The 287,016-nt window shown below is 49.7% G+C and overlaps 5 protein-coding genes across 8 annotated transcripts in view; 2 read left to right on the top strand and 3 right to left on the bottom strand.

The window, feature by feature from the left end:
• Window positions 1-3,476, top strand: part of LRRC74B (leucine rich repeat containing 74B) — a 31,271-nt gene extending 27,795 nt beyond the window's left edge. For all 4 annotated transcript variants that reach the window (XM_084649204.1, XM_084649201.1, XM_084649202.1 and 1 more), the window contains one exon: window positions 2,979-3,476. In XM_084649204.1, the coding sequence (XP_084505330.1) occupies window positions 2,979-2,999 (21 nt within the window). In that variant the 3' untranslated portion in view covers window positions 3,000-3,476. The remainder of the gene's footprint in view (window positions 1-2,978) is intronic.
• A 27,053-nt stretch (window positions 3,477-30,529) lies between these two features.
• SLC7A4 (solute carrier family 7 member 4) lies at window positions 30,530-45,165 on the top strand. Its single transcript, XM_084649198.1, has 5 exons — window positions 30,530-30,670; window positions 37,704-38,776; window positions 39,465-40,141; window positions 41,925-42,033; window positions 42,642-45,165. Exons 2-5 carry the CDS (start codon window positions 37,795-37,797, stop codon window positions 42,833-42,835), a joined length of 1,962 nt encoding a protein of 653 aa, XP_084505324.1. The 5' UTR covers window positions 30,530-30,670; window positions 37,704-37,794; the 3' UTR covers window positions 42,836-45,165.
• Window positions 45,166-47,209: 2,044 nt separating this feature from the next.
• LOC311531360 (protein DGCR6-like) lies at window positions 47,210-55,714 on the bottom strand. The gene is made up of 5 exons (XM_084648658.1): window positions 55,510-55,714; window positions 54,894-55,054; window positions 54,076-54,176; window positions 51,356-51,496; window positions 47,210-48,376 (listed from the first exon to the last, which is right to left on the bottom strand). Exons 1-5 carry the CDS (start codon window positions 55,623-55,625, stop codon window positions 48,293-48,295), a joined length of 603 nt encoding a protein of 200 aa, XP_084504784.1. The 5' UTR covers window positions 55,626-55,714; the 3' UTR covers window positions 47,210-48,292.
• A 24,131-nt stretch (window positions 55,715-79,845) lies between these two features.
• On the bottom strand, window positions 79,846-184,533 carry SCARF2 (scavenger receptor class F member 2). Its single transcript, XM_084648867.1, is given in 14 exon segments — window positions 79,846-82,142; window positions 83,268-83,420; window positions 101,851-101,972; window positions 133,465-133,582; window positions 139,872-139,975; window positions 155,614-155,742; window positions 157,749-157,967; window positions 158,195-158,714; window positions 162,640-162,741; window positions 166,704-166,762; window positions 184,017-184,252; window positions 184,254-184,319; window positions 184,321-184,369; window positions 184,371-184,533. Coding segments are annotated over 14 exon segments (3,132 nt in total). The 5' UTR covers window positions 184,391-184,533; the 3' UTR covers window positions 79,846-80,907.
• Window positions 184,534-205,796: 21,263 nt separating this feature from the next.
• Window positions 205,797-227,757, bottom strand: PRODH (proline dehydrogenase 1). Its single transcript, XM_084649032.1, has 14 exons — window positions 227,416-227,757; window positions 226,303-226,511; window positions 218,493-218,527; window positions 217,782-217,931; window positions 217,364-217,428; window positions 216,527-216,643; window positions 215,293-215,372; window positions 214,622-214,703; window positions 213,097-213,189; window positions 212,562-212,708; window positions 212,098-212,273; window positions 211,915-212,013; window positions 211,024-211,112; window positions 205,797-207,318 (listed from the first exon to the last, which is right to left on the bottom strand). Exons 1-14 carry the CDS (start codon window positions 227,746-227,748, stop codon window positions 207,128-207,130), a joined length of 1,866 nt encoding a protein of 621 aa, XP_084505158.1. The 5' UTR covers window positions 227,749-227,757; the 3' UTR covers window positions 205,797-207,127.
• Window positions 227,758-287,016: the final 59,259 nt, after the last annotated feature.

The following is a 287,016-nucleotide window of genomic DNA, read 5'->3' as shown; positions in this document are numbered from 1 at the left end:
ATTTCGCTCCGTGGTTCTTGCATTGAGCTCTTATCTTCTGCTTGAGCTAGAGCAGGTCTTTTAGAAAGAGCCTCCAATCTTAAGGCATTGAGCATCCACAACACCCTAGGTAAGTTGTTCCAGTAGCTAATAGCCCTCAAACCTTATTTGGAGAAAAAGAATGGTGTAGTGTATGGAATAGGACAGTATCCCTTTAAATAGTTTGTGGGCCCTCTAGTGTACTCACTGTGTTCTGTGTTATTAGAAGCTGCCAGAAACCAATCAGAGAAGCAGTATAGGTAGCTAGACCTGGAACGTTTGTGTACATTCAGTAAACATGGTTATTTGGGACTCAACTGTGTTTGTGAAGATTCTTCATATTTTATTTGTTTTGTAAAGAACAAAAGACTCAACAGATTGGAACTCAGGAGACCTGGCTTCAGTTTCTAGCTGAGGAAGAGATTTCTTGTGTGACCTTGAGGAAATCACTTAGGCCTTGTCTATATGAGAGAGTTCCACCAATTTAACTTAAACTGGTTTTTAAACCAAGTTAACTAAATTGTTGCAAATCCTTGTGTGGACACACTTGTTTTGGTTTAGGTTTTGCTTAGGTTAAACCTGTCCCTAATTGACTTAAGATGAACCAAAATAAATCTGATTTATACCACAATAAGTGTCCACAAAACCTTTTTGCACCAGTTTACCTAACCTGGTTTAAACTCTCACCATAAGCATGTGTAACTTTCCCATGTAAACCAGTCCTTACTCTATGCTGTGCCTCTGTTCCCCATCTGTGAAAAAGGGATAACAGCCTCACAGGAGGGTTGGGACTTCTGAAGATGAACTTCATTAATGAGTGTGAGGTGCTCAGATGCTGTCAGAGGGGGATATATGAATACCTAGGTAAGTAGATTATTTTCAGTCTGTATTTACCCAGCTTCAGATCCCAGGCTTTGGATCTTCGTCTTCCTCTTTCTTGGAGATAAAAGAGCTCTGCTATCAGAAATCTTCTCCCTCTGTAGGTCCTTGTAGGCTGTGATCATCACCTGTTAATCTTTCTTTAAGTAAACTAAATAGAGCTTTAATCCCTCGCTATAAGGTCGGCTTTCCAAATCTCAGATCATTCTTGAAGCTCTTTTCTGAGCTCTCCCAAATTTATCAACATAATTTTTAAAGTGTGGACACCAGAACTGGATCCAGTATCAGTAGTAGTCTCACCAGTGCCATGAACAAGCCACCTCCTTTCTTCTATTCAGTATTCCCTGGCTTATACATCCAAGGAGTGTCTTCACTCTCTTAGCCACCACATCACACTGGGAGCTCTTGTTCAGTTGGTTTCTGCCATGATTCCTTAAGTCATAGAATCATAGAATATCAGGGTTGGAAGGGACCCCAGAAGGTCATCTAGTCCAACCCCCTGCTCAAAGCAGGACCAATTCCCAGTTAAATCATCCCAGCCAGGGATGTCAAGCCTGACCTTAAAAACCTCTAAGGAAGGAGATTCTACCACCTCCCTAGGTAACGCATTCCAGTGTTTCACCACCCTCTTAGTGAAAAAGTTTTTCCTAATATCCAATCTAAACCTCACCCACTGCAACTTGAGACCATTACTCCTCATTCTGTCATCTGCTACCATTGAGAACAGTCTAGAGCCATCCTCTTTGGAACCCCCTTTCAGGTAGTTGAAAGCAGCTATCCAATCCCCCCTCATTCTTCTCTTCTGCAGGCTAAACAATCCCAGCTCCCTCAGCCTCTCCTCATAAGTCATGTGTTCTAGACCCCTAATCATTTTTGTTGCCCTTCGCTGGACTCTCTCCAATTTATCCACATCCTTCTTGTAGTGTGGGGCCCAAAACTGGACACAGTACTCCAGATGAGGCCTCACCAATGTCGAATAGAGGGGAACGATCACGTCCCTCGATCTGCTCGCTATGCCCCTACTTATACATCCCAAAATGCCATTGGCCTTCTTGGCAACAAAGGCACACTGTTGATTCATATCCAGCTTCTCGTCCACTGTCACCCCTAGGTCCTTTTCCGCAGAACTGCTGCCTAGCCATTCGGTCCCTAGTCTGTAGCGGTGCATGGGATTCTTCCGTCCTAAGTGCAGGACTCTGCACTTATCCTTATTGAACCTCATCAGATTTCTTTTGGCCCAATCCTCCAATTTGTCTAGGTCTTTCTGTATCCTATCCCTCCCCTCCAGCGTATCTACCACTCCTCCCAGTTTAGTATCATCCGCAAATTTGCTGAGAGTGCAATCCACACCATCCTCCAGATCATTTATGAAGATATTGAACAAAACTGGCCCCAGGACCGACCCTTGGGGCACTCCACTTGATACCGGCTGCCAACTAGACATGGAGCCATTGATCACTACCAGTTGAGCCCGACAGTCTAGCCAGCTTTCTACCCACCTTATAGTGCATTCATCCAGCCCATACTTCCTTAACTTGCTGACAAGAATACTGTGGGAGACCATGTCAAAAGCTTTGCTAAAGTCAAACAATACATCCACTGCTTTCCCTTCATCCACAGAACCAGTAATCTCATCCTTTTCAGTCCTTTTCTGAGTCCCTGCTTTTCAGGATACAGTCCCCATCCTGTAATTATCAGCTATGTTTTTGGTTCCTAGATCCATTGCACCTTGCTTTTGGCTGTATTAAAATTGTAGCACCGGGAGGTATCAAAATGCCTGGAAATCATAAAAGAGTACAGGCACACAACCTTAGCTCTTCCCTCAGGGAGATAATAGCAACTCCCTGACCATTTCTCTGTGCCCACTACAGCTTCACATCAGCATAAAGTTCTGTGGACCCCTACGGTGCTTTGTGCAGCACCATTGATTCATTGTCCAATTTTTCTAATGTTGGGGTTTGGAACTCCCAGTCCCACAAAAATTGGGGTCATAGCGAGCCCAGCTGTACAATAACAACCTTAACTTCACCTTAACAAAGTTTGGGTTGAGTGTGAATAAATGGTCTCTTTCTATTCTGTAGGTTTCCCAGGAATTTTCGTAACACTACATGTGCTCAGTGGAATCAAAGGTCTTCCTTTTATTTGTGACGGGAACTGGATGAGCCTTGGACACCCCCAAAATATGCAACCCCTTTGATTATTCCTTCTTTTGATCTATCTTACATTGAATGGTGGGAGCAGTTGTCATCTATACATTGCCCCTCCCCAGTCCCCCCAAAATGAAATTTTCTCCAAGAGGCACCTTGTTGAATGTGCCAAAGTATGAGACTGCCCCTACCATTGTCCTGGTAAAATAGGTTCCTGATATTCTGTATTTTGTTGAAGCTTCACTATTGGTACAGAATGAATGTGTTCTGTTCAGTGTTGTGCAGAAATCTGGTTGTGCCTGATGAATGTGCCAAGGAATGAGATTTTTGTTTACTACCGCTTTTCAGCAAATAATGAGATTTTTAAATAAGCTATAGAACCTTTTGAGGAAAATTATGTGTAGCCAAATGAAATTTGTCCTGTAATTGTGAAAATAGTTTGAGTTTTATATCTAATAAATATTTACTGTCATTTAAACTCACTTTTGTCAGTCTGGTCTATTTCTGTTGTATCAAATGAGCATGAATTAGGAATAGGGTTGCTAGGTGTCCGGTTTTCAACCAGAGTGCCCAGTCAAAAAGGGACCCTGGCAGCTTCAGTCATCACCGCTGACTGGGCTGTTAAAAGTCTGGTCAGCAGGGCTAAGCAGGCTCCCTGCCCTGGCTCCTTACAGCTCCCGAAAGCAGCCGGCATGTCCCTGCAGCCCCTATGCGCAGGGGTGATCAAGGAAGCTCCACGTGCTGCCCCCAGTGCCAGCTCCATAGCTCCCATTGGTCGGGAGCAGCACAGAGCCAGGGCAGGCAGGGAGCCTGCCTTAGCCCCGCTATACCACCAACGAGGAGCCGCCTGAGGTAAGTGCTGCCTGGCTGGAGCCCACACCCGAACCCCCTCCTGCACCCTAACCCTGATCCCCCTCCTGGAGCCCATATCTGCCCTGAACCCCAACCCCCTACCCCAGCCCTGAACCCATCATCTCTGGCCCCACTCCGGAGCCCGCACCTACAGCTGGAGCCCTCACCCCCTCCTGCACTCTAACTTCCTGCCTCAGCCCAGTGAGTGAGGGAGGGGGAAAGTGAGCAATCAAGGGAGGGGGCCTGGAGTGAGTGGGAGTGGAGCCTCAGAGAAGGGGTGGGGCAGGGCCTTGGGGAAGTAGTGGGGCAAGGATATTAGGTTTTGTGCAATTAGAAAGTTGGCAACCTAGTTAAGAATGATGTACATACTGGTTAAATTTGATATCTTTGAAGACATCTTGTTTCCTGACCTCTCTAATATATGAAAATTCCATGGGTTGATCTCCAGACTCTGAGGCCATGGGAAATTGATCTAAATCTGTAGTAAAAACTGTATTTTAAATCACCTATTTATTCATTTTGCTGTTTCTGCAGCCCAGCATCTCCCACAATTCTTTATAAACTAGATAGGATTTGAATCAAGTGGTGTCTCACCCTGTTAATAGTACAAACAGCCTGCCTGTGTATGAAAGCTGGGTGGACTTTCTTCTTTCCCACCTGGGACCTCCTTTTTCCCAGTTCAGTCTTTGTTCCTCAGGTGTTGTGTTGTAGGGAGAGTGAGGCCAAGCGTGGCTGTCATTTTCCCTTCCCCACCCCACCCCACCCCTTCACAACATCTTTCAGTAACACACACATACAATGACAGCACATACAATCCAACAGGATATTAATGTTCAACATATCAAGACTTTTGAAATGATACCTCACAAGGCATACTCACCAGCAACTAGACACTACACAACAAAAACACTAACCCAGGAACCAAACCCTGCAACAAACCCTGATGCCAACTCTGTCCTCATATCTATATACAAGGAACACCATCATGGGACCTAACCACATCAGCCACCATCAGGGGCTCGTTCACCTACACATCTACCAATGTGATATGTGCCAGCAATGCCCCTCTGCCATGTACATTGGCCAAACCAGACAGTCTCTATGCAAAAGAATAAATGGACACAAATCTGATATCAGGAATTAGAACGTTCAAAAACCAGTAGGAGAACACTTCAATGTTCCTAGTCACTCAATAACAGACTTAGAAGTGGCAATTCTTCAACAAAAAAACCTTCAAAAACAATTTCCAATGTGAAACTGCAGAACTGGAATTAATTTGCAAAATGGACACCTTCAAATTAGGCCTAAATAAAGACTGGGAGTGGATGCGTCATTACAAACACTCATTTCCCCATACTGTTACTCACACCTTCTTGTCAACTGTTTGAAATGGGCTACCCTCGTTACTGCTACAAAAGTGATTTTTCCTCCCTTGGTATTATACTGTTAATTGAATTATCTCGTTACACTGATCCCCCAACTTGGTAAGGCTACTGCCATCTTTTCATGTACTATGTGTATATATACCTGCTGCTGTATTTTTCCACTCCATGCATCTGATGAAGTGGGTTCTAGCCCAAAAAAGCTTCTGCCCAAATAAATTTATTAGTCTCTAAGGTGCCACAAGGACTCCTCATTGTTTTTGCTAATACAGACTAACACAGCTACCACTCTGAAAGGCATACTTTGTACAAAACATATCATAATTATAATGACAGTAGTGAATACAGGGATGCCAGGGTGCTGCTTTGGGGACACACAGTGTCACAAAGATATTTGCTGTCCTGGCAACAAAACCTTAACTTTGCCCCCTGGAGCTGGCAATAGTACAGTAAGCAGGGTAGCGCAATAAGTGGAGAGGAGGAAGTGCTAAGAGTATGTGCCATTGTTTGTGTTCCAGCATTTAAGTACATGCACTCCAGCTGTGTTGGGTGTCGCTGTATTCAGTGGTGGGGGGATTAGTTGGAGTAGGTTGTTAGAGCTGTTGCTGTGATACAAGGAAAGGTGCTTATGTACCATGAAAGATGAGGTTTCATTTGAGCCCTGAGTTCTGTGGGTCGTGTCAGCAAAGCTCACTTCCTGCTGTGGAGATTGTCTGCCACCTGACTGCTGACATGGGCTTAATGAGGGGAAAGCGAAGGAAATGTCTCAGAGAATCTGCAGGAGAATTTTGTAAGTGTGGGGTGCTTTGTGTGGAGTAGGCTCAGTACTTGGGGGTGGCCAGGTGTAGGTAGCTTCCATTCGCTATGCTTGACCTACACCCAAGAATTGCCATATCAAAGAAAAGGCATTATATTGTGTCCTACAGTGCTCATGTGCATTGTTCCCGCAGTGAGCCACAGCCTCTAATGGCAGAGTGCTAGTAAGTCTGTTGCAGCATTGCTCGAGGAGGACAGGGTTAAGGTTTCATGGGGAGTGTACCTTAACTCTCCACCTGCTGGAAGGGCATACAGCAGCATTGGGCAGCCTTCACTCAGCATTAACAACATGTTTAGGTAGGTAGTAGAAAAAGGGCTGAGGGGAAATAGAAGCCCAGAGAGGGGAAAGGACTCATCCATGTCACTTAGCAAATCAATGGCAGAGCTGGGACCAGCCCCAGATCTCCTGAGTCCCAGGTCAGTGCCCATGCCGTAGTCCGTCCCCAGTGTCCACTCCACTGTAACACACAAAAACGGAATGAATAGTTGCGAGTTGGGCTCCACTTTATCCTACTTTATTTGTGTATTTTAAAATGTTTTTAAATTTGAGGAGTTACTTGGCCCATTTGCTTTGCTGTAACAGAGCCAGAGATCAGCTCCATTTCATGCTGGGCTATTGCAAGTGCAATTACAATGAATTCCTCAACTTCCCCTGGTTCCGTGACATCCACAGGACTCCCTCTGTCTGCACTCCTGTTCAACATATATAATATAAGGCAGCCTGTGGACAGTTTGGGCTGCAGTGCTGCTAGTTCCGTGGAGCCTCTTTGCTTTCCTGAAAGCGCTCCAAAATTGGGGTCGAATGAGAATGAGTTTGTAGATTTACAGATGGTAAGGCCTGAAGGGAACATTTGATTGGTGGTATTCTCATCAATCCATCCAATCAAGGGTAGGCACTTAGGCAGAGACAGACACATAGTGGAGGTGAATGCATGGCTGTGTGGATGGTGTCACCAGGGGGACTTCGGCATCCTTAAACATGGGCTGTTGTTCTGAGGAGGATTGCTGAGCAGAGATGGGGTCCACGTATCAAGGAAGAAGGGTATCTTCAGATACAGACTGGCTAACCTAGTGAGGAGGGTTTTAAACTAGGTTTGACCTGGGCAGGAGACGCAAGCCCACAGGTAGGCCCAGAACATGGAGACCTGGGTGAAGGGTTGGAATCTGGAGGGAATGTGGGCAATCATAGCAGGCACAAAGAGGAGATGAGGGAATATAGGGGGGAAATCTAACTTACATCTTAGATGTCGGTATATTAATGCACGAAATGCATTATGCAGGAACAGAGCCATGCCCAGGGCCTGGGGCTGGGGCCAAAACCGGGGCTGGGTGCAGAGCTGCAGCTGGGCTGTGGTCAGGGGCCGAGGCAGGGTAGTTAATTATCTCTAGGGAGATTGTAGAACCTCCATCCTGTCAGGGATGATCTAGATAATACTTAGTCCTGCTCCATGCAGGGGACTGGACTTGTAGGACTAGAAGGGACATTGATAGGTGATCTATTTCTATGATCCTCTCTAGTCTGACCTGATCATGGTGTCCACTGAAGCCTGATTTCAGTGTTTGTATTGTTACATAACTGGATTATTTGCTATTAGAGTAACTGCTGATTAAATACATGTCTGACGTGTACGGTGACACTGTTTTTTGAAAACTAGCTTTTTAATTAGGAGATTGTGACAGAATAGACTAGGGCTGGAGACTCCCTGCTGGAGGCCTCATGGCCCTGCCTCACCCTGCCCCAGAAAAGAGCAATAGAGAGGGCCTCCAACCTGTGTAGAGCAGCTTGTGGGACAGAATCAATGAGAGGGGCTGCAGGGAGCAGCCAATCAGGGCCCAGCAGGCTCATATAAAAGGAGCTGAAAGGCCTGAACAGATCAGCCTGCTAGCAGTGACTGGGGAAGCAAGAAGTACTTCTGGTGGGCAGCGAGGGCTAAGGCAGGTATTTGCTGGTGATGAAGCGAGGGAATAATTTCTGACTGGCTGCCAGGACTCCGTTAAGATGGGCTACTGGGAAGTGGCCCAGGGAAATGCAATTAGATAAAGGGATGTGGTGCGTGGTTGCTACTTAGAGGTTCCCTGGGTTGGACCCAGAGTAGGGGGTAGGCCCAGGTTCTCCCTATCCTCCAACAGCCATTGGAGAAGTGACTGTGCCCTGAGGAGAAGGGAGTTTAGACAGGCTCAGGGAAGGGACTATACATGGACCTGTTAGGCCCCCAGAAGGGAACTGAACTGAGACTGACCCATCCAGAGAGCAAGGGTCAGAGTACTAAAAGGCAGGTGAAGAGCGTCTAGAGAGGAAGCCCTGGGGTTGCTGCTCCGTCTCCAAGCAGGAACCTTCGCATATAAGCTGGCCAACTAGCGTACTGAGATAGGCCCTGTTGATCAGACTGAGGACGGGAGCCTGGGAAGAACTAAAGAGATGTTGCCAATGGAGGGGTACCATGATGGGCCTGGTTGGATTCTTAAAGGACTGAGCCTGGGGAAGGCTGCAAGACATTTTTGATTTATAACCCAGAAGGGGGTTGTTTCTTTGCATATGGACTGTGTATGACTTGGCCGGAGGGCTGAGTCACTGAAGACCCACCTGACAAGCACAGTGGCCTACAGGGGGCACTGTGAGCTGAGACATTAAGAACAACTGCAGGCACCCACACACTTGACCAAGGGGTACTGTGAGAGGTGAGTACCACCCATTATAGAGATGCTTAGATCTGAAGGGGCTGTTATGGCCATAAATGGACACAAATCAGATGTCAAGAATTATAACATTCATAAACCAGTCGGAGAACACTTCAATCTCTCTGGTCACGCAATTACTGACATGAAAGTTGCGATATTACAACAAAAAAACTTCAAATCCAGACTCCAGCGAGAAACTGTTGAATTGGAATTCATTTGCAGATTGGATACAATTAACTTAGGCTTGAATAGAGACTGGGAGTGGCTAAGTCATTATGCAAGGTAACCTATTTCCCCTTGTTTTTTCCTATCCCCCCCTCCTCCTCAGACGTTCTTGTTAAACCCTGGATTTGTGCTGGAAATGGCCCAGCTTGATTATCATACACATTGTAAGGAGAGTGATCACTTTAGATAAGCTCTTACCAGCAGGAGAGTGGGGGAGGAGGAGGTATTTTTTCATGCTTTGTGTGTATATAAAAAGATCTTCTACACTTTCCACAGTATGCATCCGATGAAGTGAGCTGTAGCTCACGAAAGCTTATGCTCAAATAAATTGGTTAGTCTATAAGGTGCCACAAGTACTCCTTTTCTTTTTAGGAATTTATCCAGTAATTTCTGCATCAAGCCCATAACTTCTGTTTTGGCTACAGCATATTTTAGAGAGTTTTATTAGTCTTGATTTAAAGATGAGATGTGACAGAGAATCTACCACATGGCTAGGTAAATTGTTCCAATGGTTAATTACACTCACTGGTAAAAATCTATACATGATTTCTAGTCTGAATTTGTCTAGTTTCAGCTTCCAACCATTCGCTCTTGTTCTGCTTTTGTCTCCTAGATTAGAACCACCCAATATCGGAAATCTCCCCATGTAGGTGTTTGTAGATATGATCAAGTCAGTTCTTAACCTTCTCTTTGATAAACTAAATGGATTGAGCTTCTTTAGTCTCACTATAAAGCAAGTTTTCCATACTCAATCATTGTAACTCTTTTCTGAGCCCTTTCCAATTTTTCAATTTTCCATTTTAAAGTGTGGACACCAGAACTGGACACCATCTCCAATCCTGGTCTCATTAATGCCATATGCAGAGGTAAGAACACTTCCTATTCCTTCCTGATAATCCCTGCTTATACCTCTAAGGATCACATTAGCCCTTTCAGCTACAGTGTTGCACTGAGAACACATGTTTAGTTGTTTATCCTCTAAGACCTTTGCAGAGTCACTTCTTTCCAGGATACAGTCCCCCATTGTTTAAATATGACCTACATTATTTGTTCCTAGATGCATTTTAGTTAGGTCTGGTTGAAAATTTTCCATTAAAACTTTTTTCTTCAAGTGCTTGCTCATGTCCATTCCATATTAGGTGTGTGTGTGCTCACCACGTGCACCGGTGCTGGAAGTTTTTCCCTCAGCAATATCCATAGGAGACCGGCTCTGGCACCCTCTGGAGTGGAGCCTGCATGGCACGGTATAAGGGGCACTGCCGGCTCCCTCCACCCTTGGTTCCTTCTTGCTGCCAGTCACGGTGCTGGAACGTCTGCTGCTTTGGCTAGCGTTGATTCCTTTTCTGTTTTTGTGAACTTTGAATACCTGTAATATAGTTGTATATAGTTACCCTTGGTAGTAGTTTTCAAACTCTTCATTAGTCCCAAACGGGACTCAGCCAGGGGACGGGACATGCCCCGGTCCCCAGGCCTTAAGCCCTGCGATCGCTGCAAACGACCTATTGTTGTAACAACCAGGCAAGGTACTAACAAACTTCAACAGGCCTTTATTCTTAAAGTGAAAACCTCTTTACCAAGCTGCTGCTGCACCCTCGGTAGTTCTTACCCTGCCTCCTCAACTCCCCCCCCCCCCCCGTTTCCTGTCCTTTCAGACTCCCAACAGCCAGTGCTCCCAGTTCTAATAATTACAAGCAGCATCTAAACACCACATTCCCTCCTCTCTTAAGAAACTCTCCCAATTAAAATAAACGTTCTAACCACAGGAACAAATATGAAACAAGACACTATACTGTTGGCAGAAATATTACACTGAAAACACTGTAGATACTACATAACATAGTCTCTAGCCCAGACAGGTGGTCGTCTGGGTCTGACAGGCTGTCTCGCAAGCCCCGGTTCAAGTGCAATGTCTTGCTGTGTTGATACTACAGTGAAGTCATCCAATGCAGACTGGATGTTGGCATAATCTCCTCTTGGTGCATAGACAGGTGCAAGATCAGCATTCCATACCCGCCCATCAGAAAGTTGAGCAGTGTAAGGTCCCTTCTTCTCTCTAATTTTAAGAGGAGCTGTGAATTTATGGTCCCCTTTTCATAAAACTCCAGGTTTTTGTATTCTAACAAAGGAACCACACTCAAACTTTGGTTGTCTTGTCTGTGAAAGCCTTATACTTTGCTTGGTTCTGTTCAACTGTTTTTCTCACATCGTCCTCGGTTGGTGCATCAGATCGTGCCTGTAACAATCTAGCAACATTCAGTTTAGTATTCATCTGTTTCCCATGCAGTAACTCTGCGGGTGATCTTTGTGTTGTGGCATGTCGTGTAGCCTGGTATGCTTGCAAGAAATCAGTAGTGAAGGGTATCCACAATTGCCCTTCCAGTTTAGCCATTTGCAGACTCTCTTTCAAACTTCTGTTAAACCGTTCAATTTCCCCATTGGCTTGAGGGTAATATAGGGGTGACTTTCTGTGTAAAATGTTCCTCTCTGCTAGAAAAGTTTCAAACTACAGGGAAGTAAATTGACTACCATTATCTGAAACCAGTTCTTTGGGATTACCTTCCCTGCTAAAAACTGAAGAGAGGAACTTAATTACTGTAGCAGAAGAGATGTAAACGCTACCTCAGGCCATTTACTGAAATTGTCTATTAAAGTGATAGCATAATGGCAGTCACTTGGAGCAGTATCAAAGGGTCCTACAATGTCAATCGCCACTCTTTGCCATGCAGATTCAGGAAGAGGAACAGGCTGTAATGGAAGGGTACATGTCACTGCTGTCTTATCATGCATTTGGCAAGTGACACAGGATTTTATGAGTGCTTCAGTTTGAGAGTCCATCCCTGGCCACCAATACAGATCCTGTAGTTGTTGTTTGGTTCTGACAATTCCTTGATGAATATCGTGTGCCAGGTGTATGAGTTTTGACTGTAATTCTTCTGGCACAAGTAGCCGGTATGTACCTCGTAGCACAGCCATCAAGCAAAGAAAGTTAATCCCAAACTCTAAAATAAGGCAGCAAAACTGGGTCAAGGTTTTTATGGTTACTGGGCCATCTTTGTCAGAAATTCCTGTAGTTTTTGTTGAATTGGACACGCTGAACAAGCAGCTTGAAATTGGTTTTTTGTAACTGGAGTAAGAGCGCTTGTAATAAGCGCAACCACTACGTCCTCATCCTCCGGTGGACCATCTGGTGAAAGCAAAGGCAGGTGAGAGAGGCAATCAGCTACCACATTTTGGTTTCCAGGCTTATATTCCCGTTCATAATTGAAAGAGACTAGTGTTGCAGACCATCTAGCAATATGATATCCTGCTCTTCCCAGTCCTTTTGTGGTGAGCAACATCATCAAAGGGCTGTGGTCTGTGTGCAACTTGAACGTACGGCCCCACAGGTAAGTTTTTTCCATTTTTCAGTAGCCCAAAAAGAAGAACATACTTGTGTCTGACTGTAAAATATTTTCTTTCAGCATTAGTTTGTGTCCTTGAAGCAAATTCAACAGTCCTCTCTGTTGTCCTCATGAAGTTGTGTGAGGACAGCCCCAAGTCCATAATCAGAAGCATCAGTAGTTCCAATTGTGGGCAATGCAGGGCTGAATAGTGCAAGTACTGGACTATGTACAATCAAGTCTTTCACCATTTCAAAACTAGCTTGTGCAGCCATTGTCCACACTAAGGTTGGACTTCTCCATAGTAATTCTCGTAATGGTTCAATGACAAAACTATAATTGGGAATGAATTTTGCATACCAGGAGGTGAGATCCAAGAAGGAATGTAAGGTTTGCAAATCTGTTGGAGGAGGAGCATTTGAAATTGCCAGGATATGATCTGGATCAGGTTTTAGTCCAGCCTGTGAAATTGTATACTTCAGAAAGGAGAGTTCAGTTTGTCTAAATTTGCATTTGGACCTATTGAGCTTGAGGCCTGCTTTGCTGATGCAGTTTAGTACAGACTGCAGGTTATTGTCATGCTCTTCAGAAGTATTTACAAACATGGTAATATCATCCAGATAGCACTGAACTCCATGTTGATTCTTCAGAATCAATTACATCATTTTTTGGAAGGCACTTGGGGCAGATGCAAGACCGTATGGAACACGTTTAAAACGAAACAGTCCCTCATGTGTAATAAATGCTGTGAGGTCTCTGCTATCTTCATGCAACATAACCTGGTGGTATGCACTCTGCAAATCAAGAGTAGAAAACATCTTTGCTCTAAGGAGTGTTTGCAGAACTTCTTCTATGTGAGGAAGAGGATGGCTGTCAATCACAATAGCTTTATTTGGCTCCCTTAAGTCCACACAAAGGCGAATGCCTCCATCCTTCTTCTGCGTCACTACTATAGGTGAAACCCATTCTGAGAAGTTTGAAAAAAGAAAAGGAGTACTTGTGGCACCTTAGAGACTAACCAATTTATTTGAGCATGAGCTTTCGTGCCACAAGTACTCCTTTTCTTTTTGCAAATACAGACTAACACGGCTGTTACTCTGAAACCTGAGAAGTTTGAGTAACAGCCGTGTTAGTCTGTATTCGCAAAAAGAAAAGGAGTAATTGTGGCACCTTAGAGACTAACCAATTTATTTGAGCATAAGCTTTCGTGAGCTACAGCTCACTTCATCGGATGCATACTGTGGAAAATACAGAAGATGTTTGTTTTTATACATACAAATCATGAAAAAATGGGTGTTTATCACTACAAAAGGTTTTCTCTCCCCCCATCCCACTCTCCTGCTGGTAATAGCTTATGTAAAGTGATCACTCTTCTTACAATGTGTATGATAATCAAGGTAGGCCATTTCCTCCACAAATCCAGGTTTTCTCTCCCCCCACCCCAAACAAACCCACTCTCCTGATGGTAATAGATTATCTAAAGTGATCACTCTCCTGAGAAGTCAATCTTGTCAATAATGTCCTTTTGAACAAGTTTTCTAAGTTCCTCTGAAACAGCTTCCCTGGCTGAAAGTGGTAAGTGCCATAACTTCTGTCGTACAGGCATCACATTATTCCGCATTTTAACTTTATGGAGAAACCCATAAGCATAGCCGACTTTCTCCTCAACCTGGTGTTGGGTCCCAGCTGAAACTGGTGTGTGTACCACAAGAGTGCTTTGCTGAGGAAGATCAATTCGTCCATTAACTACCCTGAGATTTCAAGTAGCGAATAAATCTCTGCCAAGGATAGCTGTGCCTTTGTGGACAATGTAGAACTCTGCAGTTACACAGCAATCACCAAAAGTAACTATTGCTGGCGAGTAGCCATGTACTGGTATATGGTTTTTCAAATAGCACACCAAGTGAAGTTTGGGTTCAGTAAGAGGCACATCTTTAAAGTAATCCAAATAGATGGAATCAGGTAGTATAGATACTGCTGAGCCAGTGTCCAACATTAGCTGAATAGAGTGTGATTTGCCTGAGGGTATGGTGGAAACATTTACAGTGCACTTTATTTGTTCTGGAATATGTGCAGTAATGACTTTGTCCATGCTCAGCACAGTAACATCTGGTATTGTAACTGCATGCACCTGTTGATCTGGCTGCTGCGACATACTTTAGCAAAATACCCAATCTTTTTGCAATGATTGCACTGAGCTACTTTTGCCGGACATCCTGTGTAGCTTGCAGGGTGTTGTGGGTATCAACAGCGAATGCATGCTTTTACTGTATTTTGAATTTGCTGATTCTGTGGTTTTCCATTAATTTTCCTCTTGTAATAGTTTGTCTGCAGCGATAGTGAACTTTTCTGCAAAGGAGTCACAGCCTGGACTGTGCCTCGTGTATCCATGCTCATTATTTTGGCTTCAGCTGTAGCTGACTCAATCTGAGTAGCAATGGTTATTGCTTTTTCTAGTGTAAGTTGTGGTTCTAGAAGTAAGCATTCTCATACACGAAGCATGGTTGTTTTCTCAATGAGCTGGTCTCTAATCATCTCCTCTGCCATATTCCTAAAGTCACAAGTTATAATCGGACTCCTCATGGAAGCAATATACTGTATTATAGTCTCCCCTGTTTTCTGCTTATACTGGCAAAATCGGTAGCAATTAGCTACTACATTCACTTTGGGCACAAAAGAGTTCTTTAATGCAGTGAGTGCAGTCTCATATTTATCATCTGCAAGGGGAAAAGTGTAAAATATATGCTGCCCTTCTGCTCCAAGGTAGTGGATTAGCAGAGCACACTTTCTTACTTCAGAAATCTCTGTAGCACTGATTGCAAGCAGATAAGTCTCAAACATATGGATTCAGGCAGTAAAAGCAATTGGAGGCTCACCTGGGCTTTACAGAAAGGGTGCAGGTGGGTTCAGAGACAGAAGATCCATCCTCGTCACCAAAATATTGTAACAACCAGGCAAGGTACTAACAAACTTCAACAGGCCTTTATTCTTAAAGTGGAAACCTCTTTACCAAGCTGCTGCTGCACCCTTGGTAGTTCTCACTCCGCCTCCTCAACTTCCCCCCCCTCTTTCCTGTTTCCTGTCCTTTCAGACTCCCAACAGCCAGTGCTCCCAGTTCTAATCATTACAAGCAGCATCTAAACACCACACCTATGCCCATCAGCGATCCACATACCAGCTGCCTAAGGTGCTTAGGTGAAGGACATATAAGCGACGTGTCGTATCCGCAAGTCCTTCAAACCTAGGATGAAGAATAGCGCAATATCCATCGAAGAGCACTCCTAATGGAGTCGGCACTTGCTCCGGCACCGGAGCAGCTGTCCAACCCTGCACCAAGCACCACAGCCTCTGTGCACAGTGCTCCGCTGGCACCATCCATGAGCCGGGAAGTCAGGCCCCAGCTCAAGTCGAGTGGTGCAGCCCATCCCACACTTTGCCTGTGTCTCCAGATAGCGGTGCAGCTCATGTCTGACTGGTGGCTGCGTCCTGAAGCCAACATGTCCGAACGAGACTGGCATCTTGGTTGGGATCTCAGGGACCGACGGTGTTTGGCAGATCTGCATTGGACACCTGGTGATCTATGCCTTACACTACTAGACCGGTACCGGGATGTCAAATGAGACTGGGAGCTAATACGGGCCAGTTGCTAGGAGGATCTTCCTGAGTAGGACGACCTACTGCTTGGAGACGGCCAATGACGGCCTGGCGATCTGCACTCTCTGATCTTCGATCAGTCCCAGGCCTTTGGAGATGGTCCAGGAGTTCTCGTCAGGTGGCTTATGCCTCAGAGGGTCTGCACCAATTTACCGGCGAGTTAAGCCTCAAGTCCCTCGATCGGTGCCCCCTGTGTGGAGACCAAAGAGGGCTCCGCTGAGCCTGCCTCTCTAGTCCTGAGGCATGACTGCTTCGGGTGGGCGAGCTATGGCGGAACGTCCCTCTCGATGGGGAACGGCGCCACTGAGGCGGGGACACATGCATAGGCCCCAGCTCGGGTTTTTGGAAGGAAAGGAGGATGTCAAACAGAGTCCAAGGGCTCTTTCAGTTCCTCTGCCTGAAGCCCCAGGTTGGAAGCAACCCTCTTCAAAAGTTTCTGGTGTGCTTTGACATCATCCTGAGGAACTGGGTGAGGAGGCCCCATGATAGCTTCGACTAGCGATGATGAGGACTATGTCAGTGCCGTGGGAACCTCCACTTCCACTCGTGGTCCAGCAGCTTGCTCTTCTGGGTCCGCCTGGACCTGTGGAGTCTTACACCCTGAAGCCTTGGGCACCGGAGAAGGACGGGATACTGAGGCCACTGGCCTCTCTGAGCTCCCGACACTAACCGGGCAGCCTGGGAAGGTTGGGTGAACCCCCAAGGGTTCCACGGATACCATGGTGCCGGCCACTGCGCTTGGGGCCATAGGACAGGTTTTGGTGCTGATGATGTAGGCAGCACCACAGGTACCAGAGCTTGTCCTGCTTTCAGGGAACCTCGCTCCGAGCCAGATGTATAAATGGAGCGGTCAGTACCGGGTGACCAGGATCAGGCCACCGGCATCAAGAATATGCTGGAAGACCAGCGCAGCAGGGAGTTCTTCTCTCACCACGAGTGGTTGCTCCATCCAGAGGATCTTCCTTGAACTTCCAAAGGTTGGGAACTCCTCAAGTGCCACCGGTTTGCTCTTGGCAAGGTCTGGGCAAGGACTCCCTCTCCGATGTCTCCCTGATCACAACAGGAGGAAGCCTGATGTACGCGTTTCCTCTGATTCCACTCATCAGCAGGGTCCTGGCAAAGGTCAAGAGAGACCAGGTGTAGGTTATCATGATTGCCCCAGCGTGGCCTCACCAGCACTGGTTTGGTACGCTCATGAGCCTGTCAGCAGCCCCTCCCTGGCCCCTGCCCAACTGCCCAGACCTGCTGTCACAGGACCACAGTCAGCTCTTATACCACAGCTTCATGTTCCTCCGTCTCTCAGCGTGGATGAACTCGGAGGAGTGGACCTGTTCAGAAGGAGTCCAATAGGTCCTCCTGGGAAGTAGGAAGCCCTCAACTAGACTGACTTACCTGGCCAAGTGAACAAGGTTTTCCCACTGGGCGTCCGAACGTGGCATCTCTCCCTCAAGGTTCTTCCATACAGGCTGTCCTAGACTACCTGCTCCATTTGAGGAACCAGGCCTGGCACACTCTTCCATTAGAGTGCATCTCACAGCCATCTCCACTTTCCACCTGCTGATCCAAGGACAGACGGTGTTTTCCCATGACATGACAGTCAGCTTTTTGAGAGGGCTCGAGAGACACTTCCCATAGGTACGGACTCCTGTCCCACAGTGGGATCTTAACTTGGTCCTCTCTAGGCTCACCTGTGAACCACTGGGTTCCTGCTCCTTTTCCCACCTGTCATGGAAGGTTGCGTTCCTGGTGGTGGTGGTGAAGTTGGCGAGATGGGTCTCTGAAATTAAAGCCTTGACCTAAGAACCGCCATAGGTAGTCTTCTACAAGGACCAGGTTCAGCTGCGGCCCCACCCAGCCTTCCTGCCAAAGGTGGTCTCCACCTTCCATGTAGACCAGGATATCTTCCTCCTGGTGTTCTGTCCCAAATCACACAAAACCAGTGAAGAGAGGCGTCTTCAGGCCCTGGGTGTCCGAAGGGCCTTGGCTTCCTACTTAGAACATACCAAGCCTTTCTGAAAATCGATTCGACTCTTGTCGCTAGAGTGGATAAGATGAAGGCCCTTCTGGTGTCCTTGCGGAGGATTTCCAATTGGATCACCTCATGCATAGGGACCTGTTATGACCTGGCGGGCGTTCTGCCTCCACAAATTGTCAGAGCCCACTCGACAAGAGCACAGGCATCTTCCGCATCCTTCCTGGCGCACATCCCTTTCCAGGACATCTGTAGAGCCGCAACATGGTCCTCTGTTCACACATTTACCACTCATTATGCCATCACTCAGCAGGCCAGGGATGTCGCTGGATTCGGCAGAGCGGTGTTGCAATCTACACGTCCGTGAACTCCTACCCTCTTCCAGGGGTACTGATTTGGAGTCTCCTAATATGGAATGGACATGAGCGAGCCCTCGAAGAAAAGACAGTTACCTTTTCTGTAACTGGTGTTCTCCGAGATGTGTTGCTCATGTCCATTCTGCAACCCGCCCTCCTTCCCCATTGTCGGAGTTTCCAAGAAGGAACTGAGGGTGGGGGGAGCTGTCGGTGCCCCTTATACCGTGCCATGCGGGCACCATTCCAGAGGGCACCAGAGCCAGTCCCCTACGGATACTGCTGAGGGAAAAAATCTGTCACCAGTGCATGTGGTGAGCACACACACCTAATGTGGAATGGTCATGAGCAATGCATCTCAAACTCCAGTTAAGGAAAAGGTAACTGCTTTTTTTTTTTTTATTAAAGAAAACAACTGAATTTTTGAGGAAAAAAATCATATCTGTCTTAGAAATTTGTGATTTTTTTTCTTTTTTATTAGAAAATCAAAATCTGCCAAAACCCAGTTTTTCTTCTCTTTTTTTTTTTCCGTTCAACAAAGATTTTTTTTGGGGGTTCAGGCAAGAAGTCCTAAGTATATTATGTCTACAACCTTTATCAATCAAACTTGTAATCTCATCAATAAATGTTTGAAAAGACCTGTTTCCATCCTTTGTTTACCAGGATCAGTATCAGACTAACCAGCCTAAATCTTCCATTTACCCTTTTAAAATATTGGCACATTAGGTTTTTCAGTCTTCTGGAACTTTAAATTTTTAAACAGTTTTCTTTATAAATCTATAATTTGTTAAATATCAACATTGGTGGTTGAGATTCTTTTAAAACTCTTGGGAGTAAACTGTCTTGCTTATTTAAAAATGTTTATAGGAGTTGCTGTTTAACATCTGTTGGAACTGAAACTATTGCATATCACTGTAAACTGAATGTTGTACAGCTTCCTTCCAAATACAGAACAGAAAATTGTAGTGAACTCTTCAGCCTTTTCTGCATCATTCTTGACAACTTTACTATCCCTATATAGAGATGGACCTACACTCCGTTGGTAGGATATCTTTTATTCCTGATATATTATTAAAATTCCTCATTGTCTTTAATCCTGCTGTCCATACTTCTTGTCCGTTTGTTTTTGTTATCATTTGTGTGCATTTCATAACTGCTCATTTATAGCCACTGCTGCTAATCTCTCCTGTTTTCTATTTGCCATTATGCTTTATTTTTTATTACAGCTTTCACTTTCCTTCCTATGCCGGATTTTTTTAACTGAGGAACCTCTTTAATAGTTGAGGAATGGTTTGGGCCATCTAGCAAAGTTTGTCTTGTTTACAATTTCCCGCTGATTAATTTTCCACTATTCCATTCCCTGCCCTGTTTGTCAGGATGGGGCAGGCTCAGTGAATCCAAACCATCACTCCTCACCTTCTGGTTATTCAAATCCCCTCCGCCCCCCGCCTTTTGAAGCTATGCCCTGAGGATGGGACCAGCATCCACTGATTATGAGGTTTGCACCAGTGCAATGTACCATGGCTTGAAACTCTCTTTGGGTCCCAATGGTCCATCAGCGAGTGTACAAACTTCTGCTCTAAACCTTTACTAGCAGAAACTAAAATGCTGATAGGAAGAGTAAAATGCTAACAGCAGGTTCTGAAATGTATTCCTTTCTTAATGAAACTGGAGGCACCTTTTCTCTTGCAAATGTAGAGGATATTTATTGTTGAAATAGGCTTCTGGAGCAAAAATGCCCCCTAAAGCTGAGTCAGGGGGCTTGTGCCACTTTCGTATGTGGCTGGAGCCCTTGAGCTGGGGGGATGGTGCCCCATCATTGTGAGGCTTGAGCCCTCAGTAAGGAAGTCAGTTCCTGGATTACCAAACAGGGGAAGTACGTGGGCAGCCTTTGACCACAGTATAGAGTGTCTCTGGAGTAAAAGGGATTTTGTGTGCCCTGTCTACACTACGAAATTAGGTCAAATTTATAGAAGTCGGTTTTGTAGAAAGCATTTTTATACAGTCGATTGTGTGTGTCCCCACAGAAATGCTCCAAGTGCATGTAGTTGGCGGAGTGCGTTCACAGTACCGAGGCAACCATCGATTTCTGGAGCGTTGCACTGTGGGTAGCTATCCCACAGTTCCTGCCGTCTCTGCTACCCATTTGAATTCTGGGTAGAAATCCCAATGCCTGATGGGGCTAAAACATTGTCCCGGGTGGTTCTGGGTACATGTCGTCAGGCCCCCTTCCCTCCCTCCCTCCCTCCATGAAAACAACAGCAGACAATCGTTTCGCACCTTTTTTCCTGGGTTACCCGTGCAGACGCCATACCACGGCAAGCATGGAGCCTGCTCAGCTAACCGCCCCCGTATATCTCCTGGGTGCTGGCAGACGCGGTACTGCATTGCTACACAGCAGCAGTTTATTGCCTTTTGGCATCAGATAGTGCATTATGACTGGTAGCCGATGTCGACGTAGTCCCAGGGTGCTCTCTTAACCGATCTCAATGAGGTCAGGGGCACCTGGCCAAACATGGGAGTGACTCAGCCAGGTCATTACCCTTTTAAATTTCATCTCATGGCAATTCAGTCCTACTGGCAAACCTACTGCACCATCTTTTAACGTGCACCCAGGAGATGACGATGGCTAGCGGTCGTACTGCACAGTCTGCTGCCAGCAAGATGTATAAAGATAGATGAAGTGGATGAAAACAAGAAAAAGACCAGATTTGTTTTGTATTCATTTTCTCCTCCCTCCCTCCCTCTGTGAAATCAACGGCCTGCTAAACCCAGTTTTGAGTTCTATCCTTGAGGTTTTGAGTTCTATCCTTCAGGGGGCCATTCTGTTTCTCGCAAAGCCACCCCCTTTGTTGATTTTAATTCCCTGTAAGCTAACCCTGTAAGCCATGTTGTCGGTTGCCCCTTCCTCCCTCCACCAGAGCAAACAATTGTTTTGTGCCCTTTTCCCTGGATTGCCCGAGCAGGAGCAGAAGCCATAGCACAGCAAGCATGGAGTCCATTCAGCTCACCGCAGCAGTTATGACCATTGTAAACACCTCACGCATTATCGTGCAATTTATGCAGAACCAGCACCTGAAAAACCGGGCGAGGAGGTGATGGAAGCGCAGTGATGAGGACATGAACACACTTTTCTCTAAAACCGTGTTCCCCTGCAATTTGGAGATCATGGTGTTAGTGGGGCAGGCTCATGCCGTGGAACACCGATTCTGGGCCTAGGAAACAAGCACAGACTGGTGGGACCGCATAGTGTTGCAGGTTTGGGATGATTCCCAGTGTCTCCAAAACTTTCGCATGCGTAAGGGCACTTTCATGGAACTTTGACTTGCTTTCCCCTGCCCTGAAGCACAAGAATACCAAGATGAGAGCAGCCCTCACAGTTCACAAGTGAGTGGCTACGGCCCTGTGGAAGCTTGCAACGCCAGACAGCTACCGGTTAGTCGGGAATCAATTTGGAGTGGGCAAATCTACTGTGGGGGTTGCTGTGATGCAAGTAGCCAATGCAATCACTGAGCTGCTGCTATCAAGGGTAGTGACTCTGGGAAATGTGCAGGTCATAGTGGATGGCTTTGCTGCAATGGGATTCCCTAACTGTGGTGGGGCCATAGATGGAACCCATATCCCTGTCTTGGGACCGGACCACCAGCGCAGCCAGTACATAAACCGCAAGGGGCACTTTTCAATGGTGCTGCAAGCACTGGTGGATCACAAGGGACGTTTCACCGACATCAACATGGGATGGCCAGGAAAGGTTCATGACGCTCGCGTCTTCAGGAACTCTGGTCTGTTTAAATGGCTGCAGGAAGGGATTTACTTCCCAGACCAGAAAATACCTGTTGGGGACATTGAAATGCTTATAGTTATCCTTGGGGACCCAGCCTACCCCTTAATGCCGTGGCTCATGAAGCCGTACACAGGCACCCTGGACAGTAGTAAGGAGCTGTTCATCTACAGGCTGAGCAAGTACAGAAGTGGTGGTAGAGTGTGCATGTCCATTTGATCCCACAGTAACCCCAGAGTTGCCTCCTCTCCTCACGTTCATCGGCCACCGTCCTGTACTCTGCTATTGTGTCCCTCCACACAGCTCTGTCAGTGCCGGACGACTGCATGAGCTTAGAGAACATGTCATCACGTGTGTGGTTTTTTTCGCCACCTTATCTGAGATGGCCTTGGGACGGAGGGGGGGGAGGCTTGAAACATTTGTAGTTGCTGGAGGAAAAAAAAGGAAGTGAAGTATTTATAAAGATACATTTTACAGAACAATGTCTATGCTCTTTCATGGTGAACAACACTATTCACAGTAAATAGCACATGTGATTTTTGGTACCAGGTCTCATTTTGCATCTTATATTGAGTGCCTGCGGCTTTGGTGTTAGAGATCCGGCACTGCGTGTGTGGCAACAGAATTCGGCTTGCAGGCGGCCATGGTAAGCTATAGTCTTTCGGCTTCTGCAACCTTCATAACAGCAGCGCCCTCCTTTCCCATACCAAGCAAAGCCTGTTGAGTTGGCCATTTAGTGCTGCGATTTTTCCTGTTAACGTGCAACAGCAGAAACCAAACTAACTCCCCCGCCATCCAATTCTCTGGGATTACCCCTCCCCCCCCACCTCCTGGCTGGTATCAGGGAAGATCCCTGCTAGCCAAACGTGAACAGCTCAGCGCCAATGCCCCCGCCCCCCGCCACTGCATGGCTAACTGTGGGGAGGATTTCTTTTCAGCCACAGGCAAACAGCCCAGTAGGAACGGGCACCTCTGAATGTCCCCTTAATTAAATTCCCCTATTTCAACCAGGTTACCATGAATGATATCACTCTCCTGAGGATAACACAGAGAGATAAAGAACAGATGTTGCTTGAAAGCCAGCAAACACCGGGACCATACGCTGCCAGGCTTTGTCATGCAATGATACCAGATTACTTGCTACTAGCATGGCGTAGTAAAGTGTCCTACCATGGAGGACGGAATAAGGCTGCTCTCCCCAGAAACCTTCTGCAAAGTCTTTTAGAGCATCTCTAGGAGAGAGCTTCCTGGAGATGTCCCTGGAGAATTTCCGCTCTATCCCCAGACACGTTAACAGACTTTTCCAGTAGCAGTACTGGCCATGAATGCATCCCAAGTCCTCAGGGCTACTTAATTATTAAAAAATGCTTGCTTTTATAACCTGTATTATTTAAAAAGGTACACTCACCAGAGGTCCCTTCTCCAGCTTCATTGGGTTAGGAGGGTATTTCAGTCAGGGTGACAAAAATATCCTGGCTGTCAGGGAGAACGGTGTGCTGTGTGCTCTCCTCTAGCTCATCCTCCTCCTCATCTTCCCTATCTGCAAAATCCTCAGCCATGGTGGAGAGTATCCCATCATCAGAGTCCACAGACAGGGGTAGGGTAGTGGTGGCAGGCCCCCCCTAGAATCGCATGCAGCTCATTGTAGAAGTGGCATGTTTGGGGCTCTGTCCCAGAGCATCCATTTGATTCTTTGGTTTTCTGGTACGCTTGTCTGAGCTCCTTAAGTTTCACGTGGCACTGTGTTGCGTCCCTGATGTAGCTTCTGTCCCTCATGGCCTCTGAGATTTTTTTGAAATGTTTTGGCATTTTGTCTTTTGGAACGTAGTTCTGATAGCATGGATTCCTCTCCCCACACAAAAAGAAAAGGAGGACTTGTGGCACCTTGGAGACTAACAAATTTATTTGAGCACAAGCTTTCGTGAGCTACAGCTCACTTCATCGGATGCATTCAGTGGACTCCCCAGTCAGCAATCAAATCCAGTACCTCCAGTTCGGTCCATGCTGGAGCTCTTTTTCGATTCTGGGTCACCTGTGCTGCTGATCTTGCCTAGCCAAACAGGAAATGAGATTCAAAAGTTCCCGGGGCTTTTTCTGTACACCTGGCCAGTACATCCGAGTTCAGAGTGCTGTCCAGAGCGGTCACAATGGTGCACTGTGGGATAGCTTCCAGAGGCCAATACCTTCGAATTGCATCCACACTAACCCTAATTCGAAACGGCGATGTCGATTTCAGCACTAATCCCCTCGTTGGGGAGGAGTACAAAAATCGGTTTTAGGAGCCCTTTATGTTGAAAAAATGGCTTTGTTTTGTGTGGATGGGTGCAGGGTTAATTTGGATTTAACACTGCTAAATCCGACAAACTTGTAGTGTAGACCAGGCTCTGTGTGTGTCCTGCCTCGAGGAGGGACCACTATGTTTTGCTGTCAGAATGCTAATAGCTCTGTGACTGTTATTTTCCAGGAGCTGGTGCATGCCCCAGACTGGGGGATATCTGCCTCTTTGTGCCTATGTAGTTGTAGGAGTCATTAGTCACTTAGACTCAAGTTAAAAGAAGTCTTAAACTTCTGAAAGGATTTATCAGATGGCTGACTCTTGCTGCAGAAAAAGATCAAGGGTAGAATTTCCTAAATAATTTGTCATTTTGGAAGTCTAGGGTTTTTAGATACAGAAGCCTAAGTTCCATTCCTAAGTCACTTAGGCACAATTCAAAAGGTTGCCTCAAATCAGCATTCAGTACTGGTTAAGCCCTGGTCTACACTAGGAGTTGAGGTCGAATTTAGCAGCGTTAAATCGATTTAACCCTGCACCCGTCCACACAACAAAGCTCTTTTTTTCGACTTAAAGGGCTCTTAAAATCGATTTCCTTACTCCACCCCCGACAAGGGGATTAGTGCTGAAATCGGCCTTGCTGGGTCGAATTTGGGGTACTGTGGACACAATTAGACAGTATTGGCCTCCGGGAGCTATCCCAGAGTGCTCCATTGTGACCGCTGTGGACAGCACTCTCAACTCAGATGCACTGGCCAGGTAGACAGGAAAAAGCCTGTGAACTTTTGAATTTAAATTTCCTGTTTGGCCAGCATGGCAAACTGCAGGTGAGTACAGAGCTCAGCAGCAGAGATGACCATGATGGAGTCCCAGAATCGCAAAAGAGCTCTAGCATGGACCGAACGGGAGGTACAGGATCTGAACGCTGTATGGGGAGAGGAATCCGTGCTATCAGAACTACATTCCAGTTTTCAAAATGCCAGAACATTTGTCAAAATTTTCCAGAGCATGAAGGACAGAAGCCATAACAAGGACCCGAAGCAGTGCTGCATGAAACTTAAGGAGCTGAGGCAAGCCTACCAGAGAGGCAAACAGCTGCTTCGGGTCAGAGCCCAAAACATGCTGCTTCTATGATGAGCTGCATGCCATTTTAGGGGGTTCAGCCACCACTACCCCAGCCGTGTTGTTTGTCTCCTTCAATGGAGATGGAGGCAACACAGAAGCAGGTTTTGGGGACAAGGAAGATGATGATGATTGATAGCTCACAGCAAGCAAGTGGAGAAACCGGTTTTCCTGACAGCCAGGAACTGTTTCTCATCCTGGACCTGGAGCCAGTACCCCCCAAACCCACCCAAGGCTGCTTCCCAGACCCGCCAGGCAGAGAAGGGACCTCTGGTGAGTGTACCTTTTTAAAATAGTATACATGGTTTAAAAGCAAGCATGTTTAATGATTAATTTGCTGTAGCATTCGCGGCTCTCCTGGATGTACTCCCAAAGACTTTGCAAAAGGTTTCTGGGGAGGGCAGCCTTATTCCATCCACCATGATAGGACACTTTACCATGCCAGGCCAGTAGCACGTAGTCGGGAATCATTGTAGAACAAAGCATTGCAGTGTATGGTTGCTGGCATTCAAATAACATCTGTTCTTTATCTCTCTGTGTTATCCTCAGGAAAATGATATCATTCATGGTCACCTGGTTGAAATAGGGTGCTTTTCTTAAGGGGACATTCAGAGATGGCCGTTCCTGCTGGGCTGTTTGCCTGTGGCTGAACAGAAATGTTCCCCACTGTTAGCCACGGGGAGGGGAGTGGGGCTAGCCACGCGTGGGGGGAGGCAAAATGTGACCTTGAAACAAAAGCACTTGTGCTATGTATGTAATGTTAACAGCAAGGTTTACCGTTAAAGAGTGTACCTATTGTTCTATAAAATGTGTCTTTTTAAATACCCCTGTCCCTTTTTTTTTTCTCCACCTGCTGCATGTTTTTCAAAGATCACAGGATCTTCTCCTTCCCCGAGGCTAGTGAAGATTAGAAGGTGAAAAAACACTCGCGATGAAATGTTCTCTGAGCTCATGCTGTCCTCCCACACTGACAGAGCACAGATGAATGGGTGGAGGCAGACAATGTCAGAGTGCAGGAAAGCACAAAATGACTGGGAGGAGAGGTGGCGGGCTCAGGAGTGTAAGTGGAGGGCTGAAGCTGAAAGGTGGCGGCAGCGTGATGAGAGGAGGCAGGATTCAATGCTGAGGCTGCTGGAGGATCAAACTAATATGCTACAGCATATGGTTGAACTGCAGGAAAGGCTGGAGCACAGACTGCCACTACAGCCCCTGTGTAACCAACCACCCTCCTCCCCAAGTTCCATAGCCTCCTCATCCAGACTGCCCAAGAATGCGGTGGGGTCGCCTCTGGCCACCCAGCCACTCCACCCCAGAGGATTGCCCAAGCAACAGAAGGCTGGCATTCAATAAATTTTACAGTGCTGTGTGGCCTTGTCCTTCCCTCCTCCACTACCCCTCCTGGGCTGCCTTGGCAGTTATCCCACTATTTGTGTGATGAATTAATAAAGAAAGCATGAATGGGAAGCAACACTAACTTTATTGCCTCTGCAAGTGCTGATCAAAGGGAGGAGGGGAGGGTGGTTAGCTTACAGGGAAGTATAGTGAATCAAAAACGGGGGGCGCTCATCAAGGAGAAACAAACAGAACTGTCACACTATAGCCTGGCCAGTCATGAAACTGGTTTTCAAAGCTTCTCTGATGTGTACTGTGCCCTCCTGTGCTCTTCTAACTGCCCTGGTATCTGGCTGCACATAACCAGTTGCCAGACGATTTGCCTCAACCTCCCACCCCGCCATAAACATCTCCCCCTTACTCTCAGATATTGTAGAGCACACAGCAAGCGGTAATAACAGTAGGAATATTGGTTTCGCTGAGGTCTAACCGAGTCAGTAAACTGTGCCAGCGTGCTTTTAAACGTCCAAATGCACATTCTACCACCATTCTGCACTTGCTCAGCCTGTAGTTGAGCAGCTCCTGACTACTGTCCAGACTGCCTGTGTATGGCTTCATGAGCCATGGCATTAAGGGGTAGGCTGGGTCCCCAAGGATACATATAGGCATTTCAACATCCCCAATGGTTATTTTCTGGTCTGGGAATAAAGTCCCTTCCTGAAGCTTTTGAAACAGACCAGAGTTCCTGAAGATGCGAGCATCATCTGCCTTTCCCAGCCATCCCACATTGATGTCGGTGAAACGTCCCTTGTGATCCACCAGCACTTGCAGCACTATTGAAAAGTACCCCTTGCGGTTTATGTACTCGCCGGCTTGGTGCTCTGGTCCCAAGATAGGGATATGGGTTCCGTCTATGGCCCCACCATAGTTAGGGAATCCCATTGCAGCAAACCCATCCACTATGACCTGCACATTTCCCAGGGTCACTACCCTTGATATCAGCAGATCTTTGATTGTGTTGGCTACTTGTGTCACAGCAGCCCTTACAGTAGATTTGCCCACTCCAAATTGATTCCCTACTGACCAGTAGCTGTCTGGCATTGCAAGCTTCCGCAGGACTATTGCCACTCGCTTGTGAACTGTGAGGGCTGCTCTCATCTTGGTATTCTTGTGCCTCAGGGCAGGGGAAAGCAAGTCACAAAGTTCTATGAAAGTGCCCTTATGCATGCGAAAGTTTCGGAGCCTCTGGGAATCATCCCAGACCCACAACACTATGCAGTCCCACCAGTCTGTGCTTGTTTCCCGGGCCCAGAATCGGCATTCCACGCCATGAACCTGCCCCATTAGCACCATGATGCCCTCATTGCCAGGGCCCATGCTTTATGAGAAGTCTGTGTCCATGTCCTCATCACTCTTGTCACCGCGCTGATGTCGCCTACTCGCCCGTTTTCGCTTTGCCAGGTTCTGGTGCTGCATATACTGCTGGATAATGCGCGTGGTGTTTAATGTGCTCCTAATTGCCAAAGTGATCTGAGCGGGCTCCGTGCTTGCAGTGATATGGCGTCTGCATGGAAAAAAGGCGCAGAACGATTGTCTGCCATTGCTCTGACGGAGGGAGGGGTGACTGACGACAAAGTTGGCTTACAGGGAATTAAAATCAACAAAGGGGGTGGGTTTACATCAAAGAGAAACAAAAACAACTATTACACAGAATGGCCCCCTCAAGGATTGAACTCAAAACCCTGAGCTTAGCAGGCCAATGCTCAACCAACTAAACCACCCCTTCCTCTTGTATTTCAGGTAGGACTGAATTGCCATTTAAGTTTTCAAGGTGCCCTTGACAGACCTCACCAAAACAATTGTTGGTCATTGATTTTGCGGAGGAGGGAGCAAATGAATACAAAACAAATCTGGTCTATTTCTTGTTTTGATTCACTCCATCTATCTTTTACATCTTTGGCTGGCAGCAGACAGTGCAGTAGGACTGCAAGCCATCCACATCTCCTGGCTGCTCACCATAAGACGGTACAATAGGACTGCCAGCAGGACTAAAGAGAGTGACCTGGTCGAGTCACTCCAAATGTAGTCCCTGCACCCATGTCTGCCCAGGCGCTCCTGCCCGACCTTACCAAGGCAGCCAGGAGCACCTTGAACACGACAACAATGGTTATCAGGCCTATTGCACCATCTGCTACCACAAGGCAATGGGTTGCTGCTGTGTAGCAATGCAGTACCATGTCTGCCAGCAGCCAGGAGACATAGGGTGATGGTTACCTGAGCGGGCTCCATGCTTGTCGTGGTATGGTGTCTGCTCAGGTAACTCAGGAAAAAAGGTGTGAAATGATTGTCTGCCATTGCTTTCACAGAGGGAGGGAGGGCCTGATGACATGTACCCAGAACCACCCGCGACAATGTTTTTTGCCCCATCAGGCATTGGGATCTCAACCCAGAATTCCAATGGGTGGCGGAGACTGCGGGAACTTTGGGATAGCTACCCACAGTGCAACACTCCAGAAGTCGACGCTAGGCTTGGTACTGTGGAACGCACTCCGCCGAGTTAATGCACTTAATGCACTTAGAGCATTTTGTGTGGGCACACACACAATCGACTATATAAAAACGATTTCTAAAAAACTGATTTCTATAAATTCGACCTAATTTCATAGTGCAGAGAGAATTTCTCAGCCAGTGGGTCACAACAAAGGGGATCACAAAAAGCAAGTGGGAGGTGCTGAAAACTTTACTGCTGTCTGAAGCAAATAAAATCTCCCTCCCTCCCCCTTTAAGGTGGAGTACTCTGTTAACCTCTCCAACCCCGCCCCCCAGAATCGGCTCTATAGGCTGATCGCTGTTGGCATTGATCCATTTTTAATCTTACTTTTCTATTAAATGTAAAGGGGAGGGGAGTTGTGACAGCTGGGGTGAGGGGTCATCTGCCTGAAACACTGGCCTAAGCCAGAGGATCGGGGGTAGTGAATGTGCAGCGGTAGGAGCCAGGAGGGTCTCCTGGTTCAGGTAACAGAGCTGTGCCCAGTGGAACCACTTCAAGCCTTGTCTCTGTCCCAGATTTCCTTTAACTAGCCCTAGTCTGTCTGTCCTTCGGCTGTAAGCCGCTTGGTGCAGGGCCAAGGACTGTCCTTCGTGGTTGGAAAGTGCCTCGTTCATCACAAGCATTGCGGCCAATGCCTGATTCCCAGCCAGGGTTGCCCAAAGGGTCAGTAATGGAGCGCAGCTCGAGGTCTGACTGGACACAGATCAGCGGCCGCCTTTGTCTCTGTGTCCCAGCTCCCCATCTGTGACCCGGGGGTACTCGCCCTCCTGGGGAGCTGGAAAAAGGAGCCTGCGTGGGAGGCTCCGATACCACGGTGACGGGCGCGCAGAAAAGGTCGCGAGGGAAGAGACGCCGCCCTGGTCGGTGCGGTCCCCGGGGCCGCCGCAGAAGCAGCCCTGGACTGAGCGCAAGCCGAGCCTGCGGAGCGATGCCCGGGCACAGCCTGATCCGGGCCCGGCGGCGGGGCGGGGCGAGCGCGGCGCGAAGGTAAATAAGGCGGGGACCAGCTGGTTCCTCCGCGGCGAGGCGGCGAGTGACGGCAGCGCCCCCCGCCCAGGGGTGGGCACGGCTGCCCTGGCCACCGCCCGCCCCGGCCACCGCCCGCCCCCCCTACGCCGAGCAGCGGCGCTTTGCTAGCTCCTGCCGCGCCGGGCAGAGGGGAGCGGAGGGCGATCCCCGCGGCCCGCACACCGGGCGCGGCGGCCACGCACGGCCAGAGCCGCACGATCCTCTCTGCGGCCCAGCGCCGGGGCAGGTGAGCGCGGTCCGACCCCCTGGCACCGCGGCACCTGTGCTGCCCAGGGCCGGGCCCATCCCCGTGGGGTCGCGGCGGGCGGGAGGGGGAAGATGCCCCTCGCCAGCCCCACTGCTTGGGGCTGGGCGCACAGGACCGATCCCCGCCCTTGCACCCCATCCCCCTTGGCACCGTGCGCTAGCGCAGACCTGCTGGAGGCGGAGGCTCTGACGTCTGTCCGTTTGCTCCCCCGGCTCAGTCGTGCCAGCCTGGGTCTGGGAGAACTGCTTCCACCCCAGCCGGACAGGTGGCAGCAGGTGCTGATCTCCCAGCTTCCTCCCTGCATCCCCCAGATGGCCAGGCTGGGAGGGGAAGGGGGAGCCAGTCCTCTTGGGGGCAGGGACTGCCTGTGCTCCCACAGTACCTGTATCTGAGCACAAAAATCTCTGCCCAGCTTGCCTGTCTGCCTGGGCCCCAGCTGGGAGCAGGAGGGGCTGGCTTGTTTGCTGTCTGGGCTTTGCCCTGGTGCTGGGAGGAGGATGCATCCTTTCCCCTGAAAATTGGAGTTCCCAGAGGATTTGGAGTTAGTGGTCAAGCTCCATTGGTGGTCCCTTGGGATAGAGGGAGCTGGCCACCCCTGAAAGATGCAGGAAGGGGGAGAAAAAACCCATTCCCCCTCCCCCAGAGGGCACTGCAGCCAGTGAGGGCAGAGTAACTGGGGCCTCAGGCCTGGGGTGGGGGTTGATTGGGGCAGATGAAAGCAAACTGGAGGATGGTGTTACTGGTGGGCTGGAGAAAGCAGGGCAGTGAGTAATGGCGGGTGGGGAGAAGCTGAGGCCAGAGGAACAGGAGGCTGGAATTAAGGGACCAATAGCTGGAGCCAGTGGGTATATGAGGGGTGGGGCCTGGGTGAGCTATCGCCCCAGTTGAACAAGTGGCTTTAGGGTAAAAGCAGTTGGGAAGCTCGGGGCAGCTTGGATCAATGGGTGGAGAGGAGCCAGGGATAGGAAGCTACCAGGTTCAGGGCTTCTGGGAGGAGCTGGGGTAGCTCTGAGAGCAGGGGGAGGGGATAGTTAGGCTGGGGGAGCAGGGAGGGTTGTTGGGAGTAGTGGATGGAGCTTAGGGTTGTGTGGGAACTGAGACCCCTGTGGGGCAGAGAGCTTGGGAGGGGTGGTTTGGTCCTGGGAGGTTAGGGAGGCTTCAGGGAGCTGGGAGCTGGACAGTCAAGTGGGACAGCCTGGCCCCGAATAGAGGGAGAGGCTGGTCTCGGAAGCATGGGAAGAAGGTGTTACACGATTCCCCAAGTGGGTGGTCTGCAGCGCCGTTACTGGGGCTGTCTGGTTCGAAATGCAGGCACCACTTCTGACTGACCTGAAAGAACTGGCTCTGTTAGCCAAAGCTCTAGCAGGCTCATCAACCTCTGGATGTGGGCCAGCCACACTACTAGAGAGGGACAGAGCCACCTGGAGTAGGTGTGGGTTGCACACCAGAGGAGGGAACGCTGCAGGAGCTGGGACAGTGAGGGTCTGTTTATACTGCAATCACAGGGTATGACTGCAGTATAGACATACCTTGAGTCGGGGCCTGCTCTCACCACCTCAGCAGTATGGTGGAGAAAGGGGCAGCCCTGTCCCCAAGGCCCGGCCAGTGATGATCATCTCATAGGGAGCATGGCACAGGGCCCCTCACTGCCTGACTGTACTTGTTTAGGGTTATACAGTTATACAGTGAGTACAAGGAGCCCACGCACTCCTGACACTCTGGAAATGTGTGATAAAAGTGGACTAGTCCAGTAGCCACCATTGACCAGTAATTCACATCAGTAGCCCAGCAGCTGGGAATGACCTGAGATCTTTGTGACCTGCAGTTTCAAGCAGCTCGGGAACAATGGTCTTTGCAGTATGCCCAGAAGGTCGATAGACTAGGGCTCTTTGCTGTGCTAGCCAATGCCCTAATTCTGGGCCATGTGCTAAGCCCTTTACATAGTGTGTTTAGCATAAAAGGGGGTGGAGCCCAAGCACAGGGATTCCCCTAGTGAAGGGGGGAGGACAGCTGATGTTAAAGGGGGGCTGCTCATTGCCCCAAGGTTAGGGGCATGCTGGGAGAGGAGTGTTGGTGGAGGAGGGAAGAGAAGGAGGGAATTGCCAGAACACTGCGCTCTGGCTGTCCTGGTTTGCTGGATGGCTCCATAGGCAGGAACCATAAGTAGGGCAGCCCCTGGAATGCTCTGGTTTACACACGAAGGCACAAAAGCAGCACCTGGTCACCTTTGTTCTCCTCCCCTCCCTGCCAATTCCAAGTCACATCTGAGGCGGCAGCCACACTTTAAGAGCTTACTGTGCTCACGTTGGGGGGGGACCCAGTAATTTCCATCCAAGATTACTGAAAGAGCTGGCACATGAAATTTAAATCCAGTAGCAAGGATGTTAATAAAACTATCAAACTGAGGGTGGTACCATGTGACTGGCAAATCACTAATGTAATACTTAAGAAAGGGGGGCAGGGGAGTGATCTGGGCAATGATAGACCTGTCAGGGTCTGTCTACACAGCAAAGAAAAACCTGCAGCTGGCCCATGCCAGCCGACTCGGGCTTGCGGAGCTTGGGCTGCTTCATTGAACTGTAGACTTCCAGGCTCGGGCTGGAGCCTGAGCTCTGGTCCCACCTTTCAGGGTCCCAGAACTCTGGCTTCAGCTTGAGCCTGGAATGCAATGGAACCACCCCGCAGCCTGAGCCCCATGAGCCTGAGTTGGCAGGCACGGGCCAGCCACAGGTGTCTAGTTGCTGTGGAGAAATACCCTTAGTCTGACCTCAATAGTATATAAGGCTTTAAATATATGGAAGTAAATGGAAAAGGGGACACAATCAAGGGGGATTAGCTCAGTGGTTTGAGCATTGGCCTGCTAAACCCAGGAGTGTGAGTTCAATCCTTGAGGGGGCCATTTAGGGATCTGGGGCAAAAATTGGGGATTGGTCCTGCTTTGAGCAGGGGGTTGGACTAGATGACCTCCTGAGGTCCCTTCCTACCCTGAGATTCTATGAATGCAGCATGGGTTTACCAAAGAAAGACAATGCCAAGCTAACCCAACGTCTTTCTTTGATCATTGATATTTTAGGTGAGGGAAATGCCATAGATCTAATATCAGTAAAGCATTTGATACGTTACTGTGTTATTAGTGAAGCAGGAGAAGATGGGAGTTTATACAAGAATTGTAAGGTGGTAACTAGCTAAAGGAGAAAAGACAACAGGTTGTGCTGAAAAGTGAATGATGGGCTGGCAGAAGGCTACTCAAGGATCAGTCTTGGGGCCAATCTTGAATATTTTTATTAAGGACCTTGGCACAAGAAGTAGGACAAGAGCTAATGAAATTTGCTGATGACACAAAGTTGAGGGGCACCATCAGTACAGAGGGGGGTCAGACTAGTACACAAGAAGAACTGAATGACCTAGAGGACTGGGGTAAGAGAAATGGGATGAAATTTAATAGTACAAAGTTCCAGCTCATGCAGCTAGGGACTAATAACAAGAATTTCTGCTACAAGCTGGAGGCTCATCAGTTGGACGTGACCAAGAAGGAAAGAGACCTGTGTATGTGGGTTAATTGTAGGATGACTGTGAGCCACCAATGTGACGTGGCTGTGAAAAAGCAAATGTGATCCTCGGGTGGATCAGGCAAGGCATTTCCTGTAAAGATATTGAAGTATTAATGCCATTGTACAAGACACTGGTAAGACCTCCTCTGGAATACTGTGTACGCTTCTGGTTACCCATGTTAAAACCAAAAACCCCCACACCAGCTGGAACAGATGCAGAGAAGGGATACTAGGTTAATCAGGGGAATGGAGAGCCTGTCTTAGTAGAGGAAATTAAGAGCTTGGCTTTTTTAGCCTTGCAAAAAGAAGGCTGAGAGGGATCTGTGCACTTTATAATTACATCGGGGAGGAAGGGGAGTGGAAGTGGGTAAATTTTATGGCGGGTGAAGAGCTATTTAAACTAAAGCACAATGTTGGCAGAAGAACAAATGGGGATAAACTGTCTATGAACAAATTTAGGCCTGAGATTAGAAGAAGCTTTCCAGCCATCAGAAGATTGAGGAAAAACAGCTTCCCAATAGGAGCTATGTGGGCAAAAAACATAACTAGTTTTAAGATAGAGCTTGACAAATTTATGAGTGAGATTGTATGATGGGGTTACTTGTGGTATTGGGGGCAGGACTCAGCAGCCATGGTAGTCTCTTCCAGTTCATGTCTTATGTTCCTAAAATCCTGTGCTTCAGGACTTCAGCTGGTCACTTGTAGAGGCCAGAAAGGAATGGCCCCCAATGTATTCTGGTGTTTGGGGTGAGACGGATCCTTCCTCTGAAGCATCAGAGATGGCCACGGCTGGAGTTGGGACCTAGATGGGATGGGTCAGTGCTCTCAGGTGGTTCTGCAAATTCTCTCTCAGGACTTGGCTATTGAGTCTTGCTCACATGCTCAGGGTCTAATTGATCACCATATTTGGGATTGGGGAGGAATTTCCCCCAGGTCAGACTAGCTCTCTCTCTCTAAGTGGTCTTGGTGCCACTTGATGGGACAGAAACCACACCCAGGAGGTGTGTGGGTTACACACGTAAGAGTGCTCCTCCCCTAGTACCATACTAGCCAGAAAACACCTTGGGGGATTTTCATCTTTCTCAGCAGCATCGGGTGTGGGTCAGTTGCTAGAGTGATCTCAGCATGTCTCACTAAATTGATTCCCTGCCATTGCCTCGGGCACTGGTTCACCCTGGGTCCCTCCTCTTCTCTGCCTGTGGCACAGAATAGTCTAGTCTTCTGGGGTCTGAAATATGTTGGTCTAATTCTGGTTGTTGGGTTTGTTGTGGGGGTGGCTGGAGGGGTTGGTGGCCTGTGCTATACAGAAGGTCAGACATGATGATCTGGAGGTCCTTTCTAACCTTAAACCTGTGACTCTGTCTACCTGGAATGTTGATACATTTTCTGCTTAAACACAGGGGGGCCTAATTCATCTCTTATCTGTTCTCCCTGCACCCAGCCACCATCTGTAGATTGTCTTCTCCTTTCCTGAATTGTGCTTTGCCCAGGAAGATCTCTGAGATATCCTTGTGTAATGCCAACAGACCCCTGTCATAGGCGGGTGGGATCGAACTGGGGTCTCTGGAGCTTAGTGCACAAGCCTCTACTGCGTGAGCTAAAAGCCATGTGGCTGTTAGTTAAGGCTGTAGAGCAGACTCATTAATCTCTCTCTCTAAGTGGTCTTGGTGCCACTTGATGGGACAGAAATCACACCCAGGAGGTGTGTGGGTTACACACGTAAGAGTGCTCCTCCCCTAGTACCATGCTAGCCAGAGGCCCTCAGCATCTGTTCGGGAGCCGATCCTGCTCGTTGCTGTAAACCACCAATTCCAAGGCAGGTTGTTTTACTCAGCTGCAGTTTAAAAAATGGAGGAACAAACATACACTAAACATTCAGCACGAGAGAAACAGATTTTTTTACAACGTAGTTTTATACATTTTTTTTTAAAAAAGCCACAATAACATTTCTGTTTGTTCATTTTGGACCATACTTGGATCACCAGCAGAGTTGGAACCTTTAGATGCACAGCACAGACCTCTGAGCATTAGCAGACTGTTCGCTTGTGGGGGACCATCCACTAAAGGGGGATGAGGCAGCCACTTTGCCAGTGGGTTTCATAGCTGTTGGCTAACAGCAGAGGAATGTGGAGATGCAGGAATACTGGGTTCAGTTACAGGTTCTGGAGGGGAGTGTCCTCTTATGATTGAGGACCCTTCTGCCCCATCCCTCTCTGCTCCTACTCCAGCCTCTGCCCCTCTTTTCCCCCCTCTGCTCCTCCACCCTTTTTATTTGAGCCAGACTGCTGCCTTGTCCTGAGCCTGTCCCCACAGCAGCCCCCAGCAGCTGGGAGGAGGAATTAGAGGGAAAGTCCTGCGGAGCCCCCACTGTCCTGGGGTGGAGCGTGCTCTGTGGGGACAGAATACCATCAGTCTGGTCAGCATGTACATGCACCGGGATGGAATGGTGCATGCACTGTGCAGTTGGATTCAGATAATAATGCTGCCAGTCTCTACTGAGTGTTGATGTGTGAACCAAAATCTTAAAGGCTTAAAATGTGACCAAACTTGGGCAGGTTTTCAATGAGACAGCAAAAGGCACATCCTGGACTATAGGGTAACCTCCCTGCCAAATGTCAGGCCCTGCTTCAGAGCCTGGAGGGGCTAGAGTTTCGCAGTGAAATGGTTGTAGGGGGTTTTGTGCACATAGGCAAAACAATGTATTTTTTCCTCTTAACCTTGTTCTCAGAAACAGCTGAACAGGTTCTAATAACATCTAAAAAGAGTCAGGCTGAGGTAGACACCCAGCATTGGGAATTTCAGCCCAAACCCTTAATGTTTGGCAAAGTTATATGCAACTGAAAACACGTCTTATCACTGAAAGTGTCCGTCAGCCTTCCCTAGAGGTGACGCTACCAGCTCTGCCTAAAATACCCATTTCAAAGAAGTCATTGGCTCCCATGTAAATGGTTTGTGGATGCACATATGGAATCAATTCTGTGGTCTGTTAACAAAGGACAGGTGCACTCCTGGGTGAGCAGGAATCCTCCTGGAAAGGGACTTTTTGATGGAACACCAATACATACTTAATAAAAAATTGCTTCTTCCCTACTTCTCTTGGATTCCCTGGCTGCACTGTACAGCCATAACACACAGCTCCCCATAACCAGTGTGGTTCCTGGAGGAACAGCCAAGGCAGGCCTGACGCTGGGATTGTAAGGGCTCGGCTGGAAACCGTAACCTTTCTGAGCCCTTGCCACTTGCCTGCCCCCTGCTGGTAATCGTTGGGAGTTTGGAGAGAAGTATCCTTGGTCATGTGATGCTGGGTGTTACACAATTGAGAGCCTGGCTAGTGCTTGCTGGACCTGAGTTAGTTAAAGTGTGGCCGTGGGGAGCGGGGAGGGAGAGGGGTTGGCTCGTGTTTGGGTCACGTGTGTGCAGGGGGAAAGAGGCTGGTTCATGCTTTCTTTAATTCTCGCTAGGTCTTTGACGTGGAGACTTCTGTGCAACACGCTGCTCTGACCCTCCCCATCCTTCCGCTGTCCCTGCTGCGGGCAGGGCTGTCTGTCTGAGATGGCGGGCCGGCTGCCTCGCTCTGCGGACCTAACCCGCTTCTGCCAGAAACTCAACCGGGTGAAAACTCTGGAGGATGACATGATGGAGACAACCTTCAACAGATGCCTCTCCACCATTGACCTGATACTGCTGGGCATAGGGGGCATGGTTGGCTCTGGCCTGTATGTCCTTACAGGCACAGTAGCCAAGGAGATCTCTGGCCCTGCTGTCATTGTCTCTTTCATCATTGCTGGCTTTGCCTCTCTGCTGGCTGCTCTCTGTTATGCCGAGTTTGGTGCCCGGGTGCCTAAGACAGGCTCCGCATACATGTTCACCTACGTCTCCATGGGTGAGATCTGGGCCTTCCTGATTGGCTGGAATTTGCTCCTGGAGTACATGATCGGGGGCGCTGCAGTGGCAAGGGCATGGAGTGGCTACCTGGATTCCATATTTAGTCATAAAATAAAAAATTTCACCGAGACCCACATTGGCACATGGCAGGTGCCGTTCCTGGCACATTACCCAGATTTCCTGGCAGCAGGCATCCTGCTGATAGCCACAGTATTCATCTCCTTTGGGGCCAAAGTGTCCTCCTGGCTTAACCATGTGTTCTCTGCCATCAGCTTGGGTGTGATCCTCTTCATCCTCATTATGGGATTCATTCTTGCAGAGCCCAAGAACTGGAGTGCCCAGGAAGGCGGCTTTGCTCCGTATGGACTGTCGGGCATCATGGCAGGCACGGCCACCTGCTTCTATGCCTTTGTAGGCTTTGATGTCATAGCAGCCTCCAGTGAAGAAGCCAGAAATCCTCAGAAGGCTGTTCCCAGAGCAATAGCCATCTCCCTGGGCCTGGCCACAGGGGCCTATATACTGGTGTCTGTGGTGCTAACACTAATAGTGCCCTGGCACACTCTGGATCCTGACGCTTCCCTGGCAGATGCGTTTTACAGACGGGGTTACTCGTGGGCAGGGTTTATAGTCGCTGTTGGTTCCATTTGTGGTAAGTATGGACAGGCTGAAACCTCATGTCCAGACTCCCAGTGCCCCAGTCCCTGGGCTAGTAGCTAGGCCTGTGTCCTCTGGCAGGGTACGTGAAAGAAATAACATCTCCAGTTATGCACTGCATGTTTCCAGGGCCTGAATCATAGCCTCAAGGCTACTGGTTTGTGCTCAGAGCCCTGTATTCCATTTCCAGGTTTGCCACTGACTCTGTGTGACCTCGGACAAGTCACTTAACTGCACTGTGCAATGTTGTGTAATAGTAAATGCTGTGTGCTAACTCCACCTCCTTGGAGGTTGCCTCCCCTGGGAGTTGCTCCCATTGTCTGGGGTTGCCTGTTGATCTGTCCTGGGACTGAGGGAATGAAGCAGCGTCCTGGATAGAGTTCCTACTCCCGGGCAATCTTTCCTGATGGCAAAGTATTCTCTGGGGCTCCAGGGTCCTGGATCTAAAACCGCTGAGGAGCAATAGCCTCCACTGGAGTGAGCAGATGAGCCTGATCATGACCTCCTCATGGGAGAGATCCCTGCACTCCTTGGCAGGTGCACATGAGCTCAGGAACTGCACTGCTGCCGTGTCCCTGAGCCAACTCTGGTCCCCAGGGTGGCGTGGGCAGGTTTGGGTGTGTGGCTCTGACTCTGACCCCGTGGCCTCTCTCTTTCTTTATCCTCCCCCCCCCCCCCCCCAGCGATGAACACGGTTCTGCTGAGCAACCTCTTCTCCCTCCCCAGAATTGTTTACGCCATGGCGGAGGACGGGCTCTTTTTCCAGGTGTTCTCCAGAGTGCACCCCCGCACGCAGGTGCCCGTGATCGGGATTGTGGTGTTTGGGGTGCTCATGGCTCTGATGGCCCTCATCTTCGACCTGGAGGCCCTGGTGCAGTTCCTGTCCATTGGCACTCTGCTGGCTTACACCTTCGTGGCAGCCAGCATTGTTGTGCTGCGCTTTCAGCAGGAGAAATCGGCAGCTCCCCCTCAGCCTGCCAGGAGCCAGCCCAGTCCTGGGCCCAACGAAGGGGCTGGCCCCAGCGAGCTAAAGGAATATGAATCCTTTTCAGACAAGCTGCAGCTGGTGGGCACGTACAAAGCCAAAGTGCACCGGCAGCCAGGGAAGCTGAAGGCAGCTTTCGAGCCCTACCTGGAGTTCCTCACTGACTTCCATCCTGGGGAGGTGGTCACCATTGCCGTGGTTACCTTGATGGTGTCTGCCGTATGCCTGTGCTCCATCTTGGTATTTGGCAACACCCATCTTCATCTACCCACCTGGAGCTACTCCCTGCTGCTGCTGCTCTTCAGCCTGGGATTTCTGCTCAGCGTACTTCTCATTTGGGTCCATGAGCAACAGCAGAGCACCCAGACCTTTCAGGTAGCCATCTGCCCATTTCATTCTCATTGCTTGCTGTGGCCTGGGGGAGGTTGGAGTGGCCCATGCACAATAATGTCTGCAGTAGAGAGGAAGGCTGGGCTTGTGGCTAAAGTGCAGGCTTTTCTTTGGATCAACTTCTGTTGGTGAGAGAGACAAGTTTTTGAGTTACACAGAGCTCTTCTACATCTGACACCTTCATCTTCATCTCTGAATGTCCAAAATTAAGCATAATTAATATTAATTAGTTACAGTTAACTCAAGTGATTAACTCAAAACAAATTAACTCGATTTAAAAAATTAATCACAATTAATCACAGTTTTAATTACTCCGGTAAACAGTAATAGAATGCCAATTTAAATTTTTTGATGCTGATCTACATTTTTCAAATATATGGATTTCAATTATAACACAGCACATGAAGTGTACAGTGCTCAATTTATATTTTTATTAAATACTTGCATTGTAAAAAAAGATAAACAAAAGATAGTACTTTTATGAGGTGAATTGAAAAATACTGTAGTATAATCTCTTTATCTTGAAAGTACAACTTACAAACATAGAATTTTTTAAAATAACTGCACTAAAAAATAAAACAATGTAAAACTTTAGTGTCTACAAGTCTACTCAGTCCTCCTACTTGTTCAGCCAATCGCTCAGAGAAATGAGATACAAGAGATAATGCTGCATGATTCTTATTTACAATGTCACCTGAAAGTAAGAACAGGCATTCATGTGGCACTGTTGTAGCCAGGGTTGGAAGGTATTTATGTGCCAGATTAGCTAAACCTTCATATGCCCCTTAGTGCAATCTACAAGTTGAAGCAAGATCGTTTGTTTATCTCTTTCCAGTGCAAATATTTGTAATAAAAAATAACATAGTGAGCACTGTACACTTTGTATTCTGTGTAATTGAAATCAATATATTTGAAAATGTAGAAAAACGTCCAAAATGTTTATAATAAACTTAAATTGGTATTCTATTAACAGTGCAATTAAACCTGCAATTGCAATTAGTATTTTTAATAGTTTGACAGCCCTAATATTAACTATTTGCATCAATCCTTTCTCAGTTATTTCCTAACAACTCCTATGCAGCAGTGTGGTCTAACTACCTACCTAGTGCCTGGTAACCTAAAGACCAAACACACCCTGAACTCCCTTCTTCAGAAATCTTGCCCTGTCCCTTTCATGGTCTCCTGCTTACCTTCTGTGAATAAGAGTGCAAAACTATGACCTAAAGTTATATTCCTCTAGGCCTATACTATCATAACTAAACCCCAGCCTTTAGTGTAACTACTTCTATTAGGCCTCCTACAACAAATCCTTAATCTAGCAAACCTGGTAACCCAATTACTTATAAAGAACAGGAGGACTAGTGGCACCTTAAAGACGAACCAATTTATTTGCGCATAAGCTTTCGTGAGCTACAGCTGTAGCTTATGCTCAGATAAATTGGTTCGTCGCTAAGGTGCCACAAGTCCTCCTTTTCTTTTTGCAAATACCGACTAACACGGCTGCTCCTCTGAAACCAATTACTTATGTTCACCTGCTTGCCCCCCATGTCTGTTTCAACCTAATAAGCAAAACATCAAGGTCAATCATATACCCCTATATCATTATACTCATTGCAAGCAAGGGAAAGGTCATAGGTCAACAACATTTGAAGAATTTTTCTCAGCAGTTGTCTACACTTCAGTGTCCTTTGAATGTGTGAGCTCAGCCTTAGTTGTGACCGTCGTAGGTGTGGTCTCTCCTGGTCACTGGTTGCTCTTTTCCTTGCAGATACCACTTGTGCCACTCACTCCTGCACTGAGCATTCTCCTGAACATCTATCTCATGCTGAAGCTGAGCTACATGACATGGCTTCGATTCTCCATCTGGTTGATCCTAGGTGAGTTCAGGAGGTGGCTAATCAGTGATGTTAACTCTCCTGAGAAGCAGGCCCATTCTAAGCTGAGGAGCTGGTTGACATCCATGGTGATGCTAGGCTAGGGAGTTGTAGGCCAAGTGTTTGCTAAAATGCATCTTGCTGTCAGTGGGAAAATGAATTAAAATTGTCTTGGGTTAAAAAACTAAAAATCAGTGAAATGGCCCTGGCTGGTCTGGGGAAGTAAGAAGGGAAATCAGGCCAGTGGCCTGTTGGGGCTTTGGTTTTTAACTCACCAGCAGGTTGTGTGGATACTACACTGGTCAGGGCCATTATAAAGAGAAGGGAAGTGATACTGTCACATGGTCTGAAACTGGTGGAAGGACCATAGACAATGGGCCATGGCAAATGCCAGTTGGTTGAGTAGGTGGGCAGGGGCTGGTGGGGCCCTGCAGCATTGGCATTGGGCCTGCTTTCATTCTCCCTTTCTTTCCTAGTCAGTCTCCATCGCACACATCGGGGGTCTCTCCCTCCCGCCTTGGCTGAGCCAGACACTGCTTAGTTATGCTCCTCTCCTCCAAGATCTTTTGCCTTGCTGCTAAAGCAAACTCTCTCTCTCTCTGCTGCAACAGGCCTCCTGGTGTACTTTGGTTACGGCATCTGGCACAGCAAAGAGAACCTGCGTGAGCTCACGTCCTGCAACGTGAGTGCCCGCTATGTGGTGTTCCCTAGCAGCAGCCTGGAGGAGACGGTGCAGGCGGTTCAGCCCAACCCCCAGCCCTCGACGGGGCTGTCGGACATGGTGACTGAGGAAGCCAAGCGATGATGCGTCTACGGCATAGCAGCCTCCCTGAGTGAAAAAGGACACCCTCCCACCCCCACTTTCCTCTGCAGAAAGAGCTGCCAGGGCTGGGTCTTCCCTGAGCAAACTCTGGTGTTTGGAGACAGGATGGTGATATGCACACTTCCCCATCGGCACTCACAGCAAAATCACCAGGGAGGTGATGGCTGCCTCCTCTCCCATACCCTGGCACATGGGGATCTGGCTTTTCTCTACCTACTTCTAGCTCTTAGTAATGTGTAAGCCGCGTCTTCCCCAACGGCTCTCCCCAAATCCCCTCCCAAACCCAGCACAATCCTCATAGCAACAGAGGGGTCACATTTCTTTTCTACAGTTCCACCATTCTGTGCCCTGCCTGTCCTGAAATGTTGCGGGGCAGCAGTGCCAATGTGGCCATTCCCACCAGAGCCCACCGTGGTCCATGGTGTATGATGAAGGGTCTCTGGTAAACAGGCAAGAGTTGACACACAGGTGCGTGTAGGCCTGGGAGTCAAGACTTTATCCTGGCTCTCACGGGGACTCCGGGCCTCGGCTGAGTCCCTTCTCCCTGCACCTCATCAGTAAAATGTGAGTGATGCTTATACTGAGCAGCTGGTGGGCTTAATTAGATGATGTGTGTAAAGCACTTGGAATGTGCAAAGCTCTAGAAGTGCAAAGTATTAGGGCATTTCTGCACTAGCTTTCCTGGGCTTCTTGGCACCTGCTGGCATTCCCTGCCCTGGTCCAGGTCCAGTGCAAGTACCTAGTTTGGTGCGGTCACACCCAGGGCACATTCATGTGGTTCCATTATTCTAAAAGGCACAGAAATGAGCATGGGGCAGCCCAGGCTTTCGTACTGAGTGGGGATGGCAAAGGTGAGGCCAGGGCAAGGCGCTCTGGTTGTAAATCCATGGCCTCACAGGGGCAAGTGCAGAGGGAGCAGAGATTCCCCATACCCTTTGTTAGCTGTTCCCAGGCGAATGGTTTCTAGACAATCAATCACTTTACTAGTGCAGTGGAATAGTGCATTACCCTCGCTGTGCCCTTGCTCACTCATCCCAAGCAGCTGGGCTGCCTGACTCCTGCTGTCCCCCCAGCCGCCCACACACGGGTTAGTTTGCAGCGCTCAGCCCTGTACGACACACAGGCCAGCTAGTCCCTGCCCGGCAGCTACCGCACTCTGAAAGTGAGAGGCAGGACCTAGGCATGCTCTGTGTTTCTGAGAACGGCCTGGGACTTGTGTCCTGACTCAGTGCTGAAGTAGCTTGCAGTGGCCTAGGGCCCCATCTGTGAGACAGCTGCTTCTCAACCCCATCCCACCGCTAACACCAGGCCCTGTAAGGGGCTGCTTTGGGCTCCAGCTCCTGTGCCCCTAGCCCCTTGCAGTTTCCTTGGGGCCCTACAGGCTGCTCTCATGGCATACAGGGATGGGCAGGCCCTCACTTCCCCAGTGCCCTGGCAGGCTCCAGCCCTTAGGCTGTCCCTGCTCTATTGCCAGCTTTCATGTAAATTGGGCTGCGGCATCCCCTGCAAAGCCAGCTTTGGGCTCCCCTCTGCAGGGTGTCAGGGTGAGGCCTTGCCCTGCGCATCAGGTCATTGCTGAGGCTCCTTTTCCCACAGTTCTCCTTTGCCCATTGTCTCCTCTTGGCTGCTGTGCTGTGAGCTGCTGAGCCCAGCTCTGACATTAGGCCAGTGCCCAGGGCGAGCGTGAAGGTGGCTGTTGTTTACTGTACATATCCCTCACCCTCCGCAGCTGCATACATGAGTGGTCATGGCAGCTGTCCCCTGCCCCCACAGTGTGAGGTGCAGGTAGGGCTTGGGCCAGGTGTAAGCCTCACACTCACCTGCGAGTACGGCATTGTTACTTGGTGAGCTTCCGGCTGAGGCCTAGCTACTCGTATTTATTAGGAGGAAATGTGCAGAGCCAATGCAAGCACCACAGAAAGCACAACAGCCAGGCCCTGCAGCAGAGCATTGGGAGGGGCTTGCACAAGGCAGGAGATGGGGAGCAGGGAAGGGACACTGGGCTTCCGTTCTGACAGGCTGGCTGTTTGTCGGCTGGGGCTGCTCATGGAGCCCACAGGAGGCAGCTGTGCCGCATGGGCATTGTGAATTTGCTGTGACTGCCAGAGCGGGTGTACTTAGCACACGCTGTTCTGGGTCCTGCCTGCTCCATGCTCTGTTGGTGCCACCTTGCCCTGCACTGGCACTTGTGTTGTGTGAAATGTGCCACACCGGGGGCTGCTGTTGCCAATGGCGTGGTATGTCCCTGCTGTGCTCTGCTTGGTGCCTGTGTAACGGTGTGTAATAAAGGTACTGACACTCACCCTACATATAAATAATGGTCCTGCAATAGTTCTTTCTGGGCGGGAGTCTGTCCACACTGCTCTGTAGTCACTCTAAATGAAAGTGGAGTCAGCCTGGTGCAAGTCTCAGGCCATCCCTTCTGTGGTCCTGGGGGGCCAGCAAAACCCCTTCTGAGGCACCCCACTGCACCAGCAGGGATTAGGGCATGGCTCTTCTTGTGCATTGCTCTTCCAAAGCTCCAACAGCTTTGCTGCATCATGCCCAAGTCCTGCAAAGACTGAACCAAGGCAGAAGCTCCAGGACTGGGAGGCTGGCTGCTGTGTGTTGGCCAACTCCATATGGAGATGAGTTTGAGGCTCCCCTTTGAGGAGCAAGTCTACACAGCAGCAGGGGTATAGTATCTTCGCTCCTGTGTCACTAGCCCCAGCCTTTAATAGGCCACAGGGCTGGATTAACACAGACACTACAGATCCATGCCTAGGGCCCCAGCTGCTGGAGTCATGTCGGCACCCTTAAAATTTGTCAGTCCCCTGGCTGTAGTTGTTGCATAGAAAAGGTGGAAGACACAAACCCAGTGTAATCAGTGCACTGACACCTCCTGAGGAGTTAACACCCTGATGCAATGCCCCATCAGCCCCAGGCCACCAAGGGACTGTGTGAGTAGCTAGAGGAAAAGAGGGCTGGCCCACCCACACAAGCTGATACTCCCCAGCTGCCGGGACATGCACTGGAGGGGTCCCTGCTGCCACACCTGTCTGTCTGAAAAGACATGGTGGGGACCATGCCACTGCCATTTCAGCAGGGGGTGAATTCATGATGGGGAGCAGGGCTGCAAGTGGCCCTGCATTAGGCATAGCAGAGCCTTAGGCTTGGCCCCAACCCATACCTCCAGCTTTCTTTGCCATAGCTCCCCCCCAAACTTGTTCTTGGAGCCCCCTTTCCTCCTGCCTGTCCCACCTGCCATATTGTCAGGGTATCGCCCTGCTCATGGTCCACTCCAGGAGTGTCCAGGCAGGTCTCAGAGTTCCAACTGTCACCTGCCTCTGGGCAGTGACCCTTGGTCACACTCCCTCCTGCCTTACAATGTGATGTCCCCAGCAAGCCAGTCTGCACCCATGCATTGCCCTGGATCCAGGGGCTCCGCACAGTGTATTGCCAGCAGTTACAAGTAACAGCATCGCTCTTTTTAAGTAGGCACTTTTATTTTTAAAGTAAGAATAATAAAAGTTCCTATGCAGATGCTTAAAGGTTACAAGAGGACCCCCATTTGGAGGGTTGCATTCTGTCAGAGGGCAGCCTTACCTGGGGTGTCCTCCAGCACCAGGCTGTGGCACAATTAGTGTACCTGCCTCAGTTTCCCTCCTTCAGAGTCCCCAGTAACTACACCAGAGCTCTCTTGCCTCAGTTAATATCCCTCTTTGGGACTGGTTTATTAGTCAGTTCAAATAATCCACAACAAAAGTCCCCAAATATAGTCAAGTACTATGTGCACAGAAAATACCACATCTGGTCCCCTCATTCCAGTGTCTCATATGTAGGACACTGGCATCTTCTGCCACACCCAGGGTCTTCAATTCTTTCCTGTCCTTTTGCCAGGACAGCTACCACAGCCCTTCCAACTGGAATGCAACTCTGCTCTTCTCCACAACCTCTCTGCTGGCAGATTATCCTCACAGGGGAAGCATCCCTCTGGCTCCAGCTCTCCAGTGTGATGTCAGCTGGCAAACCCTACCACTGCTCCCCTGCCTTCAGCCCTCTCTGGCCCTTGGCTTTTCCTCCCAGGCTTACAAGTCAGCAGCCTCTGCTGCTCTCTCTCTTAAGAAGGTCAACGAGCATTCCTCCCTGCTGCTTTCCTGCCTTTCTCCAGAATCACCTACAGCTTCTTTCAGGTCTTTGCAGCTCTCACCTGCCCCTTTTCTTCTCTTAAAATCCAAGTTGGAGGCAGTCGATCAGTCACAGGAGCACTGGCTCCTTTTCTCTTAAATGGCCAGTGCCATCTTTTTACAATACCAAAAGATTGGAACATCTGTTAGAGTAATCAGATAGCAGTAAATGAAAGCCAAGAGCCAGACATGAATTGCAGATGAATTATTTATTTCTAAACATTATGAGGCTGGCATTTTAAAGTAGCATGCAGTAACATAACCCTTAGCATCCCCCTGACAGGCTCCTCTCAGACAAAGTGCACATCTGCCTTCACAGCCCCAGAGTAGGCAGGCACAGGCTTGGCTTTCTCCTTCAGGTGGGAGAAGAGAAGTGGCAACTCACAACGAAGGGAAACCTGTGTCGTTATCTGCCAAGAGGCTGCTTTGGGAAGGAGAGCTTACTCCAGCCAGATGTCTGCTTTTAAAAAGACCAGTTCCTGCCTTTGATACCAGAAGCTGTTAAATGCCATCCCATCATTTGCAGTTCTTTACCTGCAACACAAGCACCCCCTCACAGTAGCAAGGCAAGGCTGCATTTGAGATGGAGCAGCAAATACTGCTCACTACTCCAGATTGATCCACTCACACATACACACATCACGAAGATGTTGCAGCTCTTTGCCTGCTTTCCAGAAGGACCCACTCAGTTGGGCACTCTGAAAACACCTCCAAGGCACTAACTGGCTGCCAAGATCATATCGAGCATGGTCTGGTCTCTGGTGTGTTAGTAAAGCCATGCCAACACTGCACATGGAAGAGGATTACTGGTCTCCTTGAGAAATCTTGTGCCTTATACATACCTTCCAAGTGCCCAGAAACTCTGTGTCTGGTCTTGTGGGCACATTTTCCACAGATCACATCACCCAAGAGCGTGGACTCTGGGCTGGATGGACACTGCATTGGCCACTAAAGAACTTAATTTTCTTATTCAGAGACCACAAGTTATTCCTCAACAGCTGTACTTGAGGAGCTGGGTAGCGAACAAATGGGGAATCAGAGTGGACGCCATGCGCTGAGGGGTGCAGGGTATAAAAGAAGCACAATGCTCTCCACTTGTCCCCTCTGCTCTTCATGGCCCCCAAAGAAAAGGACTCTAACAATTTTAGTTGTTTCTTCTATACTTGGTGACCAGTGGCTTCTCTCCAATGTTACAGAGCAAATGATGTAAGTAGCCTGTTCTTTAGTGTGACGTTCAGAGGGAGATTCTGGACAAAGAGGAGCTGTGCCCTACTCAGGGGAAAGCCTTCTCTGGTTGCAATTCCTTCTGCTGCAACTTCCGTATCAGCTCTAACAAGTTAATCTGTAAAGTCAGCTCCTGTGAAGGGAAAGACTTTAATGAAGAAATCAGACAGTCCCATTTCTCTGACACTGGCTGCTAGAAAGAGCTGCAGAGGGAGAACCTGGTCTGCAGCACACAGACTGTCAGTCACACTAGGGGAGTGAAAGGGAAAAACTGCCCATGCAGAACTAAGGCTTATTTTGGTTTAAACACATCCACAAAATATGAAGTACATCACCACATGAGATCTGATGCAAGTCATCCCATTACAGCAGGGGTGCGCAAACTTTTTGGCCTGAGGGCCACATCTCAGTATGGAAATTGTATGGAGGGCCAGCTGGGGCAGGGGATTGGTGCGCATGGGGGCGATAAGGGCTCCAGCTGGGGTGCAGACTCTGGGGTGGGGCTAGGGATAATGGTTGGGGGTGCAGGAGGGTGCTCTGGGCTGGGATCAAAGGGTTTGGAGGGCGATCAGGGCTGGGGGCAGGTGGTTGGGACGTGGGGTGGCGCGGCTCAGTGGTGCAGGTGTGGCTCCTGGAAACAATGGCCCGTCTTCCTCCGGCTCCCGTACAGAGGCGGGGCCATGCCATTCTGCACGCTGCCCCGTCCGCAGGCACTGCCCCACTGGCTGTGGTTCCCGGCCAATGGGAGCTGTGGAGCTGGCGCTTGGGGCGGGGTTACTTCTGGGAGCCATGCGGAGCTGCTGCACGCGGAGAGCGGAGCAAGGCAAGAGTCGGGAAAGCTCCCAACCCTGCTCCCCGGCGGAAGCTCGAGGGCCGGATTAAAAGGCCTGAAGGGACGTAGTTTGCCCACCCCTGCATTACGAGGTACTGATGCTTTAAGACTCAACGCTTTATGAAGGTTCTTTCCTTTTCCACTGCTTGTTCGTCAATACACCAGGTGAGGGGGCACAGTGGCCTGTTGCCTTTGCAGCATGTATGGTACTAGGTGACACTTTCCATTAAAAACTTACAAGTTAAAATGCTCACAAAAGGAAAAGGTGATCACTGAGATTTAGGTCTGGTTGGGTTATTACTTGTACTCCCTTGACAAACAACATTACTCAACTGTGAGGAGCTCCCCTGTAAAAACCACTATTATCCTTCAAACCCCTTCTTATAAACGTCCTTTTCTGTGATACCTACAAAAAATTTGACAATGGTTAGGCCCCGGTATACTCAGACCGCTGCCGATAATGCTGTGTCAGTTTTCTCATACTCCCCTATCTGTCTGTCTCCATCTGTTGTTTCTTGTCTTACATAGATTGTAAGGTCTTTTGAGCAGGGGGCCATCTTTTTGTTCAGTTTTTGTAGCGCATGAACACAGTGGGGTCCTGGTCCATGATGAGGCCTCTTAGACACTATGGTAATGCAGATCAATAATATTTCTGTATTTTTGAAAAATAACTGTATGGAGGCGTTTAGTAGAGCAAACTGGAACAGGAACGTGAGCTGATGGGTGCAGGAGGAGATTTATGGAAAACAATCGGTTATTTCTATTATGGCAGAGGCTGGAGATTCCAACCAAGAACTGTATCCTTTACCAAGTCCCTTTACAGTAGGCAGCTACACAGAGGTGATGGCAGTGATTTATAGATGAGGAAAGCAATCAGCTCACTATATGTTAGGTTTATTTTCTAGCTAAAGCAGACTAAAGTTTCAGGGTTGAGAGGCTCCTGGCATACACTTCTCATCTCAATGTAACCCACAGTAGAAGACTGTGGCTCTTTGTCCCCGTCATAAATATAAAGGGAAGGGTAAACCCCTTTAAAATCCCTCCTGGCCAGAGAAAAAAAATCCTCTCACCTGTAAAGGGTTAAGAAGCTAAAGGTAACCTCACTGGCACCTGACCAAAATGACCAATGAGGAGACAAGATACTTTCAAAAGCTGGGAGGAGGGAGAGAAACAAAGGGTCTGTGTGTCTGTCTATAGTCTGTCTTTGCCGCGAATAGACCAGGAATGGAGTCTTAGAACTTTTAGTAAGTAATCTAGCTAGGTACGTGTTAGATTATGATTTCTTTAAATGGCTGAGAAAAGAACTGTGCTGAATACAATAACTATTTCTGTCTGTGTATCTTTTTTGTAACTTAAGGTTTTGCCTAGAGGGGTTCTCTATGTTTTGAATCTAATTACCCTGTAAGGTATCTACCATCCTGATTTTACAGGGGGGATTTCTTTATTTCTATTTACTTCTATTTTTATTAAAAGTCTTCTTGTAAGAAAACTGAATGCTTTTTCATTGTTCTCTGATCCAAGGGTTTGGGTCTGTGGTCACCTATGTAAATTGGTGAGGCTTTTTATCCAACATTTCCCAGGAAAGGGGGGGTGCAAGTGTTGGGAGGATTGTTCATTGTTCTTAAGATCCAAGGTCTGTAGTCACCTAGGCAAACTGGTGAGGCTTTTTACCAAACCTTGTCCAGGAAGTGGGGTGCAAGGTTTTGGGAAGTATTTTGGGGGGGAAGACGTATCCAAACAGCTCTTCCCCAGTAACCAGTATTAGTTTGGTGGTGGTAGCAGCCAATCCAAGGACAAAGGGTGGAATATTTTGTACCTTGGGGAAGTTTTGACCTAAGCTGGTAAAGATAAGCTTAGGAGGTTTTTCATGCAGGTCCCCACATTTGTACCCTAAAGTTCAGAGTCGGGGAGGAACCTTGACAGTCCCTCTCTACTGGTTGGTTTACATAAGAAGTTTGAGCCTGCTGCTGTTTCCAGCCAGAGGACTTAGGCCATGTCTAGGCAGTGAGTTAGTGCGTGCAGCAAGCCAGGTTGTAGATCTACAGTTCACCAGGTTGCCAAGCATTAATATGCCATGTAGACAAGCCTTTTGCCCTTTGATTCATGCAGCTGAGCAAGGATCACACTTCTAACACTGGAGACAGAGTTCAAACCCTCTGTCATGTGGCTGGATGAAACAATAAGGATGGCTTCTGGTATTTTACCCTTCATTTCTAGGGGTTTTTTTTAGCCATTTACTTGTAAGAGTACTGACAAATCTTGCACTCTCTGCTCACAGACCTGTGGGTTTGTGGTGATGTAAAATCCAGACACTCCAGCTTTCTCCAGCGTGCTCTGCTGGTCAACTACTTTTTGGTCCAGTTCCAAGACTATTTTCTCATCCATCAGTCGCTGTTCCTCTCGAATGCGCTGCTCCACAGCCTGAGAAATGAGAAAAAGACACTGGGATTCTAAAGCTAAAGAAGTTTAATGTTCTTCCTCTAGTTACTTTCCTATTAGCTTTTCTCCAGCCCCTGTCTAATGAAACCCAGAAGCTACTTTGATCCTTTGGAAGCTTTTAAAGGGGCCCAGGACCTGTTTGTACTCCCCAAGAATAGCTTATTCTCTGCATTTTTGAAGGACAAGAAGATAGGCTAGGCAGCACCATCATGGTGCCCACCACAATGCATGGGACAACTGCTCTCCTCATGAGGCTGTGAGTTAGAACACCAAGACCAGGTGCATATGTCTCTGCAGAGCAGGCCCTGGAGCCAATTTGTTCACAGACCTAATTCCCCAAATCCTGACTTTCTAACAGGAAGGCCAGTTCAGTCATGGCAACCTCTGCAACTACAAACTGATTCTTTGTGGGAACTGCATCTGCCTGGGGAGAGATCAGCCCTCAGTCAGGGTCCAGGGCCTCCTGAAGGGCCATGAGCAGGTTTCAGGGTGTCTGCCACAAATAACCAGAGAGCAGGGCTCGCGTTAGGTCGCTGGGGCCCAGGGCAGAAAGCGGAAGTCCCAGCCCCATTACCCAAAGCTGAAGCCCAAGCAACTTAGCTTTGCGGGCCCCCTCTGTGGTGTGGGCCCCAGGCAATTGAACCACAGAATCTCAGGGCTGGAAGGGACCTCAGGAGGTCACCTAGTCCCACCCCCTGCTCAGAGCAGGACCAATCCCCAACTAAATCATCCCAGCCAGGGCTTTGTCAAGCCTGACCTTAAAAACCTCTAAGGAAGGAGATTCCACCACCTCCCTAGGTAACGCATTCCAGTGCTTCACCACCCTCGAAGTGAAAAAGTTTTTCCTAATATCCAGCCTAAACCTCCCCCACTGCAACTTGAGACCTTTAGTCCTCGTTCTGTCATCTGCCACCACTGAGAACAGCCAAGCTCCATCCTCTTTGGAACCCCCTTTCAGGTAGTTGAAAGCAGCTATCAAATCCCCCCTCATTCTTCTCTTCCACAGACTAAACAATCCCAGTTCCCTCAGCCTCTCCTCATAAGCCATGTGTTCCAGTCCCCTAATCATTTCTGTTGCCCTCTGCTGGACTCTTTCCAATTTTTCCACATCCTTCTTGTAGTGTGGGACCCAAAACTGGACACAGTACTCCAGATGAGGCCTCACCAATGTCGAATAGAGGGGAACGATCACATCCCTCAATCTGCTGACAATGCCCCTACTTATACAGCCCAAAATGCCATTGGCCTTCTTGGCAACAACGGCACACTGTTGACTCATATCCAGCTTCTCGTCCACTGTAACCCCTAGGTCCTTTTCTGCAGAACTGCTGCCTAGCCACTCAGTCCCTAGTCTGTAGCGGTGCATGGGATTCTTCCGTCCTAAGTGCAGGACTCTGCACTTGTCCTTGTTGAACTTCATCAGATTTCTTTTGGCCCAATCCTCTAATTTGTCTAGGTCCCTCTGTATCCTATCCCTACCCTCCAGCGTATCTACCTCTCCTCCCAGTTTAGTGTCATCTGCAAACTTGCTGAGGGTGCAATCCACCCCATCCTCCCGATCATTAATGAAGATATTGAACAAAACCAGCCCCAGGACCGACCCTGCTTGCTACTCCCTAATGCCACCCCTGGTTTTCAATCTACTCAATATGCAGGAAACCATTGTTGTGGCACAGGCGGGAGGTGGAATTTTTATAGCATGTTGATGTGGCCTGAAATAAAAAGGTTGAGAACCCCTGTCCTATGTCACAAGAAAAGGTTTCTGAGATAAATAAGGGCATAAGCTGAGCAAGGGAACAACCCCATGGGAGGCATTCTGGGAATTGGGCATGGTCAGTAAGCACACCAAGATTCCTAACCTAACTCTCTGCCTCTGCTTGGTCCTTGCCAGCTCTAATTTCTTAGGAGCGTAGCAGCAGAAGCACACAGCATTGTATTTCTTGTACTTCACTGATTTGTATGGAGGCCTTAACAGCAGTCAGAGCCATCCCTTGGGTAGGGCGAATTGGGGCGACTACTCTGGGCCCCATGGGCCAGTGTGATTGGCTGGCATAGTCGGTCCCAGAGGAGACGAATCCGCCACTTCCATCCTGGGCCCCACAGGCTGGTGCGATTGGCCGGCGCAGTCGGTCAGTCCCTGAAGAGATGAATCCACCTTGTGCCCCACACTCCCCTAGGGACAGCCCTGACAGCAGATCCACCATATTTACATCTGCAGTCTGCTACCAGAAGTGCACAGTACACAAATAATCAATTCCTTTCACCTCCTCTAGTGATTTCTCAGGATAGGCCCGTGGGAGTGGTAGTCTAGAGCACACAACAGGGTTTGATCATCATTACTTACTGACTGAAGATGGGGAGGAAAGAACTTTGTTAGGGCCTTTCCGATCATCAGATCAGGTCTCCAGACTGATTTCAGAACCAGCTTCAATGTTTGTGCCCTAAATTTAAATGTGGCTTCATTGTTTTTTACAAATGACAGACAGTACTGCAACGAGGTTGCTAGAGCTGTTCCTACCAGCTACAAATTGCAAGCTACAAAGTGCTAATGAAAGCCTCACCTCCAGCTCCCTCTGCTGAGCTGCTTTGAGAACTGGCAGGTTGTGAGGTTTGCAGGATTGCTGGGCCTCTTTGTGTCTGTGGAACATTTCTTGCTTGAGCACTGATTAATAAATACAAAGTTAGACTCTCCATCCAGAATGACAGTAGGCAAGGCAGTAACACCCAGCATTTCCCCTATTCACAGCAGAAGGCTAGGCTTTGGAAGTTAAATATCTTATTCCAGAGAACTCTGCTTTCAATAATTCCATTGCAAGCAGCAGCAGAGCACCTCCAGGGCCAAGGAGTGGATACCCAAAGGCAAAAGTACAGAAGATCAAGCACCACACAAATGTATTTATCAATGTGTTTGAATAGCAGAACTCTGCCCATAAGTTCTCAAGTCTCTTTGCTACCCACAGTAAGACTAAGTGCTTTAAAATGTAGCCACTAACGTAGCTCACGTGCCATTGAGGAATTATATTAATTCTTCAGTCTGCACAAGAACACTGGTTCTGCAGCATGGCCATATACATATACACTGACAAGGACTGGAGCATTGCTCCCAACATCCCTGCCACAAGCACACACTCAGTGAGGTTATATCTCCTAAATGGCCACTCATGCTTGTACTGGGGCTGCCAGCCCATGAGATCAGGCTGCAAGACCCTGGGTTTTCCCAGCTATTAATCTTGTACAATCTGACTTCCCCCTGCTCTCAGTGTCCAGAGCTGAGCAGCTAGACTGCAAAGCAAAGGAACTACAAGTACCAGCTTCCTAGAAAGGAGGCGGGAGAGGGATCGGGGCTGGGCAGTGGCTCGGCTCTACCGGGGGCTCTCACCGCGGTGCTCACTGTGCAGCTTCAGCCGTTGGTTGTAAAGGTTTTTTTCCGTCAGGTGCTGGATCTCAAGCAGACCCTGGACGATCTCGAAGACGGTGCCATCGATAAGTGCCAGCGCCAGGTCACTGAGGATGGTGTACGATAAACGCTGCTGGCAGGAGCTGCGGAGAAAGGGCAAGGAAAGGGGTGCGGGGTCGGGGGTGGAGCGGACAGCGCCCAGGGCGAGTCCGGAAAGCCGGGGTGTGGGGCAGCCCCCTGGAGAGTCCCCTGTGCTGGAAACCAGGGCGAGCTCCCTGCAGGGAGCGGCCCGGCCGGAGGGCAGAGCAGAGCAGAGCAGAGGGCGCCTGAGGCTGCATTCCCGCACAGGGGGCCGGTCCTCCCCCCCGGGGGCCGGTGGTCCCCTACCGGGCCCCTGCCCCCCCCGGGGGCCGGTGGTCCCCTACCGGGCCCCTGCCCCCCCCGGGGGCCGGTGGTCCCCTACCGGGCCGCTGCCAGAGGAGAGCTCAGCCGCGGGCCTGGCCGGACTGGGCTCGACACGCGCGGCGGGGCGAGGGGTTTCCGATCGCGACAGCGGGTGTCCATGAGGCGGGGGGCTCAGGCCCGGCGCCCCCCTCACCTGGGCAGCCCCTTCACCAGCGCCTGCAGCTCGGACAGCAGCTGGTAGTGCCGCTCCTGCTGCCGGGCCCGCTCCGCCGGCTCCTCGTAGCCGAGCCCGGGCCCGCAGCGCTCCATGCAGGGCGGACGGACTGACGCCGCGGGAACGCTCCGGGGCCAACACTGGGCTGCTTGTGGGCGGCCGTGCGCGCTCTGGGCACGGGGGGAGGCTGTGCGTGGGGAACGTGCGCGCTCTGGGCATGGGGGGAGGCTGTGCGTGGGGAACGTGCGCGCTCTGGGCACGGGGGGAGGCTGTGCGTGGGGAACGTGCGCGCTCTGGGCAGGCGGGTGGGGGGGCTGTGCGTGGGGAACGTGCGCGCTCTGGGCATGGGGGGAGGCTGTGCGTGGGGAACGTGCGCGCTCTGGGCAGGCGGGTGGGGGGCTGTGCGTGGGGAACGTGCGCGCTCTGGGCACGGGGGGGGGAGGCTGTGCGTGGGGAACGTGCGCGCTCTGGGCAGGCGGGTGGGGGCTGTAGGGGCAGGTTCGCAGGGTGCGGGGTACCGAGCTGCCCGGAAGGCTCCTGGGTGGCCTGGACCCTGCGTGCTGTGGCGCTGCGGTCATGGGCGCTCTCGGGAGGTGGGGGGCAGGATCTCTGTGGCTGTCAGGGTTGGTAAATGCATTAGGGGGGTGCTGGGAGCCATTGACCCAAACTGCAAACCCTGTAGATGATGGAAGCCACTTCAAGCCAGGGGGTGCAGCGGCAGCATCCCCAGCCCCCCTAGTTCCAGCCCCTGTGTGCGTTAATAGCCCAAAGTCACTTTAAAAGGAGCCTCAAACTAGACCAATCTATGTATTCAGGGTCTGGGAACGTGCCGGGGGAGGGCGAGAGGCCCACAGGGAGGTGCTGACTGACAGGCAGGTGCTGCATTCTGGCCCTGCACCAACCACTCTGCCACCGTGACGTGGTGTGACACTGCCCCCCCCACCTCGAGTACAAGGCCACAGGTACCCTCTCCAGCACCCTGCAAATACCCCCCATCCCAGTACACACACACATCCCTCCAGCACCCCCAAATACTCCTTCCAGCACCTGCCAATTGTACCCCCCCAACTGTCCCCTAGGATTGCCAATACTCTAGGATTCCCCTGGAGTTTCCAGGAATTAAAGATTAATATTCAATTAAATATTATGTCATGTGATGAAACCTCCAGGAATATGTCTAACTAGAACTGGCAACACTATCTCTTTGCTCCCCTCCTTCCCCTCCCCTATGCACTGTCATCTATTTGGGAACATGAAATATGCTAATATTTCTGGGCCTAGAAAAAAAATGCTGTGTAGTCTTTAGAGCCATCTACTGGTAGGTTCTCTGTTAGCTAGCTTGGTACATACTGACCTCTCTTGTGAACCAGTCTCACGACATGTGGTGACTGGGGACAACAGTGGGAAAACTACTTGGGTTAATTTAGTTAAACTGCAAGTGGGATGTGTCTACACTGCCACAAAACCCATTCGCCTCCCAGCAACAGGGTTGTTCTGGTTGAGAAGCAAAGTAACTTCTATCAATGGATGTCTAGAGAGCCATCAATGGGAGAAAATTTGTGCATGGGTGATATTAAAAAAAGTTAGCTACACCAGAGCAACTGTTGTGTATACACCAGGCTTCTGCCTATCTGCACAGTGACCTTGTTTACCTTTTCTTTTGTATTCTGGGCTCTTAAAGTGCCAGAAATTATATTTCTTGTAATAATTCTTAAGTAATTATATTTCTTTTAAAAATTCCTCTGATCAATGTCCCTTCTCTGTGTGAAATGAAATGTCAATTGACAGATACCAAATAATCTGTCACACTATGACATCCAACAAACAAAAACAATCAGAGAGCACAGAAGCAATCCTTTGAGGCTGTTTCTTGAACATTTGCTTTTCCTGCCTAATGAAATTGACATAACCTGAATCCAGAGAAAACTAAAATAAAATTATTTTTTGTTTAATGTTTCAGATTTGTGTTCTCAGTTACCATCCGTAGAGCTGATGATTTTAATATGTCAGATCTGATTTCAGTACGAATATCGACAAGGATTGCTGATGTTGAGGAATTTGCTGAGAAATGTAAACTGAATGCACCTCAGCACTAGGTATCTAATGTTCAGGTCTCTGACCCAGGGTTTAGCTTTCTGTGATTGTGCCATTTCAGCACAGGGAAGGAGTGTGGCTTTGGCCCCCTTATCCAGGTCAGTAATTGTATGGACGAAGTTTGGACCTAGCTCAGGCTAGGGTAGCCCTCAGGTTTGCACCAACTCGTACCCTGATATGTCACTGCTGCAGTGTCACAGATTCCCCGAGATACATATTAGCCCTGGCCTCACCTTCTCCTGCCTGCAATCCAGCCCCTTCTTTTTCAAGCCTGTCCCCAACATGCTTCCTGCCTGCTGCATAGGCACAGTTAGCCCGGGTGATTGGCACTCAGAGCTGAGTATTGGTTTAGCCTAGCCTGGGATGTAAGGGTCCCCCACTGCAAGGCACTCCCGCATTACAGCATCCTCACTATTTCCGCACTAGCCCATGTGTGTCCATCTGGGTAGGGTTACTGTACATCTGGGTTTTCCCGGACATAGCTTCTTTTTTAAGCCTTCTTTGTCTGTCTGGGAGATTTTAAAAATAACAGGAAACGTCTGGGGGTTTTGCAGAGCAGACAAGCTGCCCCTCAGAAAGAGCCCTGATTGGTCCACTTCCCGATTGGTCCCTCCTCTGCATCTGCAGCTGATTGGTTCATACCCCAGCAAGCCACAGCTGCCCGATCCTGCCCACCCAGGCCCGAGCTCCTAGCCCTGTGGAGGGGGTCCTGCAGGGACACACTGACTGAGGGCTGTTGCTGCGTCCTGGGCAGGTGCCCTGCCACCATCACCATCAAAGAAATACCACCTCCCTAGGTGCGTTACCTAGGGAGGTGGTAGAATCTCCTTCCTTAGAGGTTTTTAAGGTCAGGCTTGACAAAGCCCTGGCTGGGATGATTTAACTGGGAATTGGTCCTGCTTCGAGCAGGGGGTTGGACTAGATGACCTTCTGGGGTCCCTTCCAACCCTGATATTCTATGATTCTATGATTACAGGGAGTGACACTGCCCCCCACCTCCAGTGAGTACCCCCACTGCAGGTACCTCCCCTCTGGCAGTATCTTCTTTTTGGGAAGCTGAAATGTGCTAACCCCGCATCTGGGGATTTATCCCATGGCTGTTTGTGCTGAGACTAGGGTTACTATCTAGCTGGTATTCAACTGGCCTGGCTGGTTTTTTTATGGGTTTGCCAGTTGCCACAATACATTGGGAAATCTAATGTTAAAAGTTCCAGTGTCCCGCTAAAGAGGCTGCAATGTTCCCATTTCTACAGTTTCAGCAATAACAGATCAAAACTGTTGAAAATACAGCAGCTTATGGTTTCAGAGTAGCAGCCGTGTTAGTCTGTATCTGCAAAAAGAAAAGGAGGACTTGTGGCACCTTAGAGACTAATCTCATGCTCAAATAAATTGGTTAGTCTCTAAGGTGCCACAAGTACTCCTTTTCTTTACTGTAACAAGAGTGATCAGGTAAGGTGAGCTATTACCAGCGGGGGGGGGGGGGCGGATCTTTTATAGTGATAATCAAGGTGTGCCATTTCCAGCAGTTGACAAGAATGTCTGAGGAACAGTGGGGGGGGAGGGGGAGGAAATAAACGTGGGGAAATAGTTTTACTTTGTGTAATGACACATCCACTCCCAGTCTTTATTCAAGTCTAAGCTAATTGTATCCAGTTTGCAAATTAATTCCAATTCAGCAGTCTCTCGTTGGAGTCTGTTTCTGAAGTTTTTTTGTTGAAGAATTGCCACTTTTAGGTCTGTAATCAAGTGACCAAAGAGATTGAAGTGTTCTCCGACTGGTTTTTGAATGTTATAATTCTTGACGTCTGATTTGTGTCCATTTATTCTTTTATGTAGAGACTGTCCAGTTTGACCAATGTACGTGGCAGAGGGGCACTGCTGGCACATGATGGCATATATCACATTAGTATATGTGCAGGTGAACGAGCCTCTGATAGTGTGGCTGATGTGATTAGGCCCTATGATGGTGTCCCCTGAATGGATACGTGGACACAGTTGGCAAGGGGCTTTGTTGCAAGGATAGGTTCCTGGGTTAATGTTTTTGTTGTGTGGTGTGTGGCTGCTGGTGAGTATTATGGGTGGCAGGTGAACCGCAGACTTGGGGAGGCTAGCCCCTAGCTGGCTGGCCGGCCCCTTCTGCCTAGGGTCCCACCGCTCCCACTCTCCTTCCCCCACAGGAGCCCAGTGGCCCCACCCTGCCAGCCCCCAACCCCACCTCCCCCGAGCCCTGAAGCACCCGGTGGGTGGATGGGCAGGCAGCACGGCCCCCAGCTCCATAGCGCTGGCTGCAGGCCAGCCCCCAGTAGCTCCAGCCCAGGGCAAGGGCACCAGAGCCTTCCCAAAAGTGTGTGCGGGGGGCCCCCTGCCCAGGGCAGTTGGAGGCACCCACGCTCCTCACAGCTGCCCGTGCAGCTCTCCCCAACCCGGCTCCGGCTGGCCCCCGCCCGGCTCTGGCCCCCGCGGTTCTGACACCACTGGCCGGGGCCCCGGATACCTGGGAAGGAAGAGCCGCAGCAGACCGTGGCGGGAAGAGGAGGAGGCCTGGGGTGAAGTTTGGGTGGGGCCACGCAGGCAGTGTGAGTAGGCTTAGCCTTCCCCTGCCTTTGATACCTGCCACCCATGCAGCAGCTGTCTGCCCACCAACACGCAAGCGCACTGTGTGTGTGAAAGAGAATTTGAGTCATGCAATAGTGAGGGGACGTGCAATGTTATCATTCTTATCTGTGTGTGTCATTTCTCTAGATACTGTAAGTGGCTGTTGAAGGGGGGGTTGTGGAGTTGCCTTCTGGTTGTAGGTTGGGGTTGCGGCAGGCTTGCCTTGTGTGTGTGGTGCGGGTGCCGGGGTTTTTGCATTTCAAAGGTGCCAAGCCTAGGTGATACTGTGTAGGATTCTTTCCCAATCAGTTATAGCAATTCCAGAGAACTTGTGTGTCCTTCGGAGGGAATGTCGGGAAGGCTTCTGGTGCAACCATCAGCGCTCGAACTTCAGCAAAGTGAACCTGCCTCTCCTTGCTCTTGAGAGCTGGCACCCTAGCGAGGAGCAGAGGGATCTCTGTCTGGCAAAGGGGCCCTGGAGTGCAAGTGGAAGCATGGAGAAGCGTCGGAGGGAATGCAAGTTCACAAGGCAAAAGGACAAGACGGGTGTGTGTTTGTACATGACTTTCACCCAAACAATCCTGGGTCTCGCATCTTGGGTGGTTGTTTACAAAGGAGTGCAAAGAGGCCTAACAAATGTTCCCCTTCTGATTAGTAGCATTTACCCCACTGTGTCCAGGTGTAAGTGATCTCACAAAAGGCAGGGCAGAATTGGGCTCATTGATCATGCAGTCTAAAAAGAGGTATGTTTTGGGGGAGCCACAGTGATTGGCATTGGTGATGTTTCTGCAGTATGGAGATTCAAGTGCCTGAGCTCGCAGTGGGGTGGGGATGGGGCTTGAGGGCCTCTGGGTGCATACGAGGGGGAGTCGTCAGAGTCCGAATGTGGGAGGGGGACACCTGCATGCTGGGGCCTGCATCTTAGGGAGGAGAAGCTGGTTCCTGAGGGCCCATATGGTACAAGGAAAGAGGCAGGAGAGGCTGCTACTCCTGCGGGGTCCGGGGGGGAGAGACTGCTGCTGCTTGTGCCTGGTTGCCAGGTTAGTGCCCCAGGGGCCAGTGGAGGGAAAGGTCAGCATGGTGGGGCCTCTGTGTATGGGACAGGCCATTGCCTTAGGGCCTCTTTCTGAAGTGGGACATTCACCTCCTTTGAGCTGCAGGAAATATTTGCTTCCTCTGTTCCCAATTGCTTTTCTCGCTCAATAGCTACCAGATGTGTGTCCCATGCTCTTCTAATTAGCCTGGCAGGCTCAGGACTCTGGATTCTCCTGGGCTCAGTGGCTGGATCTTGGAAAGGCTGGTCTTACTGTGGGAACTGGCGGTGCCCACAGATATTTAGCTTGGCAAGGAGCAGGATACGTTAGGGTAATTAAATGAAGCAAACTCTGCTTTGCTTTGCTTTTTTTACTTTTGCTTTGCCTCCCATTGGGGCCTGACTGTGTGGCATGGGCCCTCGGTGCAGGAAGGAATTGACGCAGTGCAGAGATTCTGTACTGATGAAACCCTGATTGTGGTGTGTTACTAGTGTCAGCCTCACACTGGGTCTGTGCAGCCAGCCTCCACGATGGGGTTTCACCAGTGTGACTGTATGTATGACGTTACCCCAGTGTAAATTTCCTGCATGTGGAGAGGGCCCATGAAAAGCAGCCCACCCTGGGGTACAGTGTGTACTTACAGGGATTGTTCCTGTGTGACCCTACTTCAGGGTGGTGGGGTGGGAAGAGGGAAGTGTTACACATGGGGTACATACAGGTCAGTTGCCACAAGGGCTAGGAGACAAGCCCAGAGAACTAAAAGTCAGTTGAGCCTTTTAATACAGTAATTTTCAACCTGTGGTCCATGGACCCCTGGGGGTCTGCAGACTACGTCTAAGATTTCCAAAGGGATCTACACCCTCCATTTGAAATTTTTTAGGGGTCTGCAAATGAAAAAAAGGTTGAAAACCACTGTTTTAATACTAGCTCTGCAAAGGGGTTGCCCAGGCCCTGTTCGTGAGTTTACCCAGAATGCAAAGTGAGTGGACGCACTGAGAAAGCTGGCAGGCAACATGCCTGGGTACCATGATCATGGGTATGGTCCCAAATGTGGGGTCTGAGGGGTATGGTCCCAAATGTGGGGTCTGAGGGGTATGGTCCCAAATGTGGAGTCTGAGGGGCTCTCAGACAGAGGGGACTGGGTGCCACAAGCAGCCGTGGTTCAATACATGGTCCAAGGTAAACTGTCTGGGCTGGACCAAGCAGCACACTAGACAGCCCTGGTGGAGAAGTGTTGGTGGCTCAAACGATGTGACATGGTCCAAGGAAGAGGTGCTAGCTAATGCTAACTCACAAACCCATTTTACAGGATATTTTCTGATTGGATTAAATAAATTAATTTTTAAAAAGAACATTGGAAAAACAAATTCTCCCACATGCAGCCACCCACACTGGCCATCATCAGAACTTTCAGAGCTCTAGCATCAACATCTATCCCTTGAACTGTGAGTAACTTCTATCCTTGTAAAAAGAAAAGGAGGACTTGTGGCACCTTAGAGACTAACAAATTTATTTGAGCATGAGCTTTTGTGATCTACAGCTCACTTCATCGGATGCATTCACGAAAGCTTATGCTCAAATAAATTTGTTAGTCTCTAAGGTGCCACAAGTCCTCCTTTTCTTTTTGCGAATACAGACTAACATGGCTGCTACTCTGAATTCTATCCTTGTGTCAATCAACCACTAGAGGGGGACTTGACACACTTTTTGCCAGTGCATTCCAAAATGTTTTCTAGACAGCAGTAAAATATTGGAGATCAGGAGTCCTGGCCTCTATCCCTGGCTGTAGGAGGGGATTGGTTGGCAGTAGTGAGAGACAGGATAATGCATTTAGTTGGAAAGGCAATGTGGCTGAATAGGTAAGAATTAGAGAGACAAGATATGGGAGGTGATATCTTTTATTGGACCAACTTCTGCTGGTGAGAGAGACTTCGAGCTTACACAGAGGTCTTCGCCTAGACCTGAAGAAGAGCTCTGTGTGGCTCAAACGCTTGTCTCTCTCATCAACACAAGTTGGTCCAATAACAGATAATACCTCCCCCACCTTGTCTCTCTAAGCTCCTGGGACTGACACAGCTACAGCAAAACTGCAAATAACTAAGAATTAGGCATGTTAGAGACGTGGGGCTGGATTCACAAATGGACTTAGGTGACTAACTGCCCCTTTAGGTGCTTAAGTCCAGCATCTAGGCACCCCTGGCATTCACAAAACCACCGCTCAGCTGCTGCCTAACCCTGTAGGCCCCTAAAGTCTCTAGACACCTCAGTTTCCACTGGTAAAGTCCCCAAGGAACATCAATGTCTTCTTCTGGGCAGGCACACAACCACTTTCGCCCTGACGCTGCCGAGCTGTTGAACGTCTAACCTGCGGGATGATTCACGAGCTGGGTGTTCCCCCATCCATGGGCCCCAGGCCTGTAGGTGTGCTCAGAGGCAGCCGAACAGAACACCTCCTGCACTGGGCCCTCTGCAGCATGAAGCCAGAGGTGGCGGCGGTAGTGGTACTCCCCTTATTCTCAATAGTAAGAGCACTAATGCTAGATATGGGAGACCCACGTTCAAATCCCCACTCTGCCCAAATCAGGCCAGGGGGTTAGATCATATCTGACGTGTGTGTCTGGATGGAAGCCTGAGGCTGGGCACTTTAAGGGAATTGTGTTGTTTGGACTTCAGAGTAACCCGTGAAGTAATACAGAAGTTGTTTTGTGCTGGCTTGGTAAATCTAAGTACTGGGCTATCTACCAGCTTTGGGGGTTTGTCTGCCCTGTTTTGTTTGCAGTTCACCCTAATTGAATGACCTCAGCTGGCTCCCATGGGCAGCATCGTTACACCTTGATAAATTGTTCCAGTGGTTAATTACTCTCACTGTTAAAATTGTATGCCTTATTTCCAGTTTGAATTTGTCTAGCTTCAACTTCCAGCCATTAGATCATGTTATACCTTTCAGTGCTAGATTGAAGGGCCCATTATTAAATATTTGTTCCCCACGTATGTACTGATAGGCTATAATCCAGTCACCCCTTTACCTTTTCTTTGTTAAAATGAATAGATTGAGCCCCTTGAGTCTGTCAATAAACAGCAGGTTTTCTAATCCTTTCATCATTCTCATGGCTCTTCTCTGAATCCTCTCCAATGTATCAACATCCTTGTTGAACTGTGGACACCAGAACTGGACAGAGTATTCCACCAATGGCTGTACCAGTGCCAAATACAGAGGTAAAATATTCCCTGGGGTATGAGGAAGTGACAGCTCCTACTCAGTTTTTTCCCCTTGAGGAAAGGCTGGCCTGGCTTAGGCACCTGACTCCAGGAGAGGGTCCTGACTGAGAATCCTGAGCAGAGATAGGCTTTGTCACAGATCTTCAGTAGCTGGATGCCCCCTCTTGGTCACGCATCAGACTGCTGTGAGGGAACCATGTGCCGGATTCCTGAGTCTGCTGGCTTCAACCACTCTCCTTAGCTTTCCCATTGTACAGTCAGAGTACAGTCATTAAGGTTGACTACTCTCCATTGTCCCTAGTACGGTGGTTATGTGCTACGGGCCCTGCCAGCCCATGGTGGAGTCCACATTTACATAGAGGTATTCACTGATAACAACTTCACAGTCTCAGTTAGGATTCATAGCTATACAGACAGATTCCCCAATTCTTTTAGCCACTTCACCATCCTGGGGCTACAAGGCATCTGGGTTGGGAAGCTACTGTCTCCCCTGTTTTCAACATTGTCTGACTTAGTGGAGCAGCAGCACAGGGAGCCTTATTCAGCTCAAATAGGGAACATTCCATAAAACCTGGTATGCTTGAACGTGCTGCTTTCTTTGCAGAAAGAAAGGAAATAATCAAAATGATTGGACACAGAAATTCTGCCCTAAAGCAGCTCTGAAAGGGAGGTAGGAAGGTGCAAGCTGTCTTAGAAGACAATGACTTAGAGAGACAAAGTAGGTGAGGTAACATCTTGAATTGAACCAACTTCTCTTGGTGAGAGAGAGAAGCTTTCAAGCTACACAGAGCTCTTCTTCAGGTGAGGGAACAAAGAAAGAAGAAGAAGAGGAGGAGGAGGAAGAGCAGCTCTGTGTAAGCTCGGAAGCATGTCTCTCTCACCAACAGAAGTTAGTTTAATAAAAGATATTACCTCACCTACCTTGTCTCTCTAATGCCTGGGACCAACATGGCTACAACAGTGCATAAAACAATGAATTGTCTGTTAAGAAAAGTTTGTAATTGATCCCAATAAAGGGGACTGAAACGTTATAGAAATAACTGTTTGGAGTTAATGAAATACACATATTAAGACATTTAGTAACAGCAAATGATACTGAGTTTGGCCCAAAGAAAAGGGAAGTTATTCCTAGAGCCCTGAGACTAGAAAAAGTGAGACAATTGTATTCCTTCACGAGAAATTGTGATTTTTTTAAAATGAAGTTTATGTCAAACTACGTGACCATTTCAGAACTGATGACAGATCAGAAAAGGTGTTGTATAGGTTCCTAAATTACAAGGCTAGAAGGGACCATTGTGATCCGCTAGTCTGACCTCCTGTACAATACAGGCTAGAGAAGTGCCACAAAATATGAGAGTTGGGGTGAAACAGACAGAGCTCTTTAAAACATGTTTTAATGAAAGATCCATGTCTTGCACCAGTGTTGATCATTAAGTGGTTTACGTGCAGTGTTGCTCCCAATGCAAAATAATGGGTCCAAGAAATCTGTGGCATAATTCATTTTTTTGCTAACTACTATGAAACAACGTTATTCCCAAACCAAAGAGGAAGTTCTTGACTGTGTGTGAGCCATATAACATTTTAATATGTATGTTTGGGGATGTAAATTTGTTTTAGTGGCTGATTATAAACCCCTAATTCACATCTTGAATCCTAGCAAATCTACCAGGTTAGCTTGTGGAATCTAGCATCTGGGGTGTCTATTTCATACATGTGGTTATACAATTGAACATATCCCAGGAAAAAGCAACATTGTCAGTGCTTTGTCATGCCTTCTGCTTCTGTCTGGCCCAATAACAGAAGACTATGTGTGAAAGACAGTGTCAGTATGTATAGCAGTTTTGGAAACATTATGGAGTAACCAAAGACTGAGTCTTAGCAAGACGGTCTCTTCAATGAACTTTATCACACTGCGAAATCTAATACAAGATAATCTTATTCCATTTCATAGAGCTGCAATGAACTATCTACCCTGGATATTATTATGGGTTGAGTTAAACTTTGCTGTAATGGGTTGGATTAAAACTTCATTGAAACTGCTGAGTATAAAGTGCCCTTCATTTAAAATAGCTATAGAGACAGTTAATGAGCCCACCTAAAACAAGGCATAATGGAGTCTGCCTAGAAACTAACCCCATAAGGATGGAGGGTCCCAGTGGATATTGTTTGACCCGGGGTGTGTGTGTGTGTGTATGTAGACAACCTGAAGTGCAACCAGAAACTGAGAGCACACACGGAGAGACACACAGGGACAGCCAGGCGCAGAAGCTGAGAAAGAAAGCCAAATAGCAGCCTGGAAGCCTGGGAAAAGACTCCAGACTAGTTCTGGGATGGGGGTACCGGCTGAAAGAAGCTTATACCTGGGAGCAAGAATAGCCACTCAGGTCAAAAGTGGTAGCAATACTATATTAAGAGACTGCATCATTGTCCCAAACTCCAAGATTAAGAGAGTACTGCTCATGAGACTCACCCAGGTATAGTTCAAATTTAACACATTTTGTGCAGTGAGTTATTTGCCCAAACATTGTCTCGGCTGTTGAACAACTGAGCAGAAATGTTACCACCGCCCACCTTTGGAAGGACACATGAGGCAGTCTGCATGTTATGGATACCCCGTTGAAGTGGTTTGAGCAATTTCATTGAAAAATTCTTTACAAACTGTGGATTCAAACACATAAGAGCTTCCCCAAAATATCCCAGAATAATTAAAAGATAGAGTCTTTTCATCATTCTTGAAAAAAGCCTCCAAAGAACTGGAAAAGTTGCCAAAAATCCTAATGGCCCTGATCAACTGTGTCTTGAGCTCCAGGTGAAACTCTTGCAACTCTACTTCTGTCTTGTGAAGTCTCTCTGCTTCCCCGCCAAACTGCAGAGAATTTATCTGTGGGCAGTTGTCTATCCATGGACAATGTGCTTTAACAGCATAAAATGCATATAGAAAAGATTAAACAAGATGCTGATCGTGGACCTAGATGATTAACGAATTGAATATCATGTCCCATATTGCCAGTACTACACACCTGGGAAGGCTGAACTCGACCTACAAAAATGAGCAATGAGTCATCAGAAATTTGTCAGACAATGAGTTCATGCTTTGATTCACAAAGCTGAGCCTCTGAGCTGAACACCATCTGAACCTGCATCTGAGTCCTCCCTCACAAGAACATAAGAACAGCCATACTGGGTCAGACCAAAGGTCCACCTAGCCCAGTATCCTGTCTTCCGACAGTGGCCAATGCCAGGTGCCCCAGAGGGAATGAACAGAACAGGTAATCATCAAGTGATCCGTCCCCTATCACCCATTCCCAGCTTCTGGCAACAGAGGCTAGGGACAGCATCCCTGCCCTTCCTGGCTAATAGCCATTGATGGACCTATCCTCCATGAACTTATCTAGTTCTTTTTTGAACCCTGTTATAGTCTTGGCCTTCACAACATCCTCGGGCAAAGAGTTCAACAATGATTTCTGACTTTAATCCAGACAATGACTCCATGGGAGGGTACAAGAACGCATGGCCAGGATAAAATTCATTTTAGTTCTGATTCAGGAGCTGGGTTTTGAGGTCTGGACATGGGAGATCCTTGTGTTTGGGCCACTGCTACGAGTGGAAGAGTTATGAAAAGGCCTATTTGATTTAATGATGGGTAAGTCAGCTCCCCACCCACCTCAAAATAAGGAATGTGGCATACTGCCATCTTGAGGATGCTGCATGTCTCTAACAGAGAGTGCAGAGGTGGGAGGAAATACGCTAGAGCAACACGATGTTACACAAGGCCTTATTCTCAGTTGTCCCAGCCCTGTGCATGAGGAGGGACAAAGGAGGTGGGGGTGGTGTTAGAGTGAGTTCAAGCCACCTTTATGTTCCCTGTTTTCGTGGGCTGTGTGGGTGTCTGCCCAGCCCCCAGTGTAAGTTAGAGCAACCTCAGGGGTTTCTCCAACTTACATTCTTCTTTCCATAGTCCTGTGGTCCATGAGAAGTAGAGAATAGCCACTGGCCATACCCCGTACATCCCCAGCTCACCCCCGCTATGCCAGAGGCTGGGACCGGGACGACTGTTGAGCTCTATCCCGGCTCAGCACTACTGGAGGAATTCTCAGGGGGTTGTTTACACCCATTTTAAGGCCTCTTTACAGTTCCAGAGTGGCAGAAAAGGGACGCAGTGTAACTGGGAATCAGGCTCAGAGGGTGTAGGGATTCTCTATGTCTTGTTTCATTCGTTATGCTGTGGATGTAACAGTTAAATGCAAACATTTCCCTGAAACCTGAGACTCCCTGTTTCTTTAAGAATACAACAGTAAGCACAGTGGGCCCAACTCTCTATTGGTGTAAATTGGCAGAGCTCCATTGGCTTACCAATCTTGCCCACCCCCAGAAGAGCAGAGCCTCCAGTGCCTCGGTCCCTTTGCACTTCTGCTCCTTTGCCAGGTACAAAACTCGCTCCTGCAGGTCTCGGAGCTAAATCCAACCAGCAGTGAGGCTGGAGTCAGGGAACCACTGCTGATTTTCACTCAAGGACAAGGAGTCCATTCACCGCTGCCTCACAGGCAGGGTTGTGTGTGAGGCTCTGTTGCCTCTGTGTCCTGTGCAGAATATTTGCACTCTGGAGAGCGAGAGGTTCAGGCGTGAGCAGCAGCTCAAGCCGATCATGTGGCTCCTAATGAAATCCAGACGCTAGGGAAGTGATGACATAGTGCTGTGATTTGCACTTCCATGCAGACTAAACAAGCAAAGGAGCTTTATATGTTGTGCTGTAGCCAGGAGAGCACAGACTCGAATATAAATCAGGAGTGGGGACACAGACAGTCATTCTCTGCCTCCGTGTGTGTCTTTTGCGGCAGCCCAGGTTGGAGTATGAGAGGCAAATGCAGATCAGTGCAAATATTAGGCAAAATATCTTTTCTACACTATATTTTACAGGACTGCAAAGAATCCTGCCTCTGGTATCTGTTTACATATCCTGATTTGTATTAATCTATTCACTATAAATGTTGGCAGAACAGTGCATGCAAGCAACTTTCAGTCCACGAGATGTTTTACTTTGAATGGTCCTTTACAGGTGAGGTGTGAATTGTCATCTAAGTCACATGATATTGTTTCCTTCTCCTTACTGGATGATTAGAACTTTTAAAACAGAAGAAAAACAAATAGTGACTTCTGCATTGTCTGTATGGAATGTGCCAACGCCCAAAGCCTTTGTGATTTCTGACCATTTTCGTGAATTAAATGGTGGTGTCCGAATACTTGTGAACAATAGAAAAGGTGACTTCATGAACATCAGCCCCTAGCTCCGGCATCTTCATGTGAAGACGGCTGCTCAAAGCATTGCATTGTCATGTGATTACTGAGAACCACCTGCGTGCCGTGTCTCTGTTCCACAAATGCTTCATCAGTTCATCAAACAAAAGACTCTTACTTCATTTCCTGAGAAACAACTCGTGTTTTTTTATGTATTAATTGATTTATTATTTTGAACACCAATCCCAGATTCTAAATACTTTACAAAGCTTAACCCCTACACCATTAATAGTCATAAAATACAGCAATTAACAAATAAATGAAACAAAAAAGGCAAATGAGCTGCCCATATATAAACGCTAGAAACCGCAGTCCTGGTCACCCATAATTACTTAGCAACATATTATCCTCTAAGTCTCAAACCTCCCCCTCTCCAAAGCCTCAGAACAAAGGTGGGCTTTGCAATGTACCTGGAAGGTTAAAAAGTCCGGGCTCTGTCAGACTGAGGAAGGAGCATGTTCCAGATCAAGGGCGCTTTTCAGAGAATGCCCTGCCAGCAGCCTCCATCCATGCCAGCTGAGGGGGTTCCAGCTCAAGTATCTGTGCTGATTGCATCTGGGGTTGAACAGCTCCAGAGAGAGCCAGGTCTCTCAGGTAATCAGCAGGGACCCTAAAAATGCAGAAAAGTACGGAATTTGCATTTTTACAGAGAATCTTCAGTGTTTGCGCCAGCTCTGAGGGCAGAGCAGAGAGCGGTGGCTGCTGGCTGGGTGCCCAGCTCTGAAAGCAGCTCCGCCTCCAGCAGCGGTATGGTACGGCCACCCTTGCTTCTCCACTGCTGTTAGTGGCGATGCTGCCTTCAGAGCTGGGCTGGTGCTCTCCAGCCGAGCAGCTCTGGAAGGCTAGGCAAACTAAAGTTCAGCATTTCATTTTAATTGCGGGAAAATGTGGATTTTTATGTTTTTTACTTAGAGAATTTGGGGCTTTTTTATCACAGAAAACTAGGATTCCTGGTAATCAGGGCCAAACCACTTAGGACTTTGTAGCTTAAAACCAACTCTGTAAATCCCACGCAGAAGGCACTAGGCAGCCAGTCCAGATTCTGGAGCACAGGGTAATGTGCTCTCTGCATGGATCACAGCTGCGTAATGGGGTAGCCACCTTCTGCACTTAACTTTGGCTTCTGGATGGTTTCATGCTGTTTGCGTTGAAGGAGTCTGATCATAAGATGACAAAGGCCTGGGTAATTGTAATTGTAGAGATGCCTGTACATTTGAAAGAAGATGAGCTACCCTTCTCACCAGGCAGAAAGGAGACAAGGCATTCCAGGCATTGCAGTTGTCTGTGCTCAGCTATAAGCAGCCCTTGGGTCTAACATGAGCCACAGGATGTGAGCCAATGGAGCAAAAGGTGGATGCACTTCATCAGTGGGTGGCTGTTATAACCCTTACCAAATCTCCAGGTAGTGCCTCATCCTACTAACATCTTGTCTCAACTGGACTAAGCCTCAGCCAGCAAGTTTGCACCCCTACCCCCGCCTTCCAATCTCACACAGACAGGGGCTCAGTGATACTCAAGGCCCTTGCACTCCACAGCAAGGTGGCAGGTTCTCCTGGTATTTGCAGCTCCTTTGTGCAGCAGACTGGAAATCCTGTGGCAGCTTCAAGTGAACTAAACAACAGAGTTTTTGTTGAATTAACTATGAAAAGGAATCAAACAATCAGCACAGTGTAGGAGGCAGTTTGTAATTGGAGGGAAAACACATTATCTGGATGTTTCTGCTAAGAAACTCAGAAGTGAAATAGTTAATGTTGACGCATAGAACCAGATCTTCTGCTGTGCCCAGCTTCCATTGTGTGCAGCCAAGTGTGTGTGTGTGTGTGTGTGTGTGTTGGGGGAGACACTGTCAGGGAGCCAATTACATCTCCCTGATTCCATGTTCCAAGCATGAATTAGAACAGCCTTAGAATAGCGTTGGGGTTGCTCTAACTTGTTCCCTCTGCCTATGGAGAATGAGGGAGATCTCTGCGTTATTGTTATGAATATCATAGGCACCTCAGTTTACCTATTTGATATTATCTCTTCCCCGCCCCCACTCCTGATGAGACATAAAGTACCGTAAGGGAACAATGGGGAATCTTTTAACTGGGAAATGCCCGGCTGGCTGGCTGGAGCCAGGCTACCAAGGTGTATTCTTCTCAGACCCAAGTATAGGATTAGAGGGAATACTAAACCATTAAAGGATCCCAGGCCTTGAGAAGATGCGCGCATGTGTGTGTGAGTGGGCAGGGTGTGAATGGGCAGCAGCTGCAGGTGAGTTTCTAACAGAGCGACACTGGCAGGACGTGGCAGGGGCTGTATCTCTTGTTCAGGCCAGGAAAAGGGGCTGTCTGGGCTGAGTGGAACTTAGCTAAAACTTGCAAGGAAAGAATATGCGGGTGCTGCTTTTGTGTCACTTTTGAGGATGCTGGTCACAGGCATAGGTGCTGTAACTAGGGGTGCTGGGGGTGTGGAAGCACCCCCGGCTTGAAGTGGTTTCCATTATATACAGAGTTTACAGTTTGATTAAAGAATGCAGAACCAGACATATAGTAAGACAGGTGCCTTCCAGAGATTCCTTAAGCAAGCGTACTTTCTTCACCTATTTCCTTACCTGTAAAACAGGGCTAGTAATATTGACATGCATGAGGCTAAACAAATTAGTGCTTGTAAAAATGCATCACACTCTTGTGTGATATATGGCTCAGTATGTCAATGACTACATGAAAATTCACCAGTAGCTCTTGTATTGAAACTATTTATAGAAAGTGAAGTGGGTAATCAGTGTTAGTTTGACTCATAACATTTTTGTGTGGAGATATTTAAAAACACAAACACCAATGGCAAAGCCTGTTGAAAAAATTATTTATTATTGGTTTTTATCATTCGTTTAGGCTAAAATATGACAGGAGGATGAACTCTGGAGACTCTGATGAGGTCACAAGTTGCTATGGTGATGAACTTAGGAAGGAATAACTGTAAACCATCTTAGACCGGGCGCTTTGGGTGACTGGCTGATGGAGCCCACACCACTTTTGAACACAGCAATGGAGGAAACACTTTATTTGAAGGCCCAACATCAAATCAATGGCTTGATGGAAGCCAAGAGCCCCCTTTAGGATTTCAGGAGATTGCTTGTGGACTTTGGGGGCCACTGGCGTGCCCCAAGGCAGCAGCCAGAGCCTCCATACCTCTCAGAGAAAAGCGGCAGGGGCAGGGAGCGGGGGGCATTCACTATTTGCTGTCCTCAGGCTGCCAGTGACTCTTCTTTAGGTGGCCTTCTACCACCATGGCCAAGGGTCTCTCTGATATTGCGGCCTGTTGAATTGCTCCTAGCATCATGCTCCTGTCTTAGTGCTGCCCTGCCCTGCCTGAGCTGCACAAAAGGGCAGGGCATGGCCACTAACAACCCCAAATGAGTCTTCAAAAATCAAACGTGAATCCTCTCATCATTACAGAACAGCTGTCTGACATGTGCGTGCACTGTCTCCTCCCCTGCATCATATCATGGACGAGGCAATCCAGGTTGCAATTCATTGAGTTTGATAGTTGCAAGTGGAGAGGGGAGGGAGCTACTTTTCAGCTGGGTCAGATTCCATATCCAAAGTATTTTTCTGACACCTTTTGTGTTGGTCTAAATCTTGTAGGTAAAAAGTCTGTATGTTTTAAATCCTGTTGTTTGATTTTTACCTAGTGTTTATGGGGTCACCAGGCTGTTGGCAATCTGCCCTGAGGTGCTCAATAATATGCTAGTAACTTTGATACTGCCATTTCCCCTTCCTGAATGGGTCACATGAGAGTTTTCTTATTTACTTATGGGGAGGTATTGTCTCAAACAAATGTAATAATTCTTGTTTGAATTTCCTCTAGAGTTCTTTTTGGTAGGACCTGAAAAATAAAATGACTTTTTGGCAACCCATTCATTTTTACCACTGCTACACAGCCAAGCCAAGCCAAACGTCTTTTTTCGCAGTCTGATAACTCCTTTTTCACTTTTAAATAACAGGATGAACATTAATTTCATAGCGCCAACTGAGGTTAGGAGAAATATTGACCTCTAAGGATACACAGATTCAAATGTGTTTTGAAGCTTTTTGATCATAGATTCCTCCTGCCCTATATTTAATGTTATATTTAGTGTAATTCATTTCATAGCCTGGCATATCATTGAATTTATTAACTTCTTTCCGAATGTAAATCATTGTACTGGATTGGTAGCTGCCAGCATCATATCTGCATACAGCACAATGTTGTGTTCTGTTTTATTAACTGTAACTTCTGCTGTGCTGTTACACTAATATATATTTTTTGTGCCAGCTGCCCTTGTCTGGTTCCTCCTTGTAACTGAAATTCTTTGGAGTGTGCCCCTTTAAATTTGTATTCCAGCAGTGGAAGAGTCATATAGCCATTGTCATATTCCTCTCAAAACCCATCTCTGACAGCGGTGTTTTTAGGAAAGGCCACTCTGCTTTAGGAAAGGCTTTCTCGTTGTCCAAGGACAGCAGTAGACCTCTTTTATTCTGCATATTATGACTTATTCCTATGATTTGTCTAATGTTATTAGTCTGTTGTCTATTACATATGTGCTGCTTCTTATGTATATAATCAATTTGCATTAGCTGAGGAAGGACAGCTTCTAGTCTTCTGTCAGCAGTCTTTGAAAATAATTTCATGTCTACATTAAGACATTAGATTGGACTGTACAAGTCACATAGTAGCTTGCCCTTTTGTGGCTTTGGTATTGCTACTCACTCCATCTCTTTAATTGATTGGAAATTGCCTCACTCTCTAACAAAATCATTAAATAAAGTGGCTAGTTTGTTTGCAGAAATATCCAATGTCGTCTTATAAAACTCTCTTGGGATCCCATCTGATCCTGAGGATTTTCCTGTTGGCATTGATTCAATCACTTCCAGAACCTTCTCTTCTTCTACTGGTCTATCAGCTGGTCCTGAGTTAACTTTGGTATGTTGGCCTGATTAATGTATTCCATACTCTTCTCCATAGGCTCTTTATAGATGGAGGCGTAAAGATTTGTGTAAAACCTGCTGCTTTCTTCAATCTCCTTGGTTTTACATTTTACTTTTTGTGTGTGTATTTTTAAAGCCCATATTTGACTCTTTTCCTTCTCTTTTCTTTATCTATTAGCCTTATTTCCCTTTCATAATCCTTCTATTTCACCTAAAGACCTTTTCAGATTTCTCTATAAGTATGGCATGTACCGGTCCTCGGTGGAAGAAGAGGGGTTTAAATGCACTTCCTATTCTTTTATGCAAAGTTTTCAGTATTTTTCAGTCTCCTTAAAATGTTAATTTTGATTTTTCTGCTCCCCTTCCGTGCCCCGCCCCCCGGATGCTAGACTAATCAATTACTTACAAATGACTGCTTATATGCATCCCAGTCAATGTTTTTTAAATGTTTGACCTTTATTATTAGTAGCTAATGATCAAGGCATGGTCTATATACTTAAGAAAAACCCAAACTTGACAGAACTTCTTATAACATATGTCATTACAAGACTGTTCTAAAATCTTGAGCTCACTTATTCTTAAATTTCCTACCATAAGTGACCCTTCTGCAAAGACGGTTACAAATATTCTGTTATTAATAGATCTAAAATCAAGCTGCCTGCACTGGAAGAGAGCTGGGTCCCCTGCTAAATTATTATTCACTTTGTTTATTAAAGCCTAGGAGCCACAACATTAAAATAATGATAACTTTATACCCATCAAGTATGCTGTAACTATATGAAGTGTCTGGGTGTGATACAGACTAACTTCCATTTAATTATATTCCTTTGTTGTTATAACCCTACCACAATAGGGGATCTGCCAGCATCATTCACCACCTTTCTCCTTTTCATGCTTTTCGACGCTGTCTCTACTGGGGGCTACTCATAGCTACAGTATTGCCAATCTCAAATGGTCAAAAATCGTGAGTCAGGCTCACCAAAAATCATGAGATTGGCTTAAAAATCACAAGATTTAAAACAATTACATTGTGGGGAAAGAACATTTTCTGGCTGGTCTTTGAACCTTTAGGGCAGTGTATCTCAAACTGTGGGTCCCACCCAAAAGGGGTCACAAGCCTATTGTAGGGGAGTTGTAGTATTGCCAGCCTTACGTCTGTGCTGCCTTCAGAGCTGGGGGGCTGGAGAGCGGTAGCTGCTGGCCAGTCGCCCAGTTCTGAAGGCAGCGCTGCCGTCAGCAGCAGCGTAAAACTAAGGGTGGCATGGTATGGGGGGGTCATTACACCCTGAAATATTTTCAAAGGGGGTCCCAGCAAAAAAAAGTTTTAGAACCTCTGCTTTAGGGGTTGTGTTTTCCAACTTGTCTCTGCAACCACGAGTGCTGGCTGGTCAGTTTTGTTTGTAGTGGAAGCTGGGGTTTTACAAGCAGAGGACTCCACTCCAAGAGCAGGGCTTTAAGAGAAACACCAAGTATCCCGATCAAATTCATGAGTGGCAATACTGTAATGTGGCAGGGAGAAGGTGGCGGTGGGGAAACGGAAAACCCAAGAGGAGGCAATGGAGCCTGATGGGAAGGAAAACCCCAAACCAGAGGGGGCAGATGTAGAGACCCCTACATAATAGAGCCTAATTCAGGTGAAAGGGGAGGAAAAGAGAGTCAGCAAGTATTGAGGGGGAGCAGATAATCATTAAGGAAGCAGGGACAGTGGAGAAAGCCACCCCAGGCTCCTTCGGAGCAGTCGAGGGACCCATGGAGGTGCCTCACCCCACTGCAGTCCCAAGGAGAAGCAGCGCAGGCTCTCTTTGGAGAGTCACAAGAATCCCAGGTCTGGAGCAATCAGGGAGGTGAGTGGAGGGTCCTCGATCCACTGCCTGATACAAAGGGAGAGGATAGGGAGAGCGACCCCCCCCCCCCATGGTGTGATGATTTATGGGCCAAACCAGAGCTGTGGTGGCAGCCTATCGTATCCCGTGAGAGTTCTGTGGGTGGGAAATGAGTGGCCAACTTAGCTGATCACCCTAGGGCTGGAGCGAGACCCCCCCACAGGGTGGCACATCTGGTAAGCGAGGGAGAGTATCAGGTGAGGGGGGAGGTGTGTGACAGAGAGTTGGGCAGCAGTTGCTGAGCCAGCACACAGATCGGACCCCAGAGCACACCCCACAATGGGAACTGCGCCCCATTGATGGCTTGGCATTGGCTGGAGAGAGGTAAAGGGGTAATTAACTCATTAGCCCAGAGGGTACCAAAAGCGCAAGAAGGACGCGAAAGAGGGGAACAGCCACAGCCAGACGCTCTCTCCCCCACCTTGTCTCTGGCACTCCGTGGCACTGGGGCTATAATGCTGCATAGGTTGTACGGTGGCAGGAAAGAACGCTGTAAATAAACTGCACAGGGTGTCTCCGAGCCGCTTGTGGGTGAGAACGTAGGCAGGAGCAAGCCCGCCGTGCCCCAGTGTCCTAACAACCACTGTGCTATTTTGGTGACGCTCTCGCGCTTTCTGGGTCTGGGTTTTGTCTGCTACGGGACAGGCTGACCTGGCTTTGGCACAGAGAAGGATTGAAGCTGAGCATCCTCAGCAGAGATCGTTGCTTCCCTCCAGCCTACCAGGTGCCTAAGGGTATGTCTACACTGCAGTTAGACACCCGCAGCTGATCTGTGCCAGCTGACTCAGTCTCAGTGGGCTTGGGCTACTGGGTCATTTAACTGCGGTGTAGCCCCCTGGGACCTCCCAGGATCCTGGGCTCCAGCCCAAGCCCAGACATCTACGCTGCAATTCAACAGCCCTGCGACCCCGAGTCAGCTGGCATGGCCCAGCCTCGGGGTTTCTAACTGCAGTGTAGACACACCCTAAATATCTCTGTGGATCTGGACCCAAGGCTCTGCCCCTCTCCTTTCCATTTCCTACAGGCTAGTTCAAGTGGCTCCCTGCTCAGCTTGCCTGCTTCTGTGAATCCCTCTCTTGGGCACCTCACTCGCCCCCTACAATGCCTAGGTGCCTTAACTTGGTGTTGTGCAGGGTGCCTAGGAACTGGGCCTTGCAATGTCGCTGTCCTCTTTGTGGAGCAAGCTGTAAGGGCGGGATGTTTCAAGGTATTTAGGCTCCTAAAGGTGTTGCTAGACAGTGAGACGGCCAGCAGTGCCTAGCATAATGCCTGTTGAAATCAATGTGAATTAGGCACTTAGGCACTTCTGCAAATCCCATTATGTGTTCAAAAGCATCTTCAGGCACTTTATACCTTTACCAATCTGGTCCTTAGGTCCTGTGGGCCTTCTGGCTAGCCTCACTGTCCTCCGGTGCAAGGGGTGAATTAAACCAATTTGAAAGGGGCCTGCCGAGGGAGCCAGCCTAGGAGTCTCTTGAAGATGGAAAGCACAGTTTGTGTCCACTGCCTCCCCAGTTATCCGAGGGTCGTGGGGGCTAGTGCAGGCTCTGCTGGCTTGGTGAGATTCTGAAAGGCCCACAGAAGCTAATGCAAGCCCACCAACCTAGCCCAGCTCACACCTTTGTGGCTCATCTGCTTCCCTTCACTGCTGCTCTTACACAAGGGCTACAGCCTTCCCACCGCATCTCAGGAGGGCTTCACAGAGTTGCTAACTCTTGCAATGTTGTGATTCTGGCTCCTGCTGCAGGAGCTCTCATGAAAAGCTCCTACCATCAATAATATGGGGGAAACACAGCATGAGTGAATGCCTGGTTGCCTAGGGGCAGATGTGGTGAGATACAAGTCAGGAGAACATGAGAGCTAGGCCTAGTTCTTCCATGGCCAGCTGATAATATATCTGCTCTGCTTCTTCTTAACCAAGGCCTCATACTGCTGTCTGAGGGGAGATAATGATAGCTCATCTATTTTCCAGCTAAGAAAACAAGCACTTGCCCAGTGTCACTAATGGCAGCGATGAAAATGGAACACAAGCCTCTAATATAACAGTCCCACATCTCATCTACTTTGCCACACTGCCTTTCAGAAGGAATGTAGCCAAATTATGTGCTTGTGCAATGCTTGCTCACAGTGTGGCTGTGTCGCCCTCTAGTGGCTATACTTCATATAGAGGTTTCTGACTTTGCAATTCTGTCCACGCTAACAGCTGGTTCTTCTTCAAGTAGTGTCACTATGGGTGCTCCACGTCAGGTGCGCCTGTGCCTCTTGAGCCCTGGATTGGTGCTAGCTAGCAGCGCCTGTCTGGCTCACGCAGGTGCCCTACGGTTCCTCACGGCAGATACGGAAGCTGTTATGGGGGTGCGCAGGCAAAGTGCCCTCCGTTCCTTCACTCCCACCTCACCTAGACAACCCTAGCATGTCCACCTAGACTGCTCAGCCATCTGGTTTTTCTTGCAGTTAGACAGTTTATAGTTGTAAGCTAGTGTTCAGTACAGCTGGTTTTCAGGTGAGAGGGTAGTTTTATGATTTTACATCCAGAGGTCCAGGATTCCATCCCCGCTGGGGCCCCACAGAGGGGCTTTGTCAGACATGGCTATACTGCCTGTAACCACCAGAGAGATTCGGGCACCTACCTGCTTAGCTCATTTGAAAATTCTGGCTTGCATGAATTTTTCGGGTCCCGCTCATAACTTTGGAAGCTTTAGGCTGGCAATACAGGGCCAGCTCCATTTCCCTTTTATTTGCTTCCTCTTTTCAATATGGTGCTTGTTTTGTATATAAAGGACTTATCAGTGGCTAGGCCATGGGCTGAGTGGGCAGAGAAGTAGCTTCGGTTCAATCCAACCAGCTCAGAGGCCCTGAGGCTGAGGTGACCGAGGAAATGAATGATAATGCTAATAGCTTATGATACCATTCCCAAAGCTGTGCCTCGCTGAAAAGGAGCCACCTCAGGGGTGGGAGAGGGCAGCCATTTAATACAGAGTGTCCTGCACAGGGGTGCCAGGCGGGGACTTGGTTTGTGTCATTGAGATGTTTGGATTTTAAGGTCTCTTCTGAAGGTGTGTGCCTCCTCCCTGTAATCTGCAAGGAACTCCATGTCCCCTCCAGAGGGAGGAGGGCTGGGTCCCAGGATAGGGTGCTCACACCCTAAACATTAAAATAAAACAAAAGGAGCCCGGTGGGAGCCTTAATGCAGCCAGGCAGCAGGCAGTGATCGGCAGAGGGCATGGGAGGAGAGAGCACCAAGGGTAGAGAAGAAATACACTTTTATTAGGAAAGCTTTCTGCAGATGTGCCAAATTCTGTAGTACCAATCACGCCACACAACTCCAGTGGATTGGACCCCCTTAACCAGGACAGCCTTTCTGAATGGCGTCCAGGTGTCAGGCCATAAATAGTACTTTCTTCACAGCCACCACCAGCAGCAACATCCTCAGACACCGGAGGGGGCATCAGTCGAAACCAGCTCGACCCCACACTGACCAAAGCAGCGTGCCTGCAGAGGAAGGTGACGCCCGGGGGAGTTTACATCTTCAGAAGATAAAAAGCTAAATGGCAAGGAAGAAACACAAACTAAACCCAAGACAGTGAGCACCGCTGGTCCCAGTGCTCCACTGCTCTGGATCACGCAGGCTCCACAGCCGACTCCTCTCTGCCACAGCCACCTTGAGGATGGACAACACAGGGGCCCTTGGCCTTAGGCACATGGCTAGCAACAAGGGAAGACTGGCACAGGCCTTGTCTACCCTTCTAATACACGGAGCAAGAGCCTTGGCCTCTGACTGCTATTCGCCAATGTGAATGTGACAGACCGGACTAGGATACAGGAAGCAAGCTAATCCGTTACGGCAGAATACAACACGGGGATTTCTAGTAAACAAGCACTGCTTATGCAACCAATAATACTGATACAAAAGGACAAGGGCCCTTCTCAGAGTCTCATGCAGCCCCCCCGAACTCAGGGCAGGCCAGTGCAACCCTGCCAACCCTTCCACATCAGAGGAGCTCCATGCGGTCCTTCTCCCTGCAAAAGAAACATGGGATGCCAGCTGCTCCAGCCCCCATGAGGATAAGATACACGGCAAAGGGCACAGCGCAGCTTGGAGGAGGGCGTCTGTGATGGGCAAAGAGTCCGAGGCCCCAGTGCAGGACAGAGATGGCTCGGAGGCTTCTCCAGAGCTCACTTCCCAGTTCAGACCTCCATTTCCACTGACCCTTCCTGCAGACTTGCTGAGAGCAGAGAAGCTTCCTCTGCCCGCCAACACTTGTCTGGTGCAGTACCAGGCCAGCACCTGGGGCCCACGGGTCTCCTCTACTGCACTGTCTGAGGGGGCATTATGGCTGCTTTGGGCTGCTCCAAGGTGGCTTCTCTGCTCTTCTTCCTAGGGGGCTTTTTAATGGGTGTTTTTTTGCTGGTCTGGTCACCCAGGGATGCGTGGTCCTGGCTGCTGCTGCTGGAATTTTGCTTCTCTGCCCTTTTGGCCTCATTGACCGTGGTCTCCGACACGGGGCTGATCAGTTTCTGCAGGTTGGGGGAGGTTGGCAGCACAGGCTTGCTGGATTTCTGGCTGCTGCTGGTGGCCACAGAGCGCTTGGCTTTTTGCGGAGGGGTGGGCTTCTCCCTCTGGGGCTGCAAAGGGCTCACCCCATTTTGCCGGGTGCTGCCATCGCCTTTGTTGAGGCTTTGAGTCTTTTCCTTCAGTTGAGCAGCCAGTAAAGTGGCTGCCTCTGAAGACAAATGGGGGTGGACGGCCTCAGAGCGTGGCTTGCTGTGACTGGGGCTCCGGGGGACTTCCTTGCCTTCTCCTCCTTTCCTGTCTGGGTGGTAGTTTCCCATTTTTTTCAGAGCATTTTGGACGGCCCCATTGATGTTCTCCATCTGCTCCGAACTGGCCTTGGTCTTCTGCTTGGGCTTGGATGGTGACTGGGGCTCCCCAGAGAAGGAGGCTTTGCCCTCTGGGAAGCTGAGCTCTTTCAGATGTTTCTGCGCCTTCTCTTTGCTCCTCGCGCTGCCCTTATCGTCAGCTTTCCCATGGAGGCCAGCCGAGGTCTCACTCGGGCTTCTCTTTCTCTTGGCCTGAGTGTGCTCGGCGCAATCAGGCTGCATAGCCGCTCTCTCGGGGGACCTGCTAGGAGCGGGTAGTGAGTTGGACTGGTTGGAGTTGTACTTCCCATGAATCCAGGACACTTTAGGCTTTGTGGAGGGATCAGGGGGAGGGGGCTTGGTTCTCTCTGGGGAGGGGGATTTACCATTCACTCCAGGGCTTTTGGTGTCCATTGTATTTTCATCTTCGTCCTTGGACTGCTTGGAGAGGCGGGCGATTTTGGCATAGAGGGCTCCGCTTGTGGAGCCAGAGCCACAGGATGACCTTTCGCTGTCAGAGGATTTGAGCAGGGGAGTTTCGCTGCTGTCTGTTTGGAAGGCCTTGACGGAGCCCGTCTCTTTCAAGAAGGTGTACTCTCCAGCCTCCTCTGCGCTGATTGGGGGTGCCAGCTTCTCCACCAGACTGCAGGCAGGGCCTCTCTCTTTGCTTTCACCCACACCCTCTGCAAAAGAGAAAGCACAGATACATTACACTGTGCCATGGTGCACAGGAGACAGGATGGGGCATGAGGGCCCCACAGCAAAGGGACGGGAGAAAAGGATTGGGACACAAGCTATTATCAGGCAATGCTTTATACTACCCCCATGGGCCTTCTGTCCCTGCTATTCACTGCCCTGTGGATCTTTACCCCTTCCCATAGTCCTGTTATATACCCACACACATCCATTGTCCCATAGGCCTTAAACCCACCCCCTCACATGGGCCTGCAATACCATCCCCACCAGACACCCCCTCAGAGCAGAGCAGCCTCGTTTGTATGTTGGGGTTGGCTCTCTTGAAGGGGTTGGTCAGACAGCCTAGGGAAATGGAGCAGCCAGAACACAGCTCAAAACCCCTCAGTACAATAACAAGGCCACATGCTGGAGGCTGACAACCTACAACTAGGGTCCAAGAAAATCATGTTTCTGGGACAAGAGCCTGCTGAGAAATGGATTGCCACGAGGTGAAGTGCTTGGCCCTCCTAAAGGTTGGTGCGGCATCCAGAGTCCTGGGCCCAGTGTCCCAGAATGAGGATCTGCAGGTACAGTGTCCATTCTGAGCAGAGACATTTGTTCTCTTGGTTGCTAAAATAACCATGGCTTTTATTTTAGAGCTGCTTTGGCGTTGTCAGGGTGTTGGTTTGGTTGCTTTATTTCTGAAGGAAAAAGAATCATCCCATTGGCTTGGGAGAACCACACAAAGCATTGCACGCACTTTGGACAGCTTCACGAGCAGAGGAACCTGCAGGATGAGCCTTGGCAGCATGCCTCTGAGACGTCAACGAGACGGAGGAGGAAAGAGTGCAACTGGGGGCAGGCGGGGCAGCATCTCTGCTGAGCTCCCATCTGTTGGGCAGGGCTGTCTTTCGACGGATGGGTGGGCTGGTGCCAATCCCAGTGTGCACTGACAGACATTCTGTATCACTCCCCCCTTGTGAAGGCATGTAACCCCCATGCATCACAGGGGCTGTCGTGGCAGGGGAACAACCCAGAGCTGGAGAGCCCAGACTGATTAGCAGTGGGGATCATCCTATCCAGCAGCACCATCAGGCTCCTGGCTCTGCCCACCCTGCCCAATGTCCACTCACCCTCATGGGGTACACAGTACACTGGTCCCTCATCGGTGGTGTCAAAGGAGGAGAAGGAGCCCCGGGAGGACCAGGAGGGAGATGGTTGCTCCACTACAGACGGTGGCTCAATGAAACTGCAGTTCATGGTGTTCTCCAGGTCATGGTGAGCCACTGCAACGGGAGAGAGCGGAGAGTTTAGAGCAGCACTCTCACATCACCTCCCATGTGTACTCCAATCTTCCTTGTACAACCTTGGCAGGGAAAGAGACTCCCACTTCCGGACAGCCAGTTCAATTTCCAGAGAGTGCCCATCCAGAGCCATCCTAGCACTTCCAATAGGGGCTACATACCAGGAAATTGGTTGAAATAATAATTAATAATAAAATAGTAAAACATCTTGATGATCTGAACTAACCAGGATGGTTTCTAAAATAGAAACTCATACCTCCCCAATCTATTACAATGTTTTGAATGTGTCACTAAAATAGCTGGTAAAGGGAGAACCTGCTGACATAATTATCGGGGCTTTCAAAAAGCCTTTGACAAAGTCTCTCATGTGAAAGTTTTAAAGCAACTAAGTTGTCATGAGTTGCAAGGTGAAATATCGTCATGGATCAGAAACTAGTCTAAAGACAGAGAGCAAAGAGTAGGAATAAACCATCAGTTTTCAACCTAAGTGGTTTAGCGCAGGTGTGGCAAGGCTCCATACTAGGCCCTGTGTTATTTAATAGTTTTATTAATGGTCTGGGAATTGGGAGGGGAAGAAGGGTGATGGCAAAATTTGCGGATTAAACACTATTTATGTTAGTCATGAGAGAACAATTGTGGATATTAATGATGTTAATAAATTCATATATTGAATGCTCGCTGCATTATATATAGTGAAGCCCTGTATATTATGCTATTAAAATGCATACCGTTTCCCCCCACTTGGAATAGTGAGGGAAGAACAAGCTGCCGTTTGACACAGGGAAATGAAACTGCTGTAACTATCTGCAGAATGTACTTTTGGTACTGAGCTACACTGGACACCACTGGGTTGGAGCCAGACACAAGCCTGGTGTTAATGATTTTCTGGAGTATGGACAATGGCTAGAGCTGATCAAAAAGAAGAGAAACAATTATGTGAAAATTTTCAAAATATTGAAGTTGTTTCCTTTTTACATAATTCAAACCAGAACAATATTTTATTCATTTGAATATTTTTACCAAATATGTATTGAAATGCAAGGTAATATACATCCAGAGAAATAATTCAGACCACTCATACACCTCACTGGGTCCTTGATTCACAGATTCCAAGGCCAGAAGGGACTATTGTGGTCATCTAGTCTGACCTACTGTATGACCCAGGCCAGAGAACTTCCCCGAAGTAATTCCTAGAGCAAATCATTTAGAAAAGCATCCAATCTTGATTTAAAAATTGACCCTGATGGAGAATCCACCACAGCCTTGGTAAATTGTTCCAGTGGTTAACTGCTCTCATAGTTAAAAATTTACACCTTATTTTCAGTCTGAATTTGTTTAGTTTCACCTTCCAGTAACTGGCTAACGTTAGACCTTTCTCAGCTAGACTGAAGAGCCCATTATTAAATATTTGTTCCCCATGGAGGTACTTATAGACTATGATCAAGTCGGCCCTTAACCTTCTCTTCATTAAGCAAAACAGATTGAGCTCTTTGAGGCTATTGTTATACGACGTGGTTTCTAATCCTGTAATCATTCTCATGGCTCTTCTCTGAACCCTCTCCAATTTATCAACCTCCTTCTTTAATTGTGGGCACCAAAACTGGACACACCATCACCAAATAAAGAAGACCTGGGCATTGTTGTGGAGATCTCTGCTCCACTTGCAAGAGCAACCAAGAAAACAAACCAAATGCGTAAGGACTGGCACAGAGGATAAAACTGAAGATCTCGGCATGCCAGTATAGATATTCAATGGTACGCTCTCCTGTGGAATGCTGTGCTCCACTCCAGACAACGCAGCTCTAAAAGGCTATTGCAGCAATAGAGGAGGTTCAGAGACAAGAATGATTAGAGGCCTGGAAAAAAATCCGGATAAGGAAAGATTAAAATGATGGGGATTGTTTGAAGAAGACAAATAAGATGAGATATGATAAAAGTAACCTAGCCCTAATTGATGGGGTCAGGAGGAACTCTCCCTGGGGACAGTGTACCCATAATTGCCAACTGCAGGGGTTCTTGCCTCTTCCTCTGAAGCAGCTGAACAGTGCGTGAGAGCAAGGCTCACACCTCCTCTCTGAAGAGAGAATGGCTGTAGAAAGCAGCTCACCAGGGTGCAACCTGCGAGCAGCTGGCTCATTGATTGAAAGTGCACGGCAGAGAGACACTGGGCCCTGCCTTGGGAGTGAGCCGGCAGGCTATGCAGTGCCAGCTTCAGAACAGGACCCCCAGGGAACAGCATTTTCTGTAGTTGTTTGGCTCACACATCTGGCTCTGGGTGACTTTCAGATAAATCATAGGCTGACAGTGGCTGGGAGAAAGCTGGCCACTTCCTATGGGCTCCTTCCACGCTGCTGGAGGTTCACTCACTAAACACAGACTGAATTCCTGCTTAGAGTACAGCAGCACTGCGGCTTCCCCACTCGCCTGAGGCAAGGGGCCAGCTGTGATATATGGTTTTTCCTGCCATAGTTCCCAGGAGGTGCTAGAGGTTTCACCTGAATATCATCCATGTGGCAAACACAGGGGGACAATACCGCCCGGCAAAGCTTCCAGATTCAGCCTGAAATGGTATTCCCTGCCACATACTCAGCCAGAGCGCTTTGCACCATCAGCTCTCAAATGCTAAAGGATCAGCCTGGGTAAGTACATGAATGGGAACAGCTAGGTCTTGGGAATAGGTAGGGGGTGCCCTTGCCTAAATATGGGACCAGTGCAAGGCTAAGGAGTGCTAAGGTGCTCTCTTTAAAGATCCCATGGCACTTTGGGCAGATTTCAGAACTCCTGGTCCCATTAAAGCATTGGCAAAACTCCCACTGACTTTGATGGGGCTAAGCTTTCACCCTGGCCTCCCTTTTTGTACTCTCAGTATTTGGGCATAAAAATTGCAGGCATAAGTTTGCAAAATATAGAGAATGAATGACCCCATTCAGACTCCAGTAAGAGCCAGGGTGCTATGCCCAGGGTCCTGGCCAAGTTCCTACTCAGGCATTCCACCCGGCCTCTGTAAATTTCCCCTGTAGTAGCAATTGGGCTGTGGTATTCACCTTCATTTCCTCTCCCAGATGGCTGTGTAGTGTAACATAGCTGCCGAGTCCTGCTCCTGAGGTGGCTGCATTTTAGTGGCAAGTGACGTGATCGCTATATATTTCTTACTTTACAGTCCTCACGTGGACGTGGGAGGGGGTGTTGTGAGACTGAATGAATGTTTACAGAGCACTTTAAGATCTTCAGGTGGGACGTGCCAGAGGAGTAAGGACACAAAGCGGAGTTTGGCACATTTCCGCATGACGAGGAAGGCACCAGGGTTGAGTCTGGAGGTGGGAGGGCAGTACAGGCCCAGGGAGAGGATATCAGTGTATACAGAGAGGTGTGTTCAGGGGGAGGAAAGTGCATTGGATGTTGAATACTTCCTGTATTTTAATGCCAAGTATTGCTGCTAATTTCCTAGGCAGGGTAGGTTTTCTGGGGCACAGGCAGGGCAGTGAGAGGAAAGGTGTGCTGGGATTTCCCTTGCTGCTCATGGAGTCATAGGTGTTCGGGCCAGGAGGGGCCATCCCAACTGAACTCTGACATTGCCTGTGAGGAGGCTGCACAGAGGCCAGGCCAGCCCAGCATTGGGACTGGAAGCGAAGGCAAAGGCAGATCCTTGCCCCAGCTGCTCTTTTGATGCGTGGTCCAACGTGGCACTGACTTGAGCTTCCTGCTCTTGCACGCAGGAGGCTCCCTTTGAGCAGAGGGCAGCCCAGCGTCTGCCCACTCTTCACATTCCTCGCTGCACACGGAAAAGCCAGCAGTAGTGTGGCCCTACCCCGCAGGGAATGAAGATGTATCTGTGGCAAAGTCCCAGAGAGCCCCATTGGATCGGCCTAGCAGGCTGCATGGCTGCGGGATGACTCCGGGATGCGAAACAACTTTCCCAGTGGCTGGGTGAGCAGAGACTTGCTCACAACTGAAACAGCCTCAAAGCTGAAGGATGCTGCCCATGCAGAAGCCAGTCTCCTCCAAGCAGGGCCAGCTCCAGCTTTTTTGCCGCCCCAAGCAGTGAAGGAAAAAAAAACCAAAACCAAGCCTGGTTGAGCTGCCGCCAAAGTGCCGCCGAAGAGGAAGAGACTGCAGGGCCCGCCACCAAAGACCCAGACATGCCGCCCCGATGACGCATGGAGTGCCGCCCCTTTCTGTTGCCCGCCCCAGGCACCTGCTTCCTTCGCTGGTGCCTGGAGCTGGCCCTGCCTCCAAGCAGAGCCAGGCCCACGGAGGGGAAGGCTGGGATGGACTCCAGAGGGCTAGTGTTGAGCAACAGCTGGCCCGCAGAGCTGAGTATTCTTAGCTCCCAGCTGTTTTCAGATCATTCCTTTCCCCCTGCTCAGTCCCAGGAAGTGACAGAATGAAATTCTCCCTTCATCGTTGTTTAAATGTCCAGAGATTTCAACAGGGAAATGAAGCCCAGCCGGTGAGAGGGAGCGTTTGTGAGCAGCTGCCGGGAACAGAGGAGCACCAAACCAAGCCAGGCCCCAACTAGCCCAAGGCGTGATGCCTATTTTTGAAATAAACATGTGCTGAGTAGTGTGTCTTGGGGCTGGTGCTATTTGGTTATGTAACAAAGACCCCACCACAGAGCAGATACACACGGAGGCCCCAGAAACCTTTCTTCTGGCAGCAGCTGCTGGCAGCATGGTCTAGACTGAACTAGGTGAGTTTTCTCAAATCAGCAGTTCCGAGGTTTCTGAGACAGTCCCTGGTGGTACTTATCTTGAAAGGGCAGCACAGGGGGGAAAGGCCGCTGTGGTTCCCAAGGGTCAGGATCTTACGCAGCTGGGCTCACGGCCTGAAAATTTTGCATGCTCCTCCAGAGATTCCAACAGTGAAGAGGTGGGATTTGAACTTACACTCTCCAGCTCAGGCCATCTTTCGCTAAGCCAAAGGTGTTCAGATGGGGCGCACTCACTGCTTGGTTCAGCTACACTGTGGTACCCTGTCAAGCTGTGAGAAGACATTTTATGCCACAAACCGTGGTTGAGATGAGGAGTTGCAACTGGGGTTCCCTCGACATTGGAGCTACAGGCCCCTGTGCAGGGGCTGTGAAGCTTTAGGTGAGGCTCCTGTGCTCTGAGGACCTCTGGCTACTTTTGTGGAGCAGCTGTGGCACTTGGCATTCTCCGGGAGTTAAAGAGGGTAGAGACTAACCTGCCAGACTCCCCACCACACTGTCTCACCTTCCCCTGCACCTCAGACATTCCTCCTATTGCCATATCTCTTCATCACAGGGGATGAAACGGGCATCCTTGTCCCTCTTCCATGCCTCCCCCCCAAACCCTCCTACATTCACCATATCAGAACCCTAGGAAGTCACATAAACAAACACTTTGTACAGCCAGGATGAAGGTTCAGTAAGTGCAACATACAAGTGAAACCTGTAGAAGCAAGGTAACAGTGAGCTGTGGGACAGACCCTAATGGCCTCATGGTACATTTCCACCAGCAGCGACACACCACCTCTTCCCACAGAACTTCACCAGCTAAGGAAACCCGCTACACACCACACATTAGTCCCCTCCACAGCATGGCATGATTCTTAGTGATGACATCACGCTCCCCCCACAAACATGGAGCCCAGTGGAACCTGGACTCTGCACATCTCGCAGCACTGAGTATTTGCTGAGGTTGTAGTTAGGGTTGTGTATTATTGAGGAGACCCCAGGATTGAACACAACCACGTAACACATTTTTATACATCACTCTCTCTTTGTCTACACTAAGTGCTGAGCAGTGTTTAAAAGCACATTGGCACATGTCTTGCTAGACAAACCCAGGCTAGAGAAACCCAAAGTGCATTTCACTTTGTAAACGGTTCTGCTCCGTCTCTCACTTTCTAGTTTCTGTTCACGTTTTCTGGAGCAAATACTTACCCTTTCTGACCAGCAACTGGCCATCACTGTGCCTTGCTTATCTTAAAATATTTGGAGTTTTTATTTTCCTGGGTTTATAAGGCTTGTTTTGAGGATTATCGCAATATCCCTGCAATGTATATTACCCTGTCTTACTGACATGGGCTCTCAGCCTTAACTCCTCTTAATGGATTTTTTTTTCCTGGGAAGTTCCTTGGTTATTTTATTGTAAAATTTCATCCATGAAACAAGAAACTCCCAGAGACTGTCGCTAGGGTTTATTTTTAATGATGTGATTATCTGAAATGTCAACCTCAGGTCGTATTTATTGTAACTTCCAAGGCCAGACTCACTAGTACGCTCTGGCTGCTCACCCCACTCTGGAGCAGCATGATGCAGCCATAGCATAAGACCATGTCAGTGGGTGCACACAGTGATGAGCTGCCAAAAATCTTAACAACCGGTTCCCTCCTCACCCCACGAGGGGGTTGTTGCCCATCCCCGCCCCCCGGGACTCCTGCCCCATCCAACCCCCTGCGTTCCTTCATGCCCCCCCCGGACCCCTGCCCCATCCACCCCTCTCCCGTGACTGCCCCCAGAACCAGGCAGGAGGGTCTCGTGAGCCACCGTAGTGGGTGCCCACCCCACCCCTAAGAGCCAGAGGGACCTGCTGTGGGGAGAGGTGGGGAGTCCTGGCAGTGCTTACCTGGGGCAGCTCCCAGGAAGAATCCGGCAGGTCCCTGTGGCTCCTAGGGGCGGGGGAGCATAGCTACGGGGGAAGCAGGGGGAGCGGCCGCTCCCCCCACTGATCACATCAAAAGTGGCACCTTAGGCACCGACTTCCTGGGTGCTCCGGGGCTGGAGCACCCAGGGGGAAAATCTGGTGGGTGCAGAGCACTCACCGGCAGCTCCCCGCCCCGCGCCTGGCCCCAGCTCACCTCCACTCCGTCTCCGCCTTGCCCCTGAACGCGCCGCCCCGCTCTACTTCTCCACCCCCCCCGGCTTCCCGCGAATCAGCTGTTCGCATGGGAAGCCGGGGAGGGCTGAGAAGCAGGCGGCGGCTTCGCGCTCAGGTCCAGGGAGGTGGAGGTGAGCTGGGGCGGGGAGCGGTTCCCCTGTGCGCCCCCGCCTGTCCCCCCGGGTTACCTGCTGCGGCGTGGGGAATACCTTCCTCGCGCCCCCCCGCCTCAGCTCATCTCTGCCTCCCTGGGCCTGAGTGCGAAGCTGCCGCCTGCTTCTCAGCCCGCCCCAGCTTCCCGCATGAACAGCTGATTCGCGGGAAGCTGGGGTGGGGGCAGAGAAGCAGAGCAGAGCGGCGAGTTCAGGGGAGGAGGCGGAGCGGAGGTGGGCTGGGGGCGGGGAGCTGCCGCTGCACCCACCAAATTTTCCCTGTGGGTGCTCCAGCCCCAGAACACCCATGGAGTCAGCGCCTAAGGCGCCACTTTTGGCTGGTTGTTAAATTTAGAAACCCTTTTAGAACCGGTTGTCCCTCGCGGAACAACCAGTTCTAAAAGGGCTTCTAAATTTAACAACCGGCTCCAGCTCACCACTGGGTGCACACTGCTTTGTATCACCTAAAGCAATAAAGAGCAACTGCAGTGTATGCCCCAGTTCCCTCTCCCTCCTGTACATTCCCCTGCACACACCCTAAACTCCTCCTCCTTCCTGTACCCCTGCACGTATCTCAGACCCTCCTCCCTTCTGTAACCCGTGCATTCCCCTAGACACACACACAGACCCTGTAGAGAGCAGGGGACTTGCATGGAACATTTAAAGATCAATGGGAAGGAAATTGCTTCTTACACGTCCTCAGCTCTGTAAGACAGGAGCCCTGATCCTCAGGACCTACAGAGATTTGCAGGACTGAGACTCCCTTTTTGCAGACAGGAGATCTGCAGCACAAGGACTGCATGCCACAAGGGACTGTGCCAGGCCAGCAGACCCACAGGCATTGCCTACCTTTGGACCTCCATGGGCCGCTGAGTTCCTAGGGCTGCAGGAGAAGGGCTTCTTTTCAGCAGGACTGACGACCATTTAAAAAAAAACAAAACCCTGAGGAAATTCTCACACAACAACTTGGCTGTGGTTGCTGGCACAGAGCCGTAGGGTGAGCACGTTACCTTCCAAGAACAGGAAAAGCACACAAATACTAGAAACCCAAGCAAGGCGGGGTTATGACTGCACTTGTGGCACAAGTCACCAGACAATCCCCCTGGGGCCGAGGGCAGAGTTAGGCTGGGTGCCTCACATTCAGATGTGCACCTGTCACTGCATTTCTTGGGGTTTGAATGGTATTTGTAAAAAGAAAAGGAGGACTTGTGGCACCTTAGAGACGAAGCCATTTATTTAAGCATGAGCTTTCGTGAGCTACAGCTCACTTCATCGGATGCACGAAAGCTCATGCTCAAATAAATTGGTTCGTCTCTAAGGTGCCACAAGTCCTCCTTTTCTTTTTGCGAATACAGACTAACACGGCTGCTACTCTGAATAGTGTTTGTTTTAATTCTAAGGCCCCTGCAAAGTCCTGTGCGCTCCCAGCACTGACCTGCACCTGAAATGGGAACTCCATGTAAACTGATGCATTCACATAGGACCTTCAAATTACCCTGGACAAGACTCTAGAGAAGGCCAGTAGGGACTCTTCTGGCCTGGGTTTAGGAATTCTTTTCCATCTCTAATTTCTATACAGAACACAAAGAGGTCTTTGCTAAATAACACCTATTCAGACCACCAGCAGGCAGACTGGATGGTCTTGCATAGCTTTTTCATCTGTGATCCTGCACTGAAGTGGTAATGTCTGTCATGGACTGTCATAGGAACACAGGCCCTGCCAGCTCAGGTCACAGCAAGGTTCCACCTCGTCCAGTGTCCTATCTTCTAACGTGGCCACACCCAGCCGTCCAGAGGAAGGGGTAAGAACCCTCTACCAACAATTCTGGAATAGCATGTGCAGAGGGGAAATGCCCTATCAGTGGTTGGCAGCTCATGGCCTGAAGCATGTTTTAGGTTTAGGTTTTAGCCTATCCTCTGGAAACACCCAAAAGGGAGGGCAGATACAATGTTGGGGAGAGCAGATGAGGGGCTTATTCTAGCATACAAAGATAAGCCTGGCCCTACTGGGTCAGACCAATGGTCCACAGAACCCAGTATCCCATCTTCTAACAGTAGCCAGTGCCAGACACTTTGGAGGAATGACCAGAACAGGGCATTTATCGAGTGAGGACCCAGCTTCTGGCAATCAGAGGTTTAGGGACACCCAGAGCATGGGGTTGCCTCCCTGACCATCTTGGTTAATGGACCTATTCTCCATGAACCTATCTAATTTTTTTTAACCCTAGTTATACTTTTGGCTTTCACAACATCCCTTAACAAGAAGTTCCACAGGTTGACTGTGTGTTCTGTGAAGAAGTACTTCCTCATGTTTGTTTTAAACCTGCTGCCTATTAATGTCATTGGGTGACCCCTGGTTCTTGTGTTATGTGAAGGGTAACTAACACTTGCTTATTTCCTTTCTCCACACCAGTCATGGTTTTAAGGCCTCTACCATATCGCCCCCAGTCGTCTCTTTTCTAAGCTGACCAGTCCCAGTCTTTTTAATCTCTCCTCAGATGGAAGCTGTTCCAGCTCCCTCATCATTTGTGTTTACTTTCTCTGTACTTTTCCGATTCTAATATGTCTTTTTTGAGATGGGGTGACCAGAACTGCATGCAGTATTCAAGATGTGGGCGTATCGTGGATTTATATAGTGGCATTATGATATCTTCTGTCTTATTATCACTCCCTTTCCTAATGGCTCCTAACATTCTGTTAGCTTTTTTCATTATTGCTGCACATTGAGTGGATGTTTTCAGAGAACTACCCACAGTGACTCCAAAATCTCTTTCTTGAGTGGTAATAGCTAATTTAGACCCCATCACTTTGTATGTATAGTTGTGTATAAGTTCCTGCGTGTATTTGCTTTTATCAACACTGAATTTCATCTGTCATTTTTTGCCCAGTCACCCAATTTTGTGAGATCCCTTTGTAACTCTTTATAATCTGCTTTGCACTTAATTATCTTGAGTAATTTTGCATCATCTGCAAACTTTGTCCCTTTTCCAGATCATTTACAAATATGTTGAACAGCATTGGTCCCAGTATAGCTCCTTGAGGGATCCCTCTATTTTCCTCTCTCCTGGTGAAAACTGACTGTTTATTCCTATCCTTTTTCCCCTATTGCTTATACACTGATCTATGAGAGAACCTTACCTCTTATCCCATGACAGCTAACTTTGCTTAAGAGCCTTTGGTGAAGGACCTTGTCAAAGGCTTTCAGAAAGTCTAAGTACACTACATCCACTGGATTGCTGTTGTCTACATGTTTGTTGACATCCTCAAAGAATTCTAATAGATTGGTGAGGCATGATTTCCTGTACAAAAGCTGTGCTGACTCTTCCCCAACATATTGTGTTCATCTATGTGTCTGATAATTCTGTTCTTTACTATAGTTTCAAGCAATTTGTCTGGTACTTTAGTTAGTACTCATTGGCTTGTGTCATAAATATAAAGGGAAGGGTAACCACCTTTCTGTATATAGTGTTATAAAATCCCTCCTGGCCAGAGGCAACATCCTGTTACCTGTAAAGGGTTAAGAAGCTCAGCTAACCTGGCTGGCACCTGACCTAAAGGACCAATAAGGGGACAAGATACTTTCAAAACCGGGGGGGGGGGGGGAGGGCTTTCGTTTGTGCTCTTTGTTTACGTGGTTGTTCTCTCTTGGGACTGAGAGAGGCCAGAGAGAAATCCATCTTCTCCAACGCATCCTAATCCAAGTCTCCAATATTGCAACCAAATCATAGAATCATAGAATATCAGGGTTGGAAGGGACCTCAGGAGGTCATCTAGTCCAACCCCCTGCTCAAAGCAGGACCAATCACCAATTAAATCATCCCAGCCAGAGCTTTGTCAAGCCTGACCTTAACCAGTATAGGTAAGCCAGGCAAGGCAGATTAGTTTATCTTTTGTTTTATGTGAATTTTCCCTGTGTTAAGAGGGAGGTTTATTCCTGTTTTCTGTAACTTTAAGGTTTTGCCCAGAGGGGGATCCTCTGTGTTTTGAATCTGAATATCCTGTATTTTCCATCCTGATTTTACAGAGGTGATTTTTACCTTTTTTTTTTTTTTTAATAAAATCCTTCTTTTAAGAACCGGACTGATTTTTCCATTGTTCCAAGATTCAGGGGTTTGGGTCTTCGCTGATTTTGTAACCAGTTGATTAGGATACTATTCTCAAGCCTCCCCAGGAAAGGGGGTGTGTGGGGCTTGGGAGAATATTTTGGGGGGAAGACTTCTCCAAGTGGTCTCTTTCCCTGTTCTTTGTTTAAAACGCTTGGTGATGGCAGCATACTGTTCAAGGTCAAAGCAAAGTTTGTACCTTGGGGCAGTTTTTAACCTAAGCTGGTAAGAATAAGCTTAGGGGGTCTTGCGGGTCCCCGTATCTGTACCCTAGAGTTCAGAGTGGAGAAGGAACCCTGACAGCTTGTAATTGCTAGGATCACTTCTGAAGCCTGTACCGGGGTACCATGACCCCGGTACTGTATCTGTACCGGGGTCATGCGGGTCCCCGTATCTGTACCCTAGAGTTCAGAGTGGAGAAGGAACCCTGACAGCTTGTAATTGCTAGGTAAGAGATTCACTTCTGAAGCCTATTTTAAAAATTGGTATTACATTAACTATGCTCCGGTACACAGGCTGATTTAAGTGATAGGTTACATGCCACAGTTAGTGGTTCTGCAATTTCATATTTGAGTTTCTTTAGAATTCTTGAGTGAATACCACCTGGTCCTGGTGACTTATTACTGTTGAATTTATCAATTTGTTCCAAAACCTCCTCTAATGACACCTCAATCTAGGACAGTTCCTCAGACTGGTCATCTAAAGGAGTGGCTCAGGTGTTGGAATCTCCCTCACCTCTTCTGCAGTGAGGGTGGATGAAAAGAATTCATTTAGCTTCTCCACAATGGCCTTGTCTTCAGTGCCCCATTAGCACCTCAATCATCTGGTGGCCCCACTGGTTGCTTGGCAAACCTCCTGCTTCTGATGCTGTTAGTTTTTGTGTCTTTTGCTAGTTGCTCTTCACATTCTTTTTTGGCCTGTCTAATTATACATTTACACTTTACTTGCCAGAGTTTATGCTCCTTTCTATTTTCCTCAGTGGGATTTGACTTCCAATTTTTAAGATGTCTTTTTGTCTCTAACTGCCTATTTTACTCTGTTTAGCCATGGTGGCATTTTTTTGGTCCTCTTACTGTTTTTTTTATTTGGGGTATATATTTAGTTTGAGCCTCTACTGTGGTATTTTTAAAAAGTTTCCGTGCAACTTGCAGGCATTTCACTCGCGTGACTGTTCCTTTTAATTTCTGTTTAACTAGCCTCCTCATTTTGGTGTAGTTCCCCTTTTTGAAGTTCAGTCCTACTCTCATGGGTTTATTTGGTATTTCTCCCCTGCAGAAGGATGTTAAATGTAATTACATTATGGTTGCTATTACTGAGTGGTTCAGATATATTCACCTCTTGGACAAGATCCTGTGTTTCATTTAGGACTAAATCAAGAATTGCCTCTCGCCTTGTGGGTTCCAGGACTAGCTGCTTCAATAAACAGTCATGAATGGTGTCTAGAAATTTTATCTGTGCATCTTGTCCTGAGGTGACATGTACCCAGTCAATAAGGGGATAGTTGAAATCCCCCATTATTATTGGGTTTTCTGGATAGTTTCAAAGGGGCCCATCCTCCTTTCCCCAAAGGTCCCCAGTTCCTAACGCCCTCCTCCCTACACCATCATCTCATCCACGCATTGAGACCCTGCAGTTCTGCCAGACTAACTTGCCCTGCACATGGAACCAGAAGAATTTCAGAGAATGCTACCATGGGGGTCCTGGACTTTAATCTCTTACCTAGCAATCTACATTTGTCCTCCAGGACCTCTCTCCTACCTTTCCTTATGTCATTGGTACCTATATGTAATACGACCATCGGCTTCTCCCCAGTACCTCACATATGTCTGTCTAGATATCTTGAGAGATCTGCAACCTTCGCACCCGGTAGGCAATTCAGCAGGCGGTTCTCCTGGTCATCACAATCATAGAATCATAGAATATCAGGGTTGGAAGGGACCTCAGGAGGTCATCTAGTCCAACCCCCTGCTCAAAAGCAGGACCCATACCCAATTAAATCATCCCAGCCAGGGCTTTGTCAAGCCTGACCTTAAAAACTTCTAAGGAAGGAGATTCCACCACCTCCCTAGGCAACGCATTCCAGTGTTTCACCACCCTCCTAGTGAAAAAGTTTTTCCTAATATTCAACCTAAACCTCCCCCACTGCAACTTGAGACCATTACTCCTTGTCCTGTCCTCTTCCACCACTGAGAATAGTCTAGAACCATCCTCTCTGGAACCACCTCTCAGGTAGTTGAAAGCAGCTATCAAATCCCCCCTCATTCTTCTCTTCTGCAGACTAAACAATCCCAGTTCCCTCAGCCTCTCCTCATAAGTCATGTGTTCCAGACCCCTAATCATTTTTGTTGCCCTTTGCTGGACTCTCTCCAATTTCTCCACATCCTTCTTGTAGTGTGGGGCCCAAAACTGGACACAGTACTCCAGATGAGGCCTCACCAATGTCGAATAGAGGGGGACGATCACGTCCCTCGATCTGCTCGCTATGCCCCTACTTATACATCCCAAAATGCCATTGGCCTTCTTGGCTACAAGGGCACACTGCTGGCTCATATCCAGCTTCTCGTCCACTGTCACCCCTAGGTCCTTTTCCGCAGAACTGCTGCCTAGCCATTCGGTCCCTAGTCTGTAGCTGTGCAATGCCATCTATCTATATTTCTAATGATCAAATCCCCCATTACTATTACCTGTCTCTTCCTAATAATTGGGGTCTCCCCCCAGAGAGGTAGTCTCAGTGCAAGAGGATACCATGACATCATCTGGAAGGAGGATCCCAACTATTCTCTTTCCCTGAGACTTTCATCCTGCTCTGCAGCACAGAGGCTGTCAGACTGGGGGTGCTGTGTCCTGGAAAGTCTCCTCTATGTACCTCTCTGCCTCCCTTAGCATCTCCAGTTTAGTCACTCTGGTCTCCAGAGCCCATACTGTGTCTCTGAGGGCCAGTTGCTGCTTACACTGAACACACACCTATGCCACCGGCCCACAAGGCAGGCAATCCTACATACTGCATTCAGTGCAATAACCTGCATGGCCCCCACTCTGCTGCTGGACTTCTGTCTGCATTCTCTTTACTCCTGCAGGGTTTTTGGTTGTTTGTTTGTTAGATCTCTGTGTGTGTTTCTTTGGAGGGCCGGGGCTATTGGCCCAAGTTTAGAGAATGTTAGGCAAATCTGGCTCCTATGTTCCATCTCTAAACACCCCTGCAAAACTCCACTGTTTGCTGCTCCTATTTGCTAGCTCCTCTGCTCGCTTAGGAGCTGGCTTTTTAAATCCTTGTTCTCCCTCAATGAGCCCCACCCCTTTGTCGGGATCTTAAAGGGGATCAAAGGAAGCAGGCTAGAGCCTGGTCAGGAAGCTCTCAGCCGAGCCTAGCAGAGCACTAGGCTCAGCACACAGCCCCCCAGACAGATCACACTATAAACCTCAATCAAGCAGGCCCGTGGCAAGCAAACTCGCAGACAACAAACTCACTCCAAGGGTCCCGTCGTCTTGCCTCCTTCACCTGGAGAACTAACTCAGAAACCTCCTGTTCGCTGCTCCTGTTCACTAGCTCCTGCCCTACTAGAATCACTATATTTTCTCTGGCTGGGCCCTGTGGACTCATTCACTCCCATGCAGAGTAGAAGTAAAATGTTACTGCACCACAATAGGAGTGCTTTGCACTCCTGTGCATAGGTGAAAATGGCTACAGACAGCTCGGATCGGACCCTCGGCCTTTCCCTGACTGACACAGGCTCTGCCCTTCTCCGCTCATGTGGATGAAGAACAGCACGAAGCTGGATCTGGCAAGAGGCACAACTGGATCCTGGAGGCCCACGAACTGGCATTGCTTGGGCTGTGTTCAAAATCCCAGTGGGGTTCGGGAGCCAGGGCTGGTTTAGTGCCCAGCCTCTCCCGGAGCTCCCAAGCCTCAGACTAAATTTGTGCTTCTGCCCAGTTCCTCGAGGGGCTGAAGCCAGATTCCCAAATGGGAGGGCGGGTTTGCCTGTCCTCCCGACAGGCTGCACTTCTACTCCTGGCGCTTCCCCTTCATCCTGCTGAGGAGCTGTGGGGGGGATCGGCCTCCAGCCCACTCCAAAGCCAGGATAAGAAGAAGACCACATGGCAAGGTCTGCGAGCCAAGGCAAACAGAGCAGCCTGTGACCAAAGCATTTCATTCCAATGAACTAACAGCCCCCTGGCAACACAAACAGTCTCTGCGGCTGCCTGCCTTCCCCTCGCCTTAGCGGGAGGGCGTGTGAGAGAGCCGATCATGGCTCCTTGGCCTTTTGCTCTGCAGGCCCTGAGGAGCCAGCCATGCTGTAGTGCACAGGAAGCTTCCTGTAACAGTGCATTGCAGCTCAGATAATTAAAGACTACTAGCCTCTGAGCTCCATCCAAAGAGATAGTGGGGACTCTGCCCTTGACAGGTCGGGAGGAGCCGTTCTAGTCAGCCTGGGGCAATACCTGCAGAATAGGCGAGTGACGCTCAGCCATAAGAAGTAGCCTTTCATACAGCCAGGGCCCAAGGGGAATTCTCCCTCTGTCTCCCTGTTTACACAAACATCTGATTTGCAGCCTGCTCCAGGAAGCGCACACAGCTCCATTCATCCTTCCCCAGCAGAGCCGCCTCTCTTCCAGAAAGGCCTGCTCCACTCGCTCCCATAAACACAGCATTTGTTATCGTTTCAGGAGTAACGGTCCTGCTCTGGTTCCCTTGGCTCCCAGCCACAGCCCCAGAGCTTGAGCTACACCGCGAGAACACAGCATCTCAGGGGAACAGCAATCGGCACAGTCGCCTGCATTGGAGGGGAGCAGCGAGGTTCACATGCCGCCGGCTCTTATTAAGAGCTGGCACCTGAGTGCCCTGGGCTTTGGGGGAACTGAGGATGGGATGGGAATGGGACGGCTCAGTTCTTTTGCAGTGCGGGGCCAGGGGAGGAAGTTATACCCCAACTACAGCACAGGGGCAATCACTCAGTTATTACAAACCAACCCAAATGCATTGCAGGTAAGACTGCCATGGCATCACCTCTCAGCCAGCCTATCCCCGCTGCACTCTAGCTCCTTTGTACAGCAGGGGGATGATAAGAAATATGCCCCTTTAAAGGAGGTTCCAGGGTGGAACAGGGATACAAGAAACAGTGCAAAGGTCCAGAACGGCGTTCCCACCACAGGGATGTGTGCGAACAGCCGGTTGTTGCGCCCAGATGCTACCCTAGCTGCGGGCAGCTCCATGGGACACTTAGTGCAAATTATTCAGTGAGCTCTTTGGCAGACTTCCAAATAATTTGCATGTGACCATACACTTCCAGACAGTGACAGGGACATGGCCTTGAGTTGCACAGACTGTGGCAGCTGTGGTTGGAGCAGGTGAGTGGGTTCTGGAGAGGATCGCAGGGGGATAGATGGGTTGGTGCTGGGACCTCTGGGAGAGGCTGGGGTAGGTGAGTGCATGGGTTTGCAGGTGGGGGAATCTGGGGGGTATCTGGTGGGCAGTTGGGTGGGTGCTGGGGTTCCTGCAATGTGTGATGGCAGTTCCTGGGGGCACTGGAGTAACTGGAGGTTCTAGGTGCCTTTAGCAATGCTACCTGCTATCACAATTTTATTGCAAATCTCATAATAGTCGGTGTTTTCCTAAAAGCCCTAGCTCCTGGAGTCAGGTGATTACAGGGGAATCTCACCTTGCATTAACAAAGATTAATGCCACATGTTCTCCTCAGCCGTGGCAGCTTTCATATTACACCTTGCTACTGGAACATGGGTACAAGGAGCAGTGCAAAGCTCACTGAATAATTTGCACTAAGTGTCACATGAAGCTGCCCAAAACTTGGCAGCTAGGATAGTGTCTGGGCACATACACTTTGCATCGCTCATTATACACATGTTCCATCAGCAAGGTGTAATGTGAAAGCTGTCAGGGTTGTGGAGAAAAACGTGACCCTTCAAGGCTCAAACACCAGAAGGCAAATAAACATTTATTTTAAAAAATCCTGTGGTTTTTAAGTCCATCTCATGATTCTTGCACACTGGATGATGGGTGTGCAGATACTGCCATCTCTCCTGCTCCAGATTTTGGTTGGGTAAGCCCTGCATGGACATCCAGAGCAGAGCTTCTTCCACCTCCACCCTCTGTGTGGCTGAGCAGGATCTTCATCTTTAACATGAACAAGGTGTTTCTCTAACAGCCCAGTCTGTATTTGGAGAATTTGAATTCTAAACAAGACCTCACTATTGTCAAAGAACAGCACATTCCAATGTACAATTTGCACTTCTTTGCGTCTCCCACCACATCACACATGACACACAATGGAAACAGCAGGAGATTCATAAATGAACCACCACACTGTGGCAGCGGGAAGGTTTTAACCCACCAGCAACAACATGAGCCAGGACAGAGAACAGCTAAGGCATCAGCAAGCAACCTCCAAGAAGAAACTAAAGACTTGTTGAAAACTCCCCACATTGCTATACACAGCCCTACAACCAAATGCAAAGCTCACTGTGCCACATGGTCCTGCAATCCCACTGCTCACTGCTACACTCGACCCTGCAACCCCTTCTGCAATATTCACTGCTCCACACAGCCCTGCAACCCCATTGCAAAACTCACTGCTCTCATGGCTACACACAGCCCTGCAATCCCACTCCTCACAGCCCTGTACAAACAGCTCTCCAGCCCCACCGCAAAACTCACTGCTCTCATGGCTACACACAGCCCTGCAACCCCACTGCAAAACTCGCTGCTCTCATTGCCCTCATTGCATACACATAGCCCTGCACTCTTTTCTACAGACTGAAACAGAGGTGCAGGGACTTTGCACAGAGTACAGAAGGGGAATACTCTGAAACACACACAACCATACACAGCACAACACAACCGTACAACATCGCACATGCATACCTTACATCCAACACCACATACAACCCAATCAGTTTATCCATTGCAACACAACAAACACACATTACACCTCCTTCAACATATACATACCATGCATTCAGACATCACAACAGCAACTACAGCATAATCTAGGTTTAGAAGGGCACACATTCCACATTTGGGCCCCATGGCAGCTGGCGTCAGGGGGTCAATAGGTCCTTGCAGCAGGACAGTGAAGTTTCCTGTGCAGCACAGGGTGGGTGTACGATGAGCAGCAGGCAATAGAGTTGAGATGGATACTTGGTTGTTGATTGCCGAGGGCCCCTTGGCTGTTGATTTTCTTGTTGCTAGCCTTGTGGGATAGTGTGTTGTCTAGGTTAGAGCCTTCTGCTCCTTCCACAGCTGGGTTAGGGGCTGGAAAATACACACCAGAGCAGTTAATGAGCCCTACCACCTTACCGACAACTTTAGGCAGTTTCTGGCGATGCAGAGGAATTCGGGGGAGTTTCATGCTAATTCGACTGAACCGGCCACACAAGCGCCCTGGCGATTTCTTGCTTGCTGCTGGGTCCTGGTTCGCACTGTAAGAAAATACCGTGCATCAGTCAGAGAGCTGGCAGAGCATAAGTGGGTGCCGCTGCGCCAGGCCTGCAGGGCTACGTACAGTGAGCACAACAGATACATGCCGGGGCCTCATTACAAGCGCGTCGCTGGAGACGTTTTAGACGGGCCACGCCTGGGCATAGAGCGAATGCTGGGAGCCCCAAAGCTAACTGCATGGTGAAGGTGGGTTAATTTGTCCAGAGAAGACCCTAGGTCTCCAGAGAGCTGAGCAGAATGGGAACATGGGCACAGCACCACCTCAGCCTGGTGCAGGGTCCCCAGGGGGAGCAGTCTGCCAGCAAGGTGCCAGACTAGGCATGGGCTTACGATCTTGGCCATGAGCAGCCTGGGGCTGGACAGTGAGTCACATGTGTTGGCATCTGCGCTTGCCGCAGCTCAGCCCTGCCCTTGGGGCAGTAAATCTATTCCTGAGTGCGATTCTGACCTGCCGGGTACCTGAGGCTCAGTAATTTACTGGCCTCTACAAAGCTTGTTAATGGTGCTGGTACCTGTATCCTCAGAGACCAGCCTGCTGGGGGTTATAGGAAATCTCTTCCCACTTGTTTCTCTCTGCCACCATGTCCCCTCTCATTATCCACCATTCCTGACCTCACAGTAGGCCTCCAGCCTCTATGCTACAATCCAGGCTGGGCTCACCAATCCCATTCAAAGCGACAATGGCAGGTAATCGAATTTCTTATTACTGCACTGACTCTGCCTCAGCTGCATCATCCGGAGAGCTGCTTCTCGAAAGCACCCCTGTATTCACACCCTACACACTATTGTAATAATCTTTGTACAAAATATGTCTTGTGAAGTATCATTTAAAAACCAATGACCCACTGATCATCAATATTGTTGTGTAATGTGTGTATAAAATACATATTAAGCACTATAAACATAAACTGAAATTATAACTATAATGCCTTTATCAGACAAGTCTGGGGTGGGGGTAAGCCAGTTTCTCAAAGATGAAGGACAAGTTGACATCTCTAGCCAGGTGTCATCAAAGTTGACTGGCAATCACCTGTTAAGTGGCCATTCTTTGGCAACGAATCAGGGCAAGAACAGATCCATCAGCATTTTAACAAACAACAGACAACATGGAACCTCTTTCACCACTAGACTCCATGTCTCTGTCCTCACAACTGGAATGAACATTATCTAGGAGTAACCCTCAGGAAAATCCATTTCAAGGGGTGACTGGACTATAAAAGTGAGGAGCAAAACACCACATGTTCTCTCTCTCTTTCACCTAAGAAGACAAAGGAAACAGCCTTTTGACTTTGGGAAGAGATCCTGGCCGGAGAACACAGCTGGTGCAAGGCATAAGCAAATGAAGCAATCGCTAGGGCCCCAAGCAGCTCAAGGGCCCCCCCACCCTATTTGCTTTTTATTTATTAATTATTATTAGGGGGAATATTCCTGCTTAGGGGCCCCAATGGGCTAGCACCACCTATGCCTGAGAATTTGGCTAGCCATATTGCTAGGACCCTGGGTAAGGATTTTATCTTGAACCAAATCTAGCTTGTTAAGTTTTAGCTACTAGGCAGCATTTTATCTTTATTTCTCTTGTAACCATTTCTGACTTTTAATACCTTATACCTGTACCCACTTAAAACCAACTTGTTTTATTTTTAATGGAAATAATCCAGTGTTGTGTTTAAACTGAACTGTTTTGTCACTCCTGTTAGAGTAGCAAGCCATTGAATCTTGACCCCTTACAAGGGCAACAGACCTTTAATATCTGAACTGTCCAGGAAAGGGTTGGACAGTGCAGAGCACATGTTTTGGAGAAAATTCAGGATTTAGAGTGTGTTGGGGTCACCCTGCTAGTAGTAACTGAGGCTGGTGGAAGTCACTGTGACTGGAGTGAGGCTGACAGGCTGCTGGGGCCAGATTTGTTGGCCCAGGGCTCCAGCTATGCTCAGACATTCAGGGTGTGACCTGCATGTTGTTAGGCTGTTTGTGAGCTGCAAAGCATTATGAGGCACCCAAAGTTGCAGGGCAGGTGGTGACACAGCCCCTTACTGGTCTGGATTGCACCCCATAATGAGACACTTGGCCAGGCCATGGCTCATGCTATGAGCTCCCAGGGGGAAAAGACTGTATTTGTTTTAGTTGTGTGTACAGAGTCCAACCCCAAGGGGCCCCAGTCCCTTCTAGGCACTATAGCAGTAATAAATCACCATCATCCTACAGTCTGATTTTGTGTAGAAAACCCTTTTATCCTCTATGTCACAGTTCTGGGGTTAGCTGCACTCTGCCCCCGTCTATGGTCTACTCATGGGCCCCACTTTACATCTCAGGCCTCCACCTGTCATCTCTCTATGGGTAAGGACCTTCACATTGGGGTTTTAAGCTGCAGTCCCCATGCAATTCACAGTGACTATCCAAGCAGGTGTCCTCTCCCTGGGACTAAAACAGGGCTACCAATGAGCAACCAGCTTTCACAGAGCACAGCACTTTTATTTAGGACAAAACCATTGCAGAGGATCCCCATCATAGCACAATACACAGTCTACATGAATGCCAGCTTCCCAGGTGTCACCAGTCTTCCACATGGAGACCCTGGCAGGTTCCAGGCCTTTCAACCCTTCCACCAGGGTTGCAATCTCCTGTTAATTTGAGGAACCAAATGAGGGCCTGTTCTTTGTCTGCTGGATCTGATCCAGTCTACACAATTCCCCCAGGGGCTGGGGTGGGACTTCTCTGGAGTTGTTCACCTGTCCGGGCATTTGCACAATAACCCCTCCCCACACTGATTTTAGTTCCTCCATGAAGCTCTGTAACCTGTCCCCATGGAGGTAGAATACAATTCCTAGTTCCCAAAGACACAAAGAACTCTTAGAGATATACATGTTTATGAATAAGCCTGGTGCACATCTCAATATACCGGTCCATGCTTCCAAGATCTCAGATCTGTCACACTAATAAAAATGTTATAAAATATAGATTTTAGGGGGGAAGGGTATTCTGGGCAGGTGGGTGGGCAGGCAAGGGTTTCCCTAAAGCAGGGGTTGGCAACCTATGGCACGCGTGCCAAAGACGGCACGTGAGCCGATTTTTAATGGCATGCTGCTGCCTGCCAGGTCCCAGCCGCTGGCCCCGCTCAGCCCACTGGTGAACCCAGGCCAGGACCCCGGCAGGCAGCAGCGTGCCATGAAAAATCCTGCCCGCCCCGGCCCGCTCTTCTCCTCGTCCCCAAGGCAGGGTGAAAAAGCTTGGTCCTGCCGGCTGCTGCTGCAGGGCAGGCAAGCTCCCCCTGCCTCATCGTGTGCTGGGTTCCTGCCCCTCCTCCTCTCCCTCCCTGCTGCTGCTATCAGCTGTTGGCCCTTGCGGGGAGAAGCGGAGCCACAGCATGCTTGCTGCTCAGGGAGGAGGCGGAGAAGAGGTGGGGATAGGGCCTTGGGGAAGGAGGGTGGAATCAGGGCATATCCCCCCCAGGCCCCTGCCGTGAGCCGCTCGGGGCAGGGGGCTGGGAGCACCCCCATGACCCCAGCCCACACCCCCAGCCCTCTGCCCTGACCCCTGCACCCCCCACATCCACCCAGCCCTGACTCCAGCACCCCCACACATACCCAGCCTCCCCACACCCCATGCCCTGACTTCTGCACCCTCCTCATGTGCCCCCAGCCGTCTGTCCTGACCCCTGCATCCCCCACATACCCTCCCAGCCCTCTGCCCTGACCCCTGCACCCCCCACACCCACCCAGCCCTGACTCCAGCACCCCCACACATACCCAGCCCCCCCAGACCCCGTGGCCTGACTCCTGCACCCTCCTCACGTGCCCCCAGCCCTGTCCTGACCCCTGCACCCCCCCACACACTCCCAGGCCTCTGCCCTGACCCCTGCACCCCCCACACCCACCCAGCCCTGACTCCAGCACCCCCACACATACCCAGCCCCCCCACACCCCATGCCCTGACTCCTGCACCCTCCTCATGTGCCCCCAGCTGTCTGTCCTGACCCCTGCATCCCCCACATACCCTCCCAGCCCTCTGCCCTGACCCCTGCACTCCCCTCACACCCTCCCAGCCCTCTGCCCTGACCCCTGCACCCCCCACACCCACCCAGCCCTGACTCCAGCACCCCCACACATACCCAGCCCCCCCACACCCCATGCCCTGACTCCTGGATCCTCCTCATGTGCCCCCAGCCATCTGTCCTGACCCCTGCATCCCCCACATACCCTCCCAGCCCTCTGCCCTGACCCCTGCACCCGCCACACCCACCCAGCCCTGACTCCAGCCCCCCCACACCCCATGCCCTGACTCCTGCACCCTCCTCATGTGCCCCCAGCTGTCTGTCCTGACCCCTGCATCCCCCACATACCCTCCCAGCCCTCTGCCCTGACCCCTGCAACCCCCACACCCACCCAGCCCTGACTCCAGCACCCCCCACACATACCCAGCCCCCCCACCCCAACTCCTGCACCCTCCTCTCATGCCCTCAGCCCTCTGCCCTGACTCCTACACCCCCCACACATACCCAGCCCCCCCATACCCCATACCCTGACTCTTGCACCCCCCACATTCCCACCCCCACCCTGAGCACCAAACGGGAGCTCCTGCACCCCCCACACATTCCCACCTGCACCCCTTGCACCAAAGGTGAGCTGCCCAGGTAAGCACTCCACACCCAAACCTCCTGCCCCAACCCTGAGCCCCCTCCCTCATTCTAACTCCTGGCCAGACCCTGCACCCCAAGCCCCAGCCTGCTCCTTCACCCCCAGCCCTGTGCTCAGTGCACTCCCACCCTCAGCTCAATGCAAAGAGAAAGGAAGAGAATGGGCTAGAACCAGGGAGAAGGTAGGTGCCCACTCTACGTGGGCAGGGCCGGGATCCCAGACCGGCAGCAGGTTGAGCGGGGCTGGCAGCCGGGACTCTGGCTGGCAGGAGCCGGCGGATGGAACCCCAGCCCGGCAGCAGGCTAAGCCGCTCAGCCCACTGCCGGCCTGGGGTCCCGGCCGCTAGCCCCGCTCAGCCTGCTGCCGGCCTAGGTGAACGGAACCCCAGGCCGGCAGCGGGCTGAGCGGGCCGGCGGCGTAAGATCAGCATTTTAATTTAATTTTAAATGAAGCTTCTTAAACATTTTGAAAACCTTGTTTACTTTACAAACGACAATAGTTTAGTTATATAATATATAGACTTATAGCGAGAGACCTTCTAAGAAACGTTAAACTGTATTACTGGTACGTGAAACCTTAAATTAAAGTGAATAAATGAAGACTCGGCACACCGCTTCTGAAAGGCTGCTGACCCCTGCCCTAAAGTGTTTGCAATCCAAACCCAACAATATGGGACTCCCGCAGGAGACCCACAAAGTGAAGCCCACCAGTCTAGTTTTGGTGTCCAAGCTGAGTGAACAGCAAATCTAACAAATACAACAGTAAAAACACTGCAGATAATGAACTTGCTTCCAAACTGAGGGAAGAGGCAGTGTTGCAAACTCACAGTTTTACCATGAATCTTGTGTCTGATGCTGTATGATTGAAGATGACCATGTAAATCATTGTTGCTATCCCTGTTGTACAATTGCACTAAATTATGATACAAGTATATCATGTAAGGTGTCAATGGAAAAGTTACACTCTGTCAAGTATGATTATCCTGGTTAAATCCATGTATCATAACTATATCTGAAGTTATGAGTATTGGCTATGTATTTGTATCTCAAATGTGTTTACTCTTGGGGTGACACCCACAAGGTAATTTACATCCAGTCTCGCCAGCCTTTTGTGACTGGACTATTTAAGCTTGATGGGCCATTAAGAAGAATCAACTCTCTGATGAACTAGGTTTTAGCCCACAAAAGCTTATGCCCAAATAAATTTGTTAGTCTCTAAGGTTCCACAAGGACTCCTCGTTGTTTTTGCTGATACAGACTACCACGGCTACCAGTCTGAAACCTGTCAACTCTCTAGATAGCTCTTCCTGAGGATGCTTCCGACAGACAAGAGCCAATGGTCACTCCTGTGATTCAGCAAAACATGTAAGGGCGTGGGATGTGGACATGTCACCTCGGACTCCATCTTTGTCAGTAACTTTCCATATGCAGGGGCTGTGGGCTTTGTTTGGGACAGTAAATTTTCATGAACATAGTAGAGGATATAAAAGACACCCGAGACATCTCCATTTTGCCTCATTCCTGCTCCAGTTCTCTGGATTGTGGATTTATAACTAAATAGAGTATTTTGACTATGGACTGAGGCCCTTCCAATCTTTCTGAAGTCACCAGAGAGACTTTTGCAATAGCTTTCATGTTTATCTTCAATTTCTTTTGTAACCAATTCTGACGTTTATGGTTTTATTATTTATAATCCATCTTTCTCCAGTTAATAAACTTGTTTCAGTGCTTTATCTAAACCAGTAAAGTTTAGATAAAGCACTGGCTGAAGTGTCTGTGGAATCTCTACTCAGGTTAACAAAGGCTGGGGCATAATAAAAGCCATGCTGACTCTTCCTCTACATAGCATAATTCTGTTCTTTACTATAGTTTCAATCAATTTGCCTGGTACTGAAGTTAGGTTTACTGGTCTGTAACTGCCAGGATTGTCTCTGGAGCCTTTTTTAAAAACTGGTGTTACATTAGCTATCGTCCAGTCATCTGGTACAGAAGCTGATTTAAGCAATAGTGTACATACCACAGTTGTTAGTTCTGCAATTTCATATCTGAGTTCCTTCAGAATTCCTGGGTGAATACTATCTGGTCCTGGTGACTTATTCATTTATTGATTTGTTCCAAAACCTCCTCCATTGACCCCTCAATCTGGGACAGTTCCTCAGATTTGCCACCTAAAAAGAATGGCTCAGGTGTGAAAAATTTCCCACACCATGTGTTATGGGGAGGTCAGACTAGGTGATCACAACGGTCCCTCTGACTCTGTAATTTATGAATCAGTGCCGGGCAGGGCCGGCATGATGTTCAAAGCACGTTAGGAACCATAAGGTACCTGGCAATTCCAGGAGAACAGCTTGCTGCAGCCATCAGCATCACTGACCACAAGTGTTCAAAAATCATGAGTCAGGCCCCCCAAATAATGAGATTTTTAAAAATAATAAACGGTGGCTCTGTTTCTTTGCTTCTGGTTTCTGAGTCTTTAGGAATCATGCTTTCAAGCTTATTGTGATGCTGGCGGAGCAGGTGCTAGCTCACACCAAGGCCCCTAGGCCTCAATTGAACAATGACAAATACACACCTGGAACCACTCAGGCTCACCTGTGTATTAGAGTTATACACATGTGCTTGGTGTTTAGGCTTTATGTGTATTAATCTCACAACATCTATAGCCTTTGTTATAACATGACATTACATGTTCGCATTGTCATCCTCTGTAATTGTGTAAGTCATCAAACAGGAAAGAAGCATTAATCAATGTACAATGCTGGTTTCCTACACAAGGTGTTAGGTCCTGCCCACCAAGAAGGCCCAGAAACCAAATGAACCATTGTGAAACATCAAAGAACAAAGACTTTGTTAACTGCATTCCTCCTCTCCATTACCCATGAAGAGGAAACGAGAGCATGAACTCGTCCCATCAGCTTCAGCTTTGGGAGGGTTGGGAGGGGCGGGGGGAAATCCCTGACAAGAAGAAACTGTCTCTATGACTTTGGGAGGACAAGATTTCTAAGCATAAGCAAGGGATTCCCAGCTGCTTAGTCTGGGTTAGCCCTAAAAGACATATAAAGCTTGCATATTACAGCAGCTCCTATCAACTTTTGGAAGCTAAGACTGTAACTCACCTGTGGGTGTATGTTTATCTGCTTTAACGTTGCAAATGACTCATTTCTTTTTCTCAGCTGATAAATCTTTAGATAATTTATTATAGGATTGGCTACAATCATTGTCTTTTGGTGTGAGATCTAAAGTGCAATTGACCTGGGGTAATCGACCAGTCCTTTGGGACTGGGAGTAACCATCAACCTCAGCCTGGACCAGTCCACACAAGAGATCCACTTCCTGGACACTACGGTGCTAATAAGTGATGGTCACATAAACACCACCCTATACCAGAAACCTACTGACCGCTATACTTACCTACTTGCCTCCAGCTTTCATCCAGACCACACCACACGATCCATTGTCTACAGCCAAGCTCTATGATACAACCGCATTTGCTCCAACCCCCAGAGACAAACACCTACAAGATCTTTATCAAGCATTCTTACAACTACAATACCCACCTGCTGAAGTGAAGAAACAGATTGACACAGCCAGAAGAGTATCCAGAAGTTAGGCCCAACAGGACAGGCCCAACGAAGAAAATAACAGAACACCACTAGCCGTCACCTTCAGCCCCCAACTAAAACCTTTCCATCGCATCATCAAGGTTCTACAACCTATCCTGAAGGATGACCCATCACTCTCACAGATCTTGGGAGACAGGCCAGTCCTTGCTTACAGACAGCCCCCCAGCCTGAAGCAAATACTCACCAGCAGCCATACACCACACAACAAAAACACTAACCCAGAAACCTATCCTTGCAACAAAGCCCCTTGCCAACTGTGTCCACATATCTATTCAGGGGACAACATCATAGGGCCTAATCACATCAGCCACACTATCAGAGGCTCGTTCATCTGCGCATCTACCAATGTGATATATGCCATCATGTGCCAGCAATGCCCCTCTGCCATGTACATTGGCCAAACTGGACAGTCTCTACATAAAAGAATAAATGGACACAAATCAGACGTCAAGAATTATAACATTCAAAAACCAGTCGGAGAACACTTCAATCTCTTTGGTCACTCGATTACAGTCCTAAAAGTGGCAATTCTTCAACAAATAAACTAAAAACAGACTCCAGCGAGAGACTGCTGAATTGGAATTAATTTGCAAACTGGATACAATTAACTTAGGCTTGAATAAAGACTGGGAGTGGATGTGTCATTACACAAAGTAAAACTATTTCCCCTTGTTTATTTCCCCTCCTACTGTTCTTGTAAAGTGCTGGAAATGGCCCACCTTGATTATCACTACAAAAGGCCCCCCCCCTCGCTCTCCTGCTGGTAATAGCTCACCTTTCCTGATCACTGTTGTTACAGTCTGTATGGTAACACCCATTGTTTCATGTTCTCTGTGTATATAAAACCTCCCCACTGTATTTTCCACTGTATGCATCTGTTGAAGTCAGCTGTAGCTCACGAAAGCTTATGCTCTAATAAATTCGTTAGTCTCTAAGGTGCCACAAGTACTCCTTTTCTTTTTACGGATACAGACTAACACGGCTGCTACTGTGAAACCTGAATATTGTTGTGATTTTTGGTATAAGGGACCAGCTATCACAAAGGCAAGCTTACCTGGGTAGCCAGATCAGAGTACCCAATGGGACTGTCTGTGACTCCATGTTAAGGCTGTTATAATGCTCGAGTTCACAGTTCATATTAGGTTGGTGAAATCTAAGTACAGAACTCACAGCCAATTTGGGGTCTGTGCCCTGCTTCTTAACAGGTTGGTACTCACTCTCCAGCCACTCCAGAAAGCTTGACACTTACCTCTGCAGCCATGAGGGCTGTTATGTTCTATATAGGTTTTGTACCATGTCCATCACCATAGCATCTGAGCATCTTCCAGTAATACATTAAGCAACGTAACTAATAGATCTGTTCCATGTTGTTTGTTTTCTCATCCTCTCCACAGAGGGAGAAGCAGTTCCAGTGGAGTGTCTTGCTTTGGTAGGTTGTCTCCTTTTATTAATTGTTATTATTATAAGTATACTGTTGCTCTGTGTAGATGCTAAAGAAGGCAAAGCCAAAGAAATGCACTTTGCACATGGAGCAGAAAGTGGTGATGTTTGTGATGCTCCTGAGTGTAATGGGTGAATTCCCCCTGGCTGTGTGCATGTGCTCTCTCTCTGTTTGTGGTGGGTCTTCCGTGACTCAGCCGGAGGTAAAAGCAAACTAACAAGTCCAACAGGGGCCGCTCTCAGTGCCCTCTGTAACATCTCTCTCAAGCTGTCCCTCTGGAGACAATGTCTTCGCCCTCTCAGGCCTTTCTGGCTGCAGCTCTCCAACTGGGCCACTACAGTTCAGTTCCCCTTCTGGGGTATCTCAACGACCAGACCACTTTCCCAGTGGCTGGGAGATGGGGGGAAAGGACCTGAGCCCACACTCTGCTCTGGGACCCAGACCAGGGACCCTATAGATAGCAGCCATTCGCCATGTCCCTTTAAATAAACTACATTGCTGCTACAATTCCTTGGGCCACTTTCCCATTGCCCTAGCACATTTCTTCACCCTTACCTGAGGGCCTCCGTGAAGGCCGTGCATAGGAGCTCGTGGCTACAGTCCTCCGGTCTCTCACTTGAGGTCCAGCAAACCCTTCATGGCCTTATCTGAGGGCCTTGTCCTGGTGGAGTCTCAGCAGCCAGCCCGGAGCTCTTTCACATTCCCCTCAGCCTCTGCCAGCACTGCTATGTCCAAGGTCCTGTAGCTCTCTCAGCCAGCTGGGCACACCCTCCACTCTCCTCCAGGTCTAGAAAGGTACTGAACTCACTCTTGCCTTGCAGCTCTTCTTAGCCCTGGTCTACACTAAGACTTTAGGTCGAATTTAGCAGCGTTAAATCGATGTAAACCTGCACCCGTCCACACGACGAAGCCCTTTATTTCGACTTAAAGGGCTCTTAAAATCGATTTCCGTACTCCACCCCTGACAAGTGGATTAGCGCTTAAATCGGCCTTGCTGGGTCGAATTTGGGGTACTGTGGACACAATTCAACGGTATTGGCCTCCGGGAGCTATCCCAGAGTGGTCCATTGTGACCGCTCTGGACAGCACTCTCAACTCAGATGCACTGGCCAGGTAGACAGGAAAAGGCCTGCAACTTTTGAATCTCATTTCGTGTTTGGCCAGCGTGGCAAGCTGCAGGTGACCATGATGGAGTCCCAGAATCGCAAAAGAGCTCCAGCATGGACTGAACGGGAGGTACGGGATCTGATCGCTGTATTGGGAGAGGAATCCGTGCTATCAGAACTCCGTTCCAGTTTTTGAAATGCCAAAACCTTTGTCAAAATCTCCCAGGGCATGAAGGACAGAGGCCATAACAGGGATTCGAAGCAGAGCCGCGTGAAACTTAAGGAGCTGAGGCAAGCCTACCAGAAAACCAGAGGGGCGAACGGCCGCTCCGGGTCAGAGCCCCAAGCATGCCACTTCTATGATAAGCTGCATGCCATTTTGGGGGGTTCAGCCACCACTACCCCAGCCGTGTTGTTTGACTCCTTCAATGGAGATGGAGGCAACACGGAAGCAGGTTTTGGGGATGAAGAAGATGATGATGATGAGGTTGTAAATAGCTCACAGCAAGCAAGCAGAGAAACCAGTTTGCCCGACAGCCAGGAACTGTTTCTCACCCTGGACCTGGAGCCAGTACCCCCCGAACCCACCCAAGGCTGCCTCCTGGACCCAGCAAGTGGAGAAGGGACCTCCGGTGAGTGTACCTTTTAAAATACTATACATGGTTTAAAAGCAAGCATGTGAAAGGATTAATTTGCCCTGGCATTCACGGCTCTCCTGGATGTACTCCCAAAGCCTTTGCAAAAGGTTTCTGGGGAGGGCAGCCTTATTGCATCCTTCATGGTAGGACACTTTACCGCTCCAGGCCAGTAACACGTACTCGGGAATCATTGTACAACAAAGCATTGCAGTGTATGTTTGCTGGTGTTCAGACAACATCCGTTCTTTATCTCTCTGTGTTATCCTCAGGAGAGTGAGATATCATTCATGGTCACCTGGTTGAAATAGGGTGCTTTTCTTCAGGGGACACTCAGAGGAGCCCGTTCCTGCTGGGCTGTTTGCCTGCGGCTGAACAGAAATGTTCCTCACTGTTAGCCACGGGGAGGGGGGAGGGTTGAGGGGGTAGCCACACGGTGGGGGGAGGCAAAATGCGACCTTGTAACGAAAGCACATCTGCTATGTATGTAATGTTAACAGCAAGGTTTACCCTGAAAGAGTGTAGCCACTGTTTTATAAAATGTGTCTTTTTAAACACTGCTGTCCCCTTTTTTTTTCTCTCCACCAGCTGCATGTGTTTCAATGATCACAGGATCTTCTCCTTCCCAGAGGCTAGTGAAGATTAGAAAGAAAAAAAAACGCACTCGCGATGAAATGTTCTCTGAGCTCATGCTGTCCTCCCACACTGACAGAGCACAGACGAATGCGTGGAGGCAAATAATGTCAGAGTGCAGGAAAGCACAAAATGACCGGGAGGAGAGGTGGCGGGCTGAAGAGAGTAAGTAGCGGGCTGAAGACAGGGCTGAGCTCAAATGTGGTGGCAGCGTGATGAGAGGAGGCAGGATTCAATGCTGAGGCTGCTGGAGGATCAAACCAGTATGCTCCAGTGTATGGTTGAGCTGCAGCAAAGGCAGCTGGAGCACAGACTGCCACTACAGCCCCTGTGTAACCAACTGCCCTCCTCCCCAAGTTCCATAGCCTCCACACCCAGACGCCCAAGAACGCAGTGGGGGGGGGGGCCCACCGGCCAACCAGCCACTCCGCCACAGAGGATTGCCCAAAGAAAAGAAGGCTGGCATTCAATAAATTTTAAAGTTGTAAACTTTTAAAGTGCTGTGCTTACAGTGCTGTGTGGCATTTTCCTTCCCTCCTCCACCACCCCTCCTGGGCTACCTTGGTAGTCATCCCCCTATTTGTGTGATGAATGAATAAAGAATGCATGAATGTGAAGCAACAATGACTTTATTGCCTCTGCAAGCGGTGATTGAAGGGAGGAGGGGAGGGTGGTTAGCTTACAGGGAAGTAGAGTGAACCAAGAGGCGGGGGGTTTCATCAAGGAGAAACAAAGAACTTTCACACCGTAGCCTGGCCAGTCATGAAACTGGTTTTCAAAGCTTCTCTGATGCATACCACGCCCTCCTGTGCTCTTCTAACCGCCCTGGTGTCTGGCTGCGCGTAACCAGCAGCCAGGCGATTTGCCTCAACCTCCCACCCTGCCATAAACGTCTCCCCCTTACTTTCACAGATATTGTGGAGCACACAGCAAGCAGTAATAACAGTGGGAATATTGGTTTCGCTGAGGTCTAAGCGAGTCAGTAAACTGCGCCAGCGCGCCTTTAAACGTCCAAATGCACATTCTACCACCATTCTGCACTTGCTCAGCCTGTAGTTGAACAGCTCCTGACTACTGTCCAGGCTGCCTGTGTACGGCTTCATGAGCCATGGCATTAAGGGGTAGGCTGGGTCCCCAAGGATACATATAGGCATTTCAACATCCCCAACAGTTATTTTCTGGTCTGGGAATAAAGTCCCTTCCTGCAGCTTTTGAAACAGACCAGAGTTCCTGAAGATGCGAGCGTCATGTACCTTTCCCGGCCATCCCACATTGATGTTGGTGAAACGTCCCTTGTGATCCACCAGAGCTTGCAGCACTATTGAAAAGTACCCCTTGCGGTTTATGTACTTGCCGGCTTGGTGCTCCGGTGCCAAGATAGGGATATGGGTTCCGTCTATGGCCCCACCACAGTTAGGAAATCCCATTACAGCAAAGCCATCCACTATGACCTGCACGTTTCCCAGGGTCACTACCCTTGATATCAGCAGATCTTTGATTGCGTGGGCTACTTGCATCACAGCAGCCCCCACAGTAGATTTGCCCACTCCAAATTGATTCCCAACTGACCGGTGTGAGGGCTGCTCTCATCTTGGTATTCATGCGCTTCAGGGCAGGGGAAAGCAAGTCACAAAGTTCCATGAAAGTGCCCTTACGCATGCGAAAGTTTCGCAGCCACTGGGAATTGTCCCAGACCTGCAACACTATGCGGTCCCACCAGTCTGTGCTTGTTTCCCGAGCCCAGAATCGGCGTTCCACAGCATGAACCTGCACCATGATGCATGCATTGGCAGGGCCCATGCTTTCAGAGAAATCTGTGTTCATGTCCTGATCACTCACGCGACCGTGCTGACGTCGCCTACTCGCCCGGTATTGCTCTGCCAGATTCTGGTGCTGCATATACTGCTGGATAATGCGTGTGGTGTTTAATGTGCTCCTAATTGCCAAAGTGAGCTGAGCGGCCTCCATGCTTGCCTTGGTATGGTGTCCGCTCAGAAAAAAGGCGTGGAACGATTATCTGCCGTTGCTCTGATGGAGGGAGGGGCGACTGACGACACGGCTTACAGGGTTGGCTTCAGGGAGCTAAAATCAACAAAGGGGGTGGCTTTACATCAAGGAGTATTTCAGGCAGGACTTCACGGAGGGTTCCAATAAGAAATGGTGCACCTAAGTTATTGTTCTTATTGGAACAAGGAGGTTAGTCTGGCCTCTGATTGATACGTGGCTAGATTTACCTTGCTGCACCTTCCCTGTGAGTGACTGCAGTGTGACCTAGAGGAATGAGTCCCCTAGATGGGGGAGGAGGGGAAGCAAATGAGTACTAAACAAATCTGGTCTATTTCTTGTTTTGATACACTCCATCTACCTTTTACATCTTTGGCTGGCAGCAGACGGTGCAGAAGGACTGCATGCCATCCACATCTCAGGGCTGCTCGGCAGAAGATGGTACAATACGACTGCTAGCCATCCTCATCTCTTGCCTGTCTGGCAGAAGATGGTACAATACAACTGCTAGCAATCCATATCGGCTGCCTGCTCACCATAAGATGGCTCAATAGGACAGACTGCAGGACTAAAGAGAATGACTTGATCAAGTCAGTCCAAATTTAGTCCCTGCGCCCATGTCTGTCCAGGCGCTCCAGGCCGACGCAGCCAGGAGCACCTCGGACATGACGATGATGGCTACGAGTCCTATCGCACCATCTACTGCCACAAGGCAAGGGGTTGCTGCTGCTGTGTAGCAATGCAGTACCGCGTCTGCCAGCACCCAGGAGACATACGGTGACGGTTACCTGAGCGGGCTCCATGCTTGCTGTGGTATGGCGTCTGCACAGGTAACTCAGGAAAAAAGGCGCGAAACGATTGTCTGCCCTTGCTTTCATGGAGGGAGGGAGGGAACGGGGCCTGACGATATGTACCCAGAACCACCCGCAGCAATGTTTTAGCCCCATCAGGCATTGGGATCTCAACCCAGAATTCCAATGGGCAGCGGAGACTGTGGGAACTGTGGGATAGCTACCCACAGTGCAACACTCCAGAAGTCGACTCTAGCCTCGGTACTGTGGAAGCGCTCCGCCGAGTTAATTCACTTAATGCACTTAGAGCATTTTCTGTGGGGACACACACACTTGAATATATAAAACCGATTTCTAAAAAAACAACTTCTATAAATTCGACCTAATTTCGTAGTGTAGACATACCCTTATACTAGCATGCTGGGCCCTGACTGGCTGCTTCCCACACAGCCACTCTAGGAAGCTTGGATGACCTCTCTACTGCTCTTTCCTGGGGCAAGATGTGGCAGGGCCACAAGGCCTCCAGCCAGAGGCCTCAGGGCCTAATCCATCCCATCACACTCAGGGAGTTTATTCCAGAGTCTTGACTTGACCCCAGAGAAGGTCCTGGCCCCCACACAGACAAGCTTTACTCATATTGTTGAGAGTATATCAGTGGAGTAGAGTTGTTGACCATGGTCTTTGTCCCAGAGCTTTACATGATCTTTTAGAAACCCTGGTCCCTTTGAAAATAAGGACTGGGATCCTGAACTGGATCTGAAATTCTCTGGGGAGCCAGTGTAGGAAGGCAATGACAGGTTTGATGTGCTCCCAGAAGCCTGTGTTGCTAAGGAGTGCAGTGTCCTGAACTACCTGGAGTTTCTCAAGTGCTGAAGGCTTCATGCCCTGGTATAGCCCGTTGCTGTAGTCCAGCCGAGAGGCGACGAAGACATGAATAACTGAGGCCAGGTCTTCGTCCGCCAGAATGGGATGGAGTTTCGTAGCCAAGTGGAGATGATAGAAAGCTTTACTTGTGGGTGCAGCTATGTGAGAGCTCAGCATCAGAGAGTATGGACTGAATTGACCAATTGTGGCTGTGTATCTTCAAATAACAGAGACTACACTGTAGCTGCAAGCTCTTCAGAATGCTTCCCTCAGCCCACCAGCATCACCTCTGTCTCATTCAGATTCACCTTCAACCTGCTGTTCTTCTTCCAAAAGGGGATCTCAGCCAAGCATTGGGCCATCTTGGTGATAGTGGTGTAGTTGTGTGTGGCAAAGGAGAGGTAGAGCTGTCTGTCATCTGCATGTTGCTGGCCCTTGAGTCCATGTTGTCTGACCAGTTTCACCTAGCGGTTGCATGCTGATATTGAAAAGGAACAGAATGAGAATTGATCCTTGTGGGACTCCATAAGTGATGGGTCCAGCAGTAGAGGTGCAGTTTCCCATCACTACTCATTGGGTGCATCTCCCCAGGAAGACCTCAAACCAGAGGGCTAGAAACATATATTTTTAAAATGGAAGCTAAGATTCCCACTTATTCACAGCACTCTAAGAGCTGAGGCATTAGCTGTTGTGGACCCTGGCATAGTAGTGCTATTGAGCACTCAGCTGAGTGGTCACTGGCCTATGCCAGTGGCCATTTTGGAACCCATGGGGGTTTCCCCTGATGTCAGGGCCCATTCAAGATGTTCAATGGCCTCCGATAGAAGGGTTCCTTCATCCCATCAGGCAACCCCTGATCCAGACTCTGGTACCGAGGCCAGTGCTGAGCTTCAGGATCCAGATCTGTGGAATCCTGTTGGTGCAGAAGGGGAGGAGGAGCGGAGCCCTCTGCCAGTGCAGGCCTTCTCCTCCTCAGATGACACTGTGTCAGGGGCAGGCATGTCATCTTCTCAAGACGACCACAAGGCCCGCCGGGAGCTGCTGAAGAGAGTGGTCTCCAACTCAGGCTTACAGGCGGAGGTAGTGAAGGACTCCTCCCATAGCCTAGTTGGCATTGTGACTGCAGCGGCCCTATGAAAAGTAGCCCTACCTCTCACTGATGGCATTATGGACCCAGTGAAAGCCCTCTGGCAAACTCCTGACTTCCATACCCCCATCTCAAAAAGGGCCAAGAAGAAGTACTTTGTGCCTGCCCAAGGTTATGAGTTCCTATACATTCTCCCCCCTTGGATGTCTGGTGTTGTCCGTGGCCAATAAAAGGGAGAGGCAGGGCCTGCAAGGGGTGACTTCTAAAGCAAAAGAGTCCAAGAAACTGGACCTTTTCAGTAGAGAAGTTTACTCTACCATGGGACTGCTGCTGGGCAGATACGACTTCAATATGTGGGACTTCAATATGAAGTTCAAAGACTTGCTTTCCCAAGAGACAAGGCAGGACTTCTCCTCACTGGTGGAGGAGGGGAAGTTAATAGCTAGGGCTCCTTGCAAGCTGCCCTGGATGCAGCAGATTCAGCAGCCAGGTTCATGGCCTCTGCGATGGCCGTGCATAGGAGCTCACGGCTACAGTCCTCCGGTCTTCTACTTGAGGTCCAGCAAACCCTTCAGGACCTCCCCTTCAAAGGGGTTTTGCTCTTGGAGCACACGAATGTGAAGCTCCATGGGCTGAAGGACTCCAGAGTGACCCTCAAGTCCCTGGGATTGTATACCCCAATGACTTTGAGGAAGTACTACAGGCCTCAGGAGCCCACCTGTTTCTCCACCGCACTGTCCCGTCACAACCTGCAAAGGAAAGGGAGCAGGGGTTTTAGACACCGACAACCACCCGTCTACCTCAGCGGCAACATCTGTCCCGCCCAGACATCCAGGGGGCTCTGAGCAGACCTTTTGATGGGACGCTCGTGGACATTATACCAGTTCCTGTGTTGCCGGATCCTGTTTCCCCTTTATTTTTGGACCACCTGTCCCACTTCATCATGGTGTGGTCCCATATCACCACTGACCACTAGATGCTGAGCACAGTGGAAGCAGGTTATACACTCCAATTTATTTTTATCCACCCCCACTCTCCCTTCCCATCTCTCACAAGCAACTTCTAGTCCAGGAGGTGCAAGCTCTCCTCTAGGTGGGAAGCCGTGGAAGATGTTCTACAGGATTTAATAGGGGAGGGGTTTTATTCCTGCTATTTCCTAATTCCAAAAGCCAAGAGTAGTCTCAGACCTATTCTAAACTGCGCCTGCTCAACAGCTACCTCAAGAAACTGAATTTCCTTGTGGTCTCCCTGGCTTCCATTATTCCTTCCCTGGATCCTGGGGACTGGTACACCACCCTCAATATAAGAGACACCTACTTTCACATTCGATATTTCTAAGGTTCCTCAGGTTCATTGTGAACCCAGTGCATTACTAATTCACGGTACTCCTGTTCAGCCTGTTGGGGCCCCCTGGGGGTTCACAAACTGCATGGTGTAGTGGTGGCCTTCCTGAGAAGATGGAGGGTGCAAGTCTACCCGTATCTGGATGACTGGCTAGTCAAAGACAGGTTCAGGGCTCAAGTAGAGACCAGCATCCATCTCATTCAGTTGACTTTCCAGGCCCTGGGCCTGTTAATACGTGCACAGAAGTCTATTCTCACTCTAGTGCAGAGGATAGAGATTATCAGTGCAGTGCTTGACTCCACCCAGGCCAGAGCCTTCCTCCCAGGAGGCTGACTTCAGATGATGACGTCGCTGAGAGTACACCTCAAGGACCACCCATTACAACAGTCTGCTTTTGTCTGAGACTTTTGGGTCAGGGAGGGGCTCGCTCTTCCCACTATGTCAGGAAGCAATTATCTTTTGGGAGTTCTGCTTAGCCCACTCAATCCACCTCGAGGCTTCTCATGTTCCAGGAGCACAAAATGAGCTGGCAGATTGCCTCAGCAGGTCTTTCAAATGGTCCCTTCACCCGGAAATCATGAGGGACTTTTTCTAGAAGCAGGGGGCTCCCCGGATAGACCTATTCGCAACCAGACACAACAGAAAGTGTCACCACTGCGTGGCCAGAGCCCAGGTTCGCTCACAGATGCCTTCTTGCTCCTATGGACAGTGCACCTGCTCTACGCTCTCCCCCCATAGAATCATAGAATCACAGAATATCAGGGTTGGAAGGGACCCCAGAAGGTCATCTAGTCCAACCCCCTGCTCGAAGCAGGACCAATTCCCAGTTAAATCATCCCAGCTTTGTCAAGCCTGACCTTAAAAACCTCTAAGGAAGGAGATTCTACCACCTCCCTAGGTAACGCATTCCAGTGTTTCACCACCCTCATAGTGAAAAAGTTTTTCCTAATATCCAATCTAAACCTCCCCCATCCCGCTCATGCACAAGGTTCTACTGAAAATCAAGCAGGATCAGGCGAGGGTCATTCTCATAGCACCAGCTTGGCATTATCAGCTCTGGCTTGCCACACTGCTAGGCCTTTCCATAGTGACTGATTTTACTACCTCTACTTTAAGACCTGATCTTCCAGGACCACAGCTGACTGCTCCATCCAAATCTCGGCACCCTCCACCTGATGGCCTGGGAGTTCCATGGCTAAATAATGCAGAGCTGGCCTGCTTGGAGCAGGTTCGCCAAGTCTTATTAGGTAGCAGGAATCCCTCAACCAGGGCTACATACCTCTCCAAATGAAATGGGCTTCCCAGTGCAGAGTCTCACCCACGCAGTCATCTCTGCAGGGCGTTCTTGAGTATTTGTTATCCCTGAAACAGCAGGGTTTAGTGATTTCATCAATTAAGGTCAACCCTGCAGCGATTTCAGCATTCCATCCCCCGGTGGATAATCGGTCCATTTTTTCACATGAGAAGCCCATCCACTTCCTCAAGGGCCTAGAAAGACTATACCCCCAAATACGAGAACCTGTCCCTCCATGGTCTTATCAAAATGTATGGGTCCCACATTTGAGCTGCTGGCAATGTGCCCATTGTCATACCTTTCATGGAAGGTGGCCTTCTTGGTGGCCATTACTTCGGCCAGAAGGGGTCTCGGAGATCCACACCCTCATGTTGGAACCCCCATGCACGGTCTTCTTTAAGGGTAAGGTGCAGCTGCATCCTCACCCTGCCTTCCTTCCAAAGGTGTTTTCTCCATTCCATAGTAATCAGGCAATCTTCCTGCCAGTTTTCTACCCAAAGCCACACACGAATAGGGAGGAGCAACATCTTCACATTCTGGACATTAGATGTGCCCCAGTGTTCTACATAGAGAGGACCAAGCTGTTCCGTAGATCCACCCAACTCTTTGTAGTGGTAGCTGACAGGATGAAAGGCCTTCCCGTCTCTGCTGAGACAATTTCATCTTGGATCTCATTGTGCATTCACACGTTACGAGCAGGTGGATGGTCTGCCACCAGCTATCCTGACTGCCCACTCCACAAGGGCACAAGCATCAGCAGCAGCATTCCTGACGCAGGCCCCTATCCAGGACATTTGCAGAACCGCAATTTGGTCATTGGTTCATAAGTTTTCTATTCATTACGCCATTACTCAACAAGCTAGGGATGATGCCAGTTTCAGTCAAGCTGTTTTACAGTCAGCATGTCCATGAACTTTGATCCCACCTCCTATGCTACTGCTTGGGAGTCACCTACCGTGGAATGGACATGTACAATCACTCGAAGAAGAAAAAATAGTTACTAACCTTTCCGTGACTGTTGTTCTTCAAGATCTGTTGCACATGTCTGTTCCACGACCCAATCTCCTACCCCTCTTTTGGAGTTGGCCGGAAAGAAGGAACTAAGGGGTGTGCGGTCGGTTGAGCCCGTTATACTGGGGCTATAAGTGCGTGGCCCCAGAAGGCGCCAGAGCTGACCCAATGGGTACCACTGAGGGAAAAATTTCTGATGGCTGTGCTCAAGGCATGCACAGACCTACAGTGGAATGTGCAACACACCTTGAAGAACAACAGTTATGGGAAGGTTAGTTGCTGTTTTTTCTGCCTGATGCAGCCTTGTTGCGTGGCTCCCGCAACTGGGTTTAAGCAAAACAGGCCTTGGCTAGTGTTCTCTAGCATGGCTATAGGTAGTTCAGTTAGTTCTGCGTTTGTACTGCACCTAGCCCTGCTCCATGGCTGGGACTTCCAGGTGCTAAGGGAGTATAAAGAAATAACCATAATAATGCTGTGATGTGAATAGGCTGAAGAGTCAAGGAGACATCTAGAAAGGGAAGCACAGAAGACAGGCTGTGTGCTCACTAGAGTTCCCTCTAGCCCTCCCACAGTTGATTGCCTTGTGATATGTTGTCATGCTACCATGCTGTCACTAGAGGGTGCTAAACAGTGACACTCCATATTCATCTAGGACAGAGGTCCCCAGTCTGTGGAGCGTGCCTCTTGGAGGCAAGGAGGAATGTTTGGGGGGGGGGGTGTGGTTGGGGCCTGGGCCAGCCCCCACAGAGGGCGGGGAGAGAGCGCCACTCAGCTCCGCTCCTGGCCCTGGTCCCGGGGATTGGCTGCTGGCGCTGCACCCCGGCTGCCGACCCCACACTTGAGGATCTGCTCATGGCTGCCAGCCCCACGTTGGGGCTCTGCTCTTGGCCCTGTGCCCAGGGCTCTGCTCTTGGCTGCATCTGCCGGCCCTGTGCCTGGGGCCCTGGCTACCAGCCTCAGCTGCTCCTGCCCCCAGGCTGGGCCCCCTTACTCCTGTCTGAGTCCCCAGCTCCTGGCTGGCAGGGCAGTGGGAGATGGACAGAGGTAAGGAGGGGCACAAGATAAAAAGTTTGGGGACCCCACTGATCTAGGATTTTGCACAGAACATGGGGCAAACCTGCCAAAGTTTAGAATTAGCCACAACCTGAACTGGCCCCACTCACTGTGAAGAGATTCTGCCATTCCACTGCTGCTAGCAGGGGTGCTGCCAGTCCCTCCTCGAGCTCTGCACTGGGGAAGCAGCCGGCAATGCTTTCCAGAGCTAACCCCATCCTGCAATGTGCCAGCACAGCCACAAAGAGCCAGCGAGCCCAACAAACTATGGACGAAGAAAACTATTTTGAGACTTTTCCCAAGAAATACTTCTGACAATGAGTCTGTGTTTGTGAAGTGGCTTCTTTTATCTGCACAATAATTAGATGCAGACCACACGTTCTCCAAACCAGATGTACGGCTTTGGAATTTAATTGGCACTACTGCCAAATGGAAGCTTCCTGTAGCAGTCGACAGTATGAGATGCAGCCACACTGCAGGGAGATTTTTTCCACAGCTATTTCAGTTGGAAAGGAGCTGCTAGTTCCCTCTTTGCTCCCTCACAGCAGCAGGATAAAGCCTATGGCTGGCCTAGTCGCTTTTATTGATCTGTGCATTAAAGTTAAAAACCACCTAACCCAAATGCCACCAAGAAAGGTAGATGATACTCTGAGCCATGCCAATTTTGATGGCCCTGACCAGTCAGTCTCACGTGCCCACACTGCAGTCCAAACCCATGCAGGTTGATATGGCCCAGACCCACCTCTCCAAAGGGGAGTAGGCTCAATGCCGGACAGAAGACCTCTGTCTGTTTGTTGGACAACCTGAGCATTTTGCTTCATCCTGTCCATGTAAGGCCTGACCCACACCTCAATCAGGAAATGCCCCAGCTCTGAAAGAGGGATCTAAGCTGGGCCAGTTTTCCTCCCCTCATTTGGCCTTGCAGAGCCCACACCTGTCCACCAGGGCGTTTGCAGTGTCCAACCAGCAGCCAACACCCTTCCAGCTTCCACTTTGACTATGGCACCCTGCCATGCTGGCCAGTCAAGAAGCACTAGTCAATTCTGGAGCCTCTACTGCGTGGACTATCGAGCCTTGAATAAGGTAACCATCTGGAATCGATACCCTTTTACTGCTCTTGAGACAGTTCACTCTGCTAAGATCTTTACCAATCTGGACCTCTATGGAGCTTATAACCTTGTCCGTATTTGGGAATAGGATGAGTGGAAGACTGCCTTCCATGCCCAGTACGCACACTTTGAGTACTTGGTAATGCCCTTTGGATTGTGCATTGCCCCAATGATGTTCCAACATTTAATCAAAGATATTTTTAGAGACATCTTGGACCAGATCGTTGTGATCTACCTTGATGATATCTTCTCTGAGACTCAAGTCCTTCGTGACCAATATGTGACCTGGGTCTTGGAAGGGCTCCACCAGAACCACCTTTATGCTTAACTAGAGAAGTTTGAATTTGACAAGAGCACAATCAAGTTCTTAGGGTACACCATTTTCCCCAAAGGGCTGACTATGGATGCATGTAAGGTATCTGCCATCTCCAAGTGGGCAGCTCCGAGGGATGTGCAATGGGTATAACGGTTCCTCAGTTTTGCCAGCATTTTTTCAAGGGTTTTTCCCACCTGGTAGCCCCTATGAGGGTGCTCTTCCAGAAGGGAGAATGATTTGTCTGGTCTCCTGAGGCTCAATTCACCTTTGACCAACTAAAGAGAGCTTTTACCATGGCTCCCATCTTTGTCCATACAGATCCCACCCAGCCATTTACTCTGGAGGCCAATATATCAAATTTCACCATTGGAGTAGTACTGTAGCAACAAATGGGTCACACAATCAGCTCCACCCACATGCCTTTTATTCACAAAAGTTAACCCTGGCAGAAAGGAACTACAACATTTGGGATAAGAAGCTACTGGTGATCAAGGCAACCATTGAAGAGTGGCGCCACCTCCTGGAAGGAGCCTGGTTCAGGTCCCTACTGACCACAAGCACTTGGAATATTTCCGTATGGCTCAAAATGTAAATCAGTGTCAGATCTGTTGGTCACTATTTTTTGCCCAATTTGAGTTTGTCATGACTTACTGCCCAGGTGCTAGAAATGGAAAGGTGAATGCCTTGTCCCTCAAAGATGATTACATCAGATCTCACACAGAACCTCTTCTGAGTCCTTAAACCAACACATTTTGTCAATGGAACACTGGAGAGAGCCTAATGTCCATCATTTGGTCCCAGCTGCCTCATGACCCATTTGTTACCCAGATCGACCAGGCTTTGGACAATGCAAATACTCAGCCCGGCTCAGATTTCCTCTACCATGGGGAACACATTTATGTCCCTGATGGTCTACCTTGACGCAAAGTCCAGAAACTCTGCCACAATGCACCTCTCAATGGTCACTTTTGCCAAACTAAAACGTGGAGCTTAGTTTTATGGACCTTCTGGTGGCTGGGTAAGCACTTTGTCAAGAAATACATTAGCTTTTGTGACCTTTGCTCCTGAATCAGAAACACACATGTGAAGCCACTCAGCCTTCTCCAGCCACTGCCCAACCTGTCCTAGCCCTGGTCCACCGTGTCTCTGGACTTCACTATGGATCTGCCTCGTTCTCAGTAGTGCACAGTGGTTGATCAGCACTTTTTGTTCCTTCCTGCACAGTACCAACCACCTCAGAGACAGTCCACCTCTTCTAGAACATGTCTTCTGGCTCCATGGACTTCCAACTGCCATTGTGTCAGATCAAGGCGATTTATTGCGCACTTCTGGCATGAGTTTTTTAAGCTCCTAAGCATAGCACTTCTTATCTCATCAGCATACCATCCACACACTGTGGACAGACAGAATGGGTAAATCAGATCCCAGAGCAGTACCTCCCAGTTTTGGCATTTGTCCCATAGGTGTCCCCTGAAAAGCTCAATTCTGGGGCCCCTACTTGGGAGTGGGAGGAAGATGGGAGTAGTGGCGGAGCTGGGTGAGGTCTGGGGAAGCAGGGAGTGACTCCCCCTAGAGCCCATCCTTTCCCTGTGCCTCCAGCTGGGGTCTCCAATGTCCAGGCAGCTCTGCTACTCAGCTCTGACTCCACCTCTGAGTACACCTCAACCTCCCAGCCCCTCCAGCCCCTGCACTCCCCTGCCCAGTTCTGGACTGCAAGTTTCCTGCACTGACCCACCTCTGAGCATCCCCCACTCCTTCCTGAGTCCAGCACTGGCACCTGCTGGCTCAGAGAATGCCCTGCAGGGGAGGGAAAGGGGCCATCTGGCAGGGGAGCACAGGTACCATAGCCACCGGCAAAGGCCTTTTGTTTGGCCCACCAGGAATCAGCTGTTCCTTCCTGTTCCCATTGGGGGCTCTGCTGTAAAGGTGTCCCTGCTACCTGGCTCCAGCTGGCCCTGGGCTCCTCTTAGCTCTGGCCCTTGTGCTCCCTGGCTGCCAGGCAGTCCCTTTCCCTCACCCAGCGGGGAGATTGGGTGGAGCACGCAGAGGCGGGTCAGCATGGGAACTGCTGTAGCTGGGACTGAGAAGGGGAGTGCAGGTGCTGGAGCCACCAGGAGCGGAGCTAGAGCCAGGTAGCGGGGCTGTCCTTCAATCAGAGCCCCCATTGGGGAGCAGGATGGAGCAGCTGTCAAGCAGGCCAATGGAAGGTCCTCATGGACTGGACCGTGCTTTCAGGGGGCTCTCCAGCTGCTTTGGGACCTTCTGCGATTGCCTGGGTTGCAGGTGCCTAACACTGCTACGAGTACCGCTGTTGCTTCCTAAATTGTCAACAGGATGACTGGGTCTCCCTGCTGCCTTTTGTAGAATTTGCCTATAACAAGTTGGGCCATACCTCTACCCAACACAGACTGTTCTACACCAACTTTGGCTTCCACCCATGTTTCCACCCAGCATTACCCATAGTTTCCTTGGTCCCTGCAGTGGCAGATCTAGTCACTCATCAGCAGGAGCTCAGGGAGCAGCTGGAAGCTGCCAGAGACCTACAAGTGCTATGCCAGTCAGGGCCACCAGGGACAGGGTCTGGCTGTCAACCAGAATCCTCAGGTTAACATGACTGTCAGTCAAGTTAGACTGCCAATACATAGGTCCATTCAAGATCTTGGAGAAAATCAACCCAGTGACATTCAAACTGCAACTACTGGAGTCAATGAAAACCCACCCAGTATTCCACCTCTCCCTCCTAAAACCTTATGTGCAAAACCCATTTCCTGGTTGGTCCACATGCCACTGCCACCCATAACAGTACCAGGACAAAAGGAACACCTAGTCCAACAGATTCTGGACTCCCAGAGAGGGCAGGGTAAGCTTCATTACTTAGTGGATTGGGAATGCAATGGTCCTGACGATGCGAGCTAGTAGAGAATATCCAAAGACCAGATCTACTGTGGGACCTCCGCTGAGTTCATCCAGAGAAGCCTGGGCAGAGGGCCCTTGGAAGGACTCCTTGAGAGGAGGATACCATCAGGAGTGATATTCTTTAGCTGAGCCTGAGGACTAGCCAGCTGGGCTGTGGTAGGACAGTCTGATTGACCAGCCTGCTTGATTGGCAGGAGGGAACCAGTAGACCTGCTTCTGAACTCAGCAGCAGCAGGTTGCTGACTGGTCATCAATTAACTCTGCAGCTGCGATTGCTCCTGTGTCTGCCTTGTTCCTAGCCTTGCTCCAGCCTTATTCTTGTCCTGCTCCACTCTGTTCCAGCCCTGCTTCCTCCTGGCTCCAGCTCTGACCCCAGCTTGACTCTGGTTTCTGACTCCAGCTCTGACCCTTGACTCTGGTTCCTGGCTCTGAACTCCTGCTGCAACCACCAGGCATGATTCCTGCTCTAGCCATTAGGCATGACTGCCCATGCCCTGTCATCACATATAGGCCATTGCAGTCTCTCGCTACAAGTGGGCCAGTCCTCTACTGAGCTACCCAACATGTCCATTTCCCCCAAACAGCCAGACATTTTGACCCTCTTTTAATTTTTCTCTCAGTGAGCTGTTTGGTCCCAGTCCCAGTGGCATCTGTTTCCTTTTCACTTTCACGCAGCCTTGCAGTCACCGTCTGGGCACAGCAGCCAGCAGGTGTGATTCCCGGCTTGGGGAGAAAAGAACAGTTTGGCAGTAGACGCATGAGCAGCGCTGGGGCGAGGTGCCCAAGGCTGAGCCCATCTGCCCACGTGGGTGGTACTGGGGCAGCTATCAAGTCAGGAGGCCAGTACTTAGTCAGGAAGACCTGGGGAAGCTGAGGGCGTAATGGGACCAGTTACTCCACAGGTCGTACACTTTTCTCCACATCAGCGTCACTCTGCTGCTATGCCAGCTGGGGAGGTTCAGACCTGATCCCTTGTGGGCATCAAAGATTTCATGGCCTTTGTAACAGCACAAGTTTGACCCTGGTGTCTTGTCCAATTCTATGGCAGTAACTATGTTCTTCCAATCTACATTTCCCTGAGCTTCCGCTTGACAGTGCTTTCCCTGACTCCAGGGCCTCTTTGCAGTGCATTGTTAGATGGACTTTCTGCCCAGAAGTGGCTGCACCCCCCCGTCACCCTGCACTGGAGGACAGCTGCACTGGCAGATGGCAAAGCCCTGGGGGTTGGGCCCAAGCCAGGGGATTGAAGGCTGCTAATAGTGGCCATTACTAAAAACCTGTTTGCAATTACCCAGAGTTTTCAGAAATCTTCACCTTTTTGGTTGAAATTTCCAGGTCTGTGTCTGAGGTCGAAAATGTTTGGAAAGTGTCTGCAAAAGTAGTTCACTCATTGCAGAGAATGAGGGAAAATGCACTCCCTTGCTGTGAAACTTTTTACATTGATTTTAACCAGCATTACTGTAGAAATGGGTGGGAGTGCAACAAGTGGGGGCCCTGGCTGAGCAGCAGAGGGGAGGAGAGAGGTAGGGGGGCGAGAGACCCATCTGAGCAGAATGGAATGAGGAGGAGGGGTGAGGGGCTAGGGTCCTGGCTGAGCAAAAGTGCTCCCATTCAAGTTGGATTTTTGTTATGGATTCACAGATTCCAAGGCCATAAGTGCCCATCCTGATCTAGTCTGACCTCCTGGGTTTACAGGGCAGAGAACCCACCCAGGGATTCCTGCGTCTAGCCCAATAACTTCTAGTTGAGCCAGAGCAGATCTTTAGAAAGAGACCCCCAGTCCTGACTGAAGGGCTCCCAGTTATAGGCAATCCCCCATGTCCTTGGATAAATTGTTCCAATGGCTACTTCCCCTCACTGTTAAAAATCGATGCCGTGTTTCTATTCTGAATTTGCCTAGCATTAGCTCCCAGCCATCGGAGCCCATTCTTCCTTGTCCGCCAGATTAACGAGCTCCTATGCCAGTTCTCTTCTCCCTGTGTGAATGGGCCTCTTGACTGATCTCCCAGCATTTGGCAATCATGCAGCGCAGTCCCCATCATGTAGATTTCTCATTGATAGGGTTCTGTGCCCTCTACAGGTGGCTGCTTTGTGGGAGATCTAAGGCAAGGGCACACTCACCTCCTTGGTTCCTTGGATGATGGGCAAGGCGCCATTTCCAACATGTCGGGAAACACCTTGGTCTGGTTAATGCTGCATTTTCCTCTTCCTGCCCCCAAATGCCCCCTTGGCCTAGGGGCATGAGCCAGAGGCTGAGAGCACTTGTAGAGGGAGGATCTCAAAGCACTTTACAACCACTATTGCATGGTGCCGTACCATGTCCCTGCAGGGACTTTCCCCCAGTCTGCTGAGACACAGAGCAGCGATGAGACCGGTAGCATAGACGAGGGTAAACAGTTTATCCACTTCTCTTTCTTGGAAAGTGGAGTTTAGTTTAGGTTCATTTACTCACTTTTTTTTTTTTAACCACTACAACACTGGATGAGACCCGTCTAAGGTCACAGAGTAAGTGCTGAGCGCAGGCTTAGCCCCCACAACCCCTGATCCCCAGTGCTGCGCTTTGACCACAAGACCATCCATCTCTGAACATGCTCTTTAACAGTCGGACACATGCTGTTTCTCCCGTGTTTCTGCCTGTCTGGTGTACACTGAGCAGCACACGCCCAGGGTGGGTGCTACATGTGTATCCAGAGTGGCAGTAAGAATTGCTCGATGATCTACTGTGTAAATAAAATGAGAGACTGAGCTAAGAGCTGTGACTAGAGACTGAAGGGTAACACAGGCACACGGGGCTCTGGTTGCAGCCCGACCTCTGGCAGAGCCTGGCCTGAATGCTGAACCCACCAACCTCAGTGGCTGGAATATCCATTGAGCTCCTGCAGGCATAAGGGGGTCAGGCTTCCCCTTGGGGTCAGGGGCAAGAGGCTGATTGGCAGTACACAGTGCATGGCTGGGCCCATGCTGGAAAGGATTATGAGCCATCCAGGGGACGGTGGGAGGAGCAGAGGCTGAGGTCATGTGCACACAGCATTGCTACGGCCATGCTGAGTGCAGCGTTTTCCACTGGAGATCCCAGGGGCCAGGGCAGTAGAGGAGGGGGCTCAGGACCTGCCCCCCACTCAGGGGCACAGATACCTCAGTACAGCAGTGAGGACATGGTGGCTGGGCAGGCTCCCAGACTGCACTCCAGCAGGACTGGCTCTTTGCCACTTTTCCTTTTCAGGCAGCAAGATAAATGGTGACCCTGCAGGGAGGTGATGTTCAGGGTGGGGATTTAAACTTGCCTGTCAGAGTCTGGCACTGTGGGGCACAAGCCTGCTGCACAAGGAGAGGTATCAGGGTGCTTGCTAATGGGGCCATGAGTACAGCTGGCCCAGCAGCTGCTCCCCAAGGACACAGAGGCAACAAGGGCTGAGGCAAGACCAAATAACCCTAGACCATCCCTGACGGGTGTTTGTCCAAGCTGGTCTTAAAATCCTCCAATGACGGGATTCCACACCCTCCCTTGGGAACCTGCTCAAGAGCTGAACTATCCCTTTAGTTAGACAAGATTTCCTAATATTGAACCTAAATCTCCCTCACTGCAGATGAAGCCCATTACTTCTTGTCCTGCCGTCAGGGGACAGACAACAATCAATCATCATCCTCTGTATAGCAGCCCTTAACACGTTTGAAGACTGTTGTCAGCCTCCCAACATCAGTCTTCTTAGATTCATAGATATTAAGGTCAGAAGGGACCATTATGATCATCTAGTCTGACCTCCTGCACAATGCAGGCCACAGATTCTCACCGACCCACTCCTGCGATAAACCTCTCACCTATGTCTTAGCTATTGAAGTCCTCAAATCGTGGTTTAAAGACTTCAGAGAATCCTCCAGCAAGTGACCCGTGCCCCATGCTACAGAGGAAGGTGAAAAACCCCAGGACCTCTTCCAATCTGCCCTGGAGGAAAATTCCTTCCCAACCCCAAATATGGCAATCAGCTGAACCCTGAGCATATGGGCAAGATTCAACAGCCAGATACCCAGGAAAGAATTCTCTGTAGTAACTCAGATCCCACCCCATCTAACATCCCATCACAGGCCATTGGGCCTATTTACCATGAATATTTAAAGATCAATTAATTGCCAAAATCATATTATCCCATCATACCATCTCCTCCATAAACTTATCGAGTTTAACCTTAAAGCCAGATAGATCTTTTGCCCCCACTGCTTCCCTTGGAAGGCTATTCCAAAACTTCACTCCTCTGATGGTTAGAAACCTTCGTCTAATTTCAAGTCTAAACTTCCCGATGGCCAGTTTATATTCATTTGTTCTTGTGTCCACATTGGTACTGAGCTTAAAGAATTCCTCTCCCTCTCCGGTATTTATCCCTCTGATATATTTATAGAGAGCAATCATATCTCCCCTCAACCTTCTTTTGGTTAGGCTAAACAAGCCAAGCTCCTTGAGTCTCCTTTCATAAGGCAGGTTTTCCATTCCTTGGATCATCCTAGTAGCCCTTCTCTGTACCAGTTCCAGTTTGAATTCATCCTTCCTAAACATGGGAGACCAGAACTGCACCCCGTATTCCAGGTGAGGTCTCACCAGTGCCTTGTATAATGGTACTAAAACCTCCTTATCTCTACTGGAAATACCTCGCCTAATGCATCCCGAGACCGCATTAGCTTTTTTCACGGCGATATCACATTGGCGGCTCATAGTCATCCTGTGATCAACCAATACTCCAAGGTCCTTCTCCTCCTTCTTCTTTCACTACTAAACATGCCCCATTTTTTAACCTTTCCACCTGCGTCAGGTTTTGTAAACATTTGAACGTTTTTGTCGCTCTCCTCTGGAATCTCTCCAATTAGGCCACCTCTTTCCTGACCGAGCCAGCCCTAAAAGCAGAGGATAGCCACACCTGGATGAGCGGCGGGCGGGGGGACTAGCTGGCCGGGTGCAATCCTGTCTAAGACCCTTGGTATGTACTCAGGACAGCTTGCCCCTCCCGCTGCTAGCTCTGCCACGGCTAGTCTGCGGGGAATGGCACCTTCAGCTCCAGAGTAGACATACCTTAAGCCATCCCCGAAGCTGGCTGCTGCTCAGTTTGTAAGGAGTGCATGACCTTTGCCAGTCTGAGCTGGAGGGTGCTGGGAGAGGGCAGGGGCTGGGGAGAGGAAATTCTAGGCTCTCTCTCCTGGGGGGAGATTATTCTAGGATAGCCTCCTGAGGGGATATTCTAGGATAGTGTCTCCCAGGGGAGGGGAGTTCTCAGGCTATGGATGGTTTCCAAAACTTGAAGGAAATTTTAAATTTTTCCCCAAAAATTTTTCCATCCAAAACCTGAACATTGCCATGGCAGATTCCATCTGAAAAGAACATGTTGCTCCCTTGGATAGGTTCAGTGGCTGTTTTCCCCCAGCCCCAGTGGCGGGCCCCCGCAGCGTGTCCCATGGAACCACATGGGACCAGACTCTCCCCCAGCAATCAGAGCTGGGGGACCTGGTGGGATGGTCAGTGCCTAAGGCCAGCAGCAAGGAGCCCGGCAGCTCCAGGATGGACGGCAGCGGCTCCAGGAAGGCAGTGCACTGGGCTCTCACTGGTGAGGCAAAGGCACAGACACTTACCCCTGAGCTTCCTCCTTCTTGCGACAGACACAGCAGCAGCAGAGCAGCGAGAGGAGCAGGATGAGCAGCAAAGCCAGCAGGGCCCCTGCTGCAATCACCCCCATCCGTTGATTGGCCTCTGAAAAGACACCCAAGGCACTCCATTAACACACTGCCCTGGGGACGGTTAGAGAGCCAGTCGCTCATCCCAGGCCTGTCCCAGATCCTATGGGCTGGCTAGTTGGAGTGGGGAAAGAGGGAGGGAAGGCACCTCCCGTTTCCTGCCCCTCCCCACCAAACGCCTCAACACAGGCGGCTCAGACGCCCTCACTGAGTCCAATCATCTGTGTCCCCGCCAAGCAGAGTCCTGAGTTCTCTGCCTGGCCATGTCAGGTTACTGTTTAGATCATTAGGGGCAGGGAGTGTGTCAGTCCCATGTGTCTCGATGAGGCTGAACACCTCGGTGCTCACTGAAAAGTCCATGATAAAATCTCTCCCCAAATCTCCCCTTTGGGGGTGACAGTTCCTGAGCTGACCCTCTGCCCCACGGTAGGCCCCAGGGCTGCCCCTCTGCCCCACGGTGAGCCCTGGGGCTGGTGTCACTGGCGGAGCAGAGTCAGCATCAATAGCATCTGAGAGATGATATGTAGGTGGGGACGGCCATGAAGGGCCCTGAAAGTGAAGCCCAGCAGTTGGTGTTTGATACAGTGGAACCAACGGAGGGATGCAAAAAGAGGAGTGACATGGCCAAAGCAATGAGCCAGCATCAGTTTGACTGGATGTGAGTGGGGCAAATTGGCAAAAACGCACAATTAATAAATTTTAAACCCAAGGGCACCATTGTGATCATCTAGTCTGACCTCTGCTATAACACAGGCCAGAGAATTTCTGCACCCAGAGATCTGCCAGAGCAGATCTCTTAGAAAGAGGCACCCAATCTTGTTTTTGACTGGGATTTTCAAAGGATCCTCAGAAAGTTAGATGCCCAATACCCATTGTAATTCAGGCCTTTATGTCCCTTTGAGAATCCCAGTGTTAAAGATTCCAAGTGACAGAGAATCCACCGCACCCCTAGGTGAGTTGTTCAGTGGTTAATTATCCTCACTGTTAAAAATGTGTCCCTTATTTCTAGTCTGAAATTCTCTAGCTGCAGCTCCCACCAATTAGATCTTGTTCTGCCTTTGTCACACAGATTGCTCATAGATTCCAAGGCCAGAAGGATACCTTACAATCATCTCATCTGACCTCCTGTATCACACAGGCCAGAGACCTGCCCCACAATAATTCGTAGAACAGAGCTTTTAGAAGAAACATCCAATCTTGATTGAAAAATGGTCAACAATGGAGAATCCACCACGACCCTTGGTAAATGGTTCCAGTGGCTAATGACTCTCACTGTTAATAATGTTAACTCTCACTGTTAATGAACAACCTATTTCCAGTCTGAATTTGTCTAGCTTCAACTTCCAGCCACTGGATCGTGTTGGGCCTTTCTCTGCTAGACTGAAGAGCCCATTATTAAATATTTGTTCCCCATGTAGATAACTACAGACTGTGATCAAATCACCCCTGAGCCTTCTCTTTGTTAAGCTAAATAGATAAACTCAAGTTGATCAAAAAGTTCAATCACTTTAAGACAGGTTTTCTAATCCTTTAATCATTCTCGGGCCTCTTCTCAAAATCCTCTCCAATTATCAACAGCCTGTTTGGATTGTGGGAACCCAACCTGGCCATGCTATTCCAGCAGGGGTCCCACCAGTACCAAACCAAGAGGTAAAATAACTTCTCTACTCCTAATGGAGACCCCCCTGTTTATACATCCTAGGATCGCGTTAGCTCTTTTGACCACAGCGTCCATTGGGAGCTCATGTTCAGCTGATTAACCACCCAATCCATCCCCCAAATGTTTTTCAGAGTAACTGCTTCCCAGGCTAGAATCCCTCATCCTGTATGTGTGGCCTATGTTCTTTGTTCCTACATGTATACATTTACATTTATCCATATTAAAATGCATATTGTTTGCTTGCACCCAGTTTACCAATTGATCCATAGTGCTCTGAATCAGTGACTTATCCTTTTTGTTATTTACCTCTCCCCCAGTTTGTCTCATCTGCAAACTTTATCCAAGAGGATTTTAAGTTTTCTTCCAGAGCACTGATAAAGATGCTAAATAGCTTAGGGGCAAGAACTGATCCTTGTGGCACTCCACTGGAAACACATCCATTCAATGACAATTCCCCATTTGCAGTAACATTTTGAGACATACCAGGTAGCCAGTTTTTAATCCATTTAATGTGTGCCATATTAATTTTATATCGCTCTAGTTTTTTAATTGAAATGTCATGTAGCACCGAGTCAAACACCTTACAGAAGCCTAAATATATTACGTCAACACTATTTCAACCAAAGCTGTAATCTCATCCAAAGAAAATCTCAAGTTAGCTTGTGGCACGACCAGCTTGTGGGTGGTCTGAGCTAGTGGAAGCCACACGAATCAGGGCCAGGCTAAGTGTACACCAGGAGATCGGAGTCCAAGACAGGCCAGAGGGTAGATAGAGAATCAGGTGTCGTGAGACAGGCAGGGTCATGTTACCAAGAGACCAGAGTCAGGCAGTAGGAGCAGGTAGCTCGGGGTGTGGGGGCATCCTAAATAGGAGAAACCTCATTGTACAGACAACTTCCTGTTCCTCTGCTTGATTTAAATAGAGCAGGGGACTAATTGAGACTGCAGGAGTTCCACCAATCAGATCCCAGAACTGGAGTTCTCCATCAGTGCTGGGCTTGTAGTTCTGGGGATCATTAAGAGGACACAAAGTGACAGATCAGAACTTATTGGCTCTTAAGAGCCCAGTGTACCAGTGTTCAAGACCCATTGTCCCTGACAGCATCTATTTTCCATAAACCCATGCTGATTGGCATTAATTACATTACTCCCCTTTAGTTATTAATCGAGTTCTGTGGCAGCTGCTCCATTATCTTGCCCAGGATTGATGTCAGGCTGACAAGCCTATAATTATATGGGTCATTTATCTTTTTTGAAATTAGCACACCATTCACTTTCTTCCAGTCTTCTGAAACATCTCCACTATTTCAAGACTTTTGAAAATCAACATTAATGGTACAGCACACTCCTCAGCCAGCTCTTATAAAACTCTGGGATGAAAGTTCTCTGGAGCTGCAGATTTAGAGCCATCTACTATCAGAAATCTTTTCCCCCTGTGAGCACTTGTAGACTGTGCTGATAAGTCTACACTTAACCTGCTCTTTATTAATGTATATACAGTGATCTCCTTGCATCTCTCACTATAAGACAGGTTTTCCAGATCTTGAATCATTCTTGTGGCTCATCTCTGAATCCTCTGCATTTTGTCAACATATTTTTGAATTTTGACACCAGAACTGGATGTGGTGTTCAGTCATGGTCTCATCTAAACTATATGTCACCTCCCTGCTCCTACCCAGTCTTCCCTGAGAGTTCATAGGGCTGCCCCTAAGATTTGGGGGTTGTCAGCAGGAAGAAAATAGTCAACGTGTGGTTTTGAATGATATTGTGCAGACAAGGTTAAAGGGAGAAGGGGAGGCAACAACAAAGAGCTCTGGGGGACCCTCTGTAAAAGATGATGATCAGGTAAGAAGAGGATCCTCCATCTGAAACATTGACAGAGTGATGAGAAAGGGAGGAGGGGACCTGGGAGAGGAAAGAGGCTCAGAACCCGAAGTGCGCTCCATTCCAAGAAGAACAGCAGGGTTGAAGGCATGGAAGGTGGCTGGCAGGTTGAGGGGGATGGAGCACTGGCTCTGGGCTTGGCCAGGGAGAGGACATTCTGGTGAGAACTGTTTCAGTGGTGTACAGAGGGAGGATGCTGGATTGGAAAGGGTCTAAGATGGCATTGGAGGAGAAGAACTCCGAACAGCAGTTGCAGACGGCAGGTCCAATGAGCTTTGAGATGAAAGGGAGAAAGGAGACAGGGTGGCATTGGAGAGAAAGCATCTGGCACATTTCATGGGTCCCACAGGAAGATGAATAATTTTAAACCATCTGTGTAACCAGAGATGCAGGAATGAGCAGTGCTCCCAAGGTGCAATGAGGCTGGCGTTGCTGTCTGTACTGTACGGACTGGAATTTCCTGGCCCTGCAGGATTTCAATTGGAGCGTTCCATGCATTTCACTTCCTAACACCACAGAATACTCTCCTATCTAGTGGCTGCTACCAGGCTTGGCTGTGATGTGGTGGGCCTGATTCCTGGGGAAGGCCTCATCTCACTTTGTGTGGACCCTGCTGGGGAGGAAGGAGGATGAAGGTGGAGCCAGCCAGGAGCCAGTTCCACTGCTGGCTCCCACGGGGCCTTTCCAGCTGCAGGGAAGAGTGGGAGAGCAGCAATCCTCCAGTCATGGCCCTTACATTGGGGCTGGGGCTACGCAGAAAGAGAGGAATCTCCCAGCAACTGGTGCAGGGGAGGCAGAATGTATCTCAACCCCTCGAGCTAGCAGATCCCTGACACTCTGTGCGTAATGGTGCACTGCTCCTGCTCTAACACTTCTCTCTGCCGGTGTTCAGAGTGGGTTCTGATCCTGCTCAACCCATGGCCATCTTGATCTCTTGTCTCGGGTTCCCCAGTGTTGCTTGCAAGGCAGCTCAGCCAGTCTTCTTGGTCACTATCCTTTGGAGCATGGCATCTCTCATCATCCTCTGGGGGTCTCTGTGCCTGAGCAAAAGTGAGATCTGGAGCCTTCTGGCCCAGCAGGGCTCAGTCCAACTGTGGCTTCTTTCAGGCTCCAAAGGGACTCCCACATGGGGCTTGAGGGAGACAGAAAAGCAGATCAGAGCAGGGACTAGAGCCAGAGGGCCCAGGTGACCAAAATGAGGATTCTCCAGCTTCCCCTCCCTGTGCAAGGAACTGCTCTGTGCAAATTCCAGATGGGATGGTCTGTGCCAACCACTGGACTGAACAGAGTCCCCGGCAGGAGACAGCAAATAGAGCTGCTATCTCCATGGTGTGGGAGAGGGGTATATGAATTGCCAGGCTGAGCTCATGCACTTGGTTTTCATTTTTGGTCACCCTTTCACTAGACAATTAAATAGGGTTTAAAGCTGATTTGTAACAGGCAGGTCAGGTGACACAATTCTGCCAGCCAGCCAGACACAGACATGGCGCGGTCAGCATCATGCCCACTAGCTGTGGATCAAAGCAGGGCTCACCGCATTGGGTCCACACCTGCACTGACCACTCGGCAGCATGTCCCACAGCTCCGCTGTTAAACACGTGTCAGTAAAACACCACTTCCTTGCCTCACGAGGATGAACCCCCATAGGTCTGAGTTCATGCTACAATACCACCAGAGTCTGGCATGACTGGTCATTTCAATCACAGTAGAGCCAGGGCTCGGACTGAGAGGTATTGAAGAGTTGCGTGTGTGGGAGGGAACAGAACTGGCCTAGCAGGAGGGCTGTAGGTCGGGATTGAGGGACATCAGCAGAGCTCTGTGCATGTCTGATAGTGCGCCCAGGACCAGAACAACAGAGCGCTGTGGCTTGAGATCTCTGGACAATGGTGGAACAATTGGGGAGAAGTTGCTGCAAAGCCAGGCTTAATCCATACTGTTCATACACAATGCAATTAGACTGTTCCGTACATGAAAACATCCTATTGCTATGGTCACTGCACGCACCCCAGCAGCCTGGGCTGATAACAACATCTTCACTGCTGCTGGTCCTAACAGAGTAGGACCATCAGTGGGAAAGCAAGTCTAACACACTAAATGCATTCAAGAATTTACCCTGCTCCCTTGTCCGCCTGATTGCAGATTCTGGATCAGGCTCAACAGGAGCCTCTCTGGCTTGACCAGAGCTGCAGCATCCATGCACCAGCTTGTCCTGGTTTCCTCCCCACACGGTGACGGTGGGGCAGCTTTGCAAACAATAAATCACGTGGTGGAAGGTGCCCAACCTGACATCTGGAGAGCAACCTACAATGTCTAGACTCCCTTGACACAGTGGCCATCCTCTGGTTATGGAACCTGGACGATGAGCCCTGACGTCTGCACAGGAGAGAGACTGAAGGCCCCGTACAGGAAGTGTGCCAGAGGTCAGGCTGTGGCTCTAAGATGCACGTGTAGTGCTCATCTGGTGCTGGGAGAACCTACCTGATCCAAGCCAACCAGTGCAGGGGGAGGGGGCACTCTCCTGGACAGCAGGTGTAGGAAGAGTTGGGGAGCATCTCAATTATGCATGGGGCAAGTGGGCCTGGCTCCTCTTAGCAACAGGATTGGGTGCAGTGGGTAAGGGGGGCTGGAGTGCCTGGGGAGAGAAGCCCAGGACAGCTGAAAGCCCCACCCCCACAGCTCCTATTTTCTAGATAATATAGCAGAAAGGGGCCCTGCCCCCTCCCCATCCGACTCCACACCCAGACACAACTGCTGCACTCACCCATGTGGCAGGCTCCAGTCAGGGGGTCACATGTGTCATCATGGCAGCTGCAGGACTTCGCGCAGTTGACTCCGTACTGACCAGCTGGGCATGTCAGGTTACAGCTGGAGAGGAGAGAGAGAGTCCCACATCAGCGGTTCTGAGCCCCCCACTGGGCTCCCCACAGCCCTCTCTGTGGATTCAGACCCCAGGGCCCCTGGAGCTGCAACACCTGCCCTGGATCTCCGACTGGGGGTGGAGCTGTGCTGGGAGGAAACTGTCACATTCTGGTGGCTCAAGCGACAAGAGACATGTCCCAGGAGCCCCAGCCATTCCCCCACTCCCCATTCCAGGCTTGAGCTGCGGGCTGGAAGGGACAGAGGGAGGAGCTGTATGGTCACCACTGGCCAGACACACAAGCATCTGCCAGCAGCCTGGGGCAGGGGAGCAGAGGGCCACAGCCATGGGGGTTACAGATGGGAAAGCCCTGGTAACTTCTGTGGCACCCACCCTGGGGGCCAGTGAAGGAATGGCCCAGGGTAAATGAGGAATGGGGATACAGGCCTGGACTGAGATCCCAGCTCCTGACACAATCGCCGGCATGGGCCAAGCCCATAGTCCACAACCCAACAGGCCTTAACATCTGGCATTTATCTGCCAGAAGCTGTGCCGTGGCCTCACACTTCCTACAGCAGTCCATGATGACATCAGCACCCAGAGCACCCAAGGCTCCCTGTGCTGTCCCAGGGGCCAGGACACCATCTGCCCTGGGAAGGAGCAGACAGGAGCAGGGGCATTGGCAGGTAGATTCCATTGCCACTCCAGCCTGCAGCAACCATGTGCCTCCCTCTAGCGGGAGATGATGGGGCTCTCCTGGGCTAGGGCTCTCCTAGACCAGTTGCTGGTGCTGGAAGGGCAGAGTGGGCAATGAGCCAGAAATAAGAGAAAAAGCATCACTCTGCAGGGCTTGGGGCTGCATGGTCCCTCAGGGTGTTTCCCAATGCTTGGTCCTGCCTGTTCGCACTGGGATGCCATCACGTCCCGCAGGAGGCCAGGTTATGATGACCGGGGATCCTAGTTTTCCGTGATAAAAAAACCAAAATTCTCAGATAAAAAAATATAAAAATCTGTTTTTCCATGATGAAAATGAAATGCTGAACATTAGTTTTCCTAGCCACAATATATACAGTATCAGCTGAACACAATGTTTTATTGATATAGTTACAATTTTTAAGCAAGTTCGAAGCCTACCAGTGCCACCAATCATTATAATAAAATAAAATTAATAGAATTGCAATTTGTATTTCTTCCGGATTCCAAATACTTCTACGTCTGTATTCTATGTTTTCAGAAATTTGTTTTAAATGCACAAAAAATAAAGTGAAAATTCCTTTTATATTAACATAACTCACTTTCTGAGTTAGTCCTGGAAGATGAAGTGAAATTTGAGATGCATTAAAACACGAACCCCCTATATGCCATTGAGTAACCTCTATACGCCGGAAACAGTTTATTGGAGTCTGTTTAGCGATGTAAATTTAACGGGCATTCAAAAATCAAACACAAGAGGGGGAGGTTGTGCACATTGAATAAGTGACACTGGTACTTTCATTAAAATTTGGTTAATAGTTAATATATGTATTTATTTTTTCACAAAAGGTAGAAACTAAAGGTTCTCTGTAAAAATGCAAATTCTGCAGCAAACAGATTTCTAGGATCCCTGCTGATGACACAAAGTGTGCTCTGGGATTTGGCCTAAACTTTCCCTTTCTCACTCTCCTCTCTTACTATTATCCTCTCAGAGCACCCTGTATGCCCCCACACAGCCAACCCCCACCGCACTGTGCAGCCCCAAATCACACGAGCCCTGTCTGCAACTCCCTGCTTGCTGCTCTCTGTTCCCACCCATGTGTTTCATTGCTCACATTTCTCCAGAACTAATCCCACTTTGTTATTCCTCTCCATTCTCAATGGCCCCACTGGGCTCCTCATCTCTCCTCACTGGGGTCTGAATAGCTCCCAGTTTATTCATCCCCTGCAGATGCATGAATGTGCTGGTTACTGCCACTGCTGATCATGACCGCATGTGCTAAGAGAATGGAGCTCACGCAGATCCCTGCCTCACTCTACGCGTCACCAGCCCCCCAGCAGGGGGTATCACAACGGGGTGGGCTGCACAGCTGAGCGATGTGCAGCTGAGGTAGGAGACCAGTGGGTGTGGAGAAGGGGTACAGGGGACAAGGGCCAAGGGGGGGCACAGGCAGGGGGGCACAGGGGGCTGGGGTGAGGGGGACGCAGGAAGGTATGTGCAGGGGGCTGTGGAGAGGGGTGCTGCTGGTGCATGGGGGACAGACTCTACATGGGGGGCTGGGTGCATGGGGGTAGTCTCTGGGTGGGGGACATTCTGCCCGGGACAAGGCACCCTGTCTCTGCAGGGCAGACATATGAGCCAGTTCAGTGTTGGGTTTCTGGATGCTGGGGGGATAGTCCCTGCGGGGTTGGGTGAAGAGGGGCATTGCCTGACTGGAGGGGCAGTCTGCGGAGGGGCTGGGGGGCAGTCCCTAGCTGGGCTCCCAGGCTCCAAGCTGCGCTTTCCAGACGTTCAGCCCAGCTGCGCCGCAGAAATTTGCCAGTGTTGAAACAAAAGGTACCAGGTCAGTCTGAATCGTAGTGCTGCTGTGGAACACACACGAACCATGATTTTTTGGTAGATATACAGATAGCATATATGTTGTGTGGATGTGGCCCACATAACACACAGAGACCTGCATATGCAGCCCACAATGGTCAATAGGTTGAGAACCACTGTTTCAGAGGAAGGAAATAGAAGACAACAAACCCAGAATACACTGCGGGGGGGGGGGGTGAAGGCAGAATCCCTTCCTGGACCCTGCTGGTTGCTGGCTGAAACCCTGAAGCATGAGCTTTAGGAACATAATAAGGCATGTACTGGAAGCGAGCCCCAGGGCTGATGAGCCGTGCCCCCCACCATCACAAGCAACCCCATGATACAATCCCACTCATAAATTTGTCCAGCTCTCGCTTAAATCAAGTAAGATGTCTGCCCCACAACTTCTATTGGAGGCTGTTCCAGATCCTCACCTCTCTGATGGTGAGAGACCTTCTTCTAATTTCCAGCTTGAATTTGTCCCTGGCTGGTTTATCGCCGTTTGTTCTTGTGCCAACACTGTCCTTAACTTCAATAGCTCTTCTCTCCTCCTGGTGTTTATCCTCCTGACGTATTTACAGGGAGCAGTCAGGTCCCTTCTCAGCCTTCATTTTGCTAGGCTAAATAAAAACAAAGCTCTTCCAGTCTCCTCTCGTAACCCAGGCCCTCCACTCCCTTCATCATCGTAGTAGCTCTTCTCTGCACCTGTTCCAGTTTGGATTCATTGTTCTTGAACACAGGTGACCAGAGATGTAAAGAGTATTTCAGGTGAGGTCTTACCGGTGCTTTGTACAATGGTATTAATACTTCCCTATCTCTGCTGGAAATACCTCGCCTGATCCTTCATTGTGAATGTTCAGTTTCTGTATGTCCAAGTTCCTGGAGTGCTCACTAAAGCTCTGGGGGTATTCAGGGAGCTGGGGCCACAACATGTGAGCTGGACCTAGGGCTCCTTGGCTGATAAAATCTGGTGGGGAGACCCAGTGTTGGCTTTATCATCTGTTGAGATGGCCAATGCCTCCCCTTAGTTATGTCTCCAGCCACACAATTAAACATATAAGGAATCACATTGAAGTCAATGGGACAAGTCAACCCATTCTCAGCATACTTCTGCCTTTGTACTTGGTTTGGTGATTGCTCAATTGGGGCCACAGTGAGGCCAAAGTGCCAGCTCCAATTAGCCATTCTGCTAACGGGATCCCATCCCCAACTACTACACACCCTTGAATTACTTGTGAGGAAGATCATAGATCATAAAATCATAGTGACCACGAGAGGCCATCTCGTCCAGTCCCCTGCACTCATGGCAGGACTAAGCTAAACTAGTCAATGGGCGGGGTGTGTGCTAAGCCCCGCCCCCTCACAGAGACTGGTGCCTAAGTATGGGCTGCCATGAGGTGCCTCCCACTATAGCAATCACAGCCTGGCCCCCTCTCCGGGAGGCAGGCGCCAAAGGCGTTTCTGGGGAGAACGAGTTACTTCACATGGAGGGGCCAGAGGAGGAGTGGTGCCCAGTGGTTACAGGGGTTACCTGGGACTCCCCCCTCTCTCTGAGGGGAAAAAGGTCTCTCAGCTCTAGCCAGTGGGCCATGGGATAGGCTGATGTGGGCCTGCCCCCATCTTGCCTGTTGAAACTGTTTCACTCTATACTTAACCATTCACCGGACCAGAGAGCAAATGACTCTGTAGCCCGTTGGTTATGGCACCGTGTGGGAGTTGGGAGACCTCGGGTCTAGTCCCCCTGCTCCAAGGACTCTTTAATTATTTATACACAGTGGAACTGTTGCAACAGGCGAGGCTGAGGGACCCCTGCAGTAACCTTGGTGTCACCCTTTACCTAAGTTTCTGCTTTTCAGTTCCAGGGGGATCGTGATGGTGGAACAGTCTCCAGCTGTTCTTCGGCTCACTTCCCTTCTTGTAATTACTGGTATTTCTTTAATGTTACTGTCAGAAGTAAATACAGGTTTACTCCTCACTGACATCACCGGGTGCCCTACAGAGAAATTCGCACATGCTGTTTGGGAAAGTTACCACAAAGTTTTCTATCCTGAGCAAAGTGAAGCCAAGTCCCTTTCTGAAGTTAATCTGAAGTTAATCGGGGCAATGAGTAACTTCTGACCAAAGTTATATTTAACCCATCTGCAGGGGTTTAAACTGCTGACAAAGCCTTCTGGATGGGATGGCTCTTATGGAGTCAGGGTGTTCGTTCAGCTACCAGAGTCCTCCATGTGACACAAGCGCACAGAACATCAGCTCGGCATACCTGGAAACACAGGTCTAAGATGCTTTTATAATTAGAAGGGCCTACACTCCGGGGGTAATGTCAAAGAAAACCCAGCCCATGAGGGTCAGATCCCAGGTGAGTCTGCACAGCGGCAAGAAAACTAGCTCTTCACTCATAAACAGAGCATATGTTGGTGTGGAAGGGTCAGCAGCACGGAACTCCACCTGACACATGATACCACCCAGCTTTCCAGCCATCAGCATAGTGAAAGGTGAAAAAGGACCCGGCCATCTCTGTTCACAAGAGGTGAAGGGGAAAATCTGGCTAAGCTGCTTTTACCCCATCACATGAAAGTGAGTGTAGCCTGGACCTGTACAGCTAGGAGAGACTTTTGTTCCTTGTGGCTTTATGACACAGACCAAGTCTCTGCAGCGTGTGTACACAAACCCCCTGGCTTGTGAATGCTGTGTCCCATGCCTCCCTGAGCAGCCTGCACCTGTCTGAGTACACTAGGGAAATGGGGCCCCCACAATGTGACTACACCAGGAGGAGCACGTCTGACTGAGCCCAATGCGCTTCCCTACAAGGCTCTGGCAGTGTCACCAACTCTCATGTTGTTAACAGGATCATCGTCATAGCTGGTGCTTTGCTTAAAGCCCCAGCTTCTGGAGTCAGGTGATTATGGGAGACTCTCAGTTTCCACTTACAGAAAGCACACTTCTAGTATTTGGGGGTCAGGAAGAAAGCTAGGAAATGTGAATCCTCCAGGCTTAAGACCAGAAGACCAGAAGACAATAAACCAAAACCATGTTTTAAAATCATCTGATTTTTAAGCCAATCTCATGATTTTGTGGCCTGAACCCTAGGGATGGGTGACACTGCAGGGGGCATTGGCTACCAGAAAACACCACTGTTTTCCCCTTTCCTTCCACTGAAAAAAGAAGCAGCAGCAAAAGGCCTGACAGCACCGCTGAGTCAACAAACATCTGGCACCCCGCAAAGCCCTCCCTGCCAGGAGCCATGCGTCAGACATGTGACTCTGGCCTTGACCTTCTGCAGCCAGGGTTGGAACCACATGGTGCAATTTGTAAAAGGGATGCTCCAGCACCCCCTGCTGGACTCAGTTGGCCAATCACAGAGCTGCTTTCCAGCTCCCTAAGGAAACCATCAAAGCCCTTCTTGGAAGCGGAAGCACAGCTCTCTCCCACTGCTAGCACAGTTTCCACAGGACACAAGGGAATGCAGGCCCCAGCAGGACATCTGGGAAGCCATGAGCGTCTTAGCCCCAGCCCCAAGATCGGACCACACACCTCAGACGTCAAGAGAATCAGAATTGCGAAGCTGCAGCATAGGTGTGCGTGCATGTGCGCCCACTGATCTGTGCCAGGCCTTCAGCAACTTCCCACCAGCCCCATCCTCTACTTCAGGAGGAGACAATGGCCCACAAACCTCCACTGGGGTTGGAGACAGTTCATCAGCTTTTGCCCCTGATCTCTGGCAGCTGCCGTGATGATAAGGAGAGATTGTTTCTATCCTGGCTGCTATTTCTCAGTTTAGTAGTAAATCTCCCAATCTGACTGATAAGACCCTTGGAGGGAGACACATACACAAACAACTCTGTTTAATAAAGGCCAACAAGAGGCACTTAGCATTGGCGACCTGGCTGTCCAGAGTTAATCACAGCTGTGTGGTTCTGAGGAAGCAAAGCACAGTGGTGAAGCAGGCAGTGACTAGTCAGACAGCAAGTTTCCCTCCAATTACCAGGTCCATCAATCACTGAAGGGGATTCTGGAAAATGAAGAGTTGAAACAAACAAGTGATTTCACTACAGGTGCGGCTGGAGATGCAGTGAGCTCGGTAAGCAAGACAAATGGTCACAACACCCATCTTACACATGAGAATGATCATTTGCTGTGAAAAACAAAATCTCTAGGAAAAGCGTGAAATTCTAACCTTGCCCCAGTTTTTTGCTTACTGGGCAGGCAGTAGCCTGTGCGATAGAGTTGCACTGCACAACAGAACTCAATCGAGGAGGTGAACACAAGACACGCAAGTCATTCATGCAGCTAGATTGAATGGAAAGCACTGCCTGGGCCAGTTTTAGCAGGGAAGGAGAGAACCTTTTCAGGACTCTTTTGGTTTCTCAGTTTGTTGTTTCTCCCTTTTGCCCCCTTTTCCAGTGGGAAAATGGAAAAAAGGAAGGCAAAGAAAAGGAAAAGCAGAGGGGGGAAAAAGGGAGAGACTATGTTCACAATGGTGGCGTGGGGTTGGAGGGTAAACAAAACCCTCAAAATAAATATTTCAAAACTGGAAATTTCAGATTACTTTTTTGAGTATCAAATTTCAAATAAGTAAAAACAAACCCACCCCTTTAAAAAAATTGAAAAAAAAATTACCTCCAAATTTTTGAATTTTAGGTTCCACCTGGGTTGGACTTGCTCCAATCTAAAGCAAAGTCAGCACTGGCTCTCCTGGCATAGATTCCAAGGCACCCATTGTGATCGTCTAGTCTGACCTCCTGTATAATACAGGCCAGAGAATGTCCCCACAATAAGGCCTAGAGCAAGGGTGACCAGATGTCCTGATTTTATAGGGACAGGTCTGATATTTGGGGCTTTTTCCTATTACCCTCCACCCCCATCCCAATTTTTCACACTTGCTATCTGGTCAGCCTACTTAGAGCAGATCTTTTAGAAAAACATCCAGTCTTGATTTAAAAATCGTCAGTAATGGAGACTCTACCACGACCTTAGTAAATTGTTCCAATGGGTTAAAATATATGCTTTATTTCCAGTCTGAATTTGTCTAGCTTCAGTTTCCAGCCATTGGATTGTGTTAGACCTTTAGCTGCTGGATTGAAGAGCCCATTAGTAAATATTTGTTCCCCATGCAGGTAATTATAGACTGTGGTCAAGTCACCCCTTAACCTTCTCTTTGTTAAGCTAAATAGATTGAGCTCCTTGAGTCTATCACTATAAGGCAGGTTTTCTAATTGTTTAATCATTCCCCAGACCAAAAAGGGGAAGAGCATCTTCACACACAGACTTGCCAACCTACTGAGGTGTGTTGTAAATTACTTTCAAAGGGGGCAGGTGACAAAAGAGAGAGCTAAATATTGGGGCAGTGGGGCGGGGACATGGAAAATTACAAGAGGCTCATAGGAACATCAAGAGGAGAATCAGTGGGGGAAACTTCTCAACATCGTATATTTCTGCTATACAAAAATGCAAGTAGTATGGGGGATAACAGAAAGAACTAGACGTATGGGTACATAAGCTAATTATGACATAACTGTGTCACAAAGACGTGGTAGGATAAATCTCATAATTAGGATATTGGTATAGAGGGGTATATCTTCTTCAAGAAGGATAGGCAAGGAAAAAGGGGGGTGGTACTGCATTATATGTCAAGAATATATACATGTGTTCTGAGGTCCAGAAGGAGGTGGGAGGAAGACCAGTTGAAAGTATCTGGGTAAAGATAAAAGTGGGGAAAAACTGGAGTGATGTCATGGGAAGGGTCTACTCTAGACCCCCAAATCTGGAAGAGGAGCTCGATGACGCATTTCTAGAACAAATAATATCCAAAACACAAGAACCTGGTAGTAATGGTGAACTTTAACTACCCAGACATCCACTGGAAAAGTAACATGGCAAAACACAACATTTCCAGTAAGTGCCTGGAATGCATTGGGGACAATTTTTTGTCTCAGAAAGTGGAGGACGTAACGAGGGGGACAGCCATTTTACACTTGATTCTGACCAACAGAGAGGAATTGGTTGCAAACATGAAGGTGACTCTAAGGAAAGGAAGGAGTGAGAGCAGCAGAATAAGAACAACGGACTTCAAAAAAGCCAGTTAACAAACTCAGAGAACTGGCAGGTAAGGTCCAATAGGAAGAGAATCTATGGGATAAAGAAGTTTGGGAGAGCTGGCAGTTTCTCAAGGAGACAATACTAAAGACAGAACTGCAAACTATCCCAATACAAAGGAAGGATAGGAAGAATAGTAAGAGGTCAATATGGCTTCATCAGGAGCTCTTTAATAACCTGACAATCTAAAAGGAATCCTACAAAAACTGGAACCATGGATGAATTGCAAAGGAGGAAAAGAACAGCACAAGTATGCAGGGACAAAATCAGAAAGACAAAGACACAAAATGAGCTACACCTGCAAAGGACATAAAAAGTAAGAAGAAGGGGTTCTTTCACAGAATCATAGAATATCAGGGTTAGACGGGACCTCAGGAGGTCATCTAGTCTAACCCCCTGCTCAAAGCAGGACCAATCCCCAACTAAATCATCCCAGCCAGGGCTTTGTCAAGCCTGACCTTAAAAACCTCTAAGGAAGGAGATTCCACTACCTCCCTAGGTAACGCATTCCAGCGTTTCACCACCCTCATAGTGAAAAAGATTTTCCTAATATCCAACCTAAACCTCCCCCACTGCAACTTGAGACCATTACTCCTTGTTCTGTCATCAGCTACCACTCAGAACAGTCTAGATCCATCCTCTTTGGAACCCCCTTTCAGGTAGTTGAAAGCAGCTATCAAATCTCCCCTCATTCTTCTCTTCCGCAGACTAAACAATCCCAGTTCCCTCAGCCTGTCCTCTTAAGTCATGTGTTCCAGTCCCCTAATCATTTTTGTTGCCCTCCGCTGGACTTTTTCCAATTTTTTCAAATCCTTCTTGTAGTGTGGGGCCCAAAACTGGACACAGTACTCCAGATGAGGCCTCACCAATGTCAAATAGAGGGGAACGATCACGTCCCTCGATCTGCTGGCAATGTCCCTACTTATACATCCCAAAATGCCATTGGCCTTCTTGGCAACAAGGGCACACTGTTGACTCATATCCAGCTTCTTGTCCACTGTAACCCCTAGGTCCTTTTCTGGAGAACTGCTGCTGAGCCATTCGGTCCCTAGTCTGTAGCAGTGCATGGGATTCTCCTGTCCTAAGTGCAGGACTCTGCACTTGTCCTTGTTGAACCTCATCAGATTTCTTTAGGCCCAATCCTCTCATTTGTCTAGGTCCCTCTGTATCCTATCCCTACCCTCCAGCGTATCTACCTCTCCTCCCAGTTTAGTGTCATCTGCAAACTTTCTGAGGGTGCAATCCACACCCTCCTCCAGATCATTAATGAAGATATTGAACAAAACCGGCCTCAGGACCAACCCTTGGGGCACTCCACTTGATACTGGCTGCCAACTAGACATGGAGCCATTGATCACTACCCGTTGAGCCCGACAATCTAGCCAGCTTTCTATCCACCTTATAGTCCATTCATCCAACCCATACTTCTTTAACTTGCTGACAAGAATACTGTGGGAGACCATGTCAAAAGCTTTGCTAAAGTCAAGGAATAACACATCTACTGCTTTCCCCTCATCCACAGAGCCAGTTATCTCGTCATAGAAGGCAATTAGATTAGTCAGGCATGACTTTCCCTTGGTGAATGCATGCTGACTGTTCCTTATCTCTTTCCTCTCCTCTAAGTGCTTCAGAATTGATTCCTTGAGGACCTGCTCCATGATTTTTCCAGGACTGAGGTGAGGCTGACTGGCCTGTAGTTCCCAGGATCCTCCTCCTTCCTTTTTTAAAAGATGGGCACTACATTAGCCTTTTTCCAGTCGTCCGAGACCTCCCCCGATCGCCATGAGTTTTCAAATATAATGGCCAATGGCTCTGCAATCACATCTGCCAACTCTTTTAGCACTCTCGGATGCAGCACATCCGGCCCCATGGACTTGTGCTCGTCCAGCTTTTCTAAATAGTCCCGAACCACTTCTTTCTCCACAAAGGGCTGGTCACCTCCCATTCTGTGCTGCCCAGTGAAGTAGTCTGGGAGCTGACCTTGTTCGTGAAGACAGAAGCAAAAAAAGCATTGAGTACATTAGCTTTTTCCATATCCTCTGTCACTAGGTTACCTCCCTCATTCAGTAAGGGGCCCACACTTTCCTTGACTTTCTTCTTGTTGCTAACATACCTGAAGAAACCCTTCTTGTTACTCTTAACATCTCTTGCTAGCTGCAACTCCAGGTGTGATTTGGCCTTCCTGATTTCACTCCTGCATGCCCGAGCAATATTTTTATACTCTTCCCTGGTCATTTGTCCAATCTCCCACTTCTTGTAAGCTTCTTTTTTGTGTTTAAGATCTGCAAGGATTTCACTGTTAAGCCAAGCTGGTCGCCTACCATATTTACTATTCTTTCTACACATCAGGATGGTTTGTCCCTGTAACCTCAATAAGGATTCTTTAAAATACAGCCAGCTCTCAAGGACTCCTTTCTCCCTTTAAATACATTAGGAGCAGGAGAAAGACAAAAGGAAAGTGTAGGTCCTCTACTTAGCAGGGAAGGCGAGCTAATAACTAATGACATGAAGACAGCTGAGGTGTTTAATGCCTATTTTGCTTCAGTCTTCACTAAAAAGGTTAAAGGTCAACATATACCCCACATAATTAATATTAACAAGGGGGAAGGAACACAAGCTGAAATAGGGAAAGAACAGGTTAGAGAATATTTAGATAAGTTAGATGTATTCAAGTTGGCGGGGCCTGATGAAATTCAGGAACTAGCTGACGCAATGTTGAAACTGTTAGCAACCATCTTCAAGAACTCATGGAGGATGGGTGAGGTCCCAGAGGACTGGAGAAAGGCAAACACAGTCCCTATCTTTAAAAAAGGGAACAAAGAGAACTCAGGGAATTATGGACCAGCCAACTTTACTTTCATACCTGGAAAGATACTGGGAAAATTATAAAACAATCTATTTGTAAAAAAAACTAAAGGATAATAGGCTTATAAGGAATAGCCTGCATGGATTTGTCAAAAAGAAATCACGTCAAACCTCAGGGCCAGCAGCAGCAGTTTGGGTGTGTGGGAGCGGGCTCAGGGCCTGGGCAGGGGGTTGAGGTGTGTGGCACTGCTTACTGCGGCGGCGGGGGGGGCTCCCCGGCTCCCACCGGCATGTTCCTGCAGCTCCTAGGTGGAGCAGCCAGGCGGGCTCCACGCGCTGCCTCTACCCGCAGGCATTGCCCCTGCAGCTCCCATTAGCTGCGGTTCTCATGTGCTGCCTGCCCCTCCCACCCCCAGCACCAGCAGGGACACCGGGCCACAAGCCACTGCCTGACCCCCCTCCCAGCACCAGCAAGGGTCCCGGGCTACTTTCCACAGCACCTGCAGCACCCCCGACCCTCCACCCCAGAGCACCCACAATGCCCCAGCCCAAGTTTTAATTAGGGGTATATAGTAAAAGTCATGAACAAGTCACGGGCCGTGAACTGTTTTTTACTCCCCATGACCTGTCCATGACTTTTACTAAAAATACCTGAGACTAAAATGTAGCCTTAACCATGATCCCCAAATCTTTCAGAGTCACTGTTTCCAGGGATAGAGTCCCCCATCCTGTAAGTAACGGCTCTGAAGACTGTTATCGGGTCTGCCCTCAGTCTTCTTTTCTCCAGACTAAACATGCCCAGTTGTTGTAACCTTTCCTCATAGGTCAGGTTTTCTAAATCTTTTATCCTATATTTTTTGTTCCTAGATATATATATTTATATTTAGTTGTACTAAAACGTGTATTGTTTGCTTGTGCCCACTTTACCAAGTGATCCCAATTATCACTGACCAGTCCTCTTCAATATTTACCACTCACCTAATGTTTGTGTCATTTGCATAACAACTAAATCCTTCTTCCCATCAGAACGAGGAATATGGCGGCTTTTCTCCCTCCCTGTTATGCACAATACATACTCCTCCCTCCAAACACTATTTGCTCTCATACAGGAAGAGGGAACGTTCTTAGGGTTCAAGATAAGCCTCTCCAAGACAGAGATCTTACCAATTAATTGAAAGAGAGACCTGAATTTCCTTCTAATCTTCAGGCTTGGATGAAACCTACCCTAGGATCCTTGGCTAGAGCACTTACTGCCGACAGTTAAAACATGCAGAGAATCACTATTAGCAAAGATTGGTGACCATGAATTGTTCCCAAGGCTGTTATATCCACCATAAGGGCTGATAATGGAAATATAACAAACGGGAGGAGAGAATGATCAGGTTCAATCATCCTGAGCTGGAACCACTCCGTGCACTGAAAAAACAACCAACAGTCTCCTAAAGCAGATTGTGGAAGTTCACACCTGCTTCTACAATCACCGTCAGCCTCCCGGCTGCTTAACTGGACAAGAAAATTTTCCAGTGACTCTTGGTTGAACTCTCAGGAAGAGCATGTCTCTATATTATCAGCCAGTTACCACCAGAAGGACTTTGAGCAAAACCACAGTGGACATTTTCCACAACAAAGGGCTCTACAGAGAGGCTTCCCTAAGCAATTCAAGGTGCTTTGGGTGGGACCTAGCAGATTCATGACACCACTGTCATTGTGTCAGCAGAAATTTGGCTTGATCTAATTACACACGCGGATTCTAGGCTTTTTGTGTTTTCCTCACAGCACAGCAGGTTTTTCGTGTTGAACGAGGTGTGCCTGTTTATGTCTGAGGGATGAACGTGCGTGTGACATGAATAACACAGGATGTGTTTTCTGTTCCATTTCAAATACCTTCTGAGAGTTCTGCTTGTTTATTTAATTTGTCGCTGACTTTCTCAGTGGGTTTGTGTTGTTGGTTTTGTCTTTGGCTGGTTTTTGATTGGTGAAAATCACAAAAAGCCCCACCTTCCCTGGACTGGGTGGAACAAAAGTGGCACTGGTGTACTCCAGGCCTTTTCCGAGTCATCCATTTACAAGCAAATATTCCAAGGTGTACAAAAGGTGATAATGAATGCGCAACAATACTGAGTTGTCTCTGGAATGGTGGCAGGTGATAGGGGTTTGGAAAGTAAGATATTGCTTTACTTGCAATTACTCTCTTGTATTAAGAATTGTATTCAGTTAGTCCCTCTATTTTGGGATCATAGAATATCATGTAGCAGTTGGACAAAGATTCCCCCTTTCAAAATCCTTGTTCCCGCTCCAGCAGGGCCACTTCATAGAATCATAGAATATCAGGGTTGGAAGGGACCTCAGGAGGTCATCTAGTCCAACCCCCTGCTCAAAGCAGGACTAAATCATCCCAGCCAGGGCTTTGTCAAGCCTGACCTTAAAAACTTCTAGGGAAGGAGATTCCACCACCTCCCTCGGTAACGCATTCCAGTGTTTCACCACCCTCATAGTGAAAAAGTTTTTTCTAATATCCAACCTAAATCTCCCACACTGCAATTTGAGACCATTACTCCTTGTTCTGTCATCAGCTACCACTCAGAACAGTCTAGATCCATCCTCTTTGAAACCCCCTTTCAGGTAGTTGAAAGCAGCTATCAAATCCCCCCTCATTCTTCTCTTCCGCAGACTAAACAATCCCAGTTCCCTCAGCCTTTCCTCATAAGTCATATGTTCCAGTCCCCTAATCATCTTTGTTGCCCTCCGCTGGACTCTTTCCAATTTTTCCACATCCTTCTTGTAGTGTGGGGCCCAAAACTGGACACGGTACTGCAGATGAGGCCTCACCAATGTCAAATAGAGGGGATCGATCAAGTCCCTCGATCTGCTGGCAATGCCCCTACGTACACATCCCAAAATGCCAATGGCCTTCTTGGCAACGACGGCACACTGTTGACTCATATCCAGCTTCTCGTCCACTGTAAACCCTACGTCCTTTTCTGCAGAACTGCTGCCGAGCCATTCGGTCCCTAGTCTGTAGCAGTGCATGGGATTCTTCCGTCCTAAGTGCAGGACTCTGCACTTGTCCTTGTTGAACCTCATCAGATTTCTTTTGGCCCAATCCTCTCATTTGTCTAGGTCCCTCTGTATTATCTACCTCTCCTCCCAGTTTAGTGTCATCTGCAAACTTGCTGAGGGTGCAATCCACACCATCCTCCAGATCATTAATGAAGATATTGAACAAAACCGGCCCGAGGACTGACCCTTGGGGCACTCCACTGGATACTGGCTGCCAACTAGACATGCAGCCATTGATCACTACCCGTTGAGCCCGACAATCTAGCCAATTTTCTATCCACCTTATAGTCCATTCATCCAGCCCATATGTCTTTAACTTGCTGCCAAGAATACTGTGGGAGACCGTGTCAAAAGCTTTGCTAAAGTCAAGGATCTCACAGTGAAAACCAGCGTAACAACAAAAAGAAAATATCACATAAAATCCAGGTATATTCTACAGCAAATTCTGCTTGAGTATCTAGATGAACACCGAGCAGCCTGGAAAGGGTGGTTTGTGAAAATGGAAAAGTATAGTGCTCTGTCTGCAACTGAAAATAGGAAACAGGCCCAGATAATTCATTGATGGGGTTCAAGCAGATGGAAGCAAGGAATGAAGAAATAAGAATAACTTTTCACTGATACACTGCGGGTTCATTTGTTCTGACACATGCAAAGCCCCCCTCACCTGCCACCCCAGCTAGTACAAAACGAACAGTAATCAATTAGCTCCCCCTGGAGGGAGTTGTGCTTCCAATCAAAAGGCACGCTCCTCCACACACAGTGTATTCTGCAGGCTTCAAAGGGAGTATTTAGGGGACACCGTCAAGGCTTAATTTGTGCCAGGGCTTGCTAAGGCTGAGCCCCGGCACCACTGGACTTGGCAGTTCATAGACCCGGCACCTCTGGGTTTGCCACGTCAGTTACGAAAGTAAATGGCTTGAGCCCTGGCACCTCTTTCATTACAAATTAAGCACCGGTCACTGTCATACTCCTCTGGGCTCTTCCCCACAGCCTCCTCTCCTGGGGATGTCAGAGACAGCCCCACCCATGTGCCCAAATCCATGTGTGTTTATCCAGACAGGTCTGCAGTGGCCGGAGCAGCCCACACACCCAGCACACCAGCCGCACAGAGTGCAAGACGCAAGAGTCACTTACTAGGTGCCGTGAGAGCCTGCCCGGCAGAGGCATCTGCCCGTCTCAAAGTGGCACTCCCCGTTGAAGCAGTCACTGCACACAAAGGCACAATTCTCGCCATATGTCCCGTTACGACACTTGGTTTCACACCTAGGAAAGGGCCAAAAGGAGCAGGTTACAGGGCGGGCACCAGAGGAGACCATGCCCTGAGAGCTGGCATAGCCACGCTGGCAGGGTCAGGCAGCCTGGTGCAGCTGCTGGACTCTCCAGACAAATGCATTTGAGTGCTGCAAAGCCACTGCCCTTGCATGGTCCCTCCCTGTCCCCAATACAGAAGGACTGGGTTTAGCTGCTGGGAGCTGCCAGGCCATTTTCCACCTCAGCCAATTGACCCTTAGCTCCATGAAGGGAGTGCCGGGCCCAGTCACGTATTGCTCACAATGTTTGTGAGGTATGTAGGAAGCAAAAGGAAAGATTCTGCTGCCTCTCTCAGCACATTGGGCTCTTTCTAGGCCTCCTGGGAAAGCAGCAGCCTACGTCAACCACAGCTCACAGTGCTGCCCGTGTGAGGCCCTAGCTGGGATTCAAACCACAGGGCCACCGCAAACGCTCTGAGAGCTCCAGATCGCGAGTGCAGGTGCCATGATTGCTGGTGGGACCCGTAGCCATTGGGGGAGGCAGCTTTAGTGCTGGCCTGGCACTCTTGCTACTGGATTACGGCCTATCTGGTAGGTGAAGCTGTGATTGCAGCAAAGAGGCACCTCCCGAGACCACACAGCACAGACAGGAGTCGGCAGAGCCTTCGGCACCATCCTGGGACACTCTCCTTCTCTTCACCTCACTAACCATGATCTGCCTGCGATACCTCTCCCCATCATTCCCTGCCCATGCTCTGCTCTGAGACCGGCCCCCAGGGACATCCCCCCAGCCACTGCCCACACTATGCTCTGAGACCAGCACCCCAGGACGTCCCCACCAGCCACTGCCCATGCTCTGCTCTGAGACTGGCTTCTAGCTGGAGCCCAGGCCCAGCCATAAATTCCTCTGGAGAGAACACAGAGCAGGAGCTGCTTGGATGGCACTTTCTGCCTGGATTAGAGGTGGGACAGGATATCCTGCCAACCTGATGAGACAGTGACCCATTCGGTTAGACAACAGCCCAGCGAAACACGGCTTGTCTTCCTGCTAACGCTTCTCCCATTTGCTGGGCTTACAAACCCGCAGTGAATTCCAGAGCTGACAACATGGAGTAGAAAGAAAGGGTCCGTCTGAGCATCCCCAGGGAGCTGGCCGCACGGGCCGCCTGCTCCAGCGGAGCAGCAAGCACTGGGCACATTTCAGTGGGCTGGGGCAGGGAGTGACTTGACAGAGCAGGGGTCCCTGGGGTGAGCAGTGCCCTGGAGTAGCCAGAGCCACCAGGGCTGGGCAGAGCTCAACACAGCCTCTGCAATGCATGGCAAGAGGCCACAGCTCTGTCCTCTGCAGGCAGCTTCTGGGCTGCCATTCTCTCTCTTGGTCCGTCAGAGGTGCTATGGCTCTGTTTCCTGCAGGCTGGATTAGGCCAGGCCCCAGTGAAAGAGGAACACCCGGTGAGCAACAGGTTTGTTTTTTGTGATGTGTTTCCATTGTACTGGGCTCAGATGCTGCATCCTGTACCGTGTGCTCCCATAGCGCGAGATGCTTCTCCCTTGGGTGCTGCATCCCACCAGCTCACACCCGGGAGCAGGGTGCAGGCTGGTGAGGTTGGTGGCTTTCAGGGACTGGGGGAAGCATTTTGCACTTCCTGACCTTAGAGGAAGCAGACTGGGGCCAGAATGCTCTGACTGGCCAGGACAATGTCAGTCTGTGATTGGCCAGAGCTTCCAGCAGGGTGGCTCCGTGGCAAGACTGGGGCATGTTGACCGAGCGCTATGCAAAGCGCCAGCATGTTTGATGCCCCAGAAGGAGGGGAGTGCCAATCCCAGAAGAAGGCTTTAAATGGTATTCAGAGGAAGGCAGCATTGTCTAGTGGGCAAAGGACAGGAGTCAGGGGACCACAGGTCTAATGCAGGTAGTGCCGCAAATGTCCTGCACAGCCTCAGTTGCCTTGGCCAGTGGAAAAGCACAGGAGCTTGCAGCCTGGTTCCTCACAAAGCAGCCTCCCAGCCTCCACTCACCTGTCTCCAATCCAGCCGGGATTGCAGTGCGAGCACTTGCCATTGATGTGGTTGCAGGTGTGGCCATCTTTGCACAGGGGGCAGATTTTCTCGCAGCCGTCTCCGTAGAAACCTGACAAGCAGGCCTGATCACACTTGGTGCCATTCCAGCCAGCTTCACATGCCAGGCAGCGGCCATCCGCGATGGTGCAGGGCTGCAGCCCTTTGCACTGCCCACACCTACAGATGCCAACAGGGAGCACAACCCGAACGTGAGCAATCATTTGAACACCCCCACGCTCACCCCTCCCTCCCGCCCCATCATGGGCAGGACTCAGCTATTGGACCAAGCAGTGACTGCACAAGACAGATGAAACAGGGACTGTCTTTAACTTGCAAGAACACCGGGCGGGCAGGGCCCAGTGCAGCATGGGGTCCTGAACCTGCCCAAGGCCCTGCACACTTACCGCCTCCTGCAGCCTTGTCCGTAGAAGCCCGCTGGGCAGGGCTCCCGGCAGTACTTGCCCCGATATCCCGGCTCACAGGTGCAGGTACCATCCACCTGGTTACATTTCCCCTTGTAGCACTGACAGTAGCGGTCGCAGCGCGGGCCAAACATTCGCTCCCGGCACTGGCAGCGCCCAGTGAACTGCTCGCATGGCGAGTTGTTGCAGACGCACTGGTTGTTGCAGCCCCGGCCCCACCAGCCGGGCTGGCAGATGCACGTCCCCGTCTGCTGGTCACACTGGGAGTTGAGACTGCAGTAACACGAGCTGGAGCACTGGGGACCCCACCAGTTGGGCTCACAGGTGCACTTGCCCGTCTTCTGGTCACATTTGCCATGCTTGCAGAGACAGGCGTTCTCACACTTGGGCCCCCAGCGATTGGGGTTGCATGTGCAGTGGCCCGTGACATCCTCACACTGGCCATTGGGGTGGCAGCTGCACATTTCCTTGCAGTCTGGACCCCAGAACTGGCGGGGACATTCTGCAAAACAAGCAACACACCAGCACTTACTAAGCAGCCACCAAGTCCCTTGGTCGGTCACCAGGCCCCTCCTACCATCATCCTGTCAGCTTACGTACCAGCTGCAGCTCCTTAGAGGACTGCAGCTCCAAACCCAAGTTTAAAGGAGCCCTGCCCAGCACACTCATCTGCTGACTGTGGGTCTGTATAGCCCCGGTTCTGCGCCAAGAGCAGTGCAGGGCACTTGCATGCAGTCAGCAACAGCAGCCAAGCATCATTCACAGGCACATTTCCCCAGCACATCTCACACAGGCTCTCTGTCTGCACATTGATCTGCCCCGGCAGGTGAAGCGACCCAGCAGGTCCCGCAGGAGTCTATAGCGCCCACTGGCAGTGCTGCCGTTCCTGCTGCCACAGAACATGCGATTCCAAGATGAGGGGGCCAGGGAGACAAGAACGCAGTAGCCGTGCCAGCATCTCTAGCTGTCTCCATTTGGAAACAATGTCAGCTTCTAACCAAAGAGAAAGCCAAGCAATTTTCAGCAGAACCCCCTAAAAGCACCCTGTAACACACAGGCCTGGGCAGGTCGCAGGGAAAGGGGCTGGGAGCCAGCCCTGATGCAGCTTCCAGAGGCAACAATTGCAAGAGCCGTCTGGCTGAGCTCAGGACAGGCCTCTCACTCCCCTCTTCTCCTGGCTTTCCCACTGCAAAGTGCCTCTTCTCCTTGGTAGAAGTTTGTTACTATTTAGGTGAACGTGTTTGTTCTGTTGCATGACTTCTGTCCTTATCCTTAGCTGCTTCATCCTGCACATGCAGCTTCATAACAAAAGCAATCTCTGGTCAATCAATCAAACACACCTTTCCCTATGACTGACACAGAGTCTGATCCCCAGCTGCCCAGGGGTGAGGAGGAGGCCTCCTGCCTAGACAAGGAGGCAGCAGAATCTGGATAGGCTCAGGGAGAGAGGTCTGGTGCGTTCACCATTCCTTAGCTAGAGGAGCCGGCCAGTGCTTAATTTGTAATGAAAGAGGTGCCGAGACTCAAGTAATTTTTTTACTTTCATAACTGATGTGGCGAGCCCAGAGGTGCCGAGGCTCTGAACTGCCAAGCCCTGGCACAGATTAAGCACTGGGGCCATCACCAGGAACGAGTCAGCATAGGCTGGTTATGAGACATGTGGACTTTTCCACTGGTTCAGGGTTCTGATTGACACACAACTCCTCCTCTCCCCCAGGAAGCAATAAATGAACCCTGCAGTGACTGGCCCCTCTAGGCTCTTTATAAATGCCGGGCTCTGGGACCCCTCCACCTTGCAACATTCCAGCCCAAGCCTGAATGTCTACACAGCAATATTACAGCCCCACAGCCTGACCCCCGCAAGCCCAAGTCAACTGACCTGGGCCAGCCGCAGATGTTTAATTGCTGTACCCTTAATGGGAGCACACTTTAGCCCATGCAATCCAAACACAGTTAACAATGCTACTGATGATGCATAAGCCAGAACAGACTCCAGCTGCCTCTTCTCTGGCCTGGGCTGGGCTGGGCTGGCTCCACAGGGATAACCGGAGTAAGGAGGAATCAAAGCCTATTTAAGTTAGTGGCATGAACAGACTGACTGCTAATCCAGCAGAAGCTGATCTGTGGAGGAAGACGGGACCATTAGTCAGCGTCACTTTCCTGGCCACACGAAATGAACAAAAAATGTTTCGGCCCCAACCATTTCCCTAGAAGTGCCGGGCATCTCACTGCAGAGCGTGAGGCTTTGCACTTTGCTAAGCCCTGGCAGCAGGTAAATGAAACGAGGACCCCAAGAGGCTGTGGGGGGCCAACAGGGTCAGCTAATGCCTCCCTCTTGTGCTCTATCTGGGGTACGGACAAGGAAAGAGAGAAGCTTGTCGTTATTCAGCAGCCAGCAAAACGTCTAGGTTTGCTTTCCCAGAAATCCCCCTTGTGGCTTGAAACTTTCCATTCCTGGTGCCAGCCTGAAGGAGATGGGGGGCAGGGAATTTGGGGGAAAGCCTGCATCACTTCTGCCTGCGAGGAATACTTTGCTGCTGCTCTGTTGTTCACTTAGAGAGCACTGTCAGTTTCAAAGAGAGTTTGGGTGATTTGCATTCTGTACTCAGTGCTTCGCTGCCAGGAAGCTAGGGCGACTAGAGGAGGTGAGCCTGCTGTGCGAAGTGTCAAACAGATTGGTTTGGGGAAAAATACAGTTCTGAAGATTTGCAAAACACTGTGGTGAGCCTGCACCTTGGGAAGTGCCCCAGGGGTCGGTCCTGAGGCCGGTTTTGTTCAATATCTTCATTAATGATCTGGAGGAGGGTGTGGATTGCACCCTCAGAAAGTTTGCAGATGACACTAAACTGGGAGGAGTGATAGATATGGTGGCAGGTAGGGATAGGATACAGAAGGACCTAGACAAATTGGAGGATTGGGCCAAAGGAAATCTGATGAGGTTCAACAAGGACAAGTGCAGAGTCCTGCACTTAGGACAGAAGAATCCCATGCACCACTACAGACTAAGGACCGAAAGGGTCGGCAGCAATTCTGCAGAAAAGGACGTAGGGGTTACAGTAGATGAGAAGTTGGATATGAGTCAACAGTGTGCCCTTGTTGCCAAGAAGGCCAATGGCATTTTGGGATGTATAAGTAGGGGCATTGCCAGCAGATCGAGGGACGTGATCGTTCCCCTCTATTCGACATTGATGAGGCCTCATCTGGAGTACTGTGTCCAGTTTTGGGCCCCACACTACAAGAAGGATTTGAAAAAATTGGAAAACGTCCAGCGGAGGGCAACAAAAATGATTAGGGGACTGGAACACATGACTTAGGAGGACAGGCTCAGGGAACTGGGGATGTTTAGTCTTCAGAAGAGAAGAATGAGGGGGATTTGATAGCTGCTTTCAACTACCTGAAAGGGGGTTCTAAAGAGGACGGATCTAGACTGTTCTCAGTGGTAGCAGATGACAGAACAAGGAGTAATGGTCTCAAGTTGCAGTGTGGGAGATTTAGGTTGGATATTAGGAAAAACTTTTTCACTATGAGGGTGGTGAAACACTGGAATGCGTTACCGAGGGAGGTGGTGGAATCTCCTTCCCTAGAAGTTTTTAAGGTCAGGCTTGACAAAGCCCTGGCTGGGATGATTTATTTGGGGATTGGTCCTGCTTTGAGCAAGGGGTTGGACTAGATGACCTCCTGAGGTCCCTTCCAACCCTGATATTCTATGATTCTATGAAGTGGCCCTTCTGGAGCGGGAACAAGGATTTTGAAAGGGGGAAGCTTTGTCCAACTGCTACATCTAGCCCTGCCACCCCTTTCGCCCACAACTCCTGGAATGAGTTTGTAGGGGTGATCACTCCTGGGCACTCAGACCTAGAACTTGCCCTGTCTGACTCCCTGGAGGCTCCAGCCTCGTGTTTGTAACTTGGTGAAGCATGTATAAGTAAGCAGTTGGAGCAGCGCGCTGCCACCCATTCACCAGTATGGCCCTTGTAGGACCCAGTGTGGGCTCCCAGAGTGCACAGAGGCTGCCCTGCTCCATGCTTCTCTTTAGAAGATGCAATCCAGCTAGAAAATGTCAGCTTCCAGCCAAGGAGCAAACAGAACAATTTGCAGCCTGTAATGTCCAAGCCTGGGCAAGTCCCAAGCAAAGAGGTCAGCAGGCATCTATCCCAAGTGCAATTTCTAAACGAAAGAGCACAACATGCAAAAGGGCCAATATCACCTCAAACACTCAGAGGGCATGTGCAGGGGGGTGAGTTAACCCTGTACTCCCTGTCTGCTTTTATCACCAATACTGCCGGAGCAGAGCTTTTGCACTCACTGACTTCACTGCTTATGCACTAACCCAAGCTAGGCAGGGCTGTGTCACTCCGCTATGGGATGGTGCCAGGACAGAGGTCAGAGCTGCTGACGCCCAGCTCCAACAGATGCCCGATACTCACTGGTGTCACAGTTGGCCCCGAAGTATCCATGGCGGCAGCGGCACTCACTGGGTCTCACGCACACCTCGTTCTCCTTGCAGGTGAAATTCCCCTCGCACACGGCTGCCAAGAGAAAGGGAGAGACGTACAGTGACAGGGCAGGGAAAGGCAAAGCCAGGGCTGAGCACTCCCTGCTAGAGAAGGGAAGGGAGGAAGTTCTCCAGCAGTCTAGGAGAGTAGGCACGAGGCAGCACCACCACTCTCCTCCCCAGCAACCCTTGGGAAACCAGCGGCACCAGTGCATTTCCCCGGGTGGAGGGGGGATCCTGGATGGAGCCAGGAGGCAGCGGCAGAAGAGCAACTGGTGCCTTGGTGCTCCGCGAACTGCTGCCTTCTGGACACCTGATAAGGTGCTTTGGGTGGAAGATCAAGGTCACCAGGGTGGGAGAAGACAAGAGTCCAGTCTGGTGCGGTCAGGGTGACCAGATGTCCCAATTTTATAGGAACAGTCCCGATATTTGGGGCTTTTTCTTATATAGGCATCTATGACCCGCCCACCTCATCCCGATTGTTCACACTTGCTATCTGGTCACCCTCGGTGCAGTGCTGGTCTAAGAGAAGGAGGCTGCTTCCCCTTAGCCTCTTCTTGCCCTGGAGCTGGGCAACGGCAGTCTCACAGGACTCTGGGTGCCACACTAAACCCCACAGCAAGGGTTTGGCTGGCAAAAGTGGGTGCCATGACACTCTGGGATCTGGCAGGAGGTCTGCCTGGGGAGTGGAGGGGGAGATGCCTCGCTGACAGGGAGGCCCTGCACTGGCTCTGGGCGAACGACAGGCCAAGGGTGCTGCAAGAGGGGAAGGACGGAAGTCTCCTGCAAAACCCTGGATAGAACATGGCAGCTAGGGTCAATCCTGTTACAAACCTAAATGAACACAGTAGTCAAAAGCAGCATCAGCCGGCCATCTTCAGGGGATGAGGGGATGCCAGTCTCCAGGCCTTGGGAGTGCCAGGCAGCCTCTGGCCGACACAGCTAAGGCAGCGCCTGGCAGCATGGAGCCAGATGACTCGGCCAGGCCCCCTGGGAGGATCACAGGGAGAGGAGGAAAAGGGTGCCTGCCTCCTCTGTCGCAGGCGCTGACCTCCAGGAGGCATCACATCTCATGGAGCTTCCATCGCCCCGGGCACAGCACACCACATGGATTAGGCTGGGGCCTGGCACAGGGGGCAGGGCATGGGTCAGACACCTCTCCTCAGCCACTTGGGTCCAGCAAAGCCAGCAAGGTTCACAAAAGGCTCTCCGTATCCTCTGCTGGAGACAGCTCCCTGCCTGAGCTGGCTCTGACCCTTCTGCTCTAGGGGAAGCTCCTCCTCTGTCCTTGCAGCCAGCAGCAGCGTGTTGGCTGCCCCACTACAAGGGGGCAATGGCACTGCCCAGGGCTAGCCCGAGGCTGAGGATTGCTCCAGCTGGGAGCAGCACAGGTATCCTGCCCAGTGCTTGATGCTGTTCCTGGCTCCTGTTCTCCCAAGGTGACATGACTGGAGCCTCGCCTGCCCCCACCAGCATCCCTGCAGTGTTCCACCCATGGGGTGGAACCTCACTGATCTGGGAGCAGCTGACCCGCACTCACAGAAAGGGCCAGCATGACTCCATGGTGCTCTCTAGTCCAGGTGTGCCTTCGCGAGGCACCTCCGTCCTCCCTTCCGCATGGATCCGTGTGGTGGTCACCTCCAGGCTGCATTACTGCTGCAAGCTGTGCACTGAGCTGAGCGTGGATGAAATGCAAGAGCTGCAGCCTGAACACAGGGTAGCAGCCCTTCAATGGGCAAGGCTGCTGGGCCCGTGAGCACATCTCCCTTGTACTCAGTTCCTTCCACTGGTTCCCAGTCCACAGCCTCGGTCCTGATCTGTAAAGCCAGCAAAAGGCCAGGTTCCAGCTACCTCAGCGACCGCATCTGCACCCATGATCAACAGCTGTGCACATCGCAGCTCACAAGCCCCAGCCGAAGCCCATGAGAGCTGTAGGTAAAGTGCTGGCAGTCACCAGAAGAGCCTCCTCACCCAGGGAAGGGAGAAGAGCAGGGGACTCCATACAGTCCATCTTACCTGGGAAGCTCCCAGATGCTATGGTGATGGATTCTGAAAGCCCTCAAAGAGACAGCTAGATTAGACAAACCAGACTGAGGGAGGCTTGGAGTCTAGTGGTGAGAAGAGGCCTGGGGCTGAGGAAACCTGGATTGCCTTCCTGATTGACCCCGACTGCTGTGAGACCTTGAGAGAGGCTTCCAGATGGAGATGCTAAGAGGTTAATTTATCCCCCACCTCATGAAGCATTTTGAGAGTGTCAGATAAAAGGCACTACACCCATGCAAAGTATCATAATTAGTGTTAAATGCAAACCTTGAGGTATTTGTTTGTTATATTGTTACCTTCGTATATGCAGGAGATGCAAAGGAGCTCACTTAATTTTCCTGCGGGAACCGTTATCTCTGAATTCCCTGGACTTATGTGATACACGCTCAGACTGAATGTTGCATTCAAGCGAGGCCGTGCACAGAACACACATAGGCAGGAAGCCTTTCCTCCAGCACGAACACGCAGCCGCTGAGCAGCGCAGAGCAATACCACACAACAGGAAGTCAGGGATACTGGGGCCAGCTGGAACTGCGGGAAGTTTTACAGGAATCCAAAAATAGCCTCCCAAAGTTTCACAGCTGCGCTCTGGGAATCCAAGGTCCAAGAATTCTCAATCCCCACACACTCACTCTTGCAGACCTGAACTCAACAAAGCTCTCTAGAGACAGAGGCACTGAAAGCTGAGCTTCAGCCCCCAGGGGAGCTTTGAACCACTGACAATAACCGATTGATTGTAACAGTACCTTCAGATGACCCTACCCTGGAGCAGCCCCGGCCAGAGCTCTCCTTGCAGAAATGAAGAGCACGCTGTGGAATACGCACTATTATCCTGCCATATCTAGGACGTGCCTTAAGTTACGACCTTCCCTTCCACTGGGAACTTCAGTGAGTGTCCACAACAGAGCCCCAAATCCCCATCACTTGCTTCTTCCACTCACTGCAGACACGTTCAGGCCGAACGTCTGGCACTGGAGCTGTAGCAACGTCCACTGAAGCTCTTCATGTTCCATACATGCGGCCTCCCTTTTCTTTCCAGCCCCCTGTCTCCGTACCCCCTCCTTCACTTCTCTTTCTCTTCCCTCCCTCAGAGATGAGGCCTCTGGTAGTTGCATCATCTCTTCACGGGGGCTGGGCAGTACACTCTGAAACCCATCAATCTACTCCCATGACTATCCAAACACAGGCCAATACAGAGTCGTGGGAGGCGTCTGAGGGGCAGAAACGGCTGCCCTCAAAGTACCCCTCAACCCCAGCATAGAGAGTAAGTGACCAACCCAGAAGCTGAGTTTCATCCTCCAGCCAAGGCCCAAATGAGGAACCTAGTGTGTGACAAGGACCCAAAATGAGGAAGACTGCAAAACGACTCATGCAGGACAAACTGCATGGGCTTCTTCCCCTGAGTGTACATGGCTCTCTTTGCTCAGCTTCACAAGGCTTTATGGTGGATGTAAACGGCTGTCAGCAGTAACAGAGAGGAGACCCGAAATCTGGGTGGAAGGGCAGGGACTAATGCTCGGGACCCCCTCTCGCAGGTGAAGCCAGACACTGCTTGTGGAACTGACGTCTGCACTTTGCTGTCTCCTGGAGGCAGCTGGCACCGTGCTGGGAAGGGACGTGACTAACTTTCTGAGGGAAGCCCAGCTCCAGTCCATCGGTTGCAATGCCACTTTACCAAGTGAACTGAAGTTTGGGGATATGCCCACTGTCCTGCAGACATCCACTGTTTCGCTGCTGGTCCCTGCCTCGCCCCCAGGGCTAGCTTTGACCGAGGAAGGAAAGGCAGGACCCTCCCAAAGGACCCCCCTAGTCACAGAACTCTGAGCAAGGCAGGCTCTGGGGAAGCCGAACTCAGATACAAGGGGGCTGGGAAAGCCCTTCAGGGACGGGAGGAGAGGTGGCTCTGAGGAAGGAGGAAGAAGCAGTGTCTAAAGAAGGGATGCTGGTGCTTACCTATCAAACACTCGTCTCCTTGTTGCCTCCATCCTGGGCAGCACAGAGACCCAGAGAAGCTGCACAAAGGAAAACACAAAGGTCCGGTTACAATTCTCACGTACCTCGGTCCCTCTGCCAAAGGTTTCCCCTTCCTCTGGAGAGAGCTCGCTCTCCTGCGTGTTGGGCCACAGCTCTGAGAGAGCCACCCCACCCCAAGGAATTGAAGTGAGTCAGAAAGACCCAGGGCTCCACTTTAAAACCCAGCGGGCAGGCCTGTTTGAGAGGAAGGCAAATATCTGCAGCCAGTGACTGCAAGTCCTGGCTGACACCGGGGCTGGGGCACTCACTCGTGGGCTGCTCCGCTCCCCCCACCCCTTGGAGAATACTTTGGGGCAATTCTCCTTTTCCTCATGGGCTGTCCAGTGCAGGGTGCTGACAGCTACAATGCAACCCAAACAAAAGAATGCAGCTGCAGGGAGTCTCAGACCCTGAGTCAACTGACGCGGGCTCACCTTATGGGGCTAAAAAGAGCAGTGTGGACACATTCCCGCTTGAGCTGGGGCCCAGGCTCTGAGACCCTGCCCAGATTTCAGACCCCAGGCTCCAGACGCCAGGCTCCAGCCCAAACAGGAATGGCCACACTGCTAATTTTAGCCCCACAGCACAAGCCCCGTGAGCCTGTATCATAGAACCCTAGGATTAGAAGGGACTGCAAGAGTCATCTAGTCTAACCTCCTGCCAAGATGCAGGATTTGTTGGGTCTAAACCATCTTAGACAGATGGCTATCCAGCCTCCTTTTAAAACCTCCAGGAAAGGAGCTTCCACACCCTCCCTCGCATCAGTTGACCTGGGCTCTGCGACTTGTTCCACAGAGTTTTTCTTTGCAGTGTAGATGTAACGTACGCGGGTGGTCGGAGAATAAGCAAGGGATGATACTTTCAATATGCTACCACCACTCACACCCATATCTCGGTCTCACCTGGCCCAGCTGGTGCAGCGAAACTAACCATCATGTGTCAGCATAAGATAGGGACCTGCTGGTGTGTGAGCTGGCAAATGGCCAATCCAGACAAGCCTGAAGTGATGCTAGGTTGGGGGAAGAAGCGGGAAGAGCTGGAGAGGATACCAGCAACAGAGGGTCCACATTCTTCACAGGAAATCTTTGTCATCCACATTTCCGATTTGAAAATGGAGTTACAACGACGGTTTCATTTCTTCAAAAATCTCCATTTTGAAAAATATTCAATGGAAACTTCGGAAGAAATGCCACCTGATGCCTGGCCCAATGAAATGGGGGGGTGCTTTTCCATTTTTCTGCATGGTCTGTTTTGATTGTTTAGAAAGCATGTGACTGAGTTAGCCAAAAACATCTCATTTTCAGCATCCCCCCTTTTGAAAATGAAATACATTTTTTCTATAAAAAATTGCAAAAAAATGAAAAATTGGAGCTTTGTGGAACACACGGAGCCAAAATGTCTTCATCTGGCCCAGATCCATACAATCCTTCTATTTCTTGACCAGCTCCAGTGAGCCAAACATCCCTCCCTGCTGTCTGTCACACTGGTCTGAAGCTAGAGCCATGGTAGAGACCAGCTGCAGTGGAGAGAGCACTCTGGGTATGTCTACACTACAACAACACACTTGCAGCTGGCTCATGCCAGCTGACTTGTGCTCACAGGGCTTGGGCTGTGGAGCTATAAATTTGCAGCATAGAGGTCGGGGCTCGGGCTGGAGCCCAGGCTCTGAGACCCTCCCCACCTTGCAGAGTCTCAGAGTCTGGGATCCAGCCTGAGCCCAAATGTGTTCACTGCAACTTGATAGCCCCACAGGCCGAGCTCTGCAAGCCCAAGTCAGCTGACCTGTGCCAGCCTTGGGTGTTTTACTGCAATGTAGACATACCCTCTGAGTCCATACATAGTGAGAGGGATCAGTCATTTTCTGTTAGACCATGAGACAGTGACCCAGGCCTTCGTTACCAAGATAAGACTGGACTAAACTCATCTCCTGCTGTGGCCCAAACGTTACTTGCAGCTTCCACTTGTTGTTACAGAAACTGCCCCGGGAGCATTGACCTCTCACTGCTTCTAGCCTCTGTACAAGTCTTCAAGGGCACGTGGGAGCTGCAAGCAGCTACAACGGAGCAGCCTCCCTAACCAAACTTGGCATCTAGAAGCTGAACAAGCCAGGCCATTTCAAAGTAGCCCAGCTGCTCTTCTAAGCACTAGACTGGAGTAGCTGGAGCTTCCCCTTCTGAGACACACAGGGCAGTTACTCATCTGTTGCTCTCTCAGGCAAAGTTCTGTTCTGCAGACCATGTCCGAGACCTCTCCTGTGACACACATTTGGCAGCCTTGTCACAGCTCTCATACACTGTGCGTGTGTGTGAAAGAGACACAGTTGGAAATCATCAGTGACGGAGAATCCACCACGACCCTTGGTGAATTTTTCCAGTGGTTAATTACTCTCACTGTTAAAAATGTACACTTTCTTTCCAGTCTGAATTTGTTTAGCTTTAGCTTCCTAGTATTGGCTCGTGTTATACCTTGCTCTGCTAGGTTGAAGAACCCATTATTAAATATTTGTTCCCCATATAGGTACTTATAGACAGTGATCAAGTCACCCCTTAACCTTCTCTTTGTTAAACAGATTGAGCTCCTTGAGTCTGTCACAATAAGGCAGGTTTTCTAATCCTTTACTCATTCTCGTGACTCTTCTCTAAACCCTCTCCAATTTTTCAACCTCCTTCTTAAACTGTGGACACCAGAACTGAACACAGTATTCCAGCAGTGGTTACATCAGTGCCAAATACAGTGACAGATAAAGTCCCCCAACCTGTAAGTACAGCCTATGTTCTTAGTTCCTAGATGTATACAGTTACATGTAGGCATATTAAAATGCATATTGTTTGCTTGCACCTAGCTGACCAAGTGACCCAGACTGCTCTGTATCAGTGACCTGTACTCTTCATTTTTTACCCCAATTTTTGTGTCATTTGCAAACTTAATCAGTAATTATGTTGTCTACTTCTAGGTCATTAATAAAAATGTTAAATAGTGTAGGGCCAAGAATCGATTGCTGCGGGATCGCACTAGAAACATACCCATCTGATGACAATTCCCCATTTACAATTACATTTTGAGACCTGTCAATTAGCCTGAGTTTAATCAATTTAATGTGTGCTATGCTTATTTTATATCTTTCTAGTTTTTTTAATCAAAATGTCATGTGGTACCAAGTCAAATGTCTTACAGAAGTCTAAGTACATTACATCTACACGATTACCTTTATCAACCAAATTTGTAATCTCATTAAAAAGAGATACCAAGACAGTGTGACAAGATATATTTTCTATAAAGCCATGTTGATTGGCATGAATTATATTACCCTCCTTGAAATCTTTAATTGAGTCCTGCAACACTCCCTCCATTATCTTATCATGGGATCAACATCAGACCAACAGGCCTATAATACTTGGGTCATCCTGTGACCTTTTTAAACAACGGCACAACTGAGCTTTCTTCCAGTCTTATGGAACTTCCCTGGTGCTTCCAGACTTAGTGAAAATCAAAATTAAAGGTTGAGCGAGCTCCTCAGCCAGCTGTTTTAAAACTCTTGGATGCAAGTTAACTGGACCTACTGATCTGAAAAGTTTAATTTCAGTAGTTCATAGAATATCAGGGACCTCAGGAGGTCATCTAGTCCAACCCGCTGTTCAAAGCAGGACCAACCCCATACTCCTGAGACATTTGAGGACCAGAAAGAGTGTTACCATATGGTAGGATTACATCATCTGTGTTTTCCCCAAATACAGAACGGAAATATTTAATGGACACTTCTGCCTTTTCTGCTTTTTATTGATGATTCTGCCATTTCCATCTAGTAATGGACCAATACCATTTTCAGGATTCTTTTTGTTCCTAATATACTTTAAAAATTCCTTCTTATCATCCTTAACTCTGTTGGCCATAATTTCTCTGTGTGTCCCTTTGCCTCCGTTATCAATTTTTTACAATTCCTAGCTTCTGATCTATATTCATTACTCTCAGCTTCTCCATTCTTCCATTTGTTTACACACACACACACCTGCCTTCACTCCCCCTCCTAACCAGGCCATTTTTAACCAATATGGCCTTCTTCCTCAATTGAGGCTCTTGGGCATCTAATCAAGTGATCGTAAACAATTCTCAAATATCATTCACGTTTTTCTGATTAAATTCTTCCTCCCTGATGATCTGGCTTATAATTGTTTTCAGCTTTGTGAAATAGGCCCTTTTAAAGCATACATCATTGATCTGGACTTTATTCTGTTTGCACATTAAAAATGTGCTGAAGTCATTATCACTTCTATCTAAGCTGCCGTTAGTTTTCAGTTCTGTGATCAATTCCTCTTTATCCGTCAAGACAAGGTCTAATATAGAGTTCCCCCATGTTGGATGCAACACTTTTTTCATGCACAGCTGCATACATGGGAAGGGAAGGTCAGACCTTAAGTGTCCGAGAGAAGCCCCCAAATACAGAACAGAAATATATTGCTGTGATGATTTAAAGCCAACTGGGAAGTGTCTGTCTCCCCTCTTTCCTCTTTGCCCTAGTTTGGAGGTGGGAAGAAGCACAGTCTCTAGTGGCACCAGGAGCCTCTCTAGAGCGGGTCTGAAATTTTTTCTCAAAGGAAATACTTATTAAATGCATTTTTTTCTAAATTCTCCATGAATCATTTTTCATTTTTTCAACAGAAAATATTTTCAGTTTCCAAACCCCCAAAATTTTACCAAAAACTGAACATTTTTATCAAAACGAACAAACAAAAAACTGTTTTCATTTTTTTCAGTTAAAAATATTTTGAGAGGAAAATGTCAAGTCAGTTCTAAGTCTGTCTCTTTCAAATGCAGCAACTAAACCACAGGACCCCCTGCCCCCCCCCCCCCACACACACACACACAGAGCACACCAGTGCAGGGCCTGGAATGAGCTCCAGCAAACACTGAATCCCTCATGGCCAGCAGAGGAAGTTCTGCAGCTCACAGCAAAACATCAGGACCTAGACAGCTTGTTTTAATGCAGCTCAAAGACCCCTTCTGGGCTAGATCTGTAGCAGTATACACCTCATACAAGGCAAAGGCAGGGAAGAATAAACCAACTCCAGTCTAGCATCAGTTCTTAATAGCTCATCATTAACGTTGCATGGACTTTACTTGTTGGATTCGACTCCTTGGTGCCAGCATCTCCACAGTAGCAGCAGGAATCTGATGTGACCTGTGCCAGCTTCTCTCCTGCTCCAATTGTCAAAGCACCATGTGCAGCAGAATTCGAGGCACATATTCAAGCCTCCATTGCTGCTGGAGGAGTTAATTGTGGGATAGGCAGGACAGTGGCAGAGGTAGACACACAGGAACACATTGCCAGACTGGATCAGACAGTGTCCCGTCTAGTCCAGTGGCCTGTCTCTGACAGATGTCAGTACCAGCTGCTTTAGAGGAAAGGGCAGTAAACCCCTAGTGAGCAATACTGGCCATAGGGGAACTCAGTGGATGTTTGCACTACCAATATTAATGTTAATCTGCTTTTGATTCCTGCTCAGCTCTTGGCCTTAGCAGCATCTTGTGGTGGTGAGTTCCAATGGTCAATAATGCTCGGTGTAAGAGAGTGTTTCCTTGTCAGTGTTAAATTTGTTGCCTTTCAATTTCATTGGACATCCCTTTGTCTGGATTTACTATCTCAAGGTCTTTCATTATTTCATATACCCCCAATATGTGCTCTCTTATTCATCTCCTCTCTAACTAGGCACTCACAATCATTTATGTCACTCCCGTAGGGTTCTACCCTGCCACCCATCACTGTAGAATCTAAAAATGAACAGCAATAGTGAAGAATTGAATGGACTTCATGGAGTTTCTGGCTCTTCTTCCTTTTCAGGATCAAACTGTCTCTGCTTGCAGCAGGGTAGTTGCTTTTCACCCACCTTTCATACAGAAGTCTCTCCCAGCCTCTGATCATATTTATCATCCATTTCTGGACACGCTCTGCATCGGTGTAGCGCTTCTATTATAGTCTAGCCCTAAGGCACCTCTCTCCCCCATTCATTGTATAGGAGCTCAGGCTTTGTGAATCGTAGTGTGTTCCTGTGATTTTCTAGGTGCCTAAAAGTTAGGCACTGTGATGCTGCACCTCAGTACCAGGGTCACTCAAGGCCCTAAGTAACTACATCATTTTTGCAAATCTATTACCCTAATAGATTAGTGAGGCAGGATTTTCCTTTGCAGAAACTGTTCAGATTAACAAGGCATGACCATATCATGGTCATGCAGATGTTTTGTAATTCTACTTTTAGTTATCATTTCAGCCCATTTTCCTGGTCTTCAAGAGAGGCTAACTGGTGTGGACCAATTTGACCCTCCACTTCTATGGGGAGCAGATGTAGCCATATCCAGGAGGTTACTCCTTCAGTGAGGGGAATGCAGGGCTCCCATGGAAGTGTGTGCAGAAGAGAAGGTGAAAAGTTTTCTATAATTTGGATTGCCAAACCAGGCTGGATCCAAATGACAGGATCCCCATCACGACCCCAGGCAGGCGCTGATCCAGTCTGAGAAGAGGATTATCCTGATAGTCTGACTATCTCCTCATTATGCCCCCTTCTATTTGGAAAACAATACCCCCTGGATGGTGTTGAACTTGCTGCATGTAGTCACTCCAGCTGTCTCCCTCCCATGGAGGATTTGAGGTTTGGGATTAATTTCCACTACCCTCTGGCTCCCAATTATTAGTTGCATTTCCCCAAAATTAATCTTGTTTTGTTATAATGAAAATTGGACTCTAATGCTAGTACAAAACTAGAGCTAGTTCCTACCACTGTAGGATCACCCACTTCAAAGACAATGCTCCAGAAAACCCCAGTATGGGAGAAGTTCTAACCCTAAGGAGTAGATGAAGGAACATTTTACATTTATGTCGTGCCTGCTACCTCAAAAGGTTTCATTAACTTAAAGCAATATACAAACTATATAATTTATCCAGGGATCGCTCACCCACCACTGAAACGCAGCCACCCCTGTGGCGGAAATGTGGCCCTGCACATAGCGCACTGCAGCGCTACACAAGAGAGGAGGCAGGGAATTCAGAAGGCTGTGGAAGACTCTAGTTAAAACTGCAGAAGGAATTTAGGGATGCAGAATGTGATTACTCCAGTCCAGGTAGAATTCGGATAGGCCAGGTTTAATATCCCGACTCTGAGGAAAAGGCACAGGGGGTTTACAAACAACATTATTTTCCTTTTCAGAAAAAGAAAACAACAAGGCATCATAGGATCCAAGATATCAATAAGCAACTTACGGACATATGGAAGGAGCACTTGGTTAACAGAGCGAACACTCTCGCAGCCACTGCCTTGATACAGCCGGTAAAGATGCTATGGCACCCTAATGAGCAGAAGTGGACAGGACCTCTGCTAAACACCAAAGAGTAACAAGTGAAGGGAATGTAGAGGCCTAGGGCAGGTCTACACTACAGGCCTATGTTAGGGAATGTCCATACTACTGTCCTTCTGTCAGTGGTGCACGTCCTCACCAGGAGCACTTCCACCAACTGAAGAGGGGCAGTAGGGGTTGCGGGGGGGGGGGGGGGGGGGGGCTGAGACCCAGGGCTCTCAGCTCCGTGCTGTTCCCCACCGGGAGCCCAGCTGCCCTTCTGGGCTCTTGGCTTCTCGCCTCCCAGCCAGGAGCGCAGGGTGGGGGGTACCCGGGCTTCTCGGCTCCCTGAACAGGGAGCCTTTGGGTAGCAGCCAGCATGGAGCTGAAAGACAGCCAACAGCCCATGTAAGGAGTGCAGTGTCAACATGGACACTGCGTGGCCCTAACTAGACCACATACGCGCTATGCCTCTGGCGGAGGGGGAATTATGATGTCAGTGTCATAGGTCACTGACATCAGCGGGTCAAGGCTGTAGTGTACACACTGACACAATTTGGTCAGCATGAGGCAGCTTATGTCGACCTAACTGTGTAGTGTAGAGCAGGCCTGTGCACAGTACAGGATAACAGCATGGCATCTCCTGACCAGGTGAGACCCGGTTTTATCATGCCATGTGCATAGCCTCGGAGTCACAAAGTTAAAGGCCAGAAGGGCCCACCACATCTTCCAGTCTGACCTCCTGTATAGCACGGATCACCAGCCCCACCCAGCACCCGCACACTAACCCAACAACTGAAATGAGACCAAAGTATCACAGTACACAGGAGAGCAGACTGCTATGTGCCACAGGCAGAGAATGGGGGGACTGAGGTGCACCAGTGCTGAGATCCCTACAATGGCAGGGAAATGATTGAGAGAATCTTGGCAAGTGGCACCCCCCCACACCCAAGGTCACTGCCAATCAGACCTGGGGGAAAATTCCTGCCTGGCCCCACAGATGGTGATCACTTAGACCTTGGGCAAGAACCAGCCAGCCAAGCACCTGAGAGAGAATGCTCAGTACCACCTCAGAGACCCGGCCCTTCCCATCCTATGTCCCTTTTCCAGCCATGGCCATTCCTGATGCTTCAGAGGAAAGAGATTTTAAAAAACCCACAGAATACATGGGGAGGGGGACAGAATCCCTTCCTGACCTCTTCTGGTCGCTGGCTGAAACCTTGAAGCATGAGCTTTAGGAACATAAGACATATACTGGAAGTGAGCCCCAGGGCTGCTGAGCCACCCCCCGACCATAAGCAACCTCGTTTTTTCTTCCTCAAGTGCTTGCTCATGTCCATTCCACGTTAGGTGACTCCCAAGCAGTGTCATAGGAGCTGAGATCAGAGTTCATGGACATGCTGATTGCAACATGGCTCGACCAAACTCAGTGTCATCTCTAGCTTGCTGGGTGATGGCGTTATGGGAAGAAAACATGTACCAACGACTAAGTCACCCCTCTGCAGATGTCCTGGATCAGGATCTGGACCAGGAACACTGCTGAGGAAGCTTGCGCTCTCATAGACTGGGTCGTCAGTATAGTCAGTGGAGGAACACACGCCTGCTTGTAGCATGTGCAGATGCACAATGTGATACAGGATGAATCCTCTTGAGCTGAAATAGGCTTCTCATCCTGTCCGCTTCCACCACAAAGAGCTGTGTGGATCTATAGAACGGTCTTGTCCTCTCAATATAGAAAGCCAGGACGCATCTAACATCTGGTGTGTGGAGACATTGCTTCTCCCTGCTCACGTGCGGTTTTGGGAAGAAAACCAGCAGGAAAATAGTCTGATTATTGTGAAACTGCAAAACCACCTTGGGAGGAACATGGGGTGAGGGCAGAGCTGTACCTTGCTCTTAAAGAAGACCATGTACAGGAGTTCTGATGTAAGGGTCTAGATCTCTGAGACCTGCCTGGCCAAAGTGACAGCCACTAGAAAGGACATCTTCCAAGAAAGGTAAAACAAGGGGCATGTTGCCAGTGGCTCAAAGAGGGCCCTGTGAGTTTTGACAAGACCAGGTTTAGGTCCCATGGGGGACTGGGCTCCCAAATCCGAGGGTATAGTCTTTCTAGGCCCTTGATAAAACGAACAGACATCTAATGTAAAAAAACCGATCAGCCATCCACCATGGTGCATGGCCAGGTGTATTTTAACTGAAGACATTGCCAGCCCTTGCTATTTCAGATGTAGCAAATACTCAAGAACGGTCTGCAGTGACAGCCAGGCAGGTGAGAGACCTTGCTGGGAAGACCAAATGGAAAAACTCTTCTGCTTGGACAGGTATTTAGCTCTGGTAGAGGGGTTCCTGCTAGGTAGCAGCACCTGGTGGACTTGCTCGAAACAGGCCAGATTTTCGGGATTTAATCCTGGAGCTTCCAAGCTGTCAGGTAGAGGGTGGTGGAGTATTTGACTATGGTCCTGTGAGATCAGGTCCAGGAGGAGAGGGAGCGGCATCAGAGTCGCTAGTGAAAGACCTAGCAGTGTGGCGAACCAGTGCTGGTGCGGCCAGGCTGGGGCTATGAGAATGACCTGTGCTCTGTCCCGCTTGATCCAGCAGGACCTTGCGCATAAGAGGAATGGGAGGGAAGGCGTAGAACAGGTGCCGTGTCCAAAGGACCAGGAAAATGTTTGAGAGTGAGCCTGGGCTGTGGCCTCGCAGGAGCAAAATTAGGAACGTTTCCTGTTCTGTTTGGTCACAAACAAGTCTACGTGGGGAGTTCCCAATCACTGGAAAACAACCCTTACTACATTGGGGTGGAGGGACCACTCGTGGTGACTGGAGAAAGACCTGCTGGATGATCTGCCAGCTCGTTCGATGCTCCCGGAAGCTGAAAAGGTGGATCAAGTGCTTTATGCAAAAGTGCTTTATGAGGTGGATCAAGTGCTTTATGCAAAACCTCCACAAGTGGATAGCGTCCTGACACAGGAAGAGCAAGCCCCTCCTTGCCTGTTGAGGTAGAACATGTCTGCTGTGTTGTCCGTGAGCACTAGCATGTTCTTGTTCACAATGTGGGGTAAGAACACTTGACAGGCCCCAGGTGAGCCCCCCATCCTAGTTCTGACACATCCAAGACTATGGATAATGAGGGCTGGGGCCGGGAGAAGGGGATGCCTGAAAGGACTGACAGAGGGTCCCTCCACCAGTTGAGGTAGGCAAGGACTGGGGCAGGTGCTATGAGCACCAAGTCCAGGTGGTGGCGGCTTGGCGAGTACACTGAGGCCAGGCAAACTTGAAGGGGTCTGAGGTGTACTGCACTACATATGTGCCCGCGGCCATGTGACCTTACAATTTGAGGCAAAAACGGGCCATCGTGACCGGATGGGCCTTGACCTGCGCTGTCGATGATGCCATTGTCTGGAAGTAGGCTTCTGGGAAGAAGACCCTGGCCTGGGAGTAATTGAACACTGCTCCAATAAACTCTATCCTCTACACATGGGCCAGGGCAGAGTTCTGTTTGTTTATAAGTAGGCCCAGTGCTCAAAAGGTTGGCTGTATGAGGTGGATATTAGCCTCCACCTGGGCCTCAGACCGGCCTTTGACCAGCCAGTCGTCGAGGTCTGGGTAGACTTGGACCCCTCATCTTCTCAGGAAGGCCGCCACTACCTCCATGCATTTCGCAAAAACGTGTAGGGCTGCCGACAGGCCAAACAGGAGAACCGCAAATTGGTAGCGAGTCTGGTCTACAGCAAACCTGAGAACGCTTCTGCAGCCTTGGAAAAGTGAGATGTGGAAATAAGCTTCTCTCTAATTGAGGGCAACATAGCAGTCCCCTGGATGCAGGGAGGGAAAGATGGAGGCCAGGGAGACCATGTGGAACTTCAGCTTTTTGAGGTATCTGTTGAGGCATCGCAGATCTACAATAGGTCAGAGAGCACCCTTGGAATTAGGAAATAGCAGTAGAAAAACCTCTTCTCTCTTAAGTCCTGAGGAACCTTCTCCATGGCTCCCCCTCAGAGGAGGGCTGGCACCTCCTGGGCTAGCAGTTGCTCATGAGATGAGCCCTGAAGAGGGACAGGGAGAGAGGATGGAGGGGAGGAGTGGAAATATACTGGACTGTATAACCCCTTTCCACAGTGCTCAGCACCCAGTGGTCTGTAGTGATATGAGACTGTGCTGAGCTGAAGTGGGACAGGCGGTCTGAAAACAACAAGGAGACAGGATCCAGTGACACAGCAACTGGCATAATGCCCTTGGGTGTCCCATCAAAAGTTCTGCTTAACTGCCCCCCAGTATCTGGGCGGGCTGGGTAGCGATGCTGAGGCAGACGGGGGCAGTTGCCTGGGGGGTGGTAGAGCCAAGAAACGGGTGGAGTGCTGGGGCCTGAAGTGCTTCCTCAAAGCGCCAGGGCGTAGAGACCCAGGGACTTGAGGCTGGCTCTGGAGTCCTTTGGGCCATGGAGCTTTGCATATGTTTGCTCTGAGAAGAGCAAAGCACCTTCAAACAGAAGATCATGAAGGGATGGCTAGACCTCCGTCAGCAAGCCTGAGCACTGAAGCCAAGAGCATCTGCGCGTGGCCACTGCAGAGACCCTGGGTCTGGCCACTGAGTCTGTTGCATCCAGCATGGCTTGCAAGGAAGCCCTGGCTGCAGACTTCCCCTGCTCCACCAGAGTGGAGAACTCCTGCCTGGACTCTTGGGGAAGCAAGTCCTTGAATTTTGACAAAGTCCCAGACCATGAAATCGTACCTCCCTGGCAATGCCAGCTGGTTGGTAAAGCCCATGGAGAATAAACCTTTCTTCAAAAGAGGCCTAGTTTCTTTGAGTCCTTTGCCTTAGGGGGTTGCTCCTTGCAGCCCTGGTCTGGAGAGGAATACAAGTACTCATACCCCTGGGCGGGAACAAAGTACTTCTTTTTGGCCCTCTTTGAAGTGGGAGGCAAGGAGGAAGGGGTTTGCCACAGGGCTTTAACTGGTCCCATGCTGGCCTCATTGAGAGGTAGAATCACCTTAGACGGGGCCTCCGCGGTCAATACATTGACCAAGCTGTGGGAGGATGCTTTGACCACCTCCACTTCCAGCCCTTTGAGGCCACGGGGCACTTTCGCCCTTCTACCCACCAGCACCGCCAGTGACAGCTCGTGCACTGCTGGCAACAACGGTACCAACCGCGCCAGCAAGTCTCTGGCTGCCCTAAATGCCTCCAGGGAGCACAGCACTGCAATTACACTGGTGCTGCGCTGTCCCTCCGGTGCTGATGATGGGGACCGGACTCAACGGAGCCTACGTACAGGATGGAATCAATGGTGCTGCCTGCGGAGCAGGTCGGAGGAGTGGCCAATTTAGGTCGCACTCCCCTGCACTCCCCGTGTTTGGCCTTCCTTAGAGTCGGGGAATGCCACCTCTTGGCCAGCTGCTTCTTCTCAGCACCAGCGATGGGGAACAGTGCTGAGAGTCTCTCACAGCGGGAGGAGCACTCCACACTGCCACCGAGGGACTCGGTGCTGAGTCCGACCGGCTCGGCTCCAAAGAGGGTCGGCACACCACCTCCATCAGCAGGAACTTCAGCCTGGCCTCCGGGCCTTTCTTTATACACAGCGTGAACGGACAGCAGATCTGACAGTGATCCCCGATATGGGTCTCACGCAAGCACTTTAACTGGAGAGTGGGTCACCCACGGGCATGGCCTTGACACAGAAGGCTCAGGGCTTGAAGCCCAAAGACCAAGGCATGCCCCAGTACTGGGAACAGATGAAACTTCGCTAACACAGCAAGAAGCACCAACTAACTATGTATAACCAACTAACAATAGTCCACGTAAGAAATAAAGAACTGGGCTAGAATGAAAACAGAGAGAATAGAGTAAAACAAAGACCACTCAGTACAGCCAAAACAAGAACAGTTCCAGTGACTGTCACGGGCGGTAAGAAGGAACTGAGAGGATGTGGAGTCAGCCAGACCCCTTATACCGGCGCATGAGCGCGCAGCACCAGAGGGCGCTAGAGCCAACCTGCCGGGGACCACTGAGGGAAAAATTTCCAGTGACTGTGCTCGCGGTGAACACACCTAGTGTGGAATGGAACACGGATGACCAGAAGTGTACACAGTGTTCCAGGTGAGGTCTTACCAGCTCCTCGTACAATGGCATTAATACTTCAATATCTCTGCTTGAAATGCCTTGATACAACCTAGGACTGCATTTGCTTTTTTTCACAGCTGCATCACATTGGTAGCTCAGAGTCATCCTGTGATCGACTCACGCACCCAGGTCTCTCTCCTCCTCTGTCACTTCCAAATGATGAGCCCCCAGCTGGTAGCAGAAATTCGTATTAGACCCTAAGTGGTTGACCTTGCACTTTGTACTATTGAATTTCCTTCCATTTCTGTCACTCCAGTCTTCAAGATCATCCAGATGTTCCTGTATAACGTGCCCATCCTCCTCTGTATTGACGATGCTGAACTTCATGTCATTAGCAAATTTCATTGTCACACTCCTACTTTTTGTACCAATATCATTACTAACAACATTGAATAAGATGGGTACCCAGACCAGTCCTGGAGGAACTCCACTAGTAACCACCACAGTGCATGGGGTGGGAACCTCCCATGAAATGTATGCCTCCTTCACTGGGTTTTCTAAGTGCCTCTGACATCAGGATGAGTAGATTTTAAAAGTGTACAAATCCAGTCCCTCTCGGGTAGACTAGGTGGGGGGACAGCAGCCTAGAGGGGGGTGGCTGGGAGTGGGGACAAGGCACTGGAACTGGGTATGCAGGACAGGGGGTTAGTGGGCGATCGGGGCAGAACATGGGGGAGGGGTTTTAGAAGGTTGAATAGAATGACTATTTACTAGCTGTCCCTTTCCCAGGGTGCCGCCCCCACACTCCCACCCAACCTGCCTACTGTATTTATTGTTTCTATTAGGTAGCTCCTAGAAACTCCAGCTGAGATTGTGGCCCCCTGCACCAGGCACTTCACAGACTCTGCAATAAACAGGTCTTGCCCAGAAGAGCTTCCAGTGGTTATCCGCACTGTAAAGACCAGGAAATGAGACATCTACCCATCCACCTTCCCTCCTGCCTCCACTGCCCACCAGGAGGCAGAACCAGAATAAGGCACTAAGGAGGGGAAGGGTCAAGTTCAAGGCATCCTGTGGAATATTGTTGACTTCGATGGTGAGTGCACCAGGTGAGACGTGGCCTCCCTACAGAGAGTGGGGAGGTGCCAGGCAGGGCTCCCTCAGTTCTGGCCTGCCCCGGAGCAGGGATTTTGTTTCCACTTCTCAAGCACTGGTTCTTTGTAACAATATGGCTATTGCTGCACCTGGAACCAGGCTCCAGGCAAGTCCCTCCCTTTGAGTGCCTCTGAAAAACACAAGGGGGGGGGGGTGTCGTCCAGCCTGGCCATGGTCTCTCTGCTGGCTCTTGTTGCATTTTTGGAATGAAGGTGGCTGAAGGGAGGTTGGGGGGGATGGAGGGGATACTCAGTAGTTTTTTCAGAAAATTGGAGGGTTTCCCCCCTAAATAGCAATGAGAGAGATACTCTCTATTCCCCCTGCAGCAAGAAGGCCAACTCCTAAGTGAGCACATGGCTGGGATTCTGACGCCTGTTCTGGTTCATAAACCGTCTCACTAGAAAATGCGGCCTGTAATTTGAGGAGAGGGCACTGGAGCTGGGAAGTTTTGCTCAATGAGCCCATTATCCAAGCCCCTTGAGAGCCCATGAAAGTTGTGTGTTGTTCCTGTCATAGCTTGTGGACTCATTTGACCTCACAAGCCACGATACAAAAGGTGAATATATGCTCTGTCCCGAGGTAGCAGCCCATCCCCAGCATGGGCCAGGGGCTAGAAAAGAAAGGGGCTCTTCCCTCCTGCAAAGAGCAGGTCTGAGCTCCTGCCCCACAAACCAACCTGCTGCTTGAAAGTCTGGTTTGTTGGCAGTTCTTCTGGCCCCCTTCCCTCCTCCCACTCCAGCCGCATGCTGAAAATGAGACCTTGCTTCAAATCCAGTGCTGTGGAGCAGTTGGGCTTGTGAAAACAATCTGCAGCGTCAGGGATACGATCAAATGGGAGGAAGTGGTGGCCTCTAAGCAGCTGTTTGGAGAGCGAGGCAGGGACTCTAGCAACTCCCTGGACTTCCTGGGCCTTGCTAGAGGAGTCAGACGCTCTGGTGAGGCAGCTGAAGGGGAACCAGCGCCAACCCCCTGCTTGCCAGCCCCCGTGGGCTCCAGCGCAGCTCGTCTAGTGACTAGGAGAGTCAGGACGTTTGGAGCCAACATTAACATCTCCTTGATTCTGTACTGCTCCAGCCCACGGGCGAGCTAACTCCCAACGCCCCCCATCCAGCCCCTGCCCAAGAGTGGGCCAGTGACCCCAGAGAGGAGACTGTCTCCTCCACGCCAGGAGTCACCAATCACCATGTACACGCACGGCAAGCAGGGGCAGGGCAGGATGAGCTCCTCACCAGCTCTGGTGACCCTGGTTTTTTTTTTTTTTTTTTTTAATTTTACACACGCACAATTGCTCTCCTTCCCACAGACAGCCTACTGGGTCACATGGACCCCAGCTCATCATGCTACACCCCAGCCCCTGACTAGCCCCCTACCCGAGCACGGTGGTGTCAGACCCCACCGCCCCGCAGTACCACACAAAAGGGACTTTGTCTTGCAAAAAAAAAAAAAAAAGACTAGACGCTTCCATGGGGGGGGGGGGGTGCAGAAATTCCACAGAATTGGAAAGTCCTCTTGTCTAGGAGGGTTTGTTTGCAAGAGTTTAAATCTAAAGCAGATGGAGCCTCCTTTCCACTGGGTTTTAGGTTACACTTGGGCTGCGTGTTTTCCCTCGGAACCTCGAGGCAGGGGGCAACCTGCTGTACGGGATCTCCCCAGAAATGCCAGCCCTGGGGCCGGCCCTGCGCTCCAGGGGCTGGGGCGAGCGGCCCACGGGTGCTGGTGGGGTTCGGGCTTGGCAGGGGGAAGAGGGAGCTGCAGCATCCCGAGAGCAGTAGACCACGACGGGGTTAATTCTCCAGAAAGCGGCGCTCGCTGGAAGGAGGGAGGGGAAGCCAAAGGCATGCGGAGCTCTGAGCTGGCACTCCAGACAGGGATGCCGAGAAACGTGCGACTAAAGTTACAAGCTCGGCCAGCCCGATCGTGGCAGTGGGGCCGATCCAGGTGACACCGGTCCCCCGGACCCAAGTGGTTCCGGGGGCAGCTGTGCATAGATGTAGGAGTGCACAGACCCTGCCCTACCAGGTGCCGCGGGTCGGAACCATGCCGGCCGGCCGGGGGCCGTTAGCTAGAACTGCCCCGTCTCCGTATCCACAGGCGGGACCCCAGCCACCCAAAACCTCCTTCGGAGGGGCCACTGATCCCCAGCGGCCAATGCCCGCAGCCAGAACGGGCACTCCAGCAGCTTTTGCCGCTTCGCCCAGCATTGGGATCGCCCCCAGCAGCCCAAATCCGGGGGGCTAGGGCAGGGCCAGCGGGACCCTCGCCCCCCAGCAGCCCCTCTCAGCGGCGGGAGAGATCGCAGGGCCAGCGGGACCCTCGCCGCCAGCAGCCCCTCTCGGGGGCGGGGGGGATCGCAGAGCCAGCGGGACCCTCGCCCCCCAGCAGCCCCTCTCGGGGGCGGGGGAGATCGCAGGGCCAGCGGGACCCTCGCCCCCAGCAGCCCCTCTCGGGGGGGGGGATCGCAGGGCCAGCGGGACCCTCGCCCCCAGCAGCCCCTCTCGGGGGGGGATCGCAGGGCCAGCGGGACCCTCGCCCCCAGCAGCCCCTCTCGGGGGGGGGGATCGCAGGGCCAGCGGGACCCTCACCCCCAGCAGCCCCTCTCGGGGGGTGGGAATCGCAGAGCCCCTCTCCAGCGGGAGGGGGCAGGCAGAGGCAGCTCTCTCCCGGGGCAGCGAGTTCCCGCGGCTGGGCAGGGGGCGGTGGGGCCGCGGCCGCTCCTACCCGCTTGCTCCGCACACGTTCCTCCCGCCTGGACGCAGCTCCTGGGCAGCTCCCCAGCTCAGCAGCAGCAGCAGCAGCGCTCCAGCCCGCCCGGGCGGAGGCAGCCCCCGGAGCCCGGCGGCCGGGCCCCCGGGCGCCTCCATCGGCGTCTCCTTCGCTCGGGCGCCGGGCTGCTGCAGCGCGGCGGCTCCTGGGCGGGGCAGCGCGGTCCGCTCTCCGGCCCGAGCGCGGCAGCCCTGGCTCCCCGGCGGCGGCTGCCTGCGGGGTCCCGGCCGGAAGCTGCAGTGCGAGAGCCGAGCTGCCCCGCCGCCGCCTCCTCCGCGCCCCTCTCGGCAGCAGCAGGAGGGCGCCCGGCCAGCCAGGAAATTCCACATTGGTTCCCCTGATCCCGGGCCAGGCTCTGGGGGACGCGGAGCCGCCGCCTTCTGCCCGCCCCGGGGCCTCCCCGCCCCGTGCCCGGCCGGGCTGCAGCTCCTCGCCCCCGCCACGGCCCTGGCCCCTTCCGAGCTCTTCTCCCTCGGGGGCACCGCGGGCGTTGGTTATTGTAGGGTCTCTTGGGAGGAGGGGGGCTGTCCCTGGGGGCCGCGATTCCTCGCTAGCAGGCGAAGGGGGTGCGGAGGGCACGGTCCGACCTCGCTGGTGTGCGGGATTTGCCCAGTGCCTTCCAGAATGACCCGGCCTTTCCCAGCCTCACCACAGCCCGAGCGAGCCAGGCTGGGGCGAGGCAGGTCGCAGCCCATGTCCGAAGCGTGTTGGGGGGAGAGACAGGGCGGCGGCCGGTCCGTTGCTGCGGAGGAGACGGCTCTTGCAGCAGCTGTGAGGGAGAGGAGCGGAGATGGCCTGTCAGGTTAGCTGTAGCCCGTCCTGAAGGGGTGGAAAAGCAAAGGCAGCTGGGACCCGATAGCAAGGGGGAGCCCACGGAGAGGTTCAAGTTCAGAGAGGGGGGGGAAAGGCGCTTTGTCTAGGAGATGAGGCTGGAGAACAGAGTTGGGGGGTCACTGCCAGCCGCAGATCGGGGGGGGGGGGCAAGACAACATGCAAATGAGCTGTCCACATTAGCTGCGTCTTTATGAGAGAGGATGAATCGCACGAGAGCCAGCCAGCTCTTTCCAGGCATGCCGACAGACCAAACATCAAAGCGAAGCTCTACAAAGCGGGACTGTACCCTGGAAAGTGGACTCTGAACATGACAAAGGGCAAACACACTCCTTGGATGTCTCAGCGGGGAAGCCTCATTCAGTGTTGGGGTCCACACTTCAGAAAAGGATGTTGAAAAATTGGAAAGGGTTCAGACAATGGCCTCGAGGGCTGGCAAACCTGTCTTCTAGTGAGAGATGAAAGAAGCTCACGGAAGGGACAGTTCTGATCATCTAGTATGACTTCCACTAAAACGCAGGCCATAGAACTTCCTCACAATAATTCCCAGAGCAGAGCTTTTAGAAAAAGCAGCCTGTCTTGATTTAAAATAGTCAGCAAGGGAGAATCCACCAAACCTTGATAAATTGTTCCAGTGGTTAATTATTCTCACCTTTAAAAAGATATGCCTTATAGTTGGAGTTGGTCCTGCTTTGAGCAGGGGGTTGGACTAGATGACCTCCTGAGGTCCCTTCCAACCCTGACATTCTATGATTCAACTTCCCACTTTTGGATCATGTTATAACTATTCCAGCTCCACTGAAGAGCCCACCATTAAATGTTTGTTCCCCAGCTAGGTACTTACAGACTGTGATCCAGTCATCGCCTAGTGTTCTCTTTGTTAAGCTAAATAGATGGAGCTGTATGAGCCTTTCACTATAGGTCATGTTTTTTAATCATTCTTGTGGCTCTTCTCTGAATCCCTCCAATGTATTAATATCCTTCTTAAAATGTGGGCACCAGAACTGGGCACAGGATTCCAGCAGTGGTCACACCAGTGCCAAATACAGAGGTAAAGTAACCTCTTTACTCCTGCTGGATCTGCCTAGTTTAGCCAAGAGAAGGTGACTTGGTCACGGTCTATCCATACCTATCTGGGGAATAGATTTCTGAGAGCAGACTGCTATTTAATCTACCAGAAAAAGGCACAGTGCGATCCAATGGATGGAAGCTGAAGCTAGAGAAATTCAGATTAGACATAAGGGGCATGTTTTTCAGAGTGAGGGTCATTAACCATTGGTAATCCATAAGGAAGTTGTTCCATTACCTGAACTCTTTAAATCAAGGCTGGAAGTCTTTCTAAAAGATCTGTCATAGCTCTGACAGAGGTTATTGGCTTGATGCAAACATTACTGGGTGAAATTTTCTGTCCTGTGCTATACCTAGACAAAATGATTCCTTCTTGCCTTCAGAGCAATGAATTTTGTCTTCCCTAGGGGGGGAAGGGTAAGTTTTCAAGCACTTGTTCAAATTTTAGGCTTAACAGGGAGGTTCCCTTGACCAGCTAAAGTGCTAGCAGTATAGTTTGCCTTGTCTGCATTAGTATTTTAATATGTGTTAGCTAACGCATGTTAAAACACACCTTTTTTCCTAGATCTGACATGGCCAACCAGACTTTACTCACTGTGGTGCAGCAGTAGTTTTTCGGGCAAGCAAGGGCGGAAAAAGAACATCCCCTAGTCGCTGCAGTCACAGGCAGAGTAGTCAGTATTCTTAATGACCTTTGGATGCTTCAAAAGAATATTGGGTCATGCTGAGTTTGGTAGTCAGTGGAGACTTGGGTGGAAATCCTGGCTGAACTGAACTCATATTGATGTCAGTGGGGCCAGATTCTACTCCTGATGTTTGCCATCAGGTTAATATAGTGAATAGTAGCTAAGTCATTTCCCAAGGTCACTGTAGTCGTAGTTGTTGAAATAAATAGGCAGCAAAGCAAAGTTTTAGTACAAGCTCCAGATTTGTTATTTAGCTGTGTAGAGCACAAATGGAACAAACAGGGACCTTCTGTAATGTGGCAGCCCAGACTTCAGAGGAGCAAACTCTGCTGGTGGCGGTGTCACTTGACAACATGGACATTGAAAGCTCTTGGCCAGCATCCCTTCCTTTTTGTTTGGCTTTTGCAGAGTTTGTTGAATTCATCACGCTTCGGCTGCCAATCTTGGAAGCATCGCTTCACCTTTTCAGTCTGATCGTTGGTCGTGGCTGGCAAAAACGTCCGTCGTGGTACTCTGCAGTGCAGTGCTGACACTTCCTCATGCAAAGGTGCCTCCAGAATGCCAAGGGAAATGGTAAATTCTCTGTTGTAAAACATGAAGGAGAATATTTGCATCTCCTGGAGCGTTTTGACCTTTGGCCTCCTCTGCAGTATCCAAACTATGGGGATAATGGTGGTGGAAAATAGTGCTGGCATGCTGATCAACCCATTGACTCCCAGTGAATGTGTGGGCCTTCAACATGATGTCCCAGACAGATCACGTTTTGGCTGAATGTTGTTCTTTTTCAATTGTACTCCAACAGTTATGAATTGCAGGAGCCTCACTAGATTTACTAATAACTAATTTTAGACACTGACTTGGACATAGACCAAAATTGGGGCCTTACAGAAAAAGAGTGCCTGAGCTCCAGGAAAATCATTTGCTCTTTGCACTAGCTCCATCAAAGCCCAAATCCAAAAATACATTGAGATCATCAGTTCCAAAAGTTTGCAGCTCAGGCAATATCTTCTCTGCTGTGTCTCTGCAAGGGACACCATGGCTTTCTGTTACCTGGAACAAGTTCTCTCTGAGTATATTGTGGTGCAAGTATCTAAACCAAAATGATTATGCATTCCTTTCCCCCCACTGTCTTTTGTTTCATCTGCAGTCACACTCAGAAACTTTGAATTGTTGATTTGTTTCATATGGGTATCTGTTATTTCTTGACTAATGTTCTCAATTGGCTGATTTTAACTCAGGAAGATATTAAAGAGCAACTACTAAAGTTAGGTACTCTTTAATCAGCAGGTCCAAATAACTTGCATCTAAGAGTTTTAAAAGAGCTGGCTGAGGTATTCACTGGACTGTTAATGTTGATTTTCAATAACTCCTGGAGCACTGGGGAAGTTCCAGAAGACTGGAAGAAAACTAACATTGTGCTAATATTTAAAAAGTGTAAATGGGTTGACCTGGGTAACTCTAGGCCTGTCAGCCTGATATCTATCCTGGGCAAAATAATGGAGCAAATGATAAATTTGGTTGATAAAAGTAATAATGTTTATATAATATACTTAGATTTCTGTAAGGCATTTGACTAGGTACTGCACAACATTTTGATTAAAAAACTAGAGTAACACAAAAATAACATGGCACACATGGATTAAAAACTAATGGACAGGTCTCAGGGTGTAATTGTAAATGGAGAATCATCGTCAAGAGGGTGTACTTCTAGTGGGGTCCTGCAGGGTTCAGTTCTTGGCCCTACACTCCTTAACATTTTTATCAATGAACTGGAAGAAAACATAAAATCATAATTGATAATGTTTGCAGATGACAGAACAAAGAATGTAGGCCATACTTACTGAATGGGGGACTCTATCCTGGGACGCAGTGAGTTTGAAAAGACTTGAGGGTTACTGTGGATAATTAACTGAACATGAGCTAATGTGATCCTTGGTTGTATAAATGGGAATTTCAAGTAGGAGCAGAGAGGCTATTTTACCTCTGTATTTGGCACTGGTGTGACTGCTGCTGGAAAACTGTGTCCAGTTCTGGTGCCAACAATTGAAGATGGAGATTGCTATTTTGGAGAGGGTTCAGAGAAGAGCCATGAGAAGGATGAAAGGGTTAGAAAACCTGCCGACTAGTGACAGACTCCAGGGGCGCAATCTATTGAGCTTAACAAAGAGAAGACTTGGGGTGCCTTGGGCACACACCTACATGGTGCTTTAGTCCGGGGTTCTCAACCTTTTTCTTTCTGACCCGCCCCTGACATGCTATAAAAACTCCACGGCCCCCTGGGCTCAGGGCCCCAGGCTTCAGCCCCATGTGGTGGGGCTTCAGGTTTCTGCCCTGGGCATAGACACTGAAAAAAATTAGCCAGTTCTTAGCACCCACTGGCAGCCAGCTCCATACTTCCCCCCAGCACCTCTTGCCTGCAGGTGACCCTGCCAATCAACTCTTCCCCCTCCTTCCCAGCACCTCCCACCTGCCGCAATCAGCTGTTTCATGGCATGCAGGAGGCATTGGGAGAGAGGGGGAGGAGCAAGGACAGGGCATACTCAGGGGAGGGTGCAGAAAGAGGCAGGGAAGAGGTAGAGCAGGGGTGGAATGGGGGTGGGAAGGGGTGGGGTGGAGGCTTGGGGAAAGGGGGGAGTGGGGGTGGGGCTGGGGCAAAGGAGGCGTTGAGCACCCCCTGTGTAGAGAGGAAGTTGGTGCCTATGGTTCTGGGCCCCAGCGAGTCTAATGCTGGCTTTGTTTGGCAGACCCCCTGAAACCTGCTCGCGGCTGCCCTGGACCCCTGGTTGAGTACCACTGCTTTAGTCCATATCAGAGGGGTGTACATTTTAATTTGCACTAGTGTGTTGCACACTTACTGGCCTGTACAAACACTGCTGGTGTGCACAAAAAGTTCCCCAGTGCAGATTAATGTAGGATTGTCTGAAATGGGACTACATTGATGTGAGTATGGAAATTTTAGTGCATGTTTAGGCCACACGGATTTACATTTACAACCTTCGGGAGTGGAGTAAAACACCGTGTTGACAAACCATTGGTTACACTCTATAAGTGCCTCTATAGGGAACAAATATTTGATAATGGGCTCTTCAATCAGACAAAGGTAGAACAAGATCCAATGGCTGGAAGTTGAAGGTAGACAAATTCAGGTTGAAAATATGGCACACATTTTTAACAGTGAGGGTGATTAACCATTGGAACAATTTACCAAGGGTTGTGGTGGATGACTGGCCATTTTAAAATCCAGATTGGATGTTTTTCTAATAGATACATTGGAGTTCGAGGAGGGTTATTTCTGGGTGGTTCTCTGGCCTGTGTTATGCAGGAGGTCAGACTAGATGATCACAATGGTCCCTTCTGGCCTTTAAATCTCTGAATAGATTTATGTGCTGTTCATCTTTGGGACCATGATTCCCCAAGCCCATATTGCCAATTTCAACAAACGCCCTGACAAACCTCAGACAGGATTCCATCATTCTGAGCAGAATCACTCTCTAAGACATGACTGTCATCTGTGACCACTGAACAAGGCACCACAGCATTCAAGAGAAATGATACCCAGATCGGATCAGACCCAACTTCCATCTAGCCCAGTCTCCTGTCCAGCACCATCTGCTTCAGAGGAAGGTGCAAGACCCTGCAGTTATGGGCTAACCTGTCCACAGGGAAAGTTTCTCCCTAACTCCTGTCGGTGAGAAGTGGTTTCCTGCCCTGAAGCTTGATGGCATCTATCCCTTCCCAAACTCTTATTTATAAAAGATGTTTATCAGTAGCAATGCTCAATACTTTTTTGAATCCTGCTGAACTTTTGCACTCAGTGATATCTTGTGGCAATGAGTTCCAGAGGCTAATTGTGCACTGCACAAAACAGGGCCATTTTAAATGTGCTGACTTTCAATTTAATTTAGTGCCCCCTTGTTCTTAGGTAGATGGCAGGGTGAATAGAAACACCCAATCTCTGTACCAGTCGCAAACTCGCTGCTGCTTAATGCTGATGGCTCTATTAGCTTCAACACATTTGCAGAGATTTCCCCCTTCATTTTTGTACCTTGTATCACAGCAGGCATTAAGGTGTCCAGACAGAGCTCTCAGGGTCAGTGCTATCCCTAAGTGGAAGTCAGTGCTGTGTTTGCTTCATTCCGGACCTGTGCTACATCCCAAATGCTCCAGGATTTTACATGAGCAATACATTGTGGATAAAAAGAAAAGGAGGACTTGTGGCACCTTAGAGACTAACCAATTTATTAGAGCATAAGCTTTCGTGAGCTACAGCTCACTTCCTCAGATGCATCTGAGGAAGTGAGCTGTAGCTCACGAAAGCTTATGCTCTAATAAATTGGTTAGTCTCTAAGGTGCCACAAGTCCTCCTTTTCTTTTTGCGAATACAGACTAACACGGCTGCTACTCTGAAACCTGACATTGTGGATAAGTAAATTTAGGCCTGATTGTGCCACTCTGCTGGCCAATTCTTGTTGCTTCCTGACTGTCCAACCTTGTCTGTATTCCAAAGCTAGATTTCTGAAAGCGGTTTAGTTTTGTAGCTGCTTTTATAACATCCATGTTGCGTCCTCCCTGAAGATCATGAAATCCCTTCTTATTCCCTGGTCCTTTGGGGGCTGTAATGCAGGAGTAACCACGGGGTGCTGTTACACATAATGTTATGCATTTTTTCCCCGCAGAGTGTGAGTGCTGGTCAGGTGTTGAAGAAATGCTGTGTTAATGTTAGTTGTGCGTTTGGGGAGCTGTGGCAGGCAGCAAGGGAGTGTGCTCTCTGCCTTAATCCTTCTAGCTAGAGTCACTTCTGGAGGCAGATTGGGCACTGATGTTGGGCTGAGATTCATGAAAGAAGGGAGTAGATGCGAGTCATTTGTGACCATCTCTGTTCCAGGACTGGTGTCTATAGCATTTAATAAACAAGTTGTCCTAAGAATATACCCAGACACTGCGTCCCTGATTTTCTGCTCCAATGGGAAGCTGCCCTGCAGGGCCCTGACCCTTGCTTCTGCTCAGCAAGAGGGAATGAACTCATTTCCCTGACAGCCTGGCCCTGTATCTGACTGCCTTTCTGCCATCCTGTTTCCAGTACAGAGTTTTCATTATTGCCCATTCTTTGAGCAGCCCCTTTTGAAGTCCCACTGGCTGCTTCCTCCCCACTGAATTCTTGTTGTGCAGAGGGCTTATTTCTGGAGTCCTTTTCAGGGGGCTGCTTGCATTCCTTGCCTTCCTTCTATTGCACCAGTCATGCAGGGTTGGAGGCTCCTGCTGCCATTAAAATCAATGGGGCTTTTCACTGACTTTTGGGGCAGCAGAATCACGCTCCTTTTATTCCTGGTTCCACGCTTGCTTTTTGTCTCCTTGTCAGCCTGCGTCCCCATCCCTTCTAGTGCCAGTGGCTTGGAGCATCGGTGCTGTGATTCTCAGGCAGTGTCTTGCTGTCAGCAAAAGACAACTGCTCAGCCAGTTCTTCTCTGGCTGGGAAGTTTTATTTTTTTGGATCATTTTATTTTCTGTACTAGAAGGCAAACTCCCTTGGGCCATGGGTGGCTGTATTTGTGACCCAGCATTTACTGGATCCTTAATCCCCTTTGAATATGGGATCCAGGTAATCTCAGCTCCTGGAGCGTTAGCCCAGAAATGGCCTGTCTCACTGTCCTCTGGACCTCGGCTCTGTGGCAAGAAGCCACTGGAGTTTGCCCTTCTTTTCTCTTTTTGATTCTCCCCCTAGCCCTTCATTGTCAAGCTGGATCTCCCTGGTTTTCAGTCTTTCCCGATTTAGCACCAGGTCTCCACTTCCCTGTCAGGAGATCAGGACCCTGGCAAGATTTACATCCAGTTATAATCTGCCACCAGCTTTCACTGCACCCACAGGGCATGCTTACCACATGGGACATCTTGGGAGTATTTCTATCTTAAAGAGTTTGAAAAGAAGCTGTGATTTACTAGGTTCCTCTCCACACCCTAATCACCAATCACCCCAGCCCAGGGCCATGCATACAGCTCCCCTGTGTTCATGGCTCAGTAGATATTAACATGAAGAGGCAGGTTAATTTCTACTTTGGTTACTGAGGGCTCAGGGCTAGGCTTGCCCTGCTGCGTCTCTCCCCCATGGGCTCCGGAGTACATTTGGGCTGCTTGGAGTTGGTATGCTGTCCGATTCCTGCAGAGTGGAGGTTCCCACAGGGTCTGAGCCTCTTGCAGGACTGTGCAGAATGGACCTCAGCCAGAGAGAGCAGGGCCCCTCTGGCTAGTCCTCATATGGCCCACTGGCTAGACCACCAGGTAGTCCCCGGCAATTGACACTGGCTAATTGCTGAGGGTTCAGAGAAGTCACTGGGGATGCTGTATTGAGGAGGAGGAGGGGGATTTATGGTCCCTGTGGTGAAGGCTTGGATTCATGCCTGAGTGAGTCTGGATGGGTGTATCCAGCTGAGACCCGCCCTCATACCTAGTCTGTTCTCCTCACGTGATGTGCCAAACCCTGCTGCAGATCCCCACTCCCAGGACAGAAACATGCACACTTAACATGCACACGCACGCATGCACGCGTGCTAGGCCAGCGTCCAGGAGCTTGGTGGGAGAACTGGCAGAGGAGGGGCGGGGCGATGTGCTAGTGCAGCCAGCAGGCCTGTGTTGAGGGAGGGAGGCAGGACTGAGGGCAGGTTCCCAGTACAGAAGGCCTGGGCCCAGCAGGCAGCTCTGGGGCTAGTGACCTCCCCTGCCCCGCATAGCCCCAGCTCGCCTCTAGCAGGCATGAAGGATGCCCGAGATCGAAAACAGGAACGTAGCACTGCCTCCCCCTGGTGGCCATGCTGCTGAGCTGCAGGGTGCTGCAAAGCTGGTGGTCCTGTGACAGCGTGCACATGAGCCTTGTGAGCCAGTCAAAAGCTTGGTGGTGTCTGTAGGTAATCCGCATTCACATGCTAGACCCAACGTACAAATGGATCAGGGCTTTAAGTCCGCCTGCTTCAGGGCATGAGCCAGACATTATCTGGAGGTGGGCCCAGGCATCTCTTAGTGCCACATGGCAAGGGGCACCGAGGAGTTCTTAGGGGTTACAGAGATATTCTGTAGCTGGTAGGTACATTCTGGTTCACTAAAGAGTGTGATTGGAGGTCTCACATAAAAGCCAGGGGGTCACAGTATCATTGTGAAAGGCATGCAAGCCTGGTTTGCGAGGAGTGATCTATATACACTGAAAATTATGGTCATAAGGTCTGTTTCAGCTGAGGTGAAAAACAGGTTTTCAGTCAGCCAACCTAAGAACATAACAGCCAGACTGGGTCCGACCAAAGATCCCTATATCCCAGTATCCTGTCTTCTGTCAGTGGCCAATGCCAGGTACCCCACAAGGAATGAACAGAACAATCAATCAAGTAATCCATCCCCTATCGCCCATTCCCAGCTTCTGGCAAACAGATATATAGAGCTTGCTTATTATAGAAACTTCTCTTACCTTTTGAAACTAAAAATTGTAACTCATTGGTGTGTGGATGTTTACCTGCTTTAACCTTGCACATAACTCTCATTTCCTTTCCCTAGTTAATAAATCTTCAGATAGTTTATTATAGGATTAGCAACAAGCATTGTCTTTGGTGTGAGATCTAAGGTGTGATTGACCTGTGGTAAGTGACTGATCCTTTAGGACTGGGAATAACCTGAATATTTCTGAGATTCTTGGTGTAAGAGACCATCTATTACAAAGGTAAACTCACCTGGGTAGCCAGATAGACTGGAGTGCCCAAGGAGGACTGTCTGTAACTCCCTGTTTAGCTGTTATAGTGTCTGAGGAGTTTACACTTGATAACTGGTGGATGAAATCCGCATATAGAATTCACAACCAATTTGGTGTTTGTGCCCTGGTTCCTAATAGTCTGCCCTGAGGGTGGTACTCACACTCTTGAGTCACTGCATGCAGTTTGACAGTGTATTGTCGCGATAGGTGACTACATATTGGTCCAAAAGGTCCCAGAACACATCGTAAACAAAGTGCTAGAAGGTTGCAGGGGTGTTCACAAGATCAGATGGCATCACTAAGTTCTCTAAGTGATCGTAATGGATTCGGAAGGTGGTCTTCCATTCATCCCCTGCCTAGATGTGCCCCAAGCCACAACCCCCACCCACCCACCCACACACACACCCTCCAGGTCCATTTTCATAGATAGCCAAGAAGACCATACGTGGTCTAGCAGTTCAGGGATCAGAGGTAAGAGGTACATATGTAGGGTAGCTGGCTCTAGTTCAGACATTGTGTAGATTCGACCCTAAAGGGCCTGTGCCCCAGACTGCAAATCTATGGGGCAGTTGTAGTCCCGGTGTGGGGGTAGGGTAGCTGCATTATTTTTCTCTAAAACATCCCCATAGTCTCGTTATTGACAGGTAGATTGAGGGTCAGTCTTGAGTATGGCCCCATCTGACCTCTCACAAGTGCCCGGGATTCCCTGGAGATGAGCACTGCCTCACGCTAGAAGGGTCTACCCAGGTCCAAAGACCCACTGTTAGCTGTGGGCAGACAGACTTGAAGGCAAAATTTGTAGGGGAAGCTGATTTTTTGTTACCACCAGAAGACCTGGGGGTTGTAGAGAGACACTGAGTATCAGCAGGAAATGCAGGTAACAGATTGCACTGAATTGCAGTGTCGCTCGGTGTCCTTGGATGGTGACTTCCAGGATGCAGTCTCTTCCTCCATCGGACCTGGGGACAGGAGTGACCAGACTATCATCTCTAGGAGGTCCAGGGTAGATTTCAGCCATATGGGCATTTGCACAGCTTGAGCTGTAATGGTGTATATAAAGTTAGCAGCAGCAGCAGAATCAACAAGGGCCCAGCATGGAGGTATCTGTTGGGATTCATCCTGAATGCATAACTCTATCCGTACATGAAAGTGCACGGAGGACCTATGTGGCCCACAGCACATTCCAGTCAGGTCTCTCTGGACTAGTGTTTGCAAAGGGCAGGCAGCCAGAGCGGGGCCAGGCTCACTGCCATGAAAACGTAGGTTATTATGCTGGCATCGCTCCCCCACCTTGGTGGTCAGATGTGAGTGAGCCAGACTGACCCGCCTGGGCTCGGGAGTCTGGTCTGCAGCTGATGGGGCTGGGGTATCAATGGGACAGCTACGACACCCTTTTTTCTCCCCCCTTCACTCACACAACTGGTTGTCAATACAGAGAGCTAAGTTGATGAAGGCATCCAGACTGGTCAGTGTTTCTGCCTGGGCCTGCTTGTCCTTGGTCTCTTCCTGGAGCCTGTCTCAAAACGGATAAAGCTGAGCTGTCCCATTCCATTCTGCGTCAGTAGTGAGCCATTGGAAAGGTGAGGTGTATGAGGTAGCCCAGCCCAGTCAGAGCCTCCGCAGGGTGGCTTCGGCTGAGTAGCACTGAAGAGTTGAGAATGCTTGCAGGGAAGTGTTCCAGTCCTACACCACTGGGGTATTTTGTTCCAAGAGGGGAGAGCCAGTCTAACACTTCCACTTTTGCCTGCTCTGTGGAATAGGTCTGGGGTGGAGCAGGAAAAATAGGTGGCATTGATTGAGGAACCCTCTGAATTTTGGGCTGCTTCCACCAAAATGCTCAAGCAGGGTTACCCGGGACCTTGTTGGGGAAGCAGGGCCATGATCCATGCCTGGCTGCAGTGTTTTCTTTGGGGAAGTGGACCACTTGTTCCTGAAGGGGCTGATTCGCAGCCAAAAATTGCATCACCTGAGCTCACCATGCATGATTTTCTGCCTGGAGATGGTCAATCTGCTCCTGCGGTCCTGGTGTCCGTTGGGGTGTGCTGGGGGGTGGTAAGCCTGAGGCCATTTCCACAGAGGGAGTTAGGGGTCTTCTAGCCCATGCAAACTTTCACAGCTGGGGCTTGGGTGGTCAGGATTAGTGGCTGGAGCAGTGACGGTCAGAGGCCAAGAACAGTGACAATGGGCAGAGTCAGGAACCAGGGGTCAGCGCCAAGACTCAGAGCTGGGGTCAGTTGTCCAAGAGCAAGCTGGCAGGCAGATCTGTAGCTATAGCTGGCGGAGGAGTCTATCTTGTTGCACAGACACTTCTGGGAACCCCTCTTGGGCTTAAATAGGGAGCCTGGACCAATAAGGGGCCATGAGAGAAGTTGTCAGTTTGGCCATCTGGGGTGGTACTTTCTGTGGTAGGTACATCCATAGGGTCTGTGTCATCGGGTCTATGTGCTAACGCTGCTGGGTAACGGCTTGGAGGCACTGGCCATTCTGCACTCTGCAGAACCTCACACCCTGGCATCCTTCACCTAGGAGGTAAGTGGACAGCAAGTGCCCTCATGAAAGAGGGCTGTTAGCCAGGCCTGGCTGAAACCACTGGAGATAACTTTGGGTGAGAAAAGCTTCTTTAGACAGGAGGTCAAACCTGGTAGTTATGTTTAGGCTCCAGAAAGCATGTTATTGATTGTGTTTTATATGTAGCCATTTGTTTCCAGTGTTCTGACTCACTAGCTGTAGACCATTCTTTGCTAATATTCTTGTTTTCACTCTTGCTGGCTCTATTTCCTGTGTGTTACACAGAGCTGGGTTCTGAGGCCTAGCTAAGAAGCTGGTGTGTTGGCAACAGCAGTCCTGGTAACTCCGTGTTCAGGGGAGCAGGGGCTGGATACTACAGGGAACATTTGGAGGCCTCGGGGCATTTCTAGCACTCGCTGTACAGAGAGAGCGAGGCCTAGGAGGCAGTTCTTGTGCTACCAGAGGCTGGTGGTTTTAGGGAGCTGATCCACAGCAGGACTAGACAAGACGTCCTCGCATGAAGGGCAGGGGCCTCGCAACCCTGAGTACCCCTGAGAGTGTCACCAATGGGTACAGTGAGAAACTTCCGTGGGGCAAGTTAGTCCACCATTATCCACTGCAGGGTTCTTGCCTCTTTCTCTGAAGCAGCTGGCTCTGGCCACTTTTGGAACAGGCACTGGGCAAGATGGACCATGGGTCTCTGGCAGTTCTTGGGCTCCTCCAAGGGACAGTGCTGTATTTCCTACATGCCATGTTATATTTATTACGGACAATATTCCAGTCTTTGCTTTAAGGCAGGAGCACTGGTGCCCTAGAGGAATGTATTCTGGAATATGCCTGCAGTGCCATGCGTGCAGGGCTATGCCAATGTGGACAGAAAATAAGGGATCCTTGACTTAGCCTTGTTCCATGTCACAAAGGAACAAGAGGCCTTTTGCCTGCACTTCTAGAATTTACTATATTGGACAAGCTCCGCCTTGCCCAGGGATACATCACTCAGCACACCGGAGGGGCAGTGCTCAAGGCAGGGCTCCTGCCTGAGGATAAAAATAAACCTAGCTCAGCTGCCTCATCCACTCAGTTTCCAGTCCATCCTGTGCACTGAGCAGGCCGGGGTTCTGCAGAAGCAACGTACGTGATCATAGGGTTAAGGACTAGATCACAATGCATACACAACAGAGGGCGGAACTAAGGCTGCATGGACATAACTGACATTTCCTGCCTCTTCAGCACTTCATTGTGCAGCCTTAATGTGCTTTTAACAATGTTTACATGGAATTAACAGAGGATTAATTAACACTATCAAGTCTAATGACCGGTGGTTGTGATACAGAGTATCCTTTAGAAAGAGACAGCCAGTCTTGATGTAAAAAGACTTCATGTGATGAAGAATCCACTACATCACTTGGTAAGTTTCTCCAATGGCTAATTATTCTCAGTTAAAAGTTTGTGACTTAGTTCTAGGCTTGTCAGAATTTGATTGTTTAAACATGTCATTGGACAATGTTGATATTTATTTTTAAGCATTTTTATGACCAATTTAATTTTTCACAGTTGTGGGGAATTATTGGAGAGGTCAGACAATTGTTTCATGACAGAAGCCCTTTTGAATTTCAAAAAAGTAAAGCTTTATAAACCATTGAAACACCAATTGTCAACATCATGTCAAAGTATGCAAAGTAAATACCCTTAAGTCAAATCATAACTGTTTTCAATATTCATTCACTAGCCCATTTGCAACAAGCCAGATTCAGAAGTCTAGATTACTGGGTTTTGACTCTGATGAGTTCTCAAGCAGCATTACCCCCCCCCCCCCCGACACTTTGCCTATCTGTAAATTCTTATTATTGATGGAAATATTTTTTCATCCATTTGTGTGTGTACAGTGAAATTGACATTTACCAACCTCAAATCCTTCCACATCTACCTATTTCCAGTTTGAATGTTCTGTCTTTAAATTCCAGGCCTTGAACCTTGGCCTGCCTTGGTTTGCTAACTTAAATATCTCTGCTATCAGAGATCTTCTCCCCACATAGGTGCTTACAGCCCGTGATCAAGTCATATCTCAACCTTCTCTTGAATAAACTAAAATAGTTTGAGGTTTAGTTTCCCAGGGGAAGGTAGGTTTTCAAGACTTCAAGTCATTCGTGTGGCTCTTATCTGAACACTTTCCAATTTTTCAACCTCCTTTTTTGAAATATGGACATCAGACCTGGATGTATTATCCTAACACATGCCATATACACTCATGCCATACACAGAAGTAACTCACCTCCTGACTCCTGCTTGATGTTCCTCTGCTTAACCTCCGAGGGTCACAGTAGGCCTCCTGTACGCTGCAGTGCACTGAGGGCACGTTTAGTTGGTTTCCACCAGAACGTTTAAGTCCTTCTCAAGGTCCCTGCTTTCCAGGAGACAGCTGTGGATCTTGTCAGAGTGACCTAGATTCTTGGTTCCTAGATGTATGACTTTGCATTTGGCTGCATTAAACCACATTTGTTTGTGCCCAGTTTACTGAGTGATCCAGGGTTTAAACAGTGGATTGGTCTTTGTTTTCTTCTGCAAACCCAAACGTCAGTCACTCAGGGGAGGAATGTGGGTCGAAGTGGTTTGTTTCCACTCAAGGGTTAATAAAGGTGACTCCCTGTCCTAGGTGGAGCTGTTGTGTTTTTCTGTGTTCTGAGCTGCATGTGAGTAGTAGTATAAAGAGTGTCTACCCCACAAAGAAGCCCCATGGCAGCGAGTCTGAGAACCTGGTTCTACCAATGGTTCATTGTCAAACTGGGAGGGCGTATCTAGTGGGGTCCTACCAGGGTCAGTCCTGGATCCGGTACTATTCACTATTTTCATTAATGATTTGGATAAGGGAGTGAAGAGTATGTTTATAAAACTACCTTTCTACGATTCTATAAGGGGAGACTTGATTACAATCTAGAAGTACCTACTTATAGAGAACAAATATTTAATAATGGGCTCTTCAATCTATCAGAAGATATAATATGAACCGATGGCTGGAAGTTGAAGGTAGACAAATTCAGGCAGGAAATGAGGTGTGAATTGTTAAGGGTTGAGTGTAATTAACTATTGGAACACAGTTTACCAAGAGTCATGGTGGATTCCCCATCACTGGCAATTTAAAAAATCAAGATTGGATGTTTTTTGAAAAGATCTGCTCCAGGAATTATTGTGGGTCAGGACTCTGGCCTGTATGAGGAAGGAGGTCAGACTAGATGATGACAAAGATCCCTGATGGTCTTAAAATCTATGAACAACACAGGCCAGACATGGTGTTGCTCCTTCCACCAGTTCAGGAAGCTCTTCACATGCAAGGGGACCATGACCTGCCTGTCCAAGGTGTCCCTAGTCAGAGAACAGGCAGTTCTCAACCAACATTGGAAGCAGTGGAAGTGTAACCTTGCACGATTGGTCCCAAAGGTACATGCTACCATATTGCCAAGGAGTTGAAGACAGCTCCTTAGTGATGTCTGAGGGCTTCCCTGAATCACCCCTAGCAGTCCCGACAGTCACAAATCTGTTTGAAAGGAAGTACACACCGGCTGTCCCGGAGTCCATGTATGCCCCTATAAATGGTATTCCTTGCACTGGTACTAATGTTGGTTTCTTTACAGACAGCTGTAGGCCCAACTCCTAGAACAGAGCCTTCTGACTGGATGACAACACCGCCTGGAAAGAGCAGCCTTTGAGAAGCCAGTCACTGAGGTACAAGTAAGCCACCACAACTGCTAGAACCTTCAAGAACACTGAAAACAGACCAACAGAAAAGCACTTGTTATTGGAAATGATCTTTGCCTACAGTGAATATTTCCTATGTGATGGATGTTTGGCTATATGGAAAGAGGTTTCTTGTAGGTAAAGGGATGAAAACCAATCCCCTTCCTCTAGAGCAGGAATTATGATTGTTAAGAGTCACCATCCTGGTCTTTTCAGGCTTCACAAATTTGTCCAACTGTCTTAGATCTAAGAGTAGCCTCCAATCTCTGTCCTTTTTCAGTACTAGGAAATATTATGAATAGACCCCCCCCCCCCGCTACCCCTGTGAGGGGAAGGGACTGGCTCTATTGCTCCTAGCTGGAGAGAGTCCACCTCTTGCCTTAGTAGAAGACCATGAGAGGGTCCCTGAAGAGGGACAGGGAATGGGTGTGAAAGGGAGTGGCAAAAACTGGGTGGTGTTGCCTGATGTTATGACCATCATTGGTCTATGGTGATCCGCTCCCAGGCCTGGTGAAAATGGACAACATGGTCCCCAAAGGGAGTGAGGGTGTAACTGTAAAATCAGAGGAATGGAAGGAGTTGAACCTTCATTCAACCCACCAAAGCTGCTGTTTAGATGACACCTGGGTGGTTGCAGAGGGTGGCCCTCTTCCTCTGAAATCTGTCTGTTTCTGTGGAGTTCCCTGGGTCTTTGGTGCCTTGAGAACTGAGCAGGGCATGATTTTTGGGCAGTCTGGAACCTACTGAAATGGTTCTTGCTTGTAGGCCTATAAACACTCAACTAATGTAGGGTAGCCCTGGTGTCCTTAAGCGTGAGCAAGGAGCCATTTGTGGTCTCTGAGAAGAGTTTATGTCCATCAAAGGGGAGGTCACCTATTGTGTTTTGAACTTCTATTGGAAATCCTGAAAGTTGGAGTCATGACTCCCTGTGCATAACTATCACCGTGGAGATAGATCTGGCAGCCGTATCCACAACAGCTAAGGATGCTTGGAGAGCTGGTCTGGTCAACAGTTGACCCGCTGCAACAATAGACTGGAATGGTTCCCTACAGTCACATGGCAGATGTTTAATAAAGGCTGTAAACTTCTTGTAATTAGTTAAGTTTTTTTGGCCATGGCCACCTCAATATTACCTTCAATATTGGGGACGAGTAAGGAAAGACTGGATCTCTTTGCATGAAAGTCTGATCCTTGTCACAGGGTAGCCCTTGAAAAATACTGCCTATCCTGCTCATTCACAGCATCCATCATGTGGCAGTTAGGTTGCTGATGGGAAAACAAAGTCTGAGTCCTTAAGGGCACATACTACTACTTGTTGCCCTTTTGCATGTTGGTGGCATGGCCTCTGTCATGCTGTCTGAGCTGGATCCAGGAGAGCCTCATTGACAGGTAGTGCCACTCTGGAGGGTGTTGCTAAGTGCAAAATATCAAGCAGCCTGTGCTGCTAGTCTTTGACATCCTCCAGAGGGATCTGTAGGGCACTCGCTACCCTTCTAATGAGGACCTGAAATTTTCATCGATGGAAAGAGGGGGAAGCTTGAGTGCCTCATCCAGCGGCAACAACAAAATGGGAGTTTCAGGGGTGACTTCCTCATCTGCCCTCCAACATCTCCTGCCTTGGAAGGGTAGAGGGAGGATGTGGAACCCCGGTCTCCCTAAAGGACAGTACCAGTAGTTTACTGGATTGTTGCAGATAAGCAGCCCACGGGTCCCAATATGGTCATTGTGGGGGTCTATAAGGGAGCAGAAGTTGCATACAGGGCTGATTCCACCATGCTTGATGAGCCACAGAGTCCTCACTGTGCAAGGGCAGGTTCCTACAGGGCTAGGTAGGAGAACCTCAAACAGAATCCTCTTCTTTTTCCTCAAAATCTTCCCATGGGGGAGCAGCCACTGAGGACAGAGGAGAAACCTTTGCCAGGGAGCAGCCACTCAGAGACCGAGATCTTGGTACCACGAGATGCTCAGTACCTGACAACAACAGGGACTCTGGTTCATCCAACACTGAGCAATCCCTCGAGTATCAGAACTTCTGTGGTACTGGACAGGACCCTGGTACTGACACCATACCTGAGGCTGCTGTGGCTGGAGCTGCCAGTGCCAGTAATGAGCATACTACAGGCTTTGTGAGTGTCAAACACCAATGCTTGCTTGGTACAGAGGGTCCAGGCACCCCCAGCTGAGCTTGCATTGGTAACTATGACTGGTGTGTCACAGCACCCATGGCTGAGCAGGACGCTTCAGTGCTGATGGGACCGAGCTCAGTGGTACCTTGTGCTTACCCTCCTTAGTGGTGGAGGGCACAGGAGCAATATCAGCTGTGCTGCCTCTCCTTGGAGCCCCAGGCCTTTATGGGCCCACCGGTACCAGAGGAAGAGTCCTCCAGAAGACAAGGGTCCCAAGGGAAAGAACAGTCCTCTTACCTCCAACTAGCAACCACTCTAAACTAACGGCACAGCAAACAGAGAAGGCTGAGCACTCTAGGCGGACACACCAGGGTTCTGTCCTGGGCTGAGGTGGTAGGGAAGAAACTGAGGGCGGTTTGCCTATGCACCTGTATATAGCCTCTATGTCTGCCACAAAGAGGCTTAGGGGGCACGTGTGGGCTGAATGGGCACCAGTAGCTAGAACTCTCCGATAAGGGCTTGAGGGGCACATGCAGATGCACACCTGAAGTGCAGCACCCATGGGGTCACTACTCCAAGAAGAAGGGGGAGCACTTGAGTGGAGGGGCAGAGAGTTCAGGAGGAAATTGCGGTGAAGACCCCAGGGGCAGTGGATTAGGGGAAGGATTTGGGGGGGAGGGGTGTCAGCAGTTTGTGGGGTTAGTGAGGGAGGGGCCGGAGAAGTGCTCAGGGTGGAGCAGTTTAGGATGATGTTTGTGGCTGGCTGTGGATTAGGGGGAGGGCTACATCTGGAAGTGTTTGAGTTCTGGCTGAGCCCCCTGGTAAATTAGGAAGCACATGCCCAGGGGCTGGGTTTACAGGGAATACACTCACGGACAGAGCAGGGCAATAGTTGATGGTTCAGTTAGGTGGCCAAAACAAAAAAAACCCCATTGCTTCAGTTTTTCCACCCCAAAACGAAAACCTAAAAAAACCCAGTTTCAGGTCACATGAAACACTGACCGGGGAGTCAAATCAACACTTTTAAACAAAACACAGATTTAAATCGACATTTCATTTAAAAAATGTCATGGCAAAACATTGTTCGGAAAATGTCAATTCACAATGGAATGTCAAAACTGGTCATTTAAAAAAATGTCCAACCAAACCCAACCGTGACTTTTCCAAACACATTCCAGGTGAAACTACTGGCTGAATTTGACCCTGATTAGTGAGTAGGTGCAGTGCTCCTCCCCATGAACTTTTTGGAGCACATTTACTTTTCACCAAATTTTTATTTGCCCCTCTCTACTCCAGCAGGAACTTTGTGCAACACTTGCTGATACTCTATTGTGAACCCTAAGGCTTCCAATCATGAATCACAAATCAGGCCCTTCAAAATCCTGCGACTTTAAAAATGTCAGGTTCTATACGTTGACCTTCTGGTGTTTCCATCCCAGCCTCTAGGAGCCACATTCCAGCTTTTCTCCCCATGGAGGAGGGCTAGAAACTGACCCTTGTTTTAAAGGTCAGCTGAGATTCTCCCATATTCATATGATTCCAGGAGCTGGTGTTTCACTGAATTCATCACAGACCATGAGACTCTCACTAACACCCCTAGACACAAGCTTTCACTCTTGTGCCTCTCATTAACAGAAGTTGGTCCAATGAAAGGTATTAACCCCACTCCACCCCCAATGCCCTGGGACTGACATGGCTACAATACTGTTAACATCCTGAGTCAGCCACACTAGACAGCAATTTGTGGGTGAGGTCGTGACAGTGGTGAACACAATGGTAATGATGTAAGTAGGGCCCTTATCTTCAGCGTGTGGTGGTTTCGTGTGAGCAACAGGGGGAGTAAGCCCTCTCCCAAGGACTTTGCTTGAAGACTTGTGTGCTGAGGGGAGGAGGAGCAGGAGCTGCATTAGCAGCAAGGAGTCTGTCATGGGCAGCGCAAGAACCATGGGCTGGGGGGAGGCTAGCTCCCAGCCCCACCCCTTCCACATCAGAGCCCATAGTCCCCCACTGTGGAGGCAGGCCCCTGCCCCAGGTTAGTACCCACAGCCCCAGGAGGGTGGGCAGTGCGGCTGCAGCCGCCACAGCCCTGGGAGGCATGGCCCCAGCCTGAGCTGGGGCCACCGCACAGGACAAGCAGCAGAGCAGGAAGGGGTCTGGGGGAAGAGCATGCTCAGAGCCACGCCTGGCTGTTTAGGGAGGCACAGCCTCCCACGGTCTAGGGTGGCCACCACCCATACAGCCTCTAGGAACCCAGAGGGGAACGAAGGAGGGTAGCACTCCTAGGGGCTGCAGCAGCGCTAATCCCCTGAACACCTTTCAGGCAGGGGCACTACTCAAATCCTGCAGCAGGAGAATCAAGAATGAGAACTAAGGGCTGCTTTCTCCTTTCCCTTGTGCAGTGCCAAAGGCAGCTGGGCACATTCCTGGTCTTCTAATGAAAGAAAGCTGTTTTAGGACTCCTCCCTCTCCTGAAGGGGAAGCTTTATGAGCCAGGAAACCATTTCCACATTACTTTGTTTCATACCCTGCTTGGCAGCACTTCAGTTAGCGGACTGACCGGGGGAGGAGGGAACTGTAAGAGGCAGATACCTCTATGTCTTCACAGGCACGCCTTAGACCCCTGGCCTGCAGCAGGGAAGGCAGGACCCCCCCCCTTCTGCATTTGTGGGATCAGCTTTGGGCCCCAGGAGCAGGTGCAAACAGTGGCAATAGGCTCAGCAGCTACCAAGTCATTTTAAAGGACACTCTGTGCTAGTTCTTCCAGAAGAGGCAGGACAGTAGTTTGAAAGTTTAGGGCCCTTCCACCTACCCTTGGAGTCGCACAAGACCCTGGCTCCCGAATTTTTCCCTCCTCCAAAAGCAGCCTGCATTTTATTCCCTGCCCTCTTTGCTACCTGCTTTGGGGCTGAGGATGAAGGCTCAGAGCAGATTGCTAAGAGGTACTCAACAGTACTCATCTAACATGACCGTGCTAGCCCAAGCCAGGACTGCTGAGGGGTAGGTCCTTCTCCCCTGAAGCCCAGGCTCACAGGCCTGACAAACAGCACTGATGCTGGTCTGGGAACATTGGTAGATTTAATACATGCACAGTTCTTTTTTCAAACCCAGGGTGTCACCGCAGCCAGCTACAAATCCAAGAAAACCCAGCGGTGCAGACAGCTGGGCCACTTATAAAAAACACAGTTCTGTTCTAAAGCAGCACATTCCCCCTCCCCTCCCTGAACCCCCCCGTCCAATTTAACCTCATTCCCAGCACAGGTGCTTCCCCTTGTGTTGCAGTTGGCACCCCACCCTTCCTCCTTCAGCTGCAGGACAAGGGAAGAGCTGCCAGAGGCTGGCTGTGTGCAGTCTGTGCATCAGAGACCAGCCGTGCTGGCCCCCAGACTCTGTTCACAGATAGGTTGAGCAGCAGCTTGGAGAGGCATTACCCCACTGGCATGCTCTGCTACTGTTTCTCACCAATCTCCCCCCACCCTACACACTCCATCAGCTAGGCAGGCCCTGGGCTCTAGTGACCAGCATCAAGTGTCAGGGCTACAGGCTTTGGCTGGTGAGGGCATGGAGGTGGGGCAGGAAAGGGTGTGTTAAAGGCACGAGCGTGAGAATCATTCCTGGCTCTACTAGACTTCCTTCCCATGTGACCTCAGACCAGACACAATCATTCTGTGCCTCAGTTTCCCTATCTGTAAACCAGGGACACCCGCCCCGTGAGGACACAATTCAAGATTTAAGTAACCCCTAGCAATGTGCAGGCCCCAGAGCTGCCTGGATGGAACCTCCCACTACAGTATGAACACCCAGTTCTCACCATCTTCACCCCACCCTGGAGAGCTAGTGGGGGTGCCAAGCTACAACTGCTTTCCGATGACTTAACCTTTGACCCCTGGGGCATGCCATCCATCCTCCTAGGAGCCAGGAATGATCATGACAGCACCAGGAAGTTGGATGGAGTCACAAGCAGGTGGCTATGACTTGCAGGGACATGATAGAGTCTCCCACTGTTTTACACCTATGGCTGCTCTCTCCCAGAGCCCTGCTTTTAACTAGGGGCCATTCTGCAGTCCTATTAAATCCCAGAAAGGCAATGGTGTCCTAGGACAACATTTAACTGCATTTAACTTAAGGAAACAGCTGCTGCTGAACCATCCCACAGCAGGGGCAGTGACATAGGCCTGCAGCAGAGATGTTTACTAGAGGGTCACTGGTGCAGGTCAGATATTAATGCACTAGAGAGTGTCTTTGCAGAGGACTGAGATTGGTAGAGAAGGGTACTTGGAGAAAAACAGCAGCAGTTCTATTAAAAAGCCACTAGGTCTGCCAGTCTGGGATATTTGCTGCCGCATGACAGCGGTTCTACTTCTATATCCCAGCCCAAGGCAGGACAGGTTAGTGGCTTGGATTACAGAAAAGGCTGCCAGTGATCAGTCTTCTCTTCAACTCACTCCAGAGGAGCTCCCTCTCGCGTTTGGCTCTCTTCATAAAGCCCCTGTTTTCCAGAGCCCTTCTGGACAGGTACGGCAACACTTCGTTCACAGGGCCGTAGGGAACGTATTTGTAGACTGGATAACCTGCTTGCCCTGAGGAGAGAAATCAAGGTAACTTACAGGATACAGTGGGCAGGAATCTCTGCTAGTGCAAATCAATCCCACTCTATCGACTGCTGAGATACCAGTTCACACCAGCTCAGGATTTGGCCTCCCAGAGCAAGACTTTAGAAGCATTTTCCAGGTGCAATTCCAGACCACCTCTGTGGCCTCTGGAAAGTTACTCAGGGCAAAGAGCACTCATTTTAACCTCTCAAGCAAAGGAATTTGCACCCTGGCCTCAAGGCAGCACTTTCCCAGCCCAACAGAAAAAAAAAGTCACCCTACATAATCTGCTAACACCATTTCTTCTCATTCCTTTGTTACACCCCACCACGTTTACTACAGTGGTGACAGCGGCACATTGAACCCTTTCATGCTTCAAGTAGAGATCTGCAGAGACCTCAAGACAGGGTGTAGTGAGGAGCAAGAGCAGCCCCAAGGTGCCACAGGGGCGGAAGAACAATTCTGGAAATGCTTAGAAGATACCAACAAAGGGACTCAACGGGCAGTGATCAATGGCTCCATGTCTAGTTGGCAGCCGGTATCTAGTGGAGTGCCCCAAGGGTCGGTCCTGGGGCCAGTTTTGTTCAATATTTTCATTAATGATCTGGAGGATGGTGTGGATTGCACCCTCAGCAAGTTTGTGGATGACACTAAGCTGAGAGGAGTGGTAGATACGCTGGAGGGTAGGGATAGGATACAGAGGGACCTAGACAAATTGGAGGATTGGGCCAAAAGAAATCTGATGAGGTTCAACAAGGACAAGTGCAGAGTCCTGCACTTAGGACGGAAGAATCCCATGCACTGCTACAGACTAGGGACCGAATGGCTAGGCAGCAGTTCTGCAGAGAAGGGCCATGGGGTTACAGTGGACGAGAAGCTGGATATGAGTCAACAGTGTGCCCTTGTTGCCAAGGCGGCCAATGGCATTTTGGGGTGTATAAGTAGGGACATTGCCAGCAGATCGAGGGATATGATCGTTCCCCTCTATTCAACATTGGTGAGGCCTCATCTGGAGTACTGTGTCCAGTTTTGGGCCCCACACTACAAGAAGGATGTGGAGAAATTGGAGAGAGTCCAGCAAAGGGCAACAAAAATGATTAGGGGTCTGGAACACATGGCTTATGAGGAGAGGTTGAGGGAACTGGGATTGTTTAGTCTGCGGAAGAGAAGAATGAGGGGGGATTTGATAGTTGCTTTCAACTACCTGAAAGGGGGTTCCAAAGAGGATGGCTCTAGACTATTCTCAGTGATAGCAGATGACAGGACAAGGACTAATGGTCTCAAGTTGCAGTGGGGGAGATTTAGGTTGGATATTAGGAAAAACTTTTTCACTAGGAGGGTGGTGACACATTGGAATGCGTTACCTAGGGAGGTGGAGGAATCTCCTTCCTTAGAAGTTTTTAAGGTCAGGCTTGACAAAGCCCTGGCTGGGATGATTTAGTTGGGATTGGTCCTGCTCTGGGCAGGGGGTTAGACTAGATGGCCTCCAGAGGTCCCTTCCAACTCTATTATTCTATGATTCTATGACTCAAGAGAGAAAGGTTCAGACTCCAGTCTGAACCTAAGTGACTCTCCCATGAAGCAGAGCTGAGGAAGATGAGCCATAGAGAACATGTCAAACATTCAGCAGTATGAGGCACATAAGATCCCCTTAAAAAAAGGATCCCCTTGAAAAAGGTAGGGGTGGGGGAGAACTGGGAATTCCCCTGAGCTTGGGGAAGAGAGAGAGAGAGAGAGAGAAGTGGCTGGTGTCACAGGAGGAAACGGTGGGAAACCCCAGAAGCAGGGAGGGTTGGGCCAATTCAAGAAGCACTCAACCAAGAATACCCAAGTTATGACATAAACATGATCTTTTCCAGCCAGCGGGCCAGTGACTTGGCTGAAGGAGACCGGAGAGGCCAAGCCACCCTCAGCTTGCCAAGGAAACTGCTGAGACTCCAGCGGGGTGAGGAGTAACAGCCCAGCACCACCACTGCGCTAGTGACAGGCATGTGAACAGTTACTGGGTGCCTCAGCACTCCTCATTCACGCCAGCCCAGGCAGCTAGAACAGCGATGTCCTACAAGTCACTAAAGCAAGGGTGGGGCAGCGCTGGGCAGCTCTGCACAGTGCCATAGCCAGACCACACCACAACTCCACCCACAAGACATTCCCATGTCAATTTAGTTCCACAGTAGCCACAGCATCATGCACATGTTTCTACCCCTTCCCTCTAGGCATAGCAGAGGAATGCTGGCAAGTGTCAACATGCATGTGTCAGCAGAATATGCGGGGAGACTTCTGTGGAGGATGGGATCTGATGCCATGGCTACTTACACAGGCCAAGGAGAAGAAACCACTTGACTCAGCTCTTCCAGTTGTCCCACAAGCCTTAGTGACTAAGAGCAGCCAGTGGGTCCACCGTGAAGGTGCATCAGAGCTCCTGCAGCCAGGCCTGTGTGCACACAGGTATTGCCAGACTGGGTCAGCACTATGGCCCACTAGGCCAGTATCCTGCTTCAGGGCAAGGTGCAAGACATCTCACAATAGGTAGTGATGGGATAGTCACCTGCCCCAGGGGAGTCCCCTTCTGACCTCCAGTAGTTAGTGGGCTCCAACCCAGAAGCAGGAGGATTGATGTCTTTTCTTGAGCTTTTTAAATTGCATTTAACTCCTTGAGCTATTTGTTACCCATAGAAGTGTCCAATAGCCTTTGAATGTGGCTAGTTCTCTGCCTTAATAATACACTTGGCAGTGAGTTCCACAGTCTCGTTACACCTAGAATGAAAACATTTTTCTATTCTTTGAATTTTTCACCTTCCAATGTCATTGGATGTTCCTTGCTCTTGTGCTAAGACAGAGGACAAGCACATGATCTCCCTTCCAGATCAGCCATTTTATATACTTCTATCATATGGCTTATGTATCTCCTTTCAAAGGAGACCAGTGCTGGTCTTCTCCATCTCTTCATCCAAGAGCTTTTCCTGCCTCTGGTCATTGTCACTTGTCTCTGTGCCCCCTCTAATTGTGCAACATCCTTTGAGATAGGGTGAAAGGTACAGTACACAGGATCCAGATGTGCACCAACCACTGATTTGTAGAATAGCATTATGACTATATTGTCAGTCCTGTTTCTTATGTACCTTAACATCTTGTTTGTTTGACTTGACCACAACCATGCAGTGAGCAGATCTTCAGTAAGCTGGACACACGTGCCGGTCCCTGTCCTGAGTTCACACAGTTACAATGTGGCAAGGTTGTGCACAAGCTATTAATTGTGTCCTCTCCTGCATTGCTCAGTATTGAGCTGCCCTCTTGCCTGGCTAGGCCCCTCAGAAGTGCTGCCGTGCCCATGTTGGACTGACTAACCTAAGTTACATCCTCTGCCAATTGCATCACTTCACTACTCGTCCCTTTCCCAGATCACTAAACCCTGCTCCTTACACGCAGCCTTCTGGCACCTGCTCTTTAACTTTTGGCCATGACAAAAGCGATGTATTCCTCCTGTTTTGTCCTCTCAACCAGTTTCTGATCCATGATAACACCTAGTCTCCTACCTCATGACTCGTCTCTAGTAATCACGCATGAAAGATCTTGTTCAAGGCTTTTTTTTTTAAAAAAAAGATCAGCCAGATGGATCTCTACTCTGACTGAAAGCAGCACAGCAACCCCTTCCCCATCTTGGGCGCCCAGAGGAATACACCAGACACTTACCCAGAGGGAAGGTGATCTGGTCACACATGCCCAGCAGCTGCCCAAAGTACACCTTTTTCTCAGAGGGATGAATGCCAAGCTCTGCCATTCTGTAATGGAATCACCAGAGTCACACCAGGAGATGCCCAGCAGGAAACACTACACTAGAAGGACTGACAGTGAGCTGGAGGGACCATGAGAATCCTGCTCCTTTTTCAGAGATCTATTGCCCACAGGCCTAAATTAACTTCCCATAGAGTAAAAAAGTAGACTGCAAGAGAAGCACAGCAGAGTTGGGTAACTAGTGCCCATCCCTTCAAAGTGCCGGGCACAGCTCTTCCCTGGAATCACTGCATGCCCTTGCCCAGCACACAGTGCTGTATCGAACAGTTTACAGCCACAGCATATCTTTGTCTGGCCGCTAGCCTTCATACGCCCAGTGATACAAGAACCCAGGAGTCTGGTATTCAGCACTGGTGTGAGCGAACACATTTACACCTGCAGGCCAGAAAGGTCACCACAGAGCAAGCAAGTCCCTTCCTGAAAGTGGCTTCTGCCAGTGTCTGATCTCCTATTTGCCAGACCCCCAAGGGCCCCAATTCAATTGCAGCCCTGGGGCTATTCTCCTAATGAAACAGGAAGGTACATTAATTCAATTCCAGACCATGCACAGGCCCCCTCCCTTCCAGCCTCTTTCCCCAGCTATGGCCAGCCACCGTTCCTAGTGCAGTCAGATGCTGTGCAAACGTCACCCACACAGTTCTGCTGCCACCTCTCAATCCCTTCTTGCAGCAGCCCCTGCTAGCCCCACGCTAGGCTCCCACACAGCTGCTCTGCTGCAGCACCGTCTCCCACTGCTATTCGAGGCCTGGCACCCACGGCTCTTGCCACGCTGCCACATCAGTGCCCTACCTGTGAAGGACGAACTTCACTGTGTCCTCGTTGTGCGATGCCACCATCATACTGACTTTCCGGCTGTACTTGATCTCCTTGAGAACGTAGTCCAGGCACCTGCAGGACAGATCACATGTGGGCCCAGGGAAGTGCCCAGGGCACCACCTCCTCACCCCGGCATCCCAGCTCGGGCCCTCCTACCTCTTGTACATCTTGCTGGTCTCTTCATACGTAGGGTTGAGGAGATCCTCGTAGCCGACTTGGGCAGCTCGAGCCTGCTCTTGCTCCATGTATGCGCCTCTGACCAGCTTGGCTCCAAAGTGCCAGCCCTCACGGTGAGAGAGCTCCATATCCATCGTCACATTGTCGTATGCCTCCTGCAGTGGAAAGACAGAGCGGTGACATCCACTGAAATGCTGTCTGGGGAGCAAGGCTCCAAGCCTGCTCCTGGAGTAGCTCTGCCCTGAGACAGGGCTGCTTGCACAAACTGGCACTGAAGCATCCCCTCCTGCAGCATGACCTATCTCCATCCCAGTGCCTGCCACCACTGCTTGGAGCACTACCGTCACCACTGCACCCGGGGCCCTTCAGGCATGCAGGCTGCACCCCGCACACGGCTGGGCCCTAGATCCCCTGCCCGCAGGTGGCACTGGCCAGACTCTCACCTTCAGGTAGCACTGGAAGGTGTTAAATATGACTGCCTTCTCCATGTTGAACTTGCGCTGCATCTCCAGGGTGAGCCGGCTGATGGCTGGCTGGAAGTAAGTCTGCTCAGCGTCCACCATCAGCCTCACTCCCAGCTCCAGGGCTCTCTGCAAGGGGAAGGACACTCCTCAGGTCAGGCCACAAGCAGTGACTAGGTTCTGTCCAGGTGGAGTCTGCAGGGCCAATGCTGAGCCCACTGCTATGTAGTACTGCAGGGGTCCTGCAGATGGCAGCATTCACCCCTGCATGCCAATGCCTCCAGGGAACACCTGCTGGAAGAGCCCTGTGACCCTAGCACAGCAGCGTACAGGCCACAGAGAGCAGGGCTTACAATCTGGGGCTCACCCAAAACGCTTCTGGCACCGAGGCCATGCTGGGTCATGGGTGAGCAGGTCCATCTCCCTCACCCTGAGGTCAGGGCCCACTCTACCTCACCCCGGCTTGGAAACTTCCCACCAAGACCCCCATGACAGTCCAGGCAGGGCCGCTCCTAACCGTGGCCAGGATGTCCATCCTCTGCAACATTCGCTTCATCTGCAGGTCTTCCTCTTCGGTGAAGCGCGAGAGCAGGGGCTCCAACTGGCCGGTCTGAAAGGAGAAGCACCAGACAGCCTCAGTGCTATGCCCCTGCGGCCACAGCTTGGACATTACAGACCATAAGCCTTCCCTCCCTCACCCAAGGTGCAGAGCAGGACATGGCACAAGGCCTCTGGACAAGCGCTAACCCTGAGAGCCCATGCAGCTATTCACTCCCTCCCCATTTACACACGTGGGACGCAGGCATGTGGGACAAGCACTGTGTGCTGAACTCTCTGCATCAAAGTGCAGGGGGGGCCCAAGCTGGGATCAGGTTCCAAGGAGTAGGAGTACCAGCATGCTCCAGATTCTAAGGGGCATCCCCCCAGCCCCATTCACCAACCCTGTGCACCAGCCACCTTAGACTGGGAGCCAGAGCTGCTGCTCCCCAGATGTTACAGAAGGGGCGTAGAGCAGTGGCTCTCAAACTTTTGTATTGGTGACTGCTTTCACAAAGCAAGCCTTTGAGTGTGACACCCAGTTTGTGAATCCCTGGTGTAGAGGGTTAGGTGACTGGGGTAATGGCAGCTGCTGGCCTGGCAGGGCCTGGGAAGCAGGATGGAGCCCTTCTATCTGAGGAGCCCCCCGAAGAAGCTGTTTGAGAGAGGAGAATGCTTGCACCCCTAACCCAGAACTTGCCCTAGTTCCATGCCAGGGGAACGGCTCCACTGACAGGCCTGGCTGAGACAGCCTGGTCAGAGTCCAACCCATTTCTCTGCTCAGGCCAGCACAGCAGCACTGGGCTGTGCAGAGGTGGGGTTGAGGCGGATGCCCAGGCTGGTCTCCCCTCCCCACCCCACCCTGTCGTCTGGAAAGAGCAGATTAGAGCACAGCTCGGCTGCCGACACCCGCAGGGCCCAGCTCCCAGCCCAGCCACGAGGGGGTACTGCAGCGCTGCTACAGCTCTGAACTGCTGGCGCTGGATCCCCAAGAGGCAGGAATGCCTCAGCCAGGACCCTGGAGTCTTCCCCACCCAGGGCAGATGGATTCTAGCCACCCCTCCCCCCGACCTGCTCCCACACAGGGCTCTGCTTAGCCTGGGAGTTCACTTGCATACACTCGTGTTAAAGGAGCTCCACCATGTGCATCTGACCAATCATCTCCCACATCCAGTTCAAGAAAGAGGGTAACCCAGGGCTGAAGGGTGCAGACCCCAAGGGGAGAGAATTCTTTATGGTGCATGGTGTACGTAGAAGCAATGGGATGCAATCAAGGGATCAGACGAGTATCAGGATGAAGTACCTGACAGGAAGCACCTCCCATGTGACTGGCTGATCCCGGTTACTTGGAAGTTTTAGCCAGTCAGTTCTAAAACATTGGAAGGTATGGTACCAAGGAAACTCTCCAGCTGCAGTGTTCCGTGCCATTACCTGGGGTGAGCTCTACTGCTCAGGAGGATTCCCTTGGAGCCTCTCCCTGGGCCAAAATAGTGCCACTCACCCACCTTCATGTTTGGGATGAGCAGCAGCTTGGAGAGTTTTGTTCGGCTGTCAATCAGGCTGTTCCAGTCCAGCAAGTCCACGGTGCTGCAGCCAGAAAGACTCTCGTTAGCGCCAGCTCCAAGCAAACTCCCCAAGGGGTGCACTGGCAACTTCCTCACTAGTTGGGATGGATCAGTGACCCAGAGCCCACTGCTGCCTGTCCTGACCCAACTGGGGAGGATTTCAGCAGAGCTCCCTGGGTGTAGATCCCAGCACTGGGATTTTCCTTGGTCACCAGGGGCCTGGCAGAGCAGCAGGATCAGCATGGCAACTCTGGGTACTTACCCAGTCAAACTCTTCCACCCGAGCCAGCTATGGCTCCGAGAACTAACACGCCCCTCAAAATGCCCACAACAAACATGGCCACCACCAGTTTTTACCCCTTCCCAGTGCAGCTCCCTGGCCTCTGAGAAAGGCAGCCTCTCCCAGGACCCCTGCCCTGAGCCATTGCTCTAGAATTGGGAAGCTGCCCTCTCCACCTCCTACCCCAGTCCCTCTGACAGTACACACACTGGCTGAAATGGAAGCCTTTGGGACCCCTCCACATGCTCCTTTCTGTAGCACCCCCCCACTCTGCAGCATGTTCCAGGAAGGCCAGAGGGTCAGGCTGGCTGTGGCCCAGCAGGGAGCTCACCCAGACATGCCCAGGTCCTTGCCCGTGAACCAGTGCTGGCTCTCTGCCTTGGTCACAATCCCAAGGTTTGCCAGGGTCTCCTGCAATGAGAAAGGAGCAGGTCAGAGTCCCTGCTGCCACCTGCTGTCCCCAAACACTGCAGTGAGCAGCAGCCCGCTGCCTTCGCACTGCAGGCCTGGACTCTGCCCTGAGCCATGACCCTGCTTCGAGACGATGGCTGGGGTTGGACTGTGCCAGTCCCTGCCCACCACAACGCCAGGTGGCTGAGATGCAGACAGCTCCCGTGGGCTCAGTGGTACCAAACAGCCACTCGGAGCTTCCCAGGGGGTTCTCCCTTGCTGCTGAGCAGTTCCTGGGAGAGAAGGGAGCACTAGCCTCATGGCTGCAAGAGGGCTACTGCAGGAGCTATGCAGGCACATGCACCAGCACCTGGGACAGACCTCACAGGTACCGGCCAAGAGGGGCTCCCCGCATTGCTCTGCCTCGAAGGGGCAACAATAAATCTCAAAAGATTTACAGTGCACTGGGACCGATGAAGGGGAATGGGGATTACAGTGCAACCGCAGCCCAGGGGAAGGACTGGGGGAAATGCACAGAAATGAGCCTGCTTGGATAGGGAGCAATAGGGCGCAGATTATACTGACTGCTGCATCATGCTCTTCCGCTCACTGAGCATGGAACCAGAACTATGCTCCTCCCAGACTCGGACTTTAAGGCCAGAAGGGACCATCCTGAACATAGAGTCTGAGGTCCTGCACGTTGCAGGGCAAAGAACCTCCCCCACCCACTCCTGTAATAGACCCCTCACTGCTGGCTGAGTGACTGAAGTCCGCAAATCAGGGTCTAAAGACTTCAAGTTACAAACAATCCAGCATTTGCACAAGTTCAAGCCAACAGATGACCCATGCCCATGCTGCAGGAGAAGGCAAAAAACCGCAGGGTCTCTGCCAATCTGACCTCAGGGAAAATTCCTTCGATCCCCAAATATGGTGATCAGTTAGATCCTGAGCACATGGGCAAGACCCACCAGCCAGACACCTGGGAAAGAATTCTCTCTAGCAACTCAGTCCTCCCCAGTGCTTTGACCCAACGCCCCAAAGCATTTCACAACCCCCAGAGAAATGTGGGGGTGCAGTGCCCCAGGAGGGTGATGCAGCCAGGGCATGAGCAGCACAGATGCCCATGGGGCAAAGTGGGGAAGACAGCTCCTTTAGGAGCGCTGCGCCCAGCTCACCTGCAACTTCTTCACCTCCAGCTTAGTCTCCACCACAGCCAGCCCGGCCTTGCCCTGCTCTGCTGCCATCTGGTGAAAGAACCTCCTCCACTTCATCAGCACCTCCGAGAACTGCAGCTGGGGGAGCAGACTGCAGGGTGAGCTCCCCCTCCTCTCCCCAGTGGGGATGGCTCAGACCCACCGCCGTGATTGTACCCTAGGGGCATTATCCACCCAGCTGGGCACTCTGCCACGCCAAGTAAGCAGGACTGGCCCTGCTGGGCCCCAAACAGGACAGTGCTGGCACCTCCCACTACCCCAGGCCCCTCCTAGTAAAGATCAAGGCCCCTAACGCTGACACTAGGCAGGGGTCCCAGTGAGATAGCCCAGCATTTAGCCAGATCTCCATCTTCAAAGCAAGAGGCAAGCTCAGGCCCTTCTACATCAGATAGGAGCTCTGACTCTCTAGGAATGGACTACGGCCCAAGCTGCTGCCCTGATCAGGACACTGGTCTCCCCAGGGAGTCTACTGAGCATCACTGACGGACACAATCCATAAGCATGTGCCTGGCATGGACCCGACAGGAGGGACCATCCTGCTTGGCACCCAGCTCGCTGCACTGAGCCCAAGTGGCGGGGTGCTGCCTGCGAGGAGAGTAGTGAGGCAGATTTGGTCCCAAAGCCCTCATCCAGCATTAGGGGCTGCCGTCCTTTCACATGCCAGAGCCACCTCCTCTGCAGCTCCTGCCACCTGGAACAGTCTCCAAGTAACTCCCAGAGCCTGTCTCAGCCTGAGCACCCCTCCTCCCTGCCTCTCCCTCTGCCATCGTGAGAGCCCTGGCACCAAAAGTCACTCACCAGGAACTGAGGCCTTCCTAAAGCCGTCAGCTTAATGGCCGAAAAGCTGTCCTCGGAGCTGCTACCTAAACAAAGCAGGAGAGAGCTGAGGTGACTGCAGCATCCATAACTCCAGGGCAAGTAAAGGAAAGCAGTTCAGGGGAATCTGGAGAGGGGGAGGAATTGAGAAAGCCAATCTGAGCTGGCAGATCTGTCCTTCGCCCCTGCTGGATACCCTCCAGAGACTGCAGCAGCCCCTGGCCTCTGCAGCAAGCCACACAGCGCTGACAGTTGCAGCAGGAGGGCACCTGGAGAGCCATGGCCCGGGGGTGACTATGCAGCCTGTTGGGGGAGGGGCACACTGCCAGGTGCTCCCAGAGGGACAGTCAGGAACAGCAGACACGGGGCACTCTGGGGGTGGCACATGCAGGGCACCTACCTGAGGCCTCGATACAGCGCAGGAACGTGTCCATGTGCTGGTCACACTTTGTTTCGTCTGCATAGAAGTAGGTGCGGGCACTGATGACCTTGTCCCGGCGATCCCCAAACTCCCGATGCGCACGGTACTGCTTCTCTCTCTGGGCGGCACCTGGGGACAGGTAGGGGGAGCGTGCTGCAGACACGGCAGAGCGGGGGAGATCGCAAACAGCCACATGTCCCTGGAACAAACCCCCTTACTCTTACCATTCCCATCAGCCCAAGCCTCTGGGGATCTCTCAGGCCCTAGGAGAAAGTCCCAGGGCTAGATTTTCATTGGATCGAGGTCCTTCTAGAAGATCTGCTCTAGCTCAGCCACAAGCCAATGGGCTGGAGGCAGGACTCATGGGGTGGGATTCCCTGGCCTGTGCTATGCACAAACGCAGATTAGATGTTCCAGTCTTAATACCTATGTGAGAACTCAGCAGCTGACAGACCGTAGCTCCGTAGCAATCTGAGACCCCCACGAGCCGAGGCTCCCCCGGAGCGCTTTAAACACAGTCTATGCCTGGGTTTTCACAGTTTACGAACATATCAAGGTACAATTGGCCATCATGCCCCAGGCAAGGGTGAGGGCCAGAGCCCTGGAGCATGTTGGGGAGGATGGTCTGGGCCAGAGTCTCAATAGATTAGCATCCAACTAGGCTGTGTGAGGAGCGGTTGCATCACTCACCCCCCATCTCCTTCTCAGATGCAGAGGTACAGGACCTAGAGGAAGGAAGCAGATGGTGAGACTACAGTCCAACCCCCTCACAACCAGCTCTCTTGGCTTCACATGGGTCAGCTCCCTGTACCCAAAAGGCCACTGGGGTTTGGCCAGATCCCCACAAGCCCCTCATCCTCCCTGTTCTTCACTCCGGCAATGGCCATTCATAGAAGCGCTTCTCTCACGCGCCTCCGGGGCCAGAGCACTTTGCTGGTGGGGAAGGGGATATTTTCCAAAGCCTCCTTCGGGCCTAAGTCCATCGGAGTCAGTCATGTGCAAACCCCCCACACTCCTGGCCACATGAAAATCAGTGGGACCTTCAGTGCCTTGGAAAATGCTAGCGGAGATTCCTACCCCACCCCACGGGGCAGCCAGCTCTGGGGTGGAGACACTGCCATAGGTGAGGAGAGCAAAGTTGCCCCAGTGTCCATGCCCTCTAGAATGATGGTGGAAGCATGAAAGGACATGAATCTTTAGTGCATCTGCCATGTAAATATCTTGTGACACGAGCTACAAAAATGCCATGTGAACGCCTGTTCTCACTTTCAGGTGACACTGTAAACAAGAAGCAGGCAGCATTATCTCCCGTAAATGTAACCAAACTTGTTTGTCTGAGCAATTGACTGAACAAGAAGTAATACTAAGTGGACTTGTAGAGTCTAAAGTTTTACATTGTTTTATTTTTGAATGAAGTTATGTTTTGTACATAATTCTACATTTGTAAGTTAAATTTTCATTAGAAAATGGTTGCACTACAGAATTTGTATTAGGTGACTTGAAATATACTATTTCTTTTGTTTTTTATAGTGCAAATATTTGTAATAAAAAAATATAAAGCGAGCACTGTACACTTTGTATTCGATGTTATAATTGAAATCAATATATTTGAAAATGTAGAAAACATCCAAAAATATTTAAATAAATGGTATTCTATTATTGCTTAACAGTGTGACTTATCGCAATTAATTTTTTTAATCGCTTGACAGCCCTAATTTTAATATTTTTTGTATTTAGTTTACTAGGTTTTTCTAAAAAAGTGCAAGTCCCCTCATATGCAGCAAACGATCTTTCACAAGCAGTCAGCAAGGCTGGAAGGCACCATTTGGCCGGATTTTGATAGGGACAGCGAGAGGGACCACCGTCATGCAAAACTACCTCCTGCTAATTTGAGTCTCTCCTCTAAACCAGAGGCAACGTAGATTAGCATATAAACAAGTGGCTAGGTCTAGCATGAAGCTGGGGGAAGGACTGGTGGCGCCCTGGGGTCAGCAATGGGTCCTGGTTGGTTTAGAAGCAGAATGAAATTCCATATGAACAAGCTACAAAGACATCCAATTGCAGCGAGCACAGCAGCATGGGGCCCCCTTGCTGAACTCAGCGTTCTGCATTCTCTGTGCAATGGCCAATGGCACTACTAAGACCAAGAGCAGTATAGGCAATAACCCACCTGCCGCTGCAGGTGTGCATTAATGTGATCATGACAGTGAGTGGAGGAAACACCAGAAATTCAAACAAGCCCAGAGAGCTGCAAATACCAGCCCCTCCTAACCCCCCCCCCCCAAGGGAAAGCTGAAAGAGAAAAGTCAGGAGACAGCATTTAACAGAGGTATTGCCTAGAGAGAGCAGCCACAGAGCTCAGAGCAAGGGACATGTAATACAGCAAGGCACAGTCCTCCTACGAGTACTGCTAGTGGTGGCAGGCCCCAGATTCCATCCGTGAAGAGGATTTCTTAATTTCACTAGTAACAAGGAATTTTCAACGTGCAGACACTAGGCTTTGCTAGGGCCAGCCTACCCCGGTTGTGTACCAATTTGGAGACTGACACATTTCAAGCCATGCAACTCCGTAGTGCAGGTGCAGTGATCCCCATACAAGGCACTCAGTGCTGTACATTTAGCAGAATAAGCACCTTTTACGCAGGCGTCCCTGTGCCCACACTAAGGGGTTGCACTGGCTTAACTGTATGTGCTTTCACATCTATACACTGTGTAGCCCAGCCCTTGGGGTTTTCAAGAGCAACTGTGCAGCTAGAGGCTAAGAAGCAGGAAGTGAAACGGGCCCGCCTGGTGTCCCTGCGCCAGGCCGAGTAAAACACAAACTGGAACAGCAGCAAGAAGTTCCCTGTTGGTTTGTTAATATGGGAGAGCGCACTCATGTGTCAACATGCCCACCTGCTCAGCATTCCTTTCGCATTATAATACAGTGCAGCTTTCTGGTTCCTGGCCTGGGCTTTTAAAGTATTGGTCAGAATTGTGCATTCATAGAAGGGATTTTGCATTTTAATAAAGCCAAAAAGAAGAAAAGCCTTTTCCCAACTGAATAAACAGACGAGCTCCCATGTCCTTTTTGGAAAGTTAGTCCCAGCCAGCAAATTCACAGCAGCAAACCCAGACTTGCGTAAATATTTGCCTACAACAATTTACGGGATGGAGCAACACGGGAATAAACCTTGTCAGGAGAGAAAAGACATCCCCTTTAACAGAGTGCAAAGCAGCCTGCTGGGACACCAACACACCCTGCGCCAAAACAGCCAGCTCCATGCGCACACAAGATGAGACTAGCCCAGAGCCCGGAGGTCTGGTAGGGTTTGGAGGAATTACACACCTGATAGTAGCACCTCTCATCTCCCAGGGCTCAGCTGACGTGGTTCAGCTGGTGGTTCAATTCCTTCCCCATTTGTGAACTCCTATGGGCAGCCCAGCTCTGAAGGAGGCAGAGCTAAAGTGTATTTTGATCTACTTGGCACAGTGCCCCACAGCCTGGGACCACCCTGGAAGAGCCTCCGATTCAGGGCCAAGAGCATCATGCTGGCTTTGGAGTTTGGGCCATGATGAGGGCGGTGGTCTCTGGAGTTACAGCAAAAACCAGGTGTTCTGGAGGCCTGGTCACAGCCCAGCAGGGGCTTTAGAGATTAGGACCAAGCCAGTGACTTGAACCTGGAGTGGCATTCTGGTGCCACGTGCCTTGGTGCTGCCATGAAACACATGGGCTACAGTTAAAGTGGCCTAGACTGATGCTCCTAGTTACAGTCATCCAGTTTCTGAGTGACAATCAGGGTTACTAGGTTCCTACCAAGAGGAACAGCTGCAGCTTCCTAGCTAGCTGGATGATGGGCAGTCATTGGTATTGCTGTGTGGTTCTCAAGAGGGGGGTGGGGGGGATGATGAGTCTATTAGTATGCTGTGGCTGCGCCTGTGTGAGGCCCACCTCGTGTCTAACGGACACTCCAGATGTCACTGGTTCCCCAGACTCGCTGGACACTATTTCTGCGGTCTCTGGGCTCAGCCAACCATTGCCCTGCACCTTGTGCAGTGGGTGTGATATGCTACCAACCAGCCCCAATGCACTAAGTGCACAAGGGAATGGTGAATCAGGGTCTGATTTGGCTGGAGGGTTAATTCTGACCACCCTGCTTTGGTGAAAGCCTCATGGTGAGGCAGAAGCTGAAGCTGCTCTTCTGGGGAGAAAGCATTTCATTGTTGCTCCAACACAGACGACTATGCCATAGTGTTTCTATGGGAATGGCTGGGGCCTCAATTTCCCCATTTTCCAAAACAGAGGATGCAAAAATGGGCACAGTGAACTGATAAAAATTTAGCATGGAATTTTATGAAAAATATCTCCACAACATTTGCCTTGGTCTAGCCCTGAGCACCACAGCAGCAAGGGCACAGAGATTGCCAGCTGATAACTGCTAAACACAGATCAATTTCCTTAGCTGTGGGGCTCCAGGGCAGAGCAGGACTCCCTCTGCCATCACACTCTTCACTGCACACTCAACTTAGCCACACGTACAGAGAGAGCACAACCATTACCAGCTTAGCATAAACCCCTGCGCCAAGTGCACTGTGTACGTCCAGCTTATTGGTGGTCAAAAGTCACGGCTTTACCAAATCAAAACTAAATTTCACCAGAACACTGGAGATGTCCTTGGCAGTGAGAATCATCTCATGTTCAGCTTTCTGCCCCAGCCAGCTCTGCCGTGTGCTGGGCAGGCATAGTCTCAATGACTGGCGAGGCACTCCCCTTCCCTCACCCGCAGATCCTTGTTCTCAAGCAGCTGAATTTTTCCCTCCAGCTTACAAAAAAGGAATTCTTACAATGGTCAAGGTGGGACACTTTTTACCCAAAAATGAAGTTTCAGAAAGTTCTGAATGCCTGAAAACAGGGGCTTAGAGTGGAAATAAGGGCAACTTCAACTCAGTGATTTACACAAGCACCCTCTAGTCTACACTAGAAGCCCTACACTGGTGCAGCTACATAGATGCTGCAATCTGTCTGGTGAAGATGCCCCATGCCAATGGGAGAGAGCTCTCCCGTTGTGAGGTCTGCAGCCACATTAGGGGAGCAGCAGCCATGAGCCAAGAAGCGAAAGGTCACATCCTCAAGTTCCCTCTAAATTACTTTAAAACAATGTAATATCAGGCTGTTCAGAAGGCTCCTGCACTAATAGTACCCACCACCACCGGATACAGAAACAGATCTTCAGATGCCTAAAGAAAACTTGTTTGATCGTCTTCTGTCTGGCAAGGAATCACTTCAGCAGTTGTGGTTGTGAAGTCTCTACTTCATTATTTTATCTTGTCTATGGTCCCTGCTTCCCTGTTTATCTGTCTGGTTCTTTGTCTGTTGCATAACTAATTTTGCAATATTTAAATCAACTAAGGTGGTGGGGCATGATTAGACAAAGAATTGTTTTGCAATATGTTAGGATTGGACAAGGAACTGCATAACATTTTAGTAAAATGATTGGTTAAGGCAGGGGAGGCCGATCTGGGGCTCCGGAGCCACATGCAGCTCTTTGTATAGGCACCGACTCTGGGGCTGGAGTCACAGGTGCCAACTTTCCAACGTGCCAGGGGGTGTTCACTGCTCAACCCCTGGCTCTGCCACAGACCCTACTCCCACTCCACCCCCTCCCCTGAGCCTGCCATGCCCTCACTCCTTCCCCCTCCCCCAAGAGCCTCCTGCATGCCACAAAACAGCTGATTGGGAGGTGCAGGGAGGGTGAGGGAGGCGCTGATTGGTGGGGCTGCCGGTGGGCAGGAGGCACTGTGAGCAGGGTGGGGGAGCTGATGCAGGGGCTGCTGATGTATTACTGTGGCTCTTTGGCCATGTACACTGGTAAATTCTAGCTCCTTCTCAGGCTCAGGTTGGCCACCCCTGGGTTAAGGTATAGCTAAGCAGGACTCCAGTTTCACTATATAAACTGGGTTCCAAGAAGGAGACTGGCTGGGCAAAAAAAGGAAAAGAAAAAAAGACCTGGAAGAAGAACTCACCTCCAAGACACAGCCCAAGAGCAGAGCTGCTAGAATCCTATGCACGACCCTGACGTGCAGCAACAAGAACTCAGCTGAGACCGATCTTGCCTCGCCAACAGGTAAAGTCTGCCTGCGTGACCAGGACTGGTGAGCACAGCATTGTATTCTTAGCATGTGTATTCTGCTCTGTGATTGTTAACAGAGGGAGGTTAAGAATTTCTGCGTAAGGCTCTTTCACTGGTAAAAAGGTCCTGCAAACCCACAGAAGAGTACGCCTTGATCCCTAGGAACTAAGTAAAGGTGGGTGCCCTAGAGCGTGCAGGTAACACAGTCAGCATAATAAATCCACCTCTCCGAGGCTCTGCTTGACAACATACTGCTGTCCATACTGGCACTTAGGTCGGTGTAACTTATGTTGCTGGGGGGGTGGCTTATTCATAACCGAGGGGGGACAAGTTATACGGATGTAACCTGTAGCGTAGACAAACCTTGGGAGGAATCTAGGGACACAAGTCTTGCAAGAAATTGTCCTTTTGGGGCAGAACTCAAGGACACCTCCGAGAGGATGGGGAGGGATCCCTGCACCAGCTCCCAGGCGGAGGCAGGCAGGCTAGCTAGGAGATCTGCCTGAAGGGGGTACTCAAACTGAGCCTTCTGGGAAGCAGCACAGAACTTGGCAGCTCCAGTGCTTACCTAAAGGCTCTGCCTCTATGACAGCCAATCAAATTGAAGGGGATGGGCCTTATTGACCAATTGCATTACCAGGAAGAAGCTCAAGTCGTTGGCAAGTTTGAAAGGGCACATTCTGTCCCAGGTACTTGCAGGCAGAGAAGACAATTTCCCTTCAACTGCAGCAGGTGCTCCACAGTAATCTAGTCCTTGCCCACTACCAAGGTCACAGCAAACCGCCCCAGGCCAGGCTTGAGGATTCAGCAGCACTGAGCCCACCTCCCTGAGGGAAGGACATAGACCATGTGCACATGGGTTCAAAGCACATGCTGTATTGGTGTAGGTTCCATTCAGCACCACAGGCCAGAGACAACCCGGCTTTGCCAAACGCAGCTCTGATCCCACAGCAGACGGCTCTGGGTTTGAAAAGGATGTACAGATCAGATGTCAGGTCACACAGGTCCTGACTGAGCATAACATGCACTGGCCCTGAATTTCCAAGTGACCAGTGATTTTGGAGATCCAACCTAAGACAGCTTAGGGACCAAATTTACAGAGGGTGGGTGTTCAGCACTTCTTAAAAATCAGACCCTTTGAAGACATCTCAAATTGGGACCCCCAGAAAAGAGGCCCTTTCTCCACACAGGAAAAGGAACATATAAATGCTTCGCCCCACCTTTCGGTCTCTGAGAAAGGGCAAGCAGAAGGGATGATGTCCCAGAAGGGGTGCCACTGAGCATTTTCCAACTACACTATCCTTTGGAGGCAGGGGTGGATGGGTGGCTTTTTGGTGCCAAAGCAGAGCAGTGTCAGCACCTGGGAAGCTAGAAATCTGAACTGTACGTTCTCTTTTCACACATGGGCTAGTCTGAGGAGAACATGACCAGAACAGCAAGGCAAGGTCAGCACGTCCATGCAGCACAAACTACAGTGTGAATGAGCGAATGATTTGAAATGGCCATGGTGAACATGTAACAGCATGAAACTGTCTCCCAAGTCACCAGCTCAAATCTTAACCTTAAGGTAAGTTTGAGGGAGAACAGATATGATGAAGCTGTCATGGGCCTGAAGCAAGGCCAGGAAAGGAAAGCAAAGGGACCAGAAGACAGAACAGAAGCAGCCAAATCCTGGACGTCACATATTATGGGTTCGATTCCCTAGGAAAGCTCATCATGGACACAACAAGCTCCAGCCATTCCCTTTTATAACTAGGCTGCTTGAGCAACAAGGCCTGAAGAAAGGAGCTTAACTCACACTATCAGATCATTCCTTCTCCTGTGCCAGCAGCAGCCCTGGAATAACAGAGGCAGATAAAAAAGGGAAAATCCTCACCGGATGGTTCCCCCTTAGGTTACATCCACGACTGGAGCACAACCTGCTGCCTAGTTCATCTCACCCCACACACTAGCTCTGTCCCCCTCTCAGCACTCCCTGGGATACCTTTGTACATCAGGAGGTTTGAAGAGCCAAGCTCTATTTTCTTGCTCCCCTCATGAACCACAAAAGCTCCCCAAAGGTGGTCCCAGTTCTGATCAAGCTTTGGGAGGTCTAGCAGTACTAGCCGTGTTGTATAGGGCAGGGAGGGATAGCTCAGTGGTTTGAGCATTGGCCTGTTAAACCCAGGATTGTGAGTTCAATCCTTGAGGGGCGCATTTAGGGATCTGGGGCAAAAATTGCCGATTGGTCCTGCTTTGAGCAGGGGGCTGGACTAGATGACCTCCTGAGGTCCCTTCCAACCTTGATATTCTCTGATTCTATTCACATCCCTCAGCACAGGTTGCCTAAAGCTTTGCTTTTAATTGCCTGCAATCTGCAAACAAGTAGTGAGAAGCACTCAGATGCTTACTCCATTTCCTTACGCTCCGCCTCCTCTGGCGTCAGATCCTCCTCCACACTATAGTCCAGCACCGAGCCCACCCCAAATGCACGATTTCGTTGGATCAGGGGTTTGATGGCCGCTTGGTCCTCGCCAGCCACAAACTGCCCATAGAAGGTCATCTTCATCAGCTTCTCAAACAGCTGCTGCCCCAGCAGCTTCTGGCTGAGGTTCATCAGCTGCAAGACACAAAGACAGCTTTCCCCGTGTAAGACAGCTTTCCCCAGCACAGGCACCTTCTTGCCCCGCCATACCTGGGGTAACAACTCTGCATTAACTCTCAGAAACAGTGCTCTGGGAATGCCAAGACCCAGACGCACCAGTAGCTGCAGGGGCCTGGATTAGTCTGACCTCAGGCTCCAGCCAGTGCTGGTCACACCAGAGCTCTGCCCCTCCACAGCACTTTAGAGCCACTAAGAGGGTCCAAATCACGATCCCCATTTATACAGAGGAGGGAAAGGAGGGAGGGCACATGATCTTTCCCGAGGTCCCAGAACCATTCCGTACCAGCACCAGGATGGAGCCCAGGTCTCGGCCCGCGCTCCAGGCACTGGACCACACGCTGCCGGGGGGGGGGGGGGGGTACGACGACGACAGTGAGACCGTGACATCCGATGAAGTGATCTGTAGCTCACGCTCAAATAAATTGGTTAGTCTCTAAGGTGCCACGAGTCCTCCTTTTCTTTTTGCGAATACAGACTAACACGGCTGCTACTCTGAAACGTACCAAAGATGAGATCCTAGCAGCACCTGACCCCAGACCCTCTCCCAGCACCCGTCCAGAGACACCCCAGTGCCCGCGTCTAAGGGAGGAAGGAGGCCAGAAGGCATCAGTCACAGGCAGGCTCGAGGGATCCCCTAGCTGACTCGCGGGGGGGGTGTCATTGAGGCTTTGTGCCTTGCCCGGACGCCCACACCTTGCTTTGCAGAGCGCCGGGAGATGTGCGGCCACAGGAGCAGCCCTGAGGGGCCCAGACCGCTCCCAAGACGGCCCCAGCTCAGCCCCGCGGGACAGCAGCCGAGCCCCGGCGAGCCTGCTCCGAACCCCCCGCCCCGCGCACGGGGCCCCGGGGTTCCGCTCACCTGCCGACTCCGCGCCACCAACGGCTCCACCGTGCACAGCCCCAGCACCACCAGAGCCCGCACCAGCTCCGCGCTGCGCTTGCTGCGAAACGCCTCCCGCGCGTCCCCGAAGTGCACGGCGGGCGGCAGCGGCTGCACTCGGGGCGTCCCCCGCGGGCCGGGCTCGCTGCGCGCCGAGCCCCGCTCGGGCGGAGGAGGAGGAGGAGGAGGAGGCGGCGGCGGCGGCGTTTCCCCCGGCTGCTCTTGGCGGGCGGCGGCGGTGGAGCGGAGGCAGCGGGGAGCGTGCAGGCTGTAGGCGGCGCGGACCACCAGAAGCCGGGCACCGCTCGCCATGATGCGGGAGACTGCCGCGCGCCGGCCTGAGCCGGTTTAAATAGAGGGAGCTCTGCCCCCCCACCCCTCCCTGGAGTGCCCCGCCTCTTTAGTGCGTAGCCCCGCCCCGCCCCTGGCACGCCCCGCCCACTATCTGGAGCGTTCCACCCCCTTAGGGTGTAGCCCCGCCCCCTCCCTGCAGCGCCCCCTGTCGCCTGTTGGTGAGCTGGCACAGCAGAGCAGGACCCACAGTCAGAGTTATGAAGGGCCCTACATGAGGGGTGGGGGCTGCACTCCATGACCCCTCTCCTCCAGTCCTGTGTTCCTGGTGAGCTTTGTCTGATACAGGCACCTATTTCCCCTCCATTAACCCCCCACCTATTTTCATAGTTGCTAGGTGGTCACCCTAGTCCCGAAGCACTCCTAGCCTGTCCCTGGGGACTGTGACCCAATCCCCCCTAACCTGCCCCCTAAGGATGGTGGCACAAACCCACCCTATCCTGCCAACAGGGACAGTACCCCAACCCCCCATCCTGCCCCTAGGGACTGTAACCCAACCGCCCTATTTTGCCCCTAGTGACTATGCCCAACACACTCCTTAACCTGCCCCTAGGGACAGTGCCCCAAACCCTAACCTGCCCCCTCAGACCTGAACCTACTACAGGCCCCTGATGGTGTCAAAGAAATCAAAGAGCAGCTCCCTGGTTACATTTCCATCTCCCCAGGCTGTGAAGGCCTCAGTGCATTATGGGGCATGAAAGTAGGTGCACCCAGGGATTTGCAGGGAATCTGGGATCCAATGGCCATGCATCATAAGAACAACACAGCGAGCTAGGATCTTGCCTGGTCCCCCTTCAGCTCTTGGGAAAGGTGTGACTATTGCAGTGCCGCAGCCCACCATGCTCTGCACGTACCCAGTATGGCTTTGCCTTCCTTAATCAAACCCAGTCTTCAGATTGCAGAGCCATTGGCCATTATCTTTGAAAACTCATGGTGATCAGGCGAGGTCCCGGATGACTGGAAAAAGGCTAATGTAGTGCCCATCTTTAAAAAAGGGAAGAAGGAGAATCCGGGGAACTACAGGCCAGTCAGCCTCACCTCAGCCCCTGGAAAAATCATGGAGCAGGTCCTCAAGGAGTCAATTTTGAAGCATTTCGAGGAGAGGAAAGTGATCAGGAACAGTCAGCATGGATTCACCAAGGGCAAGTCATGCCTGACTAACCTAATTGCCTTCTATGATGAGAAAACTGGCTCTGTGGCTAAGGGGAAAGCAGTGGACGTGTTATTCCTTGACTTTAGCAAAGCTTTTGATACAGTCTCCCACAGTATTCTTACCAGCAAGTTAAAGAAGTATGGACTGGATGAATGAACTATAAGGTGCATAGAAAGCTGGGTAGTGATCAATGGCTCCATGTCTAGTTGGCAGCCGGTATCAAGCGGAGTGCCCCAAGGATCGGTCCTGAGGCTGGTTTTGTTCAATATCTTCATTAATGATCTGGAGGATGGCGTGGATTGCACCCTCAGCAAGTTTGCAGATGACACTAAACTGGGAGGAGAGGTAGATACGCTGGAGGGTAGGGATAGGATACAGAGGGACCTAGATAAATTAGAAGATTGGGCCAAAAGAAATCTGATGAGGTTCAACAAGGACAAGTGCAGAGTCCTGCACATAGGATGGAAGAATCCCATGCACTGCTACAGACTAGGGACCAAGTGGCTAGGCAGCAGTTCTGCAGAAAAGGACCTAGGGGTTACAGTGGACGAGAAGCTGGATATGACAGTGTGCCTTTGTTGCCAAGAAGGCCAATGGCATTTTGGGATGTATATATAGGGGCATTGCCAGCAGATCAAGGGATGTGATCGTTCCCCTCTATTCGACATTGGTGAGGCCTCATCTGGAGTACTGTGTCCAGTTTTGGGCCCCACACTACAAGAAAAACAACAAAAATGATTAGGGGACTGGAACACATGACTTATGAGGAGAGGCTGAGGGAACTGGGATTGTTTAGTCTGCAGAAGAGAAGAATGAGGGGGGATTTGGTAGCTGCTTTCAACTACCTGAAAGGGGGTTCCAAAGAGGATGGATCTAGACTGTTCTCAGTGTTACCAGATGACAAAACAAGGAGTAATGGTCTCAGGTTGCAGTGGGGGCGGTTTAGGTTGGATATTAGGAAAAACTTTTTTCACTAGGAGGGTGTTGAAGCACTGGAATGCATTACCTAGGGAGGTGGTGGAATCTCCTTCCTTAGAGGTTTTTAAGGCCCGGCTTGACAAAGCCCTGGCTGGGATGATTTAGTTGGGGATTGGTCCTGCTTTGAGCAGGGGGTTGGACTAGATGCAGAGGTGAAAGGAAGCTGGTATGCCCCGGTACGGCGTACCGGCAAGAGCTGGTGCACCGTACTGGGGCAGCCTGGCTTCCCCAGGGGGCAATTTAAAGGGCCTGGGGCTCCCAGCAGTGGCTGGAGTCCCAGGCCCTATAAATTGCCTCCAGAGCCCCGCTGCTGGAGCCCTGGGGTAGCGGCTGCAGGGCTCCGGCAGCTATTTAAAGGGCCTGGGACTCCCCTGCTTCTACGCCTGAGCCCTTTAAATAGCCACTCGAGCCCCGCCGCCGCTACTTCAGGGCTCCAGCGGTTATTTAAAGGACCGGGGCGGTAGAAGCAGGAGAGCCGCGGGCCCTTTAAATAACCCCCGGAGCCCTGGGGTAGCGGGGTCTTCAGGGGCTATTTAAAAGGCTGGCGCTCCAGCTGCCTCTGCCGCTCCGGTCCTTTAAATAGCCGCTGGAGCCCCGACGCTTCCCCAGGGCTCTGGCGGCTATTTAAAGGGCCAGAGCGGTAGAAGAGGGGAGCCCTGGGCCCTTTAAATAGCCCCCGGAGCCCCAGGCTGCTGCTGCTACCCTGGTGGGGGGGCACTTACCTTACAGGGTGGGCTGGGGCTGGCTCTGACCCCCTCAACCCTGCCCCTTCTGCCCTAGGCCCCACCCCTTCTGGGAGCCAGAGCTGGCCCCAGGGTACAGGTAAGTCACTTGACTTACTTTCACCCCTGACTAGACCTCCTGAGGTCCCTTCCAACCCTGATATTCTATGATTCTATGATTCTGTACAGGAGATCAAACGGCCCGGCAAGGCCCGGGCATTGGGCACTTAAGTGAAGTGCCCCTGTTGGGCATCATAATTAGAATTTTTAAGGGCCTTTTCCCAACACAACAACGCACGATGCACCTTGGACACAACCACAGCTGACAGCTCCAGCCTCTAAAGTGTATGGAAACAGGGATAGGATGGAGGTTGCTCCAGTTGTACTAGCAGCCTCTGCTCCAATAATCCTGCATGGCCAGACGCAGTAACACACCTCAGGGTTGTTACCCGTGAAGAGGGAGGGGAGGAAATCCCCATTAATCCAGGAGGCAGGAGAGGTGTCTGGTGATTAGGGCAGGGTAAACATGGGCCAAAGCAAAGTCCAGGGGGCCTTTCTAAGCTGTGTCAGAGGTCAGGGCTAGCCGTGGCCTCTGAGTAGTGCTGGCTTGTCATTGGCTGGCATCAGAATTTTCAGGCCTGTTTAATACATTTACAATGCTGGTGCTCCTGATCGTCAGTGCTAGATGGGGTGGGGAGGAGTGGGGGCCTGGGGAAGGGCTGGGAGGAGAGAAGTGGAGATATGGGGAAGAGTGGGGGGTGGGAAGGTGCTGGGGGCTAAGTAGGGGGAAGGAATGTGCTAGAAGGGGCGACGGGGAGGGGTTGGGAAATGCTGGCGGGAGGAGGGGGAAAGTGTTGGCAGGGTGGGAGGAGTGGGAGGTGCTGGAGGTAGGAGTGGGGAGGTGTGGAAGGGGTAGGGAGGAATGCGGGGTGGGGAAGTGCTGGGTGGGTAGGAGGAGTGGGGAGTGGGAGGTGCTGGGGGGAGGACCGGTGGGTGAGAGGGGTGGGAGGAGCAAGGGGAGGTGCTGGGTGGGGTGGGAGGAGAGGGGATGGGAGGTGCTGGGGGGAGGAGCGGGGGGGAGGTCCTCGTTGGAGTGGGAGGACTGGGGGGTGGGACGTGCTGGGAGGGGTGGGAGGAATGGGGGAGGTGCTGGGGGGAGGACCGGGGATGAGAGGGGTGGGAGGAGTGAGGGGAGGTGCTGGGTGGGATGGGAGGAGTGGGGAGGTGCTGGGTGGGGTGGGAGGAGAGGGGATGAGAAGTGCTGGGGGGAGGAGTGGGGGAAGTGGTGGGGGGGGAGGTGCTGGGGGAGGAGCGGGGAGAGGTGCTGGGGGGAAGGAGCAGGGGAAGGAAGGTGCTGGAAGGGGTGAGAACATCCCCATGGAGTCAGGGTCTCTCGTTGCCGTGTGCAGATTTCACTCTATGAGTCGACTCCCTGAGCTCCCTGGAGTGCCTCCAGGGGACGGGTTCTAAGTGGATGCTGTTAAGGGGGCTCCATGGGGCCGGCTGTCGCAGTTGGCATGGCAACACACTGGCCGACTGGAGAGATGGTGGGTGGTTCACAGAATATCATAGCATATCAGGGTTGGAAGGGACCTCAGGAGGTCACAACCCCCTGCTCAACAATTCTCATTGGACTGGCCGACGTGCTATGACTGGGGAGTGTCAATGGCAGGAGATTGCTGCTCTCTCAGGCCAGTGTTTATCTGAGGGTCATTGAAAAGCCGGGGCGCAGAGGAGTGGAGGGTGGAAGCTTCACCATCCTGGCCGCTGCCACCCCCAGCTTCCCAGGTGACCCACCATGGCAACACCAGGCCTTGATTGCCCTGGCGCTGAGCGATCTTCTAATCACACCAGGCCAGAGAGGGAACCGATGACCGCAGCACCTCCAGCTGAGACCTCTGCAGCCCCTGGGCTGAGAGTCCAGGTTCCTGCTGTCCCTGCACTCCCATGGCTCATTTTTCTCCCCCACCTTCTTTCTCCTCCGTTCTGTCTCTCCTTTTGCCTCTGAGGGGAGTCTTTTTTTCAGAGTAACAGCCGTGTTAGTCTGTATTCGCAAAAAGAAAAAGAGTACTTGTGGCACCTTAGAGACTAACCAATTTATTTGAGCATAAGCTTTCGTGAGCTACAGCTCACTTCATCGGATGCATGCTGACGGCTCCCCCTTGTACCAGCGCTGTGAGCAGAGAGGCAGCCATGGCAACACTGTAACCAGCCAGGCAGTGAGTACAGCTTGCAGGGCTGGAGGTGGCTGATTAGAGCAGGTGCTGGGCAGGTCGTTCAGCGCAGCTGCCAGTGAGAGCCAGCACCAGGGAACAAGTCGCTTTCCCTTCCGTCTTCTTCCCTCTGTGCATGCTTGTCTTGTTTTGTCCTAGAGGAAATAGGATCAGACACTGACAAGGCAACAGCAACAGCTCCAGCCCATCTACCCGACTTTTTCTTCTTCCCGGACAGGACAGTCAATCCCAATACAAAGGCCTAGCAAACAGAGGGAGCCCCTCCCTAACTGCTTAATGCTGGGTCAGCAAACAGTTGCTTTATCACCATCTCCTCCTGTGCTGGGCTGGACACACTTATCCAGATAGCACAGGCAAGGGGAAGGAAGGAGAAGGGGAGGGCGCTTCAGGCCCTGGGGAACGGAGGCGGTGAGGGAGTGAAAGGGCAGCATTGCACAGTCCATTCCACAGACCCCCGTGCACAGCCCACTCCTGCTCCTACCGACCTGGCTGCTGCTCAGCACAGAGACCATTTTAGACAGAAAGGTACCAGTTAGGGTAGCCAGTTTTGGTTGAACGTATTTCTGAAGGTTTCATCACATGACATTAAATATTAATCTTTAATACCTGGAGACTCCAGGCCAATCCTGGCAACCCTAGTACCAGTGAATGTCCTTTCAGTTATCTGAGCTCCCCTGCATTCACAAGGAGCATGGCCTACTGGTTAAAGCAGTGGACTGGGAGCCAGAGCTGTGATCAAGCCCTGGCTTTGCTGTGTCACTGGCCCACTCCACTGTGAGACACACTCTCTATGGGCAGATGAGGTGTTGTTAGTTCTCCAGTGTTTGTAAGCCTCTTTGAGATCCTGGAATGGAAGTCACTCTAGAGTTACAATTCAATATGATTATTTTCAAACCTACTGGGCTCGTTTCCAGGGGAGCCCTGGACTGGCTCTGAATCATGCTCCTGATTCCCCATAGAAATGTGTTGTGTATCCAATGGAGAACTACAAACTCAAAGAGATTCTGTTATTCTGGGAGCCCCAGTGACATCTAGTGGCTAGTTATGCTAATCACATGTGTGTATGTGGCCATGTCTACACTGCAACCTATGTTGGCAAAACCTATGTCTCTCAGGGGTGTGAATATTCCACCCCTCTGAGTGACATAAGTTACACCGGCACATGTGCGCACGTGCACCAGTGCTTCTCCCGCTGACATAGCTTATGCTGCTCACGGAGATGGTTTTATTATGCCAATGGAAGAGCACTCTCCCATCACCAGATGCGCTACAGCAGCTCAGCTGTACTGGTACCGCTGCGGCACTGTACGTATAGACATGGCCTTAGAAGGAGCCCTCTATTAGGCAGAACCGATGAAGCAGTAGCAGAAATTACCTGCAAGTATTTGTTTGCATTTGAAAGCACATTTTGATTAGACTGTGGTTGTGACAGAAATAGTTTGCATTATTTTTAAGTACTAGACCCCCCACCCTGAATTTTTGTAGGGGGTTGTGAACTTACACTTAGTTTTTTGGGGGTTTTTTAATTCAAAATCTGCCAATTTTAAATATATTTTTTGCCCGGAATGTCCAAGTTTGGTCACCAGAGGAAGCTTGCAATAAATGAGCAATTTTAAAAATACACATTTTTCCTTCAAAACCAAACAGAAATATATCCATTATTTTCACAAATAATTTAAGAATTAATAGTTATACCTAATTGTTGAGGTTTCATGAAAATATTTTGTTAAATTCATATTGTAGAAGATTGTAGAAGTCTACCCTTAAAAATTAGATCCACTTAGCTGCATTGCTCAGGGCTGTGAAAAATTCACACCCTGAGCACTGTAGTTAGGTCGAGACACAGCGAGACACAGCGAGGTTGATGGAAGAATTCTTTTAGTGTAGACATAGCCCAACGTTTCCCTTTGTAAACACCCTTTCCATGCATTCCCATAATGTGACCCTAGGAGCGAGCTACAGAGCAGGCTTTTAATAGCGTTATGGAAATAACTCCTTTGAACATCATTACTGCAGGGGGGTTAAATACACCAAGTCCAGCATAGTGGGTTGAACTTGAGGGTAAAAAAGAGTAAAAACATTGTGATTTGTGTTAAATCCAGAAAGCCGAGGTTAAAAAATTTAAAAAAAAAATTATTTGATGTTTTAAAATAAACTAGATTATAAAAAAAGAAATCAGTCAGAATCTGACCCTAACATTGCTCCTCACCTAACCCTAGCACTAATCCTACCCCCAGTCCTCACATTCCTGTGCATTCCCGGGAGCACAAGGGTATGTTTTGTACCTGGATGAAACAAGCAGACTCTAATACTTCCTTCTATATTGTGACTAGTGCCCTGGCAGACCCTAACATCCACCTGCAATGGGGCTAATATCATGGACTTAACATATGCAGTGTGTCAGTCCCACTATCCCAGGATTCACAAGGTGGGGGAGGAATAGCTTTTATCAGATCAACTTCTGTCAGTCAGAGAGACAAGCTTTCGAGCCACACAGAGCTCTTCTTCTGGTCTGGGAAAGGTACTCCGAGCATCACAGCTAAAGGTCAGATGGAACAGATTGTTTAGCAAGAGTAGTTAGTTCATTTTGTAAGGGACCATTCAAGGTAGGATTCCACCTTGCATTGAATGAGAGCCCTGTTGGACCATAATGTCCTCATGCCATGGATATGTCAACCTATGTAACCCTTCTGCCAGGTGGAGCTGGCAGTAACAAGGGCCGGGATCAATGTCCAGGGGTCCCACTTAACAATACAACACAGCTCCAGCTCGAGACTCCACCCAGTAATCTGAGAAAATTAACCACCACCCCGAGGCGCCTCTAAGAGGCAATACTTCCTCACTTGCAAGCACTAAGTCTGTGTATAGCAGAGAAAACCATAAAAGTGGAACGGAAGCTGGCATTAATTTGAGAAAATACCACAACCATGATCTGAACACATCTGGCCATGAGCAAATACCCAGCCTAGAGTACGTTGGGCGGTGCCTTTTGCCTCCATTTCTCCATTTCTCACCTTACAGTGTGAAAGTCCAACCAAAAAAAGGTCCTTTAACACAGTACTCCACTCTCCCTCCACTCACAGCTGCTGCCCTTGGTCAGTGGAGACCCAGAGTTCAGAGGTGCGTTCACATGATTTCACCTCCCACATGGGGGGCTGGGGTTCGAAGGAGGAATGTCAAGCAATGCCTCAACTGCTGTTGCCACTGTGACTGGCTCACAGTTGCTGCTGTCCACTCTGTGTCACTTCCTGCTGCCATGCCGTTATTCACTCCAATGCTGTTGTTTGTCATGTCACTGTTTGCTCCACCGCGCCATCATCTGCTCCATTGCCGATAGTCCAGCACCGTCTCCTTATACTGCCACCTGCCTCTCTACTGTGACCTTTATGAGTCAGTCTCCTGAGGTTCCACTCAGCTCTCAGTGAGTTCAGCAGCTAGTGGGAGGGACCCTCACTGCTAGTGCAGGCTGGGCAGTCTTTTCTGCAGAAAGGTTGTCCTGCAGCAGGTCTCAGGCTGAGCACTTAGACCTGATTATCAGTGATTTCAGTTCTAGGGGTTATTTAAAAAAACAAATGGCTCTGTCTTTAAACAGTGGAGAGGGGCATGTCAAATGGTGCCTACGACTCTTTTAGACAGGCAGAAACACAACACAAACACAAACACAACACCTGACCTGACCTGACCTGACCTGTCTCTCTTTCTCTCCCCCGCCCCCAACCCCACTGGGCTCTGGCAGCTGAACCCCCGGCTTAGCGAGTGCAGTTCAGTTGAGGGTGACCCCTTCCATCAGGACAGGCCAAGCACACTTCTGCTGCCCTTCACTTGTACAATCAGGATAACAACATTTTGTTACCCCTGCATTCTACTAAAGTGATCTGTAACAACAGCCAAAATTGATCACTTAGGCAACACAGCTCTGTCAGCTGGATACCTAGGCAGAGGGGGTGTGTTCATGTAAACACATGCTGGTCCTAAAGCCTTTCCCCCAGCTCATCATTAGCTGTCATGCTGGAACTCATTCAGACCTGGCTTACACCTATAACCGGACAGATGAAAAACATCACCAGCATGACCAGACTCTTCTGCTTCCCTCCATATTGCAATGAGTGCCCTTCAAGTGCTCACATCCCCACATATCCCAGTGGGAAGAATCTTATGTCCTTAACATGTCCTGGGAAAACATGCCTCTTAGGGTGAGAGACTCAAGGAGATCAGTCTATTTAGCTTAACTAAGAGAAGGTTAAGGGGTGACTTGATCACAGTCTAGAAGTATCTACATGGGGAACAAATATTTAATAATGGGCTCTTCAGTCTAGCAGAGAAAGGTCTAACGTGATCCAGTGGCTGGAAGTTGAAGCTAGACAAACTGAGACTTGAAATAATGTGTACATTTTTGGCAGTGAGGGTGTCGGGAGTTGGCTGTGTGCTCTGGGCTGGTAGTACTGCCTAATGGTGATACTTGGGGGTGAAATGCCTAACTGTGAGAGTCCAAGAGTCACTTTACATAAGAACGGCCATACTGGGTCAGATCAAAGGTCCATCTAGCCCAGTATCCTGTCTTCTGACAGTGCCAATGCCAGGTGCCCCAGATGGAATGAACAGAACAGGGAATCATCAAGTGATCCATCCCCTGTCGCCCATTCCCAGCTGCTGGCAATTTCAGTTCAGGGTAGTGTCACCCAGTGGCAAGAGTCCAAAGGCCACTTTGCCTGGCAGCAATAGTTGGGGTGTGTCCCCTGCTGATGAGAGTGGGGGGATAGAAGAACCTGGGCCCAACCTACTCCACTGGGTTCCAATCCAGGGTCTTTCGAAACAGTGGCCCTTGCACAGGGCTCAGGGCCCTAAGTCAGTGGTCCTCAAACTTTTGAGGGTAACTCCCCCTTGCCCCTGTCCGCACCCTCCTGCCCCCATAAAGGGGGCCGGGAGTGGGGCTGTGGGTATGGGGGGGCATGGACATGAGTAAGGGGACTTAGGCTGGGGCCACAGCTTGGGGTGGGTCAGGGGCTGGGAGTGGGGTTGCAACCAGGGACCAAGGCTGGAGGTGGGGGTGGAAGTGGAGCCACACTGAGGCAGGGGCTGGGAGTCAGGGATGCAGCTGGTGATGGGACCAGAGCAGAGCTGGGGGCAGGGAGGGGCTGGGTGGTGCTCCCTCCCTGTCCCCCGGGGGAGCTGGCCCAGGCTCCACCACACACTCCTGGCTGTTACTCTTTGCCCCCCTAGGGGGATGCGCCCCACAATTTGGGGACCTCTTCCCTAAGGCACTCCCTGGGTCACTTCCTAACCTTGTTTCAGTCCCTTCGATGTCATCACGGATTGGATTTGGGGTCCCTCCTGTGTTCCCTTTTAAATGTTCCCTCCACTGGGATCATGCCCAGCAGAGTCGAGGGGGGCATGGCCTCTTGGGCCCAGAGCAGCTCTTTAATGCTTGCCTCACCAGTGAGGGATTGGTACAGCCTGTCCCAGAGGGTAATTAACCATTGGAACAATTTGCCAAGGGTCGTGGTGGATTCCCCAGCACTGACAATTTTTAAATCAAGATTGGATGTTTCTCTAAAATCTCTGCTCTAGGAATGATTTGGGGACGGTTCTCTGGCCTGTGCGATACAGGAGGTCAGACTAGATGATCAAAATGGTCCCTGCTGGCCTTGGGATCTATGAATATGAATTTATAAAACAATGACCCAGTCCTTAAAGTGATCTGAACAAAGTGAGGCACTATCATAATCTGGGAGTAGGAGCTTTGGGAAGACAGTACTGAAAGCGCAGCCCTCAGCAACCCAGCTCAATTTTTAATTGTTTTTATGCTGGATCTGTGACCTTCCCCACTTCAAGAACTTTATTGGACCCCCTAATTGCTAAAATATCCTGAGTCCCCCTCAGTCACTTGTGCCTGACCCTCAGGTCTAGCCTCCAAACCCTCCCATCTCTCCTTGTTGACAAGCGCTGAGCCCTCTGTCAGCTGCTGTTCCCTCCACCCCTGCTCAGTGAAGGACCATCCCCCTTGCCAGCTCCAGAATGAGCAGGGCCTTCTACTTGGCCAACCTCTAAGGGTACTTCTACACTTCTAGCCAGGGGTGTGATTTCCATGAGATATACCCATAGTCACGCCGATCAAGCTAGTACACTAAAAATAGCAGCATAGCCACAGCAGTGTAGTTGCTAGCCTCACTGAGTACATACCCATCTGAAACCCCCAAACTCAGGCAGCTGGTCCCTCCTGCCACTGATGCCACAGTGGTAGTGTAGCATGCTAGCTCAATCAGAGGCAGTTTGGGGGTATCTCTTTGGGCTTGAAATCACACCTCCGACAGCCTTCTATTTCCTGTCTCTTAGAACAAACCAGGTGTGGATCAACAGATAAGCACCATCCCCACTCTCTGATCTTCACTTACCCCATGGATACAATGGCACCTTGCCTTTCCAGGTATCTGGCACGGAGGGGGGCGAATCCCAGAGGACAAGGGCCCTCGCTCCTCTAGAGAGACAACTGAGCATGAATCTCTCCCCATCTCCCTGGGCTGCTCAGCCACACCTTGATGATCATGCCACACCGGGGAATAGTCTATTATTGATGGACTGAGAATCCATAAAATTTAAGGAAACAAAAATGAATGCAAGACAAACAGATGAGAAGCGGATTCAGTGCTGGAGGAGATGACAGTTTGGAAGGGAGGAAAGGCACTTCATGCATATTTCATAGGCTGGTGCTCAGCAGAGGGGCTTTTTGACGCAGCAAAAACAACAGATGGCAACAAGTTATGGCAAAGACTCACGACACCTGAGAGGGAAATTTATGAGGTGAAAATTTCGCCTTCTGCATTTTAGTAAAAATGTCAAGCTGGCCTCACAGGTGATTTCCCTGCGGACGGCCCTGGTGCAGCATATGCTAATGGACTCCCTGTATGAGCCAGCCATGGGTGCCTTAGCAATGGGCTGCGGGTGGTGAGGGCTTCACACTGCGGGGTGGCCTGAGGGCGAGTGCTCTGCTGCCTGCGGCCATTCCACTGAACCCCCAGTGGGATTATCAGAGCTTGCATATTTCTGTCGGACCACACAGAGCAAGGTTTCGGAGCAGGCTGTGCATACGGGCTTGTCCATGCCCCTCAGAGGCAGAGAGCACACAACCAGCCAGGCATCTGCCCTGATCCCGGCAGAGAAAGCTGGAGGAGGAGGACAGGTGGAGGGTTGAGGAGAGGGCATGTGAGCAACTGGACAGGCTGAGGGTGCCAGAAGCTGCTGTGCTGGGATTTGGGGCAGCTTTTCCCACCTGCCCCCTGCGAGGCCTGGGCCAGAGGGCTGCTCTGCACACCAATAACAAACCATAACAGCAAACAATAGCCCCCTCCCTCCCCCATCCTTTGTGGAGTTATGAAGCCTCCCAGACAGTCCCAGTTGGCATCATGCCCGCTAGCAATCTGGCACCATGAGTGCTCAGTGCAAAGCACAGAAGCAGCATGGGACCCTCAGAGAGAGCATCCCCAAAGTGGCTGCAGGGGGAGCTGGAAGGCAAGTGGGGGTCTGCAGTCTCCATGCATAGCAGCCTGACAGCTGGGGTCCGGCCAGCACCGGCCAGTGTTTCTGCATTCAGTGGCCATCATAGTGCCCTGTGTCCCATGTGAGGAGGTCGAGTAGTCAGCTCCTGGAATGCTCTCCCAGTCTGTGCATTCTGCACCATACACTGGAGAGCAGCAGGCCAAGGCAGGTGGGAGAGTTGCTGAAGCCAGCCCCTATCCAGAGGCGGAGGTCTCAGTTCATTGCTAACAGGCCCTGGGGTGGAGGAGCGCTCTCCCCAGCTGGTGGTCGTACTGCCAGGGGACCTTTCTCATTCACTCCTAGAAGCACCCCTTGCTGTTGTGCAGGTGTTAAAGCAGCTGGAGGCAGGGCATAAAAGCTACCAGTATTCCGGACCTTTCTCCAGGAGAGTCTAATGAACTCCCTGTTTCCATCAGATTTGGACACTCTGAGGCCAGCTGCCCAGCCCTGTCCCTGCACAGTAAGGCCATTGCCCCTCTCCAGCAGTGATGGGAGACCTAGGCCAGGCCAGAGAGCAGGAATGACCATTAGAGCAGGGGTGGGAGGTTCTCACTCTATGAATACGCTGTCCCTCACCCCACTGCTCCCCTCCTCTACCCCCCAGATTAGTCTGGTGCCCCTCAGGGAAGGCCTGCGCAAGTCCAGCTGGCTGCATGCTTTCCCTGAGAATCAATTGCCCGCATTCTGTCCGGCCTGCATATCCAAAGCTTTGCACAGCGCTGCCAGGCATTCCCCAGGGAAGAGCTCTGGATCAGAACACTAGCAGCAATCTGCTAGCCCCGCACCCTCCCCCCAGTCAATGCACTCATTCAGTACATGTGTCATAAATATAAAGGGAAGGGTAAACCCCTTTGAAATCCCTCCTGGCCAGGGGAAAGCTCCTCTCACCTGTAAAGGGTTAAGAAGCTAAAGGTAACCTCGCTGGCACCTGACCAAAATGACCAATGAGGAGACAAGATACTTTCAAAAGCTGGGGGGAGGGAGAGAAACAAAGGGTCTGTGTCTGTCTGTAGTCATCTTTGCCAGGGACAGAACAGGAATGGAGTCTTAGAACTTTTAGTAAGTAATCTAGCTAGGTATGTGTTAGATTATGATTTCTTTAAATGGCTGAGAAAAGAATTGTGCTGAATAGAATAACTATTTCTGTCTGTGTATCTTTTTTGTAACTTAAGGTTTTGCCTAGAGGGGTTCTCTATGTTTTTGAATCTAATTACCCTGTAAGATATCTACCATCCTGATTTTACAGGGGGGATTTCTTTATTTCTATTTACTTCTATTTTTTTATTAAAAGTCTTCTTGTAAAACACTGAATGCTTTTTCATTGTTCTCAGATCCAAGGGTTTGGGTCTGTGGTCACCTATGCAAATTGGTGAGGCCTTTTATCCAACATTTCCCAGGAAAGGGGGGGTGCAAGTGTTGGGAGGATTGTTCATTGTTCTTAAGATCCAAGGGTCTGGGTCTGTAGTCACCTAAGCAAATTGGTGAGGCTTTTTACCAAACCTTGTCCAGGAAGTGGGGTGCAAGGTTTTGGGAAGTATTTTGGGGGGAAGGACGCGTCCAAACAGCTCTTCCCCAGTAACCAGTATTAGTTTGGTGGTGGTAGCGGCCAGTCCAAGGATAACGGGTGTAATATTTTGTACCTTGGGGAAGTTTTGACCTAAGCTGGTAAAGATAAGCTTAGGAGGTTTTTCATGCAGGTCCCCACATCTGTACCCTAGAGTTCAGAGTGGGGGAGGAACCTTGACATGGTGGCACAGTGGTGGGATTAACCTGAAATCATTTTGAGATCCAGTTGAGATTTTTTGAACTAGAAATACAGATTTTAAAAAGGAATTTTTAAGAAGTCCAGAAAGCTTTGAAACTGAAAGCAGCTTGGTTTTTCTCTGCTTTGTGGCCAAGCAGAGACAAAAGGGGATTATCTTTGTGAATTGCAGGTTTTCTTTGCCTGGAGGCAGGGTACTTAACTCCTGCAGGGAAATTCACAGTCTTCCAACCCAGAGTTTTTTTTTTTTCTTTTCTTCCTAAAAGTAAATAGGGGGGGTGTGCTCTACCCATTTGCCTGGAGACAAAAGTGGCAGGGTTTTTTTTTTTAGGATTTTGATTTCTTTTGTATTACAAGGAGCACAGGTTTGAAAAGGAATTTTTTTTTTCTTTGGGCTGGGTAAGCAGGTTTCCAAGTAGTTGGAGGTTTTTTACTTTAATTTGGGCCCAGAGCAGAGACAAGGGAATTGTCTTTTTCTGTAGGCTGACAATCACTATTAGAGAATAGGTATTCTATTCCAGCACAGCAAAATTTTACAGCCAAGTTTTGTTTGTTTATTTCTAAACCTCGGGTGTAAAGTTAGTAAAAACAGAGAGGTTAGAATGGCAAAATCTGTGGCTCGACTACAGCTCGAATTAGCCAAATTTCAGGCTGAGGAAAGACAAAGGGAACATGAAAGACAGATAGAACTCATGCAGCTGAAGAAGGAACAAGAAAGGGAGGCAGAACAACACCAAGCGGCTGCTCACAGGAGAGCTATGGAAGCGAGGGACAAAGAACTGGACGAGAAGGAAAAAGAGAGGAAGTATGTGGAGGAGATGGAGAAGATAAAGGCTCAGCAGAATATCCCAACAAACCCTAGTAATCCTTCCCATCCCAGAAAGTTCCCCACCTACAAGGCAGGCGATGATACTGAGGCCTTCCTAGAAAACTTCGAAAGGGCCTGCCTTGGGTACAACATCTCTACTGACCAATACATGGTAGAGCTGAGGCGGGAGCTCAGTGGACCCTTAGCTGAGGTGGCAGCTGAAATGCCTAAAGAACACATGAACAAGTATGAACTGTTTAAATCCAAAGCGAGAGTCAGAATGGGGATAACACCCGAGCAGCCTCGTCAGAGGTTCAGAGCCCTAAGGTGGAAACCAGACATGTCATTTACCCGACATGCCTACCACATTGTGAAACATTGGGATGCCTGGATATCAGGAGCAAGTGTTGAATCTCCAGTAAATTTGCCCTTCCTAATGCAAATGGAACAATTCTTAGAGGGTGTTCCTGAGGCAATAGAAAGATACATCCTAGATGGGAAACCCAAAACTGTAATTGAGGCAGGAGAGATTGGAGCCAGATGGGTGGAGGTGGCAGAGAAGAAGAAAACTGGTCGCAGTTGGAGCGGAGACCAGAAGGGACCACCCCAGACCACACCCTATTACCGGGGGCCGCCCAAAGCCCCACCTACCTCCCAAAGAACCCTCCAGACCCCTTATCGTCCCACCACCCCGTTCTCCAGCAACCCTCCTCGCCCCAGTGACCCGTCAGCTGGACGATGTTTTAAGTGTAATGAGCTGGGGCATGTAAAGGCCAACTGCCCCAAGAACCCCAACAGATTACAGTTCATTGCACCGGAATCACACCAGAGGTCCACAGGCCCAGATACCTCCCAGATACCCTTGGAGCGGAGGGAAACTGTGAGTGTGGGCGGAAAGAAGGTCACCGCGTGGAGGGACACCGGAGCACAAGTGTCAGCTATCCATGCTTCCTTAGTGGACCCCAATTGAATCAACCCAGAGATCCAAGTGACGATTCAACCCTTCAAGTCCAACTCTTTCAATTTGCCTACAGCCAAGTTGCCTGTCCAGTACAAGGGCTGGTCAGGAATGTGGACTTTTGCAGTCTATGATGATTATCCCATCCCCATGCTGTTGGGGGAAGACTTGGCCAATCATGTGAAGCAGGCCAAGAGGGTGGGAATGGTCACCCGCAGCCAGGCTAAACAAGCCGTGAGGCCTAGCTCTGTTCCGGAAACTTCTATCAGGACCCAGTCAGAGGTGATGGACCTGGACCCCAGGCCAATGTCTGCAACAGCAGTAGTGGATCCAGTCCCAGAGACCCAGACGGAACCAGTCCCAGAACCGGAACCAGCCAAACAACCAACACCAGACCCCGTGCCAGCACTGAATCCAGTACTTGCAACCTCAACACCAGAGGGCCCCACCGAACCTGAACTGGCAGCAGCCGATAACCCTACACAAGAGGCTCAGCCGGAGCCTGAATCCCAACATAGTGCACCAGCGGAGAGCGGTTCACAGTCAACAGAAACAGCTCCATCCCCTATATCGCTTCCAGAGGGACCAAGCCTAGGTCCACAATCCAATGAGGAACTGATGTCCCCAGCATCAAGGGAACAATTCCAGACCGAACAGGAAGCAGATGAAAGCCTCCAGAGAGCTTGGACGGCGGCACAGAGCAACCCACCGCCTCTCAGCTCTTCTAATCGATCCAGGTTTGTTGTAGAAAGAGGACTTTTATACAAGGAAACTCTTTCTGGGGGACACCAGGAAGACTGGCATCCTCAGAGACAGTTGGTAGTTCTAACTAAATACCGGGCCAAGCTCTTGAGCTTAGCCCATGATCACCCTAGTGGCCATGCTGGGGTGAACAGGACCAAAGACCGTTTGGGGGGGTCATTCCACTGGGAGGGAATGGGCAAGGATGTTTCTACCTATGTCCAGTCTTGTGAGGTGTGCCAAAGAGTGGGAAAACCCCAAGACCAGGTCAAAGCCCCTCTCCAGCCACTCCCCATCATTGAAGTTCCATTTCAGCGAGTAGCTGTGGATATTCTGGGTCCTTTTCTGAAAAAGACACCCAGAGGAAAGCAGTACATACTGACTTTCATGGATTTTGCCACCCGATGGCCGGAAGCAGTAGCTCTAAGCAACACCAGGGCTAAAAGTGTGTTCCAGGCACTAGCAGACATTTTTGCCAGGGTAGGTTGGCCCTCCGACATCCTCACAGATGCAGGGACTAATTTCCTGGCAGGAACTATGAAAAACCTTTGGGAAGCTCATGGGGTAAATCACTTGGTTGCCACTCCTTACCACCATCAAACAAATGGCATGGTGGAGAAGTTTAATGGAACTTTGGGGGCCATGATACGTAAATTCGTAAATGAGCACTCCAATGATTGGGACCTAGTATTGCAGCAGTTGCTCTTTGCCTACAGAGCTGTACCACATCCCAGTTTAGGGTTTTCCCCATTTGAACTTGTATATGGCCGTGAGGTTAAGGGGCCATTGCAGTTGGTGAAGCAGCAATGGGAGGGATTTACACCTTCTCCAGGAACTAATATTCTGGACTTTGTAACCAACCTACAAAACACCCTCTGAACCTCTTTAGCCCTTGCCAGAGAACTTACAGGATGCTCAAAAAGAGCAAAAAGCCTGGTATGATAAACATGCCAGAGAGCGTTCCTTCAAAGTAGGAGACCAGGTCATGGTCTTGAAGGCGCTCCAGGCCCATAAAATGGAAGCATCGTGGGAAGGGCCATTCATGGTCCAGGAGCGCCTGAGAGCTGTTAATTATCTCATAGCATTCCCCATCTCCAACCGAAAGCCTAAGGTGTACCATATTAATTCTCTAAAGCCCTTTTATTCCAGAGAATTAAAGGTTTGTCAGTTTACAGCCCAGGGAGGAGACGACGCTGAGTGGCCTGAAGGTGTCTACTACGAAGGGAAATGTGCTGGTGGTGTGGAAGAGGTGAACCTCTCCATGACCCTTGGGCGTATGCAGCGATAGCAGATCCAGGAGCTGTGCACTAGCTACGCGCCAACGTTCTCAGCCACCCCAGGACTGACTGAATGGGCATACCACTCCATTGACACAGGTAATGCTCACCCAATTAGGGTCCACCCTTACCGGGTGTCTCCTCAAGCTAAAACTGCTATAGAACGGGAGATCCAGGATATGTTACAGATGGGTGTAATCCGCCCCTCTGAAAGTGCATGGGCATCTCCAGTGGTTCTAGTTCCCAAACCAGATGGGGAAATACGTTTTTGCGTGGACTACCGTAAGCTAAATGCTGTAACTCGCCCAGACAACTATCCAATGCCACGCACAGATGAACTATTAGAGAAACTGGGACGGGCCCAGTTCATCTCTACCTTGGACTTAACCAAGAGGTACTGGCAGGTACCGCTAGATGAATCTGCCAAGGAAAGGTCAGCCTTCATCACACATCTCGGGCTGTATGAATTTAATGTACTCCCTTTCGGGCTGCAAAATGCACCCGCCACTTTCCAAAGACTTGTAGATGGTCTCCTAGCGGGATTAGGAGAATATGCAGTCGCCTACCTTGACGATGTGGCCATATTTTCGGATTCCTGGGCAGACCACCTGGAACATCTACAAAAAGTCCTTGAGCGCATAAGGGAGGCAGGACTAACTGTTAAGGCTAAGAAGTGTCAAATAGGCCTAAACAGAGTGACTTACCTTGGACACCAGGTGGGTCAAGGAACTATCAGCCCCCTACAGGCCAAAGTGGATGCTATCCAAAAGTGGCCTGTCCCAAAGTCAAAGAAACAGGTTCAATCCTTCTTAGGCTTGGCCGGTTATTACAGATGATTTGTACCGCACTACAGCCAAATCGCTGCCCCACTGACAGACCTAACCAAAAAGAAACAGCCAAATGCTGTTCAGTGGACCGGAAAGTGTCAGAAGGCCTTTAACAAGCTTAAAGCGACACTCATGTCTGACCCTGTACTAAGGGCCCCAGACTTTGACAAACCGTTCCTAGTAACCACAGGTGCATCCGAGCATAGTGTGGGAGCAGTTTTAATGCAGAAAGGACCTGATCAAGAATTCCACCCTGTAGTGTTTCTCAGCAAAAAACTGTCTGAGAGGGAAAGCAACTGGTCAGTCACTGAAAAAGAATGTTATGCCATTGTCTACGCTCTGGAAAAGCTACGCCCATATGTTTGGGGACGGCGTTTCCACCTGCAAACCGACCATGCTGCACTAAAGTGGCTTCACACCGTCAAAGAAACTAACAAAAAACATCTTCGGTGGAGTTTAGCTCTCCAAGATTTTGATTTCGACATCCAACACATCTCAGGAGCTTCTAACAAAGTGGCTGATGCACTCTCCTGTGAAAGTTTCCCAGAATCAACTGGTTAAAATCGTCCTTGAGATGTGGAAAATATTGTTAGTCTTTATGTACTTGGTAGTATATTTAGAGATGCATGTGTCTTATTAACTCTGTTTTCCTAGAGCTCCAGGAAGAAATCCCAGCCAGTGTTTCACCCTAGCTGAGATTTGGGGGGCGTGTCATAAATATAAAGGGAAGGGTAAACCCCTTTGAAATCCCTCCTGGCCAGGGGAAAGCTCCTCTCACCTGTAAAGGGTTAAGAAGCTAAAGGTAACCTCGCTGGCACCTGACCAAAATGACCAATGAGGAGACAAGATACTTTCAAAAGCTGGGAGGAGGGAGAGAAACAAAGGGTCTGTGTCTGTCTGTAGTCGTCTTTGCCAGGGACAGAACAGGAATAGAGTCTTAGAACTTTTAGTAAGTAATCTAGCTAGGTATGTGTTAGATTATGATTTCTTTAAATGGCTGAGAAAAGAATTGTGCTGAATAGAATAACTATTTCTGTCTGTGTATTTTTTTTGTAACTTAAGGTTTTGCCTAGAGGGGTTCTCTATGTTTTTGAATCTAATTACCCTGTAAGGTATCTACCATCCTGATTTTACAGGGGGGATTTCTTTATTTCTATTTACTTCTATTTTTTTATTAAAAGTCTTCTTGTAAAACACTGAATGCTTTTTCATTGTTCTCAGATCCAAGGGTTTGGGTCTGCGGTCACCTATGCAAATTGGTGAGGCCTTTTATCCAACATTTCCCAGGAAAGGGGGGGTGCAAGTGTTGGGAGGATTGTTCATTGTTCTTAAGATCCAAGGGTCTGGGTCTGTAGTCACCTAAGCAAATTGGTGAGGCTTTTTACCAAACCTTGCCCAGGAAGTGGGGTGCAAGGTTTTGGGAAGTATTTTGGGGGGAAGGACGCGTCCAAACAGCTCTTCCCCAGTAACCAGTATTAGTTTGGTGGTGGTAGCGGCCAGTCCAAGGATAACAGGTGTAATATTTTGTACCTTGGGGAAGTTTTGACCTAAGCTGGTAAAGATAAGCTTAGGAGGTTTTTCATGCAGGTCCCCACATCTGTACCCTAGAGTTCAGAGTGGGGGAGGAACCTTGACAACATGACACGAGAAACGCAGTCTTGCCAGATTTCCTGTCCAAAGACTTGTGGTCCCTGCTGGCCATCTATGAATATGGTGGTATCAGGAGAGACATATACATTGATACAGTTACAGCCAGTGCTGCTGATCTGAGTAACTGGATAGAGGCCCTTAACCCCCCACCCCCCAGATTCCTAGCAGACCGCTTTCACTGGACACTGTAGGGGTGGCTCAGCACACTTCTCTTGCCCCTGGCATCTCACCAAGGGAAGATTCACCAAGGGAAGGTCATGCCTGACTAATCTAATCGCCTTTTATGATGAGATTACTGGTTCTGTGGATGAAGGGAAAGCAGTGGATGTATTGTTTCTTGACTTTAGCAAAGCTTTTGACACGGTCTCCCACAGTATTCTTGTCAGCAAGTTAAGGAAGTATGGGCTGGATGAATGCACTACAAGGTGGGTAGAAAACTGGCTAGATTGTCGGGCTCAACGGGTAGTGATCAATGGCTCCATGTCTAGTTGGCAGCCGGTATCAAGTGGAGTGCCCCAAGGGTCGGTCCTGGGGCCGGTTTTGTTCAATATCTTCATAAATGATCTGGAGGATGGTGTGGATTGCACTCTCAGCAAATTTGCGGATGATACTAAACTGGGAGGAATGGTAGATACGCTGGAGGGGAGGGATAGGATACAGAAGGACCTAGACAAATTGGAGGATTGGGCCAAAAGAAATCTGATGAGGTTCAATAAGGATAAGTGCAGGGTCCTGCACTTAGGACGGAAGAACCCAATGCACAGCTACAGACTAGGGACTGAATGGCTAGGCAGCAGTTCTGCGGAAAAGGACCTAGGGGTGACAGTGGACGAGAAGCTGGATATGAGTCAGCAGTGTGCCCTTGTTGCCAAGAAGGCCAATGGCATTTTGGGATGTATAAGTAGGGGCATAGCGAGCAGATTGAGGGACGTGATCGTTCCCCTCTATTCGACATTGGTGAGGCCTCATCTGGAGTACTGTGTCCAGTTTTGGGCCCCACACTTCAAGAAGGATGTGGATAAATTGGAGAGAGTCCAGCGAAGGGCAACAAAAATTATTAGGGGACTGGAACACATGAGTTATGAGGAGAGGCTGAGGGAGCTGGGATTGTTTAGCCTGCAGAAGAGAAGAATGAGGGGGGATTTGATAGCTGCTTTCAACTACCTGAAAGGGGGTTCCAAAGAGGATGGATCTAGACTGTTCTCAATGGTAGCAGATGACAGAAAGAGGAGTAATGGTCTCAAGTTGCAGTGGGGGAGGTTTAGATTGGATATTAGGGAAAAACTTTTTCACTAAGAGGGTGGTGAAACACTGGAATGCGTTACCTAGGGAGGTGGTAGAATCTCCTTCCTTAGAGGTTTTTAAGGTCAGGCTTGACAAAGCCCTGGCTGGGATGATTTAACTGGGAATTGGTCCTGCTTTGAGCAGGGGGTTGGACTAGATGACCTTCTGGGGTCCCTTCCAACCCTGATATTCTATGATCTCTTCTGCAGGGCTACTACCCGTGTGCTGATTCCAGGCTGCCCTGACAAAAAGAGGCTTATGCAGCCTGTGAAAACTGGCAATCCAGTGCTAACGCCGTGGTGAAAATGGAGATGCTAGAGATGGAGACAAAATACACTGGAGGGAGAAATGTGCTAGGTATAAACAAATGGAAAACTACCCAAGGCCATGGGAAGCTGAGTAAATCATGGTTCACATACAACTCTGGCATTTAAAATCAACCCACCCTCTGCCTGCTGAATCTGCTCGTGACAAACACTGAACTTACTCCTCTTGCTGCTAGAGAGAATCAGGGCACAGGGTCTCCCTCAGGCCCTATCAGTAGGGACAGGGCTGCCACTGTGGGCTAGCCAGAGTCCAGCAACCTCCTGAGTTTCTACTGAATGACACTTGGAGGGGACACAGGAAAGTTCATTGCCCAAATGCTGCTGCTAGAGCCGATGTCGTCGTTGCCAGTCATCTGCATTTGCAGTGTGGTTGGGGTTTCAAATCAACATCTTGCCAAATTGCAGAGGAGTGCGTTAGAACCTGTGGGTCAGAACCTGCAGAGCTGAGTGGGAGATGGGCAAAGGTGCTGCCCCGAGCTCATCTGTAGGGCTTGGAGAGTGGTGTGTGTTCTTCCTATTCAGGCACAAGGAGCTGGTGTTACCAGGCACATTATTTTTATTTAAACACGCCATAACCCAGCAACATAAGCCAGCTGCAACCAGCTGCAGTGCTGCCCTGCCCTCCAGCATACAGGGTGCCCTTTGGTGTGCCGCTAGGAATGGGGAGTGTGACCAACTAGCCACCAATGCCAGGAGTCTGAGGCCCCAGGGCTTGCATAGATGCAAATGGGGCAGAATGGCTGTTCAAGGACTGCTAATAAAAATCATAGAATCATAGAATATCAGGGTTGGAAGGGACCTCAGGAGGTCATCTAGTCCAACCCCCTGCTCAAAGCAGGACCAATCCCCAACTAAATCATCCCAGCCAGGGCTTTGTCAAGCCTGACCTTAAAAACTTCTAAGGAAGGAGATTCTACCACCTCCCTAGGTAACGCATTCCAGTGTTTCACCACCCTCTTAGTGAAAAAGTTTTTCCTAATATCCAACCTAAACCTCCCCCACTGCAACTTGAGACCATTACTCCTTGTCCTGTCCTCTTCTACCACTGAGAATAGTCTAGAACCATCCTCTCTGGAACCACCTCTCAGGTAGTTGAAAGCAGCTATCAAATCCCCCCTCATTCTTCTCTTCTGCAGACTAAACAATCCCAGTTCCCTCAGCCTCTCCTCATAAGTCATGTGTTCCAGACCCCTAATCATTTTTGTTGCCCTTCGCTGGACTTTCTCCAATTACTCCACATCCTTCTTGTAGTGTGGGGCCCAAAACTGGACACAGTACTCCAGATGAGGCCTCACCAATGTCTAATAGAGGGGAACGATCAAGTCCCTGGATCTGCTGGCAATGCCCCTACTTATACATCCCAAAATGCCATTGGCCTTCTTGGCAACAAGGGCACACCGGGTAGAATTAGTGGGGGAAGCAAAAGTGGATGGGAATCTGGGAGGCAGTGACCATGAGTTGGTTCAGTTCAGGATCCTGACAAAGGGAAGAAAGGTAAGCAGTAGGATACGGACCCTGGACTTCAGGAAAGCAGACTTCGACTCCCTCAGGGAACAGATGGCCAGGATCCCCTGGGGGACTAACTTGAAGGGGAAAGGAGTCCAGGAGAGCTGGCTGTATTTCAAGGAATCCCTATTGAGGTTACAGGGACAAACCATCCCAATGAGTCGAAAGAATAGTAAATATGGCAGGTGACCAGCTTGGCTTAATGGTGAAATCCTAGCGGATCTTAATCATAAAAAAGAAGCTTACAAGAAGTGGAAGGTTGGACATATGACCAGGGAAGAGTATAAAAATATTGCTCGGGCATGTAGGAATGTTATCAGGAGGGCCAAATCGCACCTGGAGCTGCAGCTAGCCAGAGATGTCAAGAGTAACAAGAAGGGTTTCTTCAGGTATGTTGGCAACAAGAAGAAAGCCAAGGAATGTGTGGGCCCCTTACTGAATGAGGGAGGCAACCTAGTGACAGAGGATGTGGAAAAAGCTAATGTACTCAATGCTTTTTTTGCCTCTGTTTTCACTAACAAGGTCAGCTCCCAGACTGCTGCGCTGGGCATCACAAAATGGGGAAGAGATGGCCAGCCCTCTGTGGAGATAGAGGTGGTTAGGGACTATTTAGAAAAGCTGGACGTGCACAAGTCCATGGGGCCGGACGAGTTGCATCCGAGAGTGCTGAAGGAATTGGCGGCTGTGATTGCAGAGCCATTGGCCATTATCTTTGAAAACTCGTGGCGAACCGGGGAAGTCCCGGATGACTGGAAAAAGGCTAATGTAGTGCCAATCTTTAAAAAAGGGAAGAAGGAGGATCCTGGGAACTACAGGCCAGTCAGCCTCACTTCAGTCCCTGGAAAAATCATGGAGCAGGTCCTCAAAGAATCAATCCTGAAGCACTTGCATGAGAGGAAAGTGATCAGGAACAGCCAGCATGGATTCACCAAGGGAAGGTCATGCCTGACTAATCTAATCGCCTTTTATGATGAGATTACTGGTTCTGTGGATGAAGGGAAAGCAGTGGATGTATTGTTTCTTGACTTTAGCAAAGCTTTTGACACGGTCTCCCACAGTATTCTTGTCAGCAAGTTAAGGAAGTATGGGCTGGATGAATGCACTACAAGGTGGGTAGAAAGCTGGCTAGATTGTCAGGCTCAACGGGTAGTGATCAATGGCTCCATATCTAGTTGGCAGCCGGTATCAAGTGGAGTGCCCCAAGGGTCGGTCCTGGGGCCGGTTTTGTTCAATATCTTCATAAATGATCTGGAGGATGGTGTGGATTGCACTCTCAGCAAATTTGCGGATGATGCTAAACTGGGAGGAGTGGTAGATACGCTGGAGGGGAGGGATAGGATACAGAAAGACCTAGACAAATTGGAGGATTGGGCCAAAAGAAATCTGATGAGGTTCAATAAGGATAAGTGCAGGGTCCTGCACTTAGGACGGAAGAACCCAATGCACAGCTACAGACTAGGGACCGAATGGTTAGGCAGCAGTTCTGCGGAAAAGGACCTAGGGGTGACAGTGGACGAGAAGCTGGATATGAGTCAGCAGTGTGCCCTTGTTGCCAAGAAGGCCAATGGCATTTTGGGATGTATAAGTAGGGGCATAGCGAGCAGATTGAGGGACGTGATCATTCCCCTCTATTCGACATTGGTGAGGCCTCATCTGGAGTACTGTGTCCAGTTTTGGGCCCCACACTTCAAGAAGGATGTGGATAAATTGGAGAGAGTCCAGCGAAGGGCAACAAAAATTATTAGGGGACTGGAACACATGAGTTATGAGGAGAGGCTGAGGGAGCTGGGATTGTTTAGCCTGCAGAAGAGAAGAATGAGGGGGGATTTGATAGCTGCTTTCAACTACCTGAAAGGGGGTTCCAAAGAGGATGGATCTAGACTGTTCTCAATGGTAGCAGATGACAGAACGAGGAGTAATGGTCTCAAGTTGCAGTGGGGGAGGTTTAGATTGGATATCAGGAAAAACTTTTTCACTAAGAGCGTGGTGAAACACTGGAATGCGTTACCTAGGGAGGTGGTAGAATCTCCTTCCTTAGAGGTTTTTAAGGTCAGGCTTGACAAAGCCCTGGTTGGGATGATTTAACTGGGAATTGGTCCTGCTTTGAGCAGGGGGTTGGACTAGATGACCTTCTGGGGTCCCTTCCAACCCTGATATTCTATGATTCTATGACTCATATCCAGCTTCTCGTCCACTGTCACCCCTAGATCCTTTTCCGCAGAACTGCTGCCTAGCCATTCGGTCCCTAGTCTGTAGCTGTGCATTGGGTTCTTCCGTCCTAAGTGCAGGACCCTGCACTTATCCTTATTGAACCTCATCAGATTTCTTTTGGCCCAATCCTCCAATTTGTCTAGGTCCCTCTGTATCCTATCCCTGCCCTCCAGTGTATCTACCACTCCTCCTAGTTTAGTATCATCCGTAAATTTGCTGAGAGTGCAATCCACACCATCCTTCAGATCATTTATGAAGATATTGAACAAAACCGACCCCAGGACCGACCCCCGGGGCACTCCACTTGACACCGGCTGCCAACTAGACATGGAGCCATTGATCACTACCCGTTGAGCCCGACAATCTAGCCAACTTTCTACCCACCTTATAGTGCATTCATCCAGCCCATACTTCCTTAACTTGCTGACAAGAATACTGTGGGAGACCATGTCAAAAGCTTTGCTAAAGTCAAGAAACAATACATCCACTGCTTTCCCTTCATCCACAGAACCAGTAATCTCATCATAGAAGGCGATTAGATTAGTCAGGCATGACTTTCCCTTGGTGAATCCATGCTGACTGTTCCTGATCACGTTCCTCTCATGTAAGTGCTTCAGGATTGATTCTTTGAGGATCTGCTCCATGATTTTTCCAGGGACTGAGGTGAGGCTGACTGGCCTGTAGTTCCCAGGATCCTCCTTCTTCCCTTTTTTAAAGATTGGCACTACATTAGCCTTTTTCCAGTCATCTGTGACTTACCCTGTTCGCCACGAGTTTTCAAAGATAATGGCCAATGGCTCTGCAATCACAGCCGCCAATTCGTTTAGCACTCTCGGATGCAACTCGTCCGGCCCCATGGACTTGTGCACGTCCAGCTTTTCTAAATAGTCCCTAACCACCTCTTTCTCCACAGAGGGCTGGCCATCTACTCCCCATGTTGTGATGCCCAGCGCTGCAGTCTGGGAGCTGACCTTGTTAGTGAAGACAGAGGCAAAAAAAGCATTGAGTACATTAGCTTTTTTCCACATCCTCTGTGGAAGGATCACCTGACTGTCCATCAGAAAAGTAGCTTCTCCTTGTGGAACATTCCAGTTTCCTGCCCTGATGATCTCCAGAAATACATAGAGGAGACCCCAGTGTCATCTGCTCTGGCAGACCCATGCAGCTCAAAGCCCTGGAGAAAGGGGCTGGTGATAGTACTGAGCACAGAACAATAACCACACCCACAGGAGAATCCATTCCAGGTAAGCTCCTTTGCTTTAAGCTGGGGAAGGAGTGGCCAAGCTAGAGACCTGAGGGAACCTGCAAGAATAGCCGACATATCAGAGAGCTGCTGGGAAGGGTTTGGTTTTGAGAAATGCATTTCTTCAGTTTTGTATTTATATCGTGAGAGTGCCGAGAGGTGTTCCCCAAGTTCAGGGCACCAGAGTGCTGCACACAGTGAGACAGACTCTGCCATGAAGAGTTCTAGACAAGACAGACAGAGGGTGGAAGAAAGGAAGGATTATTATCCCATCGTGCTGGTGGGCAACTGAGCCACACAGAAATGAAATGACTTGCCTGAGGTCACACAAGCAGTCCTGGGCCAGTGCCTTAACCGCTAACCCATCCTTCCGCTCACTGGACATTGCTGTTGATTTTTTCATTTGCAGATATTAGAGAAGCTAAAGTCTGTCCATAATCTGCCAATCATAAACTCCCACCGATAATGCAAACACCTACCAGCTAGCTACTGATGTTCTCGGGTGGAAATCTCCCTGGAGACTGCGACTATCTCTCTAATCTTCCGCTGCTTTACACTCTTCTAATTCCATGGACTTCAGAGGACTAACTTCTGATCTACACTAGTGTAGATAAGACCAGTATCTGGCTGTGGGACTGCTCCAAATTCCCCTGCATTTTCTAATGGATTAAAACAGACATTCAGTGACTTACTTTCAGTGCAAGAAATAAAACTGAGTCAGACTCTTTCTGAGTCTTGCTGTGAGTTGCTGCAGGTCTAATATTGCTGAGCAGCCAATGGGAAATACCTTGGTGAATTCCCATCTCCAGAAAGGTCAAACCTCTGCAAAAAGGAGGTTGCTTCTTAAAGGACATCTGGGAAATATTTCAGAGCAAGGAAGCAAACATCAAATTTTCCCAGGTTGTGTTTTTTTTTTTTTTTTTTTTTTGCAAGGGGCCCCTGTGGTATTCCATTAATTCAGAGAATCTGTCAAGCAGAGCTCTGAGCTGGGGCATCCTGGATAAAAAGCAGGACGCCTGAGCTGGCTGTGCATGGCTGTGGGAAGAGGGAAGGTCAGTGAGTGCCTGCAAGAATTCTGAAGCAGTGAGGGACTAGAAAAGAACAATTTTAAAGCTTTTGACAGTAGTGAGGCTGGGCTGAGGTATAGCTGTAAAAAGTCTTTTTCCAGGCTGGTTCCCTGGGCTGGTAGGTTGTTTACAGCATCTGGATTTCAAAATGGCTGGAAGACCCACGCAAATGATTTCAATGCCTCATGCTAAAGACAATTCCCAGAAAAGCAGAGGGAAAAAGTTGAAGGAGGAAAGGTCTCAAGTATGGTGTTTAGAGTCCCCAGTGCAGGGAAGCTAGCGTAGCACCTGAGAGATTGAGACAGAGGAAGCAAACTGCAGGAAGCCACCTGAACCCCCGCAGCAGCTGGCCAGGGCTGTCTGACCTAGCGGGGCAGAGGCTGTTGAAGGCAAGGGGAGAAGTGGAATGAAGGCGGGAGGAAGTGATTCGAGCCACAGGGGAAGTGGGGTGTGCATGTGTGTGAGTTGGGGACAATTCCTAGGTGTGGGGAGAAGTTGGCTCAGCCGCAGTAGATGGAGTCTGCAAGACAGGATGGTTTCTGCAGCTAATGATCGCTCTGAGTCAGGGAGTCTGACAAAGCTCTGCTTCACTGAGGGTACGTCTATATTTGAGCTGGGAGGTGCGACTGCCAGCTCCCGCAGACACACCCACGCGAGAGCTGCATGAGGTAGCACCTAAAATGGCAGCGTGGCCTTGGTGGCTGCTCGGGCTACCTGCCCTGACTAAAATCCCTTCCGATCCCTGGATATGTACTCAGTTGCCTTGCCTGAGCAGCCACCCACGATACACAGCTATTCATAGGTGCTTCTGGGTCTGTCCGCGCGAGCTGGAAATCCCAGCTCCCTGCACAAACGTAGACTGTTCATCAGCATTGCCTAATGTGAGTCTCTGCCACGGCTTCCAACTAGCTCTTGCCAGACTCTCTGAAGGGGACAGTTTCCCACACGGAGCACACACTGATAGAGACTAATAAACGGACAGCTCCTCACCCCTTGCCACCACCCAGGCTCCCCGCCCCTTCCCGTCTCCTGCCCCTACCTCCCTTCCTGTTGCCCCATCATCCAGTTCTGCCTCCCCCTCCTTTGCCCAGCTCTGCTGCCCTGCCTGTTCCCAGCTCTGCTTCCCTGCCTGTTCCCTCTTGCCCAGCTCCTCCTCTCCTCCCATCCCCTTTTCCCATGTTGGTACTTACAGATCATCACCCCTGAATCTTCTCTTGAGCTCCTTTATTTCTCCCTCCAAGGCCAGTTCTCCAGACTCATTTCTGAACCATACCCAATTTGTCAATGTCCTTTCTGAAGTGTGGACACAAGACCTGGACACAGTATCCAGTAATGCCCTCCCCAGGGCCTTATACCGAGGTAATCTCACCTCCCTACTGGTCCTGGATAGTCCCCTGCTAGTATATACATGGATTGTGTTAGCCCTCTTAGCCAAAACATGGCACTGGGAGCTCATGTTCAGCTGGTTTGCACCATCACTCCTCAATCCTTTTCTGAGTCCCTGCTTTCCAGAATACAGTCAGCCCCACCCTGTCCCACACACCCCCAATGTAACCTGCATTCTTCATTCCTAGATATGTGACCTTGTGTCTGGCTGTACTAATACGCAAGTTGTTCAAGTGAGAACAACTTATCAAGTGTTCCAAACTGCTCTGTATATTTGACCTGCCTGTATCATTATCATGCTACCAATTTTTGTGTCACCAGCAAATTTTACTAGCAGTAGTTTTTAGGGCTGTCAATTAACCACAGTTAACACATGCAACTAACTCAAAAAATTAATCACGATTAAAAAAATTAATCATGATTAATCAGTTTTAATTGTACTGTTAAACAATAGAATAGCAATTGAAATTTATTAAATATTTTTGGATGTTTTTCTACACTTTCAAATATATTGATTTCAATTACAACACAGAATACAAAGTGTACACTGCTCACTTTATATTAATATTTTTGAAAACAAATATTTGTACTGTAAAAATGAAAAACAAAATCAATAGTATTTTTCAGTCCACCTCATAAAAGTACTGTAGTGCAATCTCTTTATCATGAAAATGCAACTTACAAATGTAGAATTTCTTGTTACATAACTGCACTCAAAAACAAAACAATGTAAAACTTTATAGAGTCTACAAGTCCACTCAGTCCTCCTTCTTGTTCAGCCAATCGCTAAGACAAACAAGTTTGTTTACATTTACGGGAGATAATGCTGCCCACTTCTTATTTACAATGTCACCAGAAAGTGAGAACAGGCGTTTGTTCGCACAGCACTTTTTTAGCCAGCATTGCACGGTATTTATGTGCCAGACATGTTAACCATTCATATGCCCCTTCATGTTTCAGCTGTCATTCCAGAGGACATGCTTCCATGTTGATGACGCTCATTAAAAAATTAATGCTTTAATTAAATTTGTGACTGAACTCCTTGGGGGAGAATTGTATGTCTCCTGCTCTGTTTTACTCACATTCTGCCATATATTTCATGTTATAGCAGTCTTGGATGATAACTCAGCACATGTTGTTCATTTTAAGAACACTTTTGCTGCAGATTTGACTAAACACAAAGAAGGTACCAATGTGTGATTTCTAAAGTTAGCTACAGCTCTCGACCCAAGGTTTACGAATCTGAAGTGCCTTCCAAAATCTGAGAGGGATGAGGTGTGGAGCATGCTTTCAGAAGTCTTAAAAAAGTAACACTCCAATGCAGAAACTACAGAACCCGAACCACCCAAAAAGAAAATCAGACTTCTGCTGGTGGCAACTGACTCAGATGATGCGTCGGTCTGCTCTGCTATTATCGAGCAGAACCTGTCATCAGCCTGGACACGTCCTCTGGAATGGTGGATTAAGCATGAAGAGACATATGAATCTTTAGTGCATCTGGCATGTAAATATCTTGCGACGCCGGCTGCAACAGTGCCATGTGAACGCCTGTTCTCACTCTCAGGTGACACTGTAAATAAGAAGTGGGCAGCATTATCTCCCATAAATGTAAACAAACTTGTTTGTCTTAGCGATTTGTTGAACAAGAAATAGGACCGAGTGGACTTGTAGGCTCTAAAGTTTTACATTGTTTTATTTTTGAATGCAGTTATTTTTTGGACATAATTCTAACTTTTTAAGTTCAACTTTCATGACAAAGACATTGCACTACAATACTTGTATTAGGTTAATTGAAAAATGCTATTTCTTTTGTTTTTACAGTGCAAATATTTGTAAAAAAAATAAATATAAAGTGAGCACTGTACACTTTGTATTCTGTGCTGTAATTGAAATCAATATATTTGAAAATGTAGAAAACATCCAAAAATATTTAAATAAATGGTATTCTATTATTGTTTATCAGTGCAATTAATCATGCGATTAATCATGATTAATTTTTTTAATCACTCGATTAATTGCAATTAATTTTTTTAATAGTTTGACAGCCCTACTAGTTTTATATTTTCTTCCAGATGAGTAATAAAAATATTGAATAGTGTAAAGCCAAAATCAGATCCCTTTGAAACCCCGCCCCCCGCTGGCAGATGATTCCCCATGAACAATTACTTTTTGAGATTTGTCAGGTAGCTGGGTCCTAATCCAGTTTTTAATGTGAATAACATTGATTTTGTACTGTGATATTTTTATTAGAATATCATGTGTGACTTAGTCAAATGCCTTTCAGAAGTCCAAATATGTTATGTCAACACAGTTACCTTTATCAGGCAAACTTGTGATTTTATCAAAAAACAATATCAAGTTTTTGGACAAAAAACAAAAATCCCCAAAACAAAACCAAGAAGACCCAACAACAAAAGAATACAAAACAACCCCCCCAGTCATGTTGATTGTCATTACTTAATCTGCCATCCTTCATTTTTTACTGTTTGCATCCAGCATCCACCTTTTCTTGATTGTCCTTGCAATCAATGTCAAACAATGCAGTTTATAGGGGCACCTGGATCATCCCATGTACTCTTTTAAAATATTAGCACAACTCTAGCTTTTCTTACACTCCTCTGGGCCTTTCACAGTATTCCAAGAGTTGTTCAATATCAACATAAATGGTTCAGAAAGCTTCTTGTCCAATTCTCTTAAAACTCTTGGGTGCAAGTTATCAGTCCTGCAGATTACAAAATATTTAACTTTAGTAGTTGTAGAGATTTATTCTTTGCTGTTAGGCCATCCCTAGTATTTGAACACAGAACCTTTGACACATAAGAAAAGCCTATACCACAAAGCCACTGTTAATCAGTCTTCTTATTTTGTAATCCCACAGGTTTGAAGAATTCAGTGGGTTCTTTTGTCAGGATGGATGTTTGGTCTCCAGATAGATCAGTGCTCCTTTTTTAAATGGCCATATACACACCCAGAATACTTTGCCAGTTACTGAGGGAACCTCTTTGATATCCTGCAGAACTGACAAGCACTCCATGATGTGTTTTGGTCTGAATCTGCTAGAGGAACTGCAAGCAGTGAATCCAAATGTAAGCAGTGTCAGGATGAGCTCCACCCTGACATCTGGTGGTGAGGTGTGGCAAGTTGTGGAAAAGAACTTCAGGGGCTGATCTCATTTGCATAGGCACACCCACCTCGCCTAGAATGAGGCCATAGCTGCCCAAATGGTCACTTTGGCTGCTGTGGGATCCCCAGTGTCTCTGTTATTGGGGCAGGAAGAATAAATTGTTATTACCCTGATTATGGGAACTGTGCTTGGAACTGTACTTGGCCTTTTGTTATGATGGAGGGACTCACCATCAACTAAGTAGCACTCGCTAGGCAAGGGTCATGGGTTCCAAAACTCTGTGAATTGAGAGAGGTTGGGGGATAAGTATTAATACTTGGTGGTATGGGCCCCTGGGTGAGGGCCTTACATGCTAATTGCACTTCTTCCTCTTTCCACTGTGGAATATCAGAGCTAATTTTGATTTCATTAGGAGTCTAGTTACAGGTTGCTGAGCTCACTTTGGGCTAAGGGTGCACCAGCACTGAGGCTCCCCTACTACAAGCTGAATTCACCAAAGAGTTGAACTGACTAAGAGCTGAAATCACTGAGCGTTGTGGTAAGTCGCGGGGGAGCATGAAGAGATATTGTGGAGAAGTTTGCAGGACGGCTGGAGTGCCTCGTGGACAGGCTGGTGGAGCAGTTCATAGGACGGCGGGAGCTGCTGGTGGGATGCAGAGCAGTTTGTGGGACGGCGGGAGCTGCTTGTGGGCTGCAGAGCGGAGCGGAGCAAAGCAGTTCGTGGAGCGGAGCGAAGGCCTATGGAGCTGTGGGGCGGTCAGCTTCAGATCATGTAAGGTGTCTTTTACCCCCGCCCCCATCTCCACCCAGGTTGGGAGGTAAAGCTCTGCAGATAAACTTTTGAACTCTGGGGCTGCCCTGACCAGGGACAGAGACTTTTGGGTCATTGGACTTTTGGGACTTTGAGTGATTTGGGGTTGCTGGACTCAAGAACCAAAGGGAAAGGGCATGCCCCAATTTGCTTGGGGTGGGTTTTTTTGCTCATGGGTTGTGTTACGAATCCTGTTGGTGGTGTTTCCCCAACACAATGCCACATTGTTTCGCTCTGTTATTAAAAGGCTTTTTGCTACACTCAGACTAGGTGCTTGCGAGAGGGGAAGTATTGCCTCTTGGAGGCACCCAGCGGGGGCGGTATATAATTGTCCCAGGTCACTGGGTGGGGGCTCAAGACGGTTTGCTTTGTGTTATTGGAATGGATCCCCTAGATATTGAACCCAGCCCTTGTTGCTGCCAACTCTGACGGGCAGAAGGGTTACACAAAGAAGAAGGAATACAGAGTAAAAAAGCTAGGCTGGTTGTGACTGGCCTGCTGCCTGGCTCCATTTAACAGAGCAGGAACATGCACTAAAATCCAATGAACTCTGCTGGAGGGGAGAGCTGGAAAGCAAGAGGCAGCTACAAACAGGCCCCAGCAGGTCAGGGAGACAGAAAACCAAATGCTGGATGCCTGGCTACAGAAAAATGGAAAATTCATTGGCCACAGAATGAGAGCATCCACAAGGTTCTGATGCAGATGAATGGGCCAATTCATTCCCTTTAGAGCTATTGTCTCAAGCTCTTTGCAGATTCAGGCAGGCATCACTCCATCCGTTAAACAAATTTCCTGTTCATGAGGTTATCTCAGTGACCAGAAGGGTTGGGAACGATTCTTTTTATATAACTGGGTAAGAAAGGGAAAAAAGGGAGGGTCCTGGCAACTCTCTTAAAAACTGTTTGTGAGGATATGGCCAGAGGCAACAGGGCTCAAGACAGCAAAACCCAAGCTGCCTGGTGAGGGGAGAGCTGCCTCCTTTCCCCCATGATCCTTTTCTTCTGTTGGATTGGGGACCGCTCCCACCTCAGGCTCTGTGGTGAGACTTGAGAGGAGAGGAAAACGAGCATAAAAGCCAGCGTGCTCAAATCCCAGTCTCTGAGAAGCCGGCCCAGCTCCTGCCTTTCTTCCACTGCTGCTGTCCCCAGGAGGCCAAGCCGTTTGTTTTCAAAGGGAGAAGCTGGCTTCAAGGTGCCCTCTGTGGTTCAGTAACAATGAGCTGGGTCAGGGCAGTGGTGTTCTCCGGAGACTGCTTGGGTGTTCAAAGGCCTCTCAGTGCATTGAGAAGGAACATACACCCTGCTAGAGCTTCCTGCTGGAGTAACGGGGAAGGGACCCGTGCAGTCAGCGTGTAACGCTCTGACATGGCATGTCAGATGGGTGCTGTCAGAGTAGACATGCAGCATTGTATGACTCTGTGCGTTGTTATAAATGTGGGCCACGCCTGGTGCAGCCAGGAGTCTGCGCGGCGTTAGTCAGTTAGCGATGGCAAGGAGGAGGTCGATTCACTGAAAGCCAGCTTTACCCTTGAGAACTTGGCTGTTACGCATTGATCACTGTAGTGTCTGATGCGTCTAAAAATATACCCTTAATTACCGAGCCTCAGGAAGACGAGACGACTCCCAGTGCAACCCCATCGATTCCTTAGCCCGCTACAGACACAGTAAAGCCCTTTTTTGTTACAGAGCAGCTTTGATGTCCGGTTCACAGCAGCTGGAGCCCTGCCTCACGGGTTGCCAGGAGTTGATGTAGGGTTTGGTGGGCCACGACTGGCAGCGGGGCAGCAACACTTTCTCATGTCAAAGTCTCACTTTCACTTTCTTTCTATTTACTGGAGAGAAAGTAACACCGAGGAACCTGGCAACATTTTCCCAATGGCAAACAAATTAAAAAGTCAGAGAAAGTACTTTCCCCCCTTAATTTTAAAAAAAGATCACCCCTCTTTCCACTGGAAGGAAAGGGGGAGTGAAAACCCGTTGTTTTCTCCCCACTTTGTCTCACTTTTTTACTGTCCTCCCCCCAGTGGAAAAAAAGGGCGGGAAAAATGAAAAGGCACAAGAAGTGGGATTGGGCCTACGCAAATGAAAAGCGTTTGAAATCTGGCCTGTCGTACAGAAGGGCCCTGCTGGCTTTACAATCTAAGGCTCTCTGAATCATTTCCAAATGAAAAAAAATCAGTTCAATATTTTCGTGACCAACAGAACTTTTTGCAAATCCTTGTAAATGACACCACTCTCTTTTCATGTGTTTCCATGTTCGTGGAAAAGACGAGCCGTTTTGCCCATCTGATGCAGCAGGAGCTGGGGTTAGCAGGGTCCCGCCGAGCTGGCCAAACCAAAGGGATGTGATGGGCCATTCTTCTTCCAGCCCCAGAGCCCTTTTCATAGAATCATAGAAGATCAGGATTGGAAGGGACCTCAGGAGGTCATCTAGTCCAACCCTCTGCTCAAAGCAGGACCAATCCCCAACTAAATCAAAATTTTCTGTGAGATGCCACAGGAACTCATCCTCCTTGATTGCTGCATCTGTGTGGCCAGCAGCAAGGCCAACCCTTGCGGGTCTGCTGCAACTCTATGATGTGGGGGCAGGTATTTCTGGTCTCCTGAAAACATGATGCAAGGGGCCAACTCACACATTCTCCCTTGCAAAATGGTTGCCAGCTCCCATTCCTGTCAATGGAGCTGAGCCAACAAGACACTGTCTTTCCCCTATAGTCCGCTAGCAGGGGGAAGGGAGGCTGCCCTTAATAAAGTTGGCTGCCACCTCCCACTGTTTTCAGTGAGGTTGAAGCCGGGCCTACAGACAATGTGGTAGCCCTCTATAGTTCAGGGGCTGGGCAGGACACAGGGACTAGGAGGGGCAGCAGAGATAGAGAGTGAGGGGGAGCAGGCACTGGGAGGAGGAGGATTTAGGGACTGCTGGGGAATGGGTGCGGGAGGATGTGGGGGCAGAGCAGAAGCTGAGGGGGGAAGGGGATGTGCGGGCAGAGTGGAAGCCGATGGGGGAAGGGGATGTGGGGGCAGGGAGAGTCTGAGGGGGTGGAGGAGGATGTGGGGTACAGATGGGGGTAGGAGATGGCAGGATGATTGGCAGCTCCCCCAGCTGGGGGGCAGTGGTGGGGAAGGGGAGCCCCCTGCAAGCAGCCAGGGGAAGGCCACGTGACCGTGTTGCCAGCTCTCATGAGCTAGGAGTGAGTCGTGGGACGTTGGTGCCTGCAGGAGGAACTGTCACAATAGTGCAGGTAGCTCCTCCGATCCCGTGATTGTCAGGCTGGGGCACGGGGCAAAGCTGTGTGTAATGGACACAGGGCTGAGGGCACAGACCTGCCCTACCACTGAGCCCTGCCTTCAGGTATGGCCCTGGAGCAGAGAGAAGGTCTGGGGGCAGCAGGAGGTGGGGAGGGGTGAGCTGGGAAAGGGGTGTTGTTGGGACCAGGGAAGAAGAGAAGCCCTGTGTAGGGGGTGGTGCTGTCGGGTGCCAGGGGGAGAAGTCCCAGGGCAGAAGGAGGCAGAGACATGGTTGCCTTGGTGTCAGGACAGATCCAGGAAGGGGAAGGGAGTTCCCGCCCCTTGGGGGATAGGGTAAATGGAGTCTCCATCTGAATAGGCAGGGAGAACGAGGACATGTCCGTGCATATTAAATGTTGACTTTCAACCTGACATTCTTACACACACACTGACAGAGGCGAGAGGGGAGTTGCTTTTTTTGCCTCTGTCTTCACGAACAAGGTCAGCTCCCAGACTACCGCACTGGGCAGCACAGCATGGGGAGGAGGTGACCAGCCCTCTGTGGAGAAAGAAGTGGTTCGGGACTATTTAGAAAAGCTGGACGAGCACAAGTCCATGGGGCCGGATGCGCTGCATCCGAGAGTGCTAAAGGAGTTGGCGGATGTGATTGCAGAGCCATTGGCCATTATCTTTGAAAACTCATGGTGATCTGGGGAAGTCCCGGATGACTGAAAAAAGGCTAATGTAGTGCCCATCTTTAAAAAAGGGAAGAAGGAGGATCCTGGGAACTACAGGCCAGTCAGCCTCACCTCAGTCCCTGGAAAAATCATGGAGCAGGTCCTCAAGGAATCAATTCTGAAGCACTTAGAGGAGAGGAAAGTGATCAGGAACAGTCAGCATGGATTCGCCAAGGGAAAGTCATGCCTGACTAATCTAATCTGCCTTCTATGACGAGATAACTGGCTCTGTGGATGAGGGGAAAGCAGTGGACGTGTTGTTCCTTGACTTTAGCAAAGCTTTTGACACGGTCTCCCACAGTATTCTTGCCAGCAAGTTAAAGAAGTATGGGCTGGATGAATGGACTATAAGGTGGATAGAAAGCTGGCTAGATTGTCGGGCTCAACGGGTAGTGATCAACGGCTCCATGTCTAGTCATGTCGGTATCAAGTGGAGTGCCCCAAGGGTCGGTCCTGAGGCTGGTTTTGTTCAATATCTTCATTAATGATCTGGAGGATGGTGTGGATTGCACCCTCAGCAAGTTTGCAGATGACACTAATCTGGGAGGTAGATACACTGAAGGGTAGGGATAGGATACAGAGGGTCCTAGACAAATTAGAGGACTGGGCCAAAAGAAATCTGATGAGGTTCAACAAGGACAAGTGCAGAGTCCTGCACTTAGGACGGAAGAACCCCATGCACCGCTACAGACTAGGGACCGAATGACTTGGCAGCCATTCTGCAGAAAAGGACCTAGGGGTTACAGTGGACGAGAAGCTGGATATGAGTCAACAGTGTGCCCTTGTTGCCAAGAAGGCCAATGGCATTTTGGGATGTGTATATATAGGGGCATTGCCAGCAGATCGAGGGACGTGATCGTTCCCCTCTATTCGACATTGGTGAGGCCTCATCTGGAGTACTGTGTCCAGTTTTGGGCCCCACACTACAAGAAGGATGTGGAAAAATTGGAAAACGTCCAGCGGAGGGCAACAAAAATGATTAGGGGACTGGAATACATGACTTATGAGGAGAGGCTGAGGGAACTGGGATTGTTTAGTCTGCGGAAGAGAAGAATGAGGGGGGATTTGATAGCTGCTTTCAACTACCTGAAAGGGGGTTCCAAAGAGGATGGATCTAGACTGTTCTCAGTGGTAGCAGATGACAGAACAAGGAGTAATGGTCTCAAGTTGCAGTTGGGGGACGTTTAGGTTGGATATTAGGAAAAACTTTTTCACTAAGAGGGTGGTGAAACACTGGAATGCGTTACCTAGGGAGGTGGTGGAATCTCCTTCCTTAGAGGTTTTTAAGGTCAGGCTTGACAAAGCCCTGGCTGGGATGATTTAGTTGGGGATTGGTCCTGCTTTGAGCAGAGGGTTGGACTAGATGACTTCCTGAGGTCCCTTCCAGCCCTGAGATTCTATGAGTCTATGAACAAGTCAAAAGCCTGACAAAAGCCTGACCTGATTTCTTTAAAAATCTCACGATATTTTGGGCCAATCTCACGATTGGGGAGGGTCTGACACATGATTTTTGATCTCTTAAAGTTGGCAAAACTGAGTGTCCATCTCAGTACAGACGTGAAGTGTTATCTCCCAGGTGGCTGCCCAAGACCCAGCAGCACCTGCCTGGGAAGCTGCTAGTTGAAAGAAATCCCAGGTAAGCCCTCTGTGAAAACAGCCCAAGCTACCTATGGGATCACTGCACCCTCCATGACCTTGGCCATGGACAGTTGAGTACCACTGGAGCAATGGGATTGTGAGACACAAGGGTGAGGCCTGAGAGGGAGGGCGGCAGAGGTCTCCTAGAAGTTGTGCCATGGCTTGGAACTCACAACAGAGCATGCATGAACCTCATGTCACCCTGCTTCAGCTTCCCTTTCCCAGAATAACCTCACATTCAGACAAGGAAAGTACGACAGAGGGTAGGACAAATGTTGCCTCGGGTGGGTAAATGCCATAAAGAAACAGTGGCTTGAATGAAAAGTGACTGTGGCTGCTGGAAGCCTATGGCAGCCTGGGAGGCTGCTGTGCCTGGCTTCATTCCTAGCAAGCATTTCCAATAGCAGTGTGCAAGCCATCAATCATCTGACAGATGAGCCTGGCATGGTTTTCTATCTCCATCTGCCTCTGCCCATGCTCCATGTACTCTGTCTCCAGCTGTCTTCTATCTGCAGTCCCGGGCTCTCATCTTTCTCCTGCAGTCTGTAGTCTTATTATTGCATCCAACCCCCACCCCCACCCCCCCGGCCATTAAAGAAACATTAAGGTTGAAAAGACAAACAGTCAGAAGTTAGGAAATGTCAGAGCTAAGGTTCCTTGCGCAGCCTTAATTCAGCTCATTTGTGCATATGCATCATGGTACAATTTGACTACCTGAGCACATGCTATTTTTTCCCACAGGACCCTGCCTCATTCAATGCACAGGATGGACACTGCTCACTAAATGGGCAGCTATTCAATATTTCATTTTATCCTCCACATGCAACGTGTGGTCCTAGACCTTATTTACTGCACCCCATCCAAACTCAGCACTGAATATAGAATTGTTAATTGCTCATAGGCACCCATCAGTGTAGTATCTGAGCACTTCACAGACATTAGAACATAAGAACAGCCATACTGGGTCCATCTAGCCCCGTGTCCTGTCTTCCGACAGTGACCAAGGCCAGGTGCTTCAGAGGGAATGAACAGAACAGGGAATCATTAAGTGATCCATCCCCTGTCACTCAGTCCCAGCTCCTGGCAAACAGAGGCTAGAGACACCATCCCTGCCCATCCTGGCTAATAGCCATTAACATTAATTAACTTATGTTCTCAACACCCCTGTGAGGTGAGATTTTACAGACAGGGAACTGAGACGCACAAAAGATTAAGGCCAAAATAGTCAAATGTTTTCTAACTTTGGTTACCCAAATTGAGATGCCTAAGGCCTGATTTTTCATAGTAATTAGCATTTTTATAACACTTTATATGTTGAAAGCACAGCTCCCATTGACTTCAGTTGAGTGCTCAGTGTCAAGCTGTCCTGCAGTGACTCAAGAGCGTGAGTACCAACCTCAGGGCAGACTGTTGAGAACCAGGTCACAAACCCCAAATTGGTTGTGAGCTCTATACTTATATTTCACTAACCAATTATCCAGTGTAAACTCCTCAGGCAATATAACAGCCTTAACATGGAGTCAGAGACACTCCTCCTCAGTTCCTCTGATCTGACTTGCCACCCTGGTAAGCCTGCCTTTGTGATGGCTGGTCTATATACCATAAATCATAGCAAAATTCAGGTTACTTCCAATCCCAAAGGACCAGTCACTTACCCAGGTTAATTGCACTTTAGCTGTCACACCAAAAACAACACTTGTAGCCAATCCTATAATAAACTATAGATTTATTAATAAGAAAAGGAAATAAGGGAATTATTTACAAGGTTAAAGCAGGTAAACATACATACAGAAATGAGATACAATCTTAAGTCTGAAATGGTAATAGAAGCTGCCATAATAATCAAGCTCTGTACCCAGGCTAAGCACTGGGGATCTTTTTCTTATGCTTAGTAATCTTTTCCTCCCAGAATCCAAGCAGCATAAAGATACTCCTTGTTAGGACTTTTTATTCCACTCTCCCCTTGTGCTTTGGGCTGCAAATTCAGCTGATGGGAGGAATTCACTTGCAAGACTCATCTTCATGGTAGGTGGAAGAGCAAACAATGAAGTATTTTTTCCTCTTTAATGTTCCACTCCAATCCATCTTGTGTTGATGGGCCTTCCTTGTTGGGCAGGACATAACACCTAATTCTGGAGACCAGCACTTCACACTGTTTAATGTCTCTTTACTGTCTTGTGAGTTACACAGTTATGGAGCCTTACAATGCAAATGCTCAAATATTACCTTACAATATGGGATACAACTGTTATAAGTGAGATTAATGTGGTAGGATCTCACAAGCATTCAATAAAAACTAAACACTAAACACATTCTCATGATTCTACTATCTATTTGAACAGTGCTAACACACAGGTGAGCCAGACAGATCCCAGTCACGGGACCTTGGTCTGAGCTGGCTCCTGGTCTGCCAGTGTCACACTCAGTTCTTCTGCAAATCAGACCCCAGATGTCTCAAGTTGGGCCCCCCAAAACGAGGAACACACAATTAGAGACCAACTGTGAAGCAATACATTGGAACTCTGTAGCAGAGGCAGGGATGGAATCCAATTTTCCAGGGCAGCATTCAACTGCCTTAATCAAGAGACCATCCTTTCTCCCCATTCAGTTCCCTGCCTCATTCACCACACACATTCCACCTTCTGCACAAATGAGGCAGGGGTCCTACAGACCACAATGTCCTTCACTATAAAATCCTATTCTTTCCTTGAGCACCATCCATCTTGTGCCGCGAATGACATAGGGGTCCTATGGCAAAAATAGTACATGATCATGTATTTATAAATTGTATCATAATATATAAGTAGAAGGAGCTGGACTGAGGTTTCCCAGGCACTCTTAATCCCATTTATTAACTTTTGAGTGCTTGACTTTTTAACTTTAACTTTATTTTAATGAAGCTTTTTTAAAAATAATTTTCTATATTTTTAAAATGGCAATTGTGATGGTGTGGACTAGGCCCAGAAGTCCCCTGCTGGAGGCTTCAGGGTCCTGCTCCGCTCATCCCAGGAAAGGAGCAGTACAGGAGTCCTCCAAACAGCCTAGAGAGGCTGCATGGGATGCGGTCAATCAGGGGGAAGCTGCAAGGGGCTAGCCAATCAAAGGGTTGCAGGATAATATGAAAGGAGCTTCAGTGCAGCACTGAGTCAGTTGCTGCTTGGAGCCTAAGGAGTTAAGATAGTGCTCCTGGCTGGCCAAAGAGAAATGTAGCACCATGAACAGCTCAGTGCTGGCAGGGATTGGAGGAGACAGAAAGAGCTCCTGCTCGGTTGCTGGGCCTGAATACAGGAGAGCCCTGAGGTAAGGGTGAAGCATTGGTGAAGGCTGGGGCTGTGGGGAAGTGGCCCAGGGAACTGAAAGCAGTTTGGTTAAAGGGATATGGTGGTGTGTGGCTGCTATTCTTAGGGTTCCTGGGCTGCAACCTGAAGTAGTGGGCTGTCCTGGGTCCTGTTCCACGCCCTCACAGTTAAGCCACTGGGGAATTGGCCTACAAGTGGACAGTGATAAACCCCCAGAAAGGGATCTAACCTGTTAAGAGGCCCAGCTGCAGAGCTAGGGCCAGAACAGACCAGAGTGGATGAAGAGTCTCCTGGGTGCATGCCCCTACCAGGGCCAGAAGCGTTTAAAGACTTTGTTGGACTAATACCCCGGAAGGATCTGTTTGAGTTGTGTTTTGCACAGACTGTGTGTGACCTGGCTGGAGGGCTGTCACTAGAAATTGCCAGAAAGTTGCCATCTACCTGCACAGACTGAAAGAGGTGCAGACACACACCCGAACAAGAGGGTGCTTGTGAGAGCAATTTTAAACAACAGAAGTCCCATTATGTGAAACCATTTTGACCCTCACGTGGGATGTCAGCAAGGTTAGAACCTTTAGATTTCAGCACAGACCTCTACCACCTGAGCTAACTCATTTACTGCTAACAGCAGTAGGCTGTTATCCTCTATGTGGAACAGCTGTTAGAGGAAGAGCAGACACACATTTTGCTACTGGGTATCATAGCTATAGACCAAGAAGCCTGGGTTTTATTCCTGGTTCTGGACAGGAGTATTTTTTAGTGGTTATAAACTCTTCTGCCCTTGTCACCACTTTGATCCTATTCTCACTTCCCCGCCCTTGCCTCTTGTTCCTGTTTCCCTCATCTCCATCCCTCAGCTCCTATTATCCCTAGTCTACCGTGCTCCTACCCCTGCTCCTCACCCCTTTGTATCTGAGCTAGGTGGCTTCCTCCTTGCTCTCCACGCTGCCTGGGGTGGGGAGATTGAGACATAGGAGGGACAGTCTCCTTGCTGTCAGTTCTGGTGTCAGGTGTCCCAGCAGCCAGGAGAAGTAATTTCAAGGGAAGTCCCTCTCGGCCCCCTCAGCTCCGGGATGACGCATGCTCAGTTGCTCTGTGGGGATGGTGCATGCGCAGTCCAGTCACACCTAGGAGCTGTAAGGGGATGGAGCGTGCTGAATGCAGATGGATTCTTTGAGAATAATGCTTCCAGCCTCTAAAAGCTTCCACCAAACATGTGAATTGAAATGTTCAGAGGCTTACAACTTGGCTAAACTTGTGCCGATTTGCATGGAGACAGCATATCCCTGGCATCAAAGTCCACGTTCCTGCTCCACAGCATGGAGGTGCTAAAGCTTCTCAGTGAAATAGTTGTAATTGTTTTTAACTTGGAGGGGGAAGTGTTTTTCTCTAATCTTTCTCAGAAACATTTTTGCTGAAACTTTTTGAAAGAAAAAATGCAGACAGAGGCAGACACCCAGCATAGAACAATTCAGTCCAAATGGCTGCAGGTTTGGCAAAGTTACAAGCAACAAAGCTGGGGCTTATAATAGGAAGTTTTGGGCAACCTCAGCTGTAGGTAGTGCTGCCTACCCTGCCTATAAATCACCATTTATGTTCAGCAGAATCCCCTTTGTCTTAATCTTCTGGGCATCTCCCTCCAGGACCAGTATAATTCCTAAGCAGCAGCAGCCGTACCTTTCTCCTTCCCTTATGCTTTCACCATTCAGATCTGATCAGTTCCGTTCCATTCAAATTCTAGTGTCTAGTTTTCTCAGTACACCTGCTGTCTCTGCAGCCTCACTGCATACTCCCCACTTTGGCTATAGTGGTGCCTCCCTCATCAGCTCCTACTGCAGCTTCTGGAATGGCCTGGCTCGTGGCATCTTCCTATTCTTTCTCGGTTTGCTTAGGAGCTGGCACTTCCCTTCTTCTGACCATCACAGGAGCGTGGGGTGAGATGGGCCAGCAATGGATGTTCCCGCCCTTTCTTGTTTTATGTATCTGGGACTTGCTCTGTCAGGCAGAGAAACAGCCAAGGTAAGAGCCTGTCATCCTGTGAATGCTGCTAGTTTGGCATCCAATTTCTTCCTTGTTCACAATGATCTCAATAGCATCGAAGGGCTAATTTCTGTTACCTCTACTCATGCTGAATAGTGGTTTGCTCCATAAATAAGTCCACATGGTTAGTACTTGCACAGAGATGGAAAAGCCTGTGGTTTCCCAACAGCAATGTGGGATTTTTAAAGATGGCGGGTTGTGCTGGAAAGACAGGTCAGCACACTTTGATGTATTCAGTGTACAGTTGTGCAAAATCAGCTTGACAACAAAAGGCAGTGTCGCACCTAAATCACCCCCCAAAACCATCTCACCTGAGTGTGGTGGTGCTTTCAATCGAGGCTAGCTGGCCTGACTGGGGCTGTAGGCTAAAGCCCAGGAGCCGCTTTCATATGGGCCAGTAACCTGCAGTGAGGATGCAGGCCAAATCACCTGAATGTTGATAGTTCTTCAATGCCTTCCCACAATTCCCTGGGAAAACATTGTAGAGCAGCTCAGTTTACTGCAGCCTAAGAACCATGGGACATGCCCCTAGAAGTCCTGGTTTCATACGCAGGGGAGTGCAGCACCGGTGAGGACACAGTAACTCAAGTGTGGCTTTGCAGGGTGGCTGCCCACACCTGGGCCAGGATAACCAGGGCTCAGACCTTGATACCGATCAGCCATGTTTACTCTGCAGTGAAGACACCCCACCTCACCTCCCCCCGCAAAAGACTTCAGTGTCACAGAGGAGGAGGTCGGTATTTGAGCACACCCTGGCTACATCCAGTCTCACTCAGTTCTTATTCTGCTGTGATTTAGGTGAAGTTCTAGTTTAAATCAATGGAGCTTTGCTTGGCTAACAATCAAGTGAAGCCCCAGCTGATCATAAAGCACATTTGTTACCATTTAAAACACAAAACAAGTGTTAATCTTCTCCTGAGCTTTAACCCTCTACTGATATATCTAATACCCTCTGAAGCACAGTTGCCAACTTTCACACGGTAAATAAGCATCCCAACTTCCACAATAATCCAAAAATCAAGCTAATCCCATTTCAAAACAAGCCAGTCCCTCAGAACCCCAAACTCTATGGGACTAGATCCCCCCAGCATGCAGTCTGTGACTGTGATGGGCCTGCTGTGCACCCTGACTCTCTCTGCCCCCGTTTGACCCTGCTTGCTCCCCGTTCCCTACTTGCCAGGAGCTGATCAAAAAAAAAAGCAACAAGCTACAAGCAAAAACCTAGCCAACAAGCAACTCACAAGCCAATTAAGCCAAAAAAAGGGCCAATTTCTGCATTTTTTCTGAGGGTTTGGCATGTCCGCTTGAAGGTGTGGACCATGGTACTGGAAGGGAACTCCTTAGTCATCAAGTCCAGTCCCCTGCTATTGCAGGCAACTCTGACAATGAGTTTTAAAGGAGCCTTTTAGAATCTAAATTAAATGGTCAGTTTGTAGCATTGCTGTATTATGGAGACGTGGCAGACTCCACCCCACAGCTAGGGGTGCAGCTCGCTTCCCTCATAAAACTCCATCTTAGCCCCTCCTAACTTTGACTTGGAAAGCTGGGGAGATAAGCCCTAGCATTGCTCTAGCATAACAGGTATTTCCGTAAGCTCAAATTGCCATGCTGCACTGTTGCAAGGACAAATGACGTGACCAGCTATTTCATGCAGCCGAAGTCTGTGTGGTGTTTTCCTTGAGTGATGTAGAAGCATCCTTTGCTGTCTTGGCGTCATTGCACCCTCTTTTGATACTTCTGCCTTGGATGGTGCCTCCTCCTCCTCTTGACCTGTAAAGAGAAACCCTGGGGAGGCATTTCTCCATTCTCCACTGCAAATATGGCATCCAGCTTCTCTTCTCTGCAGGGAATTGACAAGACTGGAATGACGTTTCCTTCTGGTGTTATCTGGACCGGTGATCTGCTAGGTCACTCCAATCCTTGACTCTAGGAGCCAGCCTTACCCTGCTCTGCTATGAGAACCCCCCCACTCCTGGGCTGTTCATGCACAGTCTCTGGCATGTAAACTGCTCCTTGTATTGTGCAACTGAATGACACTAGCCAATATCTCTGGTCCCAGACACAACCCTAGGAACCTCCATCTTGCAGTGTCCAGTTACAAGCGCTGGATGCTGCAAGCTTATATGAGTTTGTCAATTTAACGAATAAATGGATATGTACCAGGCTTGTTCTCCCAAGGGGAGTCTCTGACACACTTCAAACCAAATGCACTGCTTCAGGTAGAATAAACAAACAGATTTATTAATTATAAAGATATAATCACTTAAAATCTAAGTCAAAGCATAATAAATCAGATTTGATCAAATGAAATAAAAGCAAAACACATTCTAAGCTGATCTTAACACGTTTAATGTCCTTACAAACTTAGATGCTTCTCACCACAGCCTGGCTGGTTTCTCTTCAGTCAGGCTCTCCACTTTGATCAGTCACTTGGTGTGGTGTCTGTAGATGTCGGTGGAAGAGAAAGAGAGAGCATGGCCGACATCTCTCCCTTTTATCATGTTCTTTCTTCCCTCTGAGCTTTGCACACACACCCCTGCCCCTTCAGAGTCAGGTGAGCATTACCTGATCGCAGTCCCAAACTGACCAAAGGAAGGGGAGTGACTCACTCAGAGTCCAACAGATTCTTTTGTTGCTGCCTAGGCCAGCATCCTGTGAGGCTGGGCTGTGTTTGTCCCATACATGACCTGATGAGGTGTGAACTGCGTCTCTGCTCTTGGAGAGTTTTTGTGTGGGCTTGCTTTAAGCCATGAGGATACTCAGCCTCATTACTATATACATGAAATTATAACCTATAACATTACTAACAACCATGCTCAGTGCATCATGAGCCTTCTGAAGACACCCGACATGACAAACTTTGCATTGGATACCATATAATCATTTTACAAGGATGAACATAGGGGTGTAGGGTGTTCCCCCGAGGTACAGAGCATCACAACTGGGCCTTTAGATTGGCATGCACTGCAATGCTCTATGTCCCCTCCACTCTCCAGCCTTGAATCAATGGTGGCAGCTCAATGGAGGAATGAGAATTCCGATATCGAGCATCCAGATTTTGGTTCCAGGCATCTGCCAGATCATTGTACCCCTGGAGGAAGAAATTCAGTTCACTTCCTGCAGAATCCGTTAATGAAGTCGTTTGAAACATAAATTCAAGCTATGTACTATACAGAGCAAACTGTAAGTCCAGGCCCAGGCTTTCTGAAGTACAATGTGACGCATGCCTGCAGGAATGAAGGTGCTGAGGAATTTAGGGTTGAATGGACAGGTTGGCACAGTAGAGACATTACACAAGAGAGATGCCCTAGAGCTGGGAGAGGGACCCAGGTTTGGTCAACTCTGTGCAGCACATCAAGGAACTTGCAAAAGCAAACTGAAGATTGCTGTCCTTTGCTGTCACCATAGTCCTAGAGTTTAAGGCCAGAAGGGACCAGTGGAGATTGTGGGGGAGGTTTAGGTTGGATATTAGGAAAAACTTTTTCACTAGGAGGGTGGTGAAACACTGGAATGCGTTACCTAGGGAGGTGGTGGAATCCCCTTCCTTAGACGTTTTTAAGGTCAGGCTTGACAAAGCCCTGGCTGGGATGATTTAGTTGGGATTGGTCCTGCTCTGGGCAGGGGGTTGGACTAGATGGCCTTCAGAGGTCCCTTCCAACTCTGTTATTCTATGATCCTCAAATCCTGTACAGCACAGGCCAACACCACCACCCAGCACCCACACACTAACCCCAACAACCAAAATGAGACCAAAGTATTACAGCCCTTAGGTGACTAGACCCATGATTTTCAACCTTTTTTCATTCGCAGACACCTAACAAATTTTGAATGGAGGTGTGGACCCCTTTGGAAAATTTAGACATAGTCTGTGGCTCCCAGGGATCTGTGGACCCCAGGCTGAAACTCATTGTACTAGACTGTTCTGTGCCACAAGTGCAGAGCAGGGCGGACCAAGGTGCACTCCGCAATAGCAGGGCAATGATTACGTGAGAGATACCCAGATAATGCTGGCAAGTGACCTGCACCCCCATGCTGCAGAGGGCAGTAACCCCCTCAAGGTTACTGCCAATTTGACCCAGTGGGAAATACCTGCCCAACCCACAGATGGCGATCAATTACACCCCAAGCAAGAACCAGCCAGCCAAGCACCTGAGAGAGAATGCTCAGTGCCACCTAAGAGTCCCAGCCCTTCTCATCCTATGTCCCTTCTCCAGCCATGGCCATCTTTGATGCTTCAGAGGAAGGAAATAAAAAAAAAAATCCCAGAATATGTTGGGGAGAGGGGAGTGGGGGAGGCTCTCTACCTGACCTCTGCTGATCTGACACCCTGAAGCATGAACTTTAGGAACACTAGACACATACTGGAAGTGAGCCCCAGAGCTGCCGAGCCATGCCTCTCCCACCATCATAAGCAATCCTGTCATACAATCCCACATACAATCCCACTCATAAATTTGTCCAGCTCTCTCTTAAACAAATTAAGTTGTTTGCCCACACTGTTCCTACTGGAGGCTGTTCCAGATCCTCACCCCTCTGATGGTGAGAACCACCTTCTAATTTCCAGCCTGGATTTGTCTCTGGCCAGTTTATCCCATTTGTTCTTGTGCCAACATTGTCCTTTAGCTTATACAGCGTTTCCCTTTCCCTTGTGTTTACCCCTAATGTATTTATAGGGGACAATCAGGACACCTCTCAGCCTGTTTTCATGAGACTAAACAAGCCCAGCTCTCCCAGTCACCTTTCATCAGCTAGACCCTGCGTTTCCCTGGTCAGTCTAGCAGATCTTCTCTGCCCCTGTTCCAGCTGGAATTCATCTTTCTCAAGGATGGGTGACCACAGTGGCAGACAGTGTTCCAGACAAGCTCTTACCAGTGCCTTGTATAGTGGCATTAATACTTCAATATCTCTGTTGGAAATGCCTCACCTGATACAGCCTAGGATTGCATTAGTCGCATCACACTGGTGGCTCAGAGTCATCCTGTGATCGATACACATGCCCAGATTTCCTCCCCTGTCATTTCCAACTGATGAGCCCACAGTGTGCAGCAGAAATTCTTATTAGCCCCTCAGTGGATGACCTTGCACTTGATGTTATTGAATTTCATCCCGTTTCTGTCACTTCAAGGCCATCCATGTCTTCCTGTATAACTTTCCCATCCACATCACAGACAAAAAGAAAAGGAGGACTTGTGGCACCTTAGAGACTAAGCCCTGGTCTACACTAGGACTTTAGGTCGAATTTAGCAGCCTTAAATCGATGTAAACCTGCACCCGTCCACACAATGAAGCCCTTTATTTCGACTTAAAGGGCTCTTAAAATCGATTTCCTTACTCCACCCCTGACAAGTGGATTAGCGCTTAAATCGACGTTGGCGGCTCGAATTTGGGGTACTGTGGACACAATTCGATGGTATTGGCCTCCGGGAGCTATCCCAGAGTGCTCCATTATGACCGCTCTGGACAGCACTCTCAACTCAGATGCACTGGCCAGGTAGACAGGAAAAGAACCGCGAACTTTTGAATCTCATTTCCTGTTTGGCCACCGTGGCAAGCTGCAGGTGACCATGCAGAGCTCATCAGCACAGGTGACCATGATGGAGTCCCAGAATCGCAAAAGAGCTCCAGCATGGACCGAACGGGAGGTACGGGATCTGATTGCTGTTTGGGGAGAGGAATCCGTGCTATCAGAACTCCGTTCCAGTTTTCGAAATGCCAAAACCTTTGTGAAAATCTCCCAGGGCATGAAGGACAGAGGCCATAACAGGGACCCGAAGCAGTGCCGCGTGAAACTGAAGGAGCTGAGGCAAGCCTACCAGAAAACCAGAGAGGCGAACAGCCGCTCTGGGTCAGAGCCCCAAACATGCCGCTTCTATGATGAGCTGCATGCCATTTTAGGGGGTTCAGCCACCACTACCCCAGCCGTGTTGTTTGACTCCTTCAATGGAGATGGAGGCAATACGGAAGCAGGTTTTGGGGACGAAGAAGATGATGATGAGGAGGAGGAGGTTGTAGATAGCTCTCAGCAAGCAAGCGGAGAAACCGGTTTTCCCGACAGCCAGGTACTGTTTCTCACCCTAGACCTGGAGCCAGTACCCCCCGAACCCACCCAAGGCTGCCTCCTGGACCCAGCAGGCGGAGAAGGGACCTCTGGTGAGTGTACCTTTTAAAATACTATACATGGTTTAAAAGCAAGCATGTGAAAGGATTACTTTGCCCTTGCATTTGCGGTTCTCCTAGATGTAGTCCTAAAGCCTTTGCAAAAGGTTTCTGGGGAGGGCAGCCTTATTGCGTCCTTCATGGTAGGACACTTTACCACTCCAGGCCAGTAACACGTACTCGGGAAACATTGTAGAACACAGCATTGCAGTGTATGTTTGCTGGCATTCAAACAACATCCATTCTTTATCTCTCTGTGTTATCCTCAGGAGAGTGAGATATAATTCATGGTCACCTGGTTGAAATAGAGTGCTTTTCTTCAGGGGACACTCAGAGGAGCCCATTCCTGCTGGGCTGTTTGCCTGTGGCTAAACAGAAATGTTCCCCGCTGTCAGCCACAGGGAGGGGGGAAGGTTGAGGGGGTAGTCACGCGGTGGGAGGAGGCAAAATGCGACCTTGTAACGAAAGCACATGTGCTATGTATGTAATGTTAACAGCAAGGTTTACCCTGAAAGAGTGTAGCCACTGTTTTATAAAATGTGTCTTTTTAAATACCGCTGTCCCTTTTTTTTTCTCCACCAGCTGCATGTGTTTCAATGATCACAGGATCTTCTCCTTCCCAGAGGCTAGTGAAGCTTAGAAAGAAAAAAAAAACGCACTCGCGATGAAATGTTCTCCGAGCTCATGCTGTCCTCCCACACTGACAGAGCACAGACGAATGCGTGGAGGCAAATAATGTCAGAGTGCAGGAAAGCACAAAATGACCGGGAGGATAGGTAGCGGGCTGAAGAGAGTAAGTGGCGGGCTGAAGAGAGTAAGTGGCGGGCTGAAGACAGGGCTGAAGCTCAAATGTGGCGGCAGCGTGATGAGAGGAGGCAGGATTCAATGCTGAGGCTGCTGCAGGACCAAACCAGTATGCTCCAGTGTATGGTTGAGCTGCAGCAAAGGCAGCTGGAGCACAGACTGCCACTGCTGCCCCTCTGTAACCAACCGCCCTCCTCCCCAAGTTCCATAGCCTCCACACCCAGACGCCCAAGAACGCGGTGGGGGGGCCTCCGGCCAACCAGCCACTCTGCCACAGAGGATTGCCCAAAAAAAAGAAGGCTGGCATTCAATAAATTTTAAAGTTGTGAACTTTTAAAGTGCTGTGCTTAAAGTGCTGTGTGGCATTTTCCTTCCCTCCTCCACCACCCCTCCTGGGCTACCTTGATAGTCATCCCCCTATTTGTGTGATGAATGAATAAAGAATGCATGAATGTGAAGCAACAATGACTTTATTGCCTCTGCAAGCGGTGATTGAAGGGAGGAGGGGCGGGTGGTTAGCTTACAGGGAAGTAGAGTGAACCAAGGGGCGGGGGGTTTCATCAAGGAGAAACAAACAGAACTTTCACACCGTAGCCTGGCCAGTCATGAAACTGGTTTTCAAAGCTTCTCTGATGCGTACCGCGCCCTCCTGTGCTCTTCTAACTGCCCTGGTGTCTGGCTGCGCGTAACCAGCAGCCAGGCGATTTGCCTCAACCTCCCACCCCGCCATAAACGTCTCCCCCTTACTCTCACAGATATTGTGGAGCACACAGCAAGCAGTAATAACAGTGGGAATATTGGTTTCGCTGAGGTCTAAGCGAGTCAGTAAACTGCGCCAGCGCGCCTTTAAACGTCCAAATGCACATTCTACCACCATTCTGCACTTGCTCAGCCTGTAGTTGAACAGCTCCTGACTACTGTCCAGGCTGCCTGTGTACGGCTTCATGAGCCATGGCATTAAGGGGTAGGCTGGGTCCCCAAGGATACATATAGGCATTTCAACATCCCCAACAGTTATTTTCTGGTCTGGGAATAAAGTCCCTTCCTGCAGCTTTTGAAACAGACCAGAGTTCCTGAAGATGCGAGCATCATGCACCTTTCCCGGCCATCCCACGTTGATGTTGGTGAAACGTCCCTTGTGATCCACCAGAGCTTGCAGCACTATCAAAAAGTACCCCTTGTGGTTTATGTACTCGGCGGCTTGGTGCTCCGGTGCCAAGATAGGGATATGGGTTCCGTCTATAGCCCCACCACAGTTAGGGAATCCCATTGCAGCAAAGCCATCCACTATGACCTGCACATTTCCCAGGGTCACTACCCTTGATATCAGCAGATCTTTGATTGCGTGGGCTACTTGCATCACAGCAGCCCCCACAGTAGAGTTGCCCACTCCAAATTGATTCCCAACTGACCGGTAGCTGTCTGGCGTTGCAAGCTTCCACAGGGCTATCGCCACTCGCTTCTCAACTGTGTGGGCTGCTCTCATCTTGGTATTCATGCGCTTCAGGGCAGGGGAAAGCAAGTCACAAAGTTCTATGAAAGTGCCCTTACGCATGCGAAAGTTTTGCAGCCACTGGGAATCGTCCCAGACCTGCAACACTATGCGGTCCCACAAGTCTGTGCTTGTTTCCCGAGCCCAGAATCGGCGTTCCACAGCATGAACCTGCCCCATTAGCACCATGATGCATGCATTGGCAGGGCCCATGCTTTCAGAGAAATCTGTGTCCATGTCCTGATCACTCACGTGACCGCGCTGACGTCGCCTCCTCGCCCGGTATCGCTTTGCCAGGTTCTGGTGCTGCATATACTGCTGGATAATGCGTGTGGTGTTTAATGTGCTCCTAATTGCCAAAGTGAGCTGAGCGGCCTCCATGCTTGCCTTGGTATGGCGTCCGCACAGAAAAAAGGCGCGGAACGATTGTCTGCCGTTGCTCTGATGGAGGGAGGGGCGACTGACAACACGGCTTACAGGGTTGGCTTCAGGGAGCTAAAATCAACAAAGGGGGTGCCTGTACATCAAGGAGTATTTCAGGCAGGACTGCACGGAGGGTTCCAATAAGAAATGGTGCACCTAAGTTATCGTTGTTATTGAAACAAGGAGGTTAGCCTGGCCTCTGATTGATACATGGCTAGATTTACCTCGCTGCACCTTCTCTGTGAGTGACTGCAGTGTGATCTAGAGGAATGAGTCCCCTAGACAGGGGAGGAGGCAAATGAGTACAAAACAAATCTGGTCTATTTCTTGTTCTGACCCACTCCATCTATCTTTTACATCTTTGGCTGGCAGCAGACGGTGCAGAAGGACTGCATGCCATCCACATCTCATGGCTGCTCGCCAGAAGATGGTACAGTACGACTGCTAGCCATCTTCATCTCTTGCCTGCCTGGCAGAAGATGGTACAATACGACTGCTAGCAATCCTCATCTCTTGCCTGCCTGGCAGAAGATGGTACAGTACGACTGCTAGCAGTCCGTATCGCCTGCCCGCTCACCATAAGACGGTTCAATAGGACTGACTGCAGGACTAAAGAGAATGACCTGGTCAGGTCACTCCAAATTTAGTCCCTGCGCCCATGTCTGCCCAGGCGCTCCCAGCTGACGTGGCCAGGAGCACCTCGGACACGACGAGGACGACTACCAGTTGTATTGCACCGTCTGCTGCCAGAAGGCAATGGGTTGCTGCTACTGTGCAGCAAAGCCGTACCGCGTCTGCCAGCACCCAGGAGACATAGGGTGACGGTTACCTGAGCGGGCTCCATGCTTGCCGTGGTATGGCGTCTGCACAGGTAACTCATGAAAAAAGGCGCGAAATGATTGTCTGCCCTTGCTTTCACGGAGGAAGGGAGGGAACGGGGGCCTGACGATACGTACCCAGAACCACCCGCGACAATGTTTTAGCCCCATCAGAGTGCTCCATTGTGACTGCTCTGGACAGCACTCTCAGATGCCCGATTGTTTGCCGTTGCTCTGACGCCGGGAGGGGCGCTTACAGGGTTGGCTTCAGGGAGCTAAAATCAACAAAGGGGGTGGCTTTACATCAAGGAGTATTTCAGGCAGGACTTCATGGAGGGTTCCAATAAGAAATGGTGCACCTAAGTTTTTGTCCTTATTGGAACAAGAAGGTTAGCCTGGCCTCTGATTGATACATGGCTAGATTTACCTCGCTGCACCTTCTCTGTGAGTGACTGCAGTGTGATCTAGAAGAATGAGTCCCCTAGACAGGGGAGGGGAGGAAGCAAATGAGTACAAAACAAATCTGGTCTATTTCTTGTTTTGATCCACTCCATCTATCTTTTACATCTTTGGCTGGCAGCAGACGGTGCAGAAGGACTGCATGCCATCCACATCTCATGGCTGCTTGGCAGAAGATGGTACAGTACGACTGCTAGCAGTCCGTATCACCTGCCCGCTCACCATAAGACGGTTCAATAGGACTGACTGCAGGACTAAAGAGAATGACCTGGTCAAGTCACTCCAAATTTAGTCCCTGCGCCCATGTCTGCCCAGGCGCTCCTGATCGACCTCACAGAGGCGACCAGGAGCACCTCGGACATGACGATGACGGCTACCAGTCATACTGTACCGTCTGCTGCCACAAGGCAAGGGGTTGCTGCTACTGTGTAGCAATGCCGTACCGCGTCTGCCAGCACCCAGGAGACATAGGGTGACGGTTACCTGAGCGGGCTCCATGCTTGCAGTGGTATGGCGTCTGCACAGGTAACTCAGGAAAAAAGGCGCGAAATGATTGTCTGCCCTTGCTTTCACGGAGGGAGGGAGGGAACGGGGGCCTGACGATATGTACCCAGAACCACCCGCGACAATGTTTTAGCCCCATCAGGCATTGGTATCTCAACCCAGAATTCCAATGGGCAGCGGAGACTGCGGGAACTGTGGAATAGCTACCCACAGTGCAACGCTCCGGAAGTCAACTCTAGCCTCCGTACCGTGGAAGCGCTCCGCCGAGTTAATTCACTTAATGCACTTAGAGCATTTTCTGTGGGGACACATACACTTGAATATATAAAACTGATTTCTAAAAAACCGACTTCTATAAATTCGACCTTATTCCGTAGTGTAGACATACCCTAACAAATTTATTTGAGCGTAAGCTTTCGTGAGCTACAGCTCACTTCATTGGATGCATGCAGTGGAAAATACAGTGGGGAGATTTATATACACAGAGAACATGAAACAATGGGTGTTACCATACACACTGTAACAGGAGTGATCAGGTAAGATGAGCTATTACCAGCAGGAGAGCAGGAGGGAAAAAACCTTTTGTAGTGATAATCAAGGTGGGCCATTTCCAGCAGTTGACAAGAACGTGTGAGGAACAGCAGGGGAGAAGTAAATATGGGGAAATAGTTTTACTTTGTGTAATGACACATCCACTCCCAGTCTTTATTCAAGCCTAAGTTAATTGTATCCAGTTTGCAAATTAATTCCAATTCAGCAGTCTCTCGCTGGATTCTCTTTTTGAAGTTTTTTTGTTGAAGAATTGCCACTTTTAGGTCTGTAATCGAGTGACCAAAGAGATTGAAGTGTTCTCTGTCTGGTTTTTGAATGTTATAATTCTTGACATCTGATTTGTATCCATTTATTCTTTTACGTAGAGACTGTCCAGTTTGGACCCATGGAAAAGAAGCCCTTGAGGAATTCCACCATGATTTCAACAATTTCCATCCCACCATCAACCTCAGCCTGGACCAGTCCACACAAGAGATCCACTTCCTGGACACTACAGTGCTAATAAGCGATGGTCACATAAACACCGCCCTAAACTGGAAACCTACTGACCGCTATTCCTACCTACATGCCTCCAGCTTTCACCCAGATCACACCACACGATCCATTGTCTACAGCCAAGCTCTACGATACAACCACATTTGCTCCAACCCCTCAGACAGAGACAAACACCTACAAGATCTCTATCAAGCGTTCTTACAACTACAATACCCACCTGCTGAAGTGAAGAAACAGATTGACAGAGCCAGAAGAGTACCCAGAAGTTACCTACTACAGGACAGGCCCAACAAAGAAAATAAAAGAACACCACTAGCCATCACCTTCAGCCCCCAACTAAAACCTCTCCAACACATCATCAAGGATCTACAACCTATCCTGAAGGATGATCCCTTACTCTCACAGATCTTGGGAGAAAGGCCAGTCCTTGCTTACAGACAGCCCCCCAACCTGAAGCAAATACTCACCAGCAACCACACACCACACAACAAAACCACTAACCCAGGAACCTATCCTTGCAACAAAGCCCCTTGCCAACTGTGTCCACATATCTATTCAGGGGACACCATCATAGGGCCTAATCACAACAGCCACACTATCAGAGGCTCGTTCACCTGCACATCTACCAATGTGATATATGCCATCATGTGCCAGCAATGCCCCTCTGTCATGTACAGTGGCAAAACTGGACAGTCTCTACGTAAAAGAATAAATGGACACAAATCAGATGTCAAGAATTATAACATTCAAAAACCAGTCAGAGAACACTTCAATCTCTTTGGTCACTCGATTACAGACCTAAAAGTGGCAATTCTTCAACAAAAAAAACTTCAAAAAGAGAATCCAGCGAGAGACTGCTGAATTGGAATTAATTTGCAAACTGGATACAATTAACTTAGGCTTGAATAAAGACTGGGAGTAGATGTGTCATTACACAAAGTAAAACTATTTCCCATGTTTATTCCCCCCCCCCACTGTTCCTCACACATTCTTGTCAACTGCTTGAAATGGCACACCTTGATTATCACTTCAAAAGGTTTTTCCCCCCCCTGCTCTCCTGCTGGTAATAGCTCACCTTACCTGATCACTCCTGTTACAGTTTGTATGGTAACACCCATTGTTTCATGTTCTCTCTGTATATAAATCTCCCCACTGTATTTTCCACTGAATGCATCCGATGAATCATAGAATCTCAGGGTTGGAAGGGACCTCAGGAGGTCATCTAGTCCAACCCCCTGCTCAAAGCAGGACCAATCCCCAATTTTTGCCACAGATCCCTAAACGGCCCCCTCAAGGATTGAACTCACAACCCTGGGTTTAGCAGGCCAATGCTCAAACCACTGAGCTATCCCTCCCGACGCTGTAGCTCACGAAAGCTTATGCTCAAATAAATTTGTTAGTCTCTAAGGTGCCACAAGTCCTCCTTTTCTTTTTGCGGATACAGACTAACAGGGCTGCTACTCTGAAACCTGTCATCACAAACAAAGGGGCTGAGACTCCTTGAGTCCTTAGTGCAGGGATCATGGGATTCATGTGCCTGCCACTAGATGACACTGCCGCACTGCACTTTCCTGGGCTCTGGCTTTCCAGATTGGAGGGGATTCGATTTTAGTCATCTCTCAAAGATGCCTGGTGTGAACTGGCCATGCCCCTGGCTCCCTCTGCTGCTGGGTGGGTTAGGCCTCCAGCCAGATGCAACCCTGCCCTTCCGGTGTGAAGGGGAGTCCCAAAAGCAAATAAAATCCCTTTCTCCTATTTCTCCACTCCCTGGGCTGAGCTCTCTCCCCCTAGCTCTGTGTGAATCTTCCCCCGCTTGCCCCTCAGGGTACAGGGGTATGAACACACCGCCGCTCGGTGGTGGCTCGTGGCCTCCGCTCGCCATGGACACCAGCACACAGCCCTTTCGGCCTAAAGGGTGTTTCTACATTGCCAAGAAAAACCCGCAACTCAAGCAAGCCTCAGATCCCGGGGTCAATTGATTTAGGCTCACGGGGCTTGGGCAGTGGGCCTAAAAATAGCACTGCCGCACTGAATTCTGATTCCCCCCCTTTGACCCCCATGCAGGTGGGTGCATCCCAGCAGCACTGAGATTCCCCCAGGGGAGGCAGGACCACAGGTCATATAGGCTCCCTGACCCCCTCTGTCTGTCTCCTGTCCCCTCTGTCCCTCTCAGTTGCTCTCTTTCCTGCTCCATCTTTCCCTTCTCTGGCAGACTGCGCTGTTCTGAGACACCTGTTGTTCTAGTGTTATCAAACTCCAGGCCCAGCTGTTTCCCTCGTACACCCTCTGTACCCTATGCTGAGCCTTCTCGCCTTAGCCACTGAATTTCCCACTGCTCCTCCAGAAGCCCCTTTGGAGCCAGGTGCTACTTCCGCTGCAGAGCACAGGATGGCGCCACCCCCTGGAACATCCCTCTGCCCCGGCTGCCCAGGGAGCCAAGCACTGGTCAGCCTCACCCAGTCTATTCTGTTAAGGGTATTTACCAAAAAAATTGTTTGTGTGACAAAGTGCTCCTCCCTCAGCCTCCTGGGGTGTCTACGTACTATGTCTTGGGCCCGCGGGGCTGAGTCCACCACCCAGGCAAAATTGCAGAGGCAGGAAAATACTGAGCTGCTACTGCTGTTGGGGTAAGCGTGGACTGCTCAGGGATGGTTTATCTAGGGCAGCAGAACTGGAGCTGGTTCTCTGCAAATCCCCCTCCCAAACACAGCAGAGGGCCTGGAGAGAGCGAGAGAGAGTGAGCTGCGGCAGACCAGCATCCGCAGCCATTCCTGGAGACTCCAACCAGCCAAAGCTTCCCTGTCCTCACTGAGGATCCACATGTCACTAAGTATCCAGCAGCACTCCAAATTGAAAACTTCTTAAATGAAAGAAGGATAGGAAGGACAATCACCCCACTTTCCCTTAACACACTATCAGTGCCTCCCTTATGTCCAAACTAAGCTCCTGCCAGCTTGCCTTTATCTAAGTGTTGCTCTCCGCCA

This window comes from Lepidochelys olivacea (assembly GCF_965140295.1).
Source record: "Lepidochelys olivacea isolate rLepOli2 genome assembly, chromosome: 15".
NCBI classification, from domain to species: Eukaryota; Metazoa; Chordata; order Testudines; family Cheloniidae; genus Lepidochelys; species Lepidochelys olivacea.
This window is presented reverse-complemented; position numbering and strand designations above follow the sequence as displayed.

Bases quoted from the DNA above. Each gene is read 5' to 3' on its own strand.
- SLC7A4 (XM_084649198.1), top strand. From the start codon at position 37,795: ATGGCGGGCCGGCTGCCTCGCTCTGCGGACCTAACCCGCTTCTGCCAG. The intron at 38,777-39,464 runs GTAAGTATGGAC...CCCCCCCCCCAG, and splicing joins CGCTGTTGGTTCCATTTGTG to CGATGAACACGGTTCTGCTG. The intron at 40,142-41,924 runs GTAGCCATCTGC...TTTTCCTTGCAG, and splicing joins AGAGCACCCAGACCTTTCAG to ATACCACTTGTGCCACTCAC.
- LOC311531360 (XM_084648658.1), bottom strand. From the start codon at position 55,625: ATGGAGCGCTGCGGGCCCGGGCTCGGCTACGAGGAGCCGGCGGAGCGG. The intron at 54,177-54,893 runs GTGAGAGCCCCC...TTTATTAATCAG, and splicing joins GCTGCACAGTGAGCACCGCG to TGCTCAAGCAAGAAATGTTC. The intron at 48,377-51,355 runs GTCTGTGAGCAG...TTCCCTTCACAG, and splicing joins ACATCACCACAAACCCACAG to GAGCTGACTTTACAGATTAA.
- PRODH (XM_084649032.1), bottom strand. From the start codon at position 227,748: ATGGCGAGCGGTGCCCGGCTTCTGGTGGTCCGCGCCGCCTACAGCCTG. The intron at 217,932-218,492 runs GTGAGTGATGCA...ACCTGTCCCCAG, and splicing joins ATCTGAGAAGGAGATGGGGG to GTGCCGCCCAGAGAGAGAAG. The intron at 215,373-216,526 runs GTGAGCTGGGCG...TTCTCATTGCAG, and splicing joins TGGAGGTGAAGAAGTTGCAG to GAGACCCTGGCAAACCTTGG.